Source organism: Tenrec ecaudatus, chromosome 9 (assembly GCF_050624435.1).
Source record: "Tenrec ecaudatus isolate mTenEca1 chromosome 9, mTenEca1.hap1, whole genome shotgun sequence".
NCBI classification, from domain to species: domain Eukaryota; kingdom Metazoa; phylum Chordata; class Mammalia; order Afrosoricida; family Tenrecidae; genus Tenrec; species Tenrec ecaudatus.
In genome coordinates, this window is record NC_134538.1 from 20017909 (window position 1) to 20306266 (window position 288358).

Consider the following 288358-nt stretch of genomic DNA (forward strand, 5'->3'; position numbering starts at 1 on the left):
TCATGTCTTACACTGTCCGATGTCTCCCTGTTGCTCATCCCCCAGGAAGAGGGTTATATGTAGATCCTTGTGATTTGTCCCCTTTCTACCCCACGTTCCCCTTACCTTCCTGTTATCGCTACTCTCATTATTTGGCCTGAGGGGTTTATCTCTCCTGGATTACCTGTGTTTCCAGTTCTTATCTGTACCAATGTGCATCCTCTGGTCTAGCCAGATTTGTAAAGTAGAATTGGGATTATGGTAGTAGGGGGAAGGAAGAATAAAGAGCAAGAGGAAAGTTGTATGTTTCATTGGTGGTATATGGCGCACTGACTGGCTTGTTTCCTACCTACAACCCTTCTTTAAGGGGATGTCCAGTTGCCTACATATGGGTCTTGGGTCTCAACTCTGAATTCCCCCTCATTCACAATGAAAGGATTTTTTGTTCTTCGATACCTGATACCTGATTCCATTGACACCTTGTGATCCTACAGGGTAGTGTGCTTCTTCCATGTGGGCTTTGTTGCTTCTGAACTAAATGGCAGGTTGTTTATCTTCAAGCCTTTAAGACCCCAGAAGCTATATCTTTTGATAACCAGGCACCATCAGCTTTCTTCACCACATTTGCTTATGCACCTGCTTTGTCTTTAGTGATCGTGTTTGGAAGGTGAGCAGCACAGAATTCCAGTTTCATAGAACAAAGTGTTCCTGCATTGAGGGAGTACTTGAGTGGAGGCCCAATGTCCATCTGCTACTTTAATTCTAAACCTATAAACATGTGCACATAGATCTATTTCCACATCCTCATAAATAAATATATTTACATATGTACAAGCCTTTATTTAGACCTCTATAAATGCCCTTTGCATCCTAGCTCTCTCCTCTATTTCCTTTGACTTTCCTCATGTCCAGCTAACATACTCAGCCTTCATCTGGGTTTCAGTAATTCCTCTTGGTCACATTACCCTTGATTGCACCCTACCTGGCTTCCTATACCCTTCTTATCACCCAGTTGGATCACTTGTTGTTCCCTTGTCCTTGGGTTCATTAGCACCACTACCTTTCCTCCTATCTCCCTCTCTCCCATGTCCCCCAGGAACTGTCGGTCCTGTTGTTTTCTCCTCCAGATTGTTCATCCAGCCTGTTTTATTTAGACAGACCTACAGGAACAATAACATGCACAAAAAAAAGACAGACCAAAATTTTTCTATCTTCACTTCCACTTCTTGGATACGTGAATATTTTGTAATGAGGAGGGTGCCATTTCTTCTGCTAGACACTACTCATCCTAGCCTTTCAAAATATTGGGGTCCTGTCTTCTGAAGGAAAATCACTTATCTTTTAGTTTCAGGGAGATTCCCAACATTTCTATATTCTTTATTTAGGCATTCTACTATGTTCTGGTGAACAGTAGGTATAAATCTTTTTGATCTGAATGTAATTTATTGACATTTGTTCACTTTTATTAGTTCAAAATGTATCAGGTTAAAAAGTTCTTCTATCTGAGATAAAAGACATAGGTTTAAATTCATATTTCTGATGATGAAATTTTACACTCAAACTGTCCTCAAATAATTGCATCCCAAGGAAAAACGTGGCAGCCAGAAAGAACCTTCTAGTGAACTAAACCAGTCACCATCAGAATATAACAGACAAATTTTGCGTTTTTTTTTCTTTTAAAAAATATCAACCCCCCCGACCCACCCAGAGTACCCAGAACTCAGCATACCAGCAAGTCTCAGAGGCTCCCTCTCTTTCAACTTGGCAACTGACCAGTGCTGGGATTGACCTACTGATGACCTCCCCTTGATTAGAAACATCCCCCCAAATACCTCTGACCTCTTATTACTCTGCCTATTTCCAATCTGGGACCCCTACATTGATGATGGATAGTCTGGTGTGGCACAGAAACCCAATAGATTTCCAGTATTTTTCATGTGACAGTTCCCCTTAAACCTGGGAAACGGTGTCACCAAAAATGGGACCCTTTTTAATAAATGCAATGACATCGACCTGATGCCCTCCCCTTGTATTTTATGGAGAGTTGATACGTGACTCTGGTAGATTACTAGATATACAGCATATGCCACATCCACCACTGCCTCGAGACCCACTCTCCTTTTCTCGGTAACACACACTCCATATGTTCTAACAAATACTAGCACACCTCTTGACATGACCCTTTCCAATTTATCAAAAATCATACTACTTAGCCAGAAGACCACTTATGATAATATTGTCACTTAAACCAAACTCTTAGGCTGATATCTCTTATTCGTGATAGCAACTCATCTCTATCAATCTTTCTTCATCTCCACACAACACGATTTCTGGCCACTATCTGACCTTCCTACTCGAACCCAAAGAGCCAACCCCTTGCCCTCCACACAACCCTCAAACTAACACCAACTACAGGTGGAGCAATCTGCCACACAAACAAAAGACAGCAACATAGCCACAAAAAATATAGGTCAACAAAGGTAAACACTGTACGATTACCAAAACATAATGGAACACAAAGAAAGTGAAGTCATTCAGCTACCAGAAAGAGAATTATGTTTAGGACCACACAAGAGGTCTGGGAATCAATCTTGAAAACAAACTAATAAAATTGAGCTCCTAAGAACCTCATACCCAAAAGATTAAAGGGAAAAATGTGTTATAAGAACTGAGCAATAGTATGGAAGAAAATGGAAATCAAATCAATGAGCTCAACAATCATGTAAATTTCAGCAAACAAGAGAAAGAATCAAACAAAATCAAAAGCACTGAAGAAATCCTGTAGATAATGTGGGACACCATGAAGAGAAATAATACACATCTCATTGGAATATTGGAACAGAAGAAACAAGCAAGAGTACAGATAAAATAAAAAAGAAATTCATGGGAAAATTTTTCCTCAATACCACAGAAGACAATAACAATCCAGAAAGCAGACAGAACACCAAATAGGTTAGATCCTTCCCACCCTCAAGAAAAATTCCAGACATATAGTAGTAGATGCGAAAAGTATTACTAAGGAGAAACTAAAAAACAAACTCACTGCTCACTCATAGTGACCCTATTGGATAAGGTAAAACCATTCCAGTGTGTTTGTAAAGCTATAACTCTTTATAAGGGTAGAAAGCCTCATCTTTTGCTCATGGAGTGGCTGGAAGTTTCAGACTGCTTACCTGGAGGTTAGAAAAACCACTATGTCACCCCTGTGCTCCTTGGAAACTCAAGAGTAGCAATGTAGAAATCTGGAAGAGTACCGAAGGTTGCCGCTAGGGGCAGCAAGGATGAAAAAGAAGGTTGGCTGCAAGCAAAAGTTGCTGAACTCTACCTGCTACTCCTGAGGCACTCTGGCTGTCAGCGTGTCCTTTGATGCTCAGCTCTGGTTATCCATTAGCCAGAGACCTGAGATCAATTTTCGAATAACATTGGAGCAGAGACAAGTGAGCAGTAAGACAAGAATCCATGGGGGTCAATCTGGGTAGAGTCTTGAAAGGCAAGATAAGTAGCACAGGGTTGGTGTAGACCTGTACTGTTCCAAACTGGTCCAAGAGGTGCCAGCTACCCGTGTGGCTCTGGTTGCCCATTGCCCCATGAAGCAAGACCTTCCACATCTTGGCATTTCAGCTCCTCTCTGTGTTGAACCAATACCTGCCATTCCACCCCACCCCTTTACATCCTGCCTCCTGTTCATGAGTCTCTGCACCTTGCAGACTCCTCTCCCTCTTCCAGCTGTCTGGCTAACTCACGCTTTCTATGTACTATTTACACTCCTGAGGGAATTATGATGGTCCCTGCTTGGGAAATACTACATGATCATCCACCTCAGAGCCTACTGGTTACCTTTGTTGAGGGGGTTTGTCTAGTCATAGGCCGTGGCTACAGGGTTGACATAGTGGGTTCAAACCGCAGTCACAATTTAGAGATGAGCCACCATTTAAACTCTGTCATCGACAGGAACCTATCTAGGAAGAGTTTGCTTGGTTGGGGTCCCTAGAGAAGCAAAGCCAGTGGTCCTTGGATGTGTTGTATACAGAAAGACAGTTCTACCAAGAAATACTTTACACAGCTGTAGAAAGAGCCCCATCCAGTCGGGTACAAGTCAGGCTTCTGCTGACCTGTGGAAGCTTATGAACATGAAGCAAGACAACAAAGCAACGACAGAGGTGGCCTGAGAACAGTGGCACAGACTGGCCATGCAGAGGTCTGAAGTCAGCCAAATGCAACCTGCTAGATTGCCACTTTCCCCCACAAACATCTGAGCAATTCAGGAGGCCTTGTGGTGGATTGAACCCAAGGGAAAGGAATGTAACTCAAGCTTTCGATTTTCAGCTGTTAATTTTGCGACACTATGGAGGCTCTAGATTACATAGAGTGTCTCCACCAACGAGGTTGCTGCTGCTGCTGCTGCCACGAAGGAAAAAATTTTATGAGCATTGCCTCGATGGCCATTAGGGGTTTCTCCTCAGGGGACAGACTAGAGCCACCCTTCCATTAAGCCCCTTAGGTAATATTTTTCCTCCACAAGTCCTCACCTGGGAGATGGTTCAGGATGTCTACACTATTGAGTTACAGCTTCACCACCCACAGGAGCAGTTCTATTCTATCCAAGAGGGTCACTAGGAGTCAACATGGACACGAAGGTAGTGAGTTTGGTTTGGTTTTGAGACCTCACACAACACACTTGAGTAAGTGGATAACAGGAAGGGTTGCTAATTGTAAGGTCAACAGTTCGAACCACCAGATGCTTCTCTGGAGAAAGAGCAGGCTTTCTGTTTCCACAAACATCTGAAATCTCAGAAACCCACAGAGACAGCTCTACTGTGATCCATAGGGACAGTAACCTCAGAACTGAATAGATAGCAGTGATTTTTTTTTGTTGGGAACTCACACTGAGGAGCACAGGGGTTGTAGTGTTTTGTGCCTGCTAACTGCACGGTCAGCGGTTTGAAACCACCCGGACCAAGGTGAGGCTTTCCACTGAACAGAAACTCTATGGATCAGTTCTGCTCTGAGCACTTGATCACTATATATAAGAATAGATTTAATACCAGTGGATGATTATAAAACTCAAACAGAAACGCTATTGTTGCAGGGCTTTAACATCTGGATTCTATCTCCATGTTTGGTGTTACAAAAGCACCAGACAACTCCCCAGGAAAATGAAGCTGGCTGCTCCCATAAAGATCCGCAGCCATGGAAATCCCGGTGGGGTTTCCTACTCTGTCCTGCAGAGTCACTCTGAATCAGAAGTCTCCACGAATGAGAAGGTGGCTATAAAGTAGAATCAGCAGGGTTATTGGGTAATAGGGACTGCAAGGCACAGGAATTTCAGAAGCCTAGGGATTTGGGTGGTGACACTGGTTCAGGCCAATGTGACTTGAACCTGACTGCCACTAAACAAGCGTGAACCACTGTGAGAAGCTCTAGTGTTTTCATTGGTCTCAGGTATCTGAATTCCACTCACCTGGAGTACTTTATGTTTTTTTTTTCACTTGTAGCTTTTGGTTCTGTGTCTTCCCCTCTGCAGGCTAGTTTTTCAGGGTATTGGCAGCTCTTTCTAGACTTTTGACAAACTCTTAATCTTCAGGTTTATGGTCTGGTGCTGGCTGCACTTTTGTCTATGGGAGGGAGAGGGACACAGAATCAAAGGGTCTATTCAGATGGTCTATGTGTCCTACTGTAGAAGTTAGACAGAACAGTCTGGTTACTGTCGTTGTCATCTGCCTGGGACTCATTTTTGGTTGCATGAGAAGAATGATAGGGATAAAAGTGATGCAAACACAAGCAAGTGTCTTTAATAGATTGATCCCTGCAGAATCCAGCCTGAATATAGATCCTTTGTGGGGTCTTTACATACAGTCTCTCCTGACTCCAAAACAGTTCTGAGTAGTCGGTGATTGTGACTGGGTAGGAGGGCTCACTGCCTAGATATCAAACTTCCTAGTTCTCCATGAGCGCTCTTACAAATCCAAAGGTGTCTTAATGTGCATCATTTTCCTTGTTTGAAAAATGAGGTTGATAATTCTCCCAACATCATCCATTTTTTGGTTAGTCAATTAAATAACTAATCTTGCCTATAGGTTATTTCAATTTAAGAGGCTTGGCTACTAAGCAAAATGCTGGCTATTTGAATCCATCCAAGGTTCCTCAGAAGAAAGGCCTGGTGTAATACTTCCAAATTCTTAGCCCTGGGCAACCAATGGAGCAGAGTTCTATGACAGAATGTGGTCGACAAGAGTGGGAGCAGCTAGCTTGCCAATTCCCCCCTTATTTTAACACAATTCAGGAGGCCTGGTGGTGGAATGTGTGTAAAATAAGTCTGCTAACAAAATGGTCAAAATATATAACCATAGGCCCCTATCTGAGCAGAAGAAGAGGGCTGCTACTCCCAGAAAAGTGTTCCAGCCACCAATACATACACAAGGGCAGTTCTACCCTGTCCCATGGTGGCATTATAAGTCACCCTCAACTCGATGGCAGTGAGTGTTTGAGAGATGCACTTCCATCTGGGTTAGGCAGCAAGACTACATGCAACCTGGATGTACCCTGCTCACATGTTTGGGTCAACATTCAGGCAACTGCTAGGGTCAAACCAACACCATTGTCTTTATGGAGACGTGACCAGTGGCCAGGTAGCTTGCTCTCACCTCACCTATAATTCTTTGCTCAATCCTGCAGCATGATTCACTATTCCCATGTGGATTGAACCCAAGGGAAAGGAATGTACCTCAAGCTTTCCATTTTCAGCTGTTAATTCTGTGACACCATGCAGGCTCTAGATTTCATAGAGGGTCTCCACAAACCAGATTTCTGCTGCCAACTAGGAAAGATTTTTATGAGCATTGCCTCAATGGCCAGTAGGGCTTGCTCCACAGGTGACAGACTCTAGTAGGTCTTCCATTAACTCCCTTAGGTATTATTTTTCCTCCAAAAGTCCTCAATTGTGAGATGGTTGAGGATGTCTACACTCATTGAGTTACAGACTCACCAACCCACAGGAGCAGTTCTACTCTGTCCAGGAGGGTCACTAGGAGTCAACATGGACACGAAGGTAGTGATTTTGGTTTGCTTAGGGTCGTCGCACAACACACTTGAGTAAGTGCATAACACGACGGGCAGCTAACTGTAAGGTCAACAGTTCGAACCACGAGATGCTTCTCTGGAGAAAGAGGAGGACTTCTATTTCCACAAAGATCTTCAATTTCAGAAACACACAGAGACAGCAGTATTGTGATCAATAGGAACACTAACCTTAGAACTGAATCAATAGCAGTGATTTTTTTGTTGGGAACTCACACTGAGGAGCACAGGGGGTGTGGGGTGTTGTGCCTACTAACTGCATGGTCAGGGGTTTGAAAACACCAGGACCAAGGTGAGGCTTTCGACTAAACAGAATCTCTGGGGATCAGTTCTGCTCTGTCCACTTGATCACTATATATCGGAGTAGATTTAATAGCAGTAGATGATTATAAACCTCAAACAGAAACCCTATTGGTGCAGGGGTTTAACATCTGGATGCTAATGAAAGTTTGGTGTTAGAAAAGCACCAGACAACTCCCCAGGACAAAGTTGAAGCTGGCTGCTCCCATAAAGATCCGCAGCCTTGGAAATCCCGGTGGGGTTTCCTACTCTATCCTGCAAAGTCTCTCTGAATGAGAAGACTCAACGGATGAGAAGGTGGCTATAAAGTAGAATCAGCAGGGTTATTGGGTAATAGGGACTGCAGTACACAGGGTACTAGGGATTTCAGAAGCCTAGGGATTGGGGTGGAGACACTGAATCAGGCCAATGTGACTTGAACCTGGCTACCACTCAACAAGTGTGAACCACTGTGAGAAGCTCTAGTGTTTTCATTGGTCTCCGTTGTCTGAACAAAACTCACCTGGAGCTTCTTTTTTATTCACTTGGAGCTTTTGATTCTGTGTCTTCTCCTCTGCGGGCTAGTTTTTCAGGGTATTGACAGCTCTTTCTAGACTTTTGATAAACTCTTAATCTGCAGGATTCGGGTCTGGTGCTGGTTGCAGTTTTGTCTATGGCAGGGAGAAGGGCCAGAATTCTAGCGTCTATTCAGATGGTCTATGTGTTGTCCTACTGTAGAAGTCAGAGAGAAAAGTCTGGTTACTGTCGTTGCCATCCGACTGGGACTGAGTTTTTGTTGCATGAGAAGAATGATAGGCATCAAAGTGATGCAAACACAAGCAAGTATCTTTAATATATTGATCCCTGCAGAATCCAGCCTGTATATTGATCCTTTGTGTGGTCTTACATACAGTCTCTCCTGACTCCAAAACAGTTCTGAGTAGTCGGTGATTGTGACTGAGTAGGAGGGCTCACTGCCTAGATATCAAACTTACTAGTTCTCCATGAGCGCTCTTACAAATCCAAAGGTGTCTTAGTGTGCCTCGGTTTCCTTGTTTGAAAATGGTGTTGATAATTCTCCCCACATCATCCACTTTGTGGTTAGACAATTAAATAACTAATCACACCTATAGGTTATTTCAAGTTAAGGGCTTGGGTACTAAGCAAAAGGCTGGCTATTTGAATCCATCCAGTGTGCAATCAGAAGAAAGGCCTGGTGTAATACTTCCAAACTCTCAGCCCTGGGAAACCAATGGAGCAGAGTTCTATGACATACAGGGGGTCTTCAAGAGTGGGACCAGCTAGATTGCCACTTTCCCCCCTATTTTAACACAATTCAGGAGGCCTGGTGATGGAATGTGTGTAAAATGGGGCTGCTAACAAAATGGTCAAAAATATATAACCATAGGCCCCTATCTCAGGAGAAAGAGGAGGGCTGCTACTCCCAGAAAAGTGTTCCAGCCACCAAAACATACACAAGGGCAGTTCTACCCTGTCCCATGGCGGCACTATAAATCACCCTCAACTCGGTTGTAGTGAGTGTTTGAGAGATACACTTCCATCTGGGTTAGGCATCTAGACTACATGCAACCTGGATCCACCCTGCTCAGATGTTTGTGTCAACATTCAGGCAACTGCTAGTCTTAAACCAACACCATTGTCCTCCTAGAGATGTGACCAGTGGCCAGGTATTTAGCTCTCACTTCACCTATAATTCTTTGCTCACTCCGACAACACGATACACTCTTCCCATTTGGATTGAACGCAAGGGAAAGGAAAGTAACTCAAGCTTTCCAGTTTCAACTGTTAATTCTGTGACACTATGCAGGCTCTAGATTACATAGAGGGTCTCCAGCAACCAGGTTGCTACTGCTGCTGCCACCAGGAAAGAATTTTATGAGCCTTGCCTCGAAGGCCAGTAGGGCTTGCTCCTCAGGGGACAGACTCTAGTCACCCTTCCAATAACCCCCTTAGGTAATATTTATCCTCCACAAGTCCTCACCTCGGAGATGGTTGAAATGTCTACACTCATTGAGTTGCAGCCTCACCACCCGTCAGGAGCAGTTCTACTCTATCCAAGAGTGTCACTAGGAGTCAACATGGACTCGAAGGTAGGGAGTTTGGTTTGGTTTTGAGTCCTCACACAAAACACTTTTGTAAGTGGATAACACGATGGGCTGCTAACTGTATGGTCAACATATCGAACCACCAGATGCTTCTGTGGAGAAAGAGGAGGCTTTTTATTTCCATAAAGATCTTCAATCTCAGAAACCCACAGAGACAGCTCTTTGTGATCCATAGGGACACCAACCTCAAAACTGAATCAATAGCAGTGATTTTTTCGTTGGGAACTCACACTGAGGAGCACAGGAGGTGTAGTATGTTGTGCCTGCTAACTGCAAGGTCAGCGGTTTGAAACCACCAGGACGAAGATGAGGCTTTCCAGTAAACAGAAACTCTAGGGATCAGTTCTGCTCTGTCCACTTGATCATTATATATCAGAATAGACTTAATATAGTGGATGATTATAAAACTCAAACAGAAACCCTATTGGTGCAGGTGTTTAACAACTGGATGCTAACTGCAAGTTTGGTGTTACAAAAGAATCAGCCAACTCCCCAGACAAAGATGAAGCTGGCTGCTCCCATAAAGATCCCCAGCCTCGGAAATCCCAGTGGGGTTTCCTACTCTGTCCTTCAGAGTCACTCTTAAGCCGAATTCTGAAGGAATGAGAAGGTGGCTATAAAGTAGAATCAGCAGTGTTATTGGGTAATAGGGACTGTAGGACACAGGGTACTAGGAATTTCAGAAGCCTAATGATTAGGAAGGAGACATTGATTCAGGCTAATGTGACTTGAACCTGGCTACAACTAAACCAGCGTGAACCACTGTGAGAAGCTCTTGTGTTTTCTTGGGTCTCGGTTGTCTAAATTCCACTCACCTGGAGCTTCTTTTTTTTTCACTTGTAGCTTTTGATTCTGTGTATTCTCCTCTGCAGGCTATTTTTTCAGGGTATTGACAGCTGTTTCTAGACTTTTGACAAACTCTTCATCTGCAGGTTTCGGGTCTGGTGATGGCTGCAGTTTTGTCTATGGGAGTGAGAGGGGCACAGAATTAAAGGGTCTATTCAGATTGTTTTTATGTCCTATTGTTGAAGTCAGACATAACAGTCTGGTTACTGTCGTTGCCATCCGCCTGGGATTGAGTTTTGGTTGCATGAGAAATATTAGAGGGATAAAAGGGATGCAAACACAAGCAAGTATATTTAATACATTGATCCCTCCAGAATCCAGCCTGAACATTGATCCTTTGTGGGGGCTTTACATACAGTCTCTCCTGACTCCAAAACAGTTCTGAGTAGTCGCTGATTGTGACTGAGTAGGAGGGCTCACTGCCTAGATATCAAACCTCCTAGTTCTGCATGAGTGTTCTTCCAACTCCAGCGGTGTCTTAGTGTGCCTTAGTTCCTTGTTTGAAAAATGGTGTTGATAATTCTCCCCACATCATCCATTTTGTGTTTAGTGAATTAAATAACTAATCATGCCTGTAGGTTATTTCAAGTTAAGGGGCTTGGCTACTATGAAAAAGGCTGGCTATTTGAATCCATCCAGAGGTTCCTCAGAAGAAAGGCCTGGTGTAATACTTCCAAAGCCTCAGCCCTGGGAAACCAATGAGCAGAGTTTTATGACAGACATTGGGTCGCCAAGAGTGGGAGCTACTAGATTGCCACTCCCCCCCCCTATTTTAACCCAAATCATGAAGCCTGGTGGTGGAATGAGTGTAAAATGGGGCTGCTAATAATACGGTCAAAAATATATAACAATTGGCCCCTATCGCAGGAGTAAGAAGAGGTCTGCTACTCTCAGAAAAGTGTTCCAGCCACCAAAACATACACAAGGGAAGTTCTACCCTTACCCATGGTGGCACTATAAGTCACCCTTAACCAGATGGCAGTGAGTGTTTGAGAGATGCACTTCCATCTGGGTTAGGCAGCAAGATTACATGCAACCTGGATCCACGCTGCTCAGATGTTTGGGTCAACATTCAGGCAACTGCTAGGCTTAAACCAACACCATTGTCTTCCTGGAGACATGACAAGTGGCCAGGTAGCTAGCTCACCTATAGTTCTTTGTTCACTCATGCAGCATGATTTACTATTCCCATGTGGACTGACCCCAAGGGGAAGGAATATAACTTAAGCTTTACATTTTCAGCTGTTGATTCGGTGACACTATGCAGGCTCTAGATTACAAAGAGGGTCTTCACCAACCAGGTTGCTGCTGCTGCTGCCACCTAGGAAAGAATTTTATGAGCATTTCCTCGATGGCCAGAAGAGCTTGCTCCTCAGGGGACAGACTCTAGTCACCCTTCCAGTAAACCCCTAGGTAATATTTTTCCTCCACAAGTTTTCACCAGGATGATGGTTGAGGATGTCTACACTCATTGAGTTACAGCCTCACCACCGCACAGGAACAGTTCTACTACATCCAAGAGGGTCAATAGGAGTCAATAGGAGGGTCAATAGGAGGGTCAATGGACTCGAAGGTAGTGAGTTTGGTTTGGTTTTGAGTCCTCACACAACACACTTGTGTAAGTGGATAACATGAGGGGCTGCTAACTGTAAGGTCAACAGTTCAAACCACCAGATGGTTCTCTGGAGAAAGAGGAGGCTTTCTTTTTCCACAAATATCTGCAATCTAAGAAACCCACAGAGAAAGCTCTACCTTGATCCATGGGGACACTAACCTCAGAACTGACTCGATCGCAGTGATTTTTTTGTTGGTACCTCACACTGAGGAGCACAGGGGGTGTAGTGTTAACAGCAAGGTCTGCGGTTTGAAACCACCAGGACGAAGGTGAGGCTTTCCACTAAACAGAATTCTAGGGATTAGTTCTGCTCTGTCCACTTGATCACTATATATCAGAATAGATTCAATAGCAGTGGATGATTATAAAACTCAAACAGAAGCCCTATTGGTGCAGGGGTTTATATCTGGATGCTAACTGCAAGTTCGGTGTTAGAAAAGGATCAGACAACTCCACAGGACAAAGATCAAGCTGGATGCTCCCATAACGATCCGCAGCCGTGGAAATTCTGGTGGGGTTTGCTCCTCTGTCCTGCAGAGTCACTCTGAATCAGAAGTCTCAACGAACGAGAATGTGGCTATAAAGTTGAATCAGCAGGGTTATTGGGTAATAGGGACTGCAGGACACAGAATACTAGGAATTTCAGAAGCCTAGGAATTTGGGTGGAGACACCGATTCAGGTCACTGTGACTTGAACCTGGCTACCACTAAATCAGCGTGAAGCATTGTGGGAAGCTCTAATATTTTCCTTGGTCTCGGTTGTCTAAATTCCACTCACCTGGAGCTTGTTTTTTTTTTTTTCACTTGTAGCTTTTGATTCTGTGTCTTCTCTTCTGAAGGCTAGTTTTTCAAGGTATTGACAGCTCTTTTTAGACTTTTGACAAACTCTTAATGTGCAGGTTTCAGACTTGGTGCTGGCTGTAGTTTTGTCTGTGGGAGGGCGAGTTGCACAGAATCAAAGGGTCTATTCAGATGGTCTATGTGTCCTATTGTAGAAATCAGACAGAACAGTCTGGTTATTGTTGTTGCCATCTGACTGGGACTGAGTTTTGGTTGCATGAGAAGAATGATAGGGATAAAAGTGATGCAAACACAAGCAAGTATCTTTAATACATTGATCTCTCCAGAATCCTGCCTGAACATAGATTCTTTGTGGTGTCTTTACAGACAGTCTCTCCTGACTCTAAAACAGTTCTGAGTAGTCGGTGATTGTGACTGAGTAGGAGGGCTCACTGCCTAGATATCAAATTTCCAATCCTGCATGAGTGCTCTTCCAACTCCAGCAGTGTCTTAATGTGGCTCAGTTTCCTTGTTTGAAAAATGGGGTTGATAATTCTCCCCACAACATCCACCTTCTGGTTAGTCAATTAAATAACTTATCACGCCTATAGGTTATTTCAAGTTAAGGGGCTTGGCTACTAAGCAAAAGACTGGCTATTTGAATCCATTCAGAGGTCCCTCAGAAAAAGGCCTGGTGTAATACTTGCAAACTCTCAGCCCTGGGAAACGAATGGACCAGAGTTCTATCACAGACAGGGTGTCGCCAAGTGTGGGAGCAGCTAGATTGCCACTTTCCCCCCCCCTATTTTAACAAAATTCAGGAGGCCTAGTGGTGGAATGGATATAACATGGGGCTGATAACAAAATGGTCAAAATATATATAACCATTGGTCCCTATCTCAAGAGAATGAAGAGGGCTGCTACTCCCACAAAAGTGTTCCAGCCACCAAAACATATACAGGGCCATTCTACCCTGTCCCATGGTGGCACTATAAGTCACCCTCAACTCGATGGCAGTGTTTGAGACATGCACTTCCATCTGGGTTATGCAGCAAGACTGCATGCAACCTGGATCCACCCTGCTCAGTTGTTTGGATCAACATTCAGGCAACTGCTAGGCTTAAATCAACACCATTGTCTTCCTGGAGACGGAACCAGTGGCCAGGTAGCTGCTGTCACTTCACCTGTTGTTCTTTGCTCACTCCTGCAGCATGATTCCCTATTCCCATGTGGATTTAACCCAAGGGAAAGGAATGTAACTCAAGCTTTCCACTTTCAGCTGTTAATTCTGTGACACTATGCAGGCTCTAGATTTCATAGAGGGTCTCCACCAATCAGGTTGCTGCTTCTGCTGGCCCCTAGGAAAGAATTTTGTGAGCATTGCCTCAATGGTCAGTAGGGCTTGCTCCTCAGGGGACAGATTCTAGCCACCCATTCCATTAACCCCCTTAGGTAATATTTATCCTCCACAAGTCCTCACCTGGGAGATGGTTGAGGATGTCTACACTCATTGAGTTACAGCCTCACCACCGCACAGGAGCAGTTCTACTACATCCAAGATGGTCATTAGGAGTCAACATGGACTTCAATGTAGTGAGTTTTGTTTTGTTTTGAGTCCTCACACAACACACTTGTGTAAGTGGAAAACACAACAGACTGCTAACTTTAAGGTTAACAATTCAAACCACCAGATGCTTTCTGGAGAAAGAGGAGGCTTTCTATTTCCACAAAGATCTGCAATCTCAGAAACCCACAGAGAAAGCTCTAATGTGATCCATAGGGACACTAAACTCATAACTAAATAAATTGCAGTGATATTTTTTTGTTGCGACCTCACACAGAGGAGCACAGGGGGTGTAGTGTGTTGTGCATGTTAACTGCAAGGTCAGCGGTTTAAAAACGCCAGGACCAAGGTGAGGCTTTCCTCTAAACAGAAACTCTAGGGAGCAGTTCTTCTCTGTCCACTTGATCACTATATATCAGAATAGATATAATAGCAGTGGATGATTATAAAACTCAAACAGAAACCCTTTTGTTGCAGGGGTTAACATCAGGATGCTAACTGCAAGTTTGGTGGGAGAAAAGCATCAGACAACTCCCCAGGACAAAGATGAAGCTGGCTGCTCCCATAAAAATCCGCAGCCTTGGAAATCCCGGTGGGGTTTCCAACTCTGTCCTAAAGAGTCACTCTGAATCAGAAGTCTCCATGAATGAGAAGGTTGCTATAAAGTTGAATCAGAAGGGGTATTGGGTAATAGGGATTGCAGGACACAGGGTACTAGGAATTTCAGAAGCCGAGGGATATTGGTGGAGACACTGATTCAGGCCAATGTGATTTGAACCTGGCTACCACTAAACTAGCGTGAACCACTGTGAGAAGCTCTAGTGTTTTCATTTGTCTCGGTTGTCTAAATTCCACTCACCTGGAGCTTCTTTTTTTTTTCCCTTGCAGCATTTGATTCTGTGTCTTCTATTCTACAGGCTATTTTTTCAGGGTAGTGACAGCTCTTTCTAGACTTTTGACAAACTCTTAATCTGCAGGTTTCGGGTCTGATGCTGGCTGCAGTTTTGTCTATGGGAGGGAGAGGGGTACAGAAACAAAGGGTCTATTCAGATGGTCTATGTGTCCTACTGTAGAAGTCAGACAGAACAGTCTGTTAACTGTCATTGACATCCGCCTGGGACTCAGTTTTGGTTGCATGATAAGAGTAATAGGGATAAAAGAGATGCAAACCTACGCAAGTATCTTTAATACATTGATCCCTCCAGAATCCAGCCTGAATATTGATCCTTTGTGATGTCTCTACATACAGTCTTTCCTGACTCCAAAACAGTTCTGCGTAGTCGGTGATTGTGATAGAGTAGGAGGGCTCACTGCCTTGATATCAAACTTCCTAGTTCTGCATGAGCTCTCTTCCAACTCCAGCGGTGTCTTAGTGTGCATCAGTTTCCTTGTTTGAAAAATGGGGTTGATAATTCTCCCCACATCATCCACTTTGTGGTTAGACAATTAAATAACTAATCACGCCAATAGGTTATTTCAAGTTAAGGGGCTTGGCTACTAAGCAAATGGCTGGCTATTTGAATCCATCCACAGGTCCCTCAGAAGAAAGGCCTGGTGTAATACTTCCAAACTCTCAGCCCTGGGAAACCAATGGAGCAGAATTCTATGAAATAGAAGGCGTCCACAAGAGTGGGAGCAGTTAGATTGCCACTCCCCCCCCTATTTTAACACAATTCAATAGGCCTGGTGGTGGAATGGGTGTAAAATGGGGCTGCGAACAATATGTTCAAAAATAGATAAAAATTGGCCCCTATCTCAAGAGAAAGAAGAGGGCTGCTACTCCCAGAAAAGTGTTCCAGGCACCAAAACATACACAAGGGAAGTTCTAACCTGTCCCATTGGGGACTATTAGTCACCCTCATCTCGATGGCAATGAGTGTTTGAGAGCTGCACTTCCATCTGGGTTAGGCAGCAAGACTGCATGTAACTTGGATCCACCCTGCTCAGATGTTTGGGTGAACATTCAAGCAACTGCTAGGCTTAAAACAACACCATTGTCTTCCTGGAGACGTTACCAGTGGCCAGGTAGCTAGCTGTTACCGCAACTATAGTTCTTTGCTCACTCCTGCAGCATGATTCACTCTTTCCTTGTGGATTGAACCCAAGGAAAAGGAATGTAACTCAAGCTTTCCACTTTCAGCAGTTAATTCTGTTACACTTCAGGCTCTAGATTACATAGAGTGTCTCCACAAACCAGGTTGCTGCTTCTGCTGCCACCTAGGAAAGTATTTTATGAACATTGCCTCGATGTCCAGTAGGGCTTGCTCCTCAGGGGACAGATTGTAGTCAACCTTCTATTAGCCCCCTTAGGTAATATTTTTCTTCCACAAGTCCTCACCTGTCATATGGTTGAGGATGTCTACACTCATTGTGTTACAGCCTCACCACGCAAAGGAGCATTTTTACTCTATCCAAGAGCGTCACTAGGAGTCAACATGGACTCGAAGGTAGTGATTTTGGTTTGGTTTTGAGTCGAACACAACACACGTGTATAAGTGGATAACACGACGGGCTGCTAACTGTTAGGTCAACAGTTCGGAGCACCAGATGCTTCTCCGAAGTAAGAGGAGGCTTTCTATTTCCACAAAGATCTTCAATCTAAGAAACCCACAGAGACAGCTCTACTGTGATCCATAGGGACACTAACCGCAGAACTGAATTGATAGCAGTGATTTTTTTGTTGGGACCTCACACTGAGGAGCACAGGGCGTGCTGTGTGTTGTGTCTGCTAACTGCATGGTCAGTGGTTTGAAACCACCAGGACAAAGGTGAGGCTTTCCACTAAAGAGAAACTCTAGGGATCAGTTCTGCTCTGTCCAATTGATCACTATATATCAGAATAGATTGAATAGCAGTGGATGATTCTAAAACTCAAACAGAAACCCTATTTGTGCAGGGTTTTAACATCTGGATGCTAACTGCAAGTTTGGGGTTAGAAAAGCACCAGACAATTCCCCAGGACAAAGATGAAGCTGCCTGTTTCCATAAAGATCCCCAACCTTGGAAATCCCGGTGGGGTTTTCTACTGTGTCCTGCAGAGTCATTCTGAATCATAAGTCTCAACGAATGAGAAGGTTGCTATAAAGTAGAATCAGCAGGGTTACTGGGTAATAGGGACTGCAGGACACAGGGTACTAGGATTTTCAGAAGCCTAGGGATTTGGGTGGAGATACTGATTCAGGCAATGTGACTTGAACCTGGCTACCACTAAAATAGCCTGATAAAAGTGATGCAAACACAAGCAAGTATCTTTAATACATTGATCCCTCCAGAATCCAGGCTGAACATTGATCCTTTTTGGTATCTTTACATACAGTCTCTCCTGACTCCAAAACAGTTCTGAGTAGTCGTGATTGCGAGTGAGTTGGAGGGCTCACTGCTTAGATATCAAACTTCCCAGTTCTGTATGAACGCTCTTCCAAATCCAGCGGTGTCTTAGTGTGCCTCATATTCCTTGATTGAAAAATGGGGTTTATAATTCTCTCCACAGCATCCACTTTGTGGTTAGTCAATTAAATAACTAATCACGCCTATAGTTTATTTAAAGTTAAGGGGCTTGGCTAGTAAGCAAAAGGCTTGCTATTTGAATCCATTAAGAATTCCCAAAGACAGACTCATAGCAATATAAGAAATAGAAAATATTATGAAGGGATTACCAACAAAAAAATCCCCTGGACCAGATGGATACACTGGAGAATTCTATCATACATTCAGGGAAGATCTAATACCAATCCTACACAAACTTTTCCAGAACATAGAAAAAGATGGCAAACTCCCAAACTCCTTCTATGAAGCTAGTATAACTCTGATACCCAAACCGGGCAAGGATCCCACAAGATCTACAGACCGATATCCCTAATGAACATTGATGCAAAAATCCTTAACAAAATACTAGCCAAAAGAATACAAATGTATATAAAACAAATAATTCACCATGACCAAGTGGGATTCATACCAGGGATGCAGGGATGGTTCAACATACGAAAGACTATTAGTATTATTCGTCACATTGACATGAAAAAGTATAAGAATCACATGATAATATCAATAGATGCACAAAATGCATTTGCCAACATACAACACCAATTCCAGTTTAAGACACTAGCGAAGATAGTAATGGAAGGAAAGCTCCTCAAGACAATACAAGCTATATATGAAAAACCAACAGCCAAAGTCGTAGTCAATGGAGAAAAGACTAACACAATCCCAGTGAAAAAGGGAACCAGACAAGGATGCCCCTTGTCTCCACTCCTATTGAATATCGTGCTGGAGATTTTAGCTAACAGCATAAGGCAAAGAAGTGACATCAAAGGTATTCGCCTGGGGAAGGAAGAGGTGAAACTATCGTTATTTGCAGATGATATGTTTTTATATATGGAAAATCCCAAAAGTTCCACAAGGGGAGTACTGGAAGCAATAGAGGAGTTTGGCAGAGTGGCAGGATACAAGGTCAACAAACACAAGTCCATCGGACTGTTATACATATCAGATAAGACCACAGAAGAAGAGATCAAAAAGGTGGTACCCTTCACAATAGCCAAACACAAATTGAAATATCTAGGGATACACCTGACTGAAAAAACAAAAGATCTATATAGGGAAAATTATAGAACACTATTACAAGAAACCAAGAGCGACCTCAACAAATGGAAGAATATTCTATGCTCTTGGATTGGGAGACTTAATATAGTTAAGATGTCAGTTCTGCCAAAAGCACTATATAAGTTTAATGCTATCCCGATACAATTTCCATCATCTTTCTTCAAAGAAATGGAAAAACTGATTACCAACTTCATATGGAGAGGGAAGAAGCCCAGAATTAGCAGAGAACTCCTCAAGAAGAAGGACACCGTGGGAGGGCTTGCTTTACCTGACTTTGGCACATACTATGCAGCCACAGTTCTCAAAACTGCATGGTATTGGTACAATGACAGATACTCAGACCAATGGAAAAGAACTGAAAACCCAGAAATAAAAGCATCAGCATACACACAGCTGATCGTTGACAAGGGCCCCAAAAATATCAAATGGGAAGCAGATGCCCTCTTTAACAAGTGGTGCTGGAAAAAAATGGATATCAAAATGCAGAAAAATGAAGCAAGACCCTTATCTCACTCCATGCACAAGAATAAACACAAGGTGGATCACAGATCTTGAAGTTAAACCCCAAAATATTAGGGCCATCAATGAGGGAATTGGGACCAACTTCAGAACTTTGGCTCAGGGAATACACAAGCTATCAGAAATAGGGAAGGACACAAACACAGAGGAGGCACAAATTGACAAATGGGGTATACTGAAGATAAAACACTTGTGTACATTTAAAGAATTCCCCAAGAGAATAATAAGAGAGTCCACAGACTGGAAAAACATCTTTAGCAATGACACATCAGACAAAGGCCTTATTACTAAAATTTACAATACTCTGCTAGATTCCAAAAAGAAAAAAAAAAACAATAGCCCACTTGAACGGTGGGCAAAGGACTTGAACAGAAGTTTCACGGGGGCAGAAATCCGAATGGCCAACAAACATATGAGAAAATGTTCCCGATCTTTAGCCATAAGAGAAATGCAAATTAAAACAACAATGAGGTACCACCTGACACCCTCAAAGGTAGCCCAATTCAAAAAAATCAGAAAGCACTAAGTTTTGGAGGGGCTGTGGGGAGACAGGAACTCTCATCCACTGCTGGTGGGACTGTAAGTACATACAGCCACTATGGAAATCAATCTGGCGATACCTAAAACAGATGGAAATAGAGTTACCATATGACCCAGCAATCCCCCTACTGGGCATATACCCAGAAGAGGCAAGAAACAAACCAAGACCAGACATCTGTGCTCCAATGTTCATTGCGGCACAGTTCACAATTGCAAGGAGTTGGAAGCAATCCAGATTTCCATCAACTGACGATTGGATTAAAAAACTGTGGTATATACCTACAATGGAGTACTATGCATCACTAAAAAGCAGTGATGAACGTATGAGGCACATAGCGGCATGGGGAGAACCGGAGGAAATCATGCTAAGCGAGGTAAGTCAGGAACAAAAGGACAAGTACAACATGAGCCCGCTGAGGTAAGAATTTAAATAATTTTTAAAAAGCAAAAGTGGCATAGGGGAAAAAGCTACGGTATACAAACATTTTAGGGATGAAAACTGTGTAGTATGGAAGAGACCAGACCAAAACCAGGGATGTACATGGTAGACAATGGTGGAGGAGGGGGGGAAAGGAAAACAAAAGGATGAATACACGAAAGAAAAGGGTAGTGGGGTCATGGGGCATTAATCGACCCAGGGGAGGGTATTGTTTATATCTTCACAGGGAAAGTGGGACCAGACTTCAACCCAGTGTCGCAAGGTGTGAATGCAATATCCCGGCGTGGAGTAGGGAACCAGTGGAGAGGTCTGGGAGGCTGGCCCCAGCACCATAAATTAAGTGCATTCCTGCCCCTCCCCCCAAAAGAATTTGTTCCAAAGGACGACATTGACTCTGCAGCTCTGGGAGATGAACATATCTGATCAGAGCACACGGGAGCAGATGAAGGGGCAGGAGTGGAGAGTCGAGCACAGCCTGGCCCACCAGGCTGTGAGGATGATGTTCCTGAGTAGAGCAGCCAGTACACAGAGAGAACAACATGGCTGGCCCCACTATGAGAAATGATGCCAATCAGTGACTAAGGGCGATACAGGGGACAGCACCGGAGACACAGTGTGTGAATTGCACCTGACCTAATCCCACCACACCGAGGCAAATCATTGGTGGAGTGCAGCCGAACAGCAAGGGAATGGAGTGGCAAGGTCCCCAGGGAATGCTGAAAGTGGACTTTGGGGCCAGGGCATGGTGCCCCAACAGATTGGACTGGAAAATGCTCCTAAGGGACAGCAAACGATCCCTGAACTAACTACAAGCTTTTCTCCTGGGAACTGTTTTGTTCTGTTCTTTGTCAGTGGTTTGTTTTTGTTGTTTTGTTGTCTGGTTGTATACTGTTGCTTTGTTTTCCTCTGTCTTGTTTTCGTGCATGTTAGTGTCTCCACAGGTCTCTCTGAATAGGACAGGCTGGATGAACTCTCTGGAGGAAAAACAACGGGACCGACAGTTCCGGGGGGACGATGGGTGGGGGGGTAGGAGGGGTAAGGAAGTGGTGTTAACAAACACAGGGACAAGGGAAAAACATGGGACCCCAAATGGTAGAGAGGGGGGAGTGGCAGTCCTGGTGGGAAATGATCAAGTGTAAGGTTGCTTAGAGAAGAGGTATACTCTAGCCCAGGTGGCGACGACGCATGGTAGTAGGGCAGGAGGTAAGTCAAGGTAGATGGAGGAAAGAGCTAGGAGTCAAAGGGCATTTATGGAGGTCTAGACAAAGACATGTACATGCAAATATATATAGGAGGATGGGGAAATAGATCTATGTGTCTATATTTATAGGTTTATTATTAAGGTGGCGGAAGGACCTTGGGCCTCTACTCAAACACTCCCTCAATGCATGAATACCTTCTTTTATTAAATTGGAACTCTATGATTCTCACTCTCCCGACACAACTGCTGAAGTCAAAGGGGGTGAACAAGTAAAAGTGGTGAAGAAAGCTGATGGTGCCCAGCTATCAAAAGAGATAGTGACTGGGGTCTTAAAGGCTTGAAGATAAACAAGTGGCCATCTAGCTCAGAAGCAACAAAGTCCACCTGGAAGAACACACCAGCCTGTGTGATCGAGTGGTCCCGAAGGATCAGTTACTAGGCATCAAAGAACAAAAAATCATATAATTGACTGCACACCTCCATGATAGGAACGCTGAAGACAAATGGGTGCATAAGCAAATGTGGTGAAAAAAGCTGATGGTTCCCGGCTATCAAAAGAGATAGTGTCTGGGGTCTTAAAGGCTTGAAGGTGAACAAGTGGCCATCTAGCTCAGAAGCAAAAAAGCCCACATGGAAGAAGCACACCGGCGAGTGCGATCACGAGGTGCCAAGGGACCAAGTATAAGGCATCATGCAAAAAAAAGATATAAGTGTGTGTATGTATGTGTGTGTGTGTATATATATGGTATATATATATATATATATATATATATATATATATATATATATATATATATATATATATATATATATATTATGGTATATATATATATACCATATTAAATGAAGGGGGAAGTACAGAGTGGAGACCCAAGGCCCAAGTGTCGGCCAATGGAGATCCCCTCATAGAGGCGTTTAGGAGAGGAGATGGGTCAGTCAGGGTGCGAGGTAGTACCGATGAAGAACACAGCTTTCCCCCAGATCCTGGATGCTTCCTCCCCCCAACTACCATGATCCGAATTCTACCTTGTAGGGCTGGATAGGGTAGAGGCTGTACACTGGTACATATGAGGGCTGTAGGTAAGGGAATCCAGGGTGGATGATACCTTCAGGACCAAGGGTGTGAGGTGCGATGCTGGGAAAGTGGAGGGTGAGTGGGTTGGAAAGGGGGAACTGATTACAAGGATCCACATGTGACCTCTTCCCTGGGAGAGGTACAGCAGAGAACCGGGGAAGGGAGACTCCGGATAGGGCAAGATATGACAAAATAACGATGTATAAATTACCAAGGGCACATGAGGGAGTGGGGAAAGGGGAGGACGGGAAAAAAAAGAGGACTTGATGCAAGGGGCTTAAGTGGAGAGCAAATGCTTTGAAAATGATTGAGGCAGGGAATGTATGGATGTGCTTTATACAATTGATGTATGTATATGTATGGATTGTGATAAGAGTTGTATGAATCCCTAATAAATGTAAAAAAAGAAAAGAGGAGAAAAAAAGAGATTAGGACAAAGACTGTACAGATGTGCTTTATACAATTGATGTATGTATATGTATGAACTGTGATAAGATTTGTTTGAGCACCAACAAATTGTTAAAAAAAAAAAAAAGAATTCCCTAAGAAGAAAGGCCTGGTTTAATACTTCCAAACACTAAGCCCTGGGAAACCAATGGAACAGAGTTCTATGACAGACAGGGGGTCCCCAAGAGTGGGAGCAGCTAGATTGCCACTTTCCCCCCCCTATTTTAACACAATTCAATAGGCCTGGTGGTGGAATGGGTGTAAAATGGGGCTGCTATCAAAATGGTCAAAAATATACAACCATTAGCCCCTATCTCAGGAGAAAGAAGAGGTCTGCTATTCCCAGAAAACTGTTCCAGCCACCAAAACATACACAAGGGCAGTTCTACTCTGTCCCACGGTGGCACTATAAGTCACCCTCAACTCGATGGCCGTGCGTGTTTGAGAGATGCACTTCCCTCTGGGTTAGGCATCAAGACTACATGCATCCTGGATCCACCCTGCTCAGATGCTTGGGTCAACATCCAGGAAACTGCTAGGCTTAAAGCAACACCATTGTCTTCTTGGAGACGTGACCCATGGGAAGGCAGCTAACTCTCACCTCACCTATAGTTCTTTGCTCACTCCTGCAACGTGATTCACTATTCCCATGTGGATTGAACCCAAGGGAAAGGATTGTAACTCACGCTTTCCATTTTCAGCTGTTAATTCTGTGACATTATGCATATGTAGATTACATAGAGGCTCTCCAATACCCAGGTTGCTGCTGCTGCTGCCACCTAGGAAAGAATTTTAGGAGCATTGCCTTGATGACAAGTAGGGCTTGCTCCTCAGGGGACAGACTAGAGTCACCCTTCCATTAATCCCCTTAGGTAAATTTTTCCTCCACAAGTCCTGACCTGGGAGATGGTTGAGGATGTCTACACTCATTGAGTTACAGCCTAAGCACCCCACAGGAGCATTTCTACTCTATCCAAGAGGGTCATTAGGAGTCAACATGGACATGGAGAGAATTAGTTTGGTTTGGTTTTCAGTCCTTATACAACACAATTGTTTAGTGGATAACATGACGGGCTGCTAACAGTAAGGTCAACAGTTCGATCCACCAGATGCTTCTCTGGAGAAAGAGGAGGCTTTCTATTTCCACAAAGGTCTACAATCTCAGTAACCCACAGAGACATCTCTACTGTGATCCATAGGGATACTAACCACACAACTGAATCGAAAGCAATGATTTTAGTGTTGAGACCTCACACTGAGGACCGCAGGGGGTGTAGTGTGTTGTGCCTGCTAACTATATGGTCAGCGGTTTGAAACCACCAGGACCAAGGTGAGGCTTTCCTCTAAACAGAAACTCTAGGGATCAATTCTGCTCTGTCCACTTGATCATTATATATCAAAATAGATTTAATAATAGTGAATGATTATAAAACTCCAACAGAAAACCTATGGGTGCAGGGCTTTAACATCAGGATGCTAACTGCAAGTTTGGAGTTAGATAAGCACCAGAGAACTCCCCAGGACAAAGATGAAGCTGACTGCTCCCATAAAGATTCGCAGCTTTGGAAATCCTGGTGGCGTTTCCTACTCTGTCCTGCAGAATCACTCTGAATCAGAAGTCTCAACGAACGAGAATGTGGCTATAAAGCAGAATCAGCAGGGTTTTTGGGTAATAAGGACTGCAGGACACAGGGTTCTAGGAATTTCAGAAGCCTAGGGACTTGTGTGGAGACACTGATTCAGGCCAATGTGATTTGAACCTGGCTACCAATAAAACAATGTGAACCACTGTGATAAGCTCTAGTGTTTTCATTGGTCTCGGTTGTCTGAATTCCACTCACCTGGAGCTTCTTTTTTTTTTTTTTCATTTGTAGCTTTTGATTCTGTGTCTTCTCTTCTGCAGGCTAGTTTTTCAGGGTATTGACAGCTCTTTCTATACTTTTGAGAAACTTTTAATCTACAGGTTTTAGGTCTGGTGCTGGCTGCAGTTTTGTGTATTGGAGGGAGAAGGGCACAGAATTAAAGGGTCTATTCAGATGGTCTATGTGTCCTACTGTAGAAGTCAGACAGAACAGTCTGGTTACTGTCGTTGCGATCCGCCTGGGACAGAGTTTTTGTTGCATGAGAAGAATGATACGGATAAAAGTGAAGCAAACAGAAGGAGGTATCTTTAATGCATTGATCAGTCCAGAATCCAGCCAGAACACTGATCCTTTGTGGGGTCTTTACATACAGTCTCTCCTGACTCCAAACAGTTCTGAATAATCGGAGATTGTGACTGAGTAGGAGGGCTCACTGTCTAGATATAAAAATTAATGGTTCTGCATGAGCGCTCTTCTAACTCCAGCAGTGTCTTAGTGTGCCTCAGTTTCCTTGTTTAAAAATGGGGTTGATAATTCTCCCCACACCATCCACTTGTGGTTAGTCAAAAAATAACTATTCACGCTAATAGGTTATTTCAAGTTAAGGGGCTTGGCTACTAAGCAAAAGCCTGGCTATTTGAATCCATCCAGGGGTCCCTCAGAAGAAAGGCCTGTTGTAATACTTCCAAACACTCAGCCTTGGGAAGCCAATGGATCAGAGTTTTATGACAGACTGGGGGTCACCAAGTTTGGGAGCAGCTAGATTTCCACTTTTTCCCCCTATTTCAACACAATTCAGGAGGTCTGGTGGTGGAATGTGTGTGCTAGCAATATGGTCAAAATATATATAACCATTAGCCCCTATCTCAGGAGCAAGAAGAGGCCTGCTACTCCCAGAAAAGTATTCCAGCCACCAAAACATACACAAGGGCAGTTCTACCCTGTTCCATGTTGGCAATATAAGTCACCCTCAACTTGATGGTAGTGAATGTTTGAGAGATGCACTTCCATCTGGGATAGGCAGCAAGACTACATGTAACCTGGATCCACACTGCTCAGATGTTTGGGTAAACATTCAGGCAACTGTTAGACTTAAATCAACACCATTGTCTTCCTGCAGACGTGACCAGTGGGCAGGTACTTAGCTCTCACCTCACCTATAGTTATATGCTCACTCCTGCAGCATGATTCACTATTCCCATGTGATTGAAACCAAGGGAAAGAATGTAACTCCAGCTTTCAATTTTCAGCTGTTAATTCTGTGACACTATGAAGGCTCTAGATTACATAGAGGCTCTCCAACAACCAAGTTGCTGCTGCTGCTGCAACCAAGGAAAGACTTTTATGAGCATTGCCTCTATGGCCAATAGGGCTTGCTCCTCAGGGGACAGACTGTAGTCACCCATCCATTTACCCACTTAGATAATATTTTTCCTCCACAAGTCTTCACCTGGTTGATGGTTGAGAATATCTACACTCATTGAGTTACAGCCTCACCACCCCTCAGGAGCAGTTCTACTCAATCCAAGAGGGTCACTAGGCGTCATCATGGTCTCTAAGGTAGTGAGTTTGGTTTGGTGTTCAGTCCTCAAACAACACACATGTGAAAGTGGATAACACGCCCAGCTACTAACTGTAAGGTCAACAGTTCGAACCACCACATGCTTCTCTGGAGAAAGAGGAGGCTTTCTATTTCCACAAAGATCTGCAATCTCAGAAACCCACAGAGAAAGCTCTATTGTAATCCATAGGGAGAATAACATCAGAACTGAATCGATAGCAGTGATTTTTTGTTGGAACATCACACTGAGGAGCACAGGGGGTGTAGTGTGTTCTGCCTGCTAACTGCATAGTCAGCGGTTTGAAACCACCAGGAACAAGGAGAGGCTTTCCACTAAACAGAAACTCTAGGGATCAGTTCTGCTCTGTCCACTTGATCACTATATATTGGAATAGATTAAATAGCATTCTATGATTCTAAAACTCAAACAGAAACCCTATTGGTGCAGGGGTTTAACATCTGGATGCTAACTGCAAGTTTGGTGTTAGAAAAGCATCAGACAACTCCCCAGGACAAAGATGAAGCTGGCTGCTCCCATAAAGATCCGCAGCCTTGAAAATCCCGGTGGGGTTTCCTACTCTGTCCTGCAGAGTCACTCTGAATCAGAAATCTCAACGCATGGGAAGGAGGCTATAAAGTAGATTCAGCAGGGTTTTAGGGTAATAGGAACTGCAGGACACAGGGTACTAGGAATTTCTGAAGCCTGGGATTTGGGTGGAGACACTGATTCAGGCCAATATGACTTGAACCTGGCTACCACTCAACAAGTGTGAACCACTGTGAGAAGCTCTAATGTTTTCATTGGTCTCGGTTGTCTGAACTAACTCACCTGGAGCTTCTTTTTTATTCACTTGTAGCTTTTGATTCTGTGTCTTCTCCTCTGCAAGCAAGTGTTCCTGGGTATTGACAGCTCTTTCTAGACTTTTGACAAACTCTTAATCTGCAGGATTCGGGTCTGGTGTTGGTTGCAGTTTTGTCTATGGGAGGGAAAAGGACACAGAATCCTAGGGTCTATTCAGATGGTCTATGTGTCCTACTGTAGAAGTCAGACAGAACAATCTGCTTACTGTCATTTCCATCCGACCCGGGAATGAGTTTTGGTTGCATGAGAAGAATGATAGGGATAAAAGTGATGCATACACAAGCAAGTATCTTTAATACATTGATCCTTCCAGAATTCATCATGAACATTGATCCCTTGTGGGGTCTTTACATACAGCCTCTCCTGACTCCAAAACAGTTCTGAGTAGTCGGTGATTGTGACTGAGTGGGAAGGCTCACTGTCTAGATATGAAACTTCCTAGTTCTGCATGAGTTCTCTTCCAACTCCAGCGGTGTCTTAGTGTGCCTCAGTTTCCTTTTTAAAAAATGGTGTTGATAATTCTCCCCACATCATCCACTTTGTGGTTAGTCAATTAAATAACTAATCACGCCTATAGGTTATTTAAAGTTAATGGGCCTAGCTACTAAGCAAAAGGCTGGCTATTTGAATCCACCCAGAGTTCCCTCAGAAAAAGGCCTGGTGTAATTCTTCCAAACTCTCAGCACTTGGAAACCAATGGAGCAGAGTTTTATGACAGACAGGGGGTAACCAAGAGTGGGAGCAGCTCAATCCCCACTCTTTCTACCTATTTTAACAAAATTCAGGATGCCTGGTGGTGGAATGGGTGTAAAATGGGGCTACTAACAAAATGGTAAAAAATATATAACCATTGGGCCCTAACTCAGGAGAAAGAAGAGGGCTGTCCTCGCAGAAAAGTGTTGCAGTCACCAAAACATACACAAGGGCAGTTCTACCCTGTCCCATGGTGGCACTAAGTCACCATCAACTTGACGGCAGTGAGAGTTTGGGAGATGCACTTCGATCTGGGTTAGGCAGCAAGACTACATGCAACTTGGATCCACCCTGCTCAGATGTTTGGCTCAACATTCATGCAACTGCTAGGCTTAAACCAACACCATTGACTTCATGGAGACGTGACCAGTGGCCCGGTAGCTAGCTCTCACCTCACCTATAGTTCTTTGCTCACTCCTGCAGCATGATTTACTCTTCACATGTGGATTTAACCTAAGGGAAAGGAATGTAAATCAACCTTTCCATTGTCACCTCCTAATTCTGTGGCACCATGCCGGCTCTAGATTACATAGAGGGTCTCCACCAACCAGGTTACTGCTGCTGCTGCCACCTAGTAAACAATTTTATGAGCATTGCCACGAAGGCCAGTAGGGCTTGCTCCTCAGGGGACAGACTCTAGTCACCATTCCGTTAATCCCCTCAGGTAATATTTATCCTCCACAAGTCCTCACCTGGGAGATGGTTGAGGATGTCTACACTCATTGAGTTACAGCCTCACCACCCAAAGGAGAAGTTCTACTCTATCCAAGAGGGTCTCTAGGAGGCAACAAGGACTCGAGGGTAGTGATTTTGGTTTGGTTTTGAGTCCTCACACAACACACTTGTGTAAGTGCATAACACGACGGGCTCCTAACTGTAAGGTCAACAGTCGAACCGTCAGATGCTTCTGTGGAGAAAAAGGAGGCTTTCTATTTCCACAAAGATCTTCAATCTCAGAAAACCACAGAGACAATTTTACTGTGATCCATAGGGACACTAACCTCAGAATTGAATCTAAAGCAGTGATTTTTTTGTTGGGACCTCACACTGAGGAGCATAGGGGGTGTAGTGTGTTGTGGCTGCTAACTGCATGGTCAGCAGTTTGAAACCACCAGGAACAAGGAGAGGCTTTCCACTAAACAGAAACTCTAGGGATCAGTTCTGCTCTGTCCACTTGATCACAATATATTGGAATAGATTAAATAGCATTCTATGATTCTAAAACTCAAACAGAAACCCTATTGGTGCAGGGGTTTAACATCTGGATGCTAACTGCAAGTTTGGTGTTAGAAAAGCATCAGACAACTCCCCAGGACAAAGATGAAGCTGGCTGCTCCCATAAACATCCGCAGCCTTGGAAAACCCGGTGGGGTTTCCTACTCTGTCCTGCAGAGTCACTCTGAATTAGAAGTCTCAACGAATGAGAAGGTGGGTATAAAGTAGTATCAACAGGGGTATTGGGTAATAGGGACAGCAGTACACAGGGTCAAGGAAATTCAGAAGCCTAGGGATTTGGGTGGACACTGATTCAGGCCAATATGATTTGAACTTGACTACCATTAACCCAGCGTGAACCACTGTGAGAAGCTCTAGTGTTTTCAATGATCTCGGTTGCCTGAATTCCACTCACATTCACATGGAGCTTCTTTTTTTTTTTTCTTCACTTGTAGCTTTTGATTCTGTGACTTCTCATCTGCAGGCTTGGTTTTCAGGGTATTGACAGCTTTTTCTAGAGTTTTGACACACTCTTAATCTGCAGGTTTCGCGTCTGGTGCTGGCTCGCGTTTTGTCTATGGGAGGGAGAGGGGCAGAGAATCAAAGGGTCTATTCAGATGGTCTATGGGTCCTACTTTAGAAGTCAGACAGAACGGTTTGGTTACTGACGTTGTCATCTTCCTGGGACGCAGTTTTGGTTGCATAAGGATAATGATAGGGATAAAAGTGATGCAAACACAAGCAAAAATCTTTAATACGTTGATCCCTCCAGAATCCAGCCTGAACATTGATCCTTTGTGGGATCTTTACATACAGTTTCTCCTGACTCCAAAACAGTTCTGAGTTATCGGTGATTGTTACTGAGTAGGAGGACTCACTGCCTAGATATCAAATTTCCTAGTTCTGCATGAGCGCTCTCCCAACTCCAGCGGTGTCTTAGTGTGACTCAATTACCTTGTTTGAAAAATGGGCTTGATAATTCCCCCCACATCATCCACTTTGTGTTTAGTCAATTAAATAACTTATCACGCCTATAGGTTATTTCAAGTTAAGGGGAATGGCTACTAAGCAAAAGGCTGGTTATATGAATCCATCCAGAGGTCTCTCAGAAGAAAGCCCTGGTGTAATACTTCCAAACTCTAAGCCTTGGGAAACCAGTGGAACAGAGTTCTATGACAGACAGGGGTTCGCCAGAGTGGGAGCAGCTAGATTGCCACTTTTTTCTTCATTTTTAACACAATTCAGGAGGCCTGGTGGTGGAATGGGTGTAAAATGGGGCTGCTAACAAAATGGTCAAAAATATATAACCATTGCCACCTATCTCAGGAGATAGAAGAGGGCTGCTACTCCCAGAAAAATGGTCCATCCACCAAAACATACACAAGGGCAGTTCTACGCTTTCCCATGGTGGCACTATAAGCCACCCTCAACTCGATGGCTGTGCGTGTTAGAGAGATGCACTTCCATCTGGGTTAGGCAGCAAGACTACATGCAACCTGGATCCACTCTGCTCAGATGTTTGGGTCAACATTCAGGCAACTGCTAGGCTTAAACCAACACCATTGTCTTTGTAGAGACGTGACCAGTGGCCAGGTTGCTAGCTCTGACCCCACCTATAGTTCTTTGCTCAATCCTGCAGCATGATTCCCTCTTCCCATGTGTACTGAACTCAAGGGAAAGGAATGTAACTCAGGCTTTCCGTTTTCAACTGTTAATTCTTTGACACTATGCAGGTTCTAGATTACATAGAGGGTCTAAACCAACCAGGTTGCTGTTGCTGCTGCTGCCACCTAGGAAAGAATTTTATGAGCATTGCCTCGAAGTCCAGTAGGGCTTGCTCAACAGGGGACAGACTCTGATCCCCCTTGCATTAACCCCCTTAAGTAATATTTTTCCTCCACAAGTCCTCACCTTGGAGATGGTTGATCATGTCTACACTCATTGAGTTACAGCCTCACCACCCCACAGAAGTTCTACTCTATCCAAGAGAGTCAGTAGGAGTCAACATGGACTCCATGATTGTGAGTTTGGTTTGGTTTTGAGTCCTCAAACAAGACACTTGTGTAAGTGGGTAACACGACAGGCTGCTAACTTTAAGGTCAACAGTTCAAACCGTCAGATCCTTCTCTGGAGAAAGAGGAGGCTTTCTATTTCCACAAAGATCTTCAATCTCAGAAAACCACAGAGACAACTTTATTGTGATCCATAGGGACACTAACCTCAGAACTGATTAGATAGCTGGGATTTTTTTGTTGGGACCTCACACTGAGGAGCACAGGGGGTGTAGTGTGTTGTGCCTGCTAACTGCATTGTCAGCGGTTTGAAACCACCAGGCCAAGGTGAGGCTTTCCACTAAACAGAAACTTTAGTGATCAATTCTGCTCCGTCCACTTGATCACTATATTTCGGAATAGATTTAATAGCAGTGGATGATTATAAACCTCAAACAGAAACCCTATTGGTGCAGGGGTTTAATATCTGGTTGCTAACTGCAAGTTTGGTGTTAGAAAAGCACCAGACAACTCCCCAGGACAAAGATGAAGGTGTCTGCTCCCATATAGATCCGCAGCCTTGGAAAACCCGGTGGGGTTTCCTACTCTGTCCTGCAGAGTCACTCTGAATCAGAAGTCTCAACGATTGAGAAGGTTGCTATAAAGTAGAATCAACAGAGTTATTGGGTAATAGGGACTGCAGGACACAGGGTACAAGGCATTTCAGACACCTACAGATTTGGGTGGAGACACTGATTCAGGCCAATATGATTTGAACTTGGCTACCATTAAACCAGGGTGAACCACTGCGAGAAGCTCTAGTGTTTTCATTGGTCTCGTTTGCCTGAATTCCACTCACCTGGAGCTTCTTTCTTTCTTTTTTTTTTTCACTTGTAGCTTTTGATTCTGTGACTTCTCCTCTGCAGGCTAGATTTTCAGGGTACTGACAGCTCTTTCTAGACTTTTGACTAACTCTTAATCTTCAAGTTTTGGGTCTGGTGCTGGCTACAGTTTTCTCTATGGGAGGGAGGGGCACAGAGTCAAAGGTTCTATTCAGATGGTCTATGTGTCCTACTGTAGAAGTCAGAAAGAACAGTCTGGTTACTGTCGTTGCCATCTGCCTGGGACTGAGTTTTGGTTCCCTGAGAAGAATGATAGGGATAAAAGTGATGCAAACACAAGCAATTATCTTTAATACATTGATCCCTCCAGAATCCAGCCTGAATATTGATCCTTTATGGGATCTTTACATACAGTCTCTCCTGACTCCAAAACAGTTCTGAGTAGTCGGGGATTGTGACAGAGTAGGAGGGATCACTGGTTACATATTAAACTTCCTAGTTCTGCATGAGCTCTCTTCAAACTCCAGCAGTGTCTTAGTGTGGTTCATTTTCCTTGTGGGAAAAGTGGAGTTGATAATTCTCTCCACATCATCCACTTTGTGGTTAGCCAGTTAAATATCTAATCACGCCTATAGGTTGTTTCAAATTAAGGGGCTTGGCTACTAAGAAAAAGGCTGGCTATTTGAATCCATCCAGACGTCCCTCAGAAAAAAGGCGAGGTGTAATACTTCCAAATTCTTAGCCCTGGGAAACCAATGGAGCAGGCTTCTATGACAGACAGGGGGTCGCCAAGAGCGGGAGTAGCTAGACTTGCACTTTTTCCACCTATTTTAACACAATCCAGAAGGCCTGGTGGTTAAATGCATGTAAAATGGGGCTACTAACAAAATGGTCAAAAATATATAAACATTGGGCCCTAACTCAGGAAAAATAAGAGGGTTGCTCCTCCCAGAAAAGTGTTCCAGCCATGAAAGCCTACACAAGGGCTGTTCTAACCGGTCCCATGGTGGCACTATAAGTCACCCTCAACTTGATGGCAGTGAGAGTTTCAGAGGTGCACTTCCATCTGGGTTAGGCAGCAAAACTACATGCAACGTGGATCCACCCTGCTCAGATATTTGGCTCAACATTCAGGCGAATGCTGGGCTTAAATCAACACCATTGTCTTCCTGGAGACGTGACCAATGGACAAGTAGCTAGCTCTCCCCTCACCTATAGTTCTTTGCTCACTCCTACAGCATGATTCACTCTTCCCATATGGATTGAAACCAAGGAAAAGGAATGTGACTCAAGCTTTACATTACCAGCAGTCAATTCTGTGACACTATGCAGGTTCTAGAATACATAGAGGGTTTCAACCAACCAGGCTGCTGCTGCTGCTGCCACCTAGGAAAGAAATTTATGACCATTGTATCGATGGTCCGTAGGGCTTGCTCCTCAGGCGAAAGACTGTAGTCACCCTTCCATTAACCCTATTAGGTAATATTTTTCCTCCACAAGTCCTCACCTGGGAGATGGTTGAGGATGTCTACACTCATTGAGTTACAGCCTCACCACCCCTCAGGAGCAGTTCTACTTTATCCAAGAGGGTCAGTAGGAGTGAAGATGGACTCGAAGTTAGTGAGTTTGGTTTGGTTTTGAGTTCTCTCACAACACACTTGTGTAAGTGCGGGCTGCTAACTGTAAGGTCAACAATTCGAACCACCAGATGCTACTCTGGAGAAAGAGGAGGCTTTCTATTTCCACAAAGATCTTCAATCTCAGAAACCCACAGAGACAGCTTTACTGTGATCCATAGGGACACAAACCTCAGAACTGAATCGTTAGCAATGATTTTTTTGTTGAGACCTCACAATGAGTATTGCAGGGGGTGTAGTGTGTTGTTCCTGCTAACTGCATGGTCAGCCGTTTGAAACCACCAGGACCAAGGTGAGGCTTTCCACTAAACAGTAATTCTAGGGATCAGTTCTGCTCTGTCCACTTGATCACTATATATCAGAATATATTTAATAGAAGTGGATGATTATAAAACTCAAACAGAAACCCTTCTGGTGCAGGGGTTTAACATCTGGATGCTAACTGCAAGTTTGGCGGCAGAAAAGCACCAGACAACTCCCCAGGACAAAGATGAAGCTGGCTGCTCCCACAAAGATCCGCAGCCTTGGAAATCCCATTTGGGTTTCCTACTCTGTCCTGCAGAGTCACTCTGAATCAGAAGTCTAAACGAATGAGAAGGTGGCTATAAAATAGAATCAGCAGGGTTATTGGGTAATAGGGACTGCAGGACACAGGGTACTAGGAATTTCAGAAGGCTTGGGATTTGTGTGGAGACACTGATTCAGGCCAATGTGACTTGAACCTGGCTTCCACTAAACCAGCGGGAACCACTGTGAGAAGCTCTAGTGTTTTCATTGGTCTCGGTTGTCTGAATTCCACTCACCTGGAGATTCTTTTTTTTTTTTTCACTTGTAGCTTTTGATTCTGTGTCTTCTCTCCTGCAGGCTACTTTTTCAGGGTATTGACAGCTCTTTATAGACTTGTGACAAATTCTTAATCTGCAGGTTTCGGGTCTGGTGCTGGCTGCAGTTTTGTCTATGTGAGGGAGAGGAGCACAGAATCAAAGGGTACATTCACATGGTCTATGTATCCTACTGTAGATGTCAGACAGAACAGTCTGATAACTGTCGTTGCCATCTGCCTGGCACTGAGTTTTGGTTGCTTGTGTAGAATGATAAGAATAAAAGTGATGCAAACACAAGCAAGTATCTTTAATACTTTGATCCCTCCAGAATCCAGCCTGAACATTGACCCTTTTTGGGGTCTTTACAGGCATTCTCTCCTGACTCCAAAACAGTTCTGAGTAGTCGGTGATTGTGACTGAGTAGGAGGGCTCACTGCCTAGATATCAAAATTCCTACTTCTTCATGAGTGCTCTTCCAACTCCAGCGGTGTCTTAGTGTGCCTCATTTTCTTTGTTTGAAAAGTGGGGTTGATAATTCTCCCCACATCATCCACTTTGTGGTTAGTCAATTAAATAACTAATCAAGCCTATAGGTTAATTAAACTTAAGGGGCTTGACTACTAAGCAAAAGGCTTGCTATTTGAATCCATCCAGAGGTCCGTCAGAAGAAAGACCTGGTGAAATACTTCCAAACTCTCAGCCCTCGGAAACAATAGAGCAGAGTTCTATGACAGACATGGGGTCGCCAAGTGTGGGAGCAGCTAGATTGCCACTCCCCCCCCCCCTATTTTAACACAATTCAGGAGGCCTGGTGGTGGAATGGGTGTAAAATGGGGCTGCTAGCAATATGGTCAAAATATATATAACCATTAGCCCCTATCTCAGGAGAAAGAAGAGGGCTGCTACTCCCAGAAAAGTGTTCCAGCCACCAAAACATACACAATGGCAGTTCTACCCTGTCCCATCGTGGCACTATAAGGGACCCTCAACCCGATGGCAGTGAGAGTTTGACAGATGCCCTTCCATCTGGGTTAGGCAGCAAGACTACATGCAACCGGGATCCACTCTGCTCAGATGTTTCGGTCAACATTTAGGCAACTGCTAGGCTTATACCAACATCATTGTCTTCCTGGAGACATGAGCAGCAGCCAGGTAGCTAGCTCTCACCTCACCTATAGTTCTTTGCTCACTCCTGCAGCATGTTTCACTCTTCCCATGTGGATTGAAACCAAGGGAAAGGTATGTAACTCAAGCATCCCATTTTCAGCAGTTAATTCTGTGTCACTATGCCGGCTCTAGATTACATAGAGGGTCTCCATCAACCAGGTTGCTGCTGCTGCTGCCATGTAGTAAAGAATTTTATGACCATTCCCTCGATGGCCAGTAGGGCTTGCTCCTCAGGGGACAGACTCTACTCACCCTTCCATTAACCCTCTTAGGTAATATTTTTCCTCCACAAGTCCGCACCTGGGAGATGGTTAAGGCTGTCTACACTCATTGAGTTACAGCCTCACCACCCAACAGGAGCAGTTCTACTCTATCCAAGAGGGTCACTAGGAGTCATCATGGATACAAAGGTAGTGAGTTTGTTTTGGATTTGAGTTCTCACATATCACACTTATGTTAGTGGATAACACGACGGGCTACTAATTGTAAGGTCAACAGTTTGAACCACCAGATGCTTCTCTGGAGCAAAAGGAGGCTTTCTATTTCCACAAATATCTTCAATCTCAGAGACCCACAAAGACAACTCTCCTTGGATCCAGAGGGACACTAACCTCAGAACTGAATTGATAGCAGTGATCTTTTTTGGGGACCTAACACCGAGCACACAGGGGGTGTAGTGTGTTTTGCCTGCTAACTGCATGGTCAGCGGTTTGAAACCACCAGAACCAAGGTGAGGCTTTCCACTAAAAATAAACTCTCGGGATCAGTTCTTTTCTTTCCACTTGATTACTATATATCGGAATAGATTGAATAGCAGTGGATGATTATAAAACTCAAAGAGAAAACCTATTGTTGCTAGGGGTTAAACATCTGGATGCTAACTGCAAGTTTGTTGGTAGGAAAGTACCAGACAATCCCCAGGACAAAGATGAAGCTGGCTGCTCCCATAAAGATCCGCAGCCTTGGAAATCCCGTTTGGGTTTCCTATTCTGTCCTGCAGATTCACTTTGAATCAGATGTCTCAACGAATGAGAAAGTGGCTATAAAGTAGAATCAGCAGTGTTATTGGGTTTTTGGACTACAGGACACAGGGTACTAGGAATTTCAGAAGCCTAGGGATTTGGTTGGAGACACTAATTCAGGCCAATGTGACTTGAACCTGGCTACCACTAAACCAGCGTAAACCACTGTGAGAAGCTCTAGTGTTTTCATTCGTCTCGGTTGTCTCAATTCCACTGACCTGGAGGTTCTTTTTTTTTCACTTGTAGCTTTTGATTCTGTGTCTTCTCTTCTGCAGGCAAGTTTTTCAGGGTATTGACAGCTCTTTCTAGACTTTTGACATACAATTAATCTGCAGGTTTCGTGTATGGTGGGGCTGAAGTTTTGTCTATGTGTGGGAGAGGGACACAGAATCAAAGGGTCTATTCAGATGGTCTATGTGTCCTACTGAAGAAGTCAGAAAGAACAGTGTGTTTTCTGTCGTGGCCATCCGCCTGGGAGAGAGTTCAGGTTGCATGATAAGATTGATAAGGATAAAAGAGATGGAAACACAAGCAATTATCTTTAATATATTGACGCCTCCAGAATCCAGCCTGAACATTGATCCTTTGTGGGGTCTTTGCATACAGACTCTCCTGACTCCGAAACTGTTCTGAGTAGTCGGTGATTGTGACTAAATAAGAGGGCTCACTGCCTAGATATCAAACTTCCAAGTTCTGCATGAGCACTCTTCCAACCCCAGCGGTGTCTTAATGTGCCTCAGTTTCCTTGTTTAAAAAATAGGTTGGATAATTCTCCCCACATCATCCACTTTGTGTTTAGTTAATTAAATAACTAATCATGCCTATAGGTTATTTCAAGTTAAGGGTCTTGGCTATTAAGCAAAAGCCTGGCTATTTAAATCCATCCAGTGGTCCCTTAGAAGAAAAGCCTGGTGTAATACTTACAAACTCTCAGCCCTGGGAAACCAGTGGAGCAGAGTTCTATGACAGACTGGGGGTCGCCAAGAGTGGGAGTAGCTAGATTGCCACTTTCCCCCTCTATTTTAAAAGAATTCAGTAGGCCTCGTGGTGGAATGGGTGTAAAATGGGGCTGCTAACAAAATGGTCAAAAATATATAACCATTGGCCACTATCTCAAGAGAAAGAAGAGGGCTGCTACTGGTAGAAAAGTGTTCCAACCACCAAAACATACACAAGTTCAGTTCTACCCTGTCCCATGGTGGCACTATAAGTCACCCTGAATTCTATGGCAGTGAGTGTTGGAGAGAAGTACTTCCATCTGGGTTAGGCAGCAAGACTACATGCAACCTGGATCCACCCTGCTCAGATGTTTGCTTCAACATTCAGGGAACTGCTAGGCCTAAACCAACATGACTGTCTTCCAGGAGACGTCACCATTGGCCAAATTCCTAGCTCTCACCTCACCTAAAGTTATTTGCTCACTCCTGCAGCATGATTCACTACTCCCATGTGGATTGAAATCAAGGGAAAGGAAAGTAACTCGAGCTTTGCATTTTCAGCTGTTAATTGTGTGACATTATGCAGGCTCTAGATTACGTAGATGGTCTCCACCAACCAGGTTGCTCCTGCGGCTGCCACCTCAGTAAGAATTTTATGAGCTTTGCCTTGATGGCCAGAAGGGCTTGCTCCTCAGGCGACAGATTCTAGTCACCCTTTTATTAAACCCCTTAGGTAATATTTTTCCTCCACAATTCCTCACCTGGGAGATGGTTGTGGATGTCTACACTCATTGGGTTACAGCCTAAGCACCCCACAGGAGCATTTCTACTCTATCCAAGAGGGTCATTAGGAGTCAACATGGACTTGGAGAGAATTAGTTTGGTTTGGTTTTGAGTCCTCACACAACACACAAGTGTAAGTGGATAACACGACGGGCTGCTAATTGTAAGGTCAACAGTTCGAACCACCAGATGCTTTTCTGGGGAAAGAGGAGGATTTCTATGTCAACAAATATCTGCAATTTCAGAAACCCACAGAGACAGCTCTACTGTAATCCATAGGACACTAACCTCAGAACTGAATCGATAGCAGTGATTTTTTTGTAGGGACGTCACACTGAGGAGCACAGGGGTTATAGTGTGTTGTGCCTGCTAACTGCATGGTCAGAGTTTGAAACCACCAGGACCAAGGTGAGGCTTTCCACTAAACACAAACTCTAGGATCACTTCTGCTCTGTCCACTAAATCACTATATAACAGAGTAGATTTAATATCAGTGAATGATTATAAAACTCAAACAGAAACCCTATTTGTGCAGGGTTTTAACATCTGGATGCTAACTGCAAGTTTTGTGTTAGAAAAGCACAGGACAACTCCCCAGGACAAAGATGAAGCTGGCAGCTCCCATAAAGGTCCACAGCCTTGGAAATCCCAGTGGGGTTTCCTACTCTGTCCTGCAGAGTCTCTCTGACTCAGAAGTCTCTACGAACGAGAAGGTTACTATAAAGTAGAATCATCCGGTTTATTGGGTAATAGGGACTGCAGGACACAGGGTACTAGGAATTTCAGAAGCCTAGGGATTTGTGTGGAGACACTGATTCAGGCCAATGTGACTTGAACCTGGATACCACTAAACCAGCGGGAACCACTGTAAGAAGCTCTAGTGTTTTCATTGGTCTCGGTTGTCTGAATTCCACTCCCCTGAAGCTCTTTTTTTTTTTTTTTCACTTGTAGCTTCTCTTCTGCAGGCTAGTTTTTCAGGGATTTGACAGCTCTTTCAAGACTTTTGAAAAACTCTTACTCTGCTAGTTTCGGATCTGGTGCAGGCTGCAGTTTTGTCTGTTGGAGGGAAAGGGGCACAGAATCAAAGGGTCTTAAGATGGTATATGTGTCCTAGTGTACAAGACAGACAGAACAATCTGATTACTGTCGTTGCCATCCGCGTAGGACTGAGTTTTGGTTCCATGAGAAAAATGATAGGGATAAAAGTGATGCAAACACAAGCAAGTACCTTTAATACATTAATCCCTCCAGAATCCAGCCTGAACATTAATCCCCCGTGGGGTCTTTACATACCGTCTCTCCTGACTCCAAAACAGTTCTGAGTAGTCAGTGATTGTGACTGAGTAGGAGGGCTCACTTCCTAGATATCAAATTTACTATTTCTGCATGAGCACCCTTCCAACTCCAGCAGAGTCTTAGTGTGCCTCTGTTTCCTTGTTTAAAAAAATGGGGTTGATAATTCTCCTCAAATCCTCCACTTTGTGGTTAGTCAATTAAATAACTAATCATGCCTATGGGTTATTTAAAGTTAAGGAGCTTGACTACTAAGCAAAAGGCTGGCTATTTGAATCCATGCAAAGGTCCCTCAGAAGAAAGTCCTGGTGTTATACTTACAAATTGTCAGCCATGGCAAACCAATGGAGCAGAGGTCTATGAAACACAGTGGGTCACCAAGAGTGGGAGCAGCTAGATTGCCACTTTCCCCACCTATTTCAACACACTTCAGGAGGCCTGGCGGTGCAATGGTTGTAAAATTAGGCTGCTAACAAAATGGTCAAAAATATATAAACTTTGGTCCCAATGTCAGGAGAAAAGAGAGGACTTCTACTCCCAGAAAAGCGTTCCAGCCACCAAAACATACACAAGGGAAGTTCTATCCTGTCCCATGGTGGCACTATAAGTCACCCTCAACTCGATGGCAGTGAGTGTTTGAGAGAAGCACTTCCATCTGGTTTATCCAGCAAGACTACATTCAACCTGGATCCACCCTGCTCAGATGTTTGGGTCAGTATTCAGGCAACTGATAGGCTTAAACCAACACCATTGTCTTCCTGGAGACTACACAATTGGATCAGAAGCTATCTCTCACTTCACCTATAGTTATTTGCTCACTCCTGCAGCATAATTCACTGTTCCCATGTGGATTGAACCCAAGGGAAAGGATTGTAACTCAAGCTTTCCATTTTCAGCTGTTAATTATGTAACAATATGCAGGCTCAAGATTACATACAGGGATTCCACCAACCAGGTTGCTGCTGCTGTTGTCACCTAGGAAAGATTATTATGAGCATTGCCTCGATGGCCAGTAGGGCTTTCTCCTCATGGGACAGACTCTAGTCACCCTTCCTTTAACCCTCTAAGGTAATGTTTTTCCTCCACAAGTCCTCACCTTGGAGATGGTTGAGGATGTCTACACTCATTGAGTTACAGCCTCCCCACCCCACAGGAGCAGTTGGACTCTATCCCAATGTGTCACTAGGAGTCAACATGGACTCGAAGTTAGTGAATTTGATTTGGTTTTGGGTCCTCACACAACACACTTGTGTAAGTGGTTAACACGTCGGGCTGCTAACTGTAAGATCAACAGTTCGAACCACCAGATGCTTCTCTGGAGAAAGAGGAGGCTTTCTATTTCCACAAAGATCTGCAATCTCAGAAACCCACAGAGATAGCTCTTCTGTGATCCATAGGGACACTAACCTCAGAACTGATTCGCTAACAGTGATGTTTTTGTTGGGAGCTCACACTGTGAGGCACAGGGGGTGTAGTGTGTTGTGCCTGCTAACTACATGGTCAGCGGTTTGAAACCACCAGGATCAAGGTTAGGCTTTCCACTAAACAGAAACTCTAGGGATCAGTTCTGCTCCGTCCACTTGATTACTGTATATCGGAATAGATTTGATAGCAGTGGATGATTATAAAACTCAAAGAGAAACCATATTGGTGCAGGGGTTGACATCTGAATGCTAACTGCAAGTCTGGTGTTAGAAAAGCACCAGACAACTCCCCAGGAAGAAGATGAAGATGGCTGCTCCCATAAAGATCCGCAGCCTTGGAAATCCCGGTGGGGTTTCCTACTCTGTCCTGCAAAGTCACTCTGAATCAGAAGTCTCAACGAATGAGAAGGTGGCTATAAAGTTGATTCAGCAGCGTTATAAGGTAATAGGAACTGCAGGATACAGGGTACTAGGAATTTGGGATTTGGGTCGAGAAACTGATTCAGGTCAATGTGACTTGAACCTTGTTACCATTAAACCAGCGTGAACCACTGTGAGAAGCTCTAGTATTTTCATTGGCTTCGGGTGTCTGAATTCACCAGGAGCTCGTTTTTTTTCACTTGTTGCTTTTGATTATGTGTCTTCTCTTCTGTAGGCTAAATTTTCAGAGTATTGGCAGCTCTTTCTAGACTTTTGACAAACTCTTAATCTGGAGTTTTCGGGTCTGGTGCTGGCTGTAGTTTTTTCTATGGGAGGGAGAGGGGCACAGAATCAAAGGGTCTATTCAGATGGTCTATGTGTCCTACTTTAGGAGTCAGACAGAAAAGTCTGGTTACTGTAGTTGCCATCTGCCTGGGACTGAGTTTTGGCTGCATGAGAAGAATGATAGGGATAAAAGTGATGCAAACACAAGCAAGTATCTTTAATAAATTGATCCCTCCAGAATCCATCCTGGACATTGATCCTTTGTGGGGTCTTAACATACAGTCTCTCCTGACTCCAAAACAATTCTGAGAGTAGTCGGTGATTGTGACTGAGTAGGAGGGCTCACTGCTTAGATATCAAGCTTCCTATTTCTACATGAGTGCTCTTCCAAATCCAGCGATGTCTTAGTGTGCCTCAGTTTCCTTGTTTGAAAAATTGGGATGATAATTCTCCCCACATCCTCCACTTTGTGGTTAGTCAATTAAATAACTAACTACGTCTATAGGTTATTTAAAGTTAAAGGGCTTGGCTCCTAAGCAAAAGGCTGCCTATTAGAATCCATCCAGGAGTCCCTCAGAAGAAAGGCCTGGTGTAATACTTGCAAACTCTCAGTCCTCCAAACCAATGGAGCAGAGTTCTATAAGAGACAGGGGTCTCCAGGGGTGGGAGCAGGTAGACTGCCACTTTCCCCCACTAATTTAACACTGTTCAGGAGACCTGGTGTTGGAATGTGTGTAAAATTGGGCTGCTAACAAAAAGTTCACATATATATACCAATTGGCCCCTGGCTCAGGAGAAAAAAGAGGGCTGCTACTCCCTGAAAAGTGTTCCAGCCACCACAACATACACAAGGGAAGTTCTACCCTGTCCCATGGTGCACTATGAGTCACCCTCAACTCGATGGCAGTGAGTGTTTGAGAGATGCACTTCCATCTGGGTTGGGCAGCAAGACTACATGCAACCTGGATCCACGCTGCTCAGATGTTTGGTTCAACATTCAGGCAACTGATAGGCTTCTACCAATACCATTGTCTTCCTGGAGAGGTGACCAGTGGTCAAGTAGCTAGCTTTCACCTCACCGATAGTTCTTTGCTCACTCCTGCAGCATGAGTCATTATTCCCATGTGGATTGAAACCAAGGGAAAGGAATGTAACTCAAGCTTTCCATTTTCAGCTGTTAATTCTGTGACACTATGCAGGCTCTAGATTACATAGAGGGTCTCCACCAACCAGGTTGTTGCTGCTGCTGCCACCTAGGAAAGAATTTTATGAGCATTGCCTCGATGGCCAGAAGGGCTTGTTCCTCAGGGGATAGACTCTAGTCACCCTTCCATTATCCCCCTTAGGTAAAATTTTTCCTCCACACGTCCTCACCTGGGAGATGTTTGAGGATGTCTACACTCATTGAGTTAAAGCTTCACTCCCCAAAGGAGCAGTTCTACTCTCTCCAAGAGAGTCACTAGGAGTGAACATGGACTCGAAGGTAGTGAGTTTGGTTTGGTTTTAAGTCCTCACACAACACACTTGTGTAAATGGATAACATGACGGGCTGCTAACTGTAAGGTCAACATTTCTAACCACCAGATGCTTCTCTGGAGAAAGAGGAGGCTTTATATTTCCACAAAGATCTTCAATCTCAGAAACCCACAGAGATATCTCTACTGTGAACCATAGGGATACAATCCTCAGGACTGAATAGATAGCAGTGATTTTTTTCTGAGGACCTCACACTGAGGAGCACAGAGGGTGTAGTGTGTTGTGCCTGCTAACTACATGGTCAGCGCTTTGAAACCACCAGGACCAAGGTGAGGCTTTCCACTAAACACAAACTCTAGGGATCAGTTCTGCCGTGTCCAATTGATCACTATATATCGGAATTGAATTAATAGCAGTGGATGATTATAAAACTCAAACAGAAATCCTATTCGTGCAGGGGTTTTAACATCTGGATCCTAACTGCAATTTTGGTTATAGAAAAGCACCAGACAACTCCCCAAGACAGAGATGAAGCTGGCTGCTCACATAAAGATCCGCAGCCGTGGAAATCCCGGAGGGGTTTCCTACTCTGTCCTCCAGAGTCACCTTGAATCAGAAGTCTCAACGAATGAGAAGGTGGCTATAAAGTAGAATCAGCAGGGTTATTGGGTAATAGGGACTGCAGGACACAGAGTACTAGGAATTTTAGAAGCCTAGGCATTTGAGTGGAGACACTGATTCAGGTCTATGTTACGTGAACCTGGCTACCACTGAGCCAGCGTGAACCACTGTGAGAAGCTCTAGTGTTTTAATAGGTCTCGGTTGTCTGAATTCCACTCACCTAGAGATTCTATTTTTTTTTTCACTTGTAGCTTTTGATTCTGTGTCTTCTCTTCTGCAGGCTAGTTTTTCTGGGTATTGACAGCTCTTTCTAGCCTTTTGACAAACTCTTAATCTGCAAGTTTCGTGTCTGGTGCTGGCTGCAGTTTTGTCTATGGGAGGGAGAGGCGCACAGAATCAAAAGGTCTATTCAGATGGCCTATGTGTCCTACTGTAGAAGTCAGACAGAACAGTCTGGTTACTGGGACTGAGTTTTGGTTGCATGAGAAGAATGTTAAGGATAAAAGTGATGCAAACACAAGCAAGTATCTTTAATACATTGATCCCTCCAGAATCCATCGTGAACATTGATCGTTTGTGGGGTCTTTACATAGAGTCTCTCCTGACTCCTAAACAGTTCTGAGTAGTCGGTGAATTTGACTGAGTAGGAGGGTTCACTGCCTAGATATCAAACTTCTTAGTTCTCCATGAGCACTCTTCCAACTCAAGCAGTGTCTTAGTGTGCCTCAGTTTGCTTGTTTGAAAAATGGGGTTGATAATTTTCTCCACATCATCCACTTTGTGGTTAGTCAATTAAATAACTAATCATGCCTATAGGTTATTTCAAGTTAAGGGGCTTGGTTACTAAGCAAAAGGCTGGCTATTTGAATCCATCCAGCGGTCCCTCAGAAGAAAAGCCTGGTGTAATACTTACAAACTCTCAGCCCTGGGAAACCAATGGAGCAGAGTTCTATGACAGACAGGGGGTCCCACAGAGTGGGAGAAGCTAGATTGCCACCTTTTCTCCCTATTTTAACAGAATTCAGTAGGCCTGGTAATGGAATGTGTGTAAAATTGGGCTGCTAACAAAATGGTCAAAAATATATAACCATTGGCCCCTATCTCAGGAGAAAGAAGAGGGCTGCTACTCCTAGAAAAGTCTTCCAGCCTCCAAAAGTTACACAAGGGAAGTTCTACTCTGTCCCATGGTGGCAGTATAAGTCACCCTCAACTCGATGGAAGTGAGTGTTTGAGAGAGGCACTTCCATCTGGGTTAGGAAGCAAGACTATATGAAACTGGATCCACCCTGCTCAGATTTTGGGTCAACATTCAGAAAACTGCTAGGCTGAAACCAACACCATTGTCTTCCTGGAGATGTGAGCAGTGGACAGGTAGCTGGCTCTCACCTCACCTATAGTTCTTTGCTCACTCCTGAAACATGATTCACTATTCCCATGTGGATTGAACCCAAGGGAAAGGAATGTAACTCAGGCTTTCCATTTTCAGCTGTTAATTCTGTGACACCATGCAGGCTCTAGATTACATAGAGGGTCTCCACCAACTAGGTTGTTGCTGCTGTTTCCACCTAGGAAAGAATTTTATGAGCATTGCCTCAATAGCGAGTAGGGCTTGCTCCTCAGGGGACAGATTCTAGTCACCCTTCCATTAACCCCCTTAGGTAATATTTTTCCTCCACAAGTCCTCACCTGGGAGATGGTTGAGGTTGTCTACACTCATTGAGTTACAGCCTCAGAACCCCACAGGAGCAGTTCTAATCTATCCAAGAGAGTCACTAGGAGTTCACCTCGACTCGAAGGTAGTGAGTTTGGCTTGGTTTTGAGTCCTCACACAAGACATTTGTGTAAGTGGATAACACAACGGGCTGCTAAGTATAAGATCAACAGTTCGAACCACCACATGCTTCTCTGAAGAAAGAGGAGGCATTCTATTTTCACAAAAATCTTCAATCTCAGAAACCCACCAGGAGAGCTTTACTGTGATCCAAGGGACACTTACCTCAGAACTGAATCGATAGCAGTGATTTTTTTGTTGGGACATTACACTGAGGAGCAAGGTGGTGTAGTGTGTTGTGCCTGCTAACTGCATGGTCAGAGTTTGAAACCACCGGGACCAAGGTGAGGCTTTCCACTAAACACAAACTCTAGTGATCGGTTCTGCTCTGTCCACTTGATCACTATGTATCAGAATATATATAATAGAAGTGGATGATTATAAAACTCAAACAGAAACCCTATTGGTGCAGGGGTTTAACATCTGGGTGCTAACTGCAAGTTTTGTTTTAGAAAAGCACCAGACAACTCCCCAGGACAAAGATGAAGCTGGCTGCTCCAATAAAGATCCGCAGTCTTGGAAATCCCGGTGGGGTTTCCTACTCTGTCCTGCAGAGTCACTCTGAATCAGAAGTCTCAACGAACGAGAAGGTGGATATAACGTAGAATCAGCAGGGTTATTGGGTAATAGGGGCTGCAGGACACAGGGGACTAGGAATTTCAGAAGCCCAGTTATTTGTGTGGAGACACTGATTCAGGCCAATGTGACTTGAACCTGCCTACCACTAAACCAGAGTGAACCACTGTGAGAAGCTCTAGTGTTTTCATTGATCTCGGTTGTCTGAATTCCACTCACCTGGGGCTTCTTCTTTTCTTTTTTCCCACTTGTAGCTTTTGATTCTGTGTCTTCTCTTCTGCAGGCTAGTTTTTCAGGATATTGACAGCTCTTTCTAGACTTTTGACAAACTCTTAATCTGCAGTTTTCAGGTCTGGTGCTGGCTGCAGTTTTGTCTATGGGAGGGAGAGGGGCACAGATTCAAAAGATCTATTCAGATGGTCTATGTGTCCTAATGTAAAAGCCAGACAGAACAGTGTAGTTACTGTCGTTGCCATCCGACTGGGACTGAGTTTTGGTTGCATGAGAAGAATGATAGGGATAAAAGTGATGCCAACACAAGCAAGTATCTTTAATACATTGATCCCTCTAGAATCCAGCCTGAACATTGATCCTTTGTGGGGCTTTAAATACAGTCTCTCCTGACTCCAATACAGTTCTGAATTGTCGGTGATTGTGACTGAGTACGAGGGCTCACTGCCTAGATCTCAAACTTCCTAGTTCTGCATGAGCACACTACCAATTCCGGCGGTGTCTTAGTGTGCCTCAGTTTCCTTGTTTGAAAAATGGGGCTGATAATCCTACCCACATCATCCACTTTGTGGTTAGTCCATTAAATAACTAATCACACCTATAGGTTATTTAAAGTTCAGGGGCTTGGCTACTAAGCAAAAGCCTGTCTATTTGAATCCATTCAGAGGTCCTTCAGAAGAAAGGCCTGGTGTTATACTTCCAAAATCTCAACCCTGGGAAACCAATGGAGCAGAGTTCTATGACAGACAGGTGGTTGCCAAGAGTGGGATAAGCTAGATTGCGACTTTCCCCCCCTATTTTAACACAATTCATGAAGCCTGGTGGTAAAATGTGTGTAAAAAGGGGCAGCTAACAAAATGGTCAACAATATTTAACCATTGGCCCCTATCTCAGGATAAATAAGTGGGCTGCTATTCCCATAAAAGTGTTCCAGCCACCAAAACCTACAAAAGGGCAGTTGTACCCTTTCCCATGGTGGCAATATAAGTCGCCCTGAATTCGATGTCAGTGAGTGTTTTAGAGATGCACTTCCATCTGTGTTAGGCAGCAAGACTACATACAACCTGGATCCACCCTGCTCAGATGTTTGGCTCAATATTCAGGCAACTGATAGGCTTCAATCTACACCATTGACTTCCTGGAGACGTGACCAGTGGCCAGTTAGCTAGCTCTCAGCTCACCTGTAGTTCTTTGCTCACTCCTGCAGCATGATTCACTTTTTCCATGTGGATTGAAACCAAGGGAAAGGAATGTAACTCAAGCTTTCCATTTTCAGCTGTTAATTCTGTGACACTATGCAGGCTCTAGATTACATAGAGGGTCTCCACCAACCAGATTGCTGCTGCTGCTGCTGTTGCCACCTAGGAAAGAATTTTATGAGCATTGCCTCGATGGCCTGTAGGGCTTGCTCCTCAGAGGACAGACTCTAGTCACCCTTCCATTAACCCCCTTAGGTGATATTTTTCCTCCACACGTCCTCACCTGGAAGATGGTTGAGGATGTCTACACCCATTGAGTTACAGCCTCACCACCCCTCAGGAGCAGTTCTACTCTATCCAAGAGGGTCAGTAGGAGTCAACATGGACTCGATGGTAGTGAGTTTGGTTTGGTTTTGGGTCCTCACACAACACACTTGTGTAAGTGGATAACACGACGGCCTGCTAACTGTAAGATCAACAGTTCGCACCACCAGATGCTTCTCTGGAGAAAGAAGAGGCTTTTTAATTCCACAAAGTTCTGCAATCTCAGAAACCCGGAGATATAGCCCTACTGTGATCCATAGGGACACTAAACTCAGAAGTGAATCGATAGCAGTGATTTTTTTGTTGGGACCTCACACTGAGGTGCACAGGCGGTGTAGTGTTTTGTGCCGGCTAACTGCATGGTCAGCAGTTTGAAACCACCAGGACCAAGGTAAGGCTTTCCACTAAATAGAAACTATAGGGATCAGTTCTGCTCTGTCCACTTGATCATTATATATCGGAGTAGATTCAATAGCATTGGGTGATTATAAAATTCAAACAGAAACTCTACTGGTGCAGGGGTTTAACATCTGGATTGTAACTGCAATTTTGGTGTTAGAAAAGCCCTAGACAACTCCCCAAGATACAGATGAAGGTGGCTGCTCACATAAAGATCCGCAGCCTTGGAAATCTCGGTGGGTTTTCCTACTCTGTCCTGCAGAGTCACTCTGAATCAGAAGTCTCAACGGACAAGAAGGTGGCTATAAAGTAGAATCAGCAGGGCTATTGGGTAATAGGGACTTCAGGACACCGTGTACTAGAAATTACAGAAGGCTTGTGATTTTGGTGGAGACACTGATTCAGGCCAATGTGACTTGAACCTGGCTACCCCTAAACGAGTGTGAACCACTGTGAGAAGTTCTAGTGTTTTCATTAGATCGGTTGTCTTAATTCTACTCACCTGGAGATTTTTTTTTTCACTCGTAGCTTTTGATTCTGTGTCTTCTCTTCTGCAGGCTAATTTTCAGACTATTGACTGCTCTTTCTAGACTTTTGATAAACTCTTAATTTGCAGGTTTCAGGTCTGGTGCTGCCTGCATTTTTGTCAATGGGAGGGATTGAGGCACATAATGAAAGGGTCTATTCAGATGGTCTATGTGTCCTACTGTAGAAGTCAGACAGAACAGTCTGGTTACTGTAGTTGCCATCCGCCTGGGACTGAGTTTTGGTTGCATGAGAAAAATGGTAGGGATAAAAGTGATGCAAAACAAGAAAATATCTTTAATACATTGATCCCTCAAGACTCCAACCTGGACACAGATCCTTTGTGGGGTCTTTACATACAGTCTCTCCTGTCTCCAAAACAGTTCTGAGGAATTGGTGATTGTGACTCAGTAGGAGGGATCATTGCCAAGATATCACACTTCCTAGGTCTGCATGAAAGCTATTCCACCTCAAGCGTTGTTAGTGTGCCTGAATCAGTGTTTCCACCCAAATCCCTAGGCTTCTGATGTTCTTAGTACCCTGTGTCCTGTAGTCCTTTTTACCCAATAACCTGATGTTTATACTTTATAACCGCCTTTTCATTTGTGGAGATTAAAAAATTATTTGTTATTAAATAGTGTGGTCTATGGAAATTGAAAAAATCAGCCATTAGAAACTTATTTGGCTTAAAAAAAACAATGCCAGTTTGCAAGTAAATGTATGGATTGGCTGAGAATAAATTAATAGAGCCGACAAAAATTTGGCAGCCAATCACTTTCTTCATTGAATGTGTGTCACTATCCACAGTGTTGGAAATAAATTGTCACCATGAAACAGTTTCCTGAAAGGTTTCCAAATCACTATTCAAAGTATTTAAACCATATTTTCTCCCAATCCATTTAGCCTTCTAGATAATTCAAGCTTTTAAAAAAATGGTCAATTTCACATTCATTTCATCAGCCCACAAGTGAATTGGCTCATATCAGTTCAAAGACCCAGAAAACACAATCTCTGAGTTCTGCTGTATTAAAGTTATGATGAGCTGAATTATGACCATCTGCTTTTCTTTCTTTTTTAAGAAAGTTTACCATAAGTACCATGCACTCATACTATACCAAAGAACTCTGAGGTCATTCGAGCTGTACATTTATATCCAATGTATTCAAGCCCCACAGACTAATGACTGTGAGATTGTAAAGCCAGGGGGTGGGAGTCCCCCATCCAGAGATTTTTACCTTTTAAAAATTATTAACCAACACACAAAACATTGGTTTCTCTTGTTGTTTTTTTACAATTCTTAAAAAGATGCTGAGTTATTGTTTTTTTGGGGTTCTTATATTTTTTGTTTTTTGTTTTTATTTTTTACCTCCTGTGTATAAGTAAGGAATTTATATGGAAATATGTACTTTATGGAATAAATTTTAAGAACTAAAATATATTTTATTTTAAATAAAATAACAGATCTTTGATCTTACAGCTAAATCACCGATTATATATTTGCAGAGCCGACTTAAAGGGTGAAAGAAAATTGTATCAAGAGTTTTACTTTTTGACTTCAAAACCTTCTTCATAAAATCTTTTTACTACCTGTGGAAAAAATAAAGAAAGAAAAGCTAGAATCATGAGGTATGTGTCTTCGGTGAGGACTGCCTCATGACAGAATTGTCAGGATGGGGCCGGGCATAACTCAGGACTGAGTACCTTTCATCCAAACAGTTACTGTGGGGTAGATTCCAAGTCATGGAACTAGCATGTGTGCAGAGCCAAACTGAACCGTATTAAATAGGGGCTGCAAATCTGTGTGAGCGTTCAAAAGCAGACCACCCGGTCTGTCATCTGAGGTACCACCATATGGGTTCAGATGATCGTTTTAGTTATGAAGTGAGTTCTTAACTGTTTGTGCCACCAAGAGATGGCATGGAGGAAAATAGCTTTTCTCTATTTAGTGTCTTTCCCAAACGGAAACGGGTGCTTACTTGTGTCCTGCCTTTTCTTATATTAGTTGTGGTAGTCTGAGTACATTAGAGAAATAAATCCACAGAAACTCAAATGTATTAAAGAGAGCTTTAGATGAAGGGTAAATGCACATGGAGAAAACATCCCAACCCAGTACTGCCCAAGTCTACAAGTCCAACAATAGCCCATATGTCCCACACCTATCCACAATGTCCTCCTCGATCTTAACAAACACATGCAGTGATGGTGGCTGCAGGTGGAAAGAACTGCCCATCTGGGTTTCGGAAGTTGTTAACTCTTTCCTGGAACTGAAAGCCACCTTTTCTCCCCTGGAGCGGCTGGTGTTTGTAAGCACTCAGCCACGAGGGCTCCATCTCCTTGTGCAGGACTACTCGTGATTTATTGTCTACCCCAGTGCTGCTCCAAGGGTGGTACATGGGCCGGTGATAAACTGTGACATGTTTATTTTCTGTCCATTTGTAGCTAGGTACAGAAAGGAAGGCCAGAGTCCATGTCACTAGTACTTCCAATGCCAGCAACGTCATTCAAAGAGCAAAGCGTGCAGCAGGGTTTCCAAACTAAGGACGCACTGAGGATGAAGGAATTCACCAGTGAAAACCTTTTGCTCATCAGGGAAACACTTTCACGTAGTGGAGGACTAGTAAACCAAGGCAGAACCTTGTCAGTGAGAGGGCCAGATGACGAACCCATTTGGTCAGATGAAAGAGGAGGGCCCGTGACAAAGAGGCAGGCCGTTTGCAGGATGGATGGACACTGGGGCTGCAACGATGGCTTCAAACATCAGAACAATATGAGTGTGGCCCAGGACTGGGAAGCCTTTCCTTGTCCTGTACATGGGAGTTTCTTTGAAGCAGACCTACTCGATAGCACCTACCAACAAGACCAACCGAGGAAGAGGGAGCCTCTATGATCCCAGAAACTGACATTACTAGGACGTTTCAAGAGACTTTTATAAAGGTAACCAATGGCCTGGCCCTTCATTACAGAAAGCTGGGGAAGCACCATTGTCCTGGTTTACCAGATTTCCCCAGATGAATTACTGTCCAGCTGTCCATAGGAAGTAGTAATACCTATAGACATGACGGAAGGGAGGTTCACTCCGCTATGGGAATGTGTTAACCTGTGCACTTTAGATGTTGAACTCCACAGACACACGTGTATAAAAGTGAGTTGTAATTAAATGTTAAATACACATCAAGAAAACTTCCCTACAAGATCTTTTTAATCTCATAAGCCCACCATAATCCCATAGGCCCCCTAGAATCCACACAGTATTCAACCATCTACAAAAGAGATGGAATGAGGCTGACTGCTAGTAAAAGCCAAGGCAGAGAAAGGGAAATAATCTCATATTTGGTGGGCATCTGCATACAGCTGTGGAGCACCCAAAGCTGTTTCACATAGATAATGTTGCTTCTGCTCAGATATGTCTGGGTGTACGTGAGCCTTGGAAGTGGTAGTATTTAACTGGCTAATGCATCATCTCCGTATACTGAATTTCAAATTCAAGATACTCAAGAACTTGCAACGTTAAAGTGACCAATGCATGAATCATTCCGCCCTTCAATTAACACCACCTTACATCTTGGACATTTGGCATGATAAGCTAACAATATCAGTGAGCATAACCTGTTGTGAAAAACAGGAAGGTACATAAAGCTCCATTGTTTAATGTAATTATTGTAAAGGGGAACCTGAAGGATGTAAAGTTTCCCATAAACAACTGATGATGGGAAATGATAATGCTCATTGACCAAAGAAAAACCCATGTTGGGGCACTCTAGAAATAAAAAAAAACATAAATTTGGTGAGGCAACACAAAGGGCAGCCTGTGAAATGCGGCATTTTATGATTTCCTTCACATTCAAGAAGTTGAAAATTTTAGGGATGAGCTGAGAATAGTAAAACTGATTGAGGCAACTTTTACAAGAAGCAGGGGAAACACTAGAATAATTGCCTCTTCAATGATAATCTTGAATCTGCTGGAGTTACCTTTGGAGGTGAGATATGTGAAATTGTTTGAATTACAATAATACAGCGGTAAATGCAATTTTACACCGTGAGAAGCGTTAGTGTTTTCATTGGACTCGGTTGTCTGAATTACACTCACCTGGACCTTTTTTTTTTTCATCTGTAGCTTTTGATTCTATGTCTTGTCTTCTGTTGGCGAGTTTTTCAGGGTATTGACAGCTCTTTCTAGTCTTTTGACAAACTCTTAATCTGCAGTTTTCTGGTCTGGTGCTGGCTGCAATTTTGTCTATGGGAGGGAGAGGGCAACAGAATCAAAGAGCCTTTTGATATGGTCTATTTGTCCTACTGGAGATGTCAGACAGATCAGACTGTTCACTGTAGTTGCCATCCACCCTGGGACAGAGATTTGATTGCAGAGACGAATGATAGGGATAAAAGTGATGCAAACCCAAGGAAGTATCTTTAATGCAATGATCACTCCAGAATCCAGCCTGAACATTGATCCTTTGTGGGGTGTTTACATACGTTTCTTCTAACTGCAAAACAGTTCAGAGTAGTCGGTGATTGTGACTGAGTAGGAGGGCTCACTACCTAGATGTCAAAATTTCTAGTTGTGCATGAGAACTCTTCCAACTCAAGCGGTGTCTTAGTGTGCCTCAGTTTCCTTTTTTGAAAAATGGGGCTGATAATTCTACCCTCATTTTACACTTTGTGGTTAGTCAATTAAATAACTAATCATGCCTATAGGTTATTTAAAGTTAAGGGGCTTGGCTACTAAGCAAAAGGCTGGCTATTTGAATCGATCCAGAGGTCCCACAGAAGAAAGGCCTGGTGTTATACTTCCAAGCTCTCAGCCCTGGGAAACCAATGGAGCAGAGTTCTATGACAGACAGGGGGTCGCCAAGAGTAGGAGAAGCTAGATTGCGACGTTTCCCCCCTATTTTAACACAATTCAGGAGGCCTGGTGGTGGAATGTGTGTGCTAGCAATATGGTCAAAATATATATAACCATTAGCCCCTATCTCAGGAGAAAGATGAAGCCTGCTACCCCCAGAAAAGTATTCCAGCCACCAAAACATACACAAGGGCAGTTCTACCCTGTCCCATGGTGGCAGTAAAAGTCACCCGCAATTCGATGGAAGTGAGTGTTTGAGAGATGCACTTCAATCTGTATTAGGCAGCAAGACTACATGCAACCTGGATCCACCCTGCTCAGATGTTTGGGCCAACATTCAGGCAATTGCTAGGCTTAAGCCAACACCATTTTCTTTCTGGAGACATGACCATTGGCCATGTCGCTAGCTCTCGCCTCACCTATAGTTCTTTGCTCACTCCTGCAGCATAAGTTACTATTCCCATGTGGATTGAACCCAAGGGAAAGGAATGTAACTCAAGCTTTCCATTTTCAGCTGTTAATTCTGTGACACTATCCAGGTCCTAGATTACATAGAGGGTCTCCACCAACCAGGTTGTTGCTGCTGCTGCCACCTAGGAAAGAATTTTATGAGTTATGCCTCTATGGCCACTAGGTCGTGCTCCTCAGAGGACAGACTCTAGTCACCCTTCCGTTAACCCCCTTAGATAATACTTTTCCTGCACAAGTCCTCACCTGGTAGATGGTTGAGGATGTCTGCACTCATTGAGTTACAGCCTCAGCACCTCACAGGAACAGTTCTACTATATCCAAGAGGGTCACTAGGAGTCAACATGGACTCGAAGGTAGTGAGTTTGGTTTGGTTTTGGGTCCTCACACAACACACTTGTGTAAGTGATTAAAAAGATGGGCTCCTAACTGTAAGGTCAACAGTTCTATCGACCAGATGCTTCTCTGGAGAAAGAGGAGGCTTTCTATTTCCACAAAGATCTGCAATCTCAGAAACCCACAGAGACAGCTCTACTGTGACCCATGGGGACACTAACCTCAGAACTTAATTAATAGCAGTGACTTTTTAGTTGGGCCTTCATACTGAAGAGCACAAGGTTGTAGTGCGTTGGGCCTGCTAACTGCATGTTCAGCAGTTTGAAACCACCAGGACCAAGGTGAGGCTTTCCACTAAACACAAACTCTAGGAATCAGTTCTGCTCTGTCCACTTGACACCAAATATAGGAAAAGATTTAATAGCAGTGAATGATTATAAAACTGAAACAGAAAACCTATTGATGCAGGGATTTACCATCTGGATGGTAACTGCAAGTTTGGTGTTAAAAAAGCACCAGACAATTCCCCAGGACAGAGATGAAGCTGGAAGCTTCCATGAAGATCCGCAGCCTTGGAAATTCTGGTGGGGTTTCCTATTCTGTCCTGCAGAGTCCCTCTGAATCAGAAGTCTCACTGAATGAGAAGGTGGCTATAAATAGAATCAGCAGGGTTATTGGGTAATAGGGACTGTTGGACACTGGATACTAGGAATTTCAGAAGGCTTGGGATTTGTGTGGAGACACTGATTCAGGCCAATATGACTTGAACCTGGCTACCACTAAACCAGCGTGAACCACTGTGAGAAGCTCTTCTGTTTTCATTGGTCTCAGTTGTCTCAATTCAACTCACCTGGAGCTTCTTCTTCTTTTTTTTTTTTCACTTGTAGCTTTTTATTCTGTGTCTTCTCTTCTGCAGGCTAGATTTTCAGGGTATTTACAGATCTTTCCACACTTTTGACAAACTTATTCTGCAGGTTTTGGGTCTGGTGCAGGCTGCAGTTTTTTTCTATGGGAGGGAGACGGGCACAGAATCAAAGGGTCTATTCAGATGGTCTATGTGTCCTACTCTAGAAGTCAGAACAGTCTGTTTACTCTCATTGCCATCCGCCTGGGACTGAGTTTAGGTTGCATGAGAAGAAAGATAGGGATAAAACTGATGCAAACACAAGCAAGTATATTTAATACATTGATCCCTCCAGAATCCAGCCTGAACATTGATCTTTTGTGGGGTCTTTTCATACAGTCTCTCCTGACTCCAAAACTGTTCTGAGTAGTCAGTGATTGTGACTGAGTTGGAGGGCTCACTGCTTAGATATCAATCTTCCCAGTTCTGCATGAGCGCTCTTCCAAATCCAGCGGTGTCTTAGTGTGGCTCAGTTTCCTTGTTTGAAAAATGGGGCTGATAATTCTCATCACATCGTCCACTTTGTGGTTAGTCATTTGAATAACTAATCATGCCTATAGGTTATTTAAAGTTAAGGGGCATGGCTACTAAACAAAGGCTGGCTATTTGAATCCATCCAGTGGTCCCTCAGAAGAAAGGCCTGTGGTAATACTTCCAAACTCTAGCCCTGGGAAACCAATGGAACAGAGTTCTATGACAGACAGGGGGTCGCCAAGAGTGGGAGGAGCTAGATTGCCACTTTCCACCCCATTTTCCCTCAATTAAGGAGGCCTGGTGGTGGAATGGGTGTAAAATGGGGCTGCTAAAAAATGGTCAAAATTATATAACCAATGGCCCCTAAGTCAGGAGAAAGAAGTGGGCTACTACTCCCAGAAAAGTGTTCCAGCCACCAAAACATATAAAAGCGCAGTTTTACCCTGTTCCATGGTGGCATGATAAGTCACCCTCAACTCGATGTCAGAGAGTCTTTGAGAGATGCACTTCCATCAGGGTTAGGCAGAAAGACTACATGCAACATGGATCTACCCTGCTCAGATGTTTGGGTCAACATTCAGGCAACTGCTAAGCTTAAACCAATAGCATTGTCTTCCTGGAGACGTGACCAGTGGCCAGGTAGCTAGCTCTCACCTCACCTATAGCTCTTTACTCACTCCTGCAGCATGATTCACTATTCCCATGTGTATTGAAACCAAGGGAAAGAATGTACCTCAAGTTTTCCATTTTCAGCTGTTAATTCTGTGACACTATGCAGGGTCTAGATTACATAGAGCGTCTCCACCAACCAGGTTGCTGCTGCTGCTGCCACCTAGGAAAGAATTTTATGTGCATTGCCTCGATGGCCAGTAGGGCTTGCTCCTCAGGGGACAGACTCTAGTCACCCTTCCGTTAACCCCCTTAGGTATTATTTTTCCTCCACAAGTCCTCACCTGGGAGAAGGTTGAGAATGTCTACACTCATTGAGTTGCAGCCTCAGCACCACACTGGAGCAGTTCTACTCTATCCAAGAGGGTTACTAGGAGTCAACATGAACTCGAAGGTAGTGAGTTTGGCTTGGTTTTGGTTCCTCACACAACAGGCTTGTGTAAGTGGATAACACGTAGGGCTGCTAACGGTAAAGTCAACAGTCTGAATTACCAGATGCTTCTCTGGAGAAAGCGGAGGCTTTCTATTTCCACAAAGAACTCCAATCTCAGAAACCCACAGAGACAGCTCTACTGTGATCCATAGGGACACTAACCTCAGAACTGAATCGATAACAGTAATTTTTTGTTGGGACTTCACACTGAGGAGCACAGGGGGTGTAGTGTGTTGTGCCTGCTAACTGCATGGTCAGCAGATTGAAACCACCAGGACCAAGTTGAGGCTTTCCATTAAACAGAAACTCTAGGGATCAGTTCTGTGCTGTTCACTTGGTCACTATATATTGGAATAGATTTAATAGCAGTGGATGATTATAAAACTCAAACAGAAACCCTATTGTTGCAGGGCTTTAACACGTGGCTGCTAACTGCAAGTTTGGTTTTAGAAAAGCACCAGACAACTTCCCAGGACAAAGATGAAGCTAGCTGCTCCCATAAAGATCCGCAGCCTTGGAAATCCCGGTGGGGTTTCCTATTCTGTCCAGCAGAGTCACTCTGAATCAGAAGACTCAACGAATGAGAAGGTTGCTATAAAGCAGAATCAGCAGGATTAGTGTGCAATAAGTACTGCAGGACACAGGGTACTAGGAATTTCAGAAGCCTAGGGATTTGGGTGGACACTGATTCAGGCCAATGTGACTTGAACCTGGCTACCACTAAACCAGCTTGAACCACTCTGAGAAGCTCTAGTGTTTTCATTGGTTTCGGTTTTCTGAATTCCACTCACCTGGAGTTTTTTTTTTTTTACTTGTAACTTTTGATGGTGTGTCTTCTCTTCTGCAGGGTATTTTTTAAGGGTATTGGCAGCTCTTTCTAGACTTTTGACAAACTCTTAATCTGCAGGTTTCGGGTCTGGTGCTGGCTGCTGTTTTGACTATGGGAGTGAGAGTGGCACAGAATCAAAGGGTCTATTCAGGTGGTCTATGTGTCCTACTGTAGAAGTCACACTGAACAGTCTCATTACTGTCATTGCCATCTGACTGGGACTGAGTTTTGGTTGCAAGAGAAAATGTTAGGGATAAAAGTGATGCAAACACAAGCAAGTATCTTTAATACATTGATCCCTCCAGAATCCTGCCTGAGCATTGATCCCTTGTTTGGTCTTTACATACAATCTCTCCTAACTCCAAAACAGTTCTGAGTAGTCGGTTATTGTGACTAAGTAGGAGGGCTCACAACCTAGATATCAAACTTCTTAGTTCTGCATGAGCACTCTTCCAACTCCAGCGGTGTCTTAGTGTGCCCCAGTTTCCTTGTTTGAAAAAATGGGGTTGATAATTCTCCCCACATAATCCACTTTGTGGTTAGTCAATTAAATAAATAATCAGGCCTATAGGTTATTTCACGTTAAGGGGCTTGGCTGCTAAGCATAAACCTGGCTATTTGAATCCAGCCAGAAGTCCCTCAGACGAAAGACCTGGTGTAATACTTCCAAAGTCTTAGCCATGGGAAACCAATGGAGCAGAGTTCTATGACATACAGGGTGTCTCTAAGAGTGGGAGGAGCTAGATTGCCACTTTCCCCCCCATATTTTAACACAATTCAAGAGGCCTGGTGGTGGAATGGTTGTTAAGGGAGCTACTAACAAAATGGTCAAAAATATATAACCAGGAGAAAGAAGAGGTGTGCTGTTGCCAGAAAATTGTCCCAGCCACCAAAACGTACACAAGGGCAGTTCTACCCAGGCCCAGTGTGGCACTATAAGTCACCCTCAACTCAATGGAGGTGAGTGTTTGAGAGTTGCACTTCCATCTGGGTGAGGCAGCAAGACTACATGCAACATGGGTACACCCTGCTGACATGAATGGGTCAACATTCAGGCAACTGCTAGGCTTCCACCAACACCATTGTCTTCCTGGAGACGTGACCAGTGGTCAGGTAGCTTTCACCTCAACTATAGTTCTTTGCTCACTACTGCAGCATTATACACTATTCCCATGTGGATTGAACCCAAGGGAAATAACTGTAACTCAAGCTTTCCATTTTCAGCTGTTAATTATGAGACAATATGCAGGCTCTAGATTACATAGAGGGTCTCCACCAACCAGGTTGCTGCTGCTGCCACCACCTAGGAAAGAATTTTATGAGCATTGCCTCAATGGCCAGTAGGGCTTGCCCTCAGGGGACAGACCCTAGTCACCCTTCCATTAACCCCCTTAGGTAATATTTTTCCTCCAAAAGTCCTCACCTGGGAGATGGTTGAGGATATCTACACTCATTGAGTTACAGCCTCAGCACCCCACAGGAGCAGTTCTACTCTCTCCCAGAGGGTCCCTAGGTGTCAACATGGACTCGAAGGTAGGGATCTTGGTTTGGTTTTGAGTCCTCGTACAACACACTTGTTTAAGTGGATAACAAGGTAGGCTACTAATTGTAAGGACAAGAGTTCGAACCACCTGATGCTTCTCTGGAGAAAGAGGAGGCTTTCTATTTCCACAAAGATCTTCAATCTCAGTTAGCCACAGAGGCAGCTCTACTGTGATCCATAGGGACACTAACCTCAGAACTGAATTGATAAGTGATTTTTTTGTTGGAACCTCACACTGAGGAGCACAGGGGATGTATTTTGTTGTGCCTGGTAACTGCATGGTCAGCGGTTTGAAACCACAAGGACAAAGGTGAGGCTTTCCTCTAAACAGAAACTCTAGGGATCAGTTCTGCTCTATCCACTTGATCACTATATATCAGAATAGATTTAATAGCAGTGGCTAATTATCAAACTCAAACAGAAACCCCATTGTTACAGGGGTTTAACATCTGGATGCTAACTGCAAATATGGTGTTAGAAAAGCACCAGAGAACTCCTCAGGACAAAGATGAAGCTTGCTGCTCCCATAAAGATCTGCAGTCTTGGATATCCCGGTGGGGTTTACTACTCTGTCCTACAGAGTCACTCTGAATCAGAAGTGTTAACGAACGAGAAGGTGGCTATAAAGTAGAATCAGCAGGGTTATTGGGTATAGGGACTGCAGGACACAGGGTACTAGGAATTTCAGAAGCCTAGTGATTTGGATGGAGACACTGATTCAGGCCAATGTGACTTGAACCTGGGTACCATTAAAACAGCGTGAACCACTGTGAGAAGCTCTAGGGTTTTCATTGGTCTCGGTCGTCTGAATTCCACTCACCTGGAGCTTCTTCTTTTTTTTGTCAACTTGTAGCTTTTGATTCTGTGTCCTCTCTTCTGCAGGCATGTTTTGCAGGGTATTGACAGCTTATTCTAAACTTGTGACATACTCTTAATCTGCAGGTTCCGGGTCTAGTGCTGGCTGCAGTTTTGTCTATGGCAGGGAGAGGGGCACAGAATCAAAGGGTCTATTCAGATTTTCTATGTGTCCTACAGTAGATGTCAGAGAGAACAGTCTGGTTATTGTCGCTGCCATCTGCCTGGGACTGAGTTTTTGTTGCATGAGAAGAAAGATAGGGATAAAAGTGATGCAAACACAAGCAAGTATCTTTAATGCATTGATCCCTCCACAATCCAGGCTGAACATTGATCCTTAGTTGGGTCTTTACATACAGTCTCTTCTGTCTCCAAAAGAGTTCTGAGAAGTCAGTGATTGTGACTCACTGCCAAGATATCAAACTACCTAGTTCTGCACGTGCCGTCTACCAACTCCAGCGGTGTCTTTGTTTGCCTCAGTGTCCTTGTTTGATAAATGGGGTTTATAATTTCCCCCCACATCATCCACTTTGTGGTTAGTTAATTAAATAACTAATCATGCATATAGGTTTTTTCAAGTTAAGGGCCTTGGAACCTAAGCAAGAGTTTGGCTATTTGAACCCATCCAGAGGTCCCTCAGGAGAAATGCCTGGTGTAATACTTCCAAACTCTGAGCCCTGGAAAACCAATGGAGCAGCGTTGTATGAGAGACTGTGGGTCATCAAGAGTGAGAGCAGCTAGACTGCCACATTTCCCCCCCTATTTTAACACAATCAGGAGGCCTGGTGGTGCAATGGGTGTAAAATGGGGCTGCTTACAAAATGGGCAAAAATATATAACCATTGGCCCCTAACTCAGGAGAAAGAAGAAGGCTGGTACCCCCAGAAAAGTGTCCCAGCCACGAAAACATACACAAGGGAAGTTCTACCCTGTCCTATGATGGCACTGTCAGTCACCCTCAACTCGATGGCAGTGAATGTTTGAGAGATGCACTTCCATCTGAGTTAGGTAGCAAGACTACATGCAAATGGATCCACCCTGCTCAGTTGTTTGGGTCAACATTCAAACAACTGCTAGGCTTAAACCAACACCATTGTCTTCCTGGAGACATGACCAGTGGCCAGGGAGCTAGCTCTCACCTACCCTATAGTTCTTTGCTCTCTCCTGCAGCATGATTCACTATTCCCATGTGTATTGAACCCAAGGGAAAGGAATGTAACTCCAGCTTTCAATTTTCAGCTGTTAATTCTGTGACACTATGCAGGCTCTAGATTACATAAAGGGTCTCCACCAACCAGGTTGTTGCTGCTGCTGCCACCTACAAATAATTTTATGAGTATTGCCTCAATGGCCAATAGGGCTTGCTCCTCAGGCGACAGACTCTATTCAACCTCCATTAACCCCCTTAAGTAATATTTTTCCTCCAAAATCCTCACCCGGGAGATGGTTGAGGGTGTCTACACTCATTGAGTTACAGCCTAAGCACCCCACTGGAGCAGTTCTATTCTATCCAACGGAGTCACTATGAGTCAACATGGACTCGAAGGTAGTGAGTTTGGTTTGGTTTTGAGTCCTCATACAGCACACTTGTGTAAGTGGATAACACGACGGAGTGCTAACTGAAAAGTCTACAGTTCGAACCACCAGAAGCTTCTCTGGAGAAAGAGGAGACTTTCTATTTCCACAAACATCTTCAATCTCAGAAACACACAGAGACATCTGTACTGTGATCCATAGGGACACGTACCTCAGAAATGATTCGATAGCAGTGATTTTTTTGTTGGGACCTCACACTGAGGAGCACAGGGGGTGTACTGTGTTGTGCCTGCTAACTGCATGGTCAGCGGTTTGAAACCACCAGGACCAAGTTGAGGCTTTCCACTTAACAGAAACTCTAGGGATCAGTTCTGCTCTGTCCACTTGATCATTATATATCAGAATAGATTTAATAACAGTGGATGATTATAAAACTCAAACAGAATCCCTATTGGTGCAGGGGTTTAACATCTGGATGCTAGCTGCAAATTGGTATTAGAAAATCACCAGACAACTCCCCAGGACAAAAATGAAGCTGGCTACTCCCATAAAAATCCGCAGCCTTGGAAATCCCGGTGGGGTTTCCTACTCTGTCCTGCAGAGTCACTCTGAATCAGAAGTCTCAACGATCGGGAATGTGGCTATAAAATAGAATCATCAGGGATATTGGGTAATAGTAACCACAACTCAAATGCATCCAAACCTGACTCTAAGCAGGTTGGGATGCTTTCTTAATGTACAATTACCCTTGATATTAAACTGTCTCTTATATACAGATGTTTAAGCACTCAGCTCACAACATAAAAGGTGGCAATTCAGAACCTGCCAATGATTCTAGGGTGAGATCCTTCTTTAATAGTTACAGAGTAGCCCTCATAAGCCAAAATTGTCTTATCATCTTTAATACTAAATATTTACATACACATATAGACTTATATTATTATATGTAATAAGTCTTATAAATACATAAAGATGAGTTGTTATATGTGATATATAAATAACTAATTGTGCACAATCAACGCACAGTCTACACATACGTAACCACTGCTCTTTAGTCCATTTGAAATTATAGTGACAAAGAATTACAGAGTGGAGTGCTACATAGGATTTTTTGAGGATATTAATCTGTGTAAACTTAGATCACCTCATCTTAAATCCGGAGATCAATTGTGCACATGATCCATTTCACAAAATTGTCTTACACACACACACATACAAACACACACACACACGATTAAATCGCCTTTAAAAGGATTTTCAGTTCTAATTCTCAGTCCCCTTCCACCTTCATTCTGTACTCCCCAAAGTCCCTCACCCTCCCCATCTCTGCCACCACCCCCAACCATCACCCAGACAACACCAACGCTGATAGAAGACCTGCTCTGATCGTCCTTGGAAGATGTCACTGTTGTTCTTTGCAAAGTGCTGGAAGACAACCGGGTCTGATCTTCCTTGCAAGATGCTGATAGACAATGTCTACTACCCTGGACCGGTGATATGGGCTCGTCTAAGGACTACTTATCCATTTGACTCTTTGCTTCACCTTTTCTGCTGGCCTTGCCCTGGAACCCAGGCACTGCTGGCCTCTAAGGTGGGTAGAACAGCAGAGTGGGGACTTTGTCATCTTCTTCGCCGCCATGTGAGAGGTTGACCAGTAGTCCCATTCTGGCAACCTGTTGGAGATGCGCTGATGTGTACATGTGTCTGGACACCCAGGGGTCTGAGCCCAGGTGTGCCATCAGCTGGGCCATGGGTGGCTCATCAACTCTACCCCCTTCTCTCTGGCAAACTTTTGGGTAGTTATGAGTTGGTTTCAGTTTTCTTTTCCTAATCTTATCATTGTTTCAAAATGTTTTATGAAAAAATCAACTTTTATCTCTGTTTCATAATTTTACTTCAAGACACTGGTATATGGGATGTGTCTGGCCTATGCAAGGGGTATATGTGTTTGGGTATGCTGTGTGTGTGTACTAGCACGCACACCACATACACCTGCTTGCGTAGCGTTGTTTTTACCAAACACTTCGGGGGTCGGGCAACCAGTTGTGTGGGTGGGGCCAACAGTGTGGTACTTTCTCATGTGTGTCTACATGTACGCCCGTACTGACCCTGCTCATTGGAGCAATGCATGCACGTCAGCCAGCTCTGGCTCCTCTCTGGCAAACTGGGTCACTGCATGTTCCTTTTGAATAGGTCTGAGTTCTGGTTTCAAATCTGAAATGAATCATTTAAAAATTTTTTTTATTTTAAAATCAGACTGTTTATATTTAATAATTTTATTTAAAGATACCTGGCGCCTGCAAATGGTGACTGTGGCTGTGTAATAGTTCACCTAAGTAAAGCCAGTTACACTAAGCAAACACTGTACCAGTCCTCAAATGCAACCACAGGCCTTACAGCATTCTCAAAAAAGACCAAATAGTCCCTTGTTCTTAAAATCAGCAAAAGACTATCCTGGATCAGGTAATTTTGCAACCTCAAAGTCTGCTTCTGTACCAGCTTGCTCAGCTGCGCTGCTTAACAGAAATTTCTGCTTCTGTACCAGCTTGCTTGCCCAGCTCAGCAGTCTAATGAAACCTTACAAAAACCCAAGTCTGGAAGCAGGGGGACAGGCCAGCCAAGTATTTTCTTTTTTCTTTCAGGGTGCTGGTCCCTGCGCAGGTTCTTTTTCTTCTTTTGTTAATAAAATTTTCTATTTCTTTCAATGTCACGTCTCAGTTGTTCTTGTCCGGCTCATGTACAACAGCTGTGTGTGTGTGTGTGTGTGTGTGCGTGCGTGTGTGTGTGAAAAAGAAAGATAGGTCGAACGCCAGCATGGCCAAACCCATGGACTGACACACTCGCTGAGGTGGTGGAACAAAATGCAACCAAATCTGATGGTAGGAGGAACATGCTGGTAAAGCACACTTAGAAGCAGCAGCTGAATGAGAAGACACACCAAGCTACTTAGCAGGGGACCCTAGCTGAAGAAAGATCCCACCACCCCTCCCAGACAAAGGAATGATAGGATCTTCCTTGTAAGACCCATTGTGAGTCTATTCTGCCATCCAGTGGTCAGATAAAGGACCCCTCCAGGCAAATCTACTAAAAAATGCATTTCAGTCTTTCACTGTCAACCTAGTGCTCAGAATGTAAACTCGAATGGAAGCCACTTCATTCACATGGAGACTCAGAAATGGATCTTGGATTTTCACTGTCTTAAGAGTGTGGGAAACAGAACCTGGAAGACAGTGTATGTCAACAAATTCTAAACGTTCATATGTTAAGGAGTCTGGGAAGTAGGGGCTCCCCTGGAGGGAAACTTCACTTTCCTGGTTGGAGCTGCATCCTCCTCATATTCTCCTAAGTAAAAGTCATTCTCCAAGATCCCCCCCCCCACCACATACCATAATAGTGCCAATCTTAAGGCACTTGCACGCATTTGGTTGCTACTTCATAAGCTTCAAGGTCAACTGCTGGGAGGCTACTTGCCTGAATGTTGTCTGCTATGGAAAGCAATCATACTATATCTTCTGCCCTATCCTAAGTAGGTCCACTCCCTTCTGATAAAGACCACAGATTCCGGCAGAGAAGAGTCCAAAGACACCAAGCTCAAGCCAGTTTAGAGACCAAGGTGAGGCTGCCATCTTTGCTCTAGAGCCTGCCCATCTTGTCAGGTATATACTTTCCTGTCACATGTGTGCTGTGATGGCTACACAATCTCCTGCTAACTTGAGGTTAAGAGTTAAGGGGTGGGGTTTAGCCTGTCAATCAGGGTGCAGCTTGATGCCCTCATTTGGAGGCTCCACCGAGATAAATAGCTCCCTGGAGGTCTGATCCACTCTCTGGTGGGTTTTTTTTCTGGGATGGTTTTAGGATGGTTTTGATAGAGCTTTAAAGGGATTTTGTAGTTCCTGGGGGTCTTTATAAATGATTTAGTTTGTTTTTTAAAGGTTTTAAGGTGTGCTAGGTTGATAGGTAGATAGATATATAGGCCTTTAGGGTTTTTTTTCTCAAGGGTTTTATCGTTTATTTGTTTGTAGCAGTATTTAGTGGTGTTTTTTTTGGTTGCCATTTCGAGGGTTGTGGGACCTTAGGGGGGTACATTTGTACATTTAGGGTGTTTTCATTTTTAAGCTTTTAAGGCAGTGGTTCTTAACATTCCTGATGCTGCAACCCTTTAATACAATACAGTTCCTCCTGTTGTAGTGACCCCGACCATACAATCATTTTTGATACTTCATAACTGTAATTTTGCTACTGTTATGAAAAGTAATGTAACTATATGATATGTTGGATGTGTTTTCATTGTTACAAATTGAACACAATTAAAGCATAATTAACCACAAAAACGTGTAATATATAGTGTAAAACTTTTCTTTCTATTCACACATAAATGAAATTTTGTCTTGTAGCATGGTGTAGCATGGGTAACGTTTCATGCCGGGTACTCATATGTGGGTGCATCTGGATGTGGGCGGGCCCGCCTGGAGATGGATAGAAGAGCCGTGTCTAGGTTCCTAAGACCATCGGAAACATGGGCTTTCCAATCGACTTCGGCGACCCCTGTGAAAGGGTTGCTCAAACCCCCAAGGGGTTACGACCCACAGGTTGTTTTAAGAGAACCGTTGTTTCAAGGTATTATTAAGGCTTTTAGTGGGGTTAGGGTGTTTCTCAGGCCCTCGGGGTCATTTAAAAGTCTCTTAGGTACTCCTGATAGAGCATAGAGCTCCTCGCTGATGGGGAATTGCAGTGGCGGCTCAGATTTCAGGCCTGGTTCCTGCTGATTCACCAATGGCTGAGTCTTCTGCTGAATATCCACGTCGTCGAGGAGTTGGTCCAAAAGCCTAGGGCTCTGTCCGGAGGCTTGGGCAAGCAGAGGAGGGGTCCTTGGAAGCAGTGTTGCCTGCTGGCTGAGCAGGTGTGTTTCTACATACTCAGGAGAGCACCGATGTGTCTCCCCAGTCGGCTGCCACTGGGCACTCACAGTCAGGGTCAGCCCGGGCTCCCATCCCCCTGGGGCTGCTGTTTGTGCAGAAGCCCGGACCTGCCATGACAGGTTTGGAAGCTCCTGCAAAGAGGGGCCTTGCCACTGCCCAGTAGATGAAACCGTGTACTGCTGTCTGGGATCCTGACTTCCACTGGTGAAGTTGTTACAGACGAGTCTCTGTGTCTCCGGAGGTCTTCCTGCCTGGGTGGGCTCCTGTGGCATTTGAACCTGGTGTATCCACTGACCAAGAGGGTCTATGCCTCCCAGGACACAAGCTACCTGGCTGCCGCCTCCATCACCGCCGCCGCCGCCGAAGCCGAGGAAGGGTGGTCTTTGGGCATCTATGGGTGTGCTTTGCTCCATGGGCTGCAGAACCGGACATGTGAAGACAGAGTTGGAGCTGGATCGGCTGCGGGGATCCAGGGGCACCCTGGTGCGCTCTGGGTATCGAACCCTTCGGTTCCGGAACCACGTGCAAATCCGTGATTCCGCAAGGCCTGTCTTTCGTGCCAGTTCTTGCCTGGTTGCCATCCCAGGGACTCCCTGCTTCTCAAACGCTTGCACCAGGTAGGCGGTTTGATCTTTGGTGATGACAGTCCTCTTGAGTCTGTCTGCATTCGGCGCCCTGGCTCGGGTAATGGTGGGAGGTGGCACGGAGCCCAGTCGGCGGTTTTTGAACCAGAGGAAGACTCTGTCCTCAGACACGACGGCGTTTCTGGCAAGTTCTTCTCTGGCTGTGATGCCTGGATACGGGTCTCGAGCAAATGAGGCTTGTAAGATGTCTAATTGAGAAGTGGCCCAGCCAATCCTCTTTCTTCGGTCTTGGGTTCGCTGAGAATGGGCAGTCTCATCCTTCGAGGCCATGCTGCAGACAAAGGAGCAGGTCCAAGGGAGAAAAGAGAGCGGTGTGAACCGGGACGCCTGGAGAACATGAAGCCTCTGAAGGAAAAGCAAGTTCCAACTGTGAAATATGATTCCCCTGGAGCACCTCATTAAATATTTAAGACCTGATTGGCTTCAGTACAGAGGATGGCCAATAGAGATGAAGCACGCGTTTGCACATATCTGGCACATGGCAAACAGCATCACCGCCTCCTAATTTTGAATAGTCTGGTTTCTGGTTTTATTTTTCTAACCTATCGGTTTCTTTTTAATTTTTATGTTTGAAATTAGACTGTAGATGACTTTTGGGTTCACAATTTGGTTCAAAACCTTTTGATGTAGTTGTTTTTAAATATAAAATAGTACACTTCCATACTTCAATCGCCTTTTAAAAGCATTGTACACATGTATACATATATGTACATATATCATCACAGTCATTTCATATGCTCCATCCCTCCCACATTCAGGGTTTGCTCCCTAAATCGCCTCACCTCTCATATTGCCCCACACCCCCATGTGCCTCATAAAGCAGTGCATCATTTTTATCTCGATGCCTCTACTCCTCCTGGGGTTCACACACCTGGAAACCCAACAGGAACAATAAAAGACAAAAAGAGCACAAAACATCAAGGAGAAAATAAGAACAACAACAACAATATTAATGAGCAATGAAAGGAAGAGTGAACTGAAAACAAACAGTGATACCCACACAAAAGGCAGGGGTTGGGTAGCCACAACCAAGAACAAAAAGGAAAATCATTGTCAACCATCCCTGAATGACGTAGAATTTCACATACGGTTTATATGAGGAGGCGGAGTATTATGCGGTGCACAACACATAATAGATGATTTGAGATAATAGATGATTTCCTTGCATGTATTACTTTGGATTATCCACAGGATATTGTTTTTACATTCAACAGCATTGTGAAAAAAGAAGAGGGAAAAAAAAGATGTTAACATAAAATCACAGGAACCAAACAGTAACCATAGTATAGAGCAGGAACCCAGCACACCCTGCAGGTTCCCGGCCCAGGGTCTTTTCCATCTTCCACCACCGGTGAAGCTGAGCCAGCTTTGTCTGTCACAAGATGTTCTCAATTCATTGGGCAAACGGGAGATATAAAGGCCAGCCTCTCAGCTACCTACTCACAAATCCGTTGCCACTCTTCGCTACTGTGACTGCACGATTCTGTCTCGAGTCCTTAACTTTCAGCATGCTGGACACGGCTCTGTGTGAGTCTGCCCTGGGGAAGAGCCCCAAGGAGGCGGCGCCTGAGATTCAGAGGAAGGACCACAAGAAAGGCCAGCGCAGCCTCAAGGAGACCTCCCTGTGTATGTGCACAACGTTCTCAAGCAGGTTCATCCAGTCTCATTGGTCTACCACACGTTCGAGCACATTGCCCACCAAGTGTTTCACCTGGGACTTTTACAACAAGCGCCCAATCAGCACGGTACGGGACATCCAGACTGTGTGCCTGCTGCTGCCTGGAAAGCTGGCCACGCCGCACACCGTGCGACTGAGGGCACCAACGGCGACGCCCAGCACACCAGCTCCAAGTAAATTGCCCTCTAGCTTCACAGCACTCTAAACACAAATGCCTTTTCCATGGTCCGTTCCGTTCTCATCCCAAACAAAGAGCTCAAACACGATGGCACGACCTGGTTTTTTTGTTTGCTTGGTTCCTTGGTTGGTTCGCTTTGCTTTTGGACACTTTCCTGCAGGGTTGATTTAGTTAGATCATTGTTGTGATGGACATTTTCCCTTCTTTTTCAACGCCCTTTGTGAGACTTACTCCCCAAGTCCCACCATTCAATAGCTCGATCTTCTCAAGGAGAGTCGTGCAATCGTCACCACAATCCATTTCAAGCATTGTCTCCCCACGCCCTCATGCACACACCTACAATTCAACCGCCTTTAGAACGACCTTCGGTTCTAATACTCAGTCCACTCCCTCCTTCAGTCTTTAATCCTCAAATGCCCTCAACCTCTCCACCTCCACCACCCACCACAAACCCCACCCGGACATCCCTACAAACCGTAGCATCAGTTATTATCTCGGCATGAACTTCTTCCTGCTCCACAACCTGAGAAACCCAACAGGCACAATAAAGATAAGAAATGAAATGTAGGGGGAAGGCAAAAACCAGAGTACTATAGGGTTAAAATGCAAACAGTGAGTAAGGATAAAAAGGACCACTATCGATATTTTGAAAGCCAGCAAGGACATTTTTTTAATGATAGAACAAGCCAGAGATCCCTGCACCTAGAACAGATTCTGATCGGACCTGGAGGGAGGTCAACTGACAAGTTTCCAATTGGAACCAGCATCATCAAGCCTACCAAGATCAACTTTTGAGAAGAAGGCATATGCAGAAATTAGCCTGTGGCTACAGGGCATGTGCCAGTTGCTTCATCTCTGAATGCAGAACCTGCAGATGGCTTTCGGTTTCACAAATTGGGTCCAAAACGTTTAAAGTAGTTTTCTTGGTATAATAGTCACAGACCATACACTTCTATACTTCACTCGCCATTTAAGAGCCTTGTATATATATATATATGCGTGTGCGAATATAAATATATATATATATATATACACTCACCATCACAACCCGTTCCTATTCTCCATCCCTCCCACATTCAGGGTTTGCTCCCCAAATCACCTCACTCCTTATATTCCCCACCCCACAAGTACCACATAAAGCAGTGCAACATTTTTTATCCCCATGCCCCCACTCCTCCTGTGGTTCACCCCCCCAGGAAACCCAATAGGAACAATAAAAGACAAAAAGCACAAAACCGAAAAGAGGAAATAAGAACAATAAGGAGAATAATATAAATGAGGGGGAAATGAAGAGTAACCAAAAAGAAAGGATGATATGCACACAAAATCTGGGGAGGGGGTGTGGAACCACAACCAAGAAACAAAAAAGAAAATCCTTGTCATTTGTGCCTGTGGGTTATAATTCAATTGAATGGATACATTAAAAATGTATTCAATGACATATAATATCAGATATCATTTCTATGAGGAGGCTATGAATATTGTGTACCTCACAACCTCTCTCTTTCTCTCTCTTCCCCTTTTTGTTGTGTTGGTCTTCCTGAGGGCTTCCCCAAATGACATCAGGTTATGTGTCGCCATCCTCACATCTGAGTCAGTCAACTTAGGTGTGTCTGAGATAATAGGTGATTTGCTTATGTATACTCTTTTGGATTATCCACAAGATTTTGTTTGTACATTCCACATCATGGGGTGGGGGGCAGACCCTAATGTAAAATCACAGGAACAAAAGAGTTACCACTATATATATATATATATATATATATATATATATATATATATATATATATATATATATATATATATATATATATATATATATATATATATATAGAGAGAGAGAGAGAGAGAGAGAGAGAGAGAGAGAGAGAGAGAGAGAACAGGAGCCTAGCACACTGTGTTGGTCTGGGGAGCCCAGAGAAACAAATCCACAGAAACTCATATATGTATAAGAGAGAATTTTATATAAAGGGTAAGGGTATATTAAGAAAGCATCCCAACCCAGTGCTGTTCAAATCCATAAGTTCAACATTAACCCATATGTCCGACTCTAATCTACAAAGTCCTCCTCAATCTCACAAAACATACACAATGACTCTGAATGCAGGAGGAAATCAGAATCAATGGTGTAAGCATCTCAGTGCTGGCAGGGGTCTCCACGCAGCTTCTCCAGGTCCCAGAACTACATCAGGGTAGGTCTATGTGGCTTCTCCGCTGGGATGTCTCTCAGGAAGTGAGCCTGGCCAGCAGAGGCAGAGAACTAGCTAAAGCAGCCACACACTGGTACGACCACCAAAGAACAAGAGACAAGAGAGGTGAGGCTTGCCAAGCCATCTATCTCTCCGCCCTTAAATTAAACTGCCCTTCAATTAATCTCACCTATGTTTTTTTAAATCATTTTACTGGGGGCTCGTACAATTCTTATCACAATCCATCCATCCATCCATTGTTTCAAGAACATATGTACATTTGTTGCCATCATCATTCTCAAAACATTTGCCTTCTACTTCAGCCCTTAATATCTGCTGCTCACTTTCCCCCTCCCTCCCCACTCCTTCCCACCCCGTGAACCCTTCATCATTCATATATTATTATTTTATCCCCACCTGTGTGTTTTGACCAGGTTGGCACAATAAACCTCTCACAAATATCACAAGACCAACGGAGCCCTGGCGGCATAATGGTTGAGAGTGGGGCTGTGTCCCCGAGGTGTGCAGTTCCAAACAGCTAGCTGTTCTGATGGTGAAAGACAATGCCCTCTCCTCCTGAGAAGAGTTTCAGTGTCAGGATCCCACAGGAGCCGTTCCTCCTATAGGGTTGTCATGTCTGAGAATTGAATGCCTAGGAGTGAACTTGAGGGTTTTTGAAAGCCAAAGGGGCTCTTTTTTTCTCCTCATAAAGCTTCTCTGAGTAACAATAGACACAATGGCTGTGAATTTCTGCTAAGGGCGAGAGCCAGATAGATGCCATAAATATTCAAAATGTCAAAATCTTCCGGTGTATATGAGATCCAGGTTGATGAAGCTATTTCTGGAAGGGTATTGCTCATCCTCCTTCCCTTTCATGTTTTTCGTTGTTGAAATCACTTGGGCTGGTGGCACAGTGGGTAATGTGTAATGGCTGTGGTTCTGTGTCGACTTGGCCAGGTCAGGATTCTCAGAAGTTTAGGAATTACGAATTAGCCTAGGTGACAGGGTTTGATATAATGCCATCACTTCCATGAAGAGATTTGCTGTCAGCAGCTGAGAAGTGGGAGCTGTTACCCTGTTGGGTGTGGTTTTCCCCAGTATAAATTCAAGTGAATTCTATCTGCAGCTTATGGCCAGGTCTACACGACTTTCCAGACGTGTGGATCTCCATACGTGAGAGAGCATCTTGCCACATTTCATACATAGCTTGGATTTATCCATACGTATAGCCTGTGAGGAAGCAGCCTACCATCTGACCTTCCCATCTTGGATTCAGTGGGCATTTGATCTACTTGAGTCAAGAGAAGGGTCCAGACTGATATCTGAGCCTTGCCAGCCTCTACATTTGTGAATTGAAAAGGTGAGTGGAATATTTCCTAAGTGTTTCTGATACGTGGTAGCAGGATGCGAGAAAAACTGGGCTTTCTATTCTAGTACAGGGTACAGTCTTGGAAACTCCACAGTGGAAGTTCTCCCCTTTAATATAGGGTCTCTATGAGACAGCATTGACTCCATGCCTTCCAGTGAGTATGGGTTCTGGGGCCAAGATTGTGGAGGGCTGGGCTCTCCTGAGGTTTGAGCATACAACTTACCATTCAGAGTCCACGATTCCTTTTGGAGGAGATTCATTAGAATGAGCTCAGCGACCCACCCAGTATTTTGGAATTTTCCATTGAGTTTGTTGCAACATGAGGCTTCACCCATGGCCTCTCTGGAATGGCTGACCATAGAAATTTTCCCACTGTTGTTCATGGCAGCTGTTGCCCAGAGATATAGAGAGACAGTGAACGTCATGGTGGCGTCCTGGCCCTTCATCTCGCTGCCCCTGGTTGTTCTAGAGACAATCTCACAGGATATATTTTGCTTGTGAGAGACAGTTGTCTTCATATTCTCAGTTTCAAGAGTATTTAAACATTTGATATTCTGTTGTTTTTAATTTATGGTGGCCCATGTTTTTTAGATAATAACCGTGCCTCATAGTGTTTTGAAAGGTTGTTTTTTCAAAATTAAGTCAGTAGGCTTGACTCTTACATTTTCTCTGAGGAGAAACCAACTATCTTCTAACTTAGCTACTAAACATTTTATTGGTGTTTGATTTGGATTTCCATGTTTAAAGACGTTACCACGAATTTCACTTTACTCAAGAAGAAAATGACACACGGTGATATATTTATGTTGGAGTTTTTAAAGAATTTTTTCTAATTGAATTCTTCCTTTAAAGATTTTTGGGTTTGCATTCATATTTGTTTTGTTTCATTTTCTAGTAAAGTTCTGTAAGGTTTTAGGGGGAAAGGCATTGCAGGTAATTTCCTGCTACTGATATTTCTGAGATGATTACTAGGTGGGGCTTAAGAGTGGATCAATTAGAAGTCGAGTGGAGATAACATAGACCTAAATAAGAGACTGTGATAGGATTTTCAGATTGGAATCTGGGTAGGTCTAACCATAAAGTATAGTTTGGGGAGATTTGAATTCCTCTGGTGAGACTCTTTCTTTTAGATGCATAATTCATAAATTCTACTTATGGATCCTAAAATGTCTGTCTTTGACTGGAAGTTTTAGGCTGTTGTTAAGGGCAATGGAATTGTTTCTGATTCATACTTACCCTCAGGACTGACTCATAGTTAGTCTGTGTCAACATGGAGGAAATACTGCCCAACCCATGGTCATCCTCACAATTGTTATGTGGGAGATGAATGATTGGGGCAGTTACCATGTCAATCCTGCTCAATGAACTGTTTATATTAATCGGTGCTGTAAAACCATTGATGTAATCATTCAACTTGTTAATTTGACCTTCAAATATCTAATTCACTGGAATCATGAAATTTGGCTCGAAACTATCTCCTACCTGCCCACACTTCTATAGTTTTGTGCTTGGTCCTTGGTGTACTTTATGTTGTTACTAGTTGCCATTGAGGTTTCTGACACACAGTAACCCCAGATACAGCAAGACTTAATGCTGCCCAGTTGGGCCAGTCTCACATTTGTTGTTTTGTTGGATTCCATTGTTGCAGCCACTGTGTCCATCCATCTTGTTGTGTGTGCAGTCCGTCTTGTGGTGGGCGTTTCACTTTATCCTAGGCCCTTCACTCTACCACATATGCTGTGCTCTCCAGGGACTCTTCTCTTCTGACAACATGTCCATGTTGGCTCTGCTGGTCTCTAAGGGCATTCAGGTCTTCCTTCTTTCAGGAACTTGGTTGTTCTATTGGCAGTTTATGGCACTTTCAAATTCTCGGCTGGCACCGCAATTCAAAGGCTTTGGTTCTTCTTCTATTTTCCGCATTTACAGGATTAGATTTAGAACGAGAGTTATTTTTCCAAGGTTCAGTGAAATTTGCATTAAAAAATGATGTAATGGTTACATAACACACCTCATGGCAAACCTGATAAATTTGCCCCATAACGTAACTGAGAGTGAGTGAATTCAGGCTTTGTCCAGCCAGGTTTTCATAACTGGATTCTAATCACTTCAGGTCCTGAAGTCGGGTTGCCTTTCCTGGGTGCCATTTCTGGAGCAGTCAATCCACTGATGTCTGATTCAAGGATCTGGAACCTGCCAACTGCTGTTACCAGTAAGTTCTTTTTCTTTTATAAAAATCACTTAATGAAAGAAAAAAAATCACTTAATGGGGGCTCTTACAGATATCATATATCTGTATATCTTACAGATTTTATAACAATCCATAAATCAAACATGTGTTGCCAATGTCATCTTCAAAACATTATCTATCTACTTGATGCCTTGCTATCACCCCTCTCTTTTCTCCTCCTTTCCCCAGTAAGTTATTTTTCTGGGCATCATCTTTCTGTTTGACATAGGCAGGTCCTCACTCATGGCATTTACCGGACCTTGTCTCATACCTATCCTGTGATATTTCTGGTCTCTTCCAAAAAAGAATGAGATTTTTGGGGGGGGGGGCATGATCCCCTTTTTCGGTGTTATTAGAGGCTCTCATGTTGGTTCTGGGTAATATTGACCCTCCTTTAGGACACACAGATATGCTATAAGTTCTTGCTCCATCTTCACAATGGTTATGCTTGAGCCCCATTGTTGCAGCCACTGTGTGGATGGATGCACCTTCTTTGGGTCTTCTGCCTTACATAGCAAGATGTTCTATTTCAAGACTGGTCTCACTGGAAAACCTAGTCAGGTTCTATGAAACAATGTATCCTACTATATGGCTGTGGATGGGGTTAGAATACGGTCAGAGTATGAAAGGCGAAGCCTAAAGGTGTGGGGCTTCATTGGTGGTTAGCAGGAAACACTGCAGAATCAAGATATTGCTTGGTGCACAGAAATAGATTTACTTCACTGTAACTTTGCCTTGTGAGTGACAGTTGCTTTCATAGTACACGGTTGAAGTGTTTTAACAGAGCACTTGGTATTCATTGGTTTTACGCAGGGAGACACTTTTTGTCAGAGAAAACTGAGCCTCACATGGTTTTCAAAGTTTGATTTTTCTAACGGAGGTCACCAGGCCTGTCTCTCAATGAAGACAACTCTCTTGTTAGTTGCTGATCATATTAACTATTTGTGTCTTTTAAGGACTTCAAGTTCAAAGAATTACTATAAATTGTGCATTAATTCACAGAGAAAATCACACTGTGATGTTTTTATATCTTCGGGCTTTATAGCACTTTTACCCATTTAGATCATTCTGAAGAATTTTGTGTTTGTATTGATTTTGTTTGGCTTTTGTTAAATTCTTAGCTTGTTGTTCCTGATGTTTCTGAGAAGGTGGCTAGGTGTGGCATAAGACCACAACAATTAGTAAGTGGTTGGTGGAAGATTGTAACAGGAATTTCCTGGCAGAATCAGGGTGGGCCTAGCCACATAAGAATTATATTGGGAGATTTGCATTCCTATGTTGAGAATATTTCATTGAGATGTATGATTCATGAATTAAATTATATTTATGGATCCTAAAATGCCTTTGACCTGATGTTTTAGGCTGTTGTTAACGGCCCTGGAATCGTTTCTGACTCATACTCACCCTCATAGTCTGACTCATAGTTGGCCTATGTCAAAATGGAAAAAAATACTGTCCAATTCATGGTCATTCTCACAGTAGTTATTTGGGAGCTGATTGCTGCAGTTACCATGTCATTCCATCTCAGTGAATGTCTTCCTCTATTTTTCCTGAACTTGGTATTTACCAAGCCTGCTGTCCTCCAAGGACTGAAATTATAGTCTAGTAGATGTCAATTCCAGTTCCTTAAGTTTTTTTTTTTCCCTTCAAATCATCAAATGTTACAACAATATCATTTCCTATTGGAAACCAAGTTTGTGTGTGTGTGTGTGTTTTCTCTAAGAAAAGCTTTTAGTTTGAGTTCAGTGAAATATCCCTTGTCTCTGAATGCAAGTTATAGTTAGATTTTAATTTGACTTTCTCTAACGTTCACCTACTGAGGAAAAATGCGTCCAGTGATGCAGACTGTTTGTGACATGGACATGCTTGTTTCCTGTTTCAATTTTCTGCTTCTTCTCTTACATATAGAATCAGGAAATGCAATGAGTAAGATCTTAGATGCAAAATAATAGCCATTGGTTCAAGTCCACCAGCTGTTTGCAGGACAAAGATATGCCTAGAGATGATGGCACAGATTCCATAAGGTCACAGCCTTGAAGATAAGGCTCTGGTGCAGTGCTACTGTCTTCTACAGGGTGTTCATTCTGTTATAAGATTTACTTGCTGGTCTGAGTAAAATAAGGTTGGTATAATTTTCAATTATGTGATGTAGGTTGAGTTTGAACTGCCGAGTTCTGTGTAAGATATGAAGCTGTGTATCATTGACCTTCATCCCACATAGGCCTCCTTAAGCTATGCTTAAACTTTAATAAAGAGAATTGTGTATGTGTGTATTCCTAACAGGACTCTAAAGCTTGTATAACATAGGAATTAGACTCAAATTAGAAAATAACATAGATTTCACAACTTCTTACTTGTTTTGTTTGGCCCCAATTTTTTTCTTTCCCTTTTGCTGGTTTAGCAGGGGGTAAAATGTGAGATCTGAAACTAGATGGGAATGCCTATAACCATTACGATAGAGTTTCAAATTTGCTAGTCGTTATTTCTAAATATTGTGTACTTAAGATTCAATCATCCCCAATGGTATCAAATTGTTTGAGAGCTTTCACCACTTTCTGGTTTATGTCTAACACACAGAGTTACACAATCATTCTTCATAGCTAAATTTTTTGGTACTTATACTGGTTTTTCCAAGGGTCAGCTTTAGGTTTTACTCAGGATGGCTATTTGTATTTTCTGTTTCTCTTAAAGTGTTTTATCAATTGTTTGTTTTGCATGGCTTAATTTGTTTTTGAAGATAATTCATGCTGTTTTAAGTTGGCTGTTGAAATCATTCTACGTCATTCTGATTTCTTCCATTAAGTTCAGTGAAATATTTAGCCCTGGTGGAGTAGTGGTGAACACTGGGCTGCCACCCAATGGAGCATGGTCTTGAGCCATGTTTACTAGTTATGGCAAGAAGTTCAGGTCAAGAACCAGACATGACTTACTCAAAACTCTCCTTTTCTACTTCAGATCACAGATTTGCTACTCAAAACATAGTCAAGTCTCGTGAGCTAGAAAACTGGGACTATTGTCTTGCCCATTTATTCATCCCAAGGGATGATTTCAACTTATTATTTGTGTGTGTACCAAATTCATTCACCTGACTCCAAACTTCCTAGTGACTCTGCTTCTTTTATTTATAGAGTGCTTTGATTTGACCTCAAGAAGCTGGAACGACAAAATGGTGAGTGCTAAGAGACCTGTGTTATTTAAATTACAGAGAAGGAGGTCAGATAAAAAAGTTTAGGAACATTATGCCCCAAAATCTAAGGTTCTTCCATAAGTTAACCTTATGAAAGGTGTGTGGAACAAGGGTTTTGTGGGTTACTAGCCCCCACAATTGAATGGGCCCAAGGAGTGGTTTTGTGATTGAGGTGTAAAATAAGGAGACATCAGACCAGATAAAACATGCAGGGGCTCAACTCCACTGCCATGACTTCAGGTCTCAGGTCCACGCAGAGAAAGAGATAATATTTCCAATAACAGCTTATATTCTCAGGGAATGCACCCTCACCCGTCCCCCAGTTACAGTTAACCACATACACAAAACGGTGGGCTGTGCACTGATCCTAAAGTACATTGGAAGAGTAACCTAACACCAGTGTTTGGTACAGGTAGGGGAAAGTGAGTGTCTTCAGAGCCTAGAGGGCAATGGCACAGGTCTGCTCCTATAGTTAAAGGTGCCGGCTAGCTAGCAATCAGTGTTGTAACAGGTAACTTTACGCAGCCCTACTATGGGAAGGTGTAGTGTGGAACAGTATGGATTATGAGAATGTGATTAGGATCTCCAAATCACAAGAATGAAGGCCTCCCTTCACCCTAGAAACTCAGCCTGCCAGACTTCTTAAGATATGACAATAGAGGATCCATCCCATACAATAAGCATTAAACTATGACTTAAACTATGCAAAATGTTTTGGACCCAGGCAGGTAGGTCAAGCCTCCCTACACCATCTACCGATTATTTAATTTCCCTAGAACGAGGGAATAACTTTTGCCCATCTTAGATGTATTGAAAATTGCCCATTTTAGGTGAGTCATATCTAAAGAAAAGTTTCCCTTTAACCCTGCAAATGCTTTCTAATTAAAACCCAATTAAGTAAGGTTACATTGTTCAAAGAAAAGGTTACACAAAAATTTAAATGTTCTGGTCCATATTAACCAGTAATTAATGTTGAAAATCCCTAATCTTGATCTCTTAGCACATGAATAATCTGTTGTAAAAGTCCAGTCCATTTTGCATAAATGTTCAGTTATGATAGACTCCTAGAGTGTCTCTTAGCATCAGCAATGGTAGAGATGATTATCAGTCTCAGCAGGCAGCAATTGCCAGTCTCAGGAATCTCTGAGGTCTTCTTGATGTTTTGGATAACTTCAGTAACAGGCCAGGGGCCTCTAGGCCCTTTTCTCAACTCTGAGGTAACACCCTCAGCCATTCTTTCTCTTCTGGGCCAAGGTAGCTGAAGAGAAATCCGCTTATCTCCTTTGCCTGTGACAACACAAACACATAACCCCACCCTTTGGAATGTTAACAACCTGGAAACAGAATCATTCCTAAGACTGGGTGATTTCTTCATCTTTTGCATAGTGTTCATTTTTCTCCACACGAGGTTTTACCCTCCTAAGAAGAATCCATATGCTTTCTTGTGCAAAACCAAAAGTGAACAGCCCTTCCTACAGGAAATGAGCGACCCAGAACCCAAACGTGATTGTCATCCTTCCAGGTCTTCTCAGGATCAGTTTCTTCCACAGACGTGAAAATGTGTTTATGTGCCCTAATTTTGTTAGAAAATTTTAGTAGGGAGAAAAAACTTTTAGTTAAAAAGAACAAATGTTTCTCTTTATCTCCCCCTTCTGTTTTAATAATGGAGATTTTTAAGCTCCTGTAAGTAAACCCAGGCAATTTGTTTGATTTTAAATATGTCAAACTAGTTAGGTAGAATTCATTGTTATATATGAATTTTAGCTCCTTGGTCTCAGAGAATCAAGAGAGCTTATTATCTGTAGAGGGAGCTTTCAAAAGACTGACATCAGATGGAACTTCTGAGTTTTCTTAACACATTTAGGATAATTTGAAAGACTGGAAAAGTTATCAATAAGTTTGTTCAGCTGGTTTTGAACTAATTTATACAACAGATCTGATCCCCATAAGGTTACAGGTGTGGTTTCAGATTTAATTAAGCCGTACCATGTTTGGAAAGTGATGATGGCACCATATGTACCAATGTGCTCAACACAATGGATGTATGCATAGATTGTGATAAAAACTGCATGAGCCCTCAGTAAAATGATTAAAAAATAAAAATTAAACTTCTGAGCACCCTTATGAGATACAAAAAAAAATTAAGTCATACTGCACTTCAGGCTTTTTAAATTGTAGGATTTTCCCATTTTGTGATATTGTTTCTTCAGTAACTCCTCTTTTTCCCTACATGCTGGACATAGGGGAAATGTGTGGACTGGCCTTAGGTCCTTGTGGATGATTTATGTGTATGACCCCATATCCAGAATATAAAAACCTTTTCCCTTCACTTTCTAATTCCATGTTGGGGAACAGTTGCTTGTTCATAGCAGCATTCCAAACGACCACTTGATTCATAAAAGGGTCCAATTTTTCAGGTGCGCTTTCCTGAAAGGTATGTTTTAATTCTAAGAATAAAAGGAAGCAAAATTAATTGGCCTTTTATTTTTGGCTTGTTGTGTTTTAATCAATACTCAATGCAATTATCTTTGACTTTTATTAATAAGTTCTTCTCAATCTCTTCACTTTCAGCAAGAAATATCTATATTTTCACATGAGAAGTTATTAAATCTCTCCCATCCTGATACCATGCTCTCCATCTCTCTTATTTTTCAGATCATTTGTTTTAAAAATTAAATATATAATCTTTCCTTATTACAAATTGTACCATATCCCATTGTTCTGTTTGAGCAGCTTCCTCTTTTTTCTACTGTAAGGGTTTCCTTAAGTACAATAAAACAGACTAACATTTTTAAGGTATTATCTTACTAAATCTTATACAAGAACCATCTGATGTCACCAATAATATCAGAAGTTCACATTCCAGAAGTTCCTCTCAACCCATCTTGAGTTTTTGGACATTCCTTTGATGTAGAATCACAGTTGGTATAAAATTATTTTCAGCAGAAATTTACATTTGTGACATAATATTAATAATGCTTGAAAAATGCCAGGTTCTATTTAAATATATCCTTTTTGCAATGCAAATCAATAAGAATTTCCAATAGTTTGTGGACAAGTACTTGCTTTCTAAATTTGGAAGCATAGACCATTTCCAGATTTGCACGTGCTTATTAAACATATACATTGATATTCACTCAATTACTGAAGCCTTGTTTATCCCTAATCCTTCACAGAACATTTGAATTATATGTTCAATCTGTTCAGTTCTTGATGATTTGGTTTGTCCTTCAATGGTTGGTGAAAGGCAACATACAAACAGTGACACAAAACTGCTGCCTGTCCTACACTATTTTCTTAATTGATAGTAATTCAGCATTCCCTTATGAATTTAATTGTTTCTATGAAAGGTGTTGCTAACTGCACCCATAAAACACCCCCCACACACACACACAGAAGAGGTGGTGTTGAATATGGTGTTTATAGTAGAGTTTCTGACAATTATTTATTCTTAAGTTTGGATGTAGGCAGGAATTAGACAGCTTAATTGGGAAACCACTAGTTTCTTATGTTATAAACTTGAGACTTCACAAAGTAAATAGAAAATGTAAATGTAGGTAATGTTTTTTTTCACAAAAATTTTAAAGCATTCTTATATTTATATCTATGAGATAAAATCTTAGGAGAAGTTTATGCAGATGATAAGAGAATGAGAATAATGGTTGAACCCTAAGATAGACTTTATAGAACATAAAACCATGCAGCCACTCCCTATGAAATGAAGGTTCCTCAGGATTATGAACCTAATCTTTTATTTCACACAATTTGTAATGATTAATCCTTAGATGAACCAAATTAAAATGATGCTTTAATAATATAATTTATGACAATTATTTAAATAATAATTAAATTCTATTTTATTACAATAATTATTATAAAATGTATTTTATGGGATATTTTAGGTCTCAGTGACTGTAGAGGATGTGTATGTGGATTTCACCCCAGAAGAATGGTCATTGCTGGATGTTTCTCAGAAACAACTCTTCAGAGATGTGATGGTGGAGACCACCTCATACCTAGCTTTAGTAGGTATGAATATCTTCATTATTTTAAAATAATTCATGATTTGCCAAATACACACTTTTGTCGCCCAGTAACTGGGCTAATGATAATAATACTTGGTGAAATAAATCAATTAAGTTAATTTGCTCTCTGGACCAGTTACATCCTAGGTTTCCCACGATATCAAATCTCTACATATTACATTCTGCCATTACTCTGTTAGTTTGTCACACTGTCAAAGCTTGCATGTTGCTATTCTGGGAGTCACCCTACATGTATTTCAATTACTAGCAGTCATGCTCTTGGTGAAGAGGTGCCTGTGGAACTTGCAAACTGAGGAAACTAGTAGTACGGAAAAGGTGTTCCACTTCCACAGTATAAGCCTCTGACAAATATATGAATCATAACGGAGTATTACCTGATAAAGCACCAGAAGAAGAGCACCTATGGTTACAAGATCTTCAAAGCATCCTTTCTTCCACAGAGCAGATTGTTGGTATCAAACTCCTGATGCTGTAGCTAGTGGCATAATGTGTAGCACCTGTGCCCCCAGTGTTTTTGTGTGTTCATTAAACTTGGGAGGAAAAAAAGATTCTTTTGCAAATAATTCACACATACCTATTTGCAGAGATCTGGAAAATCAATGTATTGAGTCACTTTAGGGAAATGTTAATTGGGCAGCATGTTTATGCAGAACATTCACCCAGGCCTAGTGTGTCAATAAAGCATTGACCAGCTCTTCATTGAATAACTTGCTCTTGATAAATCAGTTAGAAAAATTTCATTTGACTAAGAAAAAATTTCTGCACAAATGCTTATCCTTGTTTGTTTGCTGCTTTAGCCATAGCAATACCACCTATGTCAATGAAGAGAAAAATATCTCCTTTTCATCTTTAGTGTTATATCTGTCTTGGACCCACTATCTTTTAAATTTTATCTTATAATTATTAGTCATATATGTTAGTTTTCCTGTTAATTTTCAAGAATGAATTTTCTTGTCAATTGTTGTTTGAACATTGTAAAAACATTGATTGAACAAAGCATGGAAACATATTTCTTATCTCACAGCTTATTTTTGTCTGTGCTTAATGTTTTTCATTTTCATTTCATATTGTGAACTTCAACATACAAAATTGGTTCTGATTCTCAAATGTTAGTGACTAAGAACACCGAACCACTGAAGATGTAATGGAAAGATTCTTGAGAAATTCTACAAGTGTTTCCATCTTACAAAAACTCTGTGAATTTCATGGCCATGGAAATCGGGATAACCAAACCCCACTTTTGAGGTGAGTGTAATTTACTTGAGAGTAAGCAGTGCTCCAGGAGAGGGTTTAATGGGAATATTATGTTATGTATATAAAGAGACAGGCAAGTATTTTAGCATTTTAATTATATGTGGTACAGATGTTTAAGCACATAGATAATAACACAAAATGTGGTGTTTCTGAACCATCCGGAGATTATGGGGAAGAAATACTTTGATAATTTCATTGTTATTATTGATAAGTTGATATGAGCCAAGAATGTCTTATCAGATAATAACATATCCCTCTCTCTCCAGAGAGCATTAAGCATAGACAAGAGTAAACTGTGAGATAAGAAATAATTTTCCACATTTTGTCCATTCAATGTTTTTACAATGTTCAAATAGCAATTGACAAGTAAATGCATCCTTGAAGATTAACAGGAAAACTAACATATATGGCTTATAATGAGAAGATTAAATTTAAAAGGTAGTGGAATTAAGACAGATATAACACTAAAGATGAAAAGGAGCAAGAAAGAGGTTGATATATGTTTATACGTATATATAAATATCCATTTTGTATGATATATACAACAATTTGCACACTATCAACACGCCATCTACACATATTAACCCACTGCTCTTCATCCAGTTGAAATCATAGTGTACAATGTTGTGCAGAGTGCAATACTGCATAGGCGTTTTGAGGATATTAGTCTTTATGGAAGTACATAATCTCATCTTATTCCTGGAGAATGACTTTATTTGTTTTAACAGCACTATAACTTAGTAGCCCAACACCTAATTCACTTGCTGTGGTGATTACTTATTGCCATACTATGCACAAGGTCTTCAGTTCTAAACCACCAGCCATTTCATGAGAGAAAGAGGATGCCTTCTACACTCTTGAGGAGTTATAATCTCAGAAAACTACAGGGGCATTCCTACATGGTCCTACAGGGGCAATATGAGTCAGATTTGAGTCAATTAAAGGGAACTTTTAGATATATAGTCCCTGAAAAAAATGGAATGTTGCACAAAATTTTGATGCCTCACTCATGTGTTTATAAATGAATGTAAATGGAAGTTTGTATGTTATGGAAATGTATACAGAGAACTATGATCCTGGTGGTACATTATATTAAGCATTTGGTTACTAAATATTAGGACAGTGGTTCTAAAATATCAGCCACAGCAAATGAGAAATATGACACTTTATAAAAATAGCATTTCCATTCTCTTTTATAGGCTCATTATGAATATAATGAATCAATTTTAGTGGATATTTATACCTATATTCATATTTCAATGTAATATATAAATATATGTAATAAATAGTTATGTTAATTTTATTAATCCAATTATAGCTCATAAATGTCACTCAATTAATTCAAACTGTCAACATTTACTTTAATAGTACAAACATTTTGTGGTATATCTATATATCTGTGTTTGTGTATCTGAAATTATATGTGCTAATAGTCCTACTACTATAAGTTTTTAATCTATTTGAGTTATATTTTCATTATTGGAAACACTTCTCTTATATCCTGTTATATCATTGATCCAGATTTTATGAATTTATTGACAATTATGGTTGTATCATACTCAGGTTTTTAATCTAATAATTTGTTAGACAATTGAGGGTGTGTGTGTATGTTTACTGTCTACTGTAATGATGAAAAATGTAGAAAATTTAGAATAATATTAACTTTTTTTAATAGGAGATCTTTTCCAATGACATCCTGGGAAAGATATGAGGAAAACACTATTGGAGAGTTCTCCAGTCAAATTTTGATTCTTCCTCCATTACAAAGACCAGAATATTTATATCCCATGGAATATTTTGAATACAGAAAGCCATTCAAGAGTCTTTCTTCACCAGACCATAATGAATAATTTCACACTCCATCCAATGCTGACAAATTTAGGAAATGTAAAAAAAAAGATATGTACATGCCAGCAGAATTTCAAAGAAGATACAAATTCTACGAATATAAAGTAATCTTAAGAGAGCCTTCAAGACTCATAGATGATTTGGCACTCTCCAATAAAGCCAAGCCTTATGAATGTAAGGAATGTGAGAGAACCTTTCCTGAATCCTTACAACTCAATCTGCATATGAGAATTGACAGTGGAGAGAGGCCTTATGAATGTGAAGAATGTGGAAAAGCATTTAATCGATCTTCAAATCTCAATCGACATATGAGAATCCACACTGGAGAGAAACCTTATGAATGTGAGGAATGTGGAACAGCATTTACTCGATCTTCAAACTTCAATGAACATATGAGAATTCACAGTGGAGAGAGACCTTATGAATGTGAGGAATGTGGAAAAGCATTTAATCAGTCTGCAAATCTCAATCGACATAGGAGACTTCACAGTGGAGAGAGATCTTATGATTGTGAGGAATGTGGAAAAGCATTTATTCAATTGTCAAACTTCCCTCAGCATAGGAGAATTCACAGTGGAGAGAGACCTTATGAATGTGATGAATGTGGAAAAGCATTTACTCGCTCATCAGTCTTCAATGAACATATGAGAATTCACAGTGGAGAGAGACCTTATGAATGCAAGGAATGTGGAAAAGCATTTAATCGATCGTCCAACCTCACTCGACATATGAGAACTCACACTGCAGAGACACCTTATGAATGCAATGAATGAGAAAAAATTTAGTCACTCCTCACAGCTAACTAATCTTATCCGAACTCACAGTGGAAAGAAGATTTAGGAATTTAAGGAATGTTGTGACAGGTTTGATAAATCCTGAAACTTGTCTATGTATAAGATCCACCATTCAGAGAAGTCTGAGGAATTATGAAAAAGCTCTACCACTCTTAATAGTGTACTAGGTTTTTAACTTGTACTGCATTTCCTTAGCTAATGACTTCTATACACACCACATAAATTTTATGAATTATTTTCTGTTATATAGAAATAATAGCTTACTACCTCATAGACATATAAGACTTTAAAAATGTTTTACTCACTATTTTCTAATATTTTCAATAAAAAATCTTCCTAAGTCCTTTAGAGCGATATGGCTGTCATATGGTATGTGGATTTATAACATAAGTATGAGTCAAAATATTTTTAAGGGAATTTTTAATTCTGTGATCCGAAAAGTAATATTTCACTGCAGTTTGTGCTGAAATAACAGTCCTTTCTGGAGCAACCAAAAGAGTGATGCTGTCAGTGGTCCCAGCAGAGAGCATTAGATAGGTGAATCACTGCATAGGGAATCCTATCCATGCTTAAGTGATGAAATTGTATACAGCAATCTTAACTAGAACAAACCCCAAAGTGCTAATGACACCACTGTCAACCTGGTCTGAAACCAGGACGTAGAAGATATTTTTTCAGGAAGGAAAATTTATTTCTCATATTACATGTAAAACAATGTGGCCTCTAATCCTAGAAAACACAGTTCCTTATATGTCAAATCTGTTTCTGGTATTAAAACAGACTTGCTCAGGTGTATCTGAGTCAAAGGTCACCAAGGAATCAGCCATGTATATTTCTCTTTCCTACCAAGTCTGAAGTATGTTTTACCTTCTTGACCAAAGGCTAAATCTATATGTGGCCATGTAGCAGTGGCATTGTCCAACAGTAGATAATGTGGTCAAAATTTTCTGATCCAACAATGAATATTCAAGAGTTTGAATCCTCCTCTAAGATCCTGGTTTTATTTTGTTTTCAATTGGTTAGGTCTCATTTGTCCCAAAATTTTGGTATTGCCATTTCTACTTGGTTCTTTTCATCTACCAGAGTAGAGCAATCCTAAACCTTCAAATATTTGGTTCCTTTCTACTGAAGAACAAGTTAGTTATTCTTTCATAATCTCTAGTTCTTTATTTTGCCATTCAACTCTGCTCTGGTGAACACTAGGTATATGTTTTTTTGATATGAGGTAAGATATTGAAATTTAATAAATTTTTCTCATTAAAACATATTAGGTCAAGTAATTCATGTGTATTAGGATGCAAGTCTTTGTGGGCCTGCAACCTGAGGTCCTTGGGGCAAAGGTACAAAGGATCCTCTTGTTAGTTTCTGTTGGACACCTGTGGTAGTTACATACTTTCATGTCAATTTGTTAAATAGGTTATAGGGGTGGAGTGTGGACTCAATCATGTCATAGCCAATCATGGCTACTCTGTGTGGGCATGGCCTTTTCCTGAGGATTCAGGGAACTTGTCTTCATGCCTGGAGGTGGGATACCCACTGTCTGCTTCATGTTCCTGTTGACAAGCCACATAGAGTTAGGCTGATGAAGCCAGAGCCCTGGAGCTGGAGGAGCCACATGGAGATCCACACCAGTGCAGAAATTCTTCCACCTCAATTTGACACCCAAGACTTACCACCCACTGGCCGGTGATTTTCCTGCACTTTGCATCATAGCATGTTCTGAGTGAGTCTGAAAAGGAAATTAAAGAATGGTATAGGACATATGGGATAATATTGGACTTATGGACTTGATCTTGACTGGGCTGGGATGCTTTCTTAATACAAATTACTCTTTGATATAAAGTTCCCTATTACACACAAGTGAGTGTCTCTGGATTTGTTTCTCTAGTTGACCCAGACCAACACAAGACCTTTATTATAGCCAAGTTGAATGTTGTCTGTGTGACTTTAAGGAGGGTTTTTGGATTCTGGAAGACTCTGCCTCCCACATAGACCTTCCAGCTGGGCCATGCCTGTTAAATTTTTTATTTGTTTGTTTAATGTGACATCTTAAAATCAAAACACAACATTTGGTCTAATTGAATCAGAATTGCCTCCACAGAATCTAACACAACACTGAATGTTTTGGTTTTAATTCTCATGTCATTATAGGAGACTTCAGAAGTCCTGGGGCCTCCTTACTTAGACAGCTGCCAAAAAAAAAAAGAAAAAGAAAAAGAAAAAGAGAGAAAGAGTCCACATCTAATGCATGTGAAAGACTTTGTTATCAATAGCTTATGAGTAATTGGTAATGCAGTAGCTCTGCTGGACAGTATGTAAGACAGAGAACCTCTGATTTCAATTACATGAAGTGTGTGGGGTGCATATATGATGCAGGGAATTAAAATGCATTCTTTGGTCTTAAAGGGTCTGATCAATGCCTTAATTTTGATTGGTGCTGGAGTAGCTCTGCTTAATAATAGTGTATGAGAGATAACCCCAGGTTTAATGAGTTATCATTGGTGCTTTCTGTTCTGAATGCTAATGGTAGATGCTTCTCATCTAAATATAACACAATTTACACTCACACAGGATGTAATGACTTAAATGCAGTGAAATCAACTTTTTTAGTGTTAATGTTGATCATATACTGTATTCTCCCCTCTGCCTGTGACCAAGTTCAATTATTTCTTCATGACCCATGACAAACCAAGTTTAATCCATTCTACTCTAACTTCATTTCCTCCAAGATAAATCCTTCAATATACATTGTGCCAGAAATGAATATTATTCCCCATCTTTGTAAATAATAATTTATACATTTTTCAATGGCTTCCCATGTTTGTTACCTTATCCTTGCTATAGGTGCTGTCAGGTTAACCCAAATCTAAAAGACCTTATCTAAAATAGAAGACAAGGCAACCTTGCCCATTCCTGTGTCATCTGCTCAATCATTTCTATGTGTGAGCCCAGTTGCCAACTATTATATCAATCCATCTTATTAAGAGCCTCCTTTTTCTGTTGTCAAACATCTATTTTACAAAACACGATGTCCTTCTACAGCAATTTGTTCCTGCTAATGACAAGAGCATTAGGAGTCCTGATGGTGTAGTATTAACGCTTTGGGCTACTAAATGCAAGGTCAGCAGTTGTAAACTTTCCATGTCTCCTCAGGAGAAAGAAGGAACTTTCTATTTCCATAATGAATTACGGTCTTGAAAACACAGAGGTACTGCTCTACCCTGTCCTATAGGGACATTATGAGTTAGCATGGACTCAATCGCAATGAGGGGCTTTTTAGCAGGGGGAGCTGTGGGAATGGCATGATCTAAGCAAAAAGTCAAGTTTCATTATGCTGGTTTCTAAGGATCATCTAGGCTGTACTTGCTAATAGACTGACATGTTCATTCTTCCAGAAGTTCTTAACGTATTCAATACACATTGCTACCACCATAGTTTGCAAAGTCTCACATTTGCTATTTCTATGAGCTGATTAAGGATTATATTTTAATAATACTTTGGCACTTTGTTCAAAAATAATTATTAAAAACTTTGTTGAAAAACTAATAACTCTGTATTGTGGATTTATTTTAGGAATTACATGAACATTCAAATAAAAATCCAGATGTATTTTTTAAAAATCAAAAGAAGAGAGAGCTAATCTACCAGAAACCAAAACAGAGTTACACAAACAGAATGATAAATGTTCATGGATAGGAAGACCTACTATAGTAAAACTACCAATATTACCAAAAGCACTCTATAAATTCAGTGAAATTCAAATCCAATTCTCAGATTATTTTTCAAAAATATTTAAAGATAAAATTCTAACCTTATATGGAAATGAGCCCCAAGATTAGCATAACTCTTTTTAAAAAAAGGAAAATAAAAGGAGTCATTAATGCCCAGATGAAACTACAGTTATTAATATAGCTTACTACTGGTGCAATGATAGATACATAGACTAATGAATTAGAACAGAGACTCCAGAAATACACTCAAAGACCTATCCACACCTGATTGTTGACGAAAGACTAAAGCACATTATGTAGGGATTAGGTATCTTCTTTAATAAAAGGTGCTGGAATAGTTTGATCTCCACTTGCACACACAAAAAAGGAATAAGGCCAATTCCTCACCCCATGTACAAAAACAAAGTCAAGATGGATTAAATAGCTAAATATAAGTCCTAGAACTATAAGAATTATCAGTGAAAAAATAGGTACACATTTCAAGTGATGTCATGCCAGTCATAAACACTACTAAACATAATGAAAAACACTCACGATTTTGTTGCTTGGTGCTGTTGTCTGTCCTGACTCACACCGGCTCTATGTCCAACAGAACAGAACACTGGCTCATCCTGCACCATCCTCACAATTGTTCCTATATTTGATCACCTTGTTGCAGCCACTGTGCAAACCAAATTTCCTTGAGGAAGGACCCCTATTTTGGACTGTCCCTCTACCAAACAGGATGTCCTTCTCCATGGGGCGGTCTCTCCTGACCATACGTCCAAAGTATATTAGACAAAGTCTTGCCATCCTTCTCTCAAAGGATAATTCAGGGGTAGTAATCTAGCTTAACATGAAGAACTCCATTGTGTTCTGAACCCCATTTTGTTTTAAACTGCCTTTAACCCCCACTAGCAGTTAGCACCCATTTCTCCTCCTCCCGCTTCAAGACGTCTCCAAACTCTGCCTTCCCAAATAGCAAGAAATGTACACTATCTTGTAAAACCTTTAATTAGTACCTGCAGTTGTGCTGTTCCCAGAATCCTGTTACCATGCCAACCTGATAAGTAATAGCTAGAATATCCTTTCACTTAAGCCACCCCACTACTCTAAACTAAAAAAATCCTGGAATGTCTTTGTTCTGGATCAAGAGGTTTCCAGGTGCTAGCCCACTCTCAATCCAGCTGTTTAATAAAGGCTTTAACTATTAAAAAAGTGGGTTGTTGATCTCGCCCACTTATGTCACAGGCTATAACTCTTGCAAGAAATATCTGTTTGTTCTTTTGGCAGTATATGCTATGTTCAATATTTTTCACCATCACTGTAACTTAAATGCAAAAAGTGAAATTAACAATGAATAAATAATTGGTTTTACAAAATTCTTTCATACAATCTCTAGCTTAATGTTTTCCAACCATCAATAGCTCTTTCTTTCCAATTCACATTCTAATTTCCAGTAATTTTCAATACATGCTGTTTACATGGTTGATCAATTTCAGAATGACAAAGGTATTAAAAGCTTCCATTTATTTCACTTTGACATCCATGTTTGCAGCCTAATTTGAATGATGTTATTGTTTATTGCGTTTCTTTGTAGGTAAAGGGATATTGTCCTATCACACATACACATACACCGCGATTAATGTAATGCCATTCCATGTCAATCTATTATTCCTTGAAAAGTGGATCCTAAAACTATCTGATTTAAAATAGGTGATATGAATCCATTTCAGTTAATGAATATTTTGGATACAGATCTTCGTGTGCTCAATTTCATTTCTGACACCTTCACATTTTCCTAGATTCATACATTTCACATACAGTGCTCTGATTATTTATGGTTGTTTTTAGGTGTGACTTTCCATTTTTAGTCATGCCACATAAACACATGGAACTTCTGAAAACTTAACTCTCTATGCATCATTAACATCAACTCTAGTTTGAGGAATCAGCCCTTCTCAAGTCATATATTGAGGACCTTACTGTTGTAACCCACCACAATTAATAGAGGGTGCTTTGGGAATCCTCTCAAAATGGTGAATCTATCTTTCACACATGGAGCATTCTCTGTTGTTTGACTGTTAGCTTTGCTTTTTATAATCACGGCCCACTGCAGTCCACTGCCACCCACATGGAGTCTGCTGGACCTAGCTCTTCCAGTAATCACTGAAGATGAATCCGCAGGCTGCACAAGAGGGTCTCTGAGACCCCCAAGGCTGTCTCAGATCACCCCCTGACTCCATCAGTTGCACTTAACACTGGACAAAGAGAAAGGCACTGTTATTAGAAGACAAACAAAACACACAAAAAATGTACACACAACAGGGACTCCATTTTACTCATTTCCATATAAAATTCCCAACATGAAAGCCCAACTCAGTCCAAAGTTCATGATTCATTCCCTGTGTTAGCTCAAAATGCAAAGAGCAGATATTGCTGGACTGGGGTTTCCCTCCCAAAGCTCCCAGGACAGGGCCACTGCCTGGTTACTCAGCAGATCAAGCGCTGCATTTACATTTCCTCCCCTATTTAGGAGCAGAGGAAGAGAACAGCTGGGCTGGAGCTCTCGTTAAGCCTCATAGAACAGAGTTTTCATAAGAGTTACTCATGTACTTTGGATACAGGTTTTGCTGTGGTGGTTGTAATGTAGTCTCAATTTTTTAAGGAAGTTTTTCATTTTAATCACTATTCTATACACTTAACAACCTGTGTGATATGAGAGTTCAGAATGAATCCTACTTTATTAATGTGGATGCATAGGGTGGTTATGCCTCCTGTCAACATGGTATCTTTTTATAAATCTATTTCTTGTTTAAGAGTATTATTATTTTTTACTTTATTTAACTTAGTTTTTCCCAATCATGGAATCTCATTATTTCATGGACCGTGTCAAAATATTACCATAAAGTGATTCATACAACATTCCCAATTTTTCATTTTAAGACCCAGCCACTATACAGTGATGTCTCCCTCTAATATCTTGCATAGGAAATTCATATTCTCTCCCTCTTTGTCCTCATCAAGCAAACTATCTCTCGATCAACTTACTTGAACTTCTAAAAGAGAATGAGTTTCAACGTGATTGATTTCTTAATGTGTTCTTTAATTAGCTTTTCCTGCTAAACAATAATAAAATATACATATTTTCCACATTTATTAGAGGTAAATTGAGGTAATTAATATCTAATCTTTCTATCTCAGTATAAAGATGATGAATGGTGATTGTTTCAATAAAGATCAATAGTTTCAGAAAGCCCCCGGGACAGTTCTAAATGATCACCATTAATCAAAATTGACTTGATTTCAGTTGATTCTTAATTTATATTTCTATAATATAGGTACTGTTGATATCAGTCAGGATTGATTGGATCATAATATATTGGTTTATTTTATAAAATACTCTTTAGTTGAATCTCACCCATTTTGTTAGGTTGTGTTTTATTTTTATTCAATCTGAAGTAGCCATCCAAGAAAAATTAAATAAATATATATAATAGAAATACATGGTAGAAAATGTGTATATAAAGGTATACATATTTGATTACAAGTGTTTGTAATTCATAAATGGGTGAGTTTTACAGTACCGATGGTGTTTATAACAAATAATGTAGAAAAAGTACTTGGAAGAAATACTATGCTTTGTTGTTTTTTTTCTTTTTCCTCGGTGGTGGTGGTGGGGAGTGGGGTCTCTTATGGCTCTTTTCTTTTTTCAGTCATTTTATTAGGGTTGATGCAACTCTGTTCACAATCCATACACACATCAATTGTGTAAAGCACATTTATACATTCATTGTCCTCATCTTTCTCAAAACATTTGCTCTCCACTTAAGCCCCTGGCATCAGGTCCTCATTTTTCTCCTTCCTACCCGCTCCCCCCTCCCTCATGCAACCTTGATAATTTATAAATTATTATTTTGTCATATCTTGCCCTGCCTGACGTCTCCCTTAACCCACTTTTATGTTGTCCGTCCTCTAGGGAGGAGGTCACACGTAGATCCTTGTAATCAGTTCCCCCTTTCCAATCCACCCTCCCTCTACCCTCCCAGTATCGCTACTCACAGCACTGGTCCTGAAGGGATCATCCGTCCAGGATTCCCTGTGTTTCCAGTTCCTATCTGTATCACTGTACATCCTCTGGTCTAGACAGACTAGCAAGGTAGAATTGGGATCATGAAATACTAGGCTTTGGATGGAAAAGATGGTAAAAGAAATCATTTTGTTCTTTCTTACCCCACACTCCACTTGGCTAGAGGTTTGACCTCTGCACCTGCCCATCCCAGATGACCAATGTAGACCAGCTCTATTCCTGTGCAGAAATTTGTGGCCCCTTGGTGTGTGTCCCATGCAGTAAACGTGACTTGTTCTCACTTGTCACAGGGTTCAACTGCAAGGAGAAACATTATGTAGTCTTGATTCTGGAGCTCAAGAAGAAACCCTTTAGAGATGAAGCATAGTATGTCATGCTACCAAAGCTTACTATATTAGACACTCTGACTCCTTCAGAAAGCATGAGCACATCCAGCTCTGGCGATACTTCCTGGTTAGAGCATCACTCGATGAAGCACAGCTGAGGAAAATGACATGTGATGCACTTCCTGCTCCTCAGGCTCCCTCCACTGTACAGGACAATTAGGGACACAGAAAATAGTAATGGATGACAAATAATAGATGTCTCATTCATGTCCACACATTTTGAGACTCGTAACACTCACAAGGAGAAGAACATCCAGAGGAAACCCTTGACTTCTGGAAAAGGTCTGTGGTTCCAGAAGATTGCAGAGCCCTAGGGTGTGAAGAGTCTCACCAGGTTTTGAAATTTAATCTGGAAGGTGAAGAGGTCATATGCACGTTAGAAGTACCAAATGTGAACCAGGTAAATGTCAGGACTGTTCTCCATCTTGTGTCAGAAACTAGATGGAAAGCCAGCCTCCCTCACCATGGTAGTTGTCAGTGGTTAAGAATCTAGGAGTCTCTTCAGGGGGTACATGAAATTGCTGCCACAAAGAAACATTCGGATTTCCTAAGTAGCCTGCTCTAATTGAGAAAGGCTTTCAGGCCCCTTTTCTCATTTCTAAGCAGATTCTTTCTTCCTCCTAACGTCTATCTGAATTTTACTTCCAAGAACATCGGGACAACACACATAGCAGAGAGTTTTGTGAAAAAGCGACCACAAATTGGAGGCTCAGTTTTGGGCAAATCTCTCAGCATCCCACTGGATCCTTTACCTTGACAATGGCCATGAGAATAAACCCCAACCTGAATGAGAGGTGGAATGAAGGGAGTCACCACCTTCCCTGATGATGCACATACCAAGGGCTTTAAAACACTTTGTGGATACATGAAATAATATTGAAATGATATCATAATATTGGAAAGAAGATAGAATTTTTCTATGAAGATGTTATTCCCCAAGTAGTGTGTTTTCAGTATTCTTTCAGAAATTCCTTAATGGACATGATCTGAGTGGAAGGGCAGAAAAGGAAGACAAATCCATGCTGTAAGCAAATGTTATCACTCTAAGGACACTTTGCTGAGGATGAATGACTCGTTTTATGAGTAAAACACATCTAATATTTCACAGATTGTTTTACATGTATTATGGGGCTGGTGTTTGTTTACTTTCATTCCTTTGTTATGAATACCTGCCCATGGATAGTGTATAGTTACTGCTTTTATACATGATCCTCAGGACTGCCCATGGGGAGATGAAATAATTGAATTTCAGCAGATCCTACATCTAGACAATACCTCCAACAGCTTTCTCACAAGGATGCATCCAGGAACAATGGTAACATAGCCTCTAATACTGCCTTTTCCTCTGACAATCCATCCATGAAGGATAGAGAGAGGAGGAAATCCTCATCATTCAAAGTCATCTTCTAAGTTTGTAGTCACAATCAAAGGAGGATCCTTCTGGGTGCTGCTCTCTGTGAGTTTAAAAGAAACCAGAAGTTCTAATAAGGATCACATTTGTCCTCCCGTGAACCTAGCGTTGGGGTAGTTCCTTAGTATAATATGTACTGAGAACCCTTTGCTGACAGCCTAGCATCACTGCCAGGTGAGATGTGTCATGGTCACTCTGGGTCCCCCCAAACAGTATCTTTCCCGGTTCTAGTGGTTCAGTTTGCGGTCTCTACTTAGTACCTTCAGTTGTCTTTTTAGATACACTGATCATGGATATCTGTGGTCAGCACTTCTGTTATATCTGATCATCCCCAATGTAGATTTACCTCACCCCCCTCTGCAAACATTCTTAGTCAGTTTTCATCACAGCTGCCCACTGGATTTTCCAGCATTTTCATTCTCATGGTGTCCCAGAGTTATAAATATATGGATCAGAAAACAAATCATGTGGTATAGAGTATACTCAGATTCTGCGAAGTACTTCCAGATGACACAAGAAATAGCCCTCCCAGCCTTTTCTGCACTTGGTCTGGGAGGTGATAGAGCCCATGTCTCTGGAATAAGGGCTTCCTTCCTGTGGAGGTTTTGTGTGTGATCTCCTATTGACTTCCCGCCACTGTGGCATATGCGCAGTAATACATGACTGTGTCCTCAGGTCTCAGGGTATTCATTTGTAGATACATTGTGCTTTGGGAGTTGTCACTGGAGATGATGAACCGGCCCTTCAGAATCGGCATCTAATATTGTACTTCCAGCATACTATATGATGGCCACCTACTCTAGTGCCTTCCATGGAGGCTGGTAGATCGATCCAGTTTACGCCCAATCTGCTGAAGGTCAAAGCAGTGCCTGCACAGGAGAGTCTCAGGAAACCCCCAGTTTTTCTCAGGTCTCAAGACTTCATCAGCTGCACCTCACAATGGAAACCTGCAAACATACACATTGGATTCAGGAAACCCTGCATGTTTACACAATTTGTCACATAGCACACATCAGCCGTGATTATCCTTAAGCTTGTTGAACGATGATAAAGGAATCCCCATATGAATTTAAGCTTCTTTCTGGTGCCTTGGGCCTCAAGGAGGCTTGTAAACAGCACAGAACTGGGCTTGAAACGCCTTGCTGAGTGCTGCAGGGATAGTACCATACAAAGAATGGGTCTCTGGCTAGAAAAGGGCCTTGGGCAGATAGTGGGAGGAGTGGTCATGGAAGCCTTCCCCACAATAGGCTCCTATGGAGTCTGACTCTCTGTAGGAAACTGAAGCAAGGAGGAAGACACTCCTGGCGCTACCAGTGGTCACAGGTGGGGTTACAACATCACACACATGGACCCTTCATCGTGATTTCCCCACAGCCATTTCTTTCCAATTCTTCTTTTGTTTTTGAGCTTATATATACTGTTTGGAAAATCAAAGTTAATGTCTCAGTATTGGTTCAGCAAGAAAAGCCAGAGGAATGATAGTTTCAATTTGTATTTTCTGTTATGAAATAATGTGCGTGTGATGTTTCCTCTTTCATTCATCAATGAAAAAGATAAACCAGTTCGTGCTTTTTGAAAGATTTATTAACAATTGGAAAAAAGATATATTTTCTTCACCTCATATTTGTAGTTATTTATATTGTTACTTATATTTGTTTAGTAATCAATGCTGTATAATGAGTTTTCTTTATAATGACTCATCATAAAAATAAATACACAAGGAAATGTTTCTCAAATGCATCATCTTAGAAAGAACGAAGCTCCACAGGTAATATCTCATAGGAAGTAATTAATGTGAGAGATCATCAAGGCACAACCATTGAATTAAAAGATGTGAAAAATACCATATGGATAGATTTATATTTAATTAAATCTGGGGGTTTATTTTGGTAAATGCAGGTTTGATGTGTGTTGGATGTGTAAAAGAGAACATGAATGTTTTGTGGGAAAGATGTTTCTGTGCAGTAAAAGGAAATGCACTAATTTAGAAATTCTTCCTCAGGCTCCCTCTGCACGTTGTCACTGCAATGGATCCTCATGGCCCCGAAGCCCACTCCACAATCTTGCTAAGGTACATATAGTTGTCTGAGTTTCCAACACATCCCCCTTCTTTTATAGATCGGGGTCATCTGCTGAAAAATCACAGATCTCACCAAAGGGAGAACTGGGTTCTGGACATAACCGTAGAGGACGAAAGCCTTCTCTGGTATGATGTTCGTGGCCTTTCCTGCAATCAATCATACAGTGAGCTTGGTGGAAGTACTGGCTACATGAGCAGGTGTTCACTCAAAGGAGCCCAGAGTGTAATGTCATGGAGTTCCATGGATACACTTTGAGGCTCAGAAGGAAGAGAATGTTACAAATCAACTCTGTCTTATCCATACCATGGTATTTTCAATTTCCTCCTATGCATGTGAACGAGGGACAGTGAGAAGAAAAGCCAAAGTAGAATAGATGCATTCAAGTTATGTTTCTGGGAAAGACTACTGAAAGTGACATAGATTGTTGAAAAATAAATCTACCTTAGGAGAAGTACAAGAAACATGATGCTTAGAAACAAGAACGATAGGCCTTATTCTCATGTTCTTTGAACACAGTATCATGAGGGAAGAGCCCTTTGAGAAGGACATTATTCTGATTAAAATAGGACAGCACAGAAGAGAGAGACAGAGAGAGAGAGAGGGAGAGAGAAAGAGAGATAGAAAAATCTTCAAGAGATGGATTGAGACAGTGGCTGAAATCATGGGCTCGTACGGAACAGTGCTTGTGAGGATGGGGAAGGACTGGGCAGCATTTCCTTCTCTTGCACACACACTCTGAGCCTGAAAGGACTCCATGGCACCGACAACAACAACAACAATTACAAGCTAGTTCTTTGGTCCTGGGGTTGTTTCAGGTGACATATATTAAAAATGAAATAACTAGGAATGATATTTTAGGAATTTTAATTAAGTACATGTATGTCTCTAGCTTTGAGTCACAAACTTAGTTTGAGATGATGGAGCCTTAATCTAATATGCCTCTTTTTATAGTTTGCAGAATAAGTTAATGACTCTAATTATGAGGTCTCAAAATGTTACCATCCAAAGATTAAGGCATGCAAACTCTTCATGAAACTATTACAATTATTGAAATAGTCCCTAAAAAGAAGAGACAAAAAGAATATGCAGAATTACTTTATACAATAGATTGCATGAACCTGCTTCACAACTGTTAATTTGCTGTTAATTTCTTGTTAAACCAAAAAAATAAAAAACCCTCAAAAACTAACATCACTGCCATTGAGTCAACTCTGACTGACATTGACCGTATAGAACAGAGAAGAACTATCCCTTTGTGTATCCAAGTTCTTAAATTTGTTTTAAATTAATAAATCTTTTTATTGGGGCTCATACAACTCTTATCACAATCCGTACATACAGCAATTGAGCAAAGCACCCTTATACATTTGTTGCACTCATCATTCTCAAAATTCACCTTCCACTTGGGTTCCTGGGATCAGCTCGGTTTCCCTTTTTTTTCCCTCCCTTTCCCTCCCTCCCTGCTCCCCCCTTCCCCCTGGTCCCTTGATAGTTTATAAATAATTATTATATCTTATCTTACAGTCCCCGATGTCTCCCCTCACCCACCTCGCCATTACCTATATCACAGAGAGAAGGCTACACATAGATCTCCAAGATCGGTTCTCCATTTCTACAGCCCCTTCCATCCTGGTGTCACCACTCCTACTGCGGGTGTTTAGGGGTTCGTCTATCCTAGATTCCCTGTGCTTCCAGACCCCGACTGCACCGCTGTACATCCTCTGGTAAAACCAGGTCCGCAAGGTAGAATTGAGGTCATGATAATTGGGAGGGGAGGAAGCGTTCAGGAACTAGAGGAAGGTTTTGAGTTTCATTGTTGCTACACTGAACACTGAGTGACTCATCTCCTCCCCACTACCCTTCTGGAAGGGATGTCCAGCTGTCTACAGATGGGCATTGGGTCCCCATCATGCACTCCTCCTCATTCACGGTGATGTGATTCTCACCACCACCCTGCCTTTGTTGTTTGAGACCTGGTCTCCTCTGCCCTTCACGATCACCTATGTTGGTGTGCTGCTTCCGTGTGTGTTTTGTTCCTTCTGGGCTAGATGGCCGCTTTTTTGCTTTCAAGCCTTTAAGTCCCCAGATGCTATATCTCTCAGTAGCAGGGCACCATCAGCTTTCTTCACCACGTTTTCTTACACACACGTCTGTCTTCAGTGATCATGTCGGGAAGGTAGGTATCATGCAATGACCGCTTAGCAGGGCGAGGTGCTATTGTAATATGCCCCTTATGATTCATGCTTCCGTTTTCATATATGATCATTCCAGTTTTAATTCCAGTGAATTCTGAGTCTGCACCCTTCGATTTCCTTTTTGGTATGTTATGACTTCTTTGTTCATGTTTAGATCTTGCTTGCTTTTGAGCTGTTGTTGCTGCATAGACTCTAGATAATCCTTCTGCACACGATGACCAAATTTTTCAAATTCAATTATTGAAGAAACACTTAATTGGATGAAATTATCACTCTGTTAGAAAGTCAGTTTACATCAAATGTATATGTTTGGTTTTGTACTTTTAATTCCATAACATTGATTAAAATGGAGTCCTCATATCATGAGTTATGTCCTGCAAGAGGCCGCTTAGAGGAAATGGGCATTCAGCTGTAGTTTTGGTCTCCATTAAGGATGTAAGCCATTGTGAGGTGTTTGGTGTTAATAAAAGGAGACCCGCTGTGTGGACGGCCAGGGCTGTGCTAGCAGGTTCTGCTGTCTTGTGGCCACTGTGTGATTTTTTCCTATGACGCTGCATGATCAGCTGACGTTCAGAGACCACCCTCTGCTACTCCCTGTGCATGGAAAGACGAGCATAAAAATGTTCCTGTTATCAAAACGGACTTGTACTCCATACCACTCTCCCCTGGGAACAGTTTACCTGGAATGACATACACAACTGGTAGCATGATGGTGATAATGTGTCTGAGGTTACAGCAAAAGGGGGCAGCCGTGTGAGTGGATGCCATGGAAATAGTCTGTAACACTGGACTGGATAATTCTGTCACCATCACCAGCCCATGCACTTCAGTTACAACAAAACAGCAGTTTTGTTATTGTTTCTATCCTTTTTTACATTCCCTTTTTTCACAAGTCAACAAGTGGAACAACAAAGGAGACACTCAGGTGGTGGCCGGGGTGGTGCTCCTCCACGTCAGCCCTATATGGTCCGTGTCCTTGTTGTTAGAAACTATGCTGTGGTGAGACTACTCTACTTTCAGTTTGCTTAATAGTATTACCCAATGACCACCTAGCTGATCTTTCCAGGAATCAGGATTGGGAGAGAGTGGGTAGAGTGGTCAAACAGGGATGAGGACTTTGTGTGTTCAACTGGGTGGGGCACACTGGTGTGCACACGCAAGTCAAATTAACTGTGGCTTATCCATGAGCGTTTGTGAATTGCATGTGTCAATTACCAGTGTGATCATTTAAAAAAAAGTGTGAACCCAGAGTCATCAAACAAATTATTGTAGCCTCAGAACTTTCATTCTGAACTGTAAATCCAATTGTAAAACACTCAGGCCCTTTGTTTATTAATATTCTCAGAGAACACATAGGATATAATATGGTTTCTGACAGCTGTAATTTCTGACTCATAGTGATCCTAAGTTGAATAGACTGAAACACCACTCAGTGCTGAGACAGCCTCACAATTTTTCTTATATTTGAGCCTAACATTCTATTCATCTAGTACAGGATCTTCCTGTTTTAGTGGATAAAATACATGTAGAAAAATAGTCACATACGAATGCATACATATTATCATACTCACATATGTGAAATGTGAACACATACTGACGAGAAACTCACATAGTGGTATTTGTATTCTAACAGTCATAGTAAGTAAGATACATATGCATACGGTGAACTAATTGGCACATATTCTAGCACTAGCAAACCTTCATACAATACCCACTGAGATTAATAAATATACATACATTTACAAAAGAAAACCAAAGACAACACTAAATATACTACAATTAAAAAATAAAACAAATGCAGGCCAGGCTACAAATTCTATCACACTGTATGATATATTAAGTCAAAGAGTAGTACCTGTGTACTAGCCCACAAAAACACAGACATAACGTACAGACAAGAACATATGCACACTGCAATTCAAGAATGTGGAGGTCTGTGACAGGCATTTTCTGTGCAGGTGGAGGGAATAGGTAAGTAATTTGACAAATCCTTGTTACCCTCCTCTGCATTTCTAGCCTAAGAGTCCCTGTTATCTGTGGGTTTTGATTGACCCCTGAAGCTTTCCCTGCATGGGAGTTTCTCTGTGTGTGTCTGAATCAGAAATATCATAAGTACATCAGTCATAGTACTAGCTGAGGGAAATCAGTCCCTGGACATGTCTCTAGAGAAGGATATTCTGATGTGGAACAATGTTTGGAGGCATAGCCAGCCACTGAATGTGTAGGGATCCTGTGGGTGCCCTGAACTGAATAGGACTTGTATAGCCCAGGGGAAGGGGATCCAGGACAGCAATTTTGCAGTATCGAGAGACCGCTGTTCTTCTAGCATTGCACTTCAACTTGTCCCACGATTGATTTGTTTTTCCCCTTTCTTTTCAGGAACAACCAAGGGGTTTTTATTTTCAGGATCTTCCCTACAGGAAAATAAGAGATGTGAGAACTGTAGTTGCTGAAAGAGACCTTGGAGAGGCCCCGATTTGGGTGAATTGAGAAGCTCTAGATACAAGAGTAACAAACACAGAATCCCCTGGAGCTGCTCCTGTGGTAAACACTGTGTGCCCTGTACCCTGAGCTCCCTCTGCTGCCTGCTTGGCCTCCTGCTGCTTGAGATGTTTGACCATGTCCTTTCCCTGTGTCTCCTGGTTACTTCTCCTCCCCAGTGTGATACGTGCCATTGTCCACAGGGTTCAGATTTTCAGTTCAAACACACCCAGCTGGTTGAGCTATTGTAAATTCCGTACGTTTATATGTGAAGACTGGATCATCACGAAGACTCTCCTCATTAGGCTTTGCTGCCAGATAATATAGATTTTGTGTCCCAGAGCCTGATGCACCCAGAAATGTGATGTCTGCAGAGATGGAAGTTAGACATAGGAAACTGGTGAATGTACTCGGAGAAAACTTTCCAAACCATGAGAGTTGAGGGGCTTACATTTAGGTCTTTAGTACATCTTGAGTCCTTCCTTTTTGTATAGGCCTTGTTTAGTTTTTCTGCCTTCATGTTTGTGGAGTCTCATCTGACCACTTTCCAGTTCCTAGGTAGAAGTTCCCGTGGTAGGTGACAAGATTTTGCTAGATCAAGCTCTCTAAGTGATCATATTCTGAGTGGAGGATAATTGGGTGATTTCCTTATGGACTGAATCTGTTTTTCTCTATTACAAGGCACTCTGTTGGCACAGTGGGTTAGGCTGCTTACCACAGATCTGGCAGTTAGAACCAACCTGCTGCTCCGTGGGACAAAGAAGAATCTCTCTATTCCAAAAGAGAAATGTCATCTCAGCAATTGGAAGGTGCATCTTTACTCTAAAAGGTCAATATGCTTCAGAATACACACAAAGCAATGGATGGGGTTGTTAGGTCTTTCAGAGACAAGAGACAGAGCGAGACCATTAATTAATAGATCTATTGAGGGAGGTAAAGTTTTAAGGGAACAGGAAATCAAAGGAAATGAAGTGAGAGGAGTTTGGGATAACCAGATAAAGAAAGGTTAGAGCTGCCCCTTTGTCTAAAGCTAGAGAATTAGCTAACTTAAAGGGTATAAAGGTATATATGACAATGGGGAGATGGAGGTATATTTATTGGTTTAGTCTTAAGGAAGCAGATGGACATTGGGCCTCTACTCAAGTACTCCTTCAACACAAGAACACTTTGTTCTAATAACCGAGCACTCTTAGATGCTCACCTTCCCGACATGATCACTGAAGACAAAGCGGGTGCATAAGCAAATGTGAAGAAAGTTGATGGTGCCTGGCTATCAAAAGATATAGCATCTGGAGTCTTAAAGACTTGAAGATAAACAAGCTTCTATCTAGCTGAGAAACAACAAAGCCCACATGGAAGCACACCAGACTGTGTGATCATGAGGTGTTGATAAGATCAGGTATTAGGCATCAAAGACCCAGAGCAAAAAAATCATAATGTAAATGATGGGTGTGTGTGCAAAATGGAGGCCCAAAGCCTGTGAGCAATTGGACGTCCACTTATAGAAAGTTTGTGGGGAGAAGACGGGCCAGTAAGGGTGAAGTTTAGCACCAATGAAACATACAGCTTTCTTCTGATTCTTTAATGCTTCCTCCCCAACCCTTACAAATATGGCTAGACATGCATACAGAGAAGAGCTGGAAGCACAGGGAATCTAGGAGAGATAAACTCCTCAGGACCAATACTGAGAGTAGGCATACCAGGAAGGGGTGGGGGCAATGGGGGAACCAATCACAATAACCCCCTCCCAGGGGGATGGGCAACAGACAAGGTGGGCGGGAGGGAGACATCAGACAGTGCAAGACATGAAAAATAATTTGTAATTTATCAAGGATTCATGAGGGAGGGAGGAAAGGAGCAGGAGGGGAAAAGATAAGCTGATACCAAGGACTGAAGTGGAGAGAAAATGCTTTGAAAATGACGATGTCAATTTATGTATAACTGTACTTGAGACAATGGATGTATGTGTGGATTGTGATAAGAGTTGTACCAGCCCTCAGTAAAAAGATTTATATTTTTAAAAGGTTTAAAGAAAATGACAGCCGCTATTACATAAAGGAAGAAGAAATTCGCTTTAATACGGACCCACTAACAAACTGCAACAGAGTCTGGTTTGAAAAGAGTTAAATGGGTCTGGTGCCATGGCCACTGCTTCTGCAGGAACCAGAGCTGGAAGGTGTCTTCAGGAAAGGGAAATAAGGAGAGGGAGAGGGAGAGAGGAGGGAGGGAGGGAGGGAGAGAGAGAGAGAGAGAGAGAGAGAGAGAGAGAGAGAGAGAGAGAGAGAGAGAGAGAGAGCCTAATATTTCAATTGGCGTAGAGAGCAAGAGAAAGCAAGGAACAGCAAGAGAGAGAGAACAACTGTTGTTCTTGGGTATTGAAGTCTTTGGGTCATCTATAAACTTTGTAGACATGATGATGAATCCCGAGCATCTTTCTGGTTGGTGCAGATTGCTTGATTGAGCCAGGCACCAGGTTTGGTGAGCCAATATCACTGAATTGAGTGGGAAGATGGGTGGAGTAAGTTTTGTAAACAGATGTCTGCCCTCCTTTGTAAAGCTGAGACAGGATCTTTGAAATCCTAGAAGGAAAGGCTGGGAGGGCAGATCAACTAGCAGTCAGTATTTCCAAGATGAGAGGGGGTAGTGGGAAGTCACCTAGCAGCTAACAAAAATGGAGTCTCTGTAGTTTGTTTCTCAAACACAAAACTACACCGTCTGCATGAGGAAGATTATCACTCCCAGGTCTTCAAGGTATCTCAGGCTTTACAAAACACACTGCTGAAATAAGGCAGAAAATGGAGGGAACTCCATTGCCAAGAGCATGACTGGCAGCAGATCAGTAGGTGATACTGAAAACAGGACTACAGGGCCAGGAAAGGGACTACAACTGGGATACACACTGTTTTGATTCAGGAGCCTCTTATCAACCCTACATTCCCTAAGGCCATACCCAGGTAAGTGCCCAAGGGCTACAAGACCAGCCCCAGGGTTGACTGTGGGTGTTGAAGTAATCCACTTTCTAACACAGGCTTCCTGAGGGCAAAGCTGTTCACAATGCTGCTTACTGGTCTGAAAGAAGTCTGTGGAAGCTGAATTTCCGTGGAGACTAAACAATGGCTTTAGGATTCTCACTGGAAACCATGCATGGCCTTCCACACGCCCAATGGTCAGGATTTAAGCTCTAATAAGGTGCAGTCACAGAAAGCCACGTTAGGTAGCTCTCTCCATCTGGATGAGGGAGGCCATTTACACGCGGTTATAATGGCATCAAGAATCACAGAGAGGAAGTGAAGTTAATCCATTCCTTCCTTCATCGAGATTTTTGTAGAATCTCAGTTAAAGCCGCCACCCAGGAGCAGCTGGAGGAGATTGTTCATTAAAATGAGTGCCCGCGGTGTCATATTGCTGTGATCATAAAACTGCTGCAAAGAAAGCCTTTAAAGGTAATAAAATAAATAACCACGATTTCTCTCCTCAAGACAGCACAGCAGGGTAAGTGGCATCTTCCCATGAAGGGCCAAGACCCACAGCCGCATCTCCAAGTTGATTCCAATTCACGGAGACTAGAGAGCAGAATAGAAGTGTCCTGTTGGTTTTGCAAGGCTGCCCACTGTACATCTTACTGGGAACCCACAACTACACCTTTGTCCCTGTAAGGCAGCAGGGTTCTTCCGTGAAGGGGCAAACACAGTTCCCAGTGAGGCGATCTATGGGTCACCCCCCAAAAATGCTATGACTCAATTCTAAATTATTGCTTCTTAATACCAATGCTCCAAGGAGTTTCCAAGGGAAAATATCAAGTCTTATTTAATATGTATTAAATATTCAAAACAGGACAGAGACCCTTGATCCAAATCAGGAAGACCATCAACATGAGGCCATAATGGTGCTGAAAGATTCACAGAAATTCGGTCTTTCAAATAGGCTCTGGAACAGTCACAAAATCATGATCACCGATAGATCAATAAATCTTCACAGTTGCATGCAGGATTACAGAAGCAGGAAAGGTACCACGATTGGGGGAAAGAAATATTAGGGACAAGGGACTACAGCAATAGAGGAGTGCATTGTGTGGGTTACAGAAAGGTTATTCCCCAGCTTCTCCCCCCAAATAGATGCCAAACCTAAGACAGTGCATACAACACGTGGTACATGACTGTACACTTCAAGGTCAACGTTTAGATTCTGAGAGTAAACATATTTAGCAAGAACAAGGTGTGGGAAGGAGAAGAAATTCTGACATTGTGAAAGAATTTTACACTGAGGTCAGTCAACCAGGACCCCCAAATCCCAATCTAGCTGATTCTAGTTCACAGTCACCCAATAAAATGAAGTAAAACTTTCCCATGAAGTTCCCAACCTATAATATTACGGAAGCAAAGAGTAATGTCTTTCTTTAGAAGAGCTGACATTGAGTGAGAATAATCAAACTATGGGGTTAGTAGTCAACCAGGGGTTAACCAGTGCACCACCCCATTACAAAATAGCTTGGCTTCTTTGGAGCTTCTTTAAATAAGCATGAGAATTTCAAGAAACCTGTGAAGCAAGGTCAGCGTAATTCCATCTTAATTCTGTACCTACCTCTTTTTTTGTTGTTGACATTTTTAATTTAATTTTATTTTTTAACATTTTATTATGTACTCATACAACTCTTATCACAGTCCATACATACATCAATTGTATAAAACACATCTGTACATTCGTTTCCCTAATCATTTTCAAAGCTTTTGCTCTCCACTTAAGCCCTTTGCATTAAGTCCTCTTTTCCCCCTCCCTGCCCCCACACTCCCTCAAAAGTCCTTGATAATTTATAAATTATTATTTTGTCATATCTTGCTCTATCCGGCAACTCCCTTCACCCCCTTCTCTGTCGTCTGTCCCCAGGGAGGAGGTCACATGTAGATCCTTGTAATCGGTTCTCTTTTTCCAACCCACTCACCCTCTACCCTCCCAGTATTGCCCCTCACACCCCTGATCCTGAAGGTATCATCCACCCTGGATTCCCTGTGCTTCCAGCTCCTATCTGCACCAGTGTACAACCTCTGCTCTATCCATACTTGCAAGGTAGAATTCGGATCATGGTAGTGGGTTTAGGAGGGTAGCGGTGGTGTGGCGGGGAGGAAGCATTTAGGAACTGGAGGAAAGCTGTATTCCTCATGGGTGCTACATCACACCCTGACTGACTCATCTCCTCCCCTAGACCCCTTTGTGAGGGTATCTCCAGTAGCCAACAAATGGGCTTTGGGTCTCCACTCTGCATTTCCACCTTCATTCACTATGGTAAGATTTTTTTTTTTTGATGATGCCTTATACTTGATCCCTTCGACACCTCGTGATCGCACAGGCAGGTTTGCTTCTTCCATGTGGACTTTGTTGCTTCTGAGCTAGATGGCCGCTTGATCACCTTCAAGCCTTTGAGACCCCAGACACCTTCTCTTTTGATAGCCGGGCACCATCAGCTTTCTTCGCCACATTTGCTTATGCACCCGTTTGTCCCCAGCGATCATATCATGAAGGTGTTCACCCAATGATATGATTTTTTATTCTTTGATGCCTGATAACAGATCCCTTCGGAATCACGTGATCACACAGGCTAGTGTGTTCTTCCATGTGAGCTCTGTGGCTTCTGAGCTAGATGGCCGCTTGTTTATCTTCAAGCCTTTAAGACCCCAGACACTCTCTTTTGATAGCCAGGCACCATCATCTTCCTTCACCACATTTGCTTGTCCACTCGCTTTGGCTTCAGTGGTTGTGTCGGGAGGGTGAGCATCATAGAATGCCAATTTAATAGAAAAAGTATTCATGCATTGAGGGAGTGCTTGAGTAGAGGCCCAAGGTCCTTCTGCCACCTTAATACTAAACTTATAAATAAGGAACACAGATCTATTTCACCATCCTCATATATATATTTGCATGTACATGTCTTTGTCTAGACCTGTATGAATGCCCTTTGCCTCCTAGCTCTTTCCTCTATTTCCCTTGACTTTCCTCCTGTCCCACCATCATGCTCCGTCTCCTTCATTAGGTTACCTTACCCTTGATCATTCCCTACCAGGCCTGCCACTTCCACCTCACCACCAATTTGGAACCCATGTTGTTCCCTTGACTCTGGGTTTGTTAACACCTCTTTCTTACCCCCCACCTCCCCCTATCCCAAGTCCTCCCGGAACTGTCTGTCCCGTTGTTTTTCCTCCAGATAGTTCATCCAGCCTATCTTATTTAGACAGACCTGTGGAGAAAATAACATGCACAAAAACAAGACAGAGTTAAACCAGTCAACAGTATACAACAAAACAGCAACAACAAACCACTGACAAAGAACAAAACACATCAAGAAAGAAAAGATTGTAGTTAGTTCAAGGATTGTTTGTTGGCCTTTAGGAGTGTTTTACAGTCCAGTCTGTTGGTGCACCAAACCCTGTCCCCAAAGTCCACTTTCAGCATCCCCTGGGGACCTTGCTGCTCCATCCCCTTGCTGTTCTGCTGCACTCCTGCAATGCTTTGCCTCGGTGTGGTGGGATCAGGACAGGCGCAATTCCCACACTGTGTCTTCGGTGTTGTCCCCTGTAGCGCCATGGGTCAGTGAGGGGCATCGTGTCTCATAGTGGGGCCAGCCATGTTGCTGGACCTACCTTCTACTTAACAACCCCATGCCGAGCACACTGCCATCAGGTCGATCCCAATTTACTGAGACAATAGAATAGACAGAATAGAACTAACTGCTCTGTTGGTTTCCTAGACTGTAACTCTTTACAGAAGAAGCCCTCGTCTTTCTCCCACTGGCAGAGAGGCTTTTGTTTATTAAACTGTTGGTCTTGTGGGTTATAGCCCAACACCTAACCGCTAAGCAACAAGGGCTCCTACCAACAATTCCTTTAAGGAATCCAAAATGTGAAGAACTGTGGCAGAGATCTTACAAACACAAACCCACAAACTCCAGGTGAGCAACATTGTCATCATACATTACCAGGGACTGTGCTTACTTCTTTGAATGAGTTCAATGTCAATAAACACATGTTTACAATCCTAGTAAACCAGTTTCCTGGAAGTTCAAATCAGTTCAATATGCCCCAAATGTTTACGTTGATTATCATCTTGAAAACTATCTAACTAAATAAACTATGCATGAAAGATTCAACCAAACCAAAACAGACAAACCACAAACGAGGTAATGCCGATGCGTTCGATCCCTTTCTTTGGGAAGACCACAGATGTGGATCTGTAAAGGGCCTTGGGTTTGAGCGCGGTGAGGCTGAAGGGCAATTTCCTTGGAACTGGTGTAGTGGGCAGCGGCCAGGCGCGAGGTCGCCTGGATGCCTCCGTCTGTGATGTTTCAGCGCTGCTTGGAAAGTGCTAGTTGAGATTCCTTGCGGCCGATGTGCCCGAGGGTGTCATTGATCAACAAGTTCATGACCCACATCTCCCTGGAAGAGACGCTGGTGTCCCTGTGGACCTGCTTGAGCACCTTGAGCACATACAGGGAGTAGGTCTCCTTGCTGCTTCTCTGATATTAATTATTGTGCTTCCTCTTAGCCTTAGCTGCAGCCTGCTTGGGGCCCCTCCCTTGGCAGGCAGGAACTTCGCAGCTTCAGGTGGGTTGTTTCACTGGGACGGTGCACCTGGAAAAGGTAACGCAGGTGTCCTAAGGCGAGCTCAAGGCAGACAGAAACCTCTTGAGATTGTGGAGCAGAAGGACTAAAGCTCACTGGATCTTGATTTTCAGTAGGAATACAGACCGTGAAAGGGGAACCTCACCATCCTTCTGACCTTTGGGGTTTTAAGCAGGAAGTGTTGGAAAAGTTACCACAGGGATAACTGGCTTATGGTGCCCAAATGTTCATAGGGACATCACTTTTTATTTCTTCAAAGTCGGAATGATTTGATCAGATCTTCCTGGAAAGATGGGGATGGAGGGGTGAGGGGCTGGGAGAGAGGAGGGAGGACAGTGGAGAGGAAGGAGGAGAGAGGGAGAGATTGGAGCAGCTGCCACACTACCTGATGCCCCCTAACCCGGAGCCCTGGCCGCCCCCTGCTCTACAAGTTGGATAGACCAGCCACTGAGCTGGGGCTTAGTTATTTTTCTCGTCTCTACTTAGGAGGTCCACTAGGAGGTCCTCTTGGACAACAGGTTGGAGAAGCTCACATGAGCGCTTGTGTGTGGGTTGTGCCTGTGTGGGTTGGAGCCCAGGCCCGCAGTCTGCACTTTCCCACCCTGTGGGTCCACAGGCTCTCCCTCCTGTGCTCACAAACTTTTGCAAAGGTCTGAGTTGGATTCCGTTTTGTTTTTTCAGATGTCTTTGTTTCAAAATATTTCACAAAAGAGCTACATTCACATTTCGTTATTTTACTTATGTGATCTTGGTGCGTGTATACGTGCATGTGTGTGTACCACACAATCCTTTTGGATAACCACTTCGGAAGTCAACCAGTAGTCCCATTCGGGCAAACTGTGTGCTACATGCTGAATTTGTATGTAAGCCGGCTAATTTTTTTTTGCTCGTTTTAGCCCTGCAGGTAGGCTGACCAGCTCTCACTGCTCTCTGGCAAACAGCATCACCTCCTCCCCCTTTTGTGTTTTAGGAGGGTATCAGTATGTTGTAAAGATGCTCAGCATGTTAATATATAATGGTTAATGGTTTGGGTGTTGGGGATTTGCAGTTAATCATTAGGGATTTAAGTAACAAGTTATTTTTGTATGTTGAAATGCAGCCTACAACTTTTTTTCATTTACTCTCTATAGTATTTATGACCTATTTGGAATCTTTCTTTTTGAAATAATTAATTCATAATGAATAATGAATTCTCATTTTTTTCTGGAAATAATTTTCTTTCACTGTCTTTTTCTGTTTAGTCTATCTAGTACAATTTTTAATATGAGTGATGAAAATGGACACATGTTTGTTCTAATTCTGAGGTGTGGTCAATTTTGTCTCTTTCTCCTACATGTGACGTTTGCAATGTTTGTTTGTTTTTTTCACACATGTATAGTAGCATATTGGCTTTGACCTATTTCTTGTTAGGTTTGTAGTTGTTTTCTTTTTAACAGGAAAAGCTTTTGGCTTTGTTTAGTAGGTATTCTTTCTATTTTTCTATGTCTATTTAGATAATTGACTCTTTTCCCCTTCAGTAGGCATGTTTGAGAGTTTACTTTCTTGTGTTAAATCAATTCTGGATTGAATTAGAATTATTCATGATATATACTCATTTTAATATATTGTCGGACTCAATTTCCAATTTTTAAAGTAACTTTTTCATTCAGATCCATTATCAACAATACATTTTTCTTAAAGTATCATTATCTGACATTGGTATCAGGTTATTTCTGGTCTCCTAGAAGGTGTTACTAAGTGATCTCTCAAAACTATTGTTATGTTGGAACCCAATAAGTTGAACTTAAGCAACAAATCATTTTAAAAATGTGTTCATTCGTTCTATGTGAATACTCTAGCTGCCAGAATCTACAGTTTTCATCTATCTTACAGTTAGGCTGGAAGTTTCTCATGGAAATTTATTTTAATTCAATTGATTATAGACCTTCTAAGCATCCTGAAATCCAGTGAGGAACTGTGGTCAGTCCCTTGCTCTGCTGGAACCTCGAATGTTCCAGCTGACCCTTCAGTGTCTGTCCAGGACTACATGAATTACAATTCCCTTTGAAAAACAAGTAGCTGCTCAAAAGTTAGTGACTGTGCTGCCCTTAGACTCGAGCCCATGTTCATGAAAACACTCTGCCGTATGGCATGCTGTGAGGCTCTTAGAGAATCGCCATTGGCTCACCTCCAAAGAATGGATTAATGAGGGGTAGAAATTCCTCAGTGGTTTTGTTGTCACCTTGTTTGTTGTAATTTTTTTTTAATGGAAGAAACCTCTTCCCTTTTTAATGCGAGAAATATCTTTGCAAACATAACTAACAACACACTAATATGTCTTTGTGTTTGTGCGGGGTGTATATTTAAAGTTTCTGAGACGGTTGTCATGTCAGCTGTCATTAAATCAATTCCATCCCACAGCGACCCATTGCACAACAGAGCAAAACACGGCACACTCTTGTGCCATCCTCACAATTGAAGATGAACGTATGGGTATCTCTTTTAATTAAATAATTTATATATTTTAACTCAGTTTATTAGTGTCTTGTACAGCTCTTATTACAATGCATACATCCATCCATTGTGTCAAGCACATTTGTACATATGTTGCCATCATCATTGTCAAAACATTTTCTTTCTACTTGAGCCCTTGGTAACAGCTCCTCATTTGTTTTCCTTCCTCATGAAGTCTTGATAATTTGTAAATTACTATTTTTTCATGTTTTACTGACTGATGTCTCCATTCGCCTACTTTTCTGTTGTCCGTCCCCCTGAGAAGGCGTTATATGTAGATCATTGTGATCCTTTCCCCCTTCACCCCCCATCTCCCCCTTACCCTCCTAGTATTGCTACGCTCATTATTGGTCCTGATGGGTTTTATCTGCCCTTGTTTCCCTGTGTTTCCAGCTCTTATCTGTACCTGTGTACATGCTCTGCTCTAGCCAGATTTGTATGGTAGAATTGGAGTCATGATGGTGGCGTGAAGGAAGCATTAAGGAACTACAGGGAAGTTATATGTTTCGTCGGTGCAATACTACACCCTGACTGACTCCTCTCTTCCTGGTGACCCTTTCTGATAGGTAGGTTTATTGTGCCAACCTGGGCAATAGGAACATACGGTATTAATAATGTTGCAGTTTGATAGGATGGCAAAGAGATAAATGGCTAGGCAATCCCTGCCTCTCTCTCCCTTGGTCTCTTGTGATCAGATCAGCGTGCGCCCACTACTTCTCTGCTCCAACTTGTAAACTACACTAACTGGTGGACTGCCAACCTGTGGATATTGTCCCTAGAGGTTGAAGTTCCTTTGAGAACTGCATTGTCATGTTGCTGGTGTACACATCACTTGAGCTTGGGACTGTCGGATCCTGTTTTGCTGACTGTTGATGATCTGCCCTGCTGTTTGCTAGCTTTGTCCAAACTGCCTGCATTGACCTACATAAGACTTACCTGTCTGCTTCACAGACCTCGGACACAGTGGCCCTCATGAGTTGAAGGCCTTCCAGTATATTACATGTTTCACAGAAGTGAGTTGAACTGAGCACTCTGTACTGCTGTGTGAACTTATTAGCTGCTATATTCTTTTGTGCCTTATGTAGCCATCCATTATATATTTATATATAAAATCATATATAAATGAGTGTATGTGTCCTATATAATGATTTTATAGATAATGATTATATATGTGATTCTACATATTATATATAATAGACATATACAGCATATATGATTTTATATAAATTATATCATACATGCATATAAAATTACAAGTGTCCTGGTTTTGTTTCTCTAGACAACTCTCTATAACACACCCTTTTGTAAGGCAATGTCCAATTGCCTACAGATGGGCTTTGAGCCTCACTCCCCACTCCCTCTCATTCTCATTGATAGGATGTTTTATTCTGGGTTTTTGATGCCTGATACCTGATCCCATTGACACCTCGTGATCACACAGACTGGTGTGCTTCTTCCATGTGGACTTTGTTGCTTCTCAGCTGGATGGCACTTCGGACCCCAGATGCTGTATCTTTTGATTGCCGGGCAGCATCAGCTTTATTCACCATATTTGCTTATCCATCACTTTGTCTTAATCAATTGTGTCTGGAAGCTGAGCATCGTGGAATGCCAGTTTATTAGAACAAATGTCCTTTCGTTGAGGTAGTACTTGAGTAGAGACACAATGTCTGTCTGCTACCTTAATGCTTAACATATAAATATATGTACATAGATCTATTTCCCTCTCCTTATATATAAATATATTTACTTATGTACAGGACTGTATTTAGACCTCTTTAAATGACCTTTGTCTCCTAGTTTTTTCCTCTCACTTTTCTTTTGTCCCACTATCATGTTTGGCCTTCATTCAGGTTTCAATAATTCCACTTGGTTACATTGCCCTTAATCAAGCCCTACAAGGCATCCTACACGCTCCTCAACATCGTTTTTTAGATCACTTGTTGTGCCCTTGTTCCCAGGTTAACACCCACTTCCTTCTGCGCACCCCCTCCCCGCATCCCATCTCTTGTGTCTCCCCAGAACCATCAGTCCAATTGTTTTCTCCTCTGATGTGTTTATCCTGCCTATCTTATCAAGATAGACATACAGAGATAATAATGAGAAGCACAAAAACAAGACAGAGTAAAACAAAACAACAAAAACAACCACTGACCAAAAAAAAAGCAAAAGACTAGAAATCATCCCAGGTCTGTTTGTTGTCCCTTAAGAGTATTTTCAGTCAGTTGAGTCTGATCGGGTAACACGCCCTGGCCACACAGTCTATTTTTTGTATTCCCTAGGGACTTAATTGCTTCACTCCCCTTGCTGTTCTTTTGCATGCCCTTAGTGTTTCACCCCTGTGTTGGGGTCAGATCGGGCACATTTCCCACACTGTTCCACAAATGCTGTCCCTCATAGCGCTATGGGTCATTGAGGGATTCCATGTCTTGTGGTGGGGCTGGCCCTATGGTCCTCTCTGTGCATTGGCTCCTTTGAGAAGGAATATCGTACTCAGGACTTGGTGGGCCATGATGTGAGTGTCAACACATTGTCACAATCACTTTGTTAATCTGTTGAGTAGAGGGATTCATATTTTTCACTGCTCATTTTTACTCCACAGAATATCCTTTCTAAAGAATGCTCTTTTCTGACAATATGTCCAAAGTATATAATATGAACCCTCACCATCCTTACCTCTAAGTAGCACTCTGACATTACTCCTTCCAAGACACACTTGTTTGCCCTCTTGCTATCCACGGTATGTGACATATTCTTGGCTAGAACTATAATTCTACTGCATTGATTCTTCTTCAGCCTGCCTTCGTCCATCTCTCACATACACATGAAGCAATGGACAATAGGATGTTTTGGTCAGGTGAGCCTAGTGGTCAAGGTAATTTCTTTTCAATATTCTAAAGAGGCATGGTTCAGCAGATTTATCTAATGCAATGTAACTATTGATATCTTGACTGTTACTTTCACTATTCAGGGTTTTTGTTTCTTTGGTCTTTTTTCCATAATGTAACCATTTTTCTTTTTCATTATTGATGAGCGGCTCATAGACTTCTTATCACAAACCATACATATATAAATGTGTAAAACACATTTCTACGTACGTGACGCTCATCATTCTCAAAACATTTGCTCTCCACCTAAGCCCCTGAAGCAGCTCATTTTCCTGCTCGTTGAACCCTTGACAATTTGTAAATTATTATTTTGTTATATTTTGCCCTGTACAATGTCTCCCATCACCCACTTCTCTGTTGTCCATCGCCCAGGGAGGAGGTCACATATAGATCATTGTAATCCATTGCCCTTTCCAAATCACCATCCCAATATCACCACACACCCCACTAGTCCTGAAAGGATCATCCGGCCTGGATTCCCTGCATTTCCAGTTCCTATCTGTACCAGTGTACATCTTCTGGTCTACCCATATTTGTAAAGTAGAATTTAGAACAGGATAATGGGGTAGGAGGAAGCATTTTGGAACTAGATGAGAGTTGTATGTTTCATCGTTGCTACATCCCACCTTGATTGGCTCTCCTCCTCCACAAGACCCTTCTTTAAGGTGATGTCCAGTGGCCAATAAATGGGATTTGCGTCTCTGCTCCACACTCCCCCCTCAGGCACTAAGATACAATTTTTTGTTCTGATGATGCCTGACATCTGATCCCTTTGACACCTCATGATCGCACAGGCTTGTGTGTTCCCTTCATGTGGGCTTTGTTGCTTCTGAGCTACATGGCCACTTATTTACCTTCAAGCCTTTAAGACCCCAGACACTCTATCTTCTGATAGGCAGGCACCATCAGCTTTCTTCACCACATTTGCTTATTCATCCATTTGTCTTCAGCGATCATATCAAGGAGCTGAGCACGCATGATTACTGATATCTTTGGCACCCCATGATCAAACAGGCTGGTGTGTTTCTTCCATGTTGTCTCTGTAGCTTCTGATCTAGATGGCCGCTTGTTTACCTTTAAGCCTTTAAGACTCCAGATGCTATATCTTTTGATAGCCAGGCACCATCAACTGTCTTCACCATATTTGCTTATTCACCCACTTTGCCTTCAGTGGTCGTGTTGAGAAGCTGAGCATCATAGAATGTCAGTTTAATAGAAGAACGTATTTTTGCATTGAGGGAGTACTTCAGTGGAGACCCAATGTCCTTTTGCTCCCTTAATACTAAAACTATAAATATATGCACATAGATCTATTTTCCCATTTACATATATGAACATATTTTCATATGTACATGCCTTTATGTAGACTTCTTAGACAAATGGATTGACACTTTAACGATGTGATAAGACAGGCCAAATAGTATTATGATGACAGCAACAGGCAGTGTTTTCTTTTGTTGTACATGGAGTCACTATGATTAAGAACCGACTCAGTGATATCTTACTTGGTTTGGATTGAGGAAACATGATCTACTAATCTGTAAAAATTTTTTTTAACATCTTTGCAACTATTTTATTTATTCGTTTTATCCTTTTTTAAAAACGTTTTATTAGCGGCTCATACAACTGTTATCACAATCTATAAAGACATCAATTGTGTAAAGCATATCTGTACATTCATTGCCCTCATCATTTTCAAATCATTTACTCTCCACTTAACCCTTTGGCATCAGGTCCTCTTTTTTTCTCCTCACTCTCTGCTCCCTGCTCCCTCATGAGCCCTTGATATTTTATAAATTATTATTTTGTCATATCTTGCTCTGTCGGACGTCTTCCATCACCCCCTTTTCTGTTGTCCGTCCTCCAGGGAGGAGGTCACATGTAGATCCTTGTCATCAGTTTTCTCTTTCCAACCCACTCTCCCTCTACCGTCCCTGTATCTCTACTCACACCCCTGGTCCTGACAGTATCATCTGCCCTAGCTTCTCTGTGCCTCCAGGTCCTATCTGAACCAGAGTACATCCTCTGGTCTAGCCAGACTTGTAAGGTAGAATTCAGATCATGACAGTGTGGGGCAGGGGGGAGGGAGGTAGCATTTAGGAACTAGAGGAAAGCTGTATTCTTCATCAGTGCTACATCGCACCCTGACTGACTCCTCTCCTTCCCTAGACTCCTCTTCAAGGGGATCTCCAGTGGCCTACAAATGGGCTTTGGGTCTCCACTCTGCACTTCCATCCTTCATTCACTATGATAAGAATTTTTTTTTCCTGATGAGGTCTTATACCTGATCCCTTCTGGTGTGCTTTTTCCATGTGGGCATTGTTATTTCTGAGTTAGATGGCCACTTGTTTACCTTCAAGCCTTTAAGACCCAAGACACTATACCTTTTGATAGCCGGACACCATCACCTTCCTTCACTACATTTGCTTATACACCTGTTTGTCCTCAGTGATCGTATCATGGAGGTGTGCACCCAATGCTATGATTTTTTGTTCTTTGATGCCTGATAACTGATCCCTTCAGAACCTCATGATCACACAGGCTGGTGTGTTCTTCCCTGTGGGCTTTGGTGCTTCTGAGTTAGATGGCCGCTTGTTTATCTTCAAGCCTTTAAGACCCCAGATGCTATATCTTTTGATAGTCGGGCAGTATCAGCTTTCTTCACCACATTTGCTTAGTCACCCACTTTGTCTTCAGCGGTTGTGTCGGGAGGGTGAGCATCATAGAATGCCAATTTAATAGAAGAAAGTATTCTTGCATTGAGGGAGTATGTGAGTGGAGACCCAATGTCTTGACCAATGTGTAATTGTTTGTCTTTTAGTTGTTGACTGGTAACACTTCCTTTTATATTCTGAAAACGAGATGAATAGATATCTCACTAACGAATACTTACTGATGTAGGTTGCCTTTTCCAAATCCTTGATTTTGTCTTTCTGATTAGCATGGATTTTAATTTGATGAAGTTCAACTTAAGTGCATTTTGAGGGGTTGCTTATGCTTAAGATGTCATAAATGCTTAAAATGGCAGATATTTTAAGAAACCATTCCCTCGTATGACAAAATAATAATTTACAAATTATCAAGAGCTCACTGGGGGCGGTGTGGTGGGCAAGGTAGGGGAAAGAAAGAGGACCTGATGCAAAGGGCTCCAGCGGAGAGCAAATCCCCCAAAAATGACAAGGGCAAAGAATGCACAGATGTGCCCCACACAAACGATGTAAGTATGGATTTTGATAAGAGTTATACGAGTTCCCAACAAAATGTTTTAAAAAAATAAAAATAAATCAATCATCGTGAAAAACAGAAACACACACACACACACGCAACCATTCCCTAATCCAAGGTCACAAACATTTATGTATATGTTTTCTGTTATGGGTTTTTTACATTTTATTAAGGGCTCATAAAACTCACATCACAATCCACACATATACATGCATCAATTGTATAAAGCACATCCGCACACTCCCCACCCCAACCACTTTCAAAGCATTTGCCCTCTACTCAAGCCCTCTGTATCAGGCCCTCCCCTACTCTTCCCCATCCCTCCCCATTCCCCTCTCCCCCATGAGCCCCCAACATTCTACAGATGGTTTTGTCATATCTTGCCCTATTTGGAATCTCCCTTCCCCCCCTTCTCTGCCATCCATCTCCCAGGGAGGAGGTCACACATGGATCCCTGTAATCAGTTCCCCCTTTCCAACCCACTCACCCTCCACTCTCCCAGTATCATCCCTTACAACCCTGGTCCCGAAGGTTTCATCCTCCCTGGATTCCCTGTGCCTCCGGTTTCCATATGCACCCGTGTACACCCTCTGCCCTATCCAGTCCTGCAAGGTAGAATTCGGATCATGGTAGTTGGGGGGAGGAAGCATCCATGATCTGAGGGAAAGCCATGTTCTTCATCAAAATTTTATGTAAAAGTATTGCTAGAAAAATATTTAAAAATTAAGGTTTAAATAATGAACGGAATCATTGTTCTATGACAAATTTTTTTTTGCTTCAGAAGATATGACAAAATAATGACTTATAAACTATAAAGGGCTCATGAGGGATGGAGGAACGGGGAGGGAGGGGAAAAAAAGAGGACCTCATGCAAAGGTCTTAAGTGCAGAGCAAATACTTTGAAAATGATGAGGGAAAAGAATGTACAGATGTGCTTTACACTATTGATGTATGCATGGATTGATGAGTTGTATGAGCCCCTATTAAAATGTTAAGGACAATAGAGTCAGGGAAGATGGCCGACAGGGACACCCGCATACTCTGAGAGCTCCTCCAAACAAAGCGGGCTTGGAGATCAGGTAGCTGAATAGTAGGAGTCTGGTGAGTGAAATATCCCCCTGGGACAGCACCCCAGTCCCACCCCACGTATTTGTCCTGAGCAGGGGTCTAGGTGAAAGAGGATCGGACTTGTGGGACATCTCTGGTCACTAAGCTGCCGTGAGCTCACTGGCGACCGGCCTAGGCTCCATCCCCAAACCGGACCCCAGCCCAGAGTCGCTTGCCTGCCCTGCCTAGACAGGTGCAGCAGGCCACGCTCCCCTATACCAGTGGCCCACTCGCGGATCCCCACTGGGAGAGAAGCTTTCCTCTCCCGCGGTTCCCCTCTCCCCGCAGGGCAGCGATCTGCCCTCGGTCCCGCGTCCCTCCCTCCATTCATCCAAGCTCCAGGGAGCGGACCCACGGGTTGTCTGGTGACCCCCACGGGGGACCATCCACCCGCACCGCTGCTGCGGACCTCTCCACCTGCCCTCTGTGTGCCGGCCTCCCACCCCTGCCCGCCCCCAACCGCCCCTGGCAGCCTAGTGCCAGCTCCACTCCTGGCCGAGACCCTGCGCTGAGCACTTCCCGCCGACAGGAGCCACAGCCCAACCCGCGCCTGTCCCGGACCCTGAGCTTCCGCGTTGCGCCGCGGCCCACGCTGCTGAGTCTGACCGCCAAGGGCCCCTCCCTGCGCAAGGCACAAGAGTAGGTGCCGTCCCCATGGTGCTGCGGGGACCCCGGCGGCCACGACTCTGAGCCTGAGGGGAGGACGGGCGCCATTGCCCCCTGCGGTTTCGCGCCAAGCCTCCTTTGCCGGCGCCATTACCCCCTGTGGTTTCGCGCCAAGCCACTACTGTCCGCGGGGTTCTGAGCTCAGAGCGGGGCGGAGGGCGAACACCATTGTTCCCTGCAGTGTCGCGCCGCTGTCTGCACAGTTGTCAGAGGGGCCTCCCCGCGCCCGCTCACAGCCCGGGCAGATCAAACATTCCACCTGCAGCGCAGCCTGGGACTTGGCTTTGCAGTCCCTGAGGCGCCGTCGGTGAGCTCCAGCCAGCTCTCACCACCTGGGGGCCCTGTGGGGTCCCCAGTGCCAGCCCTAAGCCTGCTGCAGCCCGCCCCAGCCACCCCAGGAGATGGCACGGTGGCCTGAGCCTCCACACAGTACCCTTTGCTGCCCTAGCACTTCCCAGCTAGAGCATGAGGACCTCCAGTGGGGAGCGGCTGGATCTGGGAGGACTTGCTGAGCTGAAGAGCATTCCCAACAACACATAGATCAGCACCACATCTTGGGACAATACCAACTCAGCCACTTCTGCGCTCTATTAGGCATCACCAGCGCTTAGAGGGAAAGGGGGAAATTTTCAGACATTCACATCTACACATCCTCCATCTAGGATAGGTTTTTTTCTGTTTTTATGTTTGTGTGTGTGTGTTTTGTTGGTTTTTTTCTTTCTTTTTGTTTTTTTGCCTTTTGGGTGTTTTTTGTTTGTTTTGTTTTTTATTCCTTCTTCCCTTTCTTTTACTTTCTGTGCTGTATTCTCTCTCCTTCCTTCCTACTTTTTCATTAATGCTTGTACTTCTCTTCTACCCCTTTTCTATAGATTCTCCTTCTCTCTCTTTTCTTTCCTCTCCTTCCACCTCTACTAGTATCACAGCTTGTCCCTCTTCTATTATAGATTCTCTTCCCTCTCCCCCCAATTTTTCTTCCTCTGCCCAATATTATGTTAAAAACTATTTTAATATAATTAACCTTTTAAATCCTTTTTATTACTAACCCCCCTCCTCATAAAGGGGGCTGCTAAGGGTACCTTGTCACACCTGGTCAAAGCAGCCTGAGGGCACTCATTGAGGCCCCAGCCCCCAATCCAGCTGCTGAAACATCTCGGCACTGCGGGACACCAATCCGACAGGGAACTCGGTCTGCACAGCAGTGTGACCCACCCTTACAGTAGGTCATAGGCAATCGCCTGAAAGAATCCTTAACAACAACATATATAAGGTTACTCCTGTCTCCCAGAAGCATGGGGCCTATGAAAGGATCAAGGAAAAATCAACAGACCACATCACTCCCAACAAAAAAATCAGAGAAACGAGGCACTTTAACAGACCTAACGTGACTCATAGAAGAAACAGATATAGGTCAGCCACAAAAGGAAATCTTCAGAACTCTGCTTGCAGTAATACAGGAGCTAAGAGAAGCAAACCAAAATAAGGATGCAAAGATAGAGGGGATGAAATGCATAATAGAGTGCATGAAGTCCAAAATAGAGGGGATGAATACTATCCACCAAAAGGAACTACAGAAACTAACAGAGGAGGTAGCAGAGGCCACACAAAAGGTCACAGAAGCTATATCTAGGCTTGAGGAGGCTGAGAACTTTATCAGTGAACTCAAGGACGCTCAAACCAAACGAAGCAAGCGAGAAAAACATTTCCCGAACCTAACAAAGGAGAATCCGACTCTCATACAGGAAGCAGAGAGGACGCCGGCTAAGCTAAACACCAAGAAGAACACGCCAAGATATATAATTTTAAAATTATCCAACTTAGAGGAAAAAGAGAAAATTTTATGAGCATCAAGAGAAAGGAAGACAGTCACATACAAAGGAGCGCAGGTAAGAATATGCTCAGACTTATCAGCAGAAACCATGAAGAGGAGGAGAGAATGGAGCAACATCTTCCCAAAACTGAAAGATAAAAATGCCTCCCCCAGAATCCTATACCCTGCCAAGTTATCCATTAAGATAGAGGGTAAGATAAGGGTCTTCCAGGACAAGGAAGAACTCAAAAAATATACTGCAAGTCACCCAACCCTGCAGAACATACTGGCTGACTCACTATGGCCAGAAGATCAAGCTCCAACTAGAACCACCAGGAGACCACCACATAGCCCATCTCCATCTAGAAGCCAACATGCCAGCAACACGTACCAGGACAACAGAGTCTCAGATGGAAAAGAGGACAGGATAGAAACCCTCCACTCAAACGCAGTACACTGATATGAAGGAAGATAAGCAAAGACCCAAAACACAAAACAGAATATGGCAACCATGAAGCCAGAGAGAGTAATAATCACTCTGAATACAAATGGGCTCAATTCATACATTAAAAGAAAGAGGCTGGAGGACTGGATTAGAAAACATAACCCATCAATCTGCTGCCTGCAAGAGACACACCTTAAGCGAGCAGACAAGCATATGCTGAGAATAAAGGGCTGGCAGAAAATTTACCAAGCAAATGGTAACTCCAAGAAGGCAGGAGTGGCTATCTTAATCTCTGACAAAATGGATTTCAAGATCCAAAACATAAAAAGAGACAAAGAGGGACACTACATAATGCTCAAAGGCTCAGTAAACCAGGAAGCACTTAGCATACTGAATATTTACGCACCTAATAATGGCGCGGCAAATTTCGTCAAACAAACTATTTAAAAAATGACAGAAGAAATCACGGAAACAACAATTATAGTGGGCGACTTCAACACTCCACTATCAGAGAAAGACAGGTCACAGGGAAAGAAGCTCAGCAAAGAGGCCAGAGAGCTAAACAATGTAATTAGGCAACAGGGCCTGATAGACATCTATAGAGCCTTTCATCCAAAAGCAAAAGGTTTCACATTCTTCTCCAATCCACACGGATCTTTCTCAAGAATAGATCACATGCTGGGACACAAGGCCAGCCTGAGTAAATTCAAACACAGAGATATTATCCAGACGTCTTTCTCAGACCACCATGCCATAAAGCTGGAGATTAATAGGAGGGCACCCAGAAAAGCAAGGGCCACCAATTGGAGAATAAACAACGATCTCCTGCAACATGAATGGGTTAAGGTCCAGATCAGAGAGGATATCAGGAAGTTTCTAGAAAGTAATAAGAACGAGCATACAACATATCAAAACTTATGGGACACTGCAAAGGCAGTTATCAGAGGTAGCTTGATATCACTGAATGCATATATGAAAAAAGAAGAAAGGCGTATGACAGATATGTTAACACAAAACCTCCAACAACTAGAACAGAGTCAACAGAACTACCCCTCCAATAGCAAGAGAAAAGATATAATAAAAATCAGAGCGGAGTTAAACCAGTGGGAAGACAAAAGAACAATGCAAAGGATTAACGCAACAAGAAGCTGGTTTTATGAATGAATTAATAAAATTGAAACTCTCCTGGCAAAGCTTACCAAAGTTAGAAAGGAGCAAACATCAATAGCCAGGATGAGGGATGAATCAGGGGCAATAACAACAGACCCCAATGAGATAAAAAGGATAATCAGAAAGTACTATGGAGGTTTGTATTCTAATGAATTCAGAAACCTGGAAGACATGGATAAATATTTAGAAAAACAATCTATCCCTAGATTATCTGAGACAGAGATCAAGAACCTCAACAAACCCATAGCGAAGAAAGAAATAGAGAGTGTCATCAAAAACCTACCAAGGAAAAAGGCCCCAGGGCCAGATGGCTACACAGCAGAATTTTACCAAACATTCAGGGAAGAGCTGACACCGATCCTCCACAAAGTATTCCATAACATAGAAAAGAACGGCAAGCTCCCGAACTCATTTTACGAAGCCAGCATTACTTTGATACCCAAACAGGGAAAAGACCCCACAGGTGTAGAGAATTATAGACCAATATCTCTAATGAACATAGATGCAAAAATCCTTAACAAAATATTGGCCAATAGAATACAAAGGAACATCAAACATATCATTCACCACGACCAAGCAGGATTCATCCCAGCGATGCAGGGATGGTTAACATCCGAAAATCCATCAATATCATACACCACATCGAGAAGAAAAAGGATAAAAACCATATGATAATATCCATAGATGCAGAAAAAGCTTTTGACAACATCCAGCACCCATTTCTATTCAAAACACTCATGAAGATAGGATTGGAAGGTAAGTTCCTCAAGCTCATACAAGCTATCTATGAAAGACCAACAGCCAACATCATAGTCAATGGAGAAAAGACAAGAACAATCCCACTGAAAAAGGGTACAAGACAAGGATGCCCCCTGTCCCCTCTTCTATTCAATATCGTTTTGGAGGTTCTGGCTAACAGCATAAGACAGCGGAAGGACATCAAAGGGATCCAGTTGGGAGAGGAAGAGGTGAAACTATCGTTATTTGCAGATGACATGATCCTATACATTGAAGACCCCCAAAACACCACAGTTGGAATACTTACAGCAATAGAGGAATACGGAAGAGTAGCAGGATACAAGATCAATAAACAGAAGTCGGTAGGGTTTCTATACACATCGGACAGGGTCATGGAAGAGGCGATTAAGAGGGAAGTACCCTTCACAGTAGCCAAGAACAAACTGAAATACCCAGGAATATAATTAACAAAAAACACTAAAGATCTTTATTAGCATAATTATAAAACCCTATTACAGGAAACCAAAAGTGACCTTCACAAATGGATGACCCTCCCCTGCTCATGGTTAGGTAGGCTGAACATAGTAAAGATGACAGTTCTTCCTAAAGCACTCTACAAGTTCAATGCTGTACCAATCCAATTACCATCAACCTTCTTCAAAGAATTGGAAAAACTGACCACCAACCTCATATGGAGAGGGAAGAAACCCAGAATTAGCAGAGAACTCCTCAAGAAGAAGGACACAATTGGAGGACTGGCCCTACCTGATTTTAATGCCTACTACACAGCTACAGTGGTGAAAACAGCATGGTACTGGCACAATGATAGACACTCAGACCAGTGGAAAAGAATAGAAAGCCCAGGAGTAAAATCATCAGCATATAGACAACTGATCTTCGACAAGGGTCCCAAAAACGTCAAGTGGGGAGCAGATGCCCTCTTTAATAAGTGGTGCTGGAAACAATGGATATCCACATGTAGAAAGTTGAAACAAGACGTCTACTTCACCCCATGCACAAGAATACACTCAAGGTGGATCACAGATCTAGAAGTCAAACCCCAAACCATCAGGACCATTAAGGAGGGAATCGGGACTAATCTCAGAGCACTGGCCCAGGGAGCACATAGGCTCACTGCAACAGGGAAAGGGACACACACAGGTGAACTGGAAAGCGACAAACGGGACCTAATAAGAATAAAACACCTGTGCACCTCGAAAGACATTGCCAAGAGGGTGACAAGGCAACCCACAGAATGGTAGAAGATTTTTAGTAATGACACGTCAGACAAAGGGCTCATTACTAAAATCTACAACACCATCGTGACCTGCAAAACGAGGAAAACAGTTAACCCCCTAAGGAAGTGGGCAAAAGAAATGAGAAGAACTTTCACTAGAGAGGAGATCAATATGGCCAATAAACATATGGGAAAGTGCTCGAAGTCCCTTGCCGTAAGAGAAATGCAAATCAAAACAACCATGAGATACCACCTAACACCCCTGAGGCTAGCCCAGATCAGTAAATCAGAGAGCAACAAGTGTTGGAGGGGCTGTGGTGAAGTAGGAACCCTCCTCCACTGCTGGTGGTCGTGCAGATTTGTACAGCCACTGTGGAAAGCAATCTGGCGATACCTAAAGAAAATGGAAATTGATCTACCTTATGACCCAGCCATCCCTCTACTGGGCATATACCCGGTTGAAGCAGCAAATAAAACACGACCAGTCATATGCGCTCCAATGTTTATTGCGGCACAATTCACAATAGCAAAAACTTGGAAACAGCCTAAGTTTCCATCGATAGACGAGTGGATTAGCAAACTTTGGCACATACACACTGGAGTATTATGCAGCACTGAAAAGCACCGATGAGCACATGAAACACGTTATTTCATGGGAAGAGCTGGAAGGAATTATGTTAAGGGAGGTAAGCCAGACACAAAGGGACAGGTACAACATGAGTTCCCTGAGGTAAGTACAATCATCATGACAGAAATAGAAGAATAAACATCCATCCCACAATAAACGGGAGGAAGCATAGATAGTTGGAGGGAGGACAGGCCACACCTAGGGAGGTACATGAGAGCCCAGCATAAAGAAGGAGTAGTGGGGTAGGGAGAGGGAGAACCGGGAGGGGGAGAATCCGAATGGATGGTATGGGGGGGGCGCAGGGTACTAACCCACCCGGGGGAGAGTATCGGTTGTGTCCCCACAGATCTGGAACATGCATACGGACCCCAACACGACCCACCAAACAAGGAGGGCAATGCAAAGTACAGAGGTCTACACAAAGAGGCTGGACGACAAGCGGGCCCAAACCAGAATTAGGCCGACCCCCACACTCGAAGGGAATACCACAGAAAACAAAAATAGATCGTCTGGAGTGGGAAAGGAACTGACCCACCATACCACATCCAGAAGGAAGCTGAAACAAAAGAAGGAGAAAGGATGTAGTGGAGTACACCTGGATCCACCAAGCCCAAAGTCGATAGACCAGCTAGAAGGGCCCATCATACAGAGAGGACCATTCAGCTGACCACACTACGAGATACGACATCCTGCACCAACACATGGCCCTACATGGAACAGCACCTGAGACACAATGGGGGATGGGCGACTGAGCTGACCCCGCCACACTGAGGCAAACACTGGGGGCGTGCAATGGAGCAGCGGAGGAAGCAGAGCAAAGGGAGCCCGAGGAAGTATAAAGGATGGTCTTCTGGGCCAGGACGTGGCGCCTCACAAGCTACACCTAGAAAACACTAGTAAAGGCCAACGAAAGGACCTTGAACTACTAGCAATTTTTCTTTTAATATTTGCTATCTTTTTGTTTAGTTTTTTTAAATTTGTTTTGTTTTTTACCTTGTAAAATTTGTATGTTAGTGGCTTTTCTGCTTATCAGCATGTCGATGTTGCTTCTGTCAAAGCCATGTTCTTATGGGCCACTTGGGCGCAGTCAAAGTCATATCCATTTGTATGCACATATTACTATGTCAGCAGGTCCACATAGACAAGATAGGCTGGACAAATAATGAGAGAAGAAAACAACAGGACCAACGGTCCTGGAGGGACATGAGAGCGTGGGAGGTTGTGGAAGGGAGGAGGTGTCGCAAAACACAGGGACAAGGGAACAGCGAATGGTTCAAAACCAGAGGAGGGAGGGGAGGGGAGGACTGGAAGGGAGTGACCAAGAGCAAGGTAACTGAGAGGAACTACTGAATCCAGAATGAAGGCTAAACATGGTAATGGGTCGGGAGGAAAGCGAAAGGAAATAGAGGAAAGGAGTAGGAGGCAAAGTGCATACAGAGAAGCCTAAATACAGACATGTACATATGTAAATATATTTATGATTACGGGGGCAATAGATTTATATGCATATATTTATAGGTTGAGTAGTAGGGTAGCAGATGGACATTGGGCCTCCTCATGCATAATCCCCCAATACAATAGCACCTCGCCCTGCTAAGCAGCCATTGCAGGATAACCATCTTCCCGACATGATCACTGAAGACAGCCGTGTGTGTAAGCAAATGTGGTGAAGAAAGTTGATGGTGCCCGGCAATCAAAAAAAGATATAGCGTCTGGGGTCTTAAAGGCTTGAAGGCAAATAAGCGGCCATCTAGCTCAGAAGCAACAAAGCCCACAGAGAAGAAGCACATGGCCTAAGCGAATACAAGGTGTTGAATGGACCATGTAGCAGATACAAAGGAACAAAAACAATCATTGTGTGATCACCTTCCTCACATAATGGCTGAAGACGAAAGTGTGCATAAGCAAGTGTGGTGAAGAAGGCGGATGGTGCCCGGCTACTGAGCGATATAGCGTCTGGGGACTTAAAGGCTTGAAAGCAAACAAGCGGCCATCTAGCCCAGAAGTAACCGAGCCCACACGGAAGAAGCACACCAACATAGGTGACCGTGAAGGACAGAGGAGACCAGGTCTCCAATATCAAAGGTGGGGTGGTGGTGAGAATCACATCACCGTGAAAGAGGGGGAGTGCATGATGGGGACCCAATGCCCACCTGTAGACAGGTGGACTGCCCTTCCAGAGGGGTAGTGAGGAGGAGATGGGCCACTCAGGGTTCAGTGTAGCAACAATGAAACTCAAAACCTTCCTCTAGTTCCTGAACGCTTCCTCCCCTCCCAATCATCATGACCACAATCCTACCTTGCCTTGCGGACCTGGTAATACCAGAGGATGTACAGCGGTGCAGTGGGGATCTGGAGGCACAGGGAATCTAGGACAGACGAACCCCTCAACACCAGCGGTGGGAGTGGCGACACCAGGAGGGAAGGGCATGTAGAAAGGGAGAACCGATCTCAGAGATCTATGTGTAACCTCCTCTCTGGGAGATTGGCAAGGGGGAGGCGGGTGAGGGGAGACGCCGGGGAGTGTAAGATAAGATATAATAATTATTTATAAACTATCAAAGGACCAGGGGTGGGATTGGGGAGGGAGGGGGATGGGGGGAAAAAAGGGAAACCGAGCTGATTCCAGGAACCCAAGTGGAAGGTGAATTATGAGAGTGACGAGTGCAACAAATGTATAAGAGTGCTTTGCTCAATTGATGTATGTACAGATTGTGATAAGAGCCTTATGAGCCCCAATAAAAAGATTTAAAAAAAGTAAAAAAAAAAACCACTTGGAAAATAGACATAGATATCAAAATAATTTCACAGCAATCTACAAGGTGAGCATGGTAAATTAAGGTCATTTATTTAAAAACACATGTTTATGAATGCCTACTATGTGTCTGTAAGGGAACTCTGGTGGTACAGTGATTATGTATTGAGCTGAGAGCTGCAAGTTCAGCAGTTTGAAACCACCAGCCATTCCTTGGAAGAAAGATAGGGTGTTAGATTCCCGCAAAAAGTTGCAGCCTTGGAAATGCATAGGCGCAGCTCTTCTTTGTCCCACAGGGTCTCTATGAGTTGGAATCGACTGCATGGCAGTCAGCTTAGCTTTCGGGATACCAAGTGCCCATGTCACTCAAGAACGACCACGCACTTTTAAGTTAAAGGAATGTCTTATTAACAACAACAACCCACCTCGCTGCTGTCAGGTCGATTCTGACTCATGGCGACCCTGTAAGAGAGGATAGAACTGGCCCTGTGGGTTTCTCAGACACTATATCGGAGTAGAAAGTCAAGTGTTTCTCCTACAGAGCAGTTGACAGTTTCAAACAGCTGACCTTTCGGCTACAGCCCAAGGCAAAACCACTAGGGCTCCTAATGGCAGCCCCAAGTTGCCAATGACAAAAAAAGGACGAGACACTGGATTAAAAAAAAAGAATAATTAAAAAGTACAATCTTTACCATTTTCCTATAAAATCTCTCAATTGAATAATAACCTCCAAGTCAAGTCATCTATTATTTAATCAAAATGTACATTTTTCTAAATTAAATTTCTCGGGACTATTAATTTTCATGAATCAAATAACAGCATGAAATATTTCACCGGCACTACTTAGCTCCAGTGCAAGCAGACTGAAATCACCTCCACCCTTACTGTGCATGGTTTCACTAAAATTTTATAACTCCTGAAATGAAGGTTAGAGAGAATATAAATTATTCAAAGTAAGTCTAAGAATATTGTGCTGAATGTGGTCACTAGAAGTTAAAATGAGAGTGGATTTTTCACAATGAAATATATCATTATTCAATACATTGTATTCAGCAAAGGTTTAAAGAATATAATAATTCATGTCATACTCAAAGTGAAGCAGAAATGATGCTCCAACAAAGGGGAAAATTCATTTTTGCTTCACTGAGAAAATAACATTATGTTATGAAATGAGTGCTAATTGTTCATGTACATTCATATCAGCTACTAAACTGGCTAATTCAGTTATTAAAAATTATATTCCAACATAAAAAAATGTTAAAAATTTTTTTCCCTGAGAATAACCAGGAGTTGCAAAGGACAGCATTAATGTTCTTGTCTAAGCACTAATGTACAAGAACAGCACTAATGTCCTTGTCTAAGACTTTTTCTTTTGCTGAGTGTGAACACTACACAGTGAGATAAAAAGGAACACTTAGGCTTCCTCAGCACTTGTCCCATTAGGGTTCCTTTACTACATCCAAGCTGAGCATCAGCTGCAGGTCCACCCTTATCCTGAAGGGGAAGGTTGTGTCTGGGCTCACTATGACTTCCACACTGTGTCCCTTGTACAGTAATACATCAGGTCTGTCTTATTTAGAGAGCTGTGCTTGTGAGGGTGTCCCTGGAATTTGTGAATCTTCCTTGAATTAATGGAGAGTACCACTGTTTACTCCCACTTGGTTTACTCACTAGTGCCACCCACTCTAGCCCAAACCCTGGTGCGTGACAAACTCAATTCCTGGCATCATCAGAGAAGGCAAATCCAGAGGCTTTGCAGGAGGCACAGAGAAGTCCCAGGCTCTGTCACATCTCCCGCAGACTCTATGAGATGAACTTCACACAGGGAACCTGCATATGGAGAACAGAGGTTAAGCTCAATTCAAGAAGCAGCAGTTAGAGCAGATCTGATGTAGGAGGGATATTACCTTTGACCACGATGAGAAGGGAAACCAGATCAGAGCTGTCGCCATGATGTGGACAGTGAGAAAGAGCACAGGCCAGGGATGCTTCTCCAGGACCTGCACACACAGAGCATTAAGTGCTTTTCATGTCAGAAGAGGAGGAAATGCATTTATTTTTTTTCTCTCCCACTAGACATATATGTACCATCCATCATGGATTCCTCAGACATCATGCTCAGGGTTACTCTGCTTTTGTCTCTCTGGACCACATGCGAGCAGACAGACTGTGTTTGTCCCAGAACGATGTATAGAAGGCAGGTTGGGCAAGAAACACGATGGAAATAGGAGGAAATGGGAAGGTAATTAGTGAAGGCACAGTCAGAGCATTTCCAGGACAGGCTCAGAGAACTCCACATCTCCGCTGTGGACTTGTGAACAAAACAGAAAATGTCAACCCTGCCTGGGTACTTCCATGGTATGAGCACATATCATCAGTTAAGTCCAGAAAGAGGCTGCATAGAGGAAATGAACATTACTGTTGTCCCTACAAAGTCAAAGTGGTGTTAATGAAAGGAAACTGAATTTTGTACATAGTCAGCTGTGTCCCAACAGCTTCTACTCTCATATTACCAGTTTGGGATTTTCTTCTATGATATCACATGATCAGCTGACCTTCAGGACCTCTCTTTGCTACTTCCTGTGCATTCCAAGAAGTGATTGAAAATGTTCCTGATATCAAAAACGGATTTGGCTTCAAGCCTACTGTCACCTAGAAACAGGTCACCCAGAATAACATGCACAACAGGTGGCACGTTGCTGATAATATGTCTGAGGTCTTGGCAATGGGTATCATTAGTGTTTGTGGATTCCATGGCCTTAGTTTGTAGTACTGTTCTTGAGGGTACTATCAAACACCAGCAGCACACACACTTCAGTGACAGCAAAATAGTGGTTTAGTTATTGCTTCTATCCGTGCTTACATTCTCTTGTTTGTTCACAAGCCAACAAATGGCACATCAGTGGAGATACTCATGGGGTCTCCTGGATGGTGCTCATCCATATCATCTGGTGTTTTGGTGTTAGCACATATGTTGTGGTAAAACAGTTCTACTTTCACTTTGTTTCCTACTGTTAGCAAATGAAGACCTAGCCGACCTTGCCTGGAATCCACATTGGGAGAGAGTGTGTAGAGTGGTCAAACACGGATGAGGACGATGGGTGTTCAACTGTGTGTGGCACACACGTGTGCACACGTAGCTAGGGTAACTGTGACTTACCCATGAGCTGTTGTGCATGACATGTGTCTATTACAAGTTGTGATCATGAACAAAAATAAAGATTGAACACAGTGTTATCAAGCAGATGATTGCAGCCTGGGAACTTTCATTCTGAGAAAGCCCCACATTCCTACATGCAGTCTTGAAAAGGAAAGAACAAACCCTTCTTAACGTATGCTAAAATGCAAATCATAGAATTTGAAAACGCAAAAAATAGCATCGTGCAATGGCTAAAATGAGACAAATTAATTACAGTTATGGAAAAATGGCTATAAATTTAATTGACCTAAATACAAAAAAATTCTCTAAACTGTGCAAAATTGGTACAATATACTCCAAACAATTCCTGTAATTTATGATATTTACTAACAAAAGATAGAAAACATGAACATAATATTACCTATGGAAACAAGCATTCAATACGATTAATGTAAAATTTGTTTTCAAATTTTAATAGTGAGAAACATTTTCAGCTAGGTAACCACAACTTTACAAAGACAGCAATATCGTTAATATCACGTCTTCTCCAGAAACCGGTATCTCCTGACAACATGTCCAAAATACGTGAGATGCAGTCTTGCCATCTTTGCCGCTAAGGATCATTCTGACTGTACTTCTTCCAACAGAGAAGTGATTAATGCACAGAAACTCACGGACATAATGTACACACAAGAACAGATACACGCAGCCGGAGCAAATAGTTTGCTAACAACTCTTTCATAGGCTCCTCTGCATTTTCTCTCTTGAGAGGTCCTGTTATCCTTGCGTGTTGAGCAGCTCCTGAAGCCAAGCCCTCCCCTGTATGGGGGTTTGTGGTTTTGATCCCCTGCCTTTTCCTCTGGGTATGTCTGGCAGAGAAATATGCAATCACATCCTCAGCAGTCATAAAACACTGACGAGGGAACATGATTCTATGGACATATCTCTAGAGAAGGATATCCTTCTCTAAAGCGATGTTTGGAAATGTAGCCAAGCAGTGGACTTGTGGAGAACCTGTAGGTGCCCTGGACAGAAGAGGACACGTATATATCAGAGGAAAGTTGACACAGGGCAGGAAAGGTTGTGTATTCTGTGGGTGCACTTTGAGTCTATGACAAAAATAAATAAAAGGTGTACCGCCTCTCCATATTCTTTAAAAAATTTTTCATAATATGATTGTTTTTAGGAGCTCATACAACTCTTACCACAATCCATACAGACATTAATTGTGTAAAGCACATCTGTATATTAATTGCCCTCATCATTCTCTAAACATTTGCTCTCCATTTAAGCCCCTGGCTTCAGGTTTTCATTTTTTCCTCTCTCCTCCATATTCTTGTTTCAATTTTCACAACTACTTGGTAAAACAAACCAACAAACTTAAATTGGAAAGAACCAGGTGAGTTGAAAATCTGTCTGTGATGACCAGGGGTATATAGGTGATGTGAATTAATACAATGGATAAACTGCGAGAAGAAAATCCCTGATTGGATGAGTGGAGATAAGTTGGCTTGACCAGAAGTGAGATCCCATGGACAAGGGGCAGCAGAGACAGATGCCCAAAGATGGGAGGAATTAGCGGAGGGGCATATAAAGCCTGAGACAAAGTGGTTGAGCCAGTCGGTGCATCAGAAATGATTTAATCTACATCAATTAAACAATTCTGTGAGACCAACTCCCAGACAAAGGGGTAGAAAGTCTGCCTACAGTCCGTGAACCATACTTCACCCCCATAGACGCATTTCAAACGCACAACCCGGGAAGAGGAGGTCTAACATAGACTGTGGCCACTGTTTTCAGAAGAGGGAAAAGGGAGAAGACCACGCACTCTGTGCCATACAGCACTGAGTCAGGACTGCAATCAATCAGCAGACACGCCACAGACTGAGAGGAGAACTTTCCCAAAAATCAAGTTAAGAGCAGTGGAAGGGAACATCTACATTATAGAACAGGTACTGATATTTCTGTTGGTGGACATGACAAAGAACAAACTTAGGTCAGGAACGGATGCTAACCAGTAACTGCAGGAATGCTAAGGGGAGATCAAAATGGATTCTGTGTTTCTAGGAAACCCTTTGAGTCAGTTTCTGGCCAAACCTCTGTGAACCTGCCAGGGACTGAGCACTGTGATGACAATAAACACTGGCCTTACAGAGAACATGGCATCCCCCAAAGGCCACACCAGAAGGGCCTTCCTTGCCAGACCCTGATAGAGGAACATTTTGCTCTGATCTTCCTTGCAAGATGCTGATTCAAGATCTACTCTGATCTTCCGAGCAAGATGCTGATAGTCCATGTGTACTACTCCAGACCGGTGATCTTGACTCTTGTGGACTCTTCATTTGCTTGATTCTTAGCCCTCACCCTCCCTGCTGGCCTTGCCCTGGATTCAGGGCCACTGGTGGCCGCTAAGGTGGGTAGACCATTAGCGAGTGGGGACTTTGTCATTTTTCTCACCGCCCGTGGGAGGTTGACCAGCACTCCCATGCTGGCAACCTGTGGGAGATGCTCTGATGTGTTCATGCTCCTTGGCGCCCGGGGATCTGACCCCAGGCCTGCCCTCAGCTACCCTACAAGTGGCCCAACTACTATCACTCTTCCTTTCTGGCAAACTTTTGGGTAATAATGGGTTAGGTTCCACTAAATTTTTTCTAATTTTATCATTGTTTCAAAATGTTTCAAGAAAAAAACCCGACCTTTATCCGTATTTCATAATTTTACTTCAAAACACAGCCTTATACTGTCTGTTTGCGCTGTGCATGGTACAAGCATGTCGGGGGTGCTGTGTGTGTGTCTGTGTGCTTGTATATGCACCATACACACCTGCTTGTGCAGAGTCATTTTTTACCACTCAGGAGGCGGCCGCCCAATGTCCGGGTCAGGTAAATGGATGTATGTCCTCCTGGGCGGATGTGTGCACCTTCATCCTGACCCTACTCTTTGGAGTCCCGCACGCAGTTAGGCCAGCTCTGGCTCCTTTCTGGCAAACAGGATCCCCTCCTCTTCCTTTTGAATAGTTCTGAGTAATGGTTTCATTTCTCAAATGTATCATTTAAAAATAATTAATTTTAAAATCGGGCTGGTTATATTTAATAATTTTCTTTAAAAACCCCGGCATGTGTGCATGTCTGGTGTGTGAAAATGGTGTGTGTGTGTGTGTGTGTACCTGAAAAAGGCAGATGAGTCAAGCCCCGGCATGGCCTAACTCAAGAATGGACACACTCGCTAAGGTGGTGTAAAAAAAACACAGTTGAATCCCGTGTTAAGAGGAACATGCTGATAATATCGACTCACAAGCAGCAGCTGGGTACTCTCGCTGAGGAAAGTTTCCACCTCTCCTCTAGAACCGACAAATGATAGGATCTTCCTTGCAAGACGCTGATAGAGCATCAATCTGCGCTGCCCTTCCTCGCGAGACACAGCTCATCTGCCCTGCAAGACGTTGACAGACGATGTCCTCTGATCTTCGGGAAGACAGCGTTCAACAGTTGCAGCAGAGGAATTATTTGATGGAAGCAAAATTCTTCTCGTTTTTAGTGCCGTGGAAATATGGCATTTTGACTTATAAAAGCATTTAAAACTCCCCAGTACAAAAGTCAGCCTTCAGTATGCCAAGAGTAAAAAAAAAAAAAAGGTCAGGGATCTCTAGAGAGAGATCAGCTTATAAAAGTGATGTTATTAAAAGGTATGAAACAGTTCTTTGAAGGTGGTAGGACAACATGCTAACACGAGTAACGATAAGGTGAACATAGACTGTAACCTAATGGCAAAATAAGCGCACACAGCACCTTTCTTTCACTCTATAGATTCCACTTCTTTGGCGACATGGCTCAAGAATTTGAAATTTTTATACATGTATAGTGCAATTAAAATTACATAACGAGAAATGCTTAATGAGAAATGAAATAAAAATGTCCCCAGTACGATAAAAAAAAGTTCGACAATTTTGAACAGTAACAAAACACTATATAGATTTGGATAATAATGTAAAGCATAAAAACAACATCTCTGAGTCCTTGCCATATTAATAAATGATTGAATGAATGAAATAAATAGGGACAGAGAGAAACATCTCCTACAAAGGGATTTTAAGTGAGACATACACACACTCACACACACACATCAGTGCACCCACTTAAAAAGACTAAAGAGTGAAGTCTTTCAAGAGTTCATTTTACTTGTCCCCATAATTGAATTAAACACCATATTGCATTTGGGGGAGTCTACTGTGGAAGAGCTCTCTAGAGTGCTAATTATAGAGCCGTCACCTTGAGGAATGAGTGCACCTTACAGAAGCCACAGCAGTTTCAATGGTATTCACCTGAAAAAAGTGTGACCATATGTTAGAAAAAGCAAAGAACACTTGATACCTTTGGATGATGGCATTGATGATGGATACTTAATATATAGTAGATTCCTGTGTAGGAACTAGCGCCGCCAGAATTCTGTGGAAGTGAGCACGACAGGACTTCATCTAATGCACTTTGGACAGATGATCCAGAGGGGCCAGTCCTTGTGGATGGTATGATGACTGGTGAAGTAGATGGTAGTGAAATGTAAGCCCTCAGTAGCGGCCACACAGACTCAAGCACCAATGGTGATGATGGCCCAGGCTCAGGCAGTGCTTTGTTCAGATGCACAGAGGCCACTCGATGGCACCTAACCACAACAGTGCAAACTGAAACAATCAAACCCAATTTATCTGGCTGTATGCATCAGGGCAAACTCACAATAGCATACATTTAAAAATATATATCTTGATAATATGAACATGTTTACATTCAGAGCATGAACCATGAGCCAGTGCTGAAATAGAAAAAGAAAAAATTCGGGGAAAAGTGATGCCAGGTCATAGTTGGCTCCAGCCCGGACACTTCTGTATGAGAGGACAGAGGGTCAGATATGAACGTCATTCTGCTGTGACATGTTACTCATCCTGAACCAGACCCATCTGACTTCGACCTGACTTGGTCCTCAGACTGTCCCACTTGTAGTAAGCCACTGAGATATCCCCAGTGAGTCTGGTATTTCACAAACAGGTCAACAGATCTGTTCTCTAACTTTCAAATTGTTTTCCAGCGCTGAACGGTTTTCACCACCCGGAGCCTCCAGCTGCACTCAGGGAGTTTAGGAAAGTTTCCCAGGTTCCCTGAGGTACACCAAACACTGGTGTTTGGAATTTCAGGTGGAGTTATTTCTCTACCATACAAGACAGGCATAGGACAATAGTTTCTCCTGTTACAATTGTTGTTCATAGACACCAATTGTAGACCAGGAGTCAAAAAATGGGAAAGATCCCTTGGGTGAAACCGTAAGATGGAGAAGCATGCCCACAGCACAAAAGGAAACCAGCCCTGAAACTGCCCATGTGCATATGCTCTTGGGTTGTATCCTATGATCTGTGGATCCTGAGCACCCTGTACGGCCCAGATCTCTCCCTGCAGGGAGTTTGTTTCTGGGATGACACTGACCTCCTCTCACTGTCTTTCTCATGGAGTAAAAGACAACCTTGTCTTCAATTTGCAGGTAAACTGTGTTCTTGTCCTCGTCTCGGGAGACGGTGAATTGACACTTAATGGAGTCTGAATGGTGTGTAGTACTGCAGTGAAGGGCTGACAGAGAGAGAGGAGGAAAGTGTCCACACCAAGGTATTTTGTGTCCTCTTCTCTTGAGGGGCTGATTTAATTTCACAGGGAGTCACTTTCTTTGTTTCTCATCTCTAGGTGCATGCTCTGTAAATAACCAGCGAATAGAAGCACAGCTGTCATCCCTTCAGGTGGACTGATACTCTCAGCCTGTGAGATATTACAGTGTATGTCTCACACCGTAACAGGTGGCAGTGGCCTTGGACTTCAGGCTGCTAATCTGTAGATGCGCTGTGCTGACTGAGGAATCCAAGGATAAGACATAGCCCTGTGTGAAGCCCTGGAACTACGTTGACTTCCCAGGGTGGGTGTTGATCCAGCCCATCCACTGAAGGCCTTTCCTGGTGCTTGTCACACCTGATTCATATTGCAGTAGGTGAATGTGTATCTGGAAGTCCTGCAGGACACCTTCACCTAAGCTCCATCCTTCTGCACCTCGGCCACAGACTTTACTAAGTGATCTAGGCACGCACACCTGGGAGGAAGTACACCAGCAGGTGAGGGCTCTGGAGCTGCAGTCTTCTCTCCAGCCTCATTCATGTCGTATCTTAACCAGGACGACTGCCGATAGGAAAATGAAGCTCCACAGTCACTGCTTGATGAGTGCACTTTGGTGTCAGTGGTTCAGGTACAGCCTACATGGCAATGTCCTTGCGTACTGCTGTATCAGGGGAGATGGCTTCAGCTTTCAACTCCATAGGTCCCTTGAATGGACATATAATTCACATTCATGAATGTATTTCTGGTCTACGTCAGATAGAAATAATAGGAAACCCAGAGAACCGGTCAGAGCCACACAGCAGGATAGCCCAGCTGCTCATCTCAAATGTGGTCTGGAACACTGATGGCTAGTGGTGGGTGTATCACATGATGTGGTTTGACAGCTGGTCATTACTGGGATGAATGTATCCACTTATACACTATCCTTATAATTTCATTGACTTCATAGATGAGATCTGAAAAATCAGATCCTCATGGACTAATACTGACCAATCAAGGGGGGCATTCTTTTGTGTCTGTGATGAGGTATAGTGATGTTTCACTGACTCACTGGGGTGGGTGTGAGGGGAGTCTTACTCATTTTACTCTATCATTCTCACTATTACTATTTATGTATTGAGAGTGTTTTCATAAAGAGCAAGCTATATCTTCCATGAACTTCTATTTTCTTAGTTGTTTAAAATAATGTACACCAAAATATTATTTTAATAGGTGTAAAGTTTGCTTATTTCCTTTCTTCACATAAAAACAAGCCCACGAAATGTAACATAAGGAAAACTGACAAATGACCAATTGAATAATATAAAAGTATGTAAAGTATTCAAAAAACATAAAAAAACAAGGAATACAATCTATAAAATGTAAGGAAATATTACTTTATCACCATAAGTCTGATAGTATTCCCCAAATAAATTAGGACATATCTGACAAACTCAAAAATATTTCTAGTGTACAGTACCTATTTTCTGAAAAGAAAAATCTTTCCTTGCCTGAATGGCCTTAAAACAATTCAAGTGCTTAGGGCTTGTGGAAACTCATTAACCATTGGATGCTCTTCATTTCAAGGCCAGGGCACTGATTTCTCAGGTTTCAACTCGAAGAACCTAGGGACAAAGTATAAGGGTCGATCAAATGTACATCAGTTTCCCGATGCTGGGCAATGAAACACCGTATACCATCTGTCCACTCGTCCCTCTATAATGTCTACTCATGTGGAGATGACCACACCTCTCTGCCCATGTAGCTCTAGGCCCTCTCTGGACCTCTGCCACTCCATGTCCACTCTGGACCCTTGCTCTGTCGCTCTTCGACGGTCCCCTCCTATTCTGAGTCAGGCACCTGCTCCTTATTCTGCAACATGAGCCGTGGGTGCACTGATGCTGGGAGTCCATGCATGCACCATCAGGGAGCTGAAGTGAATTGGAATATCAAATTCCATACAAAGTCTAGAAGAGGCCTATTCAGAGAGGCACAGCTGTGTTCTGATTACCTGAATCCGAAGCTACTGAACCAATGTTTTTGAAAAAACAAAACAGAATAAAACAACATAAATTAAAATTTGATAAATTTCTAGAGACCGAGTATTGTTTACTGTGACAGTGAGAAGCTATTGGGGCCGGTCATTAGTGGAGCCCCAAATTTTTTGGCTTTGACTATAAAATCCCTCTAGAGGGTTAGGGTTAGGGTTTTTCTTTAAAAAAGGATACAAATAAATGAAAATAAAATCCCTCCAGATTTTCAAGTGAACATTCAAAATATGCCCTGTGTTTCAGACACTGGAGGGGAAGACTTTTATCAACTCAAAAGATTTCTCACCAGGGGAAGGTCAATTCATAGCTGGAGGTAAGATAGTTCCCCTATCAACCACACACCCCATAGCCATTCCATGACACCTAAGTGTGAGGGTAGAGTGAACAGGTATTAAAAGTTCAAAGATAAAGAAAGGAGATACTTCAATGAAGTAAAGGAACATGGACAGGCCAAAATATAAACTCCAACACAGGCATGAAGGTCAGAACCTTGCTACCCCTGTGCTATAAAAGGTTCAGGCTCAATCAGAAGAACACAGAGAAAACTCCCTGTTCTACCACTTCATCACCATATAGATTCCCAGCACAACAGTCGTGGGTTACAATTTAGAATGGGAAGAATCTGCTCCTCTCAGGAGAATAAAACAAAACAAAACAAATGACATATAGCCAACATTACTGTGGTCTAACTCTTCCCAGATTAGCAAAAATCCCCATAAACCTTTGTTCGGAGAATAATGTGGAAAATGTGTCTATTTTAAGGAAACAGTAAATACCAAGATAAATTTTCATTTATCTGAATACACTCAGCTCATTTGTAGACTGATTTTCTGTGTTGCCATAGCTCAACTTTAACTCATTAGTCTTATTGAGGGTTTTAAAATTTTATTTTATATTGAAAACTGAACTATTATTTTCAGTCTCTCCATGAACCAGTATCCTGTAACAAATTGTTGTAGTTTGTCCAATAGAAGTGTGCAGGACACATGGTTCTGGAAACGGAGTGCTGGATGAACCAGAGTCATTTTTCAGAGAAGAGGATCCCTTGGGAAAAGATATCTGCAGAGCATATTGAAATCTGCAAACTAAGAGTGAGACTACAATGTATGGACGCCTGGATTGTGATAAGAGTTGTACAAGCCCCCAATAAAATAATTTAAAATAAATAAATGTCTAGGAAATAATGATGGTGACATATGTACAAATGTTCTTGATACAACTGATGTAAGGATACAAAAAGTGTAAGAGCCCCCCAATAAAATGTTGTTGTTGTTTTCTATTTAGTGAGGAGACTTAAGAGATGATCACATTCTAACAGAGAGTAAGTTAGGTGTAGCAGTGAATAAAGACAACATAAATAGCAATTAATAATTATCAAAATTTAGTGAACATAATACCTGAAGCCTGAAGCCTAAGGAAAAGCCACCAAGTTTAAAAGGGAAAATGCAAGTGGTATCATTAAGACTAAACTTGCCATTATGTAAAACAGTAGATTAGGACTAGCAATTCAATTAGGAGCACCAGGAAGAAACGTAGTTAATATCTTTTGGGGAGATCCAGGCTGCATCATATTTGAGAATGACCTGTTGTTTTGTATATGTATCGTCCATTTTGACTAAAGGTGACATTTTACTAGGACTGGAACTGCCCCCATAGGGCTCTCTAAACTGTAATCTTTTTGGACACAGATTGTCTGTTTAATCGTGCAAAGGACAGCTGATGGGTGGTAACTGCCCACCTTGCAAATAGCATCCATGATCTTGAACTTTGTGTCACCAGGGATTGCTACACCATCACTTACAAATATATAGAGAAACACAGTTTACAAAAGCTTTTAATTGACATGCACAAGGTTTAACTGTAAGCAAGGGTTTTTCTATCTCTATCCTATCATCCATCTAATCTCAGCTGAGAAGCAGTAACCTCTGTGAACAGTTTCTGAGCTAAGAGCAGCAAACGAAGGGCGTACATGCTTTCTGTGACATTCATAATGATGACTTCATTATTTTCATTTCTTTTCTTGAGTACTGTAACACCTGTCTTACATTTATAGTCATCCTTATGCAAAATGAAACACATAGTAAATTTCAACAGGTGAAAAATGTTGTCTATCACACTATTTGTTATGAAAGTGTTTATTAAGAGACCATGTGTTCACATTCTATTGAAAAAACAGAGTTGTTGGTTCTAGTTTGAATAATACAAAAAAGAAAATTACCTTTGCCATGTTCAGACTCAAATTCCAACATTCATTATAAAATGTATAGTAAATAGAAAATGTACACAGGACTCTTTAAAGACTTCAGGGTATGTAATATAATTCCCACAAAAGGATAGAGGCATTGGTCTGAAACCGAATTCGAGGTTGTCTCACATGTGACTGTCAGTAGGTTGAGAAATACCCACCTCAATATAATAATTAGAAGAAATATATCCGAAACATATATACGTATGGTATGAGGGGAAAAAACCCAAAAAACTAGGTTTTCTATAGAAAAATCTATCGACTGTGCCAGGCCTAAGAATGGCCTGCCATTTTGTCAAACTACAGTGAGCACAAAGGACCACGGAACCCATCGCCTATTTTATGTAGAGGTAACAAGCCCAAAGAGGAACCCCACCTAAAATGAGGAGCACAAGAAATAGTCTACTATCTCTAGAGGAGGATTTTCCAATTAGAACACCCAATGGCAATGCTGAACCTTTCTTGTAATGCACAACGGTTAATACAATTTCTGCCCAACATACATCCCCCACCACCTCCTTCCCTCGGGATCATAAAATAGTCTTCCCAAAGATTGTGAAAAAAAAAAGACTTGTTATTTTTAATTATATTTCTCAGTGACTATTTGAAACTCAAGGGGGATATGCTACTCGATCCTGAAGTGAGAATGTAACTTCAGAAATCTCACTTGATGCGTGTTTAGCTCTTTAAAATGACCTGTGTTGATAACGATTTTGTATATTCAACCACACGTTTGTGTTCTTCAAGTAGAACACTTTAAATAACTGAAGAATTAACCCTGGATTTTCCAAAAGGCCTATTATTCCCTGAAGCCAGCATTATTAGAATTCCATCAAAATATGCATTAAATATTTATAATAAACGTGCCCACCCCTCCCTTATGGTTCTTATAAAACTTGGTCAATTGTCCTCCTTTCATGGATTAAAAGTTCTTTGCTCTTCCCTGGCCTCCAAAGAATGGTATGATTTACCTTTAAAATAGAGAGCCAAGAGGTCATTTCCTGACAATACTCAGAAAAAAAGCTCAAGATTTTCTTTTCTATCACTTTTTATGCCAGTAATTAATACACATTTTCTCCTGTTATCACTGAAATCCCGGGAGTGTATAGCGATAAAAATATATAAGTTTATTAGCTCAAAAATATTGGGTTAAATCTGGATAATTACATGTTACTACTGAAAATGTTCTCTGAAGGAGATCGATTTAATAATAGCAAGGAAAAGCCACCATTCCTGGCAGGTATGGGGCACCTATGGGTAGGTCTCATTGAACAACAGCTAATTACATTCCAACACTTCTGAACAATGCCAAGGGCAAGAATTTAAAAATAATTACTATACAATCCTCTTTAATAATTAGTCTACTTACATGAGCCTATAAACGAATGTTCACTTTGGATGAGGCAAGGTAAATGATTTCTAATGAAAGCTCTTTCAGCAATTATTATATTAGAAATAATTAATATGAAAAAAATTATAAATGGGACCTAGTAAATGGCAAAATATATCCAAGGCAAAGTTTTATTACTTCGCAGTGTCTTTCAACTCAGGACAGTCTACATGCGCTGCTAGAACGCTTAGACCGAGACCGTTTGAAGCATCCACTTGCTCTTATAAAAAATCCACACACGTGTTCTTCACAGACTGAAGCTGGTACTGGTTTGCAGTGTCCAACAGAGACTGCGCATTGTTGCGATTCACAGAGACCCTAGCAGTGTAAGCACATTCCACCAGGTGCTCAATCTTGTCAGGTCGGCCTCTTTGAGTTCTACTTCAAAGGACGTTGATTACAGCGTGGCAGTTGTGAACATGACATTAAAAACTGACCACACGATGAGCAGGGATCTCGCTTTCATGGACCATGAGTAACATCACACAGAGTATGCCGTCTTCGCAGGTCATTCATGGCAGCCCTCCAACAATTCCGCTTCTTCCAGAGCAGCAGGTTGCTTCTTGGTCTTTCTCCTGTTGCTCCGCGCCACCCTGAAGGCTGACATCCTCACTGAGCCCTGCTGAGCTGGGTTGAGTGTGGCCCACATCCTGCCTCAGCCTGGCTTGCGCCCAGGGCTCACAGAATCTGGATGCTGGCAGCATGCTGTGGTCCAGCTTCTGTTGGCTGACCACTGAGGGCACACAGACTGCGCTGGCAAAGGCTCGGCAACTGGGGAAACACGAGGTGGACCTCCCAGCCCTCTCAGGAGCTCAGGGGCAACAGCGTGCCCTTGGCTGCATCCCGGGCAGAGGCGGAGCAAGGCCATGGACAAGCCTAGAAATCCCAAATCAAGACATTTTTAGTTATGGAAGAAAAAAGGCTTCCCAAGAGAAGAAAGAAAAATCCCTTGTTCCATAAAAAAAAGATGATCTAATGCATCAATGATTCTAAATATATCATAAATACTATAGCTGATAAACAGGAAAATGTTGTGGGCTACATTTCCACACATGATATTAACTTGTACTTCAATCCCTACGCATTCACTGCTAATCACCGTCTCCCAAATACGTGAACGTGTTGAGTGTCCTTACAACACACTGATAACTAGCTGAAAAGCCACTCATCCTCTAGAACTTCCGCTAACACCCTGAGCATCATCTGATGCTGACAACAAAGTTAACATGTGCCTAACAAATCCAAAGACCATGCACACAAAACCTAGCATAATGCGTTTATTCCAATTCTTTGAATCAGAGTCACAACCCGGACTATACTCTATCAACTTAATCCTAACTTTATGACCCTAAATCTCAAATTCACAAGCTACCCCTGAAAACTCGAATCCTTAAACAGTATCTCTACATCATTAGACCTTAACACATACACTCCTAGTCAACTCTAAACATAATCTGTTAGGCAGAAACCTTCTAAACATGATGACCTTTAATCTGTTCAAAAACCCCTGAATCTCAAATCATCACAATTAACTCCTACTTCTATCCATTGATTCTTGTTCTTGAACCAGGAACTTTGATTAATCTCAGTACCTAGATTCCGTTCTTAAGCTGAGACTCTGCCTCTAGCACACTAAAACCCTAAGCTAAGCACCGAACCTAGCACACCAAAAACTCATGCTGCTAATTATGTGTGTGGACCTGTCTTCTCTCCCAGATTTCACCTAAATGTAAGGGACTGCGGTAGGAACACATGCAAAATTAGGAAACACAAACACATCTTCTGTTTTCAGGTAACTTTTACAAATGGTACATGGGATTTGACAAAATGAAGTGATGTAAAAGTATGTAAATAGGACAGAAACATGATGACCAAGATCTATCACAGGACACTTGTGGTCCTCCACTCTATTGTGTCCTACCCTCAAGGACTTTTCTCTGCTATTAGACATATGCTGTGATGTCTTACCCAATAGCCAAGGTGATCAAGAGCTCAATTGTACTTATTCACTAATTTGCACATCATAATTTCACCTGGTTTCTGCCTCAAAGATGTAGTGAAACCTTGTTTAATGAAACAAATAAATTACTGGTTATTCTACCTTTGGTCCCCTCACTCCTCTTTTCCCAGGGACTCTCATGTCACTAGAGATGGAGGTAGTATCAAATTAAAAGTACTAATATTGGAACCATGATCTCCATTTTTCTCAACATTGGACTTTTTCCTCAGAATTAAGGGCTCAGAGGAAGATTTAATACACCCTTCTAACCTTAACATATTTGGGTCTCTGAATACTTGAGTTTCCAGGAAACAAACAACTAAACGTCACAAACACTTCAAGTAGGAGCTATAGCTTCGCCCCGTAAGCAAAAAGATGTTCATCCCAGGGCCACCGTGTGGGTCCACTGCCAGGAACTCCCTTTCTCAGCACACTGGGGCTCTCCACTCATGGAGAAGTAAGTCCTGCAAGAGTCATTCCTGAAAACAACAGTACGCCAATCCCATGCTGACTTAATCAGGTAAATGCTGACCAGGCACCCTGGGCGTGTGGATCTCTACATATACCCTGGAATGAAGTGAGGCCCTGATGTGGACAAATCAGCAACTAAGAATCCCTTAGTGGAGGTTTCAGAGTCAGGATGTTGGGACAGGCTACATATCTGTGAGCTCAACCCCAGGGGCTTCCGGAGGCAAAAGGCAATGTTTCTCCCTGAACCTGTCTTACATACCTACTGGCTGAGGGTTCCCGGCCTCTAATAGGTCCCCATGCCCAGGTTCCAGGTACTCTTACCTTCCAGGAAGCACAAAACATCCAAGCAAGAATGATCTAGTCTTTCCACACAGCACAGCCTGATCTGAAATCCACATCTGCCCCAATATCGGCACCTTGAATTATCTGCCTCCAAGCTCACCTAGTTCCTGAGCAGGAGCTTGGAAATAAAGGAGGGAAGGTGAGAGACTGATTAAAGATTAATCACCTGTAAATATTTCAGCATCATTATTAAATCAATGTAATTTTTCCTCCAGGTACCTTGCTTATTTCGAATATCAATCCTTTGATGAGTCCAGAAAATCAGGGTTTCTCAAATTTCATAAGGCCATGACTCTTTAAGAGAGTTCCTCATGTTGTGGTGACCCCCAACCATAACATTATTTTTGTTGCTTCTTCATAAGTTTAATTTTGCTACTGTTATGCATCATGTCACCCCCATGAAAGGGTCGTTCAATCTCCAAAGGTGCCGCGACCCACAGGTTGAAAACCGCTGGTCCAGATGTAGGCAGAATATACTCGAGGTGGATTGGGTGAAGTTGCTGTGGGAGATGTTCTTAGGAAACACTTGGCAGCCCTCGGAACACCTTGCACCGACAGCCACACAGGCGAACACACGAAAGTATCTAATATTAGCAAACAAGAACCTAACATGTACAAAGAGAATTCAAAATCTGGGTGAAAGTAACAGACATGTATAAATATTTAACTAAAAATAAGGGCTCACCCAAAACCCAGAGCTTAGTATCATGATCTGCACGTTTGTTGCATTATAAAATGTAATACTTGATGACAACTTTTTTTCTGTTCATCTCAATTATCAGACAAGGTGTGTTTGTCAGTAAATGAACTCTTGTCAAACTTCATTGTTCAACCGTAACCACCCCTTACAATTTAAATATTCTCCCTCTCTCCCTCTCTGTTTTTTCTCTTTTCAGTGTGGACTGCTTAAATTTTTTCTCATTTGTAATTTATGAATTCTAAGAGGGTATTATGTCATCACTGCAGAGCATAATTACCAATAAAATAAATTAATTATAAAGATTGTTTAACTTAATTATAATCTTTTACTTATATGTTTCTTACTTGGAGATATTAGAATGAATGGGATTAACAATAAATGGTCAGATTTTTTAATCACTATTATTTGCAAAATGTGCCCTGGCACACAGAGAAGACTATAGGGCCGACCACAGCTTGAAACATGATGTCCCTTTGCTGGGGAACACATTGACAGAGGGACACATGGTGGGAAGTGAGCCTGGGCTGACCCCCACTTCCCTCCACAGTGGGATGAACCAGTAAGGGAACAGAACAGGTCAACAAAGGAAGCAAAGCCAAGCCATAAAGCGCCCGAGGAGTCCCCAAAATAAGCTTCAGGCTAGGAGGGGTTGTATCCAGAATCCCCCAGGACCAGTGGGGAAAAAGTCATAATGGTTAGCAGATGGACTTGGGATTATGTATGCATTTGGGGGGGGTAGGGTTGGCTAGTTTTTTCCCCCTCTTTGTATTCAATCTTTTTGTTTTGTTTTGTCTCAGTTTTTGTTGTTTTGCCTACACATATAGGCACGTGAAGAAACTAGACCAATGGTTCTGGAGGGCCTTGAGGGAGGAAGGGGAGGGGATGAGGGACTGGTGATCATACAATTCCATGAATAGGGGATCAATTAGGGAATTAAAAACAACAATGAGCAAGACTTAGGGATTCTAGGGGTGTTGGAGCAATAGCAATTTAGCTGAGAGGCATTACTAAGATGCAGAAAAGGGGTGAGTGTGACGGTAGGACAGGAGGAAGGTAAAAGGAAATAGAGAAAAGATCTAGGAAGCAAAGCTCTGGACAGAGGTATAAACATAGGGGTGTACATATATAGATATATTAATTCATAAAATAGAGGTATTGCCCTACGTACATACATTCATATGGCCATACATTGAGGAAGTGGATGGACTTTGGGCCTCTGCGCCAGCCCTTCCTCAACACAAGAGCACTTTGTTCTAACAACCTGGCATTTTCCCGTATGGTTATTTAAGTTTGAGTTAATTTGGTACAAATGTAACAATGTTTGTGAGAGAACACTTCATAATACATTCTATGAGACCAGTAATATTTGGATACCAGTGTCAGATAATGACACTTCAAGAAAACAGTAGACCAATATTAATAATTAAACTACATGAAAAAATTCTTTAAAATATTGGAAAGTGAATTTTAAATGTCATCTGACTCAGTTCCCTATTAACTTGAACGTAAATAAAAATACAGTGGAACTGTATTAAATGGTCGCAACATTAGGAAGGTTGAGAACCACTGAGTTAGATGATTGGCCTATACAAGTATACAGTTTTTCTAGCTATGTCCCCTTAACTTCGTCCAAATATTTAGGTGGGTTTCTCACCCGCCAATGTGAATGAGGCAAAGGAGTGCTGGCGGCATAGTGGTTACTGTTGGGCTGCTAACTGCAAGGTCAGCAATTTCTCCCCAGAAAATGTGGGCTTTCTTCTCCCATGAGTGACATGGCTTTCTACTCCGCCACAGAGTTACAGTTTTGGAAAGCATGAGGGTTTCCTGTCATAAAGGCTCGCTATGATTCAGTGTCAACTTGATGGCAGTGAGTTTGGGGATATTTTTGGTTTAAGATGATTGGGCAGATTGCCAAACAATAGAGTGGTAACTTTGTGGTTTAGAGCTATGCAAATATTCTGTCTGAAACCTAACCTGAGGATTAGTCACATTGGAAATCATGTTGAGTCATTTTAGAGACAGAAATTAGGATCTCGCTGCCATCAAAAAATAAGAGCCAGGAGGAGGGGCCTTTGGATCCTAGATTCTTGCATGGAAAGTCTTCAATCCAGAAGACAGAGAGCTGTGACACAAGAGAGGACGTGAAGGGGAGAAGCAGCAACAGAGCCGTGGTGGCAGCAAAACCAAGAGACTGAGATGGCAGTGGGATTCCCAGGCCACAGAAAAAGAGAGCGGAGTGCCTTTGGGCAGGAGGTGAGGAGGTGAAACGGGGTACATCTGAGTATTCTATGTTTACAGAGCAATTTTACTAAATTCTCAAATATTATCAACTTTGCATCCACATCCTACATATACAATATTTATTTTTAGAATAAAGTGGAAGTATTTAAGACCTCAAAGTTCTCAAGCTCCATTGAAGGTAAATATCTTCTTTTCACCAGACATCTAACTGAAGAGAGGAATATTTTATGAAGAATGTTCTTTACCAGTGTGTACTGGACTTCCGACCATAACCCTTGACCTATCTGGCTAAAGGGATCAAGCTGAATCATGCTCATAAAACATATATGCCACTCCAACCCACGAGGAGAATTTCATCAAGTTTAACAGGGTCCAATCCCCTTGCATCCTGGGTACTCTTTACAGAATCTATTGTGTGTGAAGAAATGCCTATGGTTGGGTAGCCCATTTATGCAAAATAGTGTGGTAACTAGGGAAATTGTTGTACAGGTGGACAACAAGAGACACAGGGACACCAAGAGGATATCCTAGAGGTACCTTGGCCAAGACAGAGATCTCCTAAAAAAGAAAACATGCCAGGGGAATCCTTATTTGCTACTCGCTTAAGCTCTTGGGTTTAGAGATGTCCAATTTTAAAGCCTTCGGGAAAGACTGCAGCCAAAGTCAAGGAATGGCAAAGGGTAGGTAGATGGGTGTTGCCAAGAACCAATGTGAGGGCAGAAGCTTAAAAGTACAAGATGGATTCAGGAAAGAGATGACTGATCAACCATTGTGTCGTCTGGGCCTAGATTCTGGGTCCCAAGCTTTCTAGGTAATGCTGACTGATGACACACAACACACACTGTAGGAGCGGGCTTATTGGCTTGGGTTCAAGGATGTCCCATCCATAGGCTCAGGTGTGAGTGACTATTTGTCTGTCAAGAGGAGTGTAAAACATTTATCACTCTACACTGAGGGGTCAGCTGTAAGACCAGAGGATCCAGCCAGAGAAAGTGATCTATGAGAGTTGAGTGGGTTTCAGGATGCTCAGGTCTATAATCAACTGAACCAAAATTAAATGCCATGAGAAACTTCAAGATTAACTTTAAGACAGATTTAAGTTGAAGATTCTGGCAGCCAGACACAAGAGTATTCATACAGTATGAATAAACACTTTCTGTTTTTTTGTCTAAGTTCGTTATTGGGTGAAACATAACAATAATTGTGAGAGTACACTTACTAACTTTTTCTATGAGACCAGTAATGACCTATTAACAAGGTCAGATAATGATAGTTCAAGAAAACTGTACACCAATATTGGTAATGGATCTACATGAAAAAGTTCTTGAAAATATTGGGAATTGAGTCAGAAAACTCATTAAAATAATTACATATGATGATTAATGGGAATCTATCCAAGAATTGATTTGACATACGAAAATAAGCATTGTAATATACCAATTAATGTAAAAAATTACTAATCTAAATAGACACATAAAACATAATAAACAAAGTCAAAGGCTTTTTATGCTAAGAAAGAAACCTCTACAAATCTAACATAAAACAGATAGAGTTCAATATGTTAATGTGCTAATATACATTCCTAAAAAGAAAAACTCAAAATGTCATACTTGAAAAAACATCACCCAATGTCAGAAAAGGACAAGCATAAATGTCCACTTTTACCAGTGATATTAAAAATTTACTGTATGTTCTTACTAGAGCAATCTGATGATCATTTTTAAGGAAGAAGAGTCTTCCAAAAAGAAATAAAAATTCCTCAAATCATAATTTAATGATCATATCCGTAAAATATTCACGGTATTCCATAAATAGCTAATAAATATTAAAATGTTGTAGGTTACATTTCAACACGCTGAAATAACTCTTGGTACTTAACTCACTAATTATTAATTGCTAGTCAGGAGGGTACGGGGAATGTGGGGGGAAGAAAGTGGGAACCTATCACAATGATCTACATATAACCCCCTCCCAGGGGGAGAGACAACAGAAAAGTGAGTGAAGGAAGACATCGGTCAGTGTAAGACATGAAAAAATAATAATTTACAAATTATCAAGGGTTCATGAGGGAGAGAAGGAGGGAATAAAATGAGAAGCTGATAGCAAGGGCTCAAGTAGTAAAAAATGCTTTGAGAATGATGATGCCAACAAATGTGCAAATGTGCTTGACACAATGGATGGATGTGTGGATTGTGATAATAGTTGCACAAGCCCCAATAAAATGATTTAATAAAAAAAAAGAAAATACAGCATGATCAAAATTACAGCATTTATCTTTCAGAAAAGGAAGTGCAAAATCATTTACATTATAACCCTGAAACAGGACTCCACCCATTCTGTGATGAAAGTCATGGATTTAATGTCTTGTAGTTTTCTGGAGTGTTGAAGGTCCTCAGGTACTGGTGAGTTAATGAACTAAAACAAGGAATTTGTGTGCACATTTTAGAGTGACTATATAAATACATATATAGACATACATGTATGTATATGATACACACATATATTAAGCTGGACAGCAGAGAGGATGGATGTTCAGCCAAAGTGAAGTTTGGGGACTTATAGACACTGAGTCATGGATGCCCCAGCTAGCACCGGACCCATGGGCTTCAGTTGGACCGGGCTGGGATGTTCTCTTGGTAAAAAGCTCTTTATTATGCATATGTCAGTGTCTGTAGTTTTATTTTTCTACACTACCCAGCCTAAGGCAGGTCCCTGTCACATTCGTGTCGTATGAGGGCAAAAATCAGAAAGGCACATCACAAGGAATATCTGAAAAGATAATCAACAATTCCCTGACACCGAGCCAATTCTATGTTCCTCTAGGTTTGTGGATTTTTGGTGGATGAAAATCTATTGATAATAAAAGTATCTAAGAGGCCGCCCCGAATCCCAACTACAAGGACAGCTGCTCCTTTCCCTCCCCCCTCCCCCCAAAAAATTTACTTCAGAGGACAACACTGAAGCTACAGATCAGGGAAAGGGGCATGTCTGATCAGAGCACACGGGAGAAAATGAAGGGGGAGGAAGAGAGAGTGGAGCACATCATGACCCACCAAGCCTTGAGGATGATATTCCTGCTCAGAGCAGCCAACGCAAAGAGAGGACCTAAGCTGGTCCCACTATGAGACAGGACATCCCTCACTGACCCATAGGCCTACAGGGGACAACACTGGAGAAACAGTATGGGAATTGCATCCGGTCTGATCCCACCACACCGAGGCAAACACTAAGGGCATGCAACAGAACAGCAAGGGGAGCAGAGCAAGGAAGTCCCAAGGGAGTACCAAAAATAGAATTTGGCGCCAGAGTGTGACACCCCATCAGAATCAACTGGAAGACACTCCCAAAGGTCAACAAACCTTGAACTTTTTACAAGCTTTTCTCTTTTTTTGGTCATTGGAATTTTTGTTACTGTTGTTTTCTTTTGTCCCTTTGCTTTGCTTTGCTTTCCTGTGTGTGTGTGTGGGGGGGGGTTGTGTGTGTGTTTGTGTGTCTCTGCAGGTCTATCGACATTAGATAGGCTGGATAAAACAATCTGGAGTAGAAAACAAGTGGAGAGGTGCAGGTGGGGGAAAGGAAGTAGTGTTAACCAACCCAGGGACAAGGGAACAATAAGTGATCCAAAATTAGGGAAACAAAAAGATTTCTCCCAAGTAGTCTCCGCAGATATATATATATATATATATATATATATATATATATATATATATATATATATATATATATATATATATATATATATATATATATATATATATATATATATATTAGACTTTAGGACACTGCTGGCATTTAATGATAAATGATTGTCAAGTTACCTCCCTGAAGGTAGACAGTTGCCAGACTACAGTCTGGTCCCACAACAAATAAGGTAAACTCCCTGCTGTTAAGGACAATGGGATACTGCTCCTTAAAGGCTTCAGTTGTTCCCTGCAGGGTGGGGTTATAACCTATTGATAATGGTTTCTATAGTAAAGCAGAGAACAGGTCAAACCTTAGTGACATCCAAAGTTAGGCCACCATCATGAATTTTGGTTCCACCCATCTTGTATACCCTTATTCCCTCCTCTTTCAATAGCATAGATCCCCCCGCTCCCATTACTGTATTACTCATAGCACAACCCTTTCCTGTGAGGTATGTCTTCACCTGTAATTAGAATATAAAAGCCTTGGTTAGCAATAAATCTCTCTTTCCATGTGGACCACTAAGTGAGGCTGAGGGGAGCATGCTACCATGAAATGTGTCTGACTCCATTGTTTCAATCGCTCTTCTATCTCTCATGCTCTCTATGACTTTACTACAACCTTTACTTATTATTGCTCTTCGATTGCACCGACTGGACTGGTGATGATGTGTTAGGGGCTGGCCTTTCCCTGGCACAAAATCAGTGGCAAGGAGGGTGTAGGATGCCTGGTAGGGATTGATCAAGGGCAATATAACTAAGCGGAATTATTGAAACCCAAATGAAGGCTGAGCATGATTGTGGGACAAGAGGAAAGCAAAAGGAAATAGAGGAAGGGATTAGGAGGCAAAGGCATTTATTGAGGTCTAAATACAGGCATGCACATATATAAATATATTTACATATGATAATGGGGAAATCGATCAACATGCATAAATTTATAAGTTTAGTATTAAGGTAGCTGATGGACATTGGGTCTCCACTCAAGTGCTTCCTCAATGCAAGAACACTTTGTTCTATTAAACTGGCATTCCATGATGCTCACCTTCCAACACGATCACTGAAGACAAATGGGTGCAAAAGCAAATGTGAAGAAAGTTGATGGTGCCCAGCTATCAAAATATATAGTGTCTGGGGTCTTAAAGACTTGAAGGTAAACAAGTGGCCATCTAGCACAGAAGCAACAAAGCCCACATGGAAGAAGCACACCATCCTGTGTGATCACAAGATGTCAATAATCAGGCACTGAAGAACAAAAAATCCTATCATTGTGAATGAAGCTGAGTGCAGATTGGGAACCCAAAGCCAATCTGTCAGCAACTGGACATCCCCTTACAGAAGGGTCACAGGGAGAAGATGAGCCAGTTAGGGTGTAGTGTAGCAACGATGAAACATACAACTTTCCTCTACTTCCTAAAAGCTCCCCACTACCCCCACTATCATGATCCCAATTCTACCTCAAAAATCCAGCGAGACCAGAGGATGTACACTGGTACAGACAGGAATCTGAAATATAGGGAATCCAGGACAGAAGATCCCTTCAGGAACAGTGGTGAGAGTGGTGATACTGGGAGGGTGGGTGGAAGGTGGGGCAGAAAGGGGGAGCTGATTACAAGGATCTACATATAACCCCCTCCCTGGGGCATGGACAACTGAAAAGTGGGTGAAGGGAGACATCGGATATGATAAAAATAATAATTTATAAATTATCAAGGGTTCATGAGGGAGGGGGCGCCGGGAAGGAGAGGAAAAAATGATGAGTTGATACCAAGGGCTCGAGTAAAAAGCAAATGTTTTGAGAATGACGAGGCAACTTATGTACAAGTGTTCTTGACACACAATAGATGTATGTATGAATGGTGATAAGAGTGGTACAAGCCCCCAATAAAATGATTTTAAATCAATAAATAAATAGCTAAAACTATCATGTTAACCTTGTAAAAAACACAGATCTCTTACAAGGCACAATGCACACATACTCCCTCTGCAGCAAGGTCAACACTCACATTTGTAACATGCAAGGAAACTTAGTAGACTCATAGGCACAATTCATATAAGAGGTTAGTATAACACTAAGAGCTTTAGATTTGTTAGGGAAGCATGGCATGCATGCTCCTGAGAGGAAATTCCTACACTTGGCTACGTAACAAAGTGTTCCCATTAGTCAGCCCATGTACTGCAGGATCATCAGTGAGTATCACACACACACACAATGTACTGCAGGATCATCAGTGAGTATCACACACACACACACACACACACATACATTTTTAAAGTGAAAGTATTCATACCTACTGAGGCCAGGTTTCTAAAAGTTTCCATCATCAATGTCTCTATAGTTTCCTCTAAGAAAGCTCCAGCAATGCCCATTCTTCCTAGGAAAAGTCACAGTCACCACTTCAACAGCCACAGTGTCCTTAAACATCCCACATATTTCTGGTTCAGCAAGGTACCATGCATTCCACTACGTGAAAGATGAAGATGACAGTCCTGGGAAATACTGACTTCATTTCACATGGGCATTAGACACAGGGGTCTGGTTCTACGAAGGATTTCCATCAGCGTTTAGCTAATCCACTTCACCACTAGATCAGCGTTTCTTAACCTGTGGGTTGTGACCCCTTTGGGAGTTCAATGACCGTTTCACAGGGGTGGCCTGATTCATAACAGTATCAGATTTAATGTAATGAAAATAATTTTACGGTTGGGAGGAGGTGACCAAACATGAGGAACTGTATTAAAGGGTCACAGCATTAGGAAGGTGGAGAACCACTGCACTAGACATACTTCCTCATAATTACATGCTATCCCAACAACTGCATGTTTCTAGCATAGTGAGTTTACCTCTGTACAGTTTGTCTGTGACCAACTGCAACCGTAGTCCTCTCTATCTCTGTTTTAGACTAGAGTACAGTCAGAATACATAAATCAGAAAAATGATCAAAAATAAAAACTTCAATTCCACACTCATATCCTCTCTTCCATTGGAGGGAGAGTAGAAATTCACCTCCTTGCACAGAACCAACCAGAATATTTATCAGAACATAAAGCACAGGGTGAAAGCAAGATAACAACCAGAAAACAGTGCAGAATTTGGGCTTCTCCCTGTAGTCCCTCATTAGCCATTGGAAATCTAATGATATGAGCTAACAAAATAGTAACCCAAAACCCTGGATTCATGGAATTCTCTTGGAGGATTCTATGTGATCAAGGACTAACATAAGTGACAGAGATGATTATTTGGGGATTTATGAAATTTTCTGTGGTATGTCTATGTTACTTGCCTACTTTCCAGTCACTCTACATTGCACTCTTGTGTATTTTGTACTTTCATGGAGATAGGACAAGCTATTGAATATGGAAACAAGGAAAGAGTGAAAGGTAACAACAGAATATAGATATCCTCTGTACAATGGTACAAATAGGAACTGGAAACACAGGGAATCCAAGGCGGGTGATCCGTTCAGGACCAGTGGGGAGAGTTTGGGTACCAGGAGGGTGGAGTTGTAAAGGGGAACCAATTACAAGGATCTACATATAACCTTCTCCCTGGGGGATTAACAACAGAAAAGTTGGTGAAGAGAGACGTCAGACAGTGAAATATATGACAAAATAATAATTTATAAATGATCAACGTTTCATGGGGGGGCAGGCAGGGAAGGGAAAAATGAGGAGGGGGTGCCAGTGGCTTAAGTGGAGAGCAAACGTTTTGAGGGCAATGAATGTACAAATGTGCGTTACACAATTGATGTATGTATGCATTGTGATAAGAATTGTATGAGCCATAATGAAATGATCTAAAAATAAAGATTATAGATAGTCTCAAAATTTTCCCACTCTGAGACGCAAAGCTACTGTCATGTAATTATTGTGGACTGCTCTGCTCCCCCCCAAAATACTGGATACTCACATAAATACACACTACACTAATAGGGTATACGGACAAAAGAGCACAATATATGAAGTATCATAATCGCATGTCCTTCTTTTTGCTGATTGGGAAAATGCAATTAGGTTCCAATTTTCTTATAAGTTGACTGAACTTCAATGCATTTGACTGTTAAACTGTGTCAGAGTCCTAGGACTTACACACCAGGCCTTGAGATGTTTTTCACATTTTAGATTTTTTAAAGATTTTTTTCACAGTTGCAGATCATGGAAGGCAGACTAGTTGAGCATGATGACAACAAGACTAGCATTCTCTCAGCAGTGGGGCTTGTCATACTTTTGTTCCCACAGTTTTTCAGGAGAGACCAGTCCCTGGAGAAGGACATCATGCTTGGTAAGGGAGAGAGAGAGGCAAAGAAGTGAAAGGTCTTGGACAAAATAGATCGACACAGGGGCTGTCACAATGGGCTCAAACGTGGGAATATTTGTCAGGATGGTGCAGGACGGGGCAATGTTTCATGCTGTTATATTGAGGGCTTTAGGGGTTGGAATGGACACGATGCCACCTAACAACAACATAGATAAGGTTGCACTTTCATGATAAAATTTCACAGCATCGCCAACTAGCTATGACATAAAGTCACAGGAGCTGCCCCAGTCACTCTACAATTCTGGTACAACAGCATAAGGTCATGTCGACCCAATAAGCCTTTCAAAATCTCATCCACAGCAGTGCATCAGGTGACATGTTTCAAAGCCTTCCCATTCCTCTATGATGAACCAAACCAAATGTAGTGCTGCCAAGTACATTTTAACTCATTTTGACCATATAAGACAGAGTGAAACTGCTCATTAGTGTTTCCAAGTCTGTAAATCTTTATGGGCTTAGTTAGACAGGGTTCTCTAGAGAGACAAACCAGATTGCTAGTAATTATATATAAATATATTTATAAAGATAGGTAAAATAATACAAGTTATGAACCATTAAATTATATACAGATAGATAATATAAGAAATTAACAGCTAAATATAAAGCAGTGAGACACTAGCAGTTCTTTACGGCTTGAGAGCCGCCAGTTGCCAGTCCCCTTCTGTAGAGAGAGCTGGGCTATATATATCCAGGCAGCACACTGCAAGGCATGTCCCCAACTGTCGGTCCCCAGCTCCAGAGATGAACGTTCCAATATCGTGGGCTTAAAGAGACCTCAACTTACAGCGACACAGTCCACAGGCTAGGCATCCCACAGGTAGTGTACCCCTTTAAACTGAGGCACAGAACAAGCAAGGCGAGGCTCACTGAGCCATTTATCGCTCTGCCCTTCAGTTAATCCTACTTGTGTTTTATCGGCCAGGCTGGCACAATAAACTATCGCAATCCACCCCTTGCCAACCTGGCACCTGTACAAAATTCTTTACCCATACATACTTATATAATTTCCAGATATTAATGAAATTACTCTTATACTTATCATCAATCATCTATCATATATGTAAATGAAAACACACTGGGTCAAATTATATCTATCATACTTGAACAAAGGAAATATATGCAATAATCACATACAAAGAATATACATTGACAATTAGAAGCCTTGCTTTTGCAATTGATCATGTGGTCGTAATTGATAGGTAGAACTACCTTCTACTGCTACTCATTCTGTATTACCTTTGCCCTCAGCAAGCACCTCAACTGGCTGTGGTTTGTGGCCTGGCGCGGTGACCCAGACTTTCATTCCTGAGGGGTCTGGGTCATTATAAGTCCTGTTAGGATTGGGTTGCTGTAACTTACCATTTACTTTATTAACAGGGCATGGTAACACTAAGAGTTGGCCTATGGGATCTCCTGGATTCCAGACATATTCTTCTTTACCTCCATTATTTAGTACCAGTCCAATTTCTCCTTGGTAGTCAGGATCAATCACCCCACTTAGTACGGTGACACTCTTTCTGACCTGTTGATCCAAAGGCATGAGAAGTCCAAATTAGCCACGGGGAATTCTCGACTGCCAGTTCAGTGGAATCCGTGCTGTGTTTCCAGGTGGGGGAGTTCCTTTCTTCGTGACCAGGACCTCCAGGCCTGAGGAACACAGGGTTGCTGGGACAGGAAGCAAAAATGCTGCAAGGGGATCACTAGGAGCAATAGTGAGTGGTGCCACTCCAGCTTCCACCCCTTGGTTCCTGGACCCATGAATTCTGGCTATTGGAGACACAGCACCATATATTTGCCGCTGGTTTAGAGTGCATACAACTTCTTGGAGAACATTGCCACAGCCCGCAAGTTGTTGCCACCTAGTTGGCGCCGTAATTGTGTCTTCAGGAGCCCATTCCATCGTTCTATCAAGCCGGCAGCTTCAGGATGATGAGGAACATGATACGATCATTGGATTCCACGGGAATGGGCCCACTGCTGCACTGTATTTGCTTTGAAGTGAGTTCCTTGATCTGAACAATGCTATGTGGGATGCCATGCTGGTGGATGTGGCATTGTGTAAGTCCACAAATAGTAGTTTTGGCAGAAGCATCACGTGCAGGGAAGCCAAATCCAAATCCAGAGTAGGTGCTATTCCAGTAAGAACAAAACGCTGTCCCCTCCATGATGGAAGTGGTCCTATGTAATCAACCTGCCACCAAGTTGATGGTTGATCTTCCTGAGGAATTGTACCATATCTTGGACTTAATGCTGGTTTCTGTTGCTGGCAAATGGGACACTCAGCAGTGGCAGTGGCCAAGTCAGCCTTGGTGAGTGGAAGTCCATGTTGCTGTGCCCATGCATAACCTCCATCCCTGCCACCACGTCCACTTTGTTCATGTGCCCTTTGGGCAATAAAAGTAGTGGCAGAGGAAAGAGGAAGACCAGTCTCCACAACGTGTGTCATCTTATCCACTTGATTATTAAAGTCCTCCTCTTCAGAGGTAATCCTTTGGTCAACGTTCACATGAGATACAATTAACTTTACTTTCTTGGCCCATTCAGAGAGGTCTATCCACATACCTCTTCCCCACACTTCCTTGTCACCAATTTTCCAATCATGGTCCTTCCAATTCCCTGGCCATCCAGCCAAGCCATTAGCCACAGCCCATGAATCAGTATACAGTCTCACATCTGGCCATTTTTCCTCATATGCAAACTGAACGGCCAGGTGCACTGCTCGAAGTTCTGCCCATTGGGAAGATTTCCCTTCACCTCTGTCCTTTAGGGAGCTCCAAGAAAGGGGCTGTATTGCTGCTGCTGTCCACTTACGAGTGGAACCTGCATATCGTGCAGAGCCACCCGTAAATCAAGCATGACTTTTTTGGTCTTCACTTAAAGTATGGTAAGGAACTCCCCAGGAGGCCATAGGTGCAGACTGAGAGACAGGAGGCAATGTGACAGGAGTGGAGACTGTGGGCATTTGGGCCACTTCTTCATGCAGCTTACTTGTTTCTGCAGGTCCTGCTTTGGCCAGATCTCATACATACCACTTCCTTTTAACAATGGAATGTTGCTGCGCACGTCCAACTTTTTGGTTACGTGGATCAGACAATACCCAGTTCATGAAATGTAATTCATGCCTCCTAGTGACTAGGTGGCCCATGGTGAGGCGCTCAGTCTTCACCAAGGCCCAGTAACAGGCCAACAGCTATTTTTCAAAGTGGGGGCAGTTGTGTGCAGAGGCTGGCAAGACTTTACTCCAAAATTCCAATGGTCTAAGTTGTGATTCACTAATAGGGGTCTGCCAAAGACTCCACACTGCATCTTTATCTACAACTGACACCTCTAGCACCATTGGGTCAGCTGGAACATATGCTCCCAGTGGCAAAGCAGCTTGCATGGCAGCCTGAACTTGTTGAAGAGCCTTTTCTTGTTCTGGGCCCAACTCAAAAACGGAGGTTTTTCGGGTCACTTGATAAATAGGTCGAAGTAGAACACCCAAGTGAGGAATATGTTGCCTCCAAAATCCGAAGAGGCCCACTAGGCACTGTGCCTCTTTTTTGTCATTGGGGGAGCTAAATGTAATAGCTTATCCTTCACTTTAGTAGGAATATCTCAACATGCCCCACACCACTGGACCCCTAGAAATTTTACTGATATGGAGGGTACTTGCATCTTTGTTGGGTTAATTTCCCAACCCCTTGAACGCAGATATTGTACCAATGAATCTAGAGTCTTTGATATATACTTCTTAGTGGGTCCAATCAGCATAATGTCATCAATATAATGGACCAGTGTGACATTTTGTGGGATAGACAGGTGGTCAAGCTCCCTTCGGACTAAATTATGGCACAGGGCAGAAGAGTTGATGTACCCCTGGGGGAGAGTTGTGAAAGTATACTATTGCCCCTGCCAGGGGAAGGCAGACTGCTTCTGGTGGTCCTTTGAAGCTGGTATTGAGAAGAAGGCATTAGCCAGATCAATAGCTGCATACCATGTGCCAGGAAAAGTATCAATTTGCACAAGCAAAGTAATCACATCTGGGACAGCAGCTGCAATTGGAGTCACCACCTGGTTAAGTTTACGATAATCCACTGTCATTCTCCAGGATCCATCTTTCTTCTTTACAGGCCAAATTGGCAAATTAAATGGGGATGTAGTAGGAATCACCACCCCTGCATCTTTCAAGTCTTTGATGGTGGCACTGATCTCTGCAATCCCTCCAGGAATGAGGTACTGCTTTTGGTTTACTATTTTCCTAGGTAATGGCAATTCTAATTGTGTCCACTTGGCCTTTCCTACCATGATAGCCCTTATTCCACATTTTAGGGATCCGATATGGGGGTTCTGCCAGTTACTAAGTATGTCTATTCCAATGATGCATTCTGGAACTGGGGAAATAACCACAGGATGTGTCTGGGGGCCCACTGGACCACAGTGAGGCGTTCTTGAGCTAAAATTCCATTGATAACTTGACCTCCATAAGCCCCAACTCTGATTGGTGGTCCTTCAAAACATTTTGGGTCTCCTGGAATTAGTGTCAGTTCTGAGCCTGTGACTAGTAATCCCCGAAAAGTTTGATTATTTCCTTTCCCCCAATGAACAGTCACTCTTGTGAAAGGCCGCAGGTCCCTTTGGGGAAGGGTAGAAGAAAGACTTAACAGTATAAACCTTCAGTGATGTAGCAGGGTCCTCCTTACAAGGGACCCGGCATCCCCTTCATTCAAGGGGTTGTAGGTCTGTAAACTGGCTTTGGTCTGGGAATTGATTGAGCGATCGTGACTGTGTATTCTGCTATTCACCTGATCTACCATTCTTTGGCCTGTACAGATCACGTAAATATTTAGTAGGCTTCCATCAATTTCATTCCTAGGGACACGGTGGCTAAGAGGCCAATGCCATAATTCCACACGAGACAAGTTGCTTTGATTATTATTGAAAACGTGTTGTCTATTATAAGCACGCCCACCCTGTCTCTGTTGATTCAGTGCTGACACCTGCCCTCTACCATCACGGGGACCAATCAGCCCCATTGTGGACAAATGTCGGAGTTCGATTAGGGCAGTGCCCACTGTTAATCCTGGTGCACATAAAATAGCAATTACAGGAGACTTAAGAGATGCTGGGGCCCACTTCACAAACTTGTTCCTTTTGTTGTGGTAAAGGGTATGTCCTCAGGACACCCCCTTTTTGGATCTATGGGAACATCTTGATAGATCCCCCCTAACATACCAATTTCTCTAAGTTTTTGGATGCCTTCCTCTACAGTGTACCAAGGGAGGGGGGGGTCAGGTACTTCAAGTTGGTCTAATCTAGGACATCTGGTAGTCCATGCTTCATTGAACCAACCAAATAATGACTTAGAACCTTTTTTAGCCTGTTCGCAGAGACATTGAAAGAAGAGTCTGTGCTTCGGGGTCCCATATCCAGAAACTCAGACCGGTCTAATATTACATTTCGTGCACCAGTATCCCACACCCTTAGAAACCATTCTCAGGGATATTCTCCAGGTTTTAGCTTGTACGTATTTGAGAACTCGAGCAGGTCTTTATGTGTGTAGTGTGCTTCTTCTTGGATAATCATCTCAACCTCACCTTTAGAAGGTTTCTGAGACTTCATTTTAGTGACAGGTCTAGCAGAAATAATGGGTGGTGAGGGTGTTTCCTAGGTGCTCTCTGCAATATCTTGTGGGGCATCTTCCTCAGGTAATCCTACTGATGCAGACCCACCTGGCATATCAACTTGAATAGTTTGGCTAATCTGCTCAGGTGTTTCTAAGGGCTCAATATCCTCTTCTTTTGGATCATCAGCCCTTATGTTCCCATCCCATATTTCACGGTCCCAACTTTTCCCAATTAATGCCCTTACTTTGGTTTCAGACACTACTCTAGATCTGCAATTCAGCTGCCGTTGTAATTCAGCCACTCGTATAATGAGACTGGAATTCTCAGCAATGTCAGCTCTTTTACTAGAGGAGAGAAGGCTCTCCTTTGTAGCACAGATGGAAGTTTTCAAATCTGTTAGTCTGCACCTGAGGCGTTCTTTTGAGGCTCTGAAATCATCCCTCTCCTTAATCACACTTTCCATTGTACGAAGGTCCAGCCGACCAGCTTCCGTATACTTGTCATTATCACAAACTTCTGGAAAATATCAAATATACTATTACCTAGAGGATCTCCTTTATCCAGCACGTCATCTACTTTAGGTGCTACGTTAGGTATTATCTTTGCTATTTCACACCATGAATTACTAAGGGTAGCAGACGTATCCACGTCAAGACTAAATAGGTTGGAAAGCCAATTTAAGAAATCCATATTCATAGTTTATTTCTCTAGAAGCACTCCACTCTCGGTACCAAAATGTGTTAGACAGGGTTCTAGAGAGACAAACCAGATTACTAAAATTATATATAAATATATTTCTAAAGATAAATAAAATAATACAAGATATGAACCATTAAATTATATACAGATAGATAATATAAGAAATTAACAGCTAAATTGTAAAGCAGGGAGACAGTAGCATTCCTTTAAGGCTTGAGAGCCACCAGTTGCCAGTCCCCTTCTGTAGAGAGAGCTGGGCTATATATATCCAGTCAGCAAACTGCAAGGCAGGTCCCCAACTGTCATCAACTCTCGGCCCCCAGCTCCAGAGATGAACATTCCAATCGTCTGGGCTTAAAGGGACCTTAACGTACAGAGACACAGTCCACAGGCTAGGCATCCCACAGGTAGTGTACCCCTTTAAACTGAGGAACAGAATAAGCAAGGTGAGGCTCACCGAGCCATTTATCCCTCTGCCATTCAGTTAATCCTACTTGTGTATATCGGCCAGTCTGGCACAATAAACTAACGCACGGGCCCACACAGCCTCCTTGTAATCCCCTGATGGGCCTGACATGCTGGAGCCACAGAGAGCATAGCCAGCAACCAGTTGATTAAACCAATGAACCACTAGGGTCTCCTTCATATAGCATGTTCATGATCAAACACTGCATTTATTCAGCAACCATGATTTTGAGGCAATTTCCAAAGAGATTTGGCCACACTGGCTCATTTAGTCCTCTTGTCTCTTTGAAGCAGACGTTGCTTCCAATAGGATATAGCTGAAGAAAGTCACGAACCAATAAGTACATGTTCAGTATTGCTCAAATGGTAAGATGAACCGAGTCAGCACGCATGTCCATGTGTCTACAACTAAATACCTGGCAACTACATTTCTGTTCATATGCTGAGGGTTGGTTATTCTGTCAGTCATCAGTTACAGAGATGATCTAGAGATCTTCTGTGTACGATGAAGAGGAGATGAAGAAAACAATCTACTCAATAGAGGTAAGTGGAACTCATTTTCCTGGAAAAGCCACGAGTCTCAAAAATACTGCTTACCTCAGGTCCATAAACTGGCTCTTGCATTTATTATATTGATTGAGGTAATATAACACCCAGACAAAGCAGACACAGCACTGAGCAAATCAAAACAAAACTAGACCAATCTGTTCAGAGAGGGCACACCATTCCAAAACCAACAGAGTTCTACCCAGGTCACATGAGGTGGCTATGAGTTGAAAATGACTCCACAGCAACTAATGAGAACAAAAGCACAAGGTCAAATGATGTATGAGAAATGCAACAGAGGTGGAGCCTAAGCAGTAACACATGCATATTTACATTTCATGAACTAGCATAGGGAGAAATAAAATGATCACTTTAGGAAACACTAGCCAGTGAAACCTGGAATGATAAGGAAATTCTAAAAATATGGGAAGATTCTGTCATGAGTTTGTAAATGCTCAGTTCGATTTCCGCTTTCAAAAGTACAGGCAACGGAGTTAAAGAGCGCCCAGGTCTCCATGGCCAGGAAGGGAAGCTCCATGTTCACTCACCCAATGAAAAGCTCATTAGCAATAACTATTTATGGAAATTCCCACACTGGAAAAATAAATGGAGCATGAAGAAGGGCTAGCAAGAAAGTAAAACAGAAGAGGCAATACTTACAAGAAACGCAAATGAGAACTTTCAGGTTCATGACCAATATGTGAAGAGGCCAAAGTCACCATTCCAGTCTCAGAGAAAAAAGCTGACCGTGTTGAACTCAAAGTACAGAGGTCACAGGGCATTTTTTTTGTTTGTTAGTTTGGTTTTCTTTTCTGTTTTACATTTTTTAAAAAAAAGCATGTCACTGAGTCAATTCTGACTCAAAAGATCCCCATAGAGCAGAGTAGAGGAGGGCCTGTGCATTTCTGAAACTGCAACTCTTTAAGGGAGTAGAAAGCCTCATCTTTCTACTGTGGACCAGTAAGTGGTTTTGAATGGCTGAACACGTGGTTACCAACCCAACGCATAGCACACTACATCACTATGGGTGCACAGCGTTGTGATAAATTGGAGAAAGCTAGATGGCAACTAACAACAAGAAAGGCATTCTCTTCAAAGCCTCAAATTAATTAATCTACTTAGGACCCAGAGCAAGCATCTGTCCTCAAAACAGAGGGAGGTGAACACAGGTACTCTCTCAGATGGTTTCCATTGTAAACTCATTCTTTGTACCTGCCTATGGGGCCCTTTTGTTTAGTGATGGTTTTTGTTATCTGCCCTTAGTAGTCTAATTAATTCAATTAATTGACAGCAATGATTTGAAGGATGTGACTGAATTTGTTCCTAGAGGAGAAAATATCAGACCACAGGGTATCAGGAAGGAATGTACTTATTAGTTTTAAGGAGAGTCAAACCCCAGGTTGACCAAATAAATTTTAATAAGCATAAAGGATGTCTTCATTTAGATTTCAATGAAGAAATACAAAAGACTAAAATCAATAAAAAAGTAGCATGTCCCAAAAAATCATACCATTGTGAGCTCACCTTCCCAATATGATTGCTGAAGACAAATGGGTTCAAAATCAAAGCTGGTGCCCAGCTATCAGGAGATATAGTGTCTGGGGCCTTAAAAATGTTTGAAGGTAAACAAACGACCATGTAGCTCAGAAGCAACAAAGCCCACATGGAAGAAGCACACCAACCAATTTGGATACAAGGTGTCGAAGGGATCAGGTATCAGGCATCAAAGAACAAGAAATCAAATCGTTCTGAATGAGTGTGAGTGCAGATTGGGGACCCAAGACCCATCTGTAGGGAACTGGACATCCCCTTACAAAAGAATCACAGGGAGGAGATGAGCCAGGCAGGGTGCAGTGCAGCAATGATGAAACATACAACTATCCTCTAGTTCCTAAATGCTTCCTACACTCTTCCCCACCCCAACTATCACGATCCCAATTCTACCTTACAAATCTGGCTAGATCGGAGGATGTATACAGGTACAGATAGGAACCTAAATCACAGGGAATCCAGGACAGATGATCCTTCAGGACGAGCGGTGAGAGTGGCGAGACCAGGAGAGTGGAGGGAGGGTGGAGGGAGGGTGGGGTGAAAAGGGGGAACGGATTACAAGGATCTACATAAAAACCTCCTCCCTGGGGGATGAACAACAGAAGGGAGACGTTGGACACAATGGATGTATATAAGAATTGTGATAAGAATTGTATAAGCCCGCAATAATGATTAAAATAAATAGCATGTTCCAAAACAATTCTCCTCCAAAAATAGATCAATTCCTTAAAATGTCACACACCAAAAAAGTTCTTGCACTTCACCAGAGTCCACAAAAATGTGAATCCAATTGCATTTAGCCTCAAATAGCTAAAAAGTGGTCTGACATTGTCCACGCATAACTCCGTTACCATGTTTAGTCCAACTCACAGCAGAGCTATCAGAGTCGAATTCCCTCTAGGACTCCCATGCCTGTACCTCTTTACCGCGGCAGGCAGACTCATCTTTCTCCTGCACATTTCTGATGAGTATGAACAGATGGCCTTGCAGTCAGCAGCCCAATATTGAGCCCACTGTGTCAAAAGGGTTCCTTTGTTCATATATTCCACATACAATAAAGTATCATTACAGGAACACATAAAAGACCAACAGAAAAAGAAAAGCAGCCTCAGAAAAGGCCCACCAATTTGGAAGGGAAGCTAATTCATGACACATCAGGCAACACAGGGCTCTGACCACAAGCACTCACACTTCAAGATGTAGGTGCTTAAATGGAGTCCCTTAGTAGTGCACCAACTGAGTGCTCAGCTGTCGAACAAAAGAATGGAGACTGCAGGCAATGTAGAAGAAACGTACATACCTTTCAAGAAATCAAACAACTTCTGAAGTTAGCCACTGAAAATCTTACGGAGGACAGTTTTACTCTGAAACTGCATACGGTCACCATATGGAATCCAATGGTAGGCAAAATGATTGATATTTATCAAGTAGTATCTAATTGAAATACAAGGAGCTCATTGGTAGCCAATCCTTCATGCCATGAATGCATAAGGGGCTTTCAAAAAGTCATGGAAAAATGGAACAAAGATAATGGAATTTATCCATGATTCTTTTGAAGCCACTGCATAGGTGTTCCTAATAGGTAATGCTAGATAGTACAGGATTATGTTAAATAGAATAATGTAATAAATCTTTTTTAATTCCTCAAATAGTGTACATCTTAAAAATCTTTAGGAAACCTGTCCATCTTCCATGATGAATATTATGGAAGAATATTAAAATATTTAAATATAAAATCTCTCTTGAAGATTGATTAAAGTTGATAATAATTTTATTCTCTAGCTATAGTAAAGAGGCCAGTTAGGTTACAGTATATCTGTACAATTCACATACAAACTTGATAGCTGAAAATTAACAGAATGCCTTTATTTTTCTGGGTCCTGCAAGTTTTACAAATTCAACAGGGTGGATTCTCATGTTATAGTTAAAAATTCAACCTCATTGTATAGTTTTGAGTTTTCCTTCTTTGAACAATTGCCAGGTTACATAGGGTCTGGCATGTGTGTACATGCACGTGCGCCTTGCTTAGCGTTAGATGTCCCTGAGTTTTGTAATGGTTACCATGGATAGGTGTTCATGGAAAGTCAGGAAGTTTGTGTCTACTCAGGGTCTCCAGGGAAGAAAGCCTGGGTGATGCACTTTGAGAAACCAGTCACTGAAACCCTCTGCAACATCCCTGTGATCTGACACACATGGAGTCCCCTAGAAGTTGGTGTGGGTTTGATGGTATCTGCTTGATTTGGTTCATTTCTAGGGCAGGAAATGAATTCTGGCTTCATTTGCTACCCTCAAGGCTGGAAATTCAACCACACAAGCACATCTGCAAGAGGAAAACGAAGCTGTATAGATGTTGATCTCAGACACCTATAGAGAAACACTATGAGTCAGAAATGACTTTGTGGCAGTGAGTTTGTTTGGGCAGGTTAGGGACAATGAAAATTTCTAGGTGGTTAGACAAAGATATGTACATATGCAAATATATATATATATGAGGATGGGGAAATAGATCTATGTGCCTATATTTACAGGTTTAGTATTAAGTGGTGGAAGGACATTGGGCCTCTATTAAAGGACTCCCTCAATGCATGAATACGTTCTTCTATTAAATTGGCATTCTATGATGCTCACCCTCCCAACACAACTGCTGAAGACAAAGCGGGTGAAGAATCATATGTGGTGAAGAAAGCTAATGGTGCCCAGCTATCAAAAGAGATAGTGTCTGGGGTCTTAAAGGCTTGAAGATAAAGAAGTGTCCATCTAGCTCAGAAGGAACAAAGCCCACAGGGAAGAACACACCACCTGTGCGATCGCATGGTTCTGAAGGGAACCATTATAAGGCATCAAAGAACAATAAATCATATCATTGGGTGCACAGCTCCATGATACGATCGCTGAGGACAAACGGGTACATAAGCAAATGTGGTGAAGAAAGCTGATGATGCCCGGCTATGGAAATAGATAGGGTCTGGGGTCTTAAAGGCTTGAAGGTAAACGAGTGGCCATCTAGCTCAGAAGAAACAAAGCCCACATGGAAGAAGCACACCAGCCTGTGCAATCACGAGGTGTTGAAGGGATCAGGTATAAGGCATCATCAGAAAAAAACCAAAACCAACCTTACCATAGTGACTGACGGGGTAGGGCAGAGTGGAAACCAAAAGCCCATTTGTTGGCCACTGGAGATCCCCTCACAGAGGGGTATAGGGGAGGAGATGAGTCAGTCAGGGTGTGATGTAGCACTAATGAAGAATACAGCTTTCTTCCAGTTCCTAAATGTTTCCTCCCCCACGCCCCTTCCCCCAACTATCATGATCTGAATTCTACCTTGCAAATCTGTATAGAGCAGAGGACGTACACTGGTGCAGACAATCCCCCAAAATGCAGGCCCCCTCTGCACCCCTTTTAGCGTGGTCCTCATTCTTTTAAATATTTCCATAGAATTAGACATTTAATTTGACACAAGCATCCCTTGTCTAATGCTGTTTTAAATTACCTTTTGGAGAAGGAAAATCCATGTGCTAATAGGAAAACCCTCCCCAGCCCCCAATGGACCTACCCATAATTGTTCCCTTGAGCTGGATATGACAGTGGCACCAGATTCTCGCTCCTTCCCTGCAGATATGTTGTGCCTTCACAAGGCCGCTGCACACCAAGCATCTGAAGGTACCGAGTTAACCTTAGAAGTTCTATAGATGCTGAAGGTCTCTGCATCCTTCAGAGAAGACAAAGCTTTAAATTTGCATAACGCACTGGGAAGTTTCCAGGGAGTCTCCCATAGACTAGAAAAAGTCTCCCATGTTTGAGCAGTTGATTGTGTTCTCCAAATCTAGACATTAAGCTTTCTAATAATATATGCTAATGACCACGAGGCACTTTGATGCTTTATTCAGAATCTCAAAACTTTAGTTTCTCCAACTTTCAAAATGATATACAACTATCAATTATTTCAGGAATTGTAAAATGATGCTTTTTGTGTGTCATTTTCTCTTCAAAAGAGATATTTGGGCTGGGAAGTACACACATAGAGTTTCAATCTACTGGCAGTTTGGGGGAAATATAAGGAAGGACAGAAACTGAATGCATTGAAAGAAGCACCTTGAGGTCAGAATGTAATGGCATAGAGAGGCCACTGGTCCTTCTGGGATTGATTTCAACTTCTCCCAAGTTTGACCTGTTTCTCCCCCGTCTTCTCAGGAAGAACCACGGCTTTTCATTTTCAGGATCTTCCCGGCAGGAAAATAGCTATGTGAACTGTGCTTGCTGAGGAGTCCCTGGAGAGGCTCTGGACTTGGGTAAATTGGGAAAGTATAGATACAAGAGGAAACAAACATTCAGCACCATGCACCTGCTCCCATGGAAAAACCTGTGCCTCGTGTACCCTGAGCTCCCTCTGCTGCCCTCTTGGTCCTGACGCTTGAGGTGTTTGTCCACTTCCCCTTCACTGTGTCGCCTGGTCCTTTTCCCACAAAATATATACCAGTGTCCCCAGGTTTCAGATTGTTCAGTAAAAACACACTCAGCTGGTTGAGCTATAGTGGTTGCTATGTGTGGATTTTTGAAGATGGGGTTGAAGCTAAAACTGTCACCACTAAGCTTCTTTGCCACATGATACAGGGTTTGTTTCCCAGAGTCTGACAGATCTAGAAACGTGTTATCTGCAGACATGGCAGTGAGACGTAGCCCTCTCTGAAAGCTTTCCTAACACATGTCCGCTCTGTAGCAGCTCTACCTGCATGATCACACACACCTAGGAATAAGGGGGGAAATCTAATTTAAAACAGTTCTAAGATGAAAAGCACTATTTTTGACATTGAAGGTTCTCACAGGATAGGTCATTCATGTCAACAAGAAGGATCCAGAAGAGTGTCACCTCCACAGGCATCTCTGATCAACATGTGAAGAATGAAGGCCCAAGAAGCCTGACTTCACATGTGACTTGGGAGTTCTCCTGCCATATTTTACACTGCAGGTGATCCACGTGTTCTGTGTTTGTGCAAGCAGAAGGAGGATGGCTGAGTAGGTGCAGGTGAGTAATGGCCTCTCCATTCCTGACCCGTGTTCTGTGATTCAATCTCTCCCCCTGGATCATTTGCACTGACTGTAGACAAACAAGTCCGCCTTGAAAACCATGGTTAGTTTGGTAGAAATGCATGTGGTCGGCCTGAGTTGTGAGCCACAATGAAGGAAATCCCTGGGGATGACATTTTCCTTGGAAAGTTCCACGTTCTCTCTGGGCAGCTCAGTCCTATCCCAAAGAAAAGGGTAGTCTATGAGAAATTCAAGCTGTTGGGTTAAAGTGAGGGTAAAATGACGAGTATTTCTGAGCATCCACTTCTCTTAAAAAAATCCACATTTTATTGATTCTTTATCCACATATCACACAATTTAATAATTCAACCACAGCAAAAGTGTTGTACAATCTTTCCCACAATCAATTTTAGAATATTTTCTCCCATATAAATATTATTTATGTAATATTTTCATTTTGCAAAAATATACACAACAAAGCAGTCACCATTTGAACAACTTCTACATACATGCTTCTTTGCCACTGACCATTCTTTTTATGTTGTACAACCATTTTTATCCTTCCGTGAATTGTTCCACAACCAATAAAATTAATCCACTGCCTCCTAAGCAAATTCTTCCTCCTTCATGCATAGTAAAAAGTCTGATTTCTGTTTAAAAATAATTTTCTTGATATTCACACTTTCATCGTTAAACCAACTCTAAAAAGGGTTCCATATGCATCATCACAATTAGCTCTAATGCTACCTCCTGCCTCCGGCACCACTGATCACTCCCAATTACCCTCTTCCTCCCCTCCCAGTTAAACAATTGCCTCAGTGATTATCTCTATGCATCTAAACAACAAAAACAGAAAGAAATAATAACAAAGACACAAATAAAAATAAATAGGAAAAAAGAGGGAGGGGGGCACCCACTTCTCTTCTCATTTCCTCCTCTCTTGCCTCAGTGGTTGTGAAGTCTCACCTGTCCCTTTTCCATGTACTAGGTAGAAGTACCCATGGTTGGTGACAAGATTTAGCTAGATCAGTTCTCTAGGTGATCATATTCTGAGTTCAGGATCTTATAACATGACTCTGTACAAAGCTCGCCTTCATGAGGAAATCACTGAAGATAAGGGCATTAGAGAAATCATTAGAGAAAGCAAATGCCACAAGGCTATAAATTATCTGGCGCCTTAAAAGTCTTATCTTCAAACAAGCAGCCATCTCAGTGAGGCATTAAGTAAGTTCACCCTGAAGAAGCACATCAGCCTGCATGATCCAAAGATAGTGACAACAAAATCCAAATATGATGAAGGGAAAAGGCTCAAAGCTCAAATTGTGAACCTCCAATTTGTTGAAGGCTAAGTGGACAGTGGGAAGTCAAAATCCATCTGGAGAATATCTAGTCACATTAGACATTTGGCATATCCCATTGACAAGCTTTATTATCAGACAGAGATGATTATAAACTTGATCATGATGGATCAGACCATGGCATAATATGATACGTGCTCAGTTGACCTAACTCTTGACCCAACCTGAATTTGATCTAAGGTTAAATATTTCTCATTTGTTCCACAGAGATTTTTTTTTTCTCTCTCGACTTTAAAATACTGAGGGTGATATTTTCTTTCTTACTCTTTATTTTCATTTTCATAATAGTTTTTTCTTCTTGCTGTTTTCTTTCGTGTTTTGTTTTATTGTTTCTATTAGGTCTACAAGTTTGTAAAGCACTAAAAGGGTAGACACATAGAGACAGTAACTGATGCAATGGTCTAAAGCATGTGGGGAGCAGAGGTGTCAGGAGGGTGAGTGGTTTGGGAGAGCAAACAATAAATACAAGAGGGTGAGGAACACTAGAGTTCATTATGATGATATATATTTGTGTATATATACATCTATATTTACAACTCTCTTAAAAAGCAATTTAACCATATAAGTATATTGCATGTGATCATATTTAAAAAACCCTACATTACATAAAGGAACAAAGCTTGACCAATGGTTACGATGGGTGAAGGACAAAGTGGTGTTGCTTAGGGGACATTCATTCAATTTATATTAATGGTGGAGGGAAAATTTGGAAAAGAATATCAATAGTTGTAAGAGTAATACATGAAGAGTATAAGCAAATGCAGTGAGTTATATATGTAATAGTTGTTGAATTGGAAAATTTTTGGTTGTGCATATCTTGCCAAATAAAAAAAGTAATTATATGAATAACAATGAGTGTAAAGAAGTAAAATTTGGATCGATAATGATGGTTGTATGCCTTTCTTTTCCTTTTCCAGAAACATCTTTATTGATACAGTATTTATTTGCCATCCCTCTGTCATACCCTGAGCTAATTACTATCCCCAGGCTGCCTGGGGAGGTGCAGGAAAAGGAACATATTGGGCAGACAGACGTGGGACAGAGAACTGTGGGGGTGGATACTGCTCCTTCACATGGCAGAGGATGTGGAAGGCCACCATGAGGCAGGAAAGCCCCATGGTCATTGAGAAAACAAAGCCCAGGATGACAAAAGAGAAGAGCTGCTGCTTCAGAGAAGGGTTCCTGGTAGAACCAAGGATGAAGCTCCCAGCACAGTCCCAATGCTGGCTCCAAAACCCGCCACTCCAACTGTGGCAGCCCCAGTCACAATGAACTTTTCTGCTGTGTCAATGTCCCTCTAGATGGCGCTGGCTTAGAAGCTGCGCCTAGAGATCAGTGAGGTCAGGGAACTTGGGCTGTCAGTTACTGAAGTGCTCATCATGAGTGTCTCAGCTGTTTCTGCACCAATACAGACAGGGTCGGGTCAACAACTGGAAGCTGCTCCCCACCAGGGGAATGGTGGAGACGAAAATGTGGAGGCATACATTTTTAGGGGATGAGGGAAATGTCAGGGGAGCTACTTTTAGTGCAGACAAGACTTCTTGATACGAATGAATTATTGAATTGCTGCATATGTGCCTGAAGTTCCAGTAGAACTTTTAAGAAGGAGAGATTGTCTGTTACTTAGACAGACCTTCAGGTAGGACTGTGGGTAACAGGTTCATGGCCCAGGATCTCTCTTTGTGAATAAAATTCAATTAACACACAGCTATGGCCTTCTCTACTGCCTGCTATTGTTTTCACACTCCATCAGCAGGGTTGAGTAATTGTCTCCAAGGCTATATGACCAATGGAATAACAAATTATGGTTTTCAGGCCTTTTTCAAAACCCAAATTTGCTGATCCCTGATGTAGGGGAAGAGTCAGGAAGAAAAACAGCAAGGCTTTCTGAAATACATAATTTTAAACTATGATGATTTTACAAGATATTTTAAAATTTTCACCTGCATGGATAGGTTAGAACTACCAACCCTGGTTGTACAATGGTGACTTGCCCAGCTGTTAAATGAAAAGTCAATCATTCAGTCCCACCAACTGCTCTGGGGAGAAATTTGTGGTAGAATACTCTCATAAGGAAGTACAGAATGGGATATCTTATAGAAGTTCTAGTCTGTCCTGTAGGATTACTATGACTTGGAAGTGGTCAATGTCAACAGGTTTATAGTTTGGGTGAAAGGCAAATTTTTATAATATACTGTACTTGAATAAATGACACCAAGTTTCACACCACCAACTTTACAGCCATTAGCTGAGTCCTTAATAGCACCACCCAGAGACTCCACTGAGTCTGCCTGAAAGATATTGACTGTTGCAATTACATGATCTCCTATCAACTTGCAACCGAATGAAGTCTAGCCTGTCAATCAGGTCGTAGCTTAATGACCTCATTTGGAGGTATGAAGGACCTCACTGAAGGCCAGACACACTCTTTCCCTGCCAAGCATTCCTGTTGACAAGCCACATGGAGCTATGCAAATGGCAGCCAGAGCCTTGGAGCTGGGGAAGCCATGTGGAGGGAGACCCATGCTAGCACTAAGATGCTTTCAATGCCACTGTATCCACAAGACCTTCCACCCACTAGCCTGTGATCTGCCTGCACTCAGCATTGTTGCATGAGTCTGAAGACAATCTTAGAGACTGGTATCAGACATATGGACTGATATTGGAGTGGGCTGGTATGTTTTCTCAATTTACAATTGCTCTTTATATAATGCTCTTTCTATACACATAAGAATGTCTAAGAATTTTTTTTTCTACAGTCCACGCAGACCAACACACTGACCTTCTGAAAACATGCTGATCACCCTGGCAGAGTAATATCCACTCTATATAGAACAAGCTCATTTGCTTGGTTTTCTCTCCAAGACAAAGTTTTCTCTTCTTAAAACTTTGAATTCACAGATATTAAAGTTAGGTACTGAATCATAAAAAATATAGATTCCAAGTGGGAAACAGAGATGAAGAACCCTGGATTGAAATAAGAAATCAGACTTGAACCTCCCTCTCCAAATGCTCCTGAGGCAGAGTCCTTTCTTCTTTTCAGACCCGTACACCGCCCTGCAACAGAGCTCCCTCCCTGCACGGGCGGTTTGTATCTGTACTCACACTGACTTCCCTCAGTGTGTCTTCCCCACAGCAATACATGGACGCATGATTGACGTTTAGACTGTTCATTCGATGATAGTGTATTCTTAGCAATGTTTCTGGAGATGGTACATCGGCCTTCACAAAATCTGTATACTATGATAGCAACAGTAGTAATATTTGAGACCCACTGTAGGCCTGGAGGTTGGCAGATACAGGTCACGGCAGGGCTACTCTAAGTGAATCCAGAGATTGCACAAAAGAGTCTCAGAGACATTTTATGGTTCCTAAAGTCTCCTTCAGAATCAACCAGGTGCACATGAGTGTTGACATATGCAAACACAGTTTATGCTGGTCATGAAAACCATCACACATTTCTACTGTCTCCTACTCACACTCACTAACTCTCAATAACATGACTTGGTAAAATACCTGAGTGAAAAGCCCAGACCAGCACAGATTCCATGAGGACTCTGTTCATATAAATTATTGAATGGGGATACCTGGGGACTATGAAACTGAGGATCTTCTCCCAGAGCTGTGTGGTTGGGAATGGTGTGGAGCTTACTAGCACACGGTGAGGAGGAGGGCTCTATTTGTATATCTTCCTATTGTACAGTGGCAATTACGGCTGGATACTTTCAGAATGCTCACTCTCCCACCGTACACACAAATATCCCAGAAGGATTTGACGGGAATAGTTTTTTGAAATGATTTCTTTTTTTTCTAGTGAGAAAGTGAGTGAGTGAGAGAGTGAGTGAGTAAGTGAGAGAGTGAGTAAGAAAGTGAGTGAGTTAGTGAGTTCGTTAGTGACTCAGTGAGAGAGTTAGTGAGTGAGAGAGTTATAAGTCAGTGAGAGTGAGTTAGTGATAGTGAGAAACTAAGTGAGTGAGTGAGTGAGACACTGAGTGAGATAGTGAGTGACTTGGTGAGTCAGTGAGAGAGTCAGTGAGGGACTGAGGGACAGTGAGTGAGAGAGTGAGTCAGTGAGAGTGAGTTAGTGAGTCACTGAGAGTGAGTTAGTGAGTCAATGAGTGTGAGTGAGTGAGGGAGTAAGTGTGAGAGTAAGTGAAAGTGAGAGAGTGAGTTACTGAGTCAGTGAGAGAGTGAGTTACTGAGTCAGTGAGGGAGTGAGTAGTGAGAGAGTCTGGAAATGATTTCTTATTATGTGATTGTGATACACAGAATAAAGTCCTGTTCATATTGTTTCATACACAATAAGTGATTTATATATAAATGATTTAAGACCGTATGTATGCTCATTTGCTTAACTTATTTCACTCAATTTATTTCATTTATGTGGCAATAGACCCATAAGTTTATATCTAGCCAGCATGAACTAATTTTAATGCTCAACATCTTAGAGCAGGAACCTCTGTATACCACAATTTATTTCTTTATAGACATTTAGGTTGTTTCTCATTTCTGGTTTTATAACAAAAGTTACTATTTGGGTCAAAATAAAAAAGAGAGGAGGAAAAAAGCATTCACATTCTTATTACTAGAAATCACAGTAACAAGCATGGCCATACTATAAATTTTTCTTCAACACAATTGCAATATTAAAAACAATAATAAATATCATATTTTTAGAGACAGTGTTCCCATTAGGACAGAAAACACCAAAGTCTTAATTTTGCTAGAGTAAAAGTTTTGGATGACATTTATAGTGCATAAAGGTTTTTTGAATATATTTAATAGTTTCAAGCTTCTTGTGTTAAAGTGAATAGGATGTCCCAGAAGCACAGACTTAGGACAATACTTGTTTTATTGCAGAACATTTCTTAAGATGTAGATAATAAACAAAAATTGATTTCCGTCTAATCCTTTCATGGTGGCTAGGGTAGTAGGACAGTAATCACTGACAAAATGCAACCAAATTTACCTCTCCTAACCCTTAGCAGAATAAAATCACTGAAATCATAAAATCTATGTCTAACTGGCACAGATCAGAACAAATGTAAAATTATGTCCAGAAGCAACTTTCTTTGGTTTGTCTATGTATGCAGCCTTCAATCTGAAGAGGAAGAATATAAAAATTTGTAGCTGAAAATCTTTTTCAGCAAGGGAAAAAGGAAAGGGCAGGCACAGCTTCTCAACCAGTAGAGCCTTTGCAGGAGGAAAGAAACAATGTGAAAGCCGTATCTCAGATCCAGGTTCTAAAAGGAAAGAAAAGGTCTTTCTTGAGACAATGGGTGTTACCTGGGCACAAGATGGATGACCTTCAGTGGGGCCTAACACCCTGGCTATCTATCATCAATCCTCCAAGGCCAAGCCAAGCAGCTCTAGCACTGAGGCATCTTGGGCAGATTGCTCCGGAGGTCTAGTGGGATAAATGATCCCACCCACATTCCGTCGAGTTGGGCAGTCATTTCCCCAGTGACCGTTCTGTTCATAGTATGGACATGGCCTTCTTGGAGGTCACAGATTAGGGCACACATTTGCCCAATGCCCTGATTGGGAGCATTTGAAGCCAGGTCTTCATGGCACACTAGTGTGTGGCCCAATGACTAGTTTAGACACACCCACTCTGCCCTGGAGGGCAGTTTCTAACATTTGACATTTAACCTTATCTCTTTGTAGCTTATATAACTTTTCCTGATCCTCCCTAGAGTTGAAAACTTTTCTGGATAAAGATCTTGCTGTGAAGTCTGGGGTCCACATTCTAACCTTTTCAGTTTTCTTTTAATGTCTGGAGCTGATTGTGAGTTGGAATTTGACTGAAGTACAATGATCCCTTATGGTGTAGTATGGTCTACTTTGGTATACTTAGACCTTCTGGAAGATGTGAGAGAAATTTGGCAGAATTTTGATTTGGTTCCTGACTGATTTTCCTAATTTTGTAATAACTGACTTCCTTTGAGGCTTTCGGCAAGCCCTCAATGAAATACAAATCATATCATGTTGAAGAACACGGTTCTCACGACCATCTGATAGTTCCAATTAGGGTTGTGCTGGGGACTGCCTGGAAGTCCACCGGCTTATCCCGGTTATGTGCATGTACTTTATCACGTCTCTTTGTGCAGCTATCCAGACTCGCTCCCTAACTTCAGGGGTCAAGGTAGTTGTTAAAATCATGTGGATGTCATGCCAGGTAACATCATATGACTGAGTGAGGTATTTAAATTCTTTACTATAAATGTCTGGGTCCAATGTGTAACATCCAAGATGTTTTCCTAAACTGATGAGTAATTTAACAAGGGATATGAACTTTTACCTGCATCTCTGCTCCTGTGACTTTACAGAGAGGAATGAGGGGGCGAGGATTGAGGACGGACCCTTTGGTTTTGAAGCTGCTGTTTTTATGCTCGATGGAGCTGAACTTAAAAGACTGAGAGGCGGAGATGTGCTGCCAGTAGGGGGCAGGTGTCAGATGTCTTAGAACATGGCAAGGTTGGGAGGGGAATTGGTGACAGAGCAGAGGTGGGAGGAGTGGACAATCATGGTATGGGCAAGGGAGGAGTTTGTGTAGAAATTGTATGAGGTAACAGGTAGGGGATATTGGATTATAGTTTGAAGGCTCAGAGGTGGTGGGAGGAGGTTGAGACAAGGCAGGGGTGGGAGGATGTGCTGAGGAGGAAGGCTAAAGAAGAATGAGACACGATGGCAGGAGATATAGGGTTACAGTCTGGCAACTGGGAGAAAGCAGCAGTTTCTAGGGAGGTTGGAGAAACCTGAAGGGGGTTGTAATGGGGAGGGGAGAAAGAAGGCTCAGCAGCCGTTTGGTCAGAGTCAATAGGCACTGAAATTGGTGGCACAGCATGATCAGAAGGACTGATTCTTAGTCTGAGAGGAGCATTTTCCTGAACCAGTAGGACTTGCATGGTGGAACAATTCTGACATAAACGAGGTTGAGCACAAAGGAAAGAAAACTTGGATATAGTCAGTATCAGAATATAATTTGTAGATTAAAAGGAAGTTATTGAGATCCTGAATAATTTTTAAATCAAATATACCACCTGCTGACCATCTTGAGTTGTTGTCCAATATGTACTGCAGCCACACATTATTACATAAGAAAATCCGTTTTCCCCTTTGGATAACTGAGTTAAGACCCAGTGAATTGAAGTTTGTCAGTAAACAAACTAGAGGTGTTTTATGCCATTGCTTAGTGTGGTGGTTATATAATTGTTTGTGAATTTGATAATTAAGACGGAAGGGGGAGACACCATCCTGTCAACCAAAATATAACCAATGGCCCCTGTGTGGTTATGGCCTTCTCCTGACAACTCTGGGAATTCCAGAATTTCCTCCTCGGAGGCAGGACACAGACTCACTCTCTCTTTCGTCTCACTCCCTTAGAGACCCACTACTGACCAGACACATGGCACTATGCTGATAGACCCCATGCCCTAGGATCTGGAGAAGCCATATGGAGACCCCTGCCAATGCGGAGATGCTTACCCCACCACTGGATCCAAAGACTTTCTACCCACTGGGCTACGATCATCCTGCATTGAGCGTTATTGCATAGGTTTAAGTCTGAAGAGGATTTTATAGACTGATATTGGACATGTGGGCTAATATCGGACTTATGGGCTTGAACTGGACTGGACTGGGATGATTTCTTAATGTATAATTACCCTTTATATAAAACTCTTATGCACATGAGTTCCTATGGATTTGTTTCACTAGCCTACCTGGACTAAGACACTTAGAATTCTTACAAACCATTTTAAAAGGCTGAACGAAAATTTGAGCTCTCTTAAATGAGGTAGCAAAACAGGAGAGTGTCCTTAGACTGAATAATTACCACCTAAGCCCCTGGACGTGGGAAGGCCATCTGACTGCGCAAAGATTTCTGGTATCTGGACATTTTCAGAAAGGCCAAGAGTAAATGAGCAGACGACCTTGGAGTAGGGAGCTTTGGATTTAACACTTACCGATGCGTTTTCAGAAGGTCTTTAGCAGAAGATGTGGAGATCCCTTTGCTAGGCTTGCTCGAAGGGGGTCCAGAAAGACAGCTGGTGCCTCTAGTGAATAGGGAAAGGAAAGTGTCACTCCAGTCCTAGCCTAGACAGCCTCCCCATGCAGGCCACCATGTATTAGGTTTTACAGAGACAAGAGACAGAATGAGACCTTTAATTTATACATTTATTGAGGAGGTGCGGTTTGTAGGGAACAAGAAATCAAAGGAAATTAGGTGAACGGGGTTTAGGATAGTAAGATTTAGAAAGGTTAGCGCTGGCCCATGGTGTAAAGCCAGAGGATTAGCTAAATTAAAAGGTGGGAAGTCCATGAGACCCGCTATTACATAAAGGAAGGAAACATTAGGCTTCATACAGACCCAGGAACAAACTACAGCAGAACTGGTGAGGAAGGGGGTAAACAGCTCTAATGTCAGCAAGAATCTAAGCGGGAGGGAGAGGTAGCTTTAAAGGTAGAGTGAAGAGGTGAGAGCAAAGGAGGCCAGAGCAGCAGGAGGGTAAAAGGAGCCCAGTCCAAGCAAGAACAAAGGACCAATTTGGGTATGTAAGTCTTTGGGAGGTCTGTAACTCTTTTTGATAGGAGTGTGTCCCCACATCTTTCTGGTAGGTGTACATAACGACCATGAGCTGGCTGCCAGCTCCCACAGACCTACATCACGTAATTGGGTGGCAAGATGGGTGGAGCAAGCTTTGTGAACAGAAGAAACCTACGTTGTCCTTAGTAAAGGCTTCCAACGGACCCTAGAAGGGGCCCAGCTCTTCTATAGAGACTTGTAAGCTTTCCTAAAAAAGACTGGCTTCCCTTTGGCTGAGTTCAAGTTCATTGAACCCCATCTCTCTAGAGCTGAGCCTATCTCTTCTTCACTTGCCAGCTGCCACGGTGTTGACTAATAGCTACCAAACTGGGCCATCTCCTTGAGGTCCCCAGTCCTGGAAGGGCTTAGCCCAGCAACCTGGGAATACCAATCACGTTTCGTGCATGGTGGTTGTGCTGGGATATCGCTTCCAACACGCACCGGGCTGAGTGTGCTCCCTGCGGCCACACACCAGCTGGCACGATGAGCCAGGGAGTTTCCAGACCTGGACCTTGGGTTCTCCCCACCCCCACCCCCACCCAACCTCACGCCCTGCTCCTGGGAGAAGGTACCGTATAGGTGACAAGGCTTAGCAAACCTCAGGAGGAAACCCTAACGTTTGGTGCATCAGCTGCAGCCACTGGCTTCCTGGGACGCGTTGAGTCCTCTTCTTAGTGAGAGAAACAACAGATGCCGGGGCCTCCCCAAGGAGTGTCTGGGAGAAGGCACCGGTGTATGAAGAGGAAAACATGGAGGGTGATTAACAGAAAACCACAAGGGAATGAACCTAGGAACCCCGAAGACAAGACCCCCAGCCCGGGATTAGCCCTTTCTCCAACAGGGATTCCCACCACAAACCCCAACCAATCCAAAGGCTAGGGAATGTGATCGGCCTCCTGGGGCACCCGCTCACCAATCACCACTAGAGGCGCCGCATGGGGGAAGGGGAGGAGAGAAAGGGCGCTTGCACCCCAGCAGGACTTCTGTGAGCACCAGGGTACCCCACTCTGGCCGCCGCCCACACGCAAGTCCCTGGAGAAGAGCACACCTCACGTAGGAGCTCGGGTTACACAGTGAGGGAGGTCATCTGGCTCGACGTGTAGCACACAGTAAGTAGGAAGCGCCCAAGAAAAGCCACTTCTGGCTAGGACACCGCCATTTCCGCTCTGTATCACAGCGACCCCCCCGGGGGGAGGAGCTTGCAGGGTCAGGGTCTCTGTCTTCACTTCACCTTTGAAGCGGCTCTGGACCCGCCCATTGCTATTGCTGCTGCTGCAACGCAGGTGCATGGCGAAGCGCGGAGGGGCGGTGCTGTTTGGGCCGGGGGCGGGGGGCGGGGCCTGGGGCGGCGCGGGGAGGGGCCAGGGAGAGGCGGTCGGGCAACAATGGGCCCTCAAGCTGGCTGAGGCTGCAGCTGCAAAGGCTCAGGTAATGATGGCTGAGGCACCTGCGGGCAGAAATGATACTTTCCCCCAGCGCCGAGAGCGTGCTTGGGGGACATAAAATGATGCACAATGAACGTGTGCAAGCCTGTGATCAGATTCCCCGGATGGGGCCTCCTCGTAACTAATGAGAACCACCCAGCCACCCAACCCTGCCAAGGTGTTAATGGGGCTAAAGCAAGAACCGAAATTAATGACCTTGAGGTGACAGACGATTCCGTGCCCCAAAGCATTGTCGTGTATGACTGCCTTTAGGAAAAGAGAAATACCTGGCACCATATGGTCTAGGTAAATTATATGTCAGTGTAACAAAATTTAAAAATAAAACTTATGCAGGAGCAGTAAAAAGTAATGGGATAAAGGGGGGCGGGGTGGTTGCTAAACTTGACTTTGCTTAGAGTTAAAGTTTTTACTTTTATCTTGTTTTATTTTGCTTGAATGCTTTTGGGCAGTTAAACATGACAGTTCAGTTCAATGATGCTTATCATGATTTCTGCACCCTGATAATTTAATTTATCACTCACCAGAGGTTCTATCAATCCAGTGGTTTCAAGTGCATGTGCAGAATGTTTGTAGAGCCATTTCCAAATTGAGAAGTCTGGAATTTAAATTGACTTCCTCCAAGTAACTCTTGACTGCAGTGTTTCTCAGAACAAGGGTTTTGGGGGCCGACCAAAGTGAAGCATTTCCCTATTAATTTTCATCCATAAGGATTATGCTTCTTTTATGGCTGTTATACTAGAAAATTCCTTTATGAAAGTTCTAGTCAGATTCCAAAGTTGCTGGCTGAAAATGGAGATACAAGAATTTCAACATTATGTGACGGTATGGATGAGCCAGCTCCACCAAGATGCCCGTTCACTGGAGCACCTGGTATGGGAGTACATGTTGACCAAAATCATACATTGTCATTTCTACAATTTTTTTTTTCAGATTGATGAGGTCATTGAAAAGTTACTACGGAAGAAACCGTTGAAGAGCCTCAAACTGCTTCTCTACTTCAAAACATTTTGAGAAGCAGAAATAAGGATTCCGTGAACAAAGGTGAACTTTGGAAAGTTCTTCTTTCGATCATAATTCAGTGTTTGGTGGCACTAGCCTGAAGAAATGGTAAGGATCATGTTAGATTACTTGAATTTTCATTTTGGAACCGTCATGTGAGAAGACTGATGTTCGTTGATTATGAAATTGTTCACTTCACAAAAAAAAATGACGAATTTAGTTATATTATTAAGAATTTTGTAAGACAGCCAGGAAGGATAACTGCTTCCCTTTGCAGTGTTGTTCTCTGAGTGTCGCATAACCACAAGAGGGCAGGACTGGGTTGGAGATTCAATGGCCCATAAAACACACTGAAATTTCTCAAGAAGCACAGGAAAATACCAAAAACACACCCTAACACACTGGGAAAAAAAACAAAAACCGAGAACACAGGCAAACTCTTTAAAAGCCATAAACACACCATGAAACCCCCCCAAACACCCTGAGAGACATAAAACACTTTTAAAGCCTTGAGAAACAGCTTAAACGTCCTAAATAAACACTTTAAATGAAAAAGAAAAACCACATGAAGTGTCCTTAAATATTCCCAACCTTCCTAAAAAAAAAAACCCTAAAGAACACCCTAAACCCCGAATAAAGCAAACAACTAAAACACTAAGAAATGTTTACCCTTTAAAACACCTTAAGCCTAATTCTCCCTCCTTCCCCGGGAACGGCAGAGCCTGCAGCTTGTCCAGGGGCCCAAGTGCAGGCTGGAGGAACTCATGGAGGAGGCCGCGCTCTGCTCCCCGGCTGCTCCAACCAGCTCAGCAGCCTGACGGCCCTCGCCCAGCATCCCTGAAAGCAGGGGCCGGGCTGGTGGCTGAGGAAATGGGGGCGCAGCCGGGGGAACCGGCCAGAGCTGCGGTGGGGGCCCTGTGCCTTCAGCGACCTAGAACTGCATCACTACTGTCATTATTGGCCCTGAGGGGTTTAGCTGTCCTGGATGCCCTGTGTTTCCAGCTCTTATCTGTTCTAGTGTACAATCCTGGTCTAGCCAGATTTATAAGGTAGAATTGGGATCATGATAGTAGGGGGGAGGAAGCATTAAAGAACTTGAGGAAAGTTGTATCTTTCATTGGTGCTATATTGCACCCTGATTGGCTTCTTCCCTGCGACCCTTCTTAAGGGGTTGTCCAGTTGCCTACAGATCGGCTTTAGGTCTCCACTCCACATTCCCCCTCTTTCACAATGATATGATTTTTTAAATTCTGGGTCTTTGATGATTGATTCTGTTGTTGTAAATGAAGGAAGATGCAGAGGAATGAGAAGTACATTGAATGAATCTGTAAAAAAGCAGAGGGCTACAGCTTGCTCAGGCATGTAGCAAGGAACTGAGCTGTGTCCTTTCTATTGGTGTTCAAGTTTAGGAATAAGTGACTGGTTACATTTACTCAAATTGTTTTTAAGTCTGAAATTTGACTTTCTCAAAACGACATTATCTAAGAAAACAAATCATCTGGTGGTGTAAAGATACAATCTATAAAGCAAAGAACAAAGACCAAACAAACTCCAGGAATCACACACACAGGAAATGTTTGCATTTCCTTGAGAATCGACATAATCTGGTGGCAGAACATGCTGACCTCAAAGTGCATCCTTAAAGCCTTGATTTTTTCCCCAACTTCTAGCCATCCTCTGGCTTTAAATGCCTGATCCTATCGACACCTCATGTCACATAGGCTGGTGTGCTTCTTCCATGTGGGCTTTGTTGCTTCTCAGCTAGATTATCTTTAAGCCTTTAGGATCCCAACCATTATATATTTTGATAGCCGGGCACTATCAGCGTTCTTCACCACATTTGCTTATGCACACACTTTGTCTTCAGCGATTGTGTGGGAAGGTGAGCATCATGAAATGCCAGGTTATTAGAAAAAAGTGTTCTTTCCTTGAGGTAGAACTTGAGTAGAGACCCAATGTCCATCTGGTACCTTAATTCTTAACAAATTGATGTATACAGACATCTATCCCCTCTCATTATAAGTAAATATATTTACAGGTGTATATGCCTGTATTGAGATTTCTATAAATGCCCTTTGCCTCCTCGTTTTTTCGTCTATTTCTTTTTACTTTCCTCTTGTCCCGCCATTACGTTTGGCCTTCTTTCAGGTTTAATAATTCCTTGCTGTTACCTTGCCCTTAATCAAGCCCCACTAAGCATCCTGCGACCTTATCTCCATTGATTTTAGTTCACTTGTTCCCTTGTCCCTGGGTTGGTTTCCCCCCACCCCTTCCTTTGTTCCACTTCCCCTTCTCCTGTATCTCCCCCAGAACCATTGATCCCATTCTTTTCATCTCCAAATAGTTTATCCCACCTATCTTATCTAGCTAGACATGCAGAGATATTGATAAGCACAAAACTCAGGTAAAGCCAACCAAAACAACAAAGGAAGTCAAGATCGAAACAGTAATAACAACAACTACAAAACAAAACACAAAAACAAAATAAGAACAACAAAAAGAAAGCCGCTAACAAAAATGGAAAGCCTGTAAGTAGTGCAAGGCCAGTTTGTTGACCTTTACAAGTGTTTTTCAGAGTCTGATGAGGTGCCACACTGTCTCCAAAGTCTATTTTTGGTATTCCTTGGGGATTTCATCACTTTGTTCCCCTTCCTGCTCTGTTGCATTCCCTTAGTGTTTTGCCCCAGTGTGATGGGGTCAGATTGTGCACAATTCCTGCACTGGGTCTCCAGCGTTGTCCCCCATAGCTCTATGGTTTAGGGAGGGACATCGTTTCTCGTGGTGTGGCCAGCCCCATGGTCCTCTCTCTGCATGTCTGCAAGCAGGAATATCATCCTCTGCGCTTCGTGAGCGAGGACATGTTCCCCTCCCTGTCCATCCCTCTTTTGTTTCTCCTGTGTGCTGTAATCAGATGTGTCCCTCTCCCTAAGCTGTAGCTTCAATGCTGTCCTCTGAAGTTAATTCTTCTAGAGGAAGGGGCGTATCTACATAGATGGGATTAGGGCCCTTGATGCAGACCTTTCTATTGGTTCCCACATGCCAGTATGATGTATTCACGTCTTGGTGCATCGAGTTGAAACCTGGTCTCTCTCCCTCTCCTGTGGATTATAAAAATTCCCTCCCCTTAGGTGGATTATAGCCCTCCTCCCCCGCTACTCATGTCTTTTCTTTCTCTCCTTTTTTCCCCCTTCTATTCAGGTGGCTTCCATACTTATCCCTGGATTGGGTTTGACTGTGTTTAATTCTCGCTCATGTTTTTTGACATTCTTCTGGACTTAGGTGAGGCTTTTCTTTATAGTACGAGTCTTGTTTGCATGAAAATAGCATTCTTGAAAATTTTCATGTCTATCTATAAAAGATAGTCAGGATAAGTAATACTTAGGATAAAGCAAGAGGATGGATGGTTCTGGGGGACAGGAGAAAGGAGTAGCTGGGGGAAAAGGAGGGGGAGCCAACAAACTCAGAGACAAGGGAACAATAAGAGATCTGAAATTAATGGTGAGGAGGGAATAGAATGGCTGGGGGCAGGGTGGTGCTTCGATCCAGTGAAATGTAGGCGAGAGGAAGTACACACAGCCGAATGAAGGTCAAACATGATAATGGGATAGGGGGAAAATAAAAAGAAATAGAAGAACTAGGAGGCAAAAGGAATACATAGAGTTATAAACATAGGCATGTTTATATGTATATATATGCCTATATATAATATATTTTAGGTTAAGTATTAGGTGGCAGGCAGACATTGGGTCTCTATTCAAGTCCTCCTTGCAAGAACACATTGTTCTCATAACCTGGCGTTCTGTGATGCTCACCTTCCCATCATGATCACTGAAGACAAAATGGGTGCATAATACAGCATCTGGAGTCTTAAAGGCTTGAAGTTAAACAAGTGGCCATCTAGCAGGGAAGCAAAAAAGCCCACATGGAAGAAGCACACCAACCCCTGTGATCACATGGTGTCCACGAGATCAGGTATCAGAAGACCCAAAACAACCCTTTTGGTGCAAACATGGGGTGTCAGAATGGTGACTCAAAGCCCATCTGTAGACTATTGGACATCCCCTCACCGAAGGGTCACATGGGAGGTACGAGCCAGCCATCATGTAGTATAGCACTGGCAAAACACAACAGTTCTCTAGTTCTTTAATGCTTCCTTCCCCCACTCTCATGACCCCAGTTCTTTCTTACAAATCTGGCTAGACCAGAGCATGTGCATTGGTACAGATAAAGAGCTCTCAACCCATAGAATTCAGGACGGATAAAGCCCTCAGGACTATTAATGAGTGTAGCGATACCATGAGGGTAGGAGAAAGGTGGGTGGAGTAAGGGGAAACCGATGGCAATGATCCACTTACAACAGCCCCCTCAAGAGGGATGAACAAGAGAAACATGCGTGAAGGGACACAGTGGACATGAGTGAAGTGAGACAGCAGATGGTGTAAAACATGAAAATTAAAATAATTATATATTATCAAGAGTTCACAAGGGTAGGACGGAGAGGGAGGAGGGGTTAAAAGGTGAAGCTGATACCAAAGACTAAAGTAGAAAGGAACTGTTTTGGAAATGAGGTTGGCAACATATGTACAAATGTGCTTCACATAATTGATGTATGAGTTGGTATAAGAGGTGTAAAATCCCACAATGAAATGATTTAATAAAATAAAAATTAAAAATAGCAATTTTCAACTAGATCAGCACATAAGCCCTCTTCTTTAAGGAACAGGAGATTTAACCCCTTACAGTTTTGGGGAGCCACCTCTGCCAATGACTACTTTCTCTGAAAGTTGGGTTATGGAATTTTCTAAGAGACCGATATCTATCCTTACTCTTTGGGATAATTCTCTGAAATTTAGGTTATTTTCCTATTCCAGTAGCAGCTGAGCCAGCTACTCCAAACCCTACTAGTTGTGGGATTACTAAAGGAACTCGTGTACATCTTATTAAAGGGAATTCAGGGGAAGCTAAGCAATTCAAACTTTGTTCTCCCTGGTACACTGAGATTCAGGTAGCCTGAACAAGTTTAACTGAGAAGAGCAGATACAATTGAGTAATCCAAAAGAGCAGGCAAACCAACTGTATTCAGGGGCATGGTGAAACAGGACTATACCTTTCTAAGTGGCTATTCTGGTACAATTATATTCAGCTGAGTAGGAGAATGTGGATTTCGGCTCCTGAGGGGAGGTGAAGCACCATACTGATCCCTGTAGATCTCCAATGGTCAAGGGGGCTTCACACATGGCACAAGCAATGGTTTTACCTGGGGCACTAAGGGGAAGAGCACTCCATGGTAGAAAGTGGGTTTGGGCCTTGTGGCAATTGCAGAAAACTAGGAAGTAAATATTAGGAAACACCAGAGAGTCTTAGCTTTAAGGCATCTTCTGGGGTTGAGCTCATCACCCATGAGTTTTCTTCTGGAGCGGCCTTCAAGTGGGAGTGGTGAATCCAGACGGAGAGCCCATTGATCTTAACAGCCATACGGGTCGTGAGGATGATGGCATAAGGTCCTTTCCAGTGAGGAGTAAGTCCTGTAAAGGTCGACCAATTTACCAGAAAGTTGTCTCCTGGCTGGAAAGGGTGTGCTGGTGGACGTGCGACATCTAATTGGGATGGGAGAGCAGTATTTCACAGGGACCTGTGTAACACTGCTGAGTCATTTGTAGGGCCTGTTAAGACTTAGGCAAGTAGTGAGTAAATGTGCGGAGCAATGGAGGGGGTCTTTTAAGCATTATTTCCTACGGGGTGAATCCCTCCTTATAGGAGGCTCAATGTGCCTAAGGGAGTAGGGTGGGTACAGGCAGAAGAATTGACCAATTTCCACGAGTTTCCAGATTCAACTTAGTAAGAACCTCTCTTAAGGTCTTCTTCATCCTCTCGACTTGCCCCGAATTCTGGGGTCTATAGGCACAGCGAAGTTTCCAAACAATTCTGCGTCCCTCTTAGATTCAAGTTGAAATACCTTGGCTGTAAATGTTGGCCCTGTTGTCTGACCCCAGACTCAGACACAAGCCAGAACAGGCTTGATTTCATGCAACAAAGTTTTAATAACAGAATAAGTGGGGTAAGCCTTAACCCATCCTGAAAATTTATCTACAAATACTGATACTCATATCCTGAAGCTGGGGATTTTATTTCAGTAACATCGAATTCCCAATGTTTGCCAGGTGAATTCCCTTGCATGTGGATTTTGGGGAATCCTGCCGACTTGGATTTTGCATTTACTTAGCACAGTGGTTCTCAACCTTCCTAATGCCATGACCGTCAATACATTTCCTCATGTTGTGGTTACCCCAACCATAAATTTTTTTTCATTCCTACCTCATAATTACTTTTGGTACTGTTATGAATCATAAGGTAAATATCTGATATGCAGGATGTATTTTCATTGTTACAAATTGAACATAATTAAAGCTTAGTAATTAATCAGAAAACAATATGTAATTATATATTCTGAAATATTTCTTTTTTTTTTAAATGTCACATATTTATTTTTTTTCCTTCTTTTACATTTTATTAGGGACTCCAACAACTCTTACCACAATCCATACATATACATACATCAATTGTACAAAGCACACCCATACACTCCCTGTCCCAATCACTCTCAAGGCATTTGCTCTTCACCCAAGCCCCTTGCATCAGGTCCTCCTTTTTTTCCCCCCCTCCCTCCCTTTTCCCCCCTCCCTCATATGCCCTTGGTAATCCATACCTCGTCATTTTGTCATATCTTGCCCTATTCGGGGTCTCCCTTCCCCCCTTCTCTGCTGTCCCTCTCCCAGGGAAGAGGTCACATGTGGCTCCTTGTAATCAGTTCCCCCTTTCCAACCCACTCACCCTCCACTCTCCCACCATCGTCACTCACGCCCTTGGTCCTGGAGGTATCATCCACCCTGGATTCCCTGTATCTCCAACCCTCATATGTACCAGTGTACAGCCTCTGTCCTATCCAGCCCTTACAAATAAATGATGTTATCTTGAAGCATGGTGTACCATGTTGACAGTCTTAATATAATAACAGTAAACTACATTGCTACATTTTGCAACAGTATGCATCAAGAGCCAACATCAGTGTGAAGGTTGAAAGAGCTTCTTTCTCACCAGGTTAGAAATTTTCAGAGCAGTCTTGGCAAGAGCACAATGAAGATCTTCTTCCACAACAAGTCTACTTCTGTATTTAAACTTGAAAAGCAACCAGCTGGAAAATCCTGTTTCACAAAAAGATGTTGTTGGAAATGGAAGAACAAGGCCCAACACAGTCTCAGACAGAACAGGATATGGCTGCACACACTTGATCCAGAATTTTGTAACTGTCATTATAGGGAAATCAGTTCTCACTGCATCACTGTAAATAAGTTCTATGAACTCCTCTTATTTTGTCTCAGGAGCATCTTCAACTTTGACTGTGAATGGGCTTCTGGCAAGTACAAATGGGTGTGAGGTAGATTTGGAGAGTATGATGAAATTTTGTCTTCAAGCACGTGCAAATATTCTTTCACAGAAATTATCATTGTAATCCTTTTGTTTGTCTGGTTCAATGTCATGTTCCTCGAAAGCATATAAGGTAGGAAACATGTAAAGTTTATTTTCATCCACTTTTTTTTTTTCCAAAGCTGAAGCTTCATTTGGAATGATTGGATCTTTTCCGACAAATCAAGGCATGTTGCATTTGGTCTTTGCAGTGATAAATTTAACTCATTCAAGATGGCACAGATGGCAACCAAGTAAACTATTTTTGCAGTTCACTGTTATCGCTGAAAAGTGCTTCAAACTGAAGTTGAGTTCATCACAAATCTCAAAAACACGTTTTAAAACGTTTTCTCTCAACAAACATCTCACTTCAGTGTCACATAGCATACACTTACAAAAACAGTCAACTGTTTAACGTGCTCACCTTTACAAAATTGACCGAACTTATGATGCTTTACCTTACTTCTTGTAACTATTGTAGCAATGTTGCTAACATTTACTGATGAGTCATACAGTGAGTTCTGATGACTTTTGGTGATTCATTCAGTACTAAACATTGAAATCCATTTTGACATCCTAGCATAGCCGGACCACCATATGTGCAAACACTACAAACATTTTCCCCAAAGATCATATGCTCTATATGTAATGGAATAACTGTGTCAAATATATCACATGCAATAGTTGTTGTTTCAAGAGGTTTTCAGAAAAGGAACTCCTCTTTAAAGTCGCCATCATTCATATACCTCTCATAAACCAGTAGCTGAACAGGTTGCAACGTCTGTAGATTCATCAAGCTGCATGCTAAATATTGGAAGTGGAGCAGATTTAATTTCCTGCATTACGTGATCAAGGATATCAACAGACACGGCATCTATTCTTCTGCAGAGAGTGTCATTAAATAAGAAAATTGCACTCAATTTCACAACAAATTTGTCTCTGATCATAACTCAAACAATGTCTTTGGCCATAGGAACAGTAAATCCTCAGCAATGGTGTGAGGTTTCATAGCTCTGGCCATTCTGAGTGCCATCAAATATGAAGCTTCTATGGCTGCTAAGTTTTGTTTCTGGTACTTGCCACCAGTGTCAAGTCTGGCTGTGCTGTGTCCATCAGCTTTGCTTCTATAATAGTTGGTATCCTTGCCGGCAAAGCTCAGATGCTTGCTATCAAAATGGCATTTTAGTTTGCGGGGCTTCATAGGTTCAGCTGATAAAACTTCATAACAAATAACACATTGCAGTCTCTCAATCCCTGCTGGAATGATTCAGGTCAAATCATATTGTTAAAAACACGCACTATATTTTCTTTTCTTTACGTTCTTCTTCTATATGATCCATGGTCATAGGATTGTTTGCTAATTAAAATAATATATAATAATAGCTTTAATAATACAAAAGATCATACATGGCATAGTTCAGTCAATACAGATCTTTAAATTTTCCCCTGATTTACCTTTCGGTGTTTTTATTTTTACATACCTATTACTATCACAAGGGTGCAGTATTCACATAAACTACAGGTGATTATAAAAAGACTGTTCAGCATCCAGATTAAGTTCCTGTGGTACAGAAATATTTTTTGCCTAGTTGATGGTTTTACAGTAAACGATTTTACATTATGCAGTGTTTATAATTCACGAAGTGTTGTTTTACCTCCAAATCTGTTGCTTTCAACACAGTTGCTTTTACCAGTTGCTTTCTGCTCAGTAGCTGCTGTCTACAAAGTAGCTGCTCTTTACACGTGTAAATGGTCTGCATGAGTACATGATGACACCAACCCTGCCACATACGCCTGTATTTGTATGGGGTGTATGTGCTAGTGTTGGCATGATAATGTCTTCATGCTGGGTACTTGTATGTGGTGGTATCTGCATTTGGGATCCACCGGAAGATGGATAGAATAGTGGTGTCTCTGTTCCTAGGACTATCACAAATATATGAAAGGGTTGTTTGACACCCAAAGGGTTTGCATCCTACAGGATGAGAACCACTGACTTAGCACAACCTGTGTACATGGGAAGTTATTGAAAAAACAATTTGGTTGAGGTATTCGACATAATACCATTCTTGGACCAACTCAGCTAACTGAGTCTGACCTCTATGAGTGGGCTGGTACAAATCCGTTACCCAGGAGTGGCCTAAAGGCTCTGGGACCAAGATCCATCCATCTGTCAGGGAGCATTGAACACCTTGTGGATTTTTTTTGGCTTTTGATTGTTCTGAAAAATCAACACCTTCTGGGTGTAAAATGGTGAGGGAGGAAGCACCGCAGATGGAGGCGTTACCATGGCCATAGGAGTCTCGCTCTTTTGGACGCTGTTCCCCGGGCCTCTTTGTCAGCATCTTGGTATCCCTTGGGTCTAGGGGAATCACCTGTTTGGGATCTGGGTAGACCAAATACTCATAAGTGTATAAGAAAGAGCTTTATATACCAGAGTAAGTAAATATCGATAAAACATCCCAGCCCACTCCAGATCAAGCCCATAAGTTGGATATTAGCCTATAGGGCTAATACCAGTCTATAGATTCCTCTTGAGATACATGAAACACATGCAATGATGTGAAATGCAGGAAGATCGCAGGCCAGTGGTGTTTGGGTTGGGTCTGAACTGGGCAAACCCCATTTGGATTATGCTGAAGCAGGGCCCTGCACGAGCTTCCCTGCACATCCCCAAGTTCAGCATCAGCTGTGCCAGATAAGATAGTCAATGAAACCAGATGTTACTAGCTCAAAGAAAGCAGCAAGGATTCCACCAGCAATTCTCTTGTTTTCCACGCCCCATATGCTAATTTCCCTAAATTCCTTACCACTCCTTTAAAAAGGCCTAGTCCCCAGCTGCTGAGCATGACTTCCCTGACCTGTTGGCCTAGGTCATGGAACCTCGTCTGGGAGCTCCCCTCACCTAATAAAGCTATTTGTTTCTACTCTCCTTTGTCCGGTTATGTCCGTCTTCCTCCCTATTCCTCAGTTTCACCTTTTACATTGGAGCCGAAAATTGGGAAAGGTAGCTACATGCTGAGCTCTGTGCTGTCCAGACCCTGCATCGGCTAGGACACAGCCCATTCCTCCTCTCCTGTCGAACCTCTGGAGCCTGTGTGAACAAGCGACTTCTGGTCAGTATCTCTCTGTGTATGTTTGTTCTGTCTCATTTGTCTTGTTTGCCACTCTGGACAACGAGGACCAGCAAACTCATAGGGCCATCTTTTCTCTGTGTCTACCTGCGCTCACATGTCTACCTTTGCTCACATGACCTCCAGCCTTTTGTCTCTGCGCTCACCTTCCTAGGAGTCCTGCTGACAACAGGACTCCTAGCACTAAGCCCAGCAGTCACTGGAATGCAGAGGGTGTCTGATTCCTGTCTACCTGTTTGTGTGTTTCGTGTTTACAACTCTGCAGTGCTTTCTCTAAAATGTTCTACTTCCCCTTACTCTCACCCTGAACCAAGGCCTGACCAATCTCCATTTTTACCCGCCATGAAGCCAGGCCCCCCTCACTCTCCCCTTCCTTGGCTTCCATTGTGTCTCTCTCTGATCTGAGAGACCTGTCTGTTGGTTAAAGCTGCAGGCCTGCACCAGGGATCCTTCCTGTTCAGGAGAGTCCAGGACTTCCCCACCAGGCCCCTAGTTATACCCGGGACCCCGCTCAGGGTTACCTGGCCACCTCCTGACCTACGGGTGTGAACGAAGGGTGTGAACGGGGAAGCGATGCCCTTCTCCTCTGTCTGTACCCTCTGCAGTTTGAGACACAATGAGAAGTCTTCTGGCCCAATCCTCTAAGGACAGTCCTTTGGGGTGCCTACTGCCAACCTTACTGAATTGTGTTTGGCTCCTGATCTCCGCCTTAAACTCCTGGTCTTTTTCTGTAACCAAGTTTGGCCTCAATACCAATTAGACACTGAGTTGTGCTAGCCAGAAAAGAGCATTTTCAATTTTAACATACTCCACAACCTCAACAGTTTTTTACATTAAATTCATAAATAATCAGAAGTCCTATATGTTCAGGTCTTTTTCTTTCTTTGCTCCCATCCTCCTATACTACCTGTTATGCTGCTCAAGATCTCTCACACTCTCTTAATCAATCCCAGACAGTACTCCCCTTCTGTCTTTCCCTGGACCCCCTGACTCCTTATCTGTGCCCCTGGTAAGGCTTCCTTCATTTTCTGGGTACCTCTCGCCATCACCTCCCCCAATATCCCCTCAACTCCCAAAGGCTAAGGCACGGTGCCTCTGACATCTGTCCCCTCATCAGAGCCAGACCTCTCAGACTCCCTGAAGTTTCTCCTTCTCTCCCCTTCTGGGCTCCCTCCCTGTTCAGCCTCCTCTGAGCCAACACGAGCACCCTCTCACAGACCTCCCAGATAGGGAATCAGAGCACAAATCCATGGTCCCCTACCTGAGACCAGGGAGAGGGAGGGGTCAGAAAGCTCTGGTAAGTAACAACTTTTATCACTGCTCTTTTGATTTTAATGTCCTCTAAAATCTCCACAGTTTCTGCCAGTAAACTCAAAAAGAGACTGAGATTCTGTACTTCCAGGCTGCCTTTCCTCTGAGTTCCATCCTTTTCTATGTATTTTCTGCTCCCCTTCCCAAGTCCTCTTCACTAAAAATTACTCCTCTCCTCTTGCTTCTGGACCCCCTCTAGTGTCTGCCTTTTCAGACCTGCCTGAATACCTTGTCTCCCCTCCCCTCCTACTCACCTCTCTCTATATTCTGGCCACAACCAGGACCCCACTCCCCCATGTCGTTTTCGTGATCTACCTGCCTCCCTGGAGGAACCCGAATCTGTACTCGCCTGCCCACAGGTTAGCAAGAATTTGTGATCGCAGAACCACCCCCTTGTCCTTTGTCTACTCCGGAAAGTGGCGGGAACTGAAAGAGTGGTCCTGTTCATGTTCTCTTCTCGCACTAATATATTTCAGATTAAAAAGTGTTTAGGCTCCTTTATAATGATCCCTCCGCCTACATTAAGGAGTTTCCATATTTAACTCAACCTTATGCTTTGTCCTGGCAGGATACTTTTGTCATTCTTTCCTTACCCTAACCACCAATAAGAGGGAACGCATTTTTCTCACTGTTCAGCAGCACCCCCACCAGGCTCATTTAACTGACCCTGACCTAGGCGGTTCCCAGACAAAAAACATTGTTAGAGTTGTTTTTTTTTTTTTAACAATTTATTGGGGCTGATACAATTCTTTTCACAGTTCATACATATACATACATCAATTGTATAAAGCACGTCTGTACAGTCTTTGCCCTAATCATTTTTTTCTCTTTTCTTCTTTTACATTTTATTAGGGACTCCAACAACTCTTACCACAATCCATACATATACATACATCAATTGTATAAAGCACATCCATACATTCCCTGCCCCAATCATTCTCAAGGCATTTGCTCTCCACTTAAGCCCCTTGCATCAGGTCCTCTTTTTTTCCCCCCACTCCCTCCCCTTTCCCCCCTGCCTCATATGCCCTTGGTAATTTATACCTCGTTATTTTGTCATATCTTGCCCTATTCGGGGTCTCCCTTCCCCCCTTCTCTGCTGTCCCTCTCCCAGGGAAGAGGTCACATGTGGCTCCTTGTAATCAGTTCCCCCTTTCCAACCCACTCACCCTCCACTCTCCCAGCATCGTCCCTCACGCCCTTAGTCCTGAAGGTATCATCCACCCTGGATTCCCTGTACCTCCAACCCTCATATGTACCAGTGTACAGCCTCTGTCCTATCCAGCCCTGCAAGGTAGAATTCGGATCATGGTAGTTGGGGGGAGGAAGCATCCAGGATCTGGGGGAAAGCTGTGTTCTTCATCGATACTACCTCACACCCTAATTAACCCATCTCCTCTCCTAAGCCCCTCTATGAGGGGATCTCCATTGGCCGACACTTGGGCCTTGGGTCTCCACTCTGCACTTCCCCCTTCATTTAATATAATATATATACACATACATATATACATATACACATATATACACATACATATACACACTTATATCTTATTTTTTTTTTTGCATGATGCCTTATATCTGGTCCCTTGGGCACCTCGTGATCGTACTGGCCGGTGTGCTTCTTCCATGTGGGTTTATTTGTTTCTGAGCGAGATGGCCGCTTGTTCACCTTCAAGCCTTTAAGACCCCAGACACTATCTCTTTTGATAGCCGGGCACCATCAGCTTTCTTCACCACATTTGCATGTGCACCCATTTGTCTTCAGCGATCCTATCATGGAGGTGTGCAGTCAATGATATGATGTTTTGTTCTTTGATGCCTGGTAACTGATCCCTTTGGGACCACTCGATCACACAGGCTGGTGTGTTCTTCCATGTGGACTTTGTTGCTTCTGAGCTAGATGGCCGCTTGTTTATCTTCAAGCCTTTAAGACCCCAGTCACTATCTCTTTTGATAGCCGGGCACCATCAGCTTTCTTCACCACATTTACTTGTTCACCCACTTTGGCTCCAGCTGTTGTGTCGGGAGAGTGAGCATCATAGAGTTCCAATTTAATAAAAGAAGGTATTCATGCATAGAGGGAGTGTTTGAGTAGAGGCCCAAGGTCCTTCCGCCACCTTAATACTTGACCTATAAATATCGACACAAAGATCTATTTCCCCAACCTCCTATATATATTTGCATGTACATGTCTTTGTCTAGACCTCCATGAATGCCCTTTGACTCCTAGCTCTTTCCTCCATCTCCCTTGACCTTCCTCCTGCCCTACTACCATGCTTCATCGCCACCTGGGCTAGAGTATACCTCTTCTCTAAGCAACCTTACCCTTGATCATTTCCCATCAGGCCTGTCACTCCCCCTTCTCTACCCTTTGGGGTCCCATGTTTTTCCCTTGTCCCTGGGCTCGCCAACACCACTTCCTTACCCCCCCTACCCCCCACCCCAAGTCCCCCCGGAACTGTCAGTCCCGTTGTTTTTCATCCAGATAGTTCATCCAGCCTGTCCTATTCAGACAGACCTGTGGAATCACTAACATGCACGAAAACTAGACAGAGGAACACAAAGCAACAGTATACAACCAGACAACAAAACAACCAAAACAAACCACTGAAAAAGAACAGAACAAAACAGTTCATTGTTAGAGTTATCAAATTAACAATCAAGCAGGTAGGGACAGACATGCCCGCCGAAATAAAATGCTTCAGTGTGTCCTGCCTTGGCTTCAGGCTCTTTCCCATATAGGAGGCAATTTTGAAAATCTTAAGATCACTCAAAAGCCTGACAAAATATCCAGCCACCTTTTTAAGCTGCTTAACTGATGCTTTACATTAAAAGCTTTAAAAAGATGGAAGAAAGGCCCTCAAACTCTGGTCTGAGATTTAGTGAATATGGCATTTAAGGTTTTAACAGCCATGAGGAGCAGGCAGTCAGCCCATGATGCCTGGTTGTGCAGAAGGTAAATTTTAAATCCAAGCCTTAACAGTCCTGCAGCTCGCGATTCCCCCAGGCATCAGAAGGGCAGCGTGGGGCAAGGGTGTATGGAACAATGACCACCACCTGACACCTGCTTCAAGTGCAGAGAAGGGCACCAGTCTCAGAAGTGCCCCAGACCTGATCTCCAAACAAACTCTGCTCAGCGTGTGGTCAAAGCAGACACTGGAGTCCGACTGTCCTTGGAAAAGCAGCAGGCCCTTTGCATCTCCACGTGGGGTGACTGTCCTTCCAATTCCTGACCTGCCGTTATCCCTGCTGGGATTGGCCGAGTCTGAGGAGACCCTGACTGGACTCCTGTCACCCTCACCAAGCCTGGGGCATTGCTCAAGGTATAGGTTAAGTAAATTTCCTTCTTATACAGAAGCCATCTTTTCTGACCTGCCCTCATTTTCTGGGCTAAGCAATCCTTCCTCAATCTCGGTCATAGATATTAATGGCAAGTCTACCTGTCCCAGGTGTACTGGCCCTTTACTCATTCCTTCCTTATAATCCCTTCGTGCCTGGTCCCCCTGTTGGGAAAAAAAAAAACATTGTAAATTATTTAGGAACCTCCTTACACCTTACTTCTGTTCTCAGAGAACCTCTGCTCCTTCCCCTTCTTTCACCCAACCTGAAAGAACTGACCCTACAGAACTTGTTGCTTCCCGATGTGAACCCGTCATACAACGCCTCCTTTCTAACCACCTCATTACTCCTACCCACTCTCCCCGCAAAACTCCAAACTTACCAGTAAAAAAAAACAAATGGTACTGATCGCTGGGTCCAGGACCTGTGCCTCATTAATGAAGCTGTTATCCCCAAACACCCGGTAGCTCTGGACCCCTATACCCTCTTGTCCCACATTCCCCCTTCCACTATACCTTTTTCACCATCTCCCTTAACCCAGCTTGCCAATATTCCTTTGCCTTTACCTGAAGCCCCTCCTAAAACAGTTCTAAAGCAGACACAGCCCAACTCCCTTACCTTCTCTCTCCCTCAAGACACACCTATCTCATTCTGCTGCTGTTTAAGCCTGTGTCCCACCACTACCACTCAGAGTTTAACTCTAAGTAAAAGCTGCCTTTCACAAACTTCAACACTGATACGCCTTCACCCCCACCCCTGCGTCTACAAAACCTACCAAACCTTTTTATTCTACACAGGCCAAAAACAAGGTATAGAAGTCAGAGTCCTGGCTCAGCCCCTGGGGCCCGCTCTGTCCCCTTTAGCTTGTCTGTCTAAGCAACTAGATATGACAGTCAGCCCCTGGAGCCCGCACTATCCCCGATAGCTTGTCTCTCTAAGCCACTAGATTTGACAGTCAGGGTTAGCAACCCTGCTTCCAGGCCCTGGCGGCAGCTGCTGCCCTCACCCAAAGAGCCCTAAAGTGAACCCCCAAAAAGCCTTAACCTACAGACTGCAGGACCTTCTCTCACATCAAGTTCTGTATTTGCTGTCTCCACGCTGCTTGCAGAAAACCTATCGCATGTTCATAAAAAACCCTAACATAACTCTGTGCCAGGCTCCCTCTTTAAACCCAGAGACCCTCTTGCCTCAGCTCCTAAACCCGCTGGAACTTAGTGGTTAGTCCTGCCCCCAGGCAGTTAAGGCATTAATGCTGCCCTGACCCAGACGCTGATCAACTGCATCCTAACCCAGATCTAACTTTGTTGATGGCAGTTGTGTCATAGATGCCCAGGGGCAACAGCAGGCTCCATATGCTGTCCTCTCACGTGACCAATTCTGGAAAGCTACATGCCTCCCCAAAAAAACGACTCCTCGAAAAATGAAACTTATTGCTCTCACTTGAGCTCTCCATCTAGCTAAAGGAAAAGAGGCTAACATATATTCTAATTCTAATTATGCGTTCCTTATAGCTCACTGTCCTGCCACTATCTGAAAGGAGCGTGGATTTTCTGACTACCCAAGGGTGCCCTATAGTAAATGGTAACTTAATAGTTAATCTCTTACAGGCTCTTCAGCAGCCAGCAAAAGTAGCCATCATCTATTGCAAAAAAACATCAAACTGATAACTCTCTTGTCTCCCTCCAAATGCAGTTAACATCCTTAACACAAATTACCCTAAAAGATTTCTAAGCTCTTGACTTATTAACAGCAGATAAAAGAGGACCATGCATGTTTCTAAATAAAGACTGTTGTTATTACATTAATGAATCGGGCACAGTCAAAATGTTAAGGCGCTCAGCACCATTGCCGATAAAATCAGGAAACATCAGTGGAGCACCACCAGCTTCTCATAGATTCAAAGTCCTGCCATAGCCTGGGTTATGCCCCTCATCGGGCCTCTGATAATAATCTGTGGCCTTTTGCTTTTAGCTCTTTGTGTGTTTAGATTCTTGCAGGAATGGATGAAAGATATCCACAACCTGACCTTCAATCAGCTTCTTTAGCCCGGCCCCCCAACCTTCCAACTCTTAATCCCCTTCTTGGACCTATCTCAGCAGGAAGTAGTTAAGACAGAAACCATTGCCCCATTTCCAATATTAAGTAGTTTGCAATGTTTGGGTCTGGTCTGAACTAAGCAGTCACCGTTTGGACTCTGCTGAAGCAGGTCCGGGCCCTGCAAGAGCTTCCCTGCACATCCCCAAGGTCAGCACCAGCAGGCGCCAGATAAGATAACCAGTGAAACCAGATGTTACTGGCTCAAAGAAAGCAGCAAGGAGTTGACCAGCAATTCTCCTGTTTTCCACGCCCCATATGCTAATTTCCCTAAATTCCTCACCACTCCTTTAAAAAGACTCATCTACAGCTGCTGAGCATGACTTCCCTGACCTGTTGGCTTAGGTCATGGAACCTCATCCGGGAGCTCCCCCCACCGAAGAAGGCTATTTTTGTTTCTGCTCTCATGCCACGCAACCTGACACGGAAGGGCCTGGCCCCAGGCAAGAACACACCCCCAATCAGGGGGGTTCTAGAGTGAGGGGTGAGGGTGCAAGAGGCGCACTGAGCAAGAAAAGTGGCCAGAGTATTTCCAGGCCTGAAGGCAGAGGCCTGCAACCAGTTCCGAAAGAATTTAACTGGAAATGTCCCAGGGGGTCGCAGTGACTTGCAACACTGGAAGGCAGGGTGCTGGAACTGTAATGTCAGAAGGAACAGAGTAGGGAGTGGTGTGAGGGGGTTTGTGCGAAGGGACAGGGCCTGGAGATAATGAGGGAGACCTGGAGGGAGGTGCCTGGAGATGAGGCTCAGCTTCTTGTCTGGAAACACTGGTGAAACCTGTGCACTTTGGATGACCCTGCTTGCATTTGAAATGCAGAGGAAAACCTTGATTTCTGGACAAGGTCTGTGATTCCAGAAGAATGCAGAGGCCTAGGGTGTGAAGAGTCTCACCAGGTTTTGAAATTTAATCTGGAAGGTGAAGAGGTCATATGCACGTTAGAAGTCCCAAGTGTGAACCAGGTAAATGACAGGACTGTTCTCCATCTTGTGTCAGAAACTAGATGGAAAGCCAGCCGCCCTCACCATGGTAGCTGTCAGTGGTTAAGAATCTAGGAGTCAGAATTTCGGGAAGATGGCGACGGAGTGACACACACCAGTGGGACTCCGTAAAATCCAGCGCAGGAGAGTTGCTCAGAGTGAAATTCAACACCACTGGATTGCAGGACATGCATCATAAAGATAAGTAGGCACAGATCCACGGGGTTTTGAGGGGCTGGGGGCTTTTGGCTTACCTCAGTGGAAGCCGACTGGGGCTCGACCCTAGTTCAGCTGCCAGAACTGCCCAAGCCGGGACCATTTGGAGCCTGTAGCAGGGATTGGTCTCAGCACAGCCACAGTTTTCCCCTACCTGCCTCAGGGCAGGGACAGGACGCTTCGGCTCCACTGGCAGGGATCAGGGTTCAGCTACATTTTTGCTTCTGTTTGCGTCTCTGCTCTATATTCCCACACAGCCTTGGAGGACTGTGCAGGGGCTTTTTCAAGGCACAGCCGCAGCCACGCCGCATGATCTGAGCAGTGACTAAACCCAAACCCCCACAGCTCCATAGGCAGGGATCAAGCTTCAGCTACACTGCGGTATCTGTTAACATCTCTGCTCTCTGTACCCCCACTTCTCTGGGGGCTGCTCAGCAGTTTTCTTGCGACCCTTCTTGGGGCTCAGCTGCGGACTACCCCTGGGACTTGGGGCAGGGAGTAAGCCCTTGCAGATCCACAGGCAGGGAGTGGGACTCAGCTACATAGTTTCTTTTGATTCCCTCGCTTCCCTGTACCCCTGCACAGTCTAGTCTCACTTTTTGATTTTTCTCCCCCTCTTGTTCCTTCCCTGGTTTCTCACACTCCTTTGCGGACTTATGGGGCACTCCTATTGCCCTAGGGCATTTGCGCCTGGGTCACACCCAGCTAGGTGAGCTCCACCCTGCATAGATAGCCCAAGGCTAGGGTAAGGCCTGCTTGCTCTCCAGGGGATACTCCTCAGACTTCTCACCAGGGAGTTCCTGCCTGTGTACCTGGGGACATAAGGCAGCTCTGCCAACACTTATCAATATTCAAACCAATAGTGGGAACTTCAGCCCAGCCTCTGCAACACTGGGGCAGGCCGTTGACCTGCCATCTGGGGCACTCCCCTGATAGGGAAGCCACAGGAAGATAAAGTGGTAGGTTAATCCCTTAGCAAAATCCGCTGTAGGTTAATCCCGCAGCAAAATCAGCTGTAAGCAGATCGTAGAAGCATTCCTATAAGTCTTCCAGAGAGAGACTAGAAAATGGCACCTGGTCCCTCAAAAACAACTCAACGCAAAGAGCCATCACCCCCAACGACCTCAACGAAAAAACAGGAGAAACAAAAGACAAAGGCAGAAGATGTCCTGAACATAGCAATATACATAGAAGAAGCAGACATTGAGACGCCATACAAAGAAACTCTCAGAATGCTGCTTGGAGCCATGCAGGATATGAGGGAAACAATACAGAAAAAGGATGAAATGATAGAGGAGATAAAAGACACACACCAAAGGAAAATACAGGAGCTTAAGGAGCAGATAACAAAAAACAATAGCAGAATCTTGTTCCTTGAGAATCGCTTGGAGGAATCAGAGAACTGCATCAGTGTTGTGGAGGACAGCCAAGCAGACTTTAATAAACGTGAACAAAATTCTAATAAGAGCATCAGAGAAGCCGAAGAAAACCTAAGAGCTATGTCTGATGCTATGAAGCGGAACAACATTAGAATTATTGGCCTACCAGAGGAAGACACAACAAAGAAGTAATCTGCTACAATAGCGATAGAATTCTTGGAGGAAACTTCCCCAGCCGAATGAATGAAAACCAAGCAACCATCCAGGAGGCTGAAAGAACACCAGCACGACGGGACCCCAAGAAGAAATCACCAAGGCACATAATAGTTAAACTATCCAACTTTGAGGAAAAGGAGAAAATCATGAGAGCAGCTAGGGAAAAGCAAGCAATCACATATAAAGGTTCCCACATAAGGATATGCTCAGACCTATCAGCAGAAACTATGAAAAAAAGGAGAGAGTGGAGTAACATATTCCAAAAATTGAAAGAAAACAACGCAAATCCAAGAATACTCTACCCAGCCAAATTATCGATCAAGATCGATAGAGAAGTAAAAATCTTCCCAGACAAAGAAAAACTCAAAAAATACGTTACAACAAACCCAGCCTTACAAAAGATCCTCGCCGACTCAGTATGGGCAGAAGAACAACACTCACCAAGCACAAATAAGAGACCAACACATAGAACAACTCACCCAGAGCACAACAAAGAGAAAACAGACCCCAAGATAGCAATGGCTTAAGGATGGAAAGAAGTCAAGAATGATACACACACAAAACACACTAATGAGAAGGGAAAGTAGGAAAACTCCCAACACAAAAGGTATAAAATGGCATCACAGAGTCCACACATGGAGATAATAACCCTGAATATCAATGGCCTGAACTCAGGCATTAAAAGACTGAGACTAGCAGAATGGCTTAGAAAACACAACCCATCAATTTGCTCCCTACAGGAGACACATCTCAAGGCTACAGACAAAAATAGGCTGAGAATCAAAGGCTGGAGAAGGATCTACCAAGCAAACAGCAATACAAAAAAAGCAGGGGTTGCAATCTTTATCTCGGCTAAAATTGACCTCAAAATGCAAACCATAAAAAGAGATATGGAGGGACACTATATAATGCTCAAGGGAATGATAGACAATGAACAACTAAGCATTGTAAACATATATTCCCCGAATGAGAGACCAGCTCAATATGTCAACTAAACACTCCAAAAGATTAAGAAAGAAATCACAGACTCGACAATTTTAGTGGACGACTTCAACACACCACTCTATGAGAAAGATAGATCACAGGGAAAGAAACTCAACGAGGAGAATAGGGAGCTAAACGCCACAATTAGACAATTTGACCTAATAGGTATTTACAGAGCTTTTCATCCAAATACAAAAATTTCACATTCTTTTCAAGTCCCCATGGCACATATTCGAAGATAGACCACATGCTGGGGCATAAGGTAAATCTACATAAATTTAAGCACATTGAAATAATACAGACCTCTCTCTCTGACCACTGTGCCATAAGACTGGAAATCAACAAAACGAAGAGAAAGAAAATAAGAGCAAATAATTGGAGGATGAATAACTCTCTGCTGCAAAAAGAGTGCATACTGGTACAGATTAGAGACGAAATCAGGAAATTTCTAGAAACCAACGAAAATGAGCACACGACGTACCAAAACTTATAGGACACAGCAAAGGCAGTCATCAGAGGAAGGTTCATAGCAATACAAGCACACCTAAGAAAGGAAGAGAGACTCATGACGGATACACTGACACAAAATTTACAAAAACTAGAGCTGAGTCAGCAGGACAACCCTACTAATAGCAAAAGAAAAGAAATTATAAAAATCAGGGCTGAGATTCAGGAGAGGGAAAATAAAAAAACTATGGAAAAAATTAATATTGCTAAAAGTTGGTTCTTTGAAAGGATAAACAGGATCGATAGACCATTGGCAAACCTAACCAAAGAAAGGAGGGAACAAATCTCAATAGCAAGAATAAGGGATGAAAGAGGGGTCATTACAACAGACCCTAATGAAATCAAAAGGATAGTTACACAATACTATGAAGGAGTGTACTCCAATGAATTCAACAATTTGGAAGACATGGACAAATTCCTGGAAAAACAATCCCTCCCTAGACTATCCTAGGTGGACATCAAGAATCTCAACAGACCCATAGCAATAGAAGAAATAGAAAAGATTATCAAGGGATTACCAACAAAAAAAATCCCCTGGACCAGAAGGATATACTGGAGAATTCTATCAAGCATTCAGGGAAGAACTAATACCAATCCTACACAAATTTTTCCAGAACATAGAAAAAGAGGACAAACTCCCAAACTCCTTCTATGAAGCTAGTATAACTCTGATACCCAAACCGGGCAAGGATCCCACAAGAATCGTGAACTGCAGACTGATATCCCAAATGAACATTGATGCAAAAATCCTTAACAAAATACTAGCCAGCAGGATACAAAAGTAAATAAAACAAATAATTCACCATGACCAAGTGGGATTCATACCAGGGATGCAGGGATGGTTCAACATACGAAAGACCATTAGTATTATTCGTCACATTGACATGAAAAAGTATAAGAATCACATGATAATATCAATAGATACAGAAAAAGCATTTGACAACATACAACATCAATTCCTGTTTAAGACACTAGTGACCATAGGGATGGAAGGAAAGTTCCTCAAGACAATACAAGCTATATATGAAAAACCAACAGCCAAAGTCGTAGTCAATGGAGAAAAGACTAACACAATCCCACGAAAAAGGGGACCAGACAAGGATGCCCCTTGTCTCCACTCCTATTTAATATCGTGCTGGAGATTTTAGCTAACAGCAGAAGGCAAAGAAGTGACATCAAAGGTATTTGCCTGGGGAAGGAAGAGGTGAAACTATCGTTATTTGCAGATGATATGATTTTATATATGAAAAATCCCAAGAGTTCCACAAGGGGAGTACTGGAAGCAATAGAGGAGTTTGGCAGAGTGGCAGGATACAAGATCAACAAACACAAGTCCATCGGACTGTTATACACATCAGATAAGACCACAGAAGAAGAGATAAAAAAGATGGTACCCTTCAAAATAGCCAAACACAAATTGAAATATCTAGGGATACACCTGACTGAAAAAACAAAAGATCTATATAGGGAAGACTATAGAACACTATTACAAGAAACCAAGAGCGACCTCAACAAATGGAAGAATATTCCATGCTCTTGGATTGGGAGACAATATAGTTAAGATGTCAGTTCTGCCAAAAGCACTATATAAGTTTAATGCCATCCCGATACAATTACCATCATCTTTCTTCAAAGAAATGGAACAACTGATTACCAACTTCATATGAAGAGGGAAGAAGCCCATAATTAGCAGAGAACTCCTCAAGAAGAAGGACGCCATGGGAGGGCTTGCTTTACCTGACTTTGGCACATACTATGCAGCCACAGTTCTCAAAACTGCATGGTATTGGTACAATGACAGATACTCAGACCAATGGAAAAGAACTGAAAACCCAGAAATAAAAGCATCAGCATACACACAGCTGATGTTTGACAAGGGCCCCAAAAATATCAAATGGGAAGCAGATGCCCTCTGTAACAAGTGGTGCTCGAAAAAATGGATATCCACATGCAGAAAAATGAAGCAAGACCCTTATGTCACTCCATGCACAAGAATAAACTCAAGGTTGATCACAGACCTTGAAGTTAAACCCCAAACTATTAGGGCTATCAATCAGGGAATTGGGACCAACTTGAGAACTTTGGCACGGGGAATGCACAGGCTATCAGAAATAGGGAAGGACACAAACACAGATGAGGCACAAATTGATAAATGGGATATACTGAAGATAAAACACTTGTGTACATCTAAAGAATTCACCAAGAGAGTAATAAGAGAGTCCACAGACTGGGAAAACATCTTCAGCAATGACACATCAGACAAAGGCCTTATTACTAAAATTTACAATAATCTGCTAGATTCCAAAAAGAAAAAAAAAACAATAGCCCATTTGAAAGGTGGGCAAAGGACTCGAACAGAAGAAATTTTACAGGGACAGAATTCTGAATGGCCAACAAACATATGAGAAAATGTTCCCAATCTTTAGCCATAAGAGAAATGCAAATTAAAACAACAATGAGGTACCACCTGATACCCTCAATGGTAGCCCAATTCAAAAAATCAGAAAGCAACAAGTGTTGGAGGGGCTGTGAGGAGACAGGCACTCTCATCCTCTGCTGGTGGGACTGTAAGTACATACAGCCACTATGGAAATCAATCTGGCGATACCTACAACAGATGGAAATAGAGTTACCATATGACCCAGCAATCCCCCTACTGGGCATATACCCAGAAGAGGCAAGAAACAAACCAAGACCAGACATCTGTGCTCAAATATTCATTGCGGCACAGTTCACAATTGCAAGGAGTTGGAAGCAACCCAAATTTACATCAACTGACGATTGGATTAAAAAACGGTGGTATCTAAATACAATGGAGTACTACGCAACGCTAAAAAGCAGTGATGAACGTATTAGGCACATAGCAGCATGGGAAGAACTGGAGGAAATCATGCTAAGCGAGGTAATTCAGGCACAAAAGGACAAGTACAACATGAGCCCGCTGAGGTAAGAATAAAAAAATTTAAAAAAAAAGCAAAAGTGGCATAGCGGAAAAAGCTACTGTATACAAACATTTTAGGGGTCAAGACTGTGTAGTATGGAAGAGACCAGTACAAAACCAGCGATGTAAATGGTAGACAATGGTGGAGGAGGTGGGGAAAGGAAAACAAAAGGATGAATACAAGGAAGAAAAGGGTAGTGGGGGCATGGGGCATTAATCCACCCATGGGGAGGGTATTGTTTATATCTCCACAGGGAAAGTGGGACCAGACTTCAACCCAGGGCCGCAAGGTGTGAATGCAATATCCCAGCGCGGAGTAGTGAACCAGTGGAGAGGTCTGGGAGGCTGGCCCCAGCACCATAAATTAAGTGAATTCCTGCCCCTCCCCCGAAAAGAATTTGTTCCAAAGGACAACATTGACTCTGCAATTCCGGGAGTTGAACATATCTGATCAGAGCACATGGGAGCAGATGAAGGGGCAGGAGGAGAGAGTAGAGCACAGCCGGCCCACCAGGCCATGAGGATGATGTTCCTGAGTAGAGCAGCTAGTCCACAGAGAGAACAACATGGCTGGCCCCACTATGAGAAATGATGCCAATCAGTGACTAAGGGCGATAGAGGGGACTGCACGGGAGACACACTGTGGGAATTGCACCTGACCTAATCCCACCACACCGAGGCAAATCACTGGGGGAGTGCAGCGGAATAGCAAGGGAATGGAGTGGCAAGGTCCCCAGGGAATGCTGAAAGTGGACTTTGGGGCCAGAGCGTGGTGCCCCAACAGACTGGACTGGAAAATGCTCCTAAGGGCCAGCAAATGATCCCTGAACTAACGACAAGCTTATCTCTTATGAACTGTTTTGTTCTGTTCTTTGTCAGTGGTTTGTTTTTGTTGTTTTGTTGTCTGGTTGTATACTGTTGCTTTGTTTCCTCTGTCTTGTTTTCGTGCATGTTAGTGTCTCCACAGTTCTGTCTGAATAGGACAGGTTGGATGAACTATCTGGAGGAAAAACAACGGGACCGACAGTTCCAGGGGGACTTGGGGTGGGCGAGTAGGGGGAGTAAGGAATTGGTGTTAAACACAGCGACAAGGGAAAAACATGGGACCCCAAATGGTAGAGAGGGCGCAGTGGCAGGCCTGGTGTGAAATGATCAAGGGTAAGGTTGCTTAGAGAAGAGGTATACTCTAGCCCAGTTGGCGACGAAGCATGGTAGTAGGGCAGGAGGAAAGTCAAGGGAGATGGAGGAAAGTGCTAGGAGTCAAAAGGCATTTTTGGAGGTCTAGACAAAGACATGTACATGCAAATATATATAGGAGGATGGGGAAATAGATCTATGTGTCTATATTTATAGGTTTATTATTAAGGTGGCGGAAGGACCTTGGACCTCTACTCAAACACTCCCTCAATGCATGAATACCTTCTTTTACTAAATTGGAACTCTATGATGCTCACTCTCCCTACACAACTGCTGGAGCCAAAGTGGGTGAACAAGTAAATGTGGTGAAGAAAGCTGATGGTGCCCGGCTATCAAAAGAGATAGTGTCTGGGGTCTTATAGGCTTGAAGGTGAACAAGCGGCCATCTCGCTCAGAAACAAATAAGCCCACATGGAAGAAGCACACCGGCCAGTGCGATCACGAGGTGCCAAGGGACCATGTATAAGTCATCATGCAAAAAAAAAAAGATATGTGTGTGTATGTATATATATGTGTGTGTGTATGTATGTGTATATGTGTCTATATGTATATGTGTGTGTGTATATATATATATATATATATATATATATATATATATATACCATATTAAATGAAGGGGGAAGTGCAGAGTGGAGACCCAAGGCCCAAGTGCCGGCCAATGGAGATCCCCTCATAGAGGGGTTTAGGAGAGGAGATGAGTTAATTAGGGTGCGAGGTAGTACCGATGAAGAACACAGCTTTCCCCCAGATCCTGGATGCTTCCTCCTCCCAAGTACCATGATCCGAATTCTACTTTGCAGGGCTGGATAGGGCAGAGGCTGTACACTGGTACATATGAGGGCTGGAGGTACAGGGAATCCAGGGTGGATGATACCTTCAGGACCAAGGGTGTGAGGGGCGATGCTGGGAGAGTGGAGGGTGAGTGGGATGGAAAGGGGGAACTGATTACAAGGATCCACATGTGACCTCTTCCCTGGGAGAGGGACAGTAGAGAGGGGGGGTGGAGGGAGACTCCGGATAGGGCAAGATATGACAAAATAACGATGTATAAATTACCAAGGGCACATGAGGGATGGGGGAAAGGGGAGGGAGGCGGAAAAAAAGAGGACCTGATGCAAAGGGCTTAAGTGGAGATCAAATGCTTTGAGAATGATTGGGGCAGGGAATATGGATGTGCTTTATACAATTGATGTATGTATATGTATGGATTGTGATAAGAGTTGTATGAGTCCCTAATAAAATATAAAAAAATAAAAGAGAAAAAATGATTAGGGCAAAGAATGTGCAGATGTGCTTTATACAATTGATGTATGAATATGTATGAACTGTGATAAGATTGTATGAGCCCCTAATAAATTGTTTTAAAAAATCTAGCAGTCTCCTCAGGGGGTAATTGAAATGGCTGCCACAAAGACCGTGCACACAAGAAACATTCGGATTTCCTAAGTAGCCTGCTCTAATTGAGAAAGGCTTTCAGGCCCCCTTTCTCATTTCTAAGCACACTCTTTCTTTCTCCTAACTTCTATCTGAATTTTACTTCCAAGACCATCGGGACAACACACATAGCAGAGAGTTTTGTGAAAAAGCGACCACAATTTGGAGGCTCAGTTTTGGGCAAATCTCTCAGCATCCCACTGGATCCTTTACCTGGACAATGGTCATGAGAATAAACCCCACCCTGGATGAGAGGTGGAATAAAGGGAGTCACCACCTTCCCTGATAAGGCACATTCCAAGGGCTTTAAAACACTTTGTGGATACAGAAATAATATTGAAATGATATCATAATATTGGAAAGAAGACAGAATTTTTCTATGAACATGTTAAGCCCCATGTAGTGTGTTTTCAGTATTCTTTCAGAAATTCCTTAATGGACATGATTTGAGTCGAAGGGCAGAAAAGGAAGACAAATCCATGCTGTAAGCAAATGTTATCACTCTAAGGACACTTTGCTGAGGATCAATGACTCGTTTTATGAGTAAAACACATCTAATATTTCACAGATGATTTTACATGTACTATGGGGCTGATGTTTGTTTACTTTCCTTCCTTTGTTATGAATACCTGCCCATGGACAGTGTATAGTTACTGCTTTTATACATGATCCTCAGGACTGCCCATGGGGAGATGAAATAATTGAATTTCAGCAGATCCTACATCTAGACAATACCTCCAACCACTTTCTCACAACTATGCATCCAGAAACAATGGTAACATAGCCTCTAATGCTGCCTTTTCCTCTGACAATCCATCCATGAATGATAGAGAGAGGAGGAAATCCTCATCATTCAAAGTCATCTTCTAAGTTTGTAGTCACAATCAAAGGAGGATCCTTCTGGGTGCTGCTCTCTGTGAGTTTAAAAGAAACCAGAGGTTCTAATAAGGATCACATTTGTCCTCCCGTGAACCTAGTGTTGGGGTAGTTCCTTGGTATAGTATGTACTGAGAACCCTTTGCTGACAGCCTAGCATCACTGTCAGGTGAGATGTGTCATGGCCACTCTGGGTCCCCTCAAACAGTATCTTTCCCGGTTCTAGTGGTTCAGTTTGCGGTCTCTACTTAGTACCTTCAGTTGTCTTTTTAGATACCCTGATCATGGATATCTGTGGTCAGCACTTCTGTTATATCTGATCATCCCCAATGTAGATTTACCTCACCCCCTCTGCAAACATTCTTAGTCAGTTTTCATCAAAGCTGCACACTGGATTTTCCTGCATTTTCATTCTCATGGTGTCCCAGAGTTATAAATGTATGGATCAGAATACAAATCATGTGGCAGAGAGTATACTCAGATTCTGGAGGTACTTCCAGATGACACAGAAATAGCCCTCCCAGCCTTTTCTGCACTTGGTCTGGGAGGTGATAGAGCCCATGTCTCTGGTATAAGGGCTACCTTCCTGTGGAGGTTTGTGTGTGATCTATTGACTTCCTGCCTCTGTGGCACATGCGCAGTAATACATGACTGTGTCCTCAGGTCTCAGGGTATTCATTTGTAGATACATTGTGCTTTGGGAGTTGTCACTGGAGATGATGAACCGGCCCTTCAGAATCGGCATCTAATGTTGTACTTCCAGCATACTATATGACGGCCACCTACTCTAGTGCCTTCCCTGGAGGCTGGTAAATCGATCCAGTTTATGCCAAATCTGCTGAAGGTCAAACCAATGCCTACACAGGAGAGTCTCAGGAAACCCCCAGTTTTTCTCAGGTCTCAAGACTTCATCAGCTGCACCTCATAATGGAAACCTGCAAACATATGTATTGGATTCAGGAAACCCTGCCTGTTTACACAATTTGTCACATAGCACACATCAGCCCTGATTATCCTTAAGCTTGTTGAACTATGATAAAGGATTCCCCATATCAATTTAAGCTTCCTTCTGGGGCCTTGGGGCTCAAGGAGGCTTAAAACAGCACAGAACTGGGCTTGAATCGCCTTGCTGAGTGCTGCAGGCATAGTTCCATACAAAGAATGGGTCTCTGGCTAGAAAAGGTCCTTGGGCAGATTTTGGGAGGAGTGGTCATGGAAGCCTTCCCCACAATAGGCTCCTATGGAGTCTGACTCTATGTAGGAAACTGAAGCAAGGAGGGAGACACTCCTGGAGCTACCAGTGGTCACAGGTGGTGTCACAAACATCACACACATGGACCCTTCCTCATGATTTCCCCACAGCCATTTCTTTCCAATTCCTCTTTTGTTTTTGAGCTTATATAGAGTGCTTGGAAAATCAAAGTTAATGTCTCAGTATTGGTTCAGCAAGAAAAGCCAGAGGAATGATAGGTTCAATTTGTATTTTCTGTTATGAAATAATGAGAGTGTGATGTTTCCTCTTTCATTCATCAATGAAAAATAGAAACCAGTTCGTGCTTTTTAAAAGATTTATTAAAAAGTGCATAAAAAGATGTATGTTCTTCACCTCATATTTGTAGTTATTTATATTGGTACTTATATTTGTTTAGTAATCAATGTTGTATAATGAGTTTTCTTTATAATGACTCATTATAAAAATAAATACACAAGGAAATGTTTCTCAAATGCATCATCTTAGAAAGAATGAAGCTCAACAGGTAATATCTCATAGGAAGTAATTAATGTGAGAGACCATCAAGGCACAACCATTGAATTAAAAGATGTGAAAAATACCATATGGATAGATTTATATTTAATTAAATCTGGGGGTTTATTTTGGTAAATGCAGGTTTGGTGTGTGTTGGATGTGTAGAAGTGAACATGAATGTTTTGTGTGAAAGATGTTTCTGTGCAGGAAAAGGAAATGAACTAATTTAGAAATTCTTCCTCAGGCTCCCTCTGCACATTGTCACCGCAATGGATCCTCATTGCCCCGAAGCCCACACCGCAATCTTGCAAAGGTACATATAGTTGTCTGAGTTTCCAACACATCCCCCTTATTGTATAGAGCGGGGTCATCTGCTGAAAACTCACAGATCTCACCACAAGGAAAACTGGGTTCTGGACATAACCGTAGAGAATGAGAGTCTTCTCTGGTATGATGTTCATGGCCTTTCCTGCAATCAATCATATAGTGAGCTTGGTGGATGTACTGGCTATATGAGCAGGTGTCCACCCAAAGGAGCCCAGAGTGTAATGGCATGGAGTTCCATGGATACACTTTGAGGCTCAGAAGGAAGAGACTGTTTAAGAATCAACTCTGTCTGATCCATACCATGGTGCTTTAAATTTCTTCCTATGCATGTGAACGAGGGACAGCGAGAAGAAAAGCGAAAGGAGAATAGATGCATTCAAGTTATGTTTCTGGGAAAGACTACTGAAAGTCACATAGATTGTCAGAAAAATAAATCTACCTTAGGAGAAGGACAAGAAACGTGATGCTTAGAAACAAGAACGATAAGCCTTATTCTCATGTACTTTGAACATGGTATCATGGGTGAAGAGCCCTTTGAGAAGGACATTATTCTGGTTAAAATAGGACAGCACAGAAGAGAGAGAAAGAGAGAGACAAAGAGAGAGAGAATGAGAGAGAGAGAGAGAGAGAGAGAGAGAGAAAGAAAGAGAGAGAGAGAAAGAGAGAGAAAAATCCTCAAGAGATGGATTGAGACAGTGGCTGAAACCATGGGCTCGTACAGAACAGTGCTTGTGAAGATGGGGAAGAACTGGGCAACATTTCCTTCTCTTGCACAAACACTCTGAGCCTGAAAGGACACCATGGACCCCGACAACAAGAACAACAACAATTACAACCTAATTCTTTGGTCCTGGAGTTGTTTCAGGTGACATATATTAAAAATGAAATAACTAGGACATGCAAATATATATAGGAGGTTGGGGAAATAGATCTTTGTGTCGATATTTATAGGTCAAGTATTAAGGTGGCGGAAGGACCTTGGGCCTCTACTCAAACACTCCCTCTATGCATGAATACCTTCTTTTATTAAATTGGAACTCTATGATGCTCACTCTCCCGACACAACGGCTGGAGCCAAAGTGGGTGAACAAGTAAATGTGGTGAAGATAAACAAGCGGCCATCTAGCTCAGAAGCAACAAAGTCCACATGGAAGAACACACCAGCCTGTGTGATCGAGTGGTCCCAAAGGGATCAGTTACCAGGCATCAAAGAACAAAAAATCATATCATTGACTGCACACCTCAATGATAGGATCGCTGAAGACAAATGGGTGCACAAGCAAATGTGGTGAAGAAAGCTGATGGTGCCCGGCTATCAAAAGAGAAAGTGTCTGGGGTCTTAAAGGCTTGAAGGTGAACAAGCGGCCATCTAGCTCAGAAACAAATAAGCCCACATGGAAGAAGCACACCGGCCAGTGCGATCACGAGGTGCCCAAGGGACCAGATATAAGGCATCATGCAAAAAAAAAAAAGATATAAGTGTGTGTATGTATGTGTATTTATGTGTATATGTATATATGTATGTGTATATATATATTATATTAAATGAAGGGGGAAGTGCAGAGTGGAGACCCAAGGCCCAAGTGTCGGCCAATGGAGATCCCCTCATAGAGGGGCTTAGGAGAGGAGATGAGTTAATTAGGGTGTGAGGTAGTATCTATGAAGAACACAGCTTTCCCCCAGATCCTGGATGCTTCCTCCCCCCAACTACCATGATCCGAATTCTACCTTGCAGGGCTGGATAGGACAGAGGCTGTACACTGGTACATATGAGGGTTGGAGATACAGGGAATCCAGGGTGGATGATACCTCCAGGACCAAGGGCGTGAGGGACGATGCTGGGAGAGTGGAGGGTGAGTGGGTTGGAAAGGGGGAACTGATTACAAGGAGCCACATGTGACCTCTTCCCTGGGAGAGGGACAGCAGAGAAGGGGGGAAGGGAGACCCCGAATAGGGCAAGATATGACAAAATAACGAGGTATAAATTACCAAGGGCATATGAGGGAGGGGGGAAAAGGGAGGGAAGGGGGAAAAAAAAAGAGGACCTGATGCAAGGGGCTTAAGTGGAGAGCAAATGCCTTGAGAATGATTGGGACAGGGAATGTATGGGTGTGCTTTATACAATTGATGTATGTATATGTATGGATTGTGGTAAGAGTTGTTGGAGTCCCTAATAAAATTTAAAGAAGAAAAGAGAAAAAAATGATTAGGGCAAAGACTGTACAGATGTGCTTTATACAATTGATGTATGTATATGTATGAACTGTGAAAAGAATTGTATCAGCCCCAATAAATTGTTAAAAACAAAACAACAACAAAAAAAGAAATAACTAAGAATGATATTTTTTGGAATTTTCATTAAATACATGTATGTCTCTAATCTTGAGTCACAAACTAAGTTTGAGATGATGTGAACCTTAATCTAATATGCCTCTTTTTTTTAGTTTGCAGAATAATTTAGTGACTCTAATTATGAGGTTTAAAAATATTAACTCCCAAAGATTAAGGCATGCAAACTCTTCATGAAACTATTACAATCATTGAAATATCCCTAAAAAGAAAAGACAAAAAGAATATGCAGAAAAACTTTATACAATAGATTGCATGAACCTACTTCACAGCTGTTAATTTGCTGTTAATTTCTTGTTAAATCAAAATAATAAAAAACCCTCAAAAACTAACATCACTGCCACTGAGTCAACTCTGACTGACCTTGACCGTATAGAACAGAGAAGAACTATCCCTTTGTGTATCCAAGTTCTTAAATTTGTTTTAAATTAATAAATCTTTTTATTGGGGCTCATACAACTCTTATCACAATCCGTACATACATCAATTGAGCAAAGCACCCTTATACATTCGTTGCACTCATCATTCTCAAAATTCACCTTCCACTTGGGTTCCTGGGATCAGCTCGGTTTCCCTTTTTTCCCCCTTCCTTTCCCTCCCTCCCTGCTCCCCTCTTTCCCCCGGTCCCTTGATAGTTTATAAATAATTATTATATCTTATCTTACAGTCCCCGATGTCTCCCCTCACCCACCTCGCCATTGCCTATATCACAGAGAGAAGGCTACACATAGATCTCCAAGATCGGTTCTCCCTTTCTACAGCCCCTTCCATCCTGGTGTCACCACTCCTACCGTGGGTGTTTAGGGGTTCGTCTATCCTAGATTCCCTGTGCTTCCAGACCCCGACTGCACCACTGTACATCCTCTGGTATAACCAGGTCTGCAAGGTAGAATTGGGGTCATGATAATTGGGAGGGGAGGAAGCGTTCAGGAACTAGAGGAAGGTTTTGAGTTTCATTGTTGCTACACTGAACCCTGAGTGACTCATCTCCTCCCCACTATCCCTCTGTAAGGGATGTCCAGCTGTCTACAGATGGGCATTGGGTCCCCATCATGCACCCCTCCTCATTCACGGTGATGTGATTCTCACCACCACCCTGCCTTTGTTGTTTGAGACCTGCTCTCCTCTGCCCTTCACGATCACCTACGTTGGTGTGCTGCTTCCGTGTGGGTTTTGTTCCTTCTGGGCTAGATGGCCGCTTGTTTGCTTTTAAGCCTTTATTTCCCCAGACGCTATATCTCTCCGTAGCCAGGCACCCTCAGCTTTTTTCACCACGTTTGCTTACACTCACGTCTGTCTTCAGTGATCATGTCGGGAAGGTGGGTATCATGCAATGACCGTTTAGCAGGGAGAGTTGCTATTGTAATATGCCTCTGATGATTCATGCTTCCGTTTTCATATATGATCATTCCAGTTTTAATTCCAGTGAATTCTGTGTCCGCACCATTCTATTTCCTTTTTGGTATGTTATGGCTTCTTTGTTCGTGTTTAGATCATGCTTGCTTTTGAGCTATTGTTGCTGCACAGACTCTGGATAGTCCTTCTGCACACGATGACCAAATTATCCACATTCAATTATTGAAGAAACCCTTAATTGGATGAAATTATCACTCTGTTAGAAAGTCAGTTTACATCAAATGTATATGTTTGGTTTTGTACTTTTAATTCCATTACATTGGTTGAAATGGAGTCCTTGTATCACGAGTTATATCCAGCAAGAGGCCGCATAGAGGTAATGGGCCTTCAGCTGTAGTTTGGGTCTCTATTAAGGATGTAAGCCATTGTGAGGTGTTTGGTGTTAATAAAAGGAGACACGCTGTGTGGACGGCCAGGCCTGTGCTAGCAGGTTCTGCTGTCCTGTGGCCACTGTGTGATTTTCTCCTATGACGCTGCATGATCAGCTGACGTTCAGAGACCACCCTCTGATACTCCCTGTGCATGGAAAGATGAGCATAAAAATGTTCCTGATATCAGAAACGGACTTGTACTCCATACCACTCTCCCCTGGGAACAGTTTACCTGGAATGACATACACAACTGGTAGCATGATGCTGATAATGTGTCTGAGGTTACAGCAAATGGGGGCAGCAGTGTGAGTGGATGCCATGGAAATAGTATGTAACACTTGACTGGATAATGCTGTCAACACCACCAGCCCATGCACTTCAGTTACAACAAAACAGCGGTTTTGTTATTGTTTCTATCCTTGTTTACATTCCCTTTTTGGTTCACAAGTCAACAAGTGGAACAGCAAAGGAGACACTCAGGTGGTGGCCAGGGTGGTGCTCCTCCATGTCAGCCATATATGGTCCGTGTCCTTGTTGTTAGAAACTATGCTGTGGTGAGACCACTCTGCTTTCAGTTTACTTAATACTATTACCCAATGACCACCTAGCTGATCTCTCCAGGAATCAGGTTTGGGAGAGAGTGGGTAGAGTGGTCAAACAGGGATGAAGACTTTGTGTGTTCAACTGGGTGGGGCACACTGGTGTGCACACGCAAGTCAAATTAACTGTGGCTTATCCATGAGCGTTTGTGAATTGCATGTGTCAATTACCAGTGTGATCATTAAAAAAAAAGTGTGAACCCAGAGTCATCAAACAAATTATTGTATCCTCAGAACTTTCATTCTGAACTGTAAAACCAATTGTAAAACACTCAGGCCCTTTGTTTATTAATGTTCTCAGAGAACACATAGGATAAAATATGGTTTATGACAGCTGTCATTTCTTACTCATAGTGATCCTAAATGCAACAGACTGAAACGCCATTCAGTGCTGAGACAGCCTCATAATTTTTCTTATATTTGAGCCTAACATTCTATTCATCTAGTACAGGGTCTTCCTGTTTTATTGGATAAAATACATGTAGAAAAATAGTCACATACGAATGCATACGTATTATCATACTCACATATGTGAAATGTGAACACATACTGACGAGAAACTCACATAGTGGTATTTGTATTCTAACAGTCATAGTAAGTAAGATACATATGCATATGGTGAACTAATTAGCACATATTCTAGCACTAACAAACCTTCATACAATACCCACTGAGATTAATAAATATACATACATTTACAAAAGAAAACCAAAGACAACACTAAATATACTACAATTAAAAAATAAAACAAATGCAGGCCAAGCTACAAATTCTATCACACAGTATGATATATTAAGTCAAAGAGTAGTACCTGTGTACTAGCACACAAAAACACAGACATAACGTACAGACAAGAACATATGCACACTGCAATTCAAGAATGTGGAGGTCTGTGACAGGCATTTTCTGTGCAGGTCGAGGAAATAGGTAAGTAATTTAACAAATCCTTGTTAGCCTCCTCTGCATTTCTCGCCTAAGAGTCCCTGTTATCTGTGGGTTTTGATTGACCCCTGAAGCTTTCCCTGCATGGGAGTTTCTCTGTGTGTGTCTGAATCAGAAATATCTTAAGTACATCAGTCATAGTACTAGCTGAGGGAAATCAGTCCCTGGACATGTCTCTAGAGAAGGATATTCTGATGTGGAACAATGTTTGGAGGCATAGCCAGCCACTGAATGTGTAGGGAACCTGTGGGTGCCCTGAACTGAATAGGACTTGTATAGCCCAGGGGAATGGGATACAGGACAGCAATTTTGCAGTATCGAGAGACCGCTGTTCTTCTAGCATTGCACTTCAAGTTGTCCCACAATTGATTTGTTTTTCCCCTTTCTTTTCAGGAACAACCAAGGGCTTTTTATTTTCAGGATCTTCCCTACAGGAAAATAAGAGATGGGAGAACTGTAGTTGCTGAAAGAGACCTTGGAGAGGCCCCAATTTGGGTGAATTAAGTAGCTCTAGATACAAGAGTAACAAACACAGAATCCCCTGGAGCTGCTCCTGTGGTAAACACTGTGTGCCCTGTACCGTGAGCTTCCTCTGCTGCCTGCTTGACCTCCTGCTGCTTGATATGTTAGACCGTGTTCCCTTCCCTGTGTATCCTGGTTACTTCTCCTCCACAGTGTGATACGTGCCATTGTCCACAGGGTTCAGATTTTCAGTTCAAACACACCCAGCTGGTTGAGCTATTGTAGTTGCATTATGTTTATATGTGAAGACTGGATCGTCACGAAGACTCTCCTCATTAGGCTTTGCTGCCATATAATAAAGATTTTGTGTCCCAGAGCCTGATGCACCCAGAAATGTGATGTCTGCAGAGATGGAAGTTAGACATAGGAAACTGGTGAATGTACTCGGAGAAAACTTTCCAAACCATGAGAGTTAAGGGGTTTACATTTAGGTCTTTAGTACATCTTGAGTCCTTCCTCTTTGTATAGGCCTTGTTTCCTTTTTCTGCCTTCATGTTTGTGGAGCCTCTTCTGACCACTTTCCAGTTCCTGGGTAGAAGTTCCCGTGGTAGGTGAAAAGATTTTGCTAGATCAACTTGACCAAGTGATCATATTCTGGGTGGAGGATAATTGGGTGATTTCCTTATGGCTTGAATCTGTTTTTCTCTATTACAAGGCACTCTGGTGGCACAGTGGATTAGGCTGCTAACCACAGAGCTGGAAGTTAGAACCAACCTGCTGCTGCGTGGGACAAAGAAGAATCTCTGTGCTCTAATAGAGAATTGTCATCTCAGGAATTGGAAGGTGCATCTTTACTCTAAAAGGTCAATATGCTTCAGAATACACACAAAGCAATGGGTGGGGTGGTTAGGTTTTTCAGAGACAAGAAAAATAGTGAGACCACTAATTAATAGATTTATTGAAGCAGGTAAAGTGTTTAGGGAACAAGAAATCAATGGAAATTAAGTGAAAGGAGTTTGGGATAGCCAGATAAACAAAAGTTAGAGCTGCCCCTCTGTCTATAGCCAGGGATTTAGCTAACTTAAAGGGTATAAAGGTGTATATGATGATGGGGAGGTGGAGCTATGTACATATATTTACAGATTTATTATTAAGGAAGCAGATGGACATTGGGCCTCTACTCAAGTATTCCTTCAACACAAGACCACTTTGTTCCTATAGCCCAGCACTCTTAGATGCTCACCTTCCTGACATGATACTGAAGACAAAGCGGGTGAATAAGCAAATGTGAAGAAAGCTGACGGTGCCTGCCTGTCAAAAGATATCGCATCTGGGGTCTTAAAGCCTCGAAGATAAACAAGCTACCATCTAGCTGAGAAACAACACTGCCCACATGGAAGCACACCAGGCTGTGTGATCATGAGGTGTTGATAAGCTCAGGTATTAGGCATCAAAGACCCAGAGCAAAAAAAAAATCAGAATGTGAATGATGGGGGGAGTGCAGAGTGGAGGCCCAAAGCCAATCTGTAAGCAATTGGACATCCCCTTACAGAAGGGTTGTGGGAAAAAGACGGGCCAGTAAGGGTGACGTGTAGCACCAATGAAGATTACTGCTTTCCTCTGATTCTTTAATGCTTCCTCCCTCCCCACCTTACAAATATGGCTAGATGAGAGCATGTACATGTGTACAGATAAGAGCTGGAAGCACAGGGAATCTAGGAGAGATAAACTCCTCAGGACAAATATTGAGAGTAGCCATACCAGGAGGGAGGGGGAGAGTAGGGGAACCAATCACTATGACCTATTATAATCCCCTCCCAGGGGGATGGGCAACAGAAAAGGGCGAGGGGAGAGACATTGGACAGTGCAAGACATGAAAAATAATATGTAAATGATCAAGGGTTCATGAGGGAGGGAGGAAAGGGGTGGGTGGGGAAATGATGCGCTGATATCAAGGACTCAACTGGAGAGAAAATGCTTTGAAAACAAGGATGGCAATTTATGTACAACTATACTTGAGACAATGGATGTATGTTTGGATTGTGATAAGAGTTGTACTAACCCCCAGTAAAAAGATTTATATTTTTAAAAGGTTTAAAGACAATGACAGACGCTATTACATAAAGGAAGAAGAAATCCGCTTGAATATGGACCCACTAACAAACTGCAACAGAGTCTGGTTAGAAAAGAGTTAAATGGGTCTGGTGCCACAGCCTCTGCTTCTGCAGGAACCAGAGCTGGAAGGTGTCTTCAGGAAAGGGAAATAAGGAGAGGGAGAGGGAGAGAGGAGGGAGGGAGGGAGGGAGAGAGTGAGTGAGAGAGAGAGAGAGAGACAGAGAGAGAGAGACAGACAGAGAAAGAGAGACAGGGAGGGGAGGGAGATGGGGGGAGATGGGGGGAAGGGGGGAGGGGGGAGCCGAAGAGAGAAAGAGAGACTGGTATTTCAATTGGCCTAGAGGGTGAGAGAGCAAAGAACAGCAAGAGAGAGAGAACAACTGGTGTTCTTGGGTATTGAAGCCTTAGGGCCATCTATAAATTTTGTAGACATGATGAAGATTCCCGAGCATCTTTCTGGTTGGTGCAGATTGCTTGATTGAGTTAGGCACCAGGTTTGGTGAGCTGATGTCACTGAATTGGGCGGGAAGATGGGTGGAGTAAATTTTGTAAACAGAAGAGTTGTCTGCCCTCCTTTGTAAAACTGGGACAGGATCTTTGAAATCCTGGAAGGAAAGGTCTGAAAGGGTAGATCAACTAGTAGTCAGCTTTCCAAGATGGGGGAGGGGAGCGGGAAATCACCTAGCAGCTAACAAAAATGGAGTCTCTTCAGTTTGTTTCTCAAACACAAAACGACACCATCTGCATGAGGAAGATTATCACACCCAGGTCTTAAAGGCATCTCAGGCCTTACAAAAACACACTGCTGAAATAAGGCAGAAAATGGAGGGAACTTCATTGCCAAGAGCATGCTGAACAGCAGATCAGTAGGTGATACTGCAAACAGGACTACAGGGCCAGGAAAGGGTCTACAACTGGGATACACACTGTTTTGATTCAGGAGCCTCTTATCAACCTTACATTCCCTAAGGCCACACCCAGGCAAGTGCCTGAGAGCTACAAGACCAGCCCCAGGGTTGACTGTGGGTGTGGAAGTAATCCATTTTCTAACACAGGCTTCCTGAGGGCAAAGCTGTTTACACTGTTGCTTACTGGTCTGAAAGAAATCTGTGGAAGCTGAATTTCCGTGGAGACTAAACAATGGCTTTAGGATTCTCACTGGAAACCATGCATGGCCTTCCACATACCCAATGGGCAGGATTTAAGCTCTAATAAGGTGCAGTCACAGAAAGCCACGTTAGATAGCTCTCTCCATCTGGATGAGGGAGGCCATTTACACGAGGTTATAATGGCATCAAGAATCACAGAGAGGAAATGAAGTTAATCCATTCCTTCCTTCATCGAGAATTTTGTAGAATCTCAGTTAAAGCCGCCACCCAGGAGCAGATGGAGGAGATTGTTCATTAAAGTGAGTGCCCACCGTGTCATATTGCTGTGATCATAAAACTGCTGCAAAGAAAGCTTTTAAAGGTAATAAAATAAAAAATTAACCACGATTTCTCTCCTCAAGACAGCACAGCAGGGCAACTGGCGTCTTCCCATGAAGGGCTAAGCCCCACAGCCCCATCTCCAAGTTGATTCCAATTCACCGAGACTAAGGGGCAGAATAGAAGTGTCCTGTTGGTTTTGCAAGGCTGCCCACTGTACATCTGTCCCCCTAAGACATCAGGGTTCTTCCATGAAGGGGCAAACACAGTTCCCAGTGAGGCGATCTATGGCACAGGGTCCAACTGCTCTTCTGAGTTCCTGAGCCTAAACTGCTTATGGAGTAGAAAAGCCCGTCTTTCCCACGGGAAGTGTGAGCTCTGTTCTTTGGAAGAAAAGGGAGTTGGCTCTGAAAAGAGCCTTTGGGTCTGCAGTGCTGCGAAGGAAGGGCAGTCTATTTGGCAACAGCCTCGGTGTCCAGGGAAATGGCGTGGGCACCCCGGGCAGCAGGGGGCACATTGCGGCCTGGATCTCCCGGGAAGCGATGGTCCAGCGCTTGTTGTAATGCACCAGGTGGGAAGCCTCACCGGAGATGCGCTCAAAGATGTCACTGAGGAAGGAGTTCCTGATACCCATGACCTTGGACCAGATGCCCGTCTCGCGGTGTACCTGCGTGAGCACCTGGTGCACACAGAGCCAGTAGCCCTCCTTGCAGCTGTGCTCCCACTTCTCCTGCATAGCAGCAATCACCTACCTCTTCAGAGAAATAAAAGCGAAGCTGATGTGACAGAATCCTGGTCTATTTGTAGTTACCGGTATGCAAATGAGAGCTCAGTCACACAGCATCTGGTTCACTAATGCCTTGAGGGCTGACCGCCAACGAAGCCTATTGGAACAACTCTTTCATTGCCCATTTTCCCAGAGTCGATTTTGACCAATCGGATTAGTTCTATTTAACCTAGGCAACCTCTATTATAAACATGTTTCTCTTTGGTGTCAAATTATTTAGGTAGGGACTTTTACAAACTGGAAGTTGCTCCCACTTGTGCTTCTTCAATACAAAGGGAGCAGAGTTCACTATAAATATAGTGATGGCTTTCAATCGTTGGTTTGTTTACAGATCCTGGGAAAATAAATCGGTATCTTTCAGTCTTGCAGATTTATACCAATGAGGTAGAAATGATGAACTGAGAAGAACGGGCCATGATCTCCAAGGCAATTCAGAGAAGAGTTTTTCTGTGAGGACCGAGGGACACGTATAAAGGAAGATACACACTCAAATTCACTATCATCGAGTGAAATCGGGCACCGAGAACCTTTGCCCTTGTGGGGTTCCCAAACTGTGATTCTATGGGAGCAACAGCCTCATCTTTTTTGATGATCGCCTCGTGGTTTGCAATTGTCGACCTTGTGGTGAACGTGAAACCACTGTGCCTGCCACCACCCGAGAGAGAAAACCAAATAATGTGCTTGCAGAGAGCGAAGGAAAGAAAGGCTGCGTCACATCAGAGTGCGCTCCTTGGTATTTTTATATTGGATTAAATTTTGACCAAGATGATAACTCTTGTATGTTACTTGCTGTTGAGTATCGTAGTGTACTTACATGAAAACATTTTATTGTGTGCATTTCTGTTCATTTCTATCCTTAAATAAAACGATAAATTTGGAGGGTGATTTCAACCATATCCTAGTAGCTAAAACACAGTGGGATGCAATCACGGATTCTCTGAGATGTCTTCTCTTTTAACTACACAGCAGAGTACTTTATAAATGAAAGGTTGGCGATGGAGGTGCAGAAAGAGATGAGACTCAGTCGGGAGTAAGAAGTACAGAGAGGCTTTACTAAGGCGAGGGAAAAGTCCCAGGCGAGTTCTGCAACCCAATGAGTTAGGTCAGGGAAGTCGTGCCCAGTACTGGGGCGACAGGAGAGATGTAGGGTACGAGCCAAAGGCATGTGGGCTGACAAGGGGAAGGGAGGTTTCTTGAGCTGCGTTAGCAGGTTTCGGCTGAGGTTGCAAGTTTTGGGTCTGGAGCTCACCTGTGGGCAAATCATCTTATTCTTTGCGAAACTGCATCCCGGAATGCTAGGGAGAGGGGGCGGCGTGAGCCCTGCCAGGGGAGATAAGCTCTGAGCAACGCTGGAGGCAAAGGTTACAAAGTTCAGCAGGTTATTTGTCTTCTTGAGAAGCTGGTTCAAGGGGCTGCCTGGTCCGGACCCGGGCAAAACAATAACCACAAACAATCTTCCTGTCACCCAGTAGATGCCATCTCATAATCACCGCCTAGGACAGAGTAAAACTGTCACCATAGATTGCCAAGACTGTCAATCTGTAAGGGAGTACAAAGTCTCATCTTCATCCCAAGGAGCTGCTGGTGGTATTGACATGCTGACCTTGTGGTTAGCAGCCCAAGAAGTACCCTGTTATGTTACCAGAGCTCCACAGTATTTTATATAGACAAATTACCATCAAAACTAATGACAGACTAAAACCACAGAGAGCATAAAAGCTCAGAAGCAAGGTTTGTAACTCCAGCCAGATATCCTCCTCAAAATTTCTCTCTTTAGAGAACTCAAGTCTTGTCCCTAATCACAGTCTGCCTGGCCAGCCTGCCTTTCTCTAAAGGATTGATGTTAGTGCTGCAAGTTTTCCAGCATCCAAGATATAGAGCCTTTGTCAGTGAGTCAATTCCAAGTCAGAGCGACCACATAAAGAGATCAACTAGACCCTCCAAGCCATAGGATGCAAAAATCAGTGTAAATCTTTGTTTTTTATTGTTCCACAAGAAAGTGAAGTCCTTTAACTTCATTAGTAGAAATTGTACAAAGGGGTGAGGGAGAGGCCACAAATGAAACTACAACCTAAATTAGCGTATTCTCTAGGACACCCCCACCGAACCCACCCTCCAAAAATGCTATGACTCAATTCTAAATTATTGCTTCTTAATACCAATGCTCCAAGGAGTTTCCAAGGCAAAATATCAAGTCTTAATTAATAAGTATTAAATATTCAAAACAGGACAGAGACCAATGATCCAAATCAGGAAGACCATCAACATGAGGCCATAAAGGTGCTGAAAGATTCACAGAAATTCGGTCTTTCAAATAGACTCTGGAACAGTCACAAAATCATGATCACCGATAGATCAATAAATCTTCACATTTGCATGCAGAATTACAGAAGCAGGAAAGGTACCACGATTGGGGGAAGGAAATATTGGAGACAAGGGACTACAGCAATAGAGAGAGCGCATTGTGTGAGATACAGAAAGGTTATTCCCCAGCTTCTCCCCCCAAATAGATGCCAAACCTAAGACAGTGCATATCACACGTGGAACATGACTGTATACTTCAAGGTCAACGTTTAGATTCTAAGAGTAAACAAATTTAGCAAGAACAAGGTGTGGGAAGGGGAAGAAATTGTGACATTGTGAAAGAATTTTACACTGAGGTCAGTCAGCCAGGACACCCAAATCCCAATCTAGCTGATTCCAATTCAAGGTCTCCCGATAAAATAAAGTAAAACATTCCCATGGAGTTTCCAAACTTATAATATTACGGAAGCAAAGAGTAATGTCTTTTTTAGAAGAGCTGACATTGAGTGAGAATAATCAAACTATGGGGTTAATAGTCAACCAGGGGTTAACCAGTGCACCACCCCATTACAAAATAGCTTGGCTTCATTGGAGCTTCTTTAAATAAGCATGAGAATTTCAAGAAAACTGTGAAGCAAGGTCAGCGCAATTCCGTCTGAATTCTGGACCTAACTCTTGTTTATGTTGACATTTTAAATTTATTTTAAACATTTTATTAGATACTCATACAACTCTTATCACAGTCCATACATACATCAATTGTATAAAGCACATCTGTACATTCGTTGCCCTAATCATTTTCAAAGCATTTGCTCTCCACTTAAGCCCTTTGCATTAAGTCCTCTTCCGCCCCTCCCTGCCCCCCCTCCCTCAAAAATCCTTGATAATTTATAAATTATTATTTTGTCATATCTTGCTCTATCCGGCAACTCCCTTCACCCCCTTCTCTGTCGTCTGTCCCCAGGGAGGAGGTCACATGTAGATCTTTGTAATTGGTTCCCTTTTTCCAACCCACTCACCCTCTACCCTCCCAGTATTGCCCCTCACACCCCTGATCCTGAAGCTATCATCCACCCTGGATTCCCTGTGCTTCCAGCTCCTATCTGCACCAGTGTACAACCTCTGCTCTATCCAGACTTGCAAGGTAGAATTCAGATCATAGTAGTGGGGTTGGGGGGTAGCGGGGGTGTGGTGGGGAGGAAGCATTTAGGAACTGTAGGAAAGCTGTATTCCTCATCTGTGCTACATCGCACCCTGACTGACTCATCTCCTCCCCTAGACCCTTCTGTGAGGGTATCTCCAGTAGCCGACAAATGGGCTTTGGGTCTCCACTCTGCATTTCCACCTTCATTCACTATGGTAAGATTTTTTTTTTTGATGATGCCTTATACTTGATCCCTTCGACACCTCGTGATCGCGCAGGGAGGTGTGCTTCTTCCATGTGGACTTTGTTGCTTCTGAGCTAGATGGCCGCTTGATCAACTTCAAGCCTTTGAGACCCCAGACACCTTCTCTTTTGATAGCCGGGCACCATCAGCTTTCTTCGCCACATTTGCTTATGCACCCGTTTGTCCTCAGCGATCATATCATGGAGGTGTTCACCCAATGATATGATTTTTTGTTCTTTGATGCCTGATAACAGATCCCTTCGGGACCACGTGATCAAACAGGCTAGTGTGTTCTTCCATGTGAGCCTTGTTGCTTCTGAGCTAGATGGCCGCTTGTTTATCTTCAAGCCTTTATGATGCCAGACACTATCTCTTTTGATAGCCGGGCACCATCAGCTTTCTTCACCACATTTGCTTTTTCACTCGCTTTGGCTTCAGCGGTTGTGTCGGGAGGGTGAGCATCATAGAATGCCAATTTAATAGAAAAAAGTATTCATGCATTGAGGGAGTGCTTGAGTAGAGGCCCAAGGTCCTTCTGCCACCTTAATACTAAACTTATAAATAAGGAACACAGATCTTTTTCACCATCCTCATATATATATTTGCATGTACATGTCTTTGTCTAGACCTGTATGAATGCCCTTTGCCTCCTAGCTCTTTCCTCTATTTCCCTTGCCTTTCCTCCTGCCACACCATCATGGTCCGTCCCCACCTGGGTTACAGCTATACCTCTTCATTAGGTTACCTTACCCTTGATCATTCCCTACCAGGCCTGCCACTTCCACCTCACCACCAATTTGGAACCCATGTTGTTCCCTTGTCCGTGAATTGTTAACACCTCTTCCTTACCCCCCACCTCCCCCTATCCCAAGTCCCCCCCGGAACTGTCTGTCCCATTGTTTTTCCTCCAGATAGTTCATCCAGCCTATCTTATTTAGACAGACCCGTGGAGAAAATAACATGCACAAAAACAAGACAGAGGAAAACAAAGCAACAGTATACAACAACAAACCACTGACAAAGAACAAAACACATCAAGAAAGAAAAGATTGTAGTTAGTTCAAGGATTGTTTGTTGGCCTTTAGGAGTGTTTTCCAGTCCAGCCTGTTGACGCACCACACCCTGTCCCCAAAGTCCACTTTCAGCATTCCCTGGGGACCTTGCTGCTCCATTCCCTTGCTGTTCTGCTGCACTCCTGCAATGCTTTGCCTCGGTGTGGTGGGATCAGGTCAGGAGCAATTCCCACACTGTCTCCGGTGCTGTCCCCTCTAGCGCCATTGGTCAGTGAGGGGCATCGTGTCTCATAGTGGGGCCAGCCATGTTGCTGGACCTACCTTCTACTTAACAACCCCATGCCGAGCACACTGCCATCAGGTTGATACCAATTTACTGAGACAATAGAATAGACAGAATAGAACTAACTGCTCTGTTGCTTTCCTAGACTGTAACTGTTTACAGAAGAAGCCCTCATCTTTCTCCCACTGGCGGAGAGGCTTTTGTTTATTAAACTGTTGGTCTTGTGGATTATAGCCCAACACTTAACCGCTAAGCAACAAGGGCTCCTACCAACAATTCCTTTAAGGAATCCAAAATGTGAAGACCTGTGGCAGAGATCTTACAAACACAAACCCACAAACTCCAGGTGAGCAACACTGTCATCATACTTTACCAGGAACTGTGCTTACTTAGCCATTTACCCTTTTAAGGCAGGGTTTCCAATCCAACCAAGAGTCCCTGGCTCAAGATAGCTACTTCTTTGTATGAGTTCAATGTCAAAGGTGAATCAATTTCAATAAACACTTGTTGTTTGATTTACAATCCTAGTAAATCAGCTTCCTGGAAGTTCAAATCAGTTCATTATGCCCCAAATGTTCACATTGATTATCATCTTGGTCTAGGAGATTTTCAAATGAAGCATATTGGGCATACTTTCACCAAATATTACAGAGGATGGGGGCGCCATGCTACCAAACGGTGGCATAGTCTAATGGCTATGTGCTCCTGTGAGGATTTCCAGCCTCAGGAACCATATATAGGGCAGCTGTGCATGGAATCCACTCGGCGGCAGCGCGGAACTCAGATGTGATTGAAAATTGAATATAGGTGTAAACCCACTTAGGGCTCTAGTATTTGATGCTTGTTTTTTTACGGTAGAAGGTCTTACCAATGACACCCATGGGGCACCTTTTGTCTTTCAATAGACCCTAGGAGAAATGTTTTAAAGCCATGTTGAGAGAGGAATCTTGGGCCCTGTAGTCTAACTGCATATCACCGTACCTGAATTTAAGCACGTTGTTCTACTCCTGCAAGTATTCTCCACTGACAACATTTCCAGTGTGTGTGAGGTAAGTCTTGTCGTCCTTAACTCTAGGAACATTCTGGCTGCCTTGTTCTATACTCTTCTTTGTACACATATTTTATTTCTCTGGATTGTTTTAACCCTGGGTGTTTCATCTTTTGTGTGGCTATTGTAAATGACACTGTTTTCTCATTGTTTTTCCCCCCAGAGCACTCTTCATTAGTTTACAGTAATACTATTTATTATTTTGTGTTAGTCTTATATCCTGCCACATTGTTGAGTATTTTGATGACTTTGCACAAACTTGGTTGCATCTTTGTTCTTTCTACAGTTTATTATATCTGTGAATAATGAGAAATTTACATTTTGTCTGCCTAATTATATTACTCTTAAGTCATTTTCTTCTGTAATATTTCTCGCTAAGATTTCCAGCTCAAAGGTGAAGAAAAGTGGTGATAGGAAAAATGTTTATCTGGCTCCTGTTTGCAAAGAGAATGATATAACTTTTTCTACATTGATCTCAATGTTTGAAGTAAATCAATGGCATGTAACAACAATAATGAAAATGTTAAGAAACCAAACCTGTATGTATACTATACTATATACATTGGCATATATATGAACAGAAAACTCTATTAAATATATACATTTGTTATCCTAATGCAAGGCCAATATACTTAAAGTCAGAGTCTCTGTCTTTTAATGTATTGCTACAAATGACAGATTTTAATGATTAAAGAGCAAATGTGGTCAAATGTAGGACTAAGGTGAACCTGATCCAACAAGAGTACTACATGGAAAATCTCATATTCACGAGAAAGATGTGTAATGATTAAAAAGACTGATGCAGAGTTTGTCCTTATAACTAGGTGTTGGGGGAATATTGAGAATATCTTTGACTACAGGGATAATGATAAAGTTCTGTGTTGGCAGAAATACTATAAGAATATCATTAGAAGTTTGAATGTTGCCAGTCATATCAGAAAGTGTACAAGAGCGGTGTGGAGTAGGGAACCAATGGAGAGGTCTGGGGGGCCGGCCCCAATCCCAACTACTAATTGGACACCTGCTCTTCTCCGAAGAAGAATTTATTTCAAAGAATGGCAATGAATTTGCAGCTCTGAGAGAGAGATATAGCTGATCAGAGCACACAGAGGCAGATGAAGGGGCAGGAGGGGAGAGTGGAGCACATTGTGGCCCACCAGGCAGTGAAGACGATGTTACCAATTAGAGCAGCCAGTCCACAGAGAGAACCACATGGCTGGCCCCATTATGAGACATGACATCCCTCACTGACCCATAGTCCTACAGGGGATGATACCAGAGACATAGTGTGAGAATTGGAACCGATCTGATGCCACCACAACGAGGAAAAACACTAATGGGGTGCAACAGAACAGCAGGGGAATGGAGCAGAGAGGTCCCCAGAATATGGTGAAGGTGGACATTGGGGTCAGGGCATGGTGTCCAACAGACTGGACTGGAAAACAATCCTAAAGGCCAACAAACAATCCTGGAATTAACTACAAGCTTTTCTTACTGTCTCTCTAAATACGAAAGGCTGGAAGAACAATCTAAAGGAGAAAACAACAGGACCCACAGTTCTGGGGGAATATGGGAGAGGGGACGGTGGGGGAAAGGTAGTGGCGTTAACAAACCCAGGGACAAGGGAAAAAGCAGTAATCCAAATGGGTGGTGAGGAGGGTGTGTGAGGCCTGGAAGAGCATCAACAAGGGTAATGTAACGAAAAGGAATTCCTGAAACCCTGGTGGGGACAGAGCATGATAGTGGGACAGGAGGAAAGTCAAAGGAAATAGAGGAAAGATATGGGAGACAAAGGGCATTTATAGAGTCTAGATAAAGACATGCACATAAGGAAATATATTTATAGATGAGGATGGGGAAATAAATCTATGTGCATATATTTATAGGTGTAGTACAAGGTGACCAGATTTTAACATTGGTAAAGCAGGACACCATTTATAAAACTCATATACTGGCAAAATAGCCACATGGCACCCGAAAACCATATACCCTAGCTTGTCGTGCATTCTTTCAAAAAATCGGGACTTTTTAAAAACACCACAGGACTCGGGAAAAATTGTTAAAAATCTGGACTTCCCCGCCAAAAGCGGGACATCTGTTCACTTTAGTTTAGTTTTAAATAGCAGAAGGACATTGGGCCTACACTCAAGTACTCCCTCAATGCAAGAATATATTTTCTTCCATTACATTGGCATTCTACGATGCTCACCCTTCCAACCCAAGCAATGAAGACAAAGTGAGTGAATAAGCAAATATGGTGAAGAAAGCTTATGGTGTCCAGCTGTCAAAAGATACAGCGTCTGGGGTCTTAAAGGCTTGAAGATAAAAAAGTGCCCATCTAGCTCAGAAACAACAAAGCCTACATGGAAGAAGCAAACCAGCCTGTGTGATCACGAGGTGCCGATGGGATCAGTTTTCAGGCATCAAAGAACAAAAATTTATATCATTGTGTGCTCACCTTATGATTGTTGAAGACAAATAGGTGCATAAGCATATGTGGAGAAGAAAGCTGATGGTGCCCGGCTATCAAAAGAGATAGCGTTTGGAGTCTTAAAGGCTTGGTGGTAAACAAGCGGCCATGTAGCTCAAAAGCAACTAAGCCCACATGGAAAAAACACACCAACCGGTGTGATCATGAGGTGTTGAAGGGATCAGGTATCAGGCATCATCGGAACAAAACATCTTACCATAGTGAATGAGGGTTGGGGAGTGCGGAGTGGAGACCCAAAGCACATTTGTAGGCCACTGGACATCGCCGTTCAGAAGGGTCTTGGGGAGTAGACAAGCCAGTCATGGTGAAATGTAACAACGATGAAAAATACAAGTTTCCTCTAGTTCCTAAAAGTTCTCCCCACCCCCCACACCCCCGCCCCAACTATCATGATCCAAATTCTACCTTGCTAGTCTGGCTAGACCAGAGGATGTACACTGGTACAGATAGGAACTGGAAACACAGGGAATCCAGGGCAGATGATCCCTTCAGGACCAGTGGTGTGAGTGGTGATACTGGTAGGGTAGAGGGAGGGTGGGTTTGAAAGGGGAAACCGATTACAAGGATCTACATGTGACCTCCTCCCTGGGGGACAGGCAACATTAATATGGGTGAAGGGAGATGTCAGACAGGGAAAGATACGACAAAATAATAATTTACAAATTATCAAAGGTTCATGAGAGAGGGGGTATCAGGGAGAAAGTGGAAAAAATGAGGACCTGATGCGAGGGGTTTAAGTGGAGAGCAAATATTTTGAGAATGATGACGGCAATTAATGTACAAATGTGCTTCACAATTGATCTATGTATGGGTTGTGATAAGAATTGTATGAGCCCCTAAAAATAATTTTTTAAAAGGAACTGTAGAAAATATCAGGCGGGGCCACTCCCTGGAGACTGACATTTTGATTTCTAAGGAGAGGATAAACAAATGCATTGACACTGTAAAGATGTGATCAGACATGACAAATAGTATGATGATGACTTAGGATCACGCAGCATTTCATTTTGTTGTACATAGGGTTGCTATGATTAGGAACCGACTCAATGACATCTTACTTGATTTGGATTGAGGAAAAATGATTTCCTAATCATTAAAATTTTATCTAAAAATTATTGCTAGAAAAATACTAAAAAAAGGAAGGTTTAAATAATGAACAAAATCACTGTTCTATGATTAGTGTTTTTGCCTGAGGACAACCAGGAGTTCAAAGGACAAACATGGATGTTCTTGTCCACGGCTTCTGCTGAGTGTGAACAGTAAACAGTGAGATAAAAAGGAAAGCTTGAACTTCCTCAGCACCTGCTCCCAGCAGGCTTCTTTCACTAACTGCAAGCTGAGCACCAGCTGCAGGTTCACCCCACTCCTGCAGGGAAGGTTTGTGTCTGGGCTCCCTGTGACTTCCACACTGTGTCCCTTGTACAGTAATACATCAGGTCTGTCATATTTACAGAGACTGTGTTTGTGGGGATGTTCATGGAAATTGTGAATCTTCTTTGAGCTAATGCAAAATACCGCTGAGTACTCCCACTTGATTGACTCACTAGTGCCACCCACTCCTGCCTCATAACTAGAGCTTGCAGATCCCAAGAGGCTTTGCAGGAAAGGCTCAGAGAAGTCACAGGCTCTGTCACGTCTTCCGCAGACTCTACGAGATGAACTGAATACAGGGCACCTGCATACGGAGACCAGAGGTTAAGCTCAATTCAAGAAGCAGCAGTTAGAGCAGATCTGATGTAGGAGGGATATTACATTTGACAGTGTTAAGAAGGGAAACCCAGATCAGAGCTGTCGCCGTGATGTGGACAGTGAGAAAGAGCACAAGCCAGAGATGTTCCTCCAGGACCTGCAAACACAGAGCATTAAGTGCTTTTCATGTCAGAAGAGGAGGAACTGCATTTACTATTTTCTCTCCCAGTAGACATATATGTGCCGTCCATCATGGATTCCCTAGACTTGATGCTCAGGGTTACTCTGCTTGTGTCTCTATGGACCACATGAGAGCAGACGGGCAGTGTTTGTCCCAGAACTATGTATAGAAGGCAGGTGGGGAAAGAAAAAATGGAAACAGGACACCCAAAGAGGAAATGGGAAGAGAATTAGTGAAGGCAAATTCAGAGCCTTTGCAGGACAGGCTCAGAGAACTCCACATCTCCATTGTAGACTTGTGAAGAAAACAGAGAATGTGGACTCCGCCTGAATACTTCCATGGTATGAGCGCATATCACCAGTTAAGTCCAGAAAGAGGCTGCATAGAGGAAATGAACGCTACTGTTGTCCCTACAAAGTCAAAGTGGTGTTAATGAAAGGAAACTGAATTTTGTACATAGTCAGCTGTATCCCAACAGCTTCTACTCTCATTTTACCCTTTTGGGATTTTCTTCTCTGATATCACATGATCAGCTGACATATAGGACCTCTCTAGGCTACTCTGTGCATTCCAAGAAGTGATTGAAAATGTTCCTGATATCAAAAATGGATCTGGCTTCAAGCCTGCTGTCACCTAGGAACAGGTCACCTAGAATGACATACACAACAGGTGGCATGTTGCTGATAATATGTCTGAGGTTTTGGCAATGGGTATCATTAGTGTTTGTGGATTCCATGGCCATACTCTGTAATACTGGTCTTGAGGGTACTATCAACACCACCCTCACACACACTCCGGTGACAAATAAAATAGTCTTTTAGTTATTGCTTCTATCCTTGCTTACATGCTCTTGTTTGTTCACAAGTCAACAAATGGCACATCAGTGGAGATACTCATAGGGTCTCCTGGATGGTGCTCATCCATATCATCTGGTGTTTTGGTGTTAGCACATATGTTGTGGTGAGACCGTTCTACTTTCACTTTGTTTCCTACTGTTAGCAAATGAAGACCTAGCCGACCTTGCCTGGAATCCACATTGGGAGAGAGTAGGTCAAACACGGATGAGGACGCTGGGGGTTCAACTGTGTGTGGCACACACGTGTGCACACGTAGCTAGGGTAGCTGTGACTTACCCATGAGCTGTTGTGCATGACATGTGTCTATTACCAGTTGGGATCATGAACAAAAATAAAGATTGAACACAGGGTTATCAAGCAGATGATTGCAGCCTGGGAACTTTCGTTCTGAGAAAACCCTACATTCCTGCCTGAAATCTTGAAAATGAAAGAACAAACCCTTCTTAATGTATGCTGAAATGCAAATCATAGAATTTGAAAACACAAAAATAGCATCATGCAAAGGCTAAAATGAGACAAATTAATTGCAGGAATGGAAACCTGGCTATAGAATTAATTGACCTAAATACAAAATACAATTTCCCTAAACTGTGTAAAAGTGGTACAATATACTTCAAACAATTCCTGTAATTTATGATATTTACTAACAAAAGAGAAAACATAAACATAACATTATCTATGGAAACAATCAATCAATACGATTAATGTAAAATTTGTTTTCAAATTTTAATAGTGAGAAACATTTTCAGCTAGTTAACCACAAATTTACAAAGACAGAACTTTCATTAAAATCATGTCTTCTCCAGGAACCGGTATCTCCTGGCAACATGTCCAAAATATGTTAGATGCAGTCTTGCCATCTTTGCCTCTAAGAATCATTCTGACTGTACTTCTTCCAACACAGAAGTGATTAAAACACACAGACCCACATACATAAATATACACAAGACAGATACACACAGCTGGAGCAAATAGGTAGCTAACAACTCCTTCATAGGCTCCTCGGCATTTTCTCTCTTGAGAGGCCCTTTTATCCTTGGGTGTTGAGCAGCACCAGAAGCCAAGCCCTCCCCTGAATGGGGGGGGGGTTGTGATTGTGATCCCCTGCCTTTCCCGCTGGGTGTGTCTGGCACAGAAATATGCAATCACATCCTCAGCAGTCATAAAACACTGATGAGGGAACATGATTCTATGGACATATCTCTAGAGAAGGATATCCTTCTCTAAAGCGATGTTTGGAAGTGTAGCCAAGCAGTGGATTTCGGGAGAACCTGTAGGTGTCCTGGACAGAAGAGGATATGTATATACCAGAGGAAACTGAACACAGGGCCGGGAATGTGGTGCATTCTGTGGGTGCACTTTGAGTCTATGACAAAAATAAATAAATAAAATGTATACTGTCTCTCCATATTCTTGCATAAATACTCACAACTACTTAGTAAAATACACAAAGAAACTTAAATTAGAAAGAACCAGGTGAGTTGAAAATCTGTAGGTGATGACCAGGGGTACAAAAGTGATGTGAATTAATAAAATGGATTAAGTCCAAGAAGAAAGTCCCTGATTTGATGAATGGAGATACGTTGGCTTGGCCAGAAGTGAGATCCCGTGGACAAGGGGCAGCAGAGACAGATGCCCAAAGATGGGAGGAATTAGTGGAGGGGCATATAAAGCCCGAGACAAAGTGATTGAGCCAGTCGGTGCATCAGAAATGATTCAATCTACATCAATTAAACAATTCTGTGAGACCAAATCCCAGACAAAGGGGTAGAAAGTCTGCCTACAGTCCGTGAACCATACTTCACCCCTGTATACGCATTTCAAACGCACAACCCGGAAAGAGGTCTAACATAAGTTGGGGCCACTGTTTTCAGAAGAGGGAAAAGGGAGAAGACCACGCACTCTGTGCCATTCAGCACTGAGACAGTACTGCAAACAATCAGCAGACACGCCATAGACTGAGAGGAGAACGTTACTTTGTCATTTTTCTCACCGCCCCTGGGAGGTTGACCAGCAGTCCCATGCTGGCAATCTGTGGTAGATGCTCCGACGTGGTCATGCACCTTGGCGCCCGGGGATCTGACCCCAGGTCTGCCTTCAGCTAGACTACAGGTGGGTCCAACAACTATCCCTCTTCCTCTCTGGCAAACTTTTGGGAAGTAATGGGTTAGGTTCCATTTTCTTTTTTCTAATTTTATCATTGTTTCAAATTGTTTCAAGAAAAAAATCAACCTTTATCTGTATTTCATAATTTTACTTGAAAATACTGCCTTAAGTTGCCCGTCTGGGCTGTGCATGGTGCATGCGTATTGGGGGGCTCTGTGTATGTGTGTGTGTGTGTGTGTGTGTGTGTTTGTGTGTGCATGCGCATGTGTCTCCACCATACACACCTGTATCTGCAGAGTCTTTTTTACCATACATTAAGGAGGTGGTCGCAAAGTAGTCCGGGTCTGGCAAACAGAGGCAGGTCCTCCTGGGCAGATGTGTGCACCTTCCTCCTGACCCTGCTCCTCGGAGTCCCACAAGCAGCTAGGCCAGCTCTGACTCCTCTCTGGCAAACAGCATCCCCTCCTCCTCCTTTTGAATAGTTCTGGGTAATTGATTCATTTCTCAAATGTATCATTTAAAAATAATTAATTTTAAAATCGGGCTCTTTATATTTAAAACTTTTATTTGAAAACCTCGGCAGAGTAATAGACAACCTTGTCTTCCATTTGCAGGTAAACTGTGTTATTACTCTCGTCTCTGGAGACGGTGAATTGCCACTTCATGGAGTCTGAATGGTGTGTAGTACTGAAGTGAAGGGCTGTCATAGAGAGAGAGTAGGAAAGTGTCCACACCAAGGTATTTTGTGTCCTCCTCCCCTAAGGGGCTGATATAATTTCACAGGGAGTCACTTTCTTTGTTTCTCATTTCTAGGTGCATACTCTGTAAATAAGCAGCGGATAGAAGCACAGCTGCCATCCCTTCAGGTGTTCTGACACTCTCAGCATGTGAGTGTTCACAGCGTGCGTCTCACACCATAAGAGGTGGCAGTGGCCTTGGACTTCAGGCTGCTAATCTGTACATGCGCTGTGCTGACTGAGGCATCCAAGGAGAAGACATAGCCCTGTGTGAAGCCCTGGACCTACGTTGACTTCCCAGTGTGGGTGTTGATCCAGCCCATCCACTGAAGGCCTTTCCTGGTGCCTGTCACACCCGATTCACATTGCAGCAGGTGAAGGTGTATCTGGAAGTGCTGCAGGACACCTTCACCTACGCTCCCGCCTTCTGCACCTCGGCGCCAGACTTTACTAAGTGCATCTAGGCATGCACAACTGGGAGGAAGTAAACCAGCAGGTGAGGGCTCTGGAGCTTCAGTCTTCTCTCCAGCCTCATTCATGTCGTATCTTACCCAGCACGACTGCCGATAGGAAAATGAAGCTCCACAGTCACTGCTTGATGAGTGCACTTTGGTGTCAGTGGTTCAGGTGCAGGCTACATGGCAATGTACTTGCGTACTGCTGTATCAGGGGAGATGGCTTCAGCTTTCAACTCCATAGGGCACTTGTATGGACATATAATTCAAATTCATGAATGCATTTCTGGTCTACGTCAGGTACAAATAATAAGGAACCCAGAGAACCGGTCAGAGCCACACAGCAGGATAGCCCGGCTGCTCATCTCAAATGTGGCCAGGAATCCTGATGGCTAGTGGTGGGTGTATCACATGATGTGGTTTGACAGCTGGTCATGACTGGGACGAATGTATCCACTTATACACTATCCTTATAATTTCATTGACTTCATAGATCAGATCTGACAAAATCCAATTCTCATGGACTAATACTGACCAATCAAGGGGGACATTCTTTTGTGTCTGTGACAAGGTATAGGGATGTTTCACTGACTCACTGGGGTGAGTTGTGAGGTGAGTCTTACTCATTTTACTATATCATCCTCACTATTACTATTTATGTATTGAGTGTGTTTTCATTAAGAGCCAGCTATATCTTCCATGAACTTATATTTTCTTACTTGTTTAAATATTATTTTAATAGGTGTAAAGTTTGCTTATTTCATTTCCTCACAAAAAAGACCAAAAAATGTAACATAAGGAAAACTGACAAACAACCAATTGAATAATATAGAAGTATGTAAAGTATTCAAAAAACATTTAAAAAATCTTTAAAATATGAGGAAATATTGCTTTATCACCATAAGTCTGATAGTATTCCCCAAATAAATTAGGACTTATCTGACAAACTAAACATTTTTTCTAGTGTACAGTACCTATTTTCTGAAAAAAAAATCCTGCCTTGCCTGAATGGTCCTAAAACAATTCAAGTGCTTGTGGAAACTCATTAACCACTGGATGCTCTTCATTTAAAAGCCAGGGCACTGGCTTCTCAGGTTTCAGCTCGAAGACCTAGGGACAAATTTTAAGGGTCGATCAAATGTAGATCAGTTTCCCGATGCTGAGCAATGAAACACCCTATACCATCTGCCCGCTCATCCCTCTATAATGTCTACTCATGTGGAGATGACCACACCTCTCTGTACAAGCTATAGGCCCTCTCTGGACCCCTGCTATTCCATTTACACTCTGGACATCTGCTATGTCTCTCTTCGACTGTCTCATCCTCTTCTGAGTCAGGCATCTGCTCCTTATTCTGCAACAAGAGCCGTGGGTGCACCGATGCTGTGAGCCCTTGAATGCACCGTCAGAGAACTGAAGTGCATTGGCATATCAAATTTCCATCCAAAATCTAGAAGAGGTCTATTCAGAGGGACACATCTGTGTTCTCCTTACCTGAATCGGAAGCTATTGAATCATGTATTTGAAAAACCAAACAGAAAAAAGCAACATAAATTAAAATTTGATAAATTTCTAGAGACTGAGTATTGTTTACTGTGACAGTGAGAAGCTATTGAGGCCGGTCATTAGTGGAGCCCCAAATTTTTTGGCTTTGACTATTAAATCCCTCCAGATTTTCAAGTGAACATTCAAAATAAGTCCTGTGTTTCAGACACTGGAGGGGAAGACTTTTATCAATAGAAAAGATTTCTCACCAGGGGAAGGTCAATTCATAGCTGGAGGTAAGATATTTCCCTAGCAACCACACACCCCATAGCCATTCCATGAGACCTAAGTGTGAGGGTAGAGTGAACAGGTATTAAAAGTTCAAAGATAAAAAAAGGCGATACTGCAATGAAGGAAAGGAACATGGACAGGCCAAAATATAAACTCCATCACAGGCATGAAGGTCAGAGCCTTGCTAACCCTGTGCTATAAAAGGATCAGGCTCAATGAGCAGAACACACAGAAAACTCCCTGTTCTACCACTTCGTCACCATGTAGATTCCCAGCACAACAGTCGTGGGTTACAATGTAGAATGGGAAGAAACTGCTCCTCTCAGGAGAATAAAACAAAACAAAACAGATGACATATAACACGCATTACTGTGGTCTAACTCTTCCCAGAGTAGCATAAATCCTAGCAAAACTTAGTTCGGAGAACAATGTGAAAAATGTTACTACTTCAAGGAAACAGTAAATACTAAGATAAATTTTCATTTATCTGAATAAACTAGCTCATTTGTAGACTGATTTTCTCTGTTGCCATACCTCAAATTTAACTCATTAGTCTTATTGAATGTTTTAAAATTTTATTTTACATTGAAAACTGAACTGAGTATTATTTTCAGTCTCTCCATTAATCAGTATTCTGTACCAAATTGTTGTAGTTTGTCCAATAGAAGTGTGCAGGACACATGGTTCTGGAAACAGAATGCTGGATGACAGAGTCCTTCTTCAGAGAAGAGAAGATCGGGAGAAATCGTTATCTGCAGAGCACCTTGAAATCTGCAAACTACGAGTGAGGAGACTACAATGGATGGATGCCTGGATTGTGATAAGAGTTGAATGAGCCCCCAATAAACTGATTTAAAATAAAGAAATGTCTAGGAAATAATGATGGCGACATATGTACAAATGTTCTTGATACAATTGATGTAAAGATAGAAGAACTGTAAGAGCCCCCAATAAAATGTTGTTGTTTTTTTTCTAATTAGTGAGGAGACTTAAGAGATGATCACATTCTTACAGAGAATAAGTCAGGTGTAGCAGTGAATCAAGAAAATATAAATAGCAATTAATTAATTTCAAAATCTAGTGAACATAATACCTGAAGCCTGAAGCCTAAGGAAAGCCACCAAATTTAAAAGAGAAAATGCAAATTATTTATGAAACCTAAGAGGTATCATAAAGACTAAACTTGCCATTATGTAAAACAGTAGATTAGGACTAGCAATTCAATTAGGAGCACCAGGAAGAAATGTAGTTAATATCATTTGGGGAGATCCAGGCTGCATCATATTTGAGAATGACCTGTTGTTTTGTATATGTATCATCCATTTTGACTAAAGGTGACATTTTACTAGAGACTGGAACTGCCCCCATAGGGCTCTCTAAACTGTAATCTTTTTGGACACAGATTGTCAGTTTAATCGTGCAAAGGACAACTGATGGGTGGTAACTGCCCACCTTGCAAATAGCATCCATGATCTTGAACTTTGTGTCACCAGGGATTGCTACACCATCACTTACAAATATATAGGGAAACACAGTTTACAAAAGCTTTTAATTGACATGCACTAGGTTTAACTGTAAGCAAGGGTTTTTCATCTCTATCCTATCATCCATCTAATCTCAGCTGAGAAGCACTAACCTCTCTGAACAGTTTCTGAGCTAAGAGCAGCAAACAAAGGGAGTACATGCTTTCTGTGACATTCATAATGATGACTTCATTATTTTCATTCCTTTTCTTGAGTACTGTAACACCTGTCTTACATTTATAGTAATGCTTATGCAAAATGAACCACATAGTAGATTTCAACAGGTGAAAAATATTGTCTATCACACTATTAGTTATGAAAGTGTTTATTAAGAGACCATTTGTTCGCATTCTATTGAAAAAAAGAGTTGTTGGCTCTCGTTTGAATAATACAAAAAAGAAAATTACCTTTGCCATGTTCAGACTCAAATTCCAACATTCATTATAAAATGTATAGTAAATAGAAAATGTACACAGGACTCTTTAAAGACTTCAGGGTATATAATAAAATTCCCACAAAAGGATAGAGGCATTGGTCTGAAACCGAATTGGAAGTTGTCTCACATGTGACTGTCAGTAGGTTGAGAAATACCCACCTCAATATAATAAATGGAAGAAATATATCCCAAACATGTATACGTATGGTAAGAGGGGGAAAACACCAAAAAACTAGGTTTTCTATATAAAAATTTATTGAGTGTGCCAGGCCAAGAATGGCCTGCCATTTTGTCAAACTACAGTGAGCACAAAGGACCACGGAACCCATCACCTATGTTATGCAGAGATAACAAGCCCAAAGAAGAACCCCACCTAAAATGAGGAGCACAAGAAATAGTCTATCATCTCTAGAGGAGGATTTTCCAATTAGAACACCCAATGGCAATGCTGAACCTTTCTTGAAATGCACAACGGTTAATACAATTTCTGCCCAACATACTGCCCTCCACCTCCTTCCCTCAGGATCATAAAATAGACTTCTAAAAGTTTGTGAAAAAAAAGACTTGTTATTTTTTAATTACATTTCTCAGTGACTATTTGAAACTCAAGGTGCATATGCTACTCGATCCTGAAGTGAGAATGTAACTTCAGAAATCTCACTTGGTGCGTGTTTTGCTCTTTAAAATGACCTGTGTTGATAACGATTTTGTACATTCAACCACACGTTTTTGGTCTTCAAGTAGAACAGTTTAAATAATTGAAGAATTAACCCGGGATTTTCCAAAAGGCCTGTTATTCTCTGAAGACAGCATTATTAGAATTCCATCACAACATGCATTAAATGTGCCCAGCTCCTCCCTTATGGTTGTTCTAAAACTTGTTCAATTGTCCTCTTTTCATAGATTAAAAGTTCTTCGCTCTTCCCTGGCCTCCTCAGAATGGTAATGATTTACCTTTAAAATAGAGAGCTAAGAGGTCATTTCCTGACAATACTCAGAAAAAAAGCTCAAGATTTTCTTTTCTATCACTTTTTATGCCAGTAATTAATACACATTTTCTCCTGTTATCACTGAAATCCCGAGAGTATATAGCGATAAAAATATATAAGTTTATTAGCTCAAAAATATTGGGTTAAATCTGGATAATTACATGTTACTACTGAAAATGTTCTCAAAGGAGATCGATTTAATAATAGCAAAGAAAAGCCACCATTCCTGGCAGGTATAGGGCACCTATGGGAGAGTCTCATTGAATAACAGCTAATATCATTCCAACACTTCTGAACAATGCCAAGGGCAGGAATTTAAAAATAATTACTATGCAATCCTGTTTAATAATTACTCTACTTACATGAGCCTATAAACGAATGTTCACTTTGGATGAGGCAAGGTAAATGATTTCTAATGAAAGCTGTTTCTGCAATTATTATATTAGAAATAATTAAGATGAAATAAATTATCAATGGGACCTAGTAAATGGCAAAATATTTCCATGGCAAAGTTTTATTACTTCGCAGTGTCTTTCAACTCAGGACAGTCTACACACGCTGCTAGAACGCTTAGACCGAGACCGTTTGAAGCATCCACTTGCTCTTTCAAAAAATCCACAAACGTGTTCTTCAACAGGCTGAAGCTGGTACTGGTTTGTTGTGTCCAACAGAGACTGCACGCTGTTTCGATTCACAGAGACCCTAGCAGTGTAAGCACATTCCACCAGGTGCTCAATCATGTCAGGTCGGCGTCTTTGAGTTTTACTTCAAAGGACATTGATTCCAGCGTGGCAGTTATGAACATGACATTAAAAACTGACCACAGGATGAGCAGGGATCTCGCTTTCCTGGACCACGAGTCACATCACACAGAGTATGCCGTCTTCGCAGGTCATTCATGGCAGCCCTCCAACAATTCCGCTTCTTCCGGAGCAGCAGGTTTCTTCTTGGTCTTTCTCCTGTTGCTCCGCGCCACCCAGGAGGCTGACATCCTCACTGAGCCCTGCTGGGCTGGGTTGAGCAGGGCCCACATCCTATCTCAGGCCAGCTTGAGCGCAGGGCTCACAGGGTCTGGATGCAGGCAGCATGCTGTGGTCCAGCTTCTGTTGGCTGACCACTGAGGGCACACAGACTGCGCTGGCAAAGGCTCGGCAGCTGGGGAAACACGAGGGCGGTCCCCGCAGCCCTCTCAGGAGCTAAGGGGCAACAGTGTGCCCTTGGCTGCATCCCGGGCAGAGGCGGAGCAAGGCAGCGGACAAGCCTAGAAATCCCAAATCAAGACATTTTTAGTTATGGAAGAAGAATGGCTTCCCAAGAGAAGAAAGAAAAATCCCTCGTTCCATAAAAAATGATGATCTTATGCATCAATGATTCTAAATATATCATAAATACTATAGCTGATAAACAGAAAAATGTTGTAGGCTACATTTCCACACACGATATTAACTTGTACTTCAATCCCTACGCATTCACTGCTAATCACCATCTCCCAAATACGTGAACGTGCTGAGTGTCCTTACAACACACTGATAACTAGCTGAAAAGCCACTCATCCTCCAGAACTTCCACTAACACCCTGAGCATCGCCTGATGCTGACAACAAAGTTAACATGTGCCTAACAAATCCAATGATCATGCACACTAAACCTAGCCTAATGCGTTTCTTCCAGTTCTTGAATCAGAGTCACAACATGGACTATACTCTATCAACTTAATCCTAACTTTATGACCCTAAATCTCAAATTCACAAGCTACCCACAAAAACTCGAATCCTTAAACAGTATCTCTACATCATTAGACCTTAACACATACACTCCTAGTGAACTCAAAACATAATCTGTTAGGCAGAAACCTTCTAAACATGATGACCTTTAATCTGTCCACCAAGTCATGAACCGCAAATCATCACAATTAACTCCTACTTCTATCCCTTGATTCTTGTTCTTGAACCAGGAACTTTGATTAATCTCAGGACCTCGATTCCGATCTTAAGTTGAGACTCTGCCTCTAGCACACTAAAACACTAAGCTAAGCACCAAACCTAGCACACTGAAAACTCATGCTGCTAATTATTTGTGTGGACTTGTCTTCTCTCCCAGATTTCACCTAAATGTAAGGGACTGCGATAAGAAGACATGCAAAATTAGAAACACAAACACATCTTCTGTTTTCAGGTAACTTTTACAAATTGTTCATGGAATTTGGAGAAATGAAGTGATGTAAAAATGTGTAAATAGGACAGAAAGCATTATGACCAAGGTCTATCACAGGACTCTTGTGGTCCTCCACTTTACTGTGTCCTACCCTCAAGGATTTTTCTCTGCTATTAGACATATGCTGGGATGTCTTACCCAATAGCCAAAGTGATCAAGAGCTCAATTGTACTTATTCACTAATTTGTACATCATACTTTCACCTGGTTTCTCCTTCAAAGATGTAGTGAAACCTTGTTTAATGAAACAAATAAATTACAACAAATAAATAAACCAACAACTGAACGTTACAAACACTTCAAGTAGGAGCTATAGCTTCACCCCATAAGCAAAAAGATGTTCATCCCAGGGACACCGTGTGGGTCCACTGCCAGGAACTCCCTTTCACAGCACACTGGGGCTCTTCACTCATGGAGAAGTAAGTCCTGCAATAGTCATTCCTGATAAAAACAGTACGCCACCCCATGATGACTTAATCAGATAAATGCTGACCAGGCGCCCTGGGCATGTGGATCTCTACATATACCCTGGAATGAAAGTGAGGCCCTGGTGTGGACAAATCAGCAACTAAGAAGCCCTTAGTGGAGGTTTCAGAGTCAGGATGTTGGGACAGGCTACATATCTGTGAGCTCAACCCCAGGGGCTTCCGGAGGCAAAAGGCAATGTTCCTCCCTGAACCTGTCTTACATACCTACTGGCTGAGGGTTCCCGGCCTCTAATAGGTCCCCATGCCCAGGTTCCAGGTACTCTTACCTTCCAGGAAGCACAAAACATCCAAGCAAGAATGATGTAGTCTTTCCACACAGCACAGCCTGATCTGAAATCCACATCTGCCCCAATTTCGGCACCTTGAATTATATGCCTCCAGGCTCACCTAGTTCCTGAGCAGGAGCTGGGAAATAAAGGAGGGAAAGTGAGAGACTGATTAAAGGTTAATCAACTGTAAATATTTCAGCATCATTATTAAATCAATGTAAATTATCCTCCAGGTACCTTCCTTATTTGGAATATCCATTCTTTGATGAGTGCAGAAAATCAGGGGTTCTCAAATTTCCTAAGGCCATGACCCTTTAAGAGAGTTCCTCATGTTGTGGTGACCCCGAACCATAACATTATTTTTGTTGCTACTTCATAACTGTAATTTTGCTACTGTTATGCATCATGTCACCCCCATGAAAGGGTCATTCAATCTCCAAAGGTGACGCGACCCACAGGTTGCAAACCGCTGGTCCAGATGTAGGCAGAATAAACTCGAGGTGGATTGGGTGAAGTTGCTGTGGGAGATGTTCTTAGGAAACACTTGGCAGCCTCGAAACACCTTGCACCCACAGACACACAGGCGAACACACGAAAATATCTAATATTAGCAAACAAGAACCTAACATGTACACAGAGAGAATTCAAAATCTGGGTGAAAGTAAGAGACATGTATAATATTCAAGTAAAAATAATGGCTCACCCAAAGCCCAGAGCTAGTATCGTGATCTGCATGTTTGTTGCATTATAAAATGTAATTATTTATGAAAACTTTTTTTTTTCTGTTCATCTCAATTATCAGACAAGGTGTGTTTGTCAGTAAGTGAACCCTTGTCAAACTTCATTGTTCAACCGTAACCACCCCTCACATTTTACATATTCTCCCCCTCTCTCTCTCTCTGTTTTTTCTCTTTTCAGTGTGGACTGCTTAAATTTTTTCTCATTTGTAATTTATGAATTCTAAGAATGTATTATGTCATCGTTGCATGCATAATTACCAATAAAATAAATTAATTATAAAGATTGTTTCACTTAATTATATCTTTTTAATTATGTGTTTCTTACTTGGAGATATTAGAATGAATGGGATTAACAATGAATGGTCAGATATTTAATCACTATTATTTGCAAAAATGTGCCTGGGCACACAGAGAAGTCTATAGAGCCGACTACAGCTTGAAACATGATGTCGCTTTGCTGGAGAACACATTGACAGAGGGACCCACGGTGGGAAGTGAGCCTGGGCTGACCCCCACTTCCCTCCACAGTGGGGTGAACCAGTAAGGGAACAGAACAGGTCAGCCAAGGGTACAAAGCCAAGCCATAAGACCCGCAAGGAGCCCCCAAGTAGACTTCAGGCTAGGAGGGGCAGTTTCCAGAATCCCCCAGGACCAGTGGGGAGAAAGTCATAATGGTCAGCAGACGGACTTGGGATTGTGTATGCTTTTTTGGGGGGAGGGGTTTGGCTAGATTTTCCCCCCTCTTTTTATTCAATCTTTTTGTTTTTGTTTTGTCTCAGTTTTTGTTGTTTTGCCTACATATATAGGCATGGGAAGCAACTAGACCAATGGTTCTGGAAGGCCTTGGGGGAAGAAGGGGGAGGATGAGGGAGTGGTGATCAAACAATTCCATACATAGGGGATCAAGTAGGGAATTAAAATCAACAATGAGGAAGATTAAGGGATTCTAGGGGTGTTAGAGCAATAGCAATTTAGCTGAGAGGCATTACTAAGAGGCAGAAAAGGGGTGAGTGTGACGGTAGGACAGGAGGAAGGTAAAAGGAAATAGGGAAAAGATCTAGGAAGCAAAGCTCTGGACAGAGGTATAAACATAGGGGTATACATATATAGATATATTAATTCATAAAATAGAGGTATTGCCCTACGTCCATACATTCATATGGCCATACATTGAGGAAGTGGATGAATTTTGGGCCTCTGCGCCAGCCCTTCCTCAACACAAGAGAACTTTGTTCTAACAACCTGGCATTTTCCCGTATGGTTATTTAAGTTTGAGTTAATTTGGTACAAATGTAACAATGTTTGTGAGAGAACACTTCATAATACATTCTATGAGACCAGTAATATTTGGATACCAGTGTCAGATAATGACACTTCAAGAAAACAGTAGACCAATATTGATAATTGAACTACATGAAAAAATTCTTTAAAATATTGGAAAGTGTCATCTGACTCAGTTCCCTATTAACTTGAACTTAAATAAAAATACAGTGGAACTGTATTAAATGGTCGCAACATTAGGAAGGTTGAGTACCACTGAGTTAGATGGTTGGCTATACAAGTATACAGTTTTTCTAGCTATGTTCCCTTAACTTCGTCCAAATATTTAGGTGGGTTTCTCACCCGCCAATGTGAATGAGGCAAAGGAGCCCTGGTGGCATAGTGGTTACTGTTGGACTGCTAACTGCAAGGTCAGCAGTTGGAAACCACCAATTTCTCCTCAGAAAAAAGATGGGCTTTCTACTCCCATGAGTGACATGGCTTTCCACTCCACCACAGAGTTACAGTTTTGGAAAGCATGAGGGTTTCCTGTCATAAAGGCTCGCTATGAGTCAGTGTCAACTTGATGGCAGTGAGTTTGGTGTATTTTTTGTTTTAAGAGGATTGAGCAGCTTGCCAACAATAGACTGGTAACTTTGTGGTTTAGAACTATGCATATATTCTGTCTGAAACCTAACCTGAGGATTAGTCACATTGGAAATCATGTTGAGTCATTTCAGAGATAGAAATTAGGATCTCACTACCATCAAAAAATAAGAGCCAGGAGTAGGGGCTTTTGGATCCTAGATTCTTGCATGGAAAGTCTTCAATCCAGAAGACAGAGAGCTGTGACACAAGAGAGGAAGTGAAGAGGAGAAGCAGCAACAGAGCCGTGGTGGCAGCAAAACCAAGAGACTGAGATGGCAGTGGGATTCCCAGGCCACAGAACAAGAGAGCGGAGTGCCTTTGGGCAGGAGGTGAGGAGGTGAAATGGGGTACATCTGAGTACTTATCTGGGGAACTAGGTTTGCCAACCCACATAGAGCAGCTGAGTGTGTTTGGTGTGAGGTTTAGGTGCAGAGCGAGCATTTATCTGCAGAACTAAAAGACCGCTGTATCATTTGCCCATTTAGGACAGAAGCCAGGGCGTTGCAGGGCCTGACCTCACCTGCAGGGATGGCTGTCAAGATGCTGTCCCAAAGAAGAACTGTACCTTGAGTCACTGATGATCCTAAATTGTGTGTTGGGGTAGAAAAGTGACCCCTTTGTCAAATATAATTTAAGGAGAATATTTATTAAACTTTAAGAGACAACAAAAGACACACACACACACACAAGCATCATATGGATAAGGGAGGCCATTAGCAGTTCAAATGCAACTGAGGATTCACAATCAGGACCCTGGATAAATAGGCCACCAAACAAAAGGCATGTCATAGATCATGACTGGTGACAGATCAATACATCACAGATAGAGGTGGGACTAAAGCAGCAGGAATGGGACAATAATTGGGACATGCACATTATTAGATAGAAAAACTAAAAAAGATTGATCCAGGGCTTCAAACGAAGGCAGTCAAGGCCAGAGTCATGACAATGGCCCTTGTGCTGTCCTCAGTAAGGTGAGTTCCATCAAGGATACATCAAGGCAGGCACTTGGAGGGGCTGGCTGGAAAGGAATGCAGACAATCTATATTCTCCCCAAGGGGAAGATGATCTACATTCTTGGTTAATGATCAGAAAGAATCCAATGGAGGCTTAATCAAAGTGGAAATGCAGCAAATGGACAGAGTTGTCACTGTCATCAGCAACACAAACCTTAAACCAAATTCAGTGCCACCAAATGGATTCTGATGACAGCGACCACTTAGGAGAAGGTGGAACTGCCCCCTGTGGGTTTCTGAGACTATAACGCTTTACAAGATTGGAAACCCTGTCTTTCTCCCCAGCGGTGACTTGTAATTCTGAACCGCTGACCATGCAGTTAGCCATCCAATCTTTAACCACGATGACCCCAGCCATTTGCACACTGGAGTGCTCAAAATTTAAGTTCTAATACAATTATAAACGGTTATGTAACCAGTGAATTCTATCATTCAAGTGATACGCAAATTGCTCGGACCATGACCATTGGGACAGCCTGGGTCCTTGTACACTGGTGCTTTCCTGGGTCCGGACCACAGGAAGCCCAGATCCCCCCTGCTTCCCCACAAGCTCTTCCACACAGTGCTGCCCCCAGGAGCCCCAGGGATGCTACCCTGCTTGGAGTCAGGTGAATGGATTTGGTTCACAACCCAGTCAGGAGTTGAAATCCTTTCTTGTGATGCTTCAATATGTAAGACAGTAGTAACAGATTTCTAGCTCCCTAGACTGAACCGTATTTCTCTGTGGCAAATCTTTGTTCTGAAACAGAAGAGGAGGCAATGTTGAAAAAGGCAAAGCAGGTCCTTGGCCTGTACTTCTTGTGCTAAAGAAGTACACTCCCACCAACTGGGATCAAGATCATGTTCCAAGCTGAGAGTGTTTGCATTAAACAAGAGCCCACTCTATGTCTACACAGCAATTTTACTAATTTCTCAAATATTATCAGCTTTGCATCCACATCAAACATATACAATATTTATTTTTAGAATAAAGTGGAAGTATTTAAGACATCAAAGTTCTCAAGCTCCATTGAAGGTAAATATCTTCTTTTCACCAGAAATCTAACTGAAGAGGGGAATATTTTATGAAGAACGTTCTTTACCAGTGTGTACTGTACTTCCGACCATAACCCTTGACCTATCTGGCTAAAGGGATCAAGCTGAATCATGCTCATATAACATATATGCCACTCCAACCCATGAGGAGCTTTACATCAAGTTTTTTAATCTTTTTATTAGGGCTCATAAGGCTCTTATTACAATCTTTACATATATCAATTGAGCAAAAGCACCCTTATACATTCGTTGCACTCGTCACTCTCATAACTCACCTTCCATTTGGGTTCCTGGAATCAGCACGGTTTCCCATTTTCCCCCCATCCCCCTCCCTCCCCGATCCCACCCCTCGTCCCTTGATAGTTTATAAATAATTATTATATCTTCTCTTACACTCCCCGGTGTCTCCCTTCACCCGCCTCCCCATTGCCCATCTCCCAGAGAGGAGGTTACACATAGATCTCCGAGATAGTTCTCCCTTTCTACATGCCCTTCTCTCCTGGTGTCACCACTCACACTGCTGTTGTTGAGGGGTTCGTCTGTCCTAGATTCCCTGTACCTCCAGATCCCCACTACACCGCTGTACATCCTCTGGTATAACCAGGTCCGCAAGGCAAGGTAGAATTGGGGTCATGATGATTGGGAGGGGAGGAAGCGCTCAGTAACTAGAGGAAGGTTTTGAGTTTCATTGTTGCTACACTGAACCCTGAGTGGCCCATCATCAAGTTTAACATGGTCCAATCCCCTTGCATCCTGAGTACTCTTTACAAAATCTATTGTGTGTGAAGAAATGCCTATGGTTGGGTAGCCCATTTATGCAAAATAGTGTGGCAACTAGGGAAATTGTTGTACAGGTGGACAACAAGAGACACAGGGACACCAAGAGGATATCCTAGAGGTACCTTGGCCAAGACAGAGATCTCCTAAACAAGAAAACAAGCCAGGGGAATCCTTATTTGCTACTCGCTTAAGCTCTTGGGTTTAGAGATGTCCAATTTTAAAGCCTTCGGAAAAGACTGCAGCCAAAGTCAAGGAATGGCAAAGGGTAGGTAGATGGGTGTTGCCAAGAATCAAGATGAGGGCAGAAGCTTAAAAGTACAAGGTGGAGCCAGGAAAGACATGACTGATGAATGATTGTGTCGTCTGGGCCTAGATTCTGGGTCCCAAGCTTTCTAGGTAATGCTGACTGATGACACACAACACACACTGTAGGAGCGGGCTTATTGGCTTGGGTTCAAGGATGTCCCATCCATAGGCTCAGGTGTGAATGACTATTTGTCTGTCAAGAGGAGTGTAAATCATTTATCACTCTACACTGAGGGGTCAGCTGTAAGACCAGAGGATCCAGCCAGAGAAAGTGATCTATGAGAGTTGAGTGGGTTTCAGGATGCTTGGGTCTATAATCAACTGAACCAAAATTAAATGCCATGAGAAACTTCAAGACTAACTTTAAGGCAGATTAAGTTGACGATTCTGGCAGCCAGACACCAGAGTATTCATATAGTATGAATGAACACTTTATTTTTTTGGTCTAAGTTCATTATTGGGTGAAACATAACAATAATTGTGAGAGTACAGTTACTAACATTTTCTCTGAGACCAGTAATGACCTATTAACAAGGTCAGATAATGATAGTTCAAGAAAACTGTACACCAATATTGGTAATGGATCTACATGAAAAAGTTCATGAAAATATTGGGAATTGAGTCAGAAAACTCATTAAATTAATTACATATGATGATTAATTGGAATCTATCCTAGAGTTGATTTGACATAAGAAAATAAGCATTGTAATATATCAATTAATGTAAAAAATTAATAATCTAAATAGACACATAAAACATACTAAACAAAGTCAAAGGCTTTTAATGCTAAGAAAGAACCTCTTCAAAACTAACATAAAACAGATAGAGTTCAATATGTTAATGTCCTAATATACATTCCTAAAAAGAAAAACTCAAATTGTCAAATTGAATAAAAACATCACCCAATGTCAGAAAAGGACAAATATAAATGTCCACTTTTACAGTGATATAAAAAATTTACTGTATGTTCTTACTAGAGCAATCAGATTAGCATGTTTAAGGAAGAAGAGGCTTCCAAAAAGAAATAAGAATTCCTCTAATCATAACTTAATGATCACATCCATAAAATATTCACGGAATTCCATAAATAGCTAATAAATATTAAAATGTTGTAGGTTACATTTCAACACGCTGAAATAACTCTTGGTACTTAACTCACTAATTATTAATTGCTAGTCAGGAGGGTAAGGAAATGTGGGGGGAAGAAAGTGGGAACCTATCACAATGATCTACATATAACCCCCTCCCAGGGGGAGAGAAAACAGAAACGTGAGTGAAGGAAGACATCGGTCAGTATAAGACATGAAAACATGATAATCTGTAAATTATCAAAGGTTCATGAGGGAGAGAGGGAGGGAATAAAAATGAGAAGCTGATAGCAAGGGCTCAAGTAGTAAAAAATGCTTTGAGAATGATGATGCCAACAAATGTACAAATGTGCTTGACACAATGGATGGATGTGTGGATTGTGATAATAGTTGCACAAGCCCCAATAAAATGATTTAATAAAAAAAAAAGAAAATACAGCATGATCAAAATTACAGCATTTATCCTACAGAAAAGGAAGTGCAAAATTATTTAGATTTTACCCCTGAAACAGGATTCCACCCATTCTGTGATGAAAGTCATGGATTTAGTGTCTTGTAGTTTTCTGGAGTGTTGAAGGTCCTCAGGTACTGGTGAGTTAATGAACTAAAAGAAGGAATTTCTATGCACATATTAGAGTGACTATATAAATACATATATAGACACACACATATATATATATGATACACACATATATTAAGCTGGACAGCAGAGAGGATGGATGTTCACCCAAAAAGTGAAGTTTGGGGACTTAAAGACACTGCGTCATGGATGCCCCAGCTAGCACCGGACCCATGGGATTCAGTTGGACCGGGCTGGGATGTTCTCTTGGTAAAAAGCTCTTTCTTATGCATATGTCAGTGTCTGTAGTTTTATTTTTCTAGACAACCCAGCCTCGGGCATGTCCCTGTCATATTCGTGTCCTATGAGGACAAAAATGAGAAAGGCACATCACAAGGAAAGTCTGAAAGATAATCAACAATTCCCTGACACCGAGCCAATTCTATGTTCTCTAGGTCTGTGGATATTGGGTGGATGAAAATCTATTGATAATAAAAGTATCTGAGAGGCCGTCCCCAATCCCAACTACAAGGACATCTGCTCCTCTCCCCCACCAAAAAAAAAAACAAAACAATTTTATTTCCGAGGACAACACTGAAGCTACAGATCAGGGAAAGGGGCATATCTGACCAGAGCACACGGGAGAAAATGAAGGGGGAGGAAGTGAGAATGGAGCACATCCTGGCCCACCAAACCTTGAGGATGACATCCCTGCTCAGAGCAGCCAATGCAAAGAGAGGGCCTATGGCTGGCCCCAGTATGAGACATGACATACCTCACTGACCCATAGGCCTATAGGGGACAACACTGGAGACACTGTATGGGAATTGCATCCGGTCTGTGTCCCACTACACCGAGGCAAAAACTAAGGGCATTCAACAGAACAGCAAAGGGATCAGAGCAAGGAAGTCTCAAGGGAGTACCAAAAATAGACTTTGGCGCCAGAGTGTGACACCCCATCAGAATCAACTGGAAGACACTCCCAAAGGTCAAAAAGCCTTGAACTTTTTACAAGCTTTTCACTTTTTTTGGTCACTGGTTTTTTTGTTACTGTTGTTTTCTTTTGTCCCTTTGCTTTGCTGTGTGTTTGTGTGTGTGTGTGTGTGTGTGTGAGTGTGATCTCTGCAGGTCTATCTAGATAAGATAGGCTGGATAAAACCATCTGGTGGAGAAAACAAGGAGAGATGAGGAGGTGTGGGAAAGGAAGTGGTGATAACCAACCCAGGGACAAGGGAACATTAAGTGATCCAAAATTGTGGGAAAAAAAAGATTTCTCCCAAATCGTCTCCATATATATATATATATATATATATATATATATATATATATATATATATATATTAGACTTTAGGACACTGTTGTCAATTAATGATAGATGATTGTCAAGTTACCTCCCTGAAGGCAGACAGTTGCCAGACTACAGTCTGGTCCCACCACAAATAAGGCCACTCCCTGCTGTTACAGACAATGGGATACTTCTCCTTAAAGGCTTCAGTTGTTCCCTGCAGGGTGCGGATAACCTATTGATAATGGTTTCTATAGTGAACCAGAGAACAGGTCAAACCTCAGTGACATCCAAAGTTAGGCCACCATTGTGAATTTTGGGTCCGCCCATCTTGTTCCTTCCATATTCCCTCCTCTTTCAATAGCATCGATCACCCACCTCACATTACTGTATTACTCATAGCACAATCCTTTCCTGTGAGGTATGTCTCCACCTGTAATTAGAATATAAAAGCCTTGGTTAGCAATAAATCTCTCTTTCCATGTGGACCACTAAGTGAGGCTGAGGTGAGCATGCTACTATGAAATGTGTCTGACTTCATTGTTTCAATTGCTCTTCTATCTCTCATGCTCTCTATGACTTTACTATAATCTTTACTTATTATTGCTGTTCAATTGCACCGAATGGACCTGTGATGATGTGTTAGGTGCTGGCCTTTCCCTGACACAAAATCAGTGGCAAGGAGGGTGTAGGATGCCTGGTAGGGATTGATCAAGGGCAATATAACTGAGAGGAATTACTGAAACCCAAATGAAGGCTGAGCATGATTGTGGGACAAAAGGAAAGGAAAAGGAAATAGAGGAAGGAAGTAGGAGGCATAGAGCATGTACAGAGGTCTAAATACAGGCATGTACATATATAAATATGTTTACATATGATAATGGGGAAATCGATCAACATGCATATATTTATAAGTTTAGTATTAAGGTAGCTGATGGACATTGGGTCGCCACTCAAGTGCTTCCTCAATGCAAGAACACTTTGTTCTATTAACCTGGCATACCATGATGCTCACCTTCCAACACGATCACTGAAGACAAATGGGTGCAAAAGCAAATGTGAAGAAAGATGATGGTTTTCAGCTATCAAAAGATACAGTGTCTGGGGTCTTAAAGACTTGAAGGTAAACAAGTGGCCATCTAGCACAGAAGCAACAAAGCCCACATGGAAGAAGCATACCATCCTGTGTGATCACAAGATGTCAGTAATCAGGCACCAAAGAACACATAATCCTATCATTGTGAATGAAGGGGAGTGCAGATTGGGAACCCAAAGCCAATATGTCAGCAACTGGACATCCCCTTACAGTAGGGTCACAGGGAGAAGACGAGCCAGTTAGGGTACAGTGTAGCAACGATGAAACATACAACTTTCCTCTACTTCCTAAAAGCTCCCCACTACCCCCACTATCATGATCCCAATTCTACCTCAAAAATTCAGCGGGACCAGAGGATGTACACTGGTACAGACAGGAATCTGAAATATAGGGAATCCAGGACAGAAGATCCCTTTAGGAACAGGGGTGAGAGTGGTGATACTGTGAGGGTGGATGGAAGGTGCGACAGAAAGCGGGAGCTGATTAAAACTATCTACATATAACCCTCTCCCTGGGGCATGGACAACAGAAAAGTGGGTGATGGGAGACGTCAGATATGACAATAATAATAATAGTTTATAAATTATCAAGGGTTCATGAGGGAGGGGGCGCAGGGAGGGAGCGGAAAAAATGATGAGTTGATACCAAGGGCTCAAGTAGAAAGCAAATGTTTTGAGAATGACGAGGCAACATATGTACAAATGTTCTTGACACACAAAAAATGTATGTATGAATTGTGATAAGAGTGGTACAAGCCCCCAGTAAAATGATTTAAATAAATAAATAAATAGATAAAACTATCATGTTAACCTTGTAAAAAACACAGAGCTCTTACAAGGCAAAATGCACACATACTCCCTCTGCACCAAGATCAACACTCACATTAGTAACATGCAAGGAAACTTAGTAGACTCATAGTCACAGTTCATATAAGAGGTTAGTGTAACACCAAGAGCATTATATTTGTGAGGGAAGGATGGCAATCATGCTCCTGAGAGGAAATCCCTACACTTGTCTACGTAACAAAGTATTCCCTTTAGTCAGCCCATTTACTGCAGGAGCATCAATGAGTATCACCCACACACACACATACATTTTTAAAGTGAAAATATTCATACCTACTGAGGCCAGGTTTCTAAAAGTTTCCATCATCACATGTCTCTATAGTTTCCTCTAAGAAAGGTCCAGCAATGCCCATTCTTCCTAGGAGAAGTCCACAGCCACCATTTCAAAAGCCACAGTGTCTTAAAACATCCCACATATTCTGGTTCAGCAAGGTACCATGCATTCCACTACGTGAAAGATGAAGATAACAGTCCTGGGAAATACTGACTTCATTTCACATGGCATTAGACACAGGGGTCTGGTTCTACGAAGGATTTCCATCAGCGTTTAGCTAATCCACTTCACCACTAGATCAGCGTTTCTCAACCTGTGGGTTGTGACCCCTTTGGGAGTTGAATGACCATTTCACAGGGGTTGCTTGATTAATAACAGTAGCAAATTTAATGTAATGAAAATAATTTTACGGTGTGGAGAAGGTGACCAAATATGAGGAACTGTATTAAAGGGTCACAGCATTAGGTAGGTGGAGAACCACTGCACTAGGCATACTTCCTCATTAATTACATGCTATCCCAACAACTGCATGTTTCAAGCATAGTGAGTTTACCTCTGTACAGTTTGTCTGTGACCAACTGCAACCGTAGTCCTCTCTATCTCTGTTTTAGACTAGAGAACAGTCAGAATACATAAATCAGAAAAATGATCAAAAATAAAAGCTTCAATTCCACACTCATATCCTCTCTTCCATTGGAGGGAGAGTAGAAATTCACCTCCTTCCACAGAACTAACCAGAATATTTATCAGAACATGAAGCACAGGGTGAAAGCAAGATAACAACTAGAAAACAGTGCAGAATTTGGGCTTCTCCCTGTAGCCCCTCATTAGCCATTGGAGAGCTAATGATATGAACTAACAAAATAGCATCCCAAAACCCTGGATTCATGGAATTCTCTTGGAGGATTCTATGTGATCAAGGCCTGACATAACTGACAGAGGTGATTATTTGGGGATTTATGAAATTTTCTGTGGTATGTCTATGTTACTCGCCTACTTTCCAGTCCCTCTACAGTTGCACTCTTGTGTAATTTGTACTTTCATGGAGATAGGACAAGCTATTGAAAAGGGAAACAAGGCAAGAGTGAAAGGTAACAACAGAATATAGATATCCTTTGTACAATGGTACAAATAGGAACTGGAAACACAGGGAATCCAGGGCCGGTGATCCGTTCAGTACCAGTGGTGAGAGTTTGGGTACCAGGAGGGTGGAGTGGAAAAGGGGAACCAATTACAAGGATCTACATATAACCTTCTCCCTGGGGGATTGACAACAGAAAAGTGGGTGAAGAGAGACGTCAGACAGTGAAATATATGACAAAATAATAATTTATAAATGATCAACGTTTCATGGGGGGGGCAGGCAGGGAAGGGAAAAATGAGGAGGGGGTGCCAGGGGCTTAAGTGGAGAGCAAACGTTTTGAGGGCAATGAATGTACAAATGTGCGTTACACAATTGATGTATGTATGCATTGTGATAAGAATTGTATGAGCCATAATGAAATAAAGATTATAGATAGTCGCAAAATTTTCCCACTCTGAGACGCAAAGCTACTGTCATGTAATTATTGTGGACTGCTCTGCTCCCCCCAAAAATACTGGATACTCACTACACTCGTAGGGCATACGGACAAAAGAGCACAATATATGAAGTATCATAATCGCATGTCCTTCTTTTTCCTGATGGGGAAAATGCAGTTAGGTCCCAATTTTCTTATAAGTTGACTGAACTTCAATGCATTTGACTGTTAAACTGTGTCAGAGTCCTAGGACTTACACCCCACGCCTTGAGATGTTTTTCACATTTTAGATTTTTTAAAAATTTATTTATTTATTTATTTACATTTTATTAGGGGCTCATACAACTCTTATCACAATCCATACATATACATATACATACATCAATTGTATAAAGCACATCCGTACATTCTTTGTCCTAATCATTTTCTTTCTTTTTTTTAAAATCTTTTTATTGGGGCTCATAAGGCGCTTATCACAATCTGTGCATACATCAAATGAGCAAAGCACCCTTATACACTCGTTGCACTCATCACTCTCATAATTCACCTTCCACATGGGTTCCTGGAATCAGCTCGGTTTCCCTTTATTTCCCCCCATCCCCCTCCCTCCCCGATCCCACCCCTGGTCCCTTGATAGTTTATAAATAATTATTATATCTTATCTTACACTCCCCGGCGTCTCCCCTCACCTCCCTCCCCCTTGACAATCTCCCAGATAGGAGGTTACACATAGATCTCCGAGATCGGTTCTCCCTTTCTACATGTCCTTCCCTCCTGGTGTTGCCTCTCCCACCGCTGGTGTTGAAGGGTTCTTCTGTCCTAGATTCCCTGTGCCTCCAGATCCCCACTGCACCGCTGTACATCCTCTGGTACAACCAGTTCCGCAAGGCAAGGTAGGATTGTGGTCATGATGATTGGGAGGGGAGGAAGCGTTCAGGAACTAGAGGAAGGTTTTGAGTTTCATTGTTGCTACACTGAACCCTGAGTGGCCCATCATCAAGTTTAACATGGTCCAATCCCCTTGCATCCTGAGTACTCTTTACAAAATCTATTGTGTGTGAAGAAATGCCTATGGTTGGGTAGCCCATTTATGCAAAATAGTGTGGCAACTAGGGAAATTGTTGTACAGGTGGACAACAAGAGACACAGGGACACCAAGAGGATATCCTAGAGGTACCTTGGCCAAGACAGAGATCTCCTAAACAAGAAAACAAGCCAGGGAAATCCTTATTTGCTACTCGCTTAAGCTCTTGGTTGTAGAGATGTCCAATTTTAAAGCCTTCGGGAAAGACTGCAGCCAAAGTCAAGGAATGGCAAAGGGTAGGTAGATGGGTGTTGCCAAGAACCAAGGTGAGGGCAGAAGCTTAAAGTACAAGATGGAGCCAGAAAAGACATGACTGATGAATGATTGTGTCGTCTGGGCCTAGATTCTGGGTCCCAAGCTTTCTAGGTAATGCTGACTGATGACACACAACACACACTGTAGGAGCGGGCTTATTGGCTTGGGTTCAAGGATGTCCCATCCATAGGCTCAGGTGTGAGTGGCTATTTGTCTTTCAAGAGGAGTGTAAATCATTTACCACTCTACACTGAGGGGTCAGCTGTAAGACCAGAGGATCCAGCCAGAGAAAGTGATCTATGAGAGTTGAGTGGGTTTCAGGATGCTTGGGTCTATAATCAACTGAACCAAAATTAAATGCCATGAGAAACTTCAAGACTAACTTTAAGACAGATTTAAGTTGACGATTCTGGCAGCCAGACACCAGAGTATTCATATAGTATAAATGAACACTTTATTTTTTTTTGTCTAAGTTCATTATTGGGTGAAACATAACAATAATTGTGAGAGTACAGTTACTAACATTTTCTCTGAGACCAGTAATGACCTATTAACAAGGTCAGATAATGATAGTTCAAGAAAACTGTACACCAATATTGGTAATGGATCTACATGAAAAAGTTCTTGAAAATATTGGGAATTGAGTCAGAAAACTCATTAAAATAATTACATATGATGATTAATTGGAATCTATCCTAGAGTTGATTTGACATAAGAAAATAAGCATTGTAATATACCAATTAATGTAAAAAATTAATAATCTAAATAGACACATAAAACATACTAAACAAAGTCAAAGGCTTTTAATGCTAAGAAAGACCCTCTACAAATCTAACATAAAACAGATAGAGTTCAATATGTTAATGTCCTAATATACATTCCTAAAAAGAAAAACTCAAATTGTCAAATTGAAAAAAAACATCACCCAATGTCAGAAAAGGACAAATATAAATGTCCACTTTTACAGTGATATAAAAAATTTACTGTATGTTCTTACTAGAGCAATCAGATTAACATGTTTCAGGAAGAAGAGGCTTCCAAAGAGAAATAAGAATTCCTCTAATCATAACTTAATGATCACATCCATAAAATATTCACGGAATTCCATAAATAGCTAATAAATATTAAAATGTTGTAGGTTACATTTCAACACGCTGAAATAACTCTTGGTACTTAACTCACTAATTATTAATTGCTAGTCAGGAGGGTAAGGGAAATGTGGGGGGAAGAAAGTGGGAACCTATCACAATGATCTACATATAACCCCCTCCCAGAGGGAGAGACAACAGAAATGTGAGTGAAGGAAGACATCGGTCAGTATAAGACATGAAAACATGATAATCTGTAAATTATCAAAGGTTCATGAGGGAGAGAGGGAGGGAATAAAAATGAGAAGCTGATAGCAAGGGCTCAAGTAGTAAAAAATGCTTTGAGAATGATGATGCCAACAAATGTACAAATGTGCTTGACACAATGGATGGATGTGTGGATTGTGATAATAGTTGCACAAGCCCCAATAAAATGATTTAATGAAAAAAAAGAAAATACAGCATGATCAAAATTACAGCATTTATCCTACAGAAAAGAAGTTTAAAATTATTTAGATTATAACCCTGAAACAGGATTCCACCCATTCTGTGATGAAAGTCATGGATTTAGTGTCTTGTAGTTTTCTGGAGTGTTGAAGGTCCTCAGGTACTGGTGAGTTAATGAACTAAAACAAGGAATTTCTATGCATATATTAGAGTGACTATATAAATACATATATAGACACACACGTATATATATGATACACACATTATTAAGCTGGACAGCAGAGAGGATGGATGTTCACCCAAAAAGTGAAGTTTGGGGACTAAAGACACTGAGTCATGGATGCCCCAGCTAGCACCGAACACATGGGCTTCAGTTGGACCGGGCTGGTATGTTCTCTTGGTAAAAAGCTCTTTCTTATGCATATGTCAGTGTCTGCAGTTTTATTTTTCTAGACAACCCAGCTTCAGGCATATCCCTGTCACATTCGTGTCATATGAGGACAAAAATGAGGAAGGCACATCACAAGGAAAGTCTGAAAAGATAATCATCAATTCCCTGACACCGAGCCAATCCTATGTTCCTCTAGCTCTGTGGATTTTGGGTGGATGAAAATCTATTGATAATAAAAGTATCTGAGAGGCCGGCCCCAATCCCAACTACAAGGACATCTGCTCCTCCCCCCCCAAAAAAAAAACAAAAACAATTTTACTTCAGAGGAAAACACTGAAGCTACAGATCAGGTAAAGGGGCATGTCTGATCAGAGCACAAGGGAGAAAATGAAGGGGGAGGAAGAGAGAATGGAGCACATCCTGGCCCACCAAACCTTGAGGATGACATCCCTGCTCAGAGCAGCCAATGCAAGGAGAGGGCTTATGGCTGGCCCCAGTATGAGACATGACATACCTCACTGACCCATAGGCCTATAGGGGACAACACTGGAGACACAGTATGGGAATTGCATCCGGTCTGATCCCACCACACCGAGGCAAACATTAAGGGCATTCAACAGAACAGCAAAGGGATCAGAGCAAGGAAGTCCCAAGGGAGTACCAAAAATAGACTTTGGCGCCAGAGTGTGACACCCCATCAGAGTCAACTGGAAGCCACTCCCAAAGGTCAAAAAGCCTTGAACTTTTTACAAGCTTTTCTCTTTTTTGGTCATTGGTTTTTTTGTTACTGTTGTTTTCTTTTGTCCCTTTGCTTTGCTGTGTGTGTGTGTGTGTGTGTCTGTGTGTGCATGTGTGTGTGTGATCTCTGCAGGTCTATATAGATAAGATAGGCTGGATAAAACCATCTGGAGGAGAAAACAAGGGGAGTGGAGGAGGTGGGGGAAAGGAAGTGGTGATAACCAACCCAGGGACAAGGGAACATTAAGTGATCCAAAATTATGGGAAAAAAAAAAGATTTCTCCCAAGTCGTCTCCCCAGATATATATATATATATATATTAGACTTTAGGACACTGTTGTCAATTAATGATAGATGATTGTCAAGTTACCTCCCTAAAGGGAGACAGTTGCCAGACTACAGTCTGGTCCCACCACAAATAAGGCCACTCCCTGCTGTTACGGACAATGGGATACTTCTCCTTAAAGGCTTCAGTTGTTCCCTGCAGGGTAGGGTTAACCTATTGATAATGGTTTCTATAGTGAACCAGAGAGCAGGTCAAACCTCAGTGACATCCAAAGTTAGGCCACCATCATGAATTTTGGGTCCGTGCATCTTGTTCCTTCCATATTCCCTCCTCTTTCAATAGCATAGATCCCCCCCCCACCTCCCATTACTGTATTACTCATAGCAAAACCCTTTCCTGTGAGGTATGTCTCCACCTGTAATTAGAATATAAAAGCCTTGGTTAGCAATAAATCTCTCTTTCCATGTGGACCACTAAGTGAGGCTGAGGTGAGCATGCTACCATGAAATGTGTCTGACTCCAATGTTTCAATCGCTCTTCTATCTCTCATGCTCTCTATGACTTTACTATAATCTTTACTTATTATTGCCTGTTCAATTGCACCGAATGGATTGGTGATGATGTGTTAGGGGCTGGCCTTTCCCTGGCACAAAATCAGTGGCAAGGAGGGTGTAGGATGCCTGGTAGGGATTGATCAAGGGCAATATAACTGAGAGGAATTACTGAAACCCAAATGAAGGCTGAGCATGATTGTGGGACAAGAGGAAAGGAAAAGGAAATAGAGGAAGGAACTAGGAAGCAGAGGGCATTTACAGAGGTCTAAATACAGGCATGTACATATATAAATATATTTACATATGATAATGGGGAAATCGATCAACATGCATATATTTATAAGTTTAGTATTAAGGTAGCTGATGGACATTGGGTCGCCACTCAAGTGCTTCCTCAATGCAAGAACACTTTGTTCTATTAAACTGGCATTCCATGATGCTCACCTTCCAACACGATCACTGAAGACAAATGGGTGCAAAAGCAAATGTGAAGAAAGATGATGGTTTTCAGCTATCAAAAGATACAGTGTCTGGGGTCTTAAAGACTTGAAGGTAAACAAGTGGCCATCTAGCACAGAAGCAACAAAGCCCACATGGAAGAAGCATACCATCCTGTGTGATCACAAGATGTCAGTAATCAGGCACCAAAGAACACATAATCCTATCATTGTGAATGAAGGGGAGTGCAGATTGGGAACCCAAAGCCAATATGTCAGCAACTAGACATCCCCTTACAGTAGGGTCACAGGGAGAAGACGAGCCAGTTAGGGTGCAGTGTAGCAACGATGAAACATACAACTTTCCTCTACTTCCTAAAAGGTCCCCACTATCCCCACCATCATGATCCCAATTCTACCTCAAAAATCCAGCGAGACAAGAGGATGTACACTGGTACAGACAGGAATCTGAAATATAGGGAATCCAGGACAGAAGATACCTTCAGGAACAGTGGTGAGAGTGGAGATACTGTGAGGGTGGATGGAATTTGGGGCAGGAAGGGGGAGCTGATTACAAGGATTTACATATAACCCCCTCCCTGGGGCATGGACAACAGAATAGTGGGTGAAAGGAGACATCGGATATGACAAAAATAATAATAATTTATAAATTATCAAGGGTTCATGAGGGAGGGGGTGCAGGGAGTGAGCGGAAAAATGATGAGTTGATACCAAGGGCTCAAGTAGAAAGCAAATGTTTCGAGAATGACGAGGCAACATATGTACAAATGTTCTTGACACACAATAGATGTATGTATGAATGGTGATAAGAGTGGTACAAGCCCCTAGTAAAATGATTTTAAATAAATAAATAAATAGATAAAACTATCATGTTAACCTTGTAAAAAACACAGAGCTCTTACAAGGCACAATGCACACATACTCCCACTGCACCATGATCAACACTCACATTAGTAACATGCAAGGAAACTTAGTAGACTCATAGTCACAGTTCATATAAGAGGTTATTGTAACACCAAGAGCTTTATATTTGTGAGGGAAGCATGTCATGCATGCTCCTGAGAGGAAATTCCTACACTTGTCTACGTAACAAAGTATTCCCTTTAGTCAGCCCATGTACTGCAGGAGCATCAATGAGTATCACCCACACACACACATACATTTTTAAAGTGAAAATATTCATACCTACTGAGGCCAGGTTTCTAAAAGTTTCCATCATCACATGTCTCTATAGTTTCCTCTAAGAAAGGTCCAGCAATGCCCATTCTTCCTAGGAGAAGTCCACAGCCACCATTTCAAAAGCCACAGTCTCCTAAAACATCCCACATATTCTGGTTCAGCAAGGTACCATGCATTCCACTACTTGAAAGATGAAGTTGACAGTCCTGGGAAATACAGACTTCATTTCACATGGGCATTAGACACAGGGGTCTGGTTCTACGAAGGATTTCCATCAGCATTTAGCTAATCCACTTCACCACTAGATCAGCGTTTCTCAACCTGTGGGTTGTGACCCCTTTGGGAGTTGAATGACCGTTTCACAGAGGTTGCCTGATTCATAACAGTAGCAGATTAATGTAATGAAAATAATTTTATGGTGTGGAGGAGGTGACCAAACATGAGGAACTGTATTAAAGGGTCACAGCATTAGGAAGTTGGAGAACCACTGCATTAGGCATACTTCCTCATTAATTACATGCTATCCCAACAACTGCATGTTTCAAGCATAGTGAGTTTACCTCTGTACAGTTTGTCTGTGACCAACTGTAACCGTAGTCCTCTCTATCTCTGTTTTAGACTAGAGAACAGTCAGAATACATAAATCAGAAGAATGATCAAAAATAAAAGCTTCAATTCCACACTCATATCTTCTCTTCCATTGGAGGGAGGGTAGAAATTCACCTCCTTGCACAGAACCAACCAGAATAGTTATCAGAACATGAAGCACAGGGTGAAAGCAAGATAACAACTAGAAAACAGTGCAGAATTTGGGCTTCTCCCTGTAGCCCCTCATTTGCCATTGGAAATCTAATGATATGAACTAACAAAATAGCAACCCAAAACCCTGGATACATGGAATTCTCTTGGAGGATTCTATGTGATCAAGGGCTGACATAACTGACAGAGGTGATTATTTGGGGATTTATGAAATTTTCTGTGGTATGTCTATGTTACTCGCCTACTTTCCAGTCCCTCTACAGTTGCACTCTTGTGTATTTTGTGCTTTCATGGAGATAGGACAAGCTATTGAAAAGGGAAACAAGGCAAGAATGAAAGGTAACAACAGAATATCGATATCCTCGGTACAATGGTACAAATAGGAACTGGAAACACAGGGAATCCAGGGCGGGTGATCCATTCAGTACCAGTGGTGAGAGTTTGGGTGCCAGGAGGGTGGAGTGGAAAAGGGGAACCAATTACAAGGATCTACATATAACCTTCTCCCTGGGGGATTGACAACAGAAAAGTGGGTGAAGAGAGACGTCAGACAGTGAAATATATGACAAAATAATAATTTATAAATGATCAAGTGTTCATGTGGGGGGGAGTTGGAGCAGGCAGCGAAGGGAAAAATGAAGAGCGGGTGCCAGGGGCTTAAGTGGAGAGCAAACGTTTTGAGAATGATAAGGACAATGAATGTACAAATGTGCATTGCACAATTGATGTATGTATGGATTGTGATAAGAATTGTATGAGCCATTATGAAATGATCTAAAAAATAAAGATTATAGATAGCCTCAAAATTTCCCACTCTGAGACGCAAAGCTACTGTCATGTAATTATTCTGGACTGCTATGCTCCCCCCCAAAATCCTGGATACTCACATAAATAAACACTACACTCATAGGGTATACGGACAAAAGAGCACAATATATGAAATATCATAATCGCATGTCCTTCTTTTTGCTGATTGGGAAAATGCAGTTCGGTTCCAATTTTCTTATAAGTTGACAGAACTTCAATGCATTTGACTGTTTAACTGTGTCAGAGTCCTAGGACTTACACACCAGGCCTTGAGATGTTTTTCACATTTTAGATTTTTTAAAGATTTTTTCACAGTTGCAGATCATGGAAGGCAGACTAGTTGAGCATGATGACCACAAGACTAGCATTCTCTCTGCTATGGGGATTGTCATACTTTTGTTCCCACAGTTTTTCAGGAGAGACCAGTCCCTGGAGAAGGACATCATGCTTGGTAAGGGAGAGAGAGAGAGGCAAAGAAGTGAAAGATCTTGGACAAAATAGATCGACACAGGGGCTGTCACAATGGGCTCAAACGTGGGAACATTTGTCAGGATGGTGCAGGACGGGGCAATGTTTCATGCTGTTATATTGAGGGCTTTAAGGGTTGGAATGAACACGATGCCACCTAACTGCAACTTAGAAAAGGTTGCACTTTCATGATAAAATTTCACAGCATCGCCAAATAGCTATGACATAAAGTCACAGGAGCTGCCCCAGTCACTCTACAATTCTGCTATAACAGTGTAAGGTCATGTCGACCCAATAAGCCTTTCAAAATGTCATCCACAGCAGTGCATCAGGTGATATGTTTCAAAGCCTTCCCATTCCTCTATGATGAACCAAATCAAATGTAGTGCTGCCAAGTACATTTTAACTCATTTTGACCATATAAGACAGAGTGAAACTGCTCATTAGTGTTTCCAAGTCTGTAAGTCTTTTTTTTTTTTGGATCATTAACAGTTGGGTTTATTTCAACAGTAAATTTGAATCAAGTCTGTAAGTCTTTACGGGCTGTGAAAGACAGGGCTTTCTAGCGAGACAACCCAGATAACTAGTTATTATATATAAATATATTTATAAAGATAGATAAAATAATACAAGAAATGAACCGTTAAATTATATACAGATAAATAATATAAGAAATTAACCGTTAAATTATAAAGCAGTGAGACACTAGCAGTCCTTTATGTCTTGAGAGCCGCCAGTTGCCAGTCCCCTTCTGTAGAGAGAGCTGGGCTATATATATCTAGGCAGCAAACTGCAAGGCAGGTCCCCAACTGTCATCAACTGTCGGTCCCCAGCTCCAGAGATGAACTTTCCAATCACGTGGGCTTAAAGAGACCTCAACTTACAGTGACACAGTCCACAAGCTAGGCATCCCACAGGTAGTGTACCCCTTTAAACTGAGGCACAGAACAAGCAAGGTGACACTCACCGAGCCATTTATCCCTCTGCCGTTCAGTGAATCCTACTTGTGTTTATCGGCCAGGCTCGCACAATAAATTATCGCAATCCACCCATTGCCAACCTGGCACCTGTACAAAATTCTTTACCCATACATACTTATATAAATTCCAGATATTAATGAAATCACACTTATACTTATGATCAATCATCTATCATACATGTAAATGAAAACACACTGGGTCAAATTATATCTATCACACTTGAACAAAGGAAATATATGCAATAATCACATACAAAGAATATACATTTACAATTACAAGACTTGCTTTTGCAATTGATCATGTGGTCATAATTGATAGGTAGAACTGCCTTCTACTGGTACCCATTCTGTATTAACTTTGCCCTCAGCAAGCACCTCAACTGGCTGTGGTTTGTGGCCTGGGGCGGTGACCAAGACCTTCATTACTGAGGTGTCTAGGTCATTATAAGTCCTGTTAGGATTGGGTTGCTGTAACTTACCATTTACTTTATTAACAGGGCATGGTAACACTAAGAGTCGGCCTATGGGATCTCCTGGATTCCAGACATATTCTTTTTTACCTCCATTATGTAGTACCAGTCGAATTTCTCCTTGGTAGTCAGGATCAATCAACCCACTTAGTATGGTGACACTCTTCCTGACCTGTTGATCCAAAGGCATGAGAAGTCCAAAGTGCCCAGGGGGCATTCTCAACTGCCAGTTCTGCGAGTTCAGTGGAATCCGTGCTGTGTTTCTAGGTGGGAGAGTTCCTTTCTTCGCGACCAGGACCTCCAGGCCTGAGGAACACAGGGTTGCTGGGACAGGAAGCAAAAATGCTGCAAGTGGATCACTAGGAGTAATAGTGAGTGGTGCCACTCCAGCTTCCACCCCTTGGTTCCTGGACCCATGAATTCTGGCTATTGGAGATACAGCACCATATAATGGCCACTGGTTTAGAGTGCATACAACTTCTTGGAGAACATTTCCCCAGCCCCGCAAGTTGTTGCCACCTAGTTGGCGCCGTAATTGTGTCTTTAGGAGCCCATTCCATCGTTCTATCAGGCCGGCAGCTTCAGGATGATGAGGAATATGATACGACCGGTGGATTCCGTGGGATTGGGCCCACGGCCGCACTGTATTTGCTTAAAGTGAGTTCCTTGATCTGAAGCAATGCTATGTGGGACGCCATGCCGGTGGCTGAGGCATTCTGTAAGTCCACGAATAATAGTTTTGGCAGAAGAAATCACGTGCAGGCAAGGCAAATCCATCTCCAGAGAGGTGTCTATTCCAGGAAGAACAAAACGCTGTCCCCTCCATGATGGAAGTGGTCCTATGTAATCAATCTGCCACCAAGTTGATGATTAAACCCCCTGAGGAATCGTCCCATATCTTGGACTTAATGTTGGTTTCTGTTGCTGGCAAATGGGACACTCAGCAGTGGCAGTGGCCAAGTCAGCCTTGGTGAGTGGAAGTCCATGTTGCTGTGCCCATGCATAACCTCCATCCCTGCCACCATGTCCACTTTGTTCATGTGCCCATTGGGCGATAACAGGGGTGGCAGAGGAAGGAGGAGGTCCAGTCTCCACAGCGCGTATCATCTTATCCACTTGATTATTAAAGTCCTCCTCTTCAGAGAAAATCCTTTGGTGAGCGTTCACATGAGATACAATTAACTTTACTTTCTTGGCCCATTCAGAGAGGTCTATCCACATACCTCTTCCCCACACCTCCTTGTCACCAATTTTCCAATCATGGTCCTTCCAATTTCCTGGCCACCCAGCCAAGCCATTAGCCACAGCCCATGAATCAGTATACAGTCTCACATCTGGCCATTTTTCCTCATATGCAAACTGAACGGCCAGGTGCACTGCTCGAAGTTCTGCCCATTGGGAAGATTTCCCTTCACCTCTGTCCTTTAGGGAGCTCCCAGAAAGGGGCTGTATTGCTGCTGCTGTCCACTTACGAGTGGAACCTGCATATCGTGCAGAGCCACCCGTAAACCAAGCATGACTTTTTTGGTCTTCACTTAAAGTATGGTAAGGAACTCCCCAGGAGGCCATAGGTGCAGACTGAGAGAAAGGAGGCAATGTGACAGGAGTGGAGACTGTGGGCACTTGGGCCACTTCTTCAGGCAGCTTACTTGTTTCTGCAGGTCCTGCTTTGGCCAGATCTCGTATATACCACTTCCATTTAACAATGGGATGTTGCTGCACACGTTCAACTTTTTGGTTACGTGGGACAGACAATACCAGTTCATGAAAGTTAATTCAGGCCTCCTGATGACTTGGTGGCCCATGGCGAGGCGCTCAGTCTCCACCAAGACCCAGTAGCAAGCCAACAGCTATTTTTCAAAGGGGGAGTAGTTGTTTGCAGAGGCTGGCAAGACTTTACTCCAAAATCCCAATGGTCTATGCTGTGATTCACCAGTAGGGGCCTGCCAAAGACCCCACACTGCATCTTTATCTACAACTGACACCTCTAGCACCACTAGGTCAGCTGGATAGTATGCGCCCAGTCGCAAAGCAGCTTGCATGGCAGCCTGAACTTGTTAAAGAGCCTTTTCTTTTTCTGGGCCCCACTCAAAAATGGAGGTTTTTTGTGTCACTTGATACATAGGTCGAAGTAGAACACCCAAGTGAGGAATATGTTGCCTCCAAAATCCGAGGAGGCCCACTAGGCATTGTGCCTCTTTTTTTGTCGTTGGGGGAGCTAAATGTAATAGCTTATCCTTCACTTTAGTAGGACTATCTCGACATGTCCCACACCACTGGATCCCTAGAAATTTTACTGTTGTTGAGGGTAGCTGAATCTTTGTTGGGTTAATTTCCCAACCCCTTGTACACAGATATTGTACCAATGAATCTAGAGTCTTTGATACATCCTGCTTACTGGGTCCAATCAGCATAATGCCATCAATAAAATGAACCAGTGTGACATTTTGTGGAATAGACAGGTGGTCAAGGTCCCTTCGGAATAAATTATAGCACATGGCAGAAGAGTTGATGTACCCCTGGGGGAGAGTTGTGAAAGTATACTGTTGCCCTTGCCAGGTGAAGGCAAACTGCTTTTGGTGGTCCTTTGAGACTGGTATTGAGAAGAAGGCATTAGCCAGATCAATAGCTGCATACCATGTGCCAGGAGAAGTATCAATTTGCACAAGCAATGTAATCACACCTGGGACTGCAGCTGCAATTGGAGTCACCACCTGGTTAAGTTTACGATAATCCACTGTCATTCTCCAGGATCCATCTGTCTTCTTTACAGGCCAAATTGGTGAATTAAATGGGGATGTAGTAGGAATCACCACCCCTGCATCTTTCAAGTCTTTGATGGTGGCACTGATCTCTGCAATCCCTCCAGGAATGAGGTACTGCTTTTGGTTTACTATTTTCCTAGGTAATGGCATTTCTAATGGTGTCCACTTGGCGTTTCCGACCATGATAGCTCTTATTCCACATTTTAGGGATCCGATATGGGGGTTCTGCCAGTTACTAAGTATGTCTATTCCAATGATGCATTTTGGAACTGGAGAAATAACCACAGGATGGGTCCGGGGGCCAACTGGACCCACAGTGAGGGGTACTTGAGCTAAACCTCCATTGATAACTTGACCTCCATAAGCCCCAACTCTGATTGGTGGGTCTTCGAAACATCTTGGGTCTCCTGGAATTAGTGTCAGTTCTGAGCCGGTATCTAGTAATCCCCGAAAAGCTTGATTATTTCCTTTCCCCCAATGAACAGTCACTCTTGTGAAAGTCCGCAGGTCCCTTTGGGGAAGGCCAGAAGAAAGACTAACAGTATAAACCTTCAGTGATGTAGCAGGGTTCTCCTTACAAGGGACCCGGCATCCCCTTCATTCAAGGGGTTGTGGGTCTGTAAACTGGCTCTGGTCTGGGAATTGATTGAGCGATCGTGACTGTCTATTCTGATGTTCACCTGATCTACCATCCTTTCGCCTGTACAGATCACGTAAATATTCAGTAGGCCTCCCATCTATTTCATTCCTAAGGACACCATGGCTAAGTAGCCAATGCCATAATTCCACACAAGACAGGTTGCTTTGATTATTTTTGAAAACTTGTTGTCTATTATAACCACGCCCACCCTGTCTCTGTTGATTCAGTGCTGACACCTGCCCTCTACCATCACGGGGACCAATCAGCCCCATTGTGGGCAAATGTCGGAGTTCGCTTAGGGCAGTTCCCACTGTTAATCCTGGTGCACATAGAATAGCAATTACAGGAGTCTTAAGAGATGCTGGGGCGCACTTCACAAACTTGTTCCTTTTGGTTGTGGTAAAGGGTATGTCCTCAGGACACCCCCTTTTTGGATCTATGGGAATATCTTGATAGATTCCCCCTAACATACCAATTTCTCTAAGTTTTGGATGCCTTCCTCTACAGTGTACCAATGGGGGGAAAGGGGTCAGATACTTCAACTTGGTCTAATCTAAGCCATCTGGCTGTCCATGCTTCATTGAACCAACCAAATAACGACTTAGAACCTTTTTTAACCTGTTCGCAGAGACATTGAAAGAAGAGTCTGTGCTTCGGGGTCCCATATACAGAAACTCAGACCGGTCTAATATTACATTTCGTGCACCAGTATCCTACACCCTTAGAAACCATTCTCAGGGATATTCTCCAGGCTTTAGCTTGTATGTATTTGAGAACTCGAGCAGGTCTTTATGTGTGTAGCGTGCTTCTTCTTGGATAATCATCTCAACCTCACCTTTAGAAAGTTTCTGAGACTTCATTTTAGTGACAGGTCTAGCAGAAATAATGGGTGGTGAGGGTGTTTCCTAGGTGCTCTCTGCAATATCTTGTGGGGCATCTTCCTCAGGTAATCCTACTGATGCAGCCCCACCTGGCATATCAACTTGAATAGTTTGGCTAATCTGCTCAGGTGTTTCTAAGGGCTCAACATCCTCTTCTTCCGGATCATCAGCCCATATGTTCCCATCCAATGTTTCAGGGTCCCAACTTTTCCCAATTAATGCCCTTACTTTGGTTTCAGACACTACTCTAGATCTGCAATTCAGCTGCCGTTGTAATTCAGCCACTCGTATAATGAGACTCTGGAACCTGGTTCTCAGCAATGTCAGCTCTTTTACTAGAGGAGAGAAGGCTCTCCTTTGTAACACAGATGGAAGTTTTCAAATCTGTTAGTCTGCACCTGAGGCGTGCTTTTGAATCTCTGAGATCATCCCTCTCCTTCATCACACTTTCCATTGTACGAAGGACCAGCCGACCAGCTTCCCTATACTTGTCATTATCACAAACTTCTGGAAAATATAAAATATACTATTACCTAGAGGATCTCCTTTATCCAGCACGTCATCTACTTTAGGTGCTACTTTAGGTATTATCTTTGCTATTTGACACCATGAATTACTAAGGGTAGCAGACGTATCCACGTCAAGACTAAATAGGTTGGAAAACCAATTTAAGAACTCCAGATCCATAGTTTATTTCTCTAGAAGCACCCCACTCTCGGTACCAAAATGTGTTATTCAGGGTTCTCTAGAGAGACAAACCAGATTACTAATAATTATATATAAATATATTTCTAAAGATAGATAAAATAATACAAGAAATGAACCGTTAAATTATACACAGAAAGATAAAATAAGAAATTAACAGCTAAATTATAAAGCAGGGAGACACTAGCAGTCCTTTAAGGCTTGAGAGCCACCAGTTGCCAGTCCCCTTCTGTAGAGAGAGCTGGGCTATTTATATCCAGGCAGCAAACTGCATGGCAGGTCCCCAACTGTCATCAACTCTCGGTCCCCAGCACCAGAGATGAACATTCCAATCGTGTGGGCTTAAAGGGACCTCAACTTACAGCCACACAGTCTACAGGCGAGGCATCCCACAAGTAGTGTACCCCTTTTAAACTGAGGCACAGAACATGCAAGGTGAGGCTCACCGAGCCATTTATCCTTCTGCCCTTCAGTTAATCCTACTTGTGTTTATCGGCCAGGCTGGCACAATAAACTATCGCATGGGCCCACGCAGGCTCCTTGTAATCCCCTGATGTGCCTGAGATGCTGGAGCCACAGAGAGCATAGCCAGCAACCAGTTGATTAAACCAATGAACCACTAGGGTCTCCTTCACATAGCATGTTCATGATCAAACACTGCATTTATTCAGCAACCACGATTTTGAAGCAATTTCCAAAGAGATTTGGCCACACTGGCTCATTTAGTCCTCTTGTCTCTTTGAAGCAGACATTGCTTCCAATAGGATATAGCTGAAGAAAGTCACGAACCAGTAAGTACATGTTCAGTATTGCTCAAATGGTAAGTTGAACCAAGTCAGCACGCATGTCCATGTGTCTACAAATAAATGCCTGGAAACTACATTTCTGTTCATATGCTGAGGGTTGATTATTCTGTCAGTCATCAGTTACAGAGATGATCTAGAGATCTTCTGTGTACGATGAAGAGGAGATGAAGAAAACAATCTACTCAATAGAGGTAAGTGGAACTCATTTTCCTGGAAAAGCCACGAGTCTCAAAAATACTGCTTACCTCAGGTCCATAAACTGGCTCTTGCATTTATTATATTGATTGAGGTAATATAACACCCAGACAAAGCAGACACAGCACTGAGCAAATCAAAACAAAACTAGACCAATCTGTTCAGAGAGGGCACACCATTCCAAAACCAACAGAGTTCTACCCAGGTCACATGAGGTGGCTATGAGTTGAAAATGACTCCACAGCAACTAATGAGAACAAAAGCACAAGGTCAAATGATGTATGAGAAATGCAACAGAGGTGGAGCCTAAGCAGTAACACATGCATATTTACATTTCATGAACTAGCATAGGGAGAAATAAAATGATCACTTTAGGAAACACTAGCCAGTGAAACCTGGAATGATAAGGAAATTCTAAAAATATGGGAAGATTCTGTCATGAGTTTGTAAATGCTCAGTTCGATTTCCGCTCTCAAAAGTACAGGCAACGGAGTTAAAGAGCGCCCAGGTCTCCATGGCCAGGAAGGGAAGCTCCATGGTCACTCACCCAATGAAAAGCTCATTAGCAATAACTATTTATGGAAATTCCCACACTGGAAAAATAAATGGAGCATGAAGAAGGGCTAGCAAGAAAGTAAAACAGAAGAGGCAATACTTACAAGAGACGCAAATGAGAACTTTCAGGTTCATGACCAATATGTGAAGAGCCCAAAGTCACCATTCCAGTCTCAGAGAAAAAAGCTGACCGTGTTGAACTCAAAGTACAGAGGTCACAGGGCATTTTTTTTGTTTGTTAGTTTGGTTTTCTTTTCTGTTTTACATTAAAAAAAAAAAAGCATGTCACTGAGTCAATTCTGACTCAAAAGATCCCTATAGAGCAGAGTAGAGGAGGGCCAGTGCATTTCTGAAACTGCAACTCTTTAAGGGAGTAGAAAGCCTCATCTTTCTACTGTAGATCATTAAGTGGTTTTGAATGGCTGAACACGTGGATAGCAACCCAACGCATAGCACACTACATCACTATGGTTGCACAGCGTTGGGATAAATTGGAGAAAGCTAGATGGCAACTAACAAGAAGAAAGGCATTCTCTTCAAAGCCTCAAATTAATTAATCTACTTAGGACCCAGAGCAAGCATCTGTCCTCAAAACAGAGGGAGGTGAACACAGGTACTCTCTCAGATGGTTTCCATTGTAAACTCATTCTTCGTACCTGCCTATGGGGCCCTTTTGTTTAGTGATGGTTTTTGTTATCTGTCCTTAGTAGTCTAATTAATTCAATTAATTGACAACAATGATTTGAAGGATGTGATTGAATTTGTTCCTAGAGGAGAAAATATCAGACCACGGGGTATCAGGAAGGAATGTACTTATTAGTTTTAAGGAGAGTCAAACCCCAGGTTGACCAAATAAATTTTAATAAGCATAAAGGATGTCTTCATTGAGATTTCAATGAAGAAATACAAAAAGACTAAAATCAATAAAAAAGTAGCATGTCCCAAAAAACCATACCATTGTGTGCTCACCTTCCCAATGATTGCTGAAGACAAATGGGTACAAAATCAAATCTGGGGCCCAGCTATCAGGAGATATAGTGTCTGGGGCCTTAAAAATGTTTGAAGGTAAACAAACGACCATGTAGCTCAGAAGCAACAAACCCACATGGAAGAAGCACAACAAACTGTGTGAACACAAGGTGTCGAAGGGATCAGGTATCAGGCATCAAAGAACAAGAAATCAAATCGTTCTGAATGAGTGTGAGTACAGATTGGGGACCCAAGACCCATCTGTAGGGAACTGGACATCCCCTTACAGAAGAATCACAGGGAGGAGATGAGCCAGGCAGGGTGCAGTGCAGCAATGATGAAACATACAACTATCCTCTAGTTCCTAAATGCTTCCTACCCTCTTCCCCACCCCAACTATCACGATCCCAATTCTACCTTACAAATCTGCTATATCAGAGGATGTATACAGGTACAGATAGGAACCTAAATCACAGGGAATCCAGGACAAATGATCCTTCAGGACCAGCGGTGAGAGTGGCGAGACCAGGAGAGTGGAGAGAGTGTGGAGGGAGGGTGGGGTGGAAAGGGGGAACGGATTACAAGGATCTACATATAAACCTCCTCCCTGGGGGAAGAACAACAGAAGGGAGACGTTGGACACAATGGATGTATATATGAATTGTGACAAGAATTGTATGAGCCCACAATAATGATTAAAATAAATAGCATGTTCCAAAACAATTCTCCTCCAAAAATAGATCAATTCCTTAAAATGTCACACACCAAAAAAGTTTTTGCACTTCACCAGAGTCCACAAAAATGTGAATCCAATTGCATTTAGCCTCAAATAGCTAAAAAGTGGTCTGACATTGTCCACGCATAACTCTGTTACCATGTTTAGTCCAACTCACAGCAGAGCTATCAGAGGCGAATTCCCTCTAGGACTCCCACGCCTGTACCTCTTTACCGCGGCAGGCAGACTCATCTTTCTCCTGCACATTTCTGATGAGTATGAACAGATGGCCTTGCAGTCAGCAGCCCAATATTGAGCCAACTGTGTCAAAAGGGTTCCTTTGTTCATATATTCCACATACAATAAAGTATCATTACAGGAACACATAAAAGACCAACAGAAAAAGAAAAGCAGCCCCAGAAAAGGCCCACCGATTTGGAAGGGAAGCTAATTCATGACACATCAGGCAACACAGGGCTCTGACCACAAGCACTCACACTTCAAGATGTAGGTGCTTAAATGGAGTCCCTGAGTAGTGCACCAACTGAGTGCTCAGCTGTCGAACAAAAGAATGGAGACTGCAGGCAATGTAGAAGAAACGTACGTACCTTTCAAGAAATCAAACAACTTCTGAAGTTAGGCACTGAAAATCTTACGGAGGATAGTTTTACTCTGAAACTGCATACGGTCACCATATGGAATCCAATGGTAGGCAAAATGATTGATATTTATCAAGTAGTATCTAATTGAAATACAAGGAGCTCATTGGTAGCCAATCCTTCATGCCATGAATGCATAAGGGGCTTTCAAAAAGGTCATGGAAAAATGGAACAAAGAAAATGGAATTTATCCATGATTCTTTTGAAGCCACTGCATAGGTGTTCCTAATAGGTAATGCTAGATAGTACAGGATTATGTTAAATAGAATAATGTAATAAATCTTTTTTAATTCCTCAAATAGTGTACATCTTAAAAATCTTTAGGAAACCTGTACATCTTCCATGATGAATATTATGGAAGAATATTAAAATAATTAAATATAAAATCTCTCTTGAAGATTGATTAAAGTTGATAATAATTTTATTCTCTAGCTATAGTAAAGAGGCCAGTTAGGTTACAGTATATCTGTACAATTCACATACAAACTTGATAGCTGAAAATTAACAGAATGCCTTTATTTTTCTGGGTCCTGCAAATTTTACAAATTCAACAGGGTGGATTCTCATGTTATAGTTAAAAATTCAACCTCATTGTATAGTTTTGAGTTTTCCTTCTTTGAACAATTGCCAGGTTGCATAGGGTCTGGCATGTGTGTACATGCACGTGCGCCTTGCTTAGCGTTAGATGTCCCTGAGTTTTGTAATGGTTACCATGGATAGGTGTTCATGGAAAGTCAGGAAGTTTGTGTCTACTCAGGGTCTCCAGGGAAGAAAGCCTGGGTGATGCACTTTGAGAAACCAGTCACTGAAACCCTCTGCAACATCCCTGTGATCTGACACACATGGAGTCCCCTAGAAGTTGGTGTGGGTTTGATGGTATCTGCTTGATTTGGTTCATTTCTAGGGCAGGAAATGAATTCTGGCTTCATTTGCTACCCTCAAGGCTGGAAATTCAACCACACAAGCACATCTGCAAGAGGAAAATGAAGCTGTATAGATGTTGATCTCAGACACCTATAGAGAAACACTATGAGTCAGAGCTGACTTTGTGGCAGTGAGTTTGTTTGGGCAGGTTAGGGACAATGAAAATTTCTAGGTGGTTAGACAAAGATATGTACATATGCAAATATATATATATATGAGGATGGGGAAATAGATCTATGTGCCTATATTTACAGGTTTAGTATTAAGTGGTGGAAGGACATTGGGCCTCTATTAAAGGACTCCCTCAATGCATGAATACGTTCTTCTATTAAATTGGCATTCTATGATGCTCACCCTCCTAACACAACTGCTGAAGACAAAGCGGGTGAACAATCATATGTGGTGAAGAAAGCTAATGGTGCCCAGCTATCAAAAGAGATAGTGTCTGGGGTCTTAAAGGCTTGAAGATAAAGAAGTGGCCATCTAGCTCAGAAGGAACAAAGCCCACAGGGAAGAACACACCACCTGTGCGATCGCATGGTTCTGAAGGGAACAATTATAAAGCATCAAAGAACAAGAAATCATATCATTGGGTGCACAGCTCCATGATACGATCGCTGAGGACAAACGGGTACATAAGCAAATGTGGTGAAGAAAGCTGATGATGCCCGGCTATGGAAAGAGATAGTGTCTGGGTTCTTAAAGGCTTGAAGGTAAACGAGTGGCCATCTAGCTCAGAAGAAACAAAGCCCACATGGAAGAAGCACACCAGCCTGTGCAATCACGAGGTGTTGAAGGGATCAGGTATAAGGCATCATCAGAAAAAAACCAAAACCAACCTTACCATAGTGACTGACGGGGTAGGGCAGAGTGGAAACCAAAAGCCCATTTGTTGGCCACTGGAGATCCCCTCACAGAGGGGTATAGGGGAGGAGATGAGTCAGTCAGGGTGCGATGTAGCACTAATTAAGAATACAGCTTTCTTCCAGTTCCTAAATGTTTCCTCCCCCCCGCCCCTTCCCCCAACTATCATGATCCGAATTCTACCTTGCAAATCTGTATAGAGCAGAGGACGTACACTGGTGCAGACACTCCCCAAAATGCGGGCCCCCTCTGCACCCCTTTAAGCGTGGTCCTCATTCTTTTAAATATTTCCATAGAATTAGACATTTAATCTGACACAAGCATCCCTTGTCTAATGCTGTTTTAAATTAACTTTTGGAGAAGGAAAATCTATGTGCTAAAAGGAAAACCCTCCCCAGCCCCCACTGGACCTGCCCTTTATTGTTCCCTTGAGCTGGATATGACAGGGCCCCAGATCTCATTCCTTCCCTGCAGATATGTTGTGCCTTCACAAGGCCGCTGCACACCAAGCATCTGAAGGTACCGAGTTAACCTTAGAAGTTCTATAGATGCTGAAGGTCTCTGCATCCTTCAGAGAAGACAAAGCTGTAAATTTGCATAACGCACTGGGAAGTTTCCAGGGAGTCTCCCATAGACTAGAAAAAGTCTCCCATGTTTGAGCAGTTGATTGTGTTCTCCAAATCTAGACATTATGCTTTCTAATAATATATGCTAATGACCACAAGGCACTTTGATGCATTATTCAGAATCTCAAAACTTTAGTTTCTCCAACTTTCAAAATGATATACAACTATCAATTATTTCAGGAATTGTAAAATGATGCTTTTTTGCGTGTCATTTTCTCTTCAAAAGAGATATTTGGGCTGGGAAGTACACACATAGAGTTTCAATCTACTGGCAGTTTGGGGGAAATATAAGGAAGGACAGAAACTGAATGTGTTGAAAGAAGCACCTTGAGGTCAGAATGTAATGGCATAGAGAGGCCACTGGTCTTTCTGGGATTGATTTCAACTTCTCCCAAGTTTGACCTGTTTCTCCCCTGTCTTCTCAGGAAGAACCACGGCTTTTCATTTTCAGCATCTTCCCGGCAGGAAAATAGCTATGTGAACTGTGCTTGCTGAGGAGTCGCTGGAGAGGCTCTGGACTTGGATAAATTGGGAAAGTATAGATACAAGAGGAAACAAACATTCAGCACCCTGCACCTGCTCCCATGGAAAAACCTGTGCCTCGTGTACCCTGAGCTCCCTCTGCTGCCCTCTTGGTCCTGACGCTTGAGGTGTTTGTCCACTTCCCCTTCACTGTGTCGCCTTGTCCTTTTCCCACAAAATATATGCCAGTGTCCCTAGGTTTCAGATTGTTCAGTAAAAACACACTCAGCTGGTTGAGCTATAGTGGTTGCTATGTGTGGATTTTTGAAGATGGGGTTGAAGCTAAAACTGTCACCACTAAGCTTCTTTGCCACATGATACAGGGTTTGTTTCCCAGAGTCTGACAGATCTAGAAACGTGTTATCTACAGACATGGCAGTGAGACGTAGCCCTCTCAGAAAGCTTTCCTAACACATGACCGCTCTGTAGCAGCTCTACCTGCATGATCACATACACCTAGGAATAAGGGGGGAAATCTAATTTAAAACAGTTCTAAGATGAAAAGCACTGTTTTTGACATTGAAGTTTCTCACAGGATAGGTCATCCATGTCACCAAGAAGGATCCAGAAGAGTGTCACCTCCACAGGCATCTCTGATCAACATGTGAAGAATGAAGGCCCAAGAAGCCTGACCTTCACATGTGAGTTGGGAGTTCTCCTGCCATATTTTACGCTTCAGGTGATCCACGTGTTCTGTGTTTGTGCAAGCAGAAGGATGATGGCTGAGTAGGAGCAGGTGAGTAATGGCCCTTACATTCCTCACCCGTGTTCTGCGATTCAATCTCTCCCCTGGATCTTTTGCACAGACTGTAGACAAACAAGTCCTCCTTGAAAACCATGGGTAGTTTGGTAGAAATGCATGTGGTTGGCCTGAGTTGTGAGCCACAATGAAGGAAATCCCTGGGGATGACATTTTCCTTGGAAAGTTCCACGTTCTCTCTGGGCAGCTCAGTCCTATCCCAAGGACAAGGGTAGTCTATGAGAAATTCAAGCTGTTGGGTTAAAGTGAGGGTAAAATGACGAGTATTTCAGAGCATCCACTTCTCTTTAAAAAAATCCACATTTTATTTATACTTTATCCACATATCATACAATTTAATAATTCAACCACAGCAAAAGGGTTGTACAATCTTTCCCACAATCAAATTTAGAATATATTCTCCTATATAAATATTATGTATGTAATATTTTCATTTTGCAAAAATATACACAACAAAGCAGTCACCATTTGAACAATTTCTACATACGTGCTTCGTTGCCACTGACCATTCTTTTTATGTTGTACAACCATTTTTATTCTTCTGTGAATTGTTCCACAACCAATAAAATGAATTCACTGCCTCCTAAGCAAACTCTTCCTCCTTCATGCATAGTAAAAAGTCTGATTTCTGATTAAAAATAATTTTCTTGATATTCACACTTCCATCGTTAATCCACCTCTAAAAGGGTTCCATATGCATCATTACAATCAGCTCTAAAATCCCTCCTGCCTCTCACACCCACTGATCACTCCCAATTACCCACTTCCTCCCCTCCCAGATAAACCATTGCCTCAGTGATTGTCTCTATGCATCCAAACAACAAAAACAGAAAGAAATAATAACAAAGACACAAATAAAAATAAATAGGAAAAAAAGGAGGAGGGGGGCACCCACTTCTCTTCTCATTTTCTTCTCTTTTGCCTCAGTGGTTGTGAAGTCTCATCTGTCCCTTTTCAAGGTACTAGGTAGAAGTACCCATGGTTGGTGACAAGATTTAGCTAGATCAGTTCTCTAGGTGATCATATTCTGAGTTCAGGATTTTATAACATAACTCTGCACAAAGCTCACCTTCATGAGGAAATCACTGAAGATAAGGGCATTAGAGAAATCTGTGGGAAGAAAGCAAATGCCACAAGGCTATAAATTATCTGGCGCCTTAAAAGTCTTATCTTCAAACAAGCAGCCATCTCAGTGAGGCATTAAGTAAGTTCACCCTGAAGAAGCAAATCAGCCTGCATGATCCAAAGATAGTGACAACAAAATCCAAATATGATGAAGGGAAAAGTCTCAAAGCTCAAATTGTGAACCTCCAATTTGTTGAAGGCTAAGTGGACAGTGGGAAGTCAAAATCCATCTGGAGAATATCTAGTCACATTAGACATTTGGCATATCCCATTGACAAGCTTTATTATCAGACAGAGATGATTATAAACTTGATCATGATGGATCAGACCATGGCATAATATGATACGTGCTCAGTTGACCTAACTCTTGACCCAACCTGAATTTGATCTAAGGTTAAATATTTCACATTTGTTCCACAGAAAAATTTTTTTTCTCTCTCAACTTTAAAATACTGAGGGTGATATTTTCTTTCTTACTCTTTATTTTCATTTTTATAATAGTTTTTTCTTCTTGCTGTTTTCTTTCGTGTTTTGTTTTATTGTTTCTATTGGGTCTCCAAGGTTGTAAAGCACTAAAAGGTTGGACACATAGAGACAGTAACTGATGCAATGGTCTAGGGCATGTGGGGAGCAGAGGTGTCAGGAGGGTGAGTAGCTTGGGGGAGAAAACAATGAATACAAGAGGGAGAGGGAACACAAGAATTCATTAAGATGATATATATTTGTGTATATATACATCTATATTTACAAATCTCTTAAAAAGCAATTTAACCATATAAGTATATTGCATGTGATTATATTAAAAACCCCTACATTACATAAAGGAACAAAGCTTGACCAATGGTTACGATGGGTGAAGGACAAAGTGGTGTTGCTTAGGGGACATTCATTCAATTTATATTAATGGTGGAGGGAAAATTTGGAAAAGAATATCAATAGTTGCAAGAGTAATACATGAAGCATGTAAGCAAATGCAGTGAGTTATATATGTAATAGTTGTTGAATTGGAAAATTTTTGGCTGTGTATATCTTGCCAAATAAAAAAAGTAATTATATGAATAACAATGAGTGTAAAGAAGAAAAATTTGGATCGATAATGATGATTGTATGCCTTTCTTTTCCTTTTCCAGAAACATCTTTTTGATACAGTATTTATTTGCCATACCTCTGTCATACCCTGAGCTAATTACTATCCTCAGGGTGCCTGGGGAGGTGCAGGAAAAGGAACTTATTGGGCAGACAGACGTGGGACAGAGAACTGTGGGGGTTGGATACTGCTCCTTCACATGGCAGAGGATGTGGAAGGCCACCATCAGGCAGGAAAGCCCCATGGTCATCGAGAAAACAAAGCCCAGGATGACAAAAGAGAAGAGCTGCTGCTTCGGAGAAGGGTTCCTGGTAAAACCAAGGATGAAGCTCCCAAACCCAGTCCCAATTCCAGCTCCAAAGCCTGCCACTGCAACTGTGGCAGCCCCAGTCACAATGAACTTGTCTGCTGTGTCAATGTCCCTCGAGATGGCGCTGGCTTAGAAGCTGCGCCTAGGGATCAGTGAGGTCAGGGAACTTGGGCTGTCAGTTACTGAAGTGCTCATCATGAGTGTCTCAGCTGTTTCTGCACCAATACAGACAGGGTCGGGTCAACAACTGGAAGCTGCTCCTCACCAGGGGAAGGGTGGAGACGAATTTGTGCAGGCATACATTTTTAGGGGATGAGGGAAATGTCAGGGGAGCTACTTTTAGTGCAGAAAAGACTTCTTGATACGAATGAATTATTGAATTGATGCATATGTGCCTGAAGTTCCAGTAGAACTTTTAAGAAGGAGAGGTTGTCTGTTACTTAGACAGACCTTCAGGTAGGAATATGGGTAACAGGTTCATGGCCCAGGATCTCTCTTTGTGAATAAAATTCAATTAACACACAGCTATGTCCTTCTCTACTGCCTGCTATTGTTTTCACACTCCATCAGCAAGGTTGAGTAATTGTCTCCAAGGCTATATGAACAATGGAATAACAAATTATGGTTTTCAGGCCTTTTTCAAAACCCAAATTTGCTGATCCCTGATGTAGGGGAAGAGTCAGGAAGAAAAACAGCAAGGCTTTCTGAAATACATAATTTCAAACTATGATGATTTTACAAGATATTTTAAAATTTTCACCTGCATGGATAGGTTAGAACTACCAACCCTGGTTGTACAGTGGTGACTTGCTCAGCTGTTAAAAGAAAAGTCAATCATTCATATCCACCAACTGCTCCGGGAAGAAATTTGTGGTAGAATAATCTCATAAGGAAGTACAGGCTGGGATATCTTATAGAAGTTCTAGTCTGTCCTATAGGATTACTATGAGTTGGAACTGGTCAATGTCAACAGATTTATAGTTTGGGTGAAAGGCAAAATTTTACCATATACTGTACTTGAATAAATGACATCAAGTTTCACACCACCAACTTTACAGCCATTAGCTGAGTCCTTAATAGCACCACCCAGAGACTCCACTGAGTCTGCCTGAAAGATATTGACTGTTGCAATTACATGATCTCCTATCAACCTGCAACCGAATGAAGTCTAGCCTGTCAATCAGGTCGTAGCTTAATGACCTCATTTGGAGGTACGAAGGACCTCACTGAAGGCCAGACACACTCTTTCCCTGCCAAGCATTCCTTTTGACAAGCCACATGGAGCTATGCAAATGGCAGCCAGAGCCTTGGAGCTGGGGAAGCCATGTGGAGGGAGACCCATGCTAGCACTAAGATGCTTTCAATGCCACTGTATCCACAAGACCTTCCACCCACTAGCCTGTGATCTGCCTGCACTCAGCATTGTTGCATGAGTCTGAAGACAATCTTAGAGACTGGTATCAGACATATGGACTGATATTGGAGTGGGCTGGAATGTTTTCTCAATTTACAATTGCTCTTTATATAATGCTCTTTCTATACACATAGGAATGTCTAAGAATTTTTTTTTTCTACAGTCCACGCAGACCAACACACTGACCTTCGGAAAACATGCTGATCACCCCTGGCAGAGTAATATCCACTCCATATAGAACAAGCTCATTTGCTTGGTTTTCTCTCCAAGACAATGTTTTCTCTTCTTAAAACTTTGAATTCACAGATATAAAGGGTAGGTACTGAATCATAAAAAATATAGATTCCAAGTGGGAAACTGAGAGATGAAGAACCCTGGATTGAAATAAGAAATCAGACTTGAACCTCCCTCTCCAAATGATCCTGAGGCAGAATCCTTCCTTCTATTTAGGCCCATACAGCAACCTGCAACACAGCTCCCTCCCTGCATGGGCGGTTTGTATCTGTACTCACACTGACTTCCCTCAGTGTGTCTTCCCCACAGCAATACATGGACGCGTGATTGACTTTTAGACTGTTCATTCGCTGATAGTGTATTCTTAGCATTGTTTCTGGAGATGGTACATCAGCCTTCACAGAATCTGTATACTATGATAGCAACAATAGTAATATATGAGACCCACTGTAGGCCTGGAGGTTGGCAGATACAGGTCACGGCAGGGCTACTCTAAGTGAATTCAGAGATTGCACAAAAGAATCTCAGAGACATTTTATGGTTCCTCAAGTCTCCTTCAGAATCAACCAGGTGCACATTAGTGTTGACATATGCAAACACAGTATATGCTGGTCATGAAAACCATCGCACATTTCTACTGTCTCCTACTCACACTCACTAACTCTCAATAACATGACTTGGTAAAATACCTGAGTGAAAAGCCCAGACCAGCACAGATTCCATGAGGACTCTGTGTTCATATAAACTACTGAATGGGGATACCTGGGGACTATGGGACTGAGGATCTTCTCCCAGAGCTGTGTGGTTGGGAATGGTGTGGAGTTTACTAGCACACGGTGAGGAGGAGGGCTCATTTTGTATATCTTCCTATTATACAGTGGCAATTACGGCTGGATACTTTCAGAATGCTCACTCTCCCACCTTACACTTATATATCCCAGAAGGATTTGACGGGAGTAGTATTTGGAAATGATTTCTTTTTTTTTCTACAGAGAAAGTGAGTGAGTGAGAGAGTGAGTAAGTGAGAGAGTGAGTAAGAAAGTGAGTGAGTTAGTGAGTTAATGAATGAGACAGTGAGTGAGTGAGTTAGTGACTCAGTGAGAGAGCTAGTGAGTGAGAGAGTTATAAGTCAGTGAGAGTGAGTTAGTGGTAGTGAGAAAGTAAGTGAGTGAGTTTGTGAGACACTGAGTGAGATAGTGAGTGACTTAGTGAGTCAGTGAGAGAGTCAGTGAGGGACTGAGGATGAGTGAGTGAGAGAGTGAGTCAGTGAGAGTGAGTTAGTGAGTCAGTGAGTGTGAGTGAGAGAGTGAGGGAGTGAGTGTGAGAGTGAGTAAGTGAGAGTGAGAGAGTGAGTTACTGAGTCAGTGAGGGAGTGAGTAGTGAGAGAGTCTGGAAATGATTTCTTATTATGTGATTGTGATACACAGAATAAAATCCTGTTCATATTGTTTCATACACAATAAGTGATTTATATATAAATGATTTAAGACCGTATGTATGCTCATTTGCTTAACTTATTTCACTCAGTTTATTTCATTAGGCCCATAAGTTTATATCTAGCCAGCATGAACTGATTTTAATGCTCAACATCTTAGAGCAGGACCCGTGTACACCACAATTTATTTCTTTATAGACATTTAGGTTGTTTCGCATTTCTGGTTTTATAACAAAAGTTACTATTTGGGTCAAAATAAAAAAGAAAGGAGAAAAAAAGCATTCACATTCTTATTACCAGAAATCACAGTAACAAGCATGGCCATACTATAAACTTTTCTTCAACACAATTTCAATATTAAAAACAATAACAAATATCATATTTTTAGAGACAGTGTTCCCATTAGGGCAGAAAACACCAAAGTCTTAATTTTGCTAGAGTAGATGTCTTGGATGACATTTAAAGTGCATAAAGGTTTTTTGAAAATATTTAATAGTTTCAAGCTTCTTGTGTTAAAGTGAATAGGATGTCCCAGAAGCACAGACTTAGGACAATACTTGTTTTATTGCAGAACAGTTCTTAAGATGTAGATAATAAACAAAAATCTATTTCCGTCTAATCCTTTCATGGTGGCTAGGGTAGCAGGAGAGTAATCACTGACAAAATGCAACCAAATTTACCTCTCCTGACCCTTAGCAGAATAAAATCACTGAAATCATAAAATCTATGTCTTACTGGCACAGATCAGAACAAATGTAAAATTATGTCCAGAAGCAACTTTCTTTGGTTTGTCTATGTATGCAGCCTTCAATCTGAAGAGGTAGAAAATAAAAATTTGTAGCTGAAAATCTTTTTCAGCAAGGGAAAAAGGAAAGGGCAGGCACAGCTTCTCGACCAGTAGAACCTTCGCAGGAG